The 288,358-nt window shown below is 46.5% G+C and overlaps 5 protein-coding genes and 2 long non-coding RNA genes across 14 annotated transcripts; 4 read left to right on the forward strand and 3 right to left on the reverse strand.

Moving 5' to 3' along the window:
- Nucleotides 1–1,782: 1,782 nt before the first annotated feature.
- Nucleotides 1,783–165,495, forward strand: LOC132382283 (polyhomeotic-like protein 2). 6 transcript variants are annotated; one of them, XM_059952387.1, is made up of 15 exons: nt 1,783–1,787; nt 16,593–16,751; nt 54,613–54,690; nt 60,430–60,591; nt 67,271–67,423; nt 73,774–74,071; nt 98,729–99,132; nt 102,630–102,789; nt 131,106–131,308; nt 134,378–134,422; nt 142,892–143,021; nt 144,450–144,567; nt 147,958–148,111; nt 159,329–159,575; nt 161,446–165,495. In XM_059952387.1, the coding sequence occupies exons 2-15, from the start codon at nt 16,650–16,652 to the stop codon at nt 161,598–161,600; spliced, it is 2,409 nt and encodes an 802-aa protein (XP_059808370.1). In that variant the 5' UTR covers nt 1,783–1,787; nt 16,593–16,649; the 3' UTR covers nt 161,601–165,495. The 6 variants fall into 6 exon arrangements, with proteins under 6 accessions (XP_059808370.1, XP_059808369.1, XP_059808371.1 ...); XM_059952386.1 differs by lacking the exon at nt 1,783–1,787 and adding an exon at nt 1,863–2,240; XM_059952388.1 differs by lacking the exon at nt 1,783–1,787 and having other exon boundaries at nt 142,937–143,021.
- On the forward strand, nt 21,358–31,501 carry LOC132382286 (uncharacterized). Its single transcript, XM_059952394.1, has 2 exons — nt 21,358–25,027; nt 25,140–31,501. The coding sequence occupies exons 1-2, from the start codon at nt 24,202–24,204 to the stop codon at nt 25,346–25,348; spliced, it is 1,035 nt and encodes a 344-aa protein (XP_059808377.1). The 5' UTR covers nt 21,358–24,201; the 3' UTR covers nt 25,349–31,501.
- Nucleotides 109,439–118,455, reverse strand: LOC132382285 (uncharacterized). Its single transcript, XM_059952392.1, has 4 exons — nt 118,156–118,455; nt 113,047–113,589; nt 110,045–111,601; nt 109,439–109,898 (listed from the first exon to the last, which is right to left on the reverse strand). Coding segments are annotated over exons 2-4 (1,770 nt in total). The 5' UTR covers nt 113,049–113,589; nt 118,156–118,455; the 3' UTR covers nt 109,439–109,687.
- Nucleotides 120,626–123,383, reverse strand: LOC132382288 (uncharacterized). Its single transcript, XR_009508273.1, has 3 exons — nt 123,346–123,383; nt 122,338–122,673; nt 120,626–120,705 (listed from the first exon to the last, which is right to left on the reverse strand). It is a non-coding gene; the product is annotated as an uncharacterized LOC132382288 (long non-coding RNA).
- Nucleotides 165,496–179,153: 13,658 nt separating the features above from the next.
- lrrc47 (leucine rich repeat containing 47) lies at nt 179,154–202,476 on the forward strand. Of its 3 annotated transcripts, XR_009508274.1 has the most exons (8): nt 179,154–179,749; nt 182,600–183,043; nt 183,313–183,429; nt 184,311–184,426; nt 185,930–186,032; nt 187,528–187,623; nt 187,719–187,808; nt 201,418–201,463. XR_009508274.1 is itself a non-coding variant. In XM_059952395.1 (7 exons), exons 1-7 carry the CDS (start codon nt 179,195–179,197, stop codon nt 201,670–201,672), a joined length of 1,680 nt encoding a protein of 559 aa, XP_059808378.1. In that variant the 5' UTR covers nt 179,154–179,194; the 3' UTR covers nt 201,673–202,476. The 3 variants fall into 3 exon arrangements, 2 of the variants coding, with proteins under 2 accessions (XP_059808378.1, XP_059808380.1); XM_059952395.1 differs by lacking the exon at nt 187,528–187,623 and having other exon boundaries at nt 201,418–202,476; XM_059952397.1 differs by lacking the exons at nt 187,528–187,623; nt 201,418–201,463 and adding an exon at nt 194,248–194,379.
- A 23,214-nt stretch (nt 202,477–225,690) lies between these two features.
- On the forward strand, nt 225,691–250,209 carry LOC132382290 (uncharacterized). Its single transcript, XR_009508275.1, has 5 exons — nt 225,691–231,377; nt 239,544–239,589; nt 245,544–245,662; nt 245,974–246,140; nt 249,398–250,209. It is a non-coding gene; the product is annotated as an uncharacterized LOC132382290 (long non-coding RNA).
- A 6,841-nt stretch (nt 250,210–257,050) lies between these two features.
- Nucleotides 257,051–285,067, reverse strand: LOC132381915 (coiled-coil domain-containing protein 27-like). The gene is made up of 11 exons (XM_059951628.1): nt 284,673–285,067; nt 279,132–279,178; nt 274,287–274,426; nt 273,669–273,824; nt 268,626–268,847; nt 266,944–267,226; nt 263,523–263,653; nt 262,962–263,039; nt 261,277–261,489; nt 258,813–258,917; nt 257,051–257,188 (listed from the first exon to the last, which is right to left on the reverse strand). The coding sequence occupies exons 1-11, from the start codon at nt 284,855–284,857 to the stop codon at nt 257,081–257,083; spliced, it is 1,668 nt and encodes a 555-aa protein (XP_059807611.1). The 5' UTR covers nt 284,858–285,067; the 3' UTR covers nt 257,051–257,080.
- Nucleotides 285,068–288,358: the final 3,291 nt, after the last annotated feature.

Below are 288,358 nucleotides of genomic sequence, written 5' to 3' on the forward strand. Positions count from 1 at the left end.
CTTAAGGGCATAAAAAAAAGGTGGGAAACCCTGCTCTAAAACCTGTCCCATTGCCCAATCCTGGGAATGCCACAACCGGCTCATCCACACAGATCAGGATGCTTGTCCACACCAGGCCTACCTGGCCATGTTTGGCCTGTATCTCTCAACCTTCCTCTCTATGAACATATCCAAATGTTGTGTCGGGGCAGTCATGGAGAAGCCTTTCAGTGCAAGTATTACCCCATACTGTTCACAAGGTCTGCTCCCCTCCTCACTCCCCAGCCACACCCCTCCTCTTTCTCTCTCTCTGTCTGACAGTCTTGCTGTCTGTCTTTCTCCATCCAACCCTTTGTCCCCATCCACTTTCTCTGTCTCTGTCTCGCTCTGAATCTCTCTTCCTCTCTGTGCCTCTCTTTCCTTTATCTCTAACCCTTTCTCTCTCTACCTCCTCTCTCCCCCTCTCTCTCCCCCTCTCTCTCCCCCCCTCTCTCTCCCCCTCTCTCTTCCCCTCCTCTCCCCCTCTCTCCCCCCTCTTTCCTCCCCCCTCCACTTTCTCTCTCTCTCTCTCTCTGAATCTCTCTTCCTCTCTGTGCCTCTCTTTCCCTTTATCTCTAACCCTTTCTCTCTCTACCTCCTCTCTCCCCTCTCTCTCCCCCCTCTTTCTCCCCCATCCACTTTCTCTGTCTCTGTCTCTCTCTGAATCTCTCTTCCTCTCCGTGCCTCTCTTTCCCTTATCTCTAACCCTTCCTCTCTCCCCCTCTCTCCCCCTCTCTCTCCCCCCTCTTTCTCCCCCCTCCACTTTCTCTCTCTCTCTCTCTCTGAATCTCTCTCCTCTCTGTGCCTCTCTTTCCCTTTATCTCTAACCCTTTCTCTCTCTACCTCCTCTCTCCCCCTCTCTCTCCCCCTCTTTCTCCCCCCTCCACTTTCTCTCTCTCTCTCTCTCTCTGAATCTCTCTTCCTCTCTGTGCCTCTCTTTCCCTTTATCTCTAACCCTTTCTCTCTCTACCTCCTCTCTCCCCCTCTCTCTCCCCCCTCTTTCTCCCCCATCCACTTTCTCTGTCTCTGTCTCTCTCTGAATCTCTCTTCCTCTCCGTGCCTCTCTTTCCCTTTATCTCTAACCCTTCCTCTCTCCCCCTCTCTCCCCCTCTCTCTCCCCCCTCTTTCTCCCCCCTCCACTTTCTCTCTCTCTGAATCTCTCCCCCTCCCCATTTCTCTCTCTCCCTCCCCATCTCTCTCCCCTCCCCATCTCTCTCCCCTCCCCATCTCTCTCCCCTCCCCCTCTCTCTCCCCCTCTCCCCCCTCTCCCCCTCTCTCCCACCCCTCTCTCCCCCTCCCCCATCTCTCTCTCCCCCTCTCTTCCCCCTCTCTCCCACCCCCCTCTCCCCCTCCCCTCTCTCTCCCCTCTCTCCCATCCCTCTCTCCCCCTCCCCATTTCTCTCTCTCCCCCTCTCCCTCCCCCTCCCCTCCCCCTCTCTCTCCCCTCTCCCCCCTCTCTCCCAACCCTCTCTCCCCCTCCCCATCTCTCCCCCTCCCCCATCTCTCCCCCTCTCGCCCCCCTCTCTCCCCCTCCCCATCTCTCTCTCTCCTCTCCCCCATCTCTCCCTCTCTCCCTCTCTCTCCCTCTCTCTCCCCCCTCTCTCCCCCCTCTCTCCCACCCTTCTCTCCCCCTCCCCCATCTCTCTCTCTCCTCTCCCCCCATCTCTCCCTCTCTCTCTCTCTCTCCCCGAGGTGAATCACATTGGAGATCTTTACAGACCAGTGAGGAAGCTGAGACAACAGTCCAGGAGTGTCGTGGCCGGTGTCCGGTGGGTGACGCCATACGGTGACAACTGAACACAAGTTCTGAAGAAAGTTTCACACTAAAGACATTCCCCACTAAATTGCAGCCATTTTGCCTCAGGAAACATTCCAACGACCCCCAAAATTGGGGCCGATATGCCTGGGTTCCAGGGCCACCCAGTTCCGTGATAAAATGGCTTGTCTTCATTCCAGAATAATTTCCCTGAAAGATTCGGGTCTGCATGAAGCAGGTCAGGGGAAGAATGTGCCGTTGGGTGTATCTGAGACATCTCCCTATAGCCAAGGGAAAATGGACTTCATCCTAAAGCAGCATCCATCATCAGGGACCCCCACCACCCACTCCATGCTCTCTTCCCACTGCTGCCATCAGGAAAAAGGTACAGGAGTCTCAGGACCCACACCACCAGGTTCAGGAACAGATACAATCCCTCCACCACCAGGCTCTTGAACCAAAAGGGGTAAGTTCACTTGCCCCATTATTGAACTATTTCCAGAACCTTTCAAGGACTCTTCATCTGACGTTCTCGATATTTATTGTTTATTGATTTATTATTATTATTTTCTCTTTTTGCATTTGCTCAGTTTGTTGTCTTTTGCACACTGTTTGTTTGGGTGTGGTTAGGTCTTGATAGATGTGGTTTTTCATTGATTCTGTTGTGTTTCTTTGCAAGAAACTGAATCTCAGGAGAGTATGTGATGACATATATCCTATTTATTGACTGATAGATTGAGATACAGAGAGAAGTAGGCCCTTCGAGCTGTGCCGCTCAGCAAGGCCCGATTTAATCCCGGCCTACTCGTGAGACAATCTACAATGACCAACTAGCCTACCAAAACATTATGTCTTTGGACTATGGGAGGAAACCAGAGCACCTGGAGGAGACCCACACTGTCATACACTAGAACACTGGAATACTACGGCACAGTACAGGCCCTTCAGCCCTCAATGTTGTGCTGACCCATATATTCCTTAAAAAAACGTACTAAACCCACACTACCCTGTAACCCTCTATTTTTCTTTCATCCATGTGCCTGTCCAAGAGACTCTTAAATACCCCTAATGTTTTAGCCTCCACCACCATCCCTGGCAAGTCATTCCAGGCACCCACAACCCTCTGTGTAAAAAAACTTACCCCTGATGATAAGGCTCTAAAAGTAATCCGTGAAATTATAAGCTGGTAAGTTTGACATCGGTAGTAGGTAAATTATTAGAAGGAGTACTAAGAGATAGGATCTACAAGTATTTAGATAGACAGGGACTTATTAGGGAGAGTTAACATGGCTTTGTGTGTAGTAGGTGATGTTTAACAAATCTATTAGAGTTTTTCGAGGAGGTTACAAGGAAAGTGGATGAAGGGAAGGTAGTGGGTGTTGTCTACATGGACTTCAGTAAGGCCTTTGACAAGGTCCCGCATGGGAGGTTAGTTATGAAGATTCAGTCGCTAGGAATACATGGTGAGGTAGTAAATTGGATTAGACATTGGCTCAATGGGAGAAGCCAGAGAATGGTAGTGGAGGATTGCTTCTCTGAGTGGAGGCCTGTGACTAGTGGTGTGCCACAGGGATCAGTGCTGGGTCCATTGTTATTTGTCATCTATATCAATGATCTGGATGATAATGTGGCAAATTGGATCAGCAAATTTGCTGATGAATCAAAGATTGGAGGTGTAGTGGACAGTGAGGAAGGTTTTCAAAGCTTGCAGAGGGATTTGGACCAGCTGGAAAAATGGGCTGAAAAATGGCAGATGGAGTTAAATACAGACAAGTGTGAGGTATTGCACTTTGGAAGGACAAACCAAGGTAGAACATACAAGGTAAATGGTAGGGCCCTGAGGAGTGCAGTAGAACAGAGGGATCTGGGAATACAGATACAAAATTCCCTAAAAGTGACATCACAGGTACACCTTGTAGATAGGGTCATAAAGAGAGCTTTTGGTACATTGGCCTTTATAAATCTAAGTATTGAGTATAAGAGTTGGAATGTTATGGTGAGGTTGTATAAGGCACTGGTGAGGCTGAATTTGGAGTATTGTATGCAGTTTTGGTCACCGAATTACAGGAAGGATATTAATAAGGTTGAAAGAGTGCAGAGAAGGTTTACAAGGATGTTGCTGGGGCTTGAGAAACTGAGTTACGGAGAAAGGTTGAATAGGTTAGGACTTTATTCCCTGGAACATAGAAGAATGAGGGGAGATTTGATAGAGGTGTACAAAATTATGATGGGTATAGATAGACTGAATGCAAGCAGGCTTTTTCCACTGAGGCTAGGAGAGAAAAAAAAAGAGGACATGGCTTAAGGATGAAGGGGGAAAAGTTTAAAGGGAACATTAGTCGGGGCTTCTTCACACAGAGAGCGGTGGGAGTGTGGATGAGCTGCCAGATGAAGTAGTAAATGCGGGCTCACTTTCATCGTTTAAGAAAAACTTGGACAGGTACAAGGATGAGAGGTGTATGGAGGGATATGGGCCAGGTGCAGGTCAGTGGGACTAGGCAGAAAAATGGTTCGGCACAGCCAAGGAGGGTCAAAAGGCCTGTTTCTGTGCTGTAACGTTCTATAGTTCTATGCCTCCCCTGAACTTCCCTTCCTTAACTTTGTACATATTCCCTCGGGCGTTTTCTAGTCATGCCCTGGGGAACAGGTACTGGCTATCCGCCCCATCTATGCCTCTCATAATCTTGTAGACCTCTATCAGCCTCTACGTGTCATAGGGAGAATGTTCAAACTTCTTACAGTTTGCAGCAGCAGGAATTGTACTGGGGTTGCAGGTACTGTAAAACGTTATGCTAACCACTAGGCTAGATTTCCACCCTATGTATATGTACTTTGATAATAAATTTACTTTGAACAAAGGCAAGCTGAACACTGACCAGAGCTGACTTTTACATGAGCTCCCCATTCATTCCCTTTAATGTGTGTGTGGAGTAATTGATGGCCCTGGTGGTTGTGAGGTGGTAACCATGGTTACCATGTGTGACCTCTGCCCTTGCTGCTCCTTTGAACCGCAGGTTTGGGATCGGCTTGGAGAACTCTCACCTGCCTCAATATTGCAAGCATATTTCAGAATCAGAATCAGGTTTAATATCACTGGCATAGGTTGTGAAATCTGTTGTTTCGCATCAGCAGTACAGTGCGATACATATTAAAAACTGTAAATTACAATATACAGTTCTTTAATTAAGTAGTTGAAAAAGAAAGGAAAATTAGTGAGGCAGTGTGTACTGGTTCATTGTCCATTCAGAAAGCTGATGAAGGAAAGGAAGCTGTTCCTGAGTCTTTGAGTGTGTCTTCAGACTCCTGCACCTCCTCTCTGATGGTAGCAACAAGAAGAGGGCATGTTCTGGGTGTTGGGGGGTACTTGATGATGGCTACCATTATTATGAGTTCTGGCCAGTGCGCCATTGTGATGGAAGGACCCTTTTCGAGCTTGGATCTCCATGTAAATAAATTATGTCACATCCTCACCCGTCCCTGCATTGGGACCAGTCCAAATGGAGGATCCCCGGGAAAGGCAGCAAAGGGGGGAGAATCTTAACAGAACTGCCTGTCCTACACCAGGTGAGTGACAGGTGTCTGTCTCACTGTTGAGGGAGGAGGGAGGTGCTTTGACTGGAGCTGAGAGAGCCCTGCTCTCCCTGGACCTGTTTGAACTGACTGTTAAGAAGGCCTTAGGAACGGGTGCAGAGGAGGCGAGTGCCCATGATGAAGCTGACTGAGTTTAGCACTTTCTGCGCGATTCTGTGCGGTGGCCCCTCCAATACCTGACGGCGTTGCAGCCAGTTAGAATCCGCACTGTGGTGCATCTACAGAAATGTGTCAGGGTCCCTGGTGGTCTCCTCAAACTCCCAGTGAACGTAGCCTTTGTAATTGCATCAAAATGCTGGCCACCAGCGAGCCTCGCCAAGCATGGTGGATCTTGTTTTGTGGCCCCCGCACTCCCAGCTCCGGTGTCCGGGTCTGGTCCCGGAATTCCGAGGCGGGCGGTCACCTCTGGGAGGGGCAAGGCTCCCAAACCACCCCCTCCCCTGCTCCTCTCCGTTGCCTGGATACGGCCGGGGGGCCCTCTGGGCGACTGGCAATCAATCCAGCACAAAGGAAAAGGTCTTAGTCATTGTGGCGGAGAGCTCGGCGCTTGCGTTTGGAGCGGCGAGAGCTCAGGGGGCGGATTATTGACCTGAGTCTGTGAAAGAGCGGGAGTTCCTGCTCAAAGCCCCGGCCTTTGTGGCTTTACCGTTGCACAGAGAGCCGGTATGGAAAACACGGTAGCCTAAAGTGAGTTCCCTGGGAGTCCGCCGGATCTGTGTCCCTGCAGGATGGGGTTGTAAGTATAACGCAGGATGCTGGAAACACACACACACAATGCTAAGGAACTCGCAGTCTCTGGAGGGGAATAAGCAACCGACAACAGCTTTTAAAAACAATTCTTGTTGTAATTTACAGCTTTGAACAATTATAAACCAAGAGATTCTGCAGATGCTGGAAATCCAGAGCAACACACACAATGCTGGGGGAACTCAGCAATCTTTCGAGGGGAATAAGTGGTCGACAACACTTTTAAAAATATATTTCTCATGGTGTTTATAGTTTTTTTTAAAGAAGTATTATATATTGCAGTGTACTGCCGCAGCAAAACAAGTAGTTTCACGGCTTGTTCTGGTGATATTAAACATGACTTGATGTTCCGGGCCGAGACCCTTCATCACGGTTCCTGACTTTGCCGAGTTCCTCTGGTATTCCGTGGGCGTTCGTTGTTTCTTCTGTAACGGGCATCTCCCTGGTGACAACTGCAGAGAACATCGCTGCCCCCGGAGTGTTCTGGCCCCTCACAGTAAAGACCATTTGCTTTTAGTTTTAATTGTTAATTGGTGATCTTTAGTTTTGCTTGAAGAGTGGCGTTCCGTTTCCCAGTGGTGTTTTTGTCCTGTGTAACCCGGCCGTGTCTCGGCCCTTCTCCAACCCCACGGGGCAGCCGCGCTATCCCGTTGTTTCCCCAAGCCTTTGTCTGCGGCTCTCCACGGAGTGGTGTTGGGATCGCCCCCGGGACACACCTGGGGAGAGGAGTTCCCCACGGTGACGCATCGGCACCCATAGCTGCGAAACACTAAACCCTGTGTGTGTGTGGGGTGGGGGTTCCTGTGGCTGTCCTTGGCTTTGTGTGTGTGTGGGTGACAATCGGGTTAATATCACTAGTGCAAGTTGTGAAATTTGTTGTTCAGAAGCAGCAGCAGTATATTGCAATACATAATTAAAGTAAGAAATGTGCATTATAAAGATTGTGTGGGATATATACCTGTGAGATGGTGGGTCTCTGTGTCTGTGTGCGGAGGTGGGGGTGGGTATCTCTGGCTGTGGACGAAGCACACCAGTGCCAAAGGAACTCCCATTCACCCACATGCAGAACCCCTCCACACACATACACAAACACGCGCGCACCCCAATGAAGGCTCTTGGACCGAAAGGTGGACTGTATTTCTTTCCTGACCAGCTGAGTTCCTCCAGCATTTTGTGTGTGTTGTCAGAGAGTGGTAGTAGATGGTTGCCTCTCTGACTGGAGGCCTGTGACTAGCAGAGTGCCTCGGGGATTGGCGCTGGGTCCGTTGTAGCTCTGTATCAACAACCTGGATATGGTCAACTGGATCAGCAGATTTGCAGTCGACGACAAGATTTGGGGGTGGAGTGGACAGTGAGGTAGACCATCAAACAAAACTTGCAGTGGGATCTGGACCAGCTGGAAAAATGGCAGGTGGAATTTAATACATACAAGTGTCAGATGTTGCATTTTGGGAGGATCCCTCCACACTCCAGGGTAGAGCAGGTGAATGGTAGGGCACTGGGGAGCGCGGTAGAGAAGAGGGATCTGGGAACACAGACCCATAATTCGTGAAAGTGGTGTCACAGGTAGATAGGGTCAAAAGGATAGTTCTGGCAAATGGGCCGTCAAAAACCCCAGAGTACTGCGTACAAGACACACAAAACGCTGGAGGAACTCAGCAGCCAGGCAGCATCCATGGACAAGAGTACAGTCAATGCTTCAGGCCGAGACCCTTCCGCAGGACTGGAGAAAAAAGACGAGCAGTCAGCGTAAGGAGGTGGTGGGAGATCCACAAGGTGATAGGTGAGAGGGAGGGGTGGAGTAAAGAGCTGGGAAGTCAATTGGTGAAAGAGATAAAGGGCTGGAGATGGGGGAATCTGATAGGAGAGGGCAGAAGCCATGGAAGAAAGGGAAGGGGAAGGAGCACCAGAGGGAGGCACTGGGCAGGTAAGGAAATAAGGTGAGAGAGCGAAATGGGGAATGGAGAAAGGGGGGGGCATTACTGGAAGTTTGAGAAATCGGCATTGATGCCATCAGATTGGAGGCTACCCGGATGGAATATAAGGTGTTTTTCCTCCAAAATGAGTGTGGCCTCATCCCGACAGTAGAGGAGGTCATGGACTGACATGTCGGAATGGGAAGTGGAATTAAAATGGGTGGCCACTGGGAGATCCTGCTTCTTCTGGCAGAGAGAGTGTAGGTGCTCGGTGAAGCAGTCTCCCAATCTATGTTGGGTCTCACCGATATACAAGAGGTCACACCGGGAGCATCAAATACAGTAGGTGACCCCAACAGACTCACAGGTGAAGTGTTGCCTCCCCTGGAAGGACTGTTTAGGGCAGTGCTGAACAGTAGCGAGAGAGGACGTGTAAGGGAAGGTATAGCACTTGTTCTGCTTGCAAGGATAAGTGTCAGGAGGGAGATCAATGGGGAGGGATGTTCCCTATGCAACTCCCTTGTCCATTCATCCCTCCCCACTGATCTCCCTCCTGGCACTTACCCTTGCAAACAGAACAAGTGCTACACCTGTCCATACACCTCCTCCCTCACTACCATTCAGGGCCCCAAACAGTCCTTCCAGGTGAGGCGACACTTCACCTCCAAGTCTGTTGGGGTTGTCTACTGTCTCCGATGTATGTCCTGCTCTATATCGGTGAGACCCAACATAGATTGGGAGACTGCTTCGCTAAGCACTTACACACCTCCAACATTTCCACTCTGGGTTCTTCTGTTGCAATGAGGACACACTTGTGTTGGAAGAACAACACTTTATATTCCATCTGGGTGGCCTGCAACATGATGGCATGAACATTGATTTCTTGAACTTCCAGTAATTGCCTCCCCCTTCCCTTTCTTCCATGGACTTCTGCCCTCTCCTGTCAGATTTCCCCTTCTCCAGCCCTTTATCTCTTTCACCAATCAACTTCCCAGCTCTTTACTTCACCTCCTCCTCCTCGCCCGGTTTCACCTACCACCTTGTACTTCTTCCTCCCCCACCCCGCCAATATCCTAAACTTTCTTTGCAGTCCTGATGAAAGGTTTGACTGCTTATCATTTCCATGGATGCTGGCTGACCTCCTGAGTTTCTGTAGCATTGTGTGCGTGTCACTTTGGATTTCCAGCAGGTTTTCTGATTTGTGAGCTTATACACATAGATTGATTGTATGTCCACAAAGTAATGCTAGGCACAGCAGTGTCTGTACGTAAGGTGACTGACAGGAAATGATAAAGAGGTGGTGGTTGGGGGTGTGGAGGGGTGAGTTAGTGGGTGGAGGTGTTGATCAGCCTTACTACTTGGGGAAAGTAACTGTTTTTGAGTCTGGTGGTCCTGGTGTGGATGCTCCGTAGCCTCCTCCCTGATGGGAGTGGGACAAACAATCCGTGAGCAGGGTGGGTGGGATCCTTCATGATGTTACTGGCCCTTTTGCAGCACCTTTCTGTATATATGTCCTTGATGACCGGTAGGCTGGTCCCAGTGATGTGTTGGTCAGTTCTGAGCCTTCCCGTCCTCAGTGCGGTTTCCATACCAAGCAGTGATGCAGTGTGTCATGGTGCTTTCTGCTGCTCGTCTGCAGAGTGAAGTGATTATCATAGAATAATAGAACATCAACCTCACTCATATCGATGTGCATAGTCCAGCTCTCCTCAGAAAGTAGAGGTGTTGGTGAGCTTTCATAGAACATAGAAAACCTACAGCACCATCCAGGCCCTTCGGCCCACAATGCTGTGCTGACTGTGTACTTTAGAAATTACCTGTGGTTACCCATAGCCCTCTATTTCTGTAAGCTCCATGTACTTTCCTGACTCTGCAGGATGTGTACTCAGTAACGTAGCTGCTGTGCATTCCTCTGTATCCATCAAACATCAGTCCATCCCGTCTCTGCCTCCCATGTTTCCTTCTTGAGCAACACTCATGTCAGAGAGGTGAGAAGAAGCTCACCCAAACCGAGACGCCCAACATCTGCCCCCCCCCCCCCTCACAGATCCTAGGCTGACTGCCTGATTTTCAGCGTGACCCCCTGCACCCTGGAACGTCCCAGTCAGGTTGTGATCTCATAGATCAGTGCAGTACAGTCCCTTTCCCCCACGATGTTGTGCCAACATTTAAACCACCTCCAAAATCAATCTAACCCTTTTCTCCTACATAACCCTCCATTCTTCCACCGTGATGTGTTTGTCTAAGAGTCTCTTAAATGTCCCTAATGTAATTGTCTCTACCACCAATTCTAGCAGAGTGTTCCACTCATCCACCCCTCTCTGAGTGAAAAACTACCTCTGACATCCCCCCCCCCCCATACTTTCCTCTGATCACATTAAAATTATGCCCCCTCATATTAGCCATATCAGTCCTGGGGAAAGTCTCTGACTGTCCACTCTGTCTATGCCTCTTATCATCTTGTCCACCTCTATCGAGTCACCTTTCATCCTCCTTCGCTCCAAAGAGAAGATCTGTAGCTGGCTCAACCTGTCCTCATAAGACATGCTCTCTAATCCAGGCAGCATCCCGGTGAATCTCCTCTGCACCCTCTCTAATCCAGGCGGCATCCTGGTAAATCTCCTCTACACCCTCTCTAATCCAGGCGGTATCCTGGTAAATCTCCTCTGCACCCTCTCTAATCCAGATAGCATCCTCGTGAATCTCCTCTGCACCCTCTCTAATCCAGGCGGCATCCTGGTAAATCTCCTCTGCACCCTCTCTAATCCAGGCGGTATCCTGGTAAATCTCTTCTGCACCCTCTCTAATCCAGGCGGTATCCTGGTAAATCTTTTCTGCACCCTCACTAATCCAGGCAGCATCCTGGTGAATCTCCTCTGCACCCTCTCTAATCCAGGCAGCATCCTGGTGAATCTCCTCTGCACTCTCTCTAATCCAGGCGGTATCCTGGTAAATCTCTTCTGCACCCTCACTAAAGCTTCCACATCCTTCCTATAAATGAGGTGATCAGAACTGAACACAGTATTCCCAGTGTGGTCTGACCAGGGTTTTATAGAGCTGCAACATGATGCCACATTTCTTGAGCACTGGAATGTTCTGAAGGACACAACAAGGATGAAGGTCACTCCTTCAGCCATGCCTGCAGTTTCAGGAGCAATACACAGACCTGCTGGAGAAACTCAGCAGGTCAGGCTGCATCTACAGTGAGGGAAGTTTTGCTCTCCCAGATAATTTCTCTCCATAGGTGTTGCCTGGCCTGGGGAGGTTGGGGGGGGGGGGTATCCGTGTCCATATTTCCAGCAAAAGCAAAGTCTCTTGCATATGCAGGGAGAAGCCGGAGGTCTTAAACCGAGGTTGAAAATTCAGGGGTAGGAGGTAGAAGGCCGAAGCCCTGGATGGCTCCTGTGGAGGTTGGAAGCCCGTGTCTGTGAATCTGAGAGTCTGGGACCAAGGTGGTCCAGAGGCACAAGGAGGTCCAGAGTTGGCCTGACCTGGGGTTGGAGGCCTGTCTGTGTGTGTGAGCAGGTAGATGGGTGGGAAAGGGGCTTATTTTTAATGCTGTTGTTGCTTGTATTGTGTTGCTGAACATTATAGGCACCCCTTTGTCTGCGATGGACAGACTATATTTGGAGTCTTGTGAGCAGATTTGAGCCCCATATCTAAAAAAAAGGGGTGTGCTGGTACCGTTTGGAGAGCGTCCAAGGGAAATTCGCAAGACTGATTCGGAATGAAAGGGTTAATGTATGAGGAGTGCTTGATGGCTCTGGGCCTGTACTCTCTGGAATTTACAAGAATGAGCGGGTATCTCATTAAAACCTACTGATAACAAAAGGCCTAGATATTGTGGAAGTGGAGAGGATGTTTGCTATAGTGGGGGAGTCTAGGACCAGAGGACACAGATAGAGTGGATGTGGAGAGGATGTTTCCTATAGTGGGGGAGTCTAGGACCAGAGGGCACAGATAGAGTGGATGTGGAGAGGATGTTTCCTATAGTGGGGGAGTCTAGGACCAGAGGGCACAGCCTCAGATTAGAGGGACATCCATTTAGAACAGAGATGAGGAGAAATTTCTTTTGCCAGAGAGTGGAGAATCTGTGTAATTCATTGCCGCAGAGAACTGTGGAAGCCAAGTCATTGAGTATATTTAAAGAGGAGGTTGATAGGTTCTGGATTAGTCAGGACATCACAGGTTATGGGGAGAAGGCAGCAGGATTGTGTTGAGAGAGATAATAAATCAGCCATGATAGAATGGCTGAGCAAACTTCAGTGGGCTGAATGGCCTAATTCTGCTTCTATGTCTTATGGTCAAGGACCAGAAACTGAGCATGACTCCGGACCAATGTCGGTTATGGATACATGACAGGTTCTGGTATGTTGAAGGAATTTAGAGGTAATAATTCAGGTCTTTGTAAAGTGGCTCAACTTTAAAGTGCTATTGATATTCAGGAGTAGCACCCACAAAACACTGGAGGATCTCGCAAACAAGAGAAAGTCTACAGATGCTGGAAATCTGAGTAACACACACACAAAATGCTGGAGGAACTCAGCAGGCCAGGCAGCATCTGTGAAGGGAAATGGACAGTCATTGTTTTGGGCTGAGACCCTTCACCTGTCCATTTTCCTTCTCAGACGCTGCCTGACCTGCTCGGTTCCTTCAATGTTTTGTGAGTTACTCCATATTCCAGTGTCCTGACTCTCATGTCTCCAGTAACCGTCAGCTCCATCCTCCTCCCTGTCCCCGTTAGAGTGAGGCTGACAGTGGAGGGGGTTTGGATGCTGCACGGTTCCTACTGACCGTGGCTGTGCACGTGCTAATGAAATACAGCCTGCTGGCCTTTGTATTTAACCCTTGGTCTCAGCACCTGGCAGTCAGATTGTGTTGCCTGGGTGTACTGCCCATTGTGTTTATTTGCTGCTGAGAGATTATTGTGGGGTTTGGGAGCAGAGTTCGAGAGATCGCTGCCTCTCGGATGGAGTGGCAGCTGGGAGACAGCTTTCATTTCATTCAGATCACCTTTGACATGCAAAAATGTGCCCTATTGCCCTCTTGACCTCTCCAGCAAGGGTCAATCAAGAGTTGATTTGTTCCTTGTGATGGACAATTTATCAAAACAGTCAGTTTTCTGTAATGATGTCAAATTTTGTAAACCTTCATTCCTGCAGCTTCCACCAGCATAACAAATCTTCAGATTACAGATTTCATCAGCTCTGAATCAAATTCAGTATCACTGCTTATGTTGTGAAATTTGTGTTTAGCAGCACTATACAGCAATACATAATATTTTTTAACTATAGCTTACAATAGGAAATACATATGTAAAAATTAAATTAAGTAAGTCGTGCAAAAATAGCAAAAAAAAGTCCTGAGAGTGTTCATGGGTTTGTGGCCCATTCACATATCTGATAGCAGAAGGGAAGAAGCTGTTCCTGAAACTTTGAGTGTGTGTCTTCATGCTCCTTTACCTCCTCCTTGCTGTTATCATTGAGAAGATGGCAGTGGATGGTGAGGGTCCTTAATGATGGATGTTGCCTTTTTGAGGCATCACCGTGATGTTAGAGAGCTTTTTCTGATCCTGTGCACATCTGAAATAAAAAACAGAAAAGCTGGAAACACTGCAAGGGAAGAGGGGTGTCAGACAGCTTCTGTAGAAGGAGGAGTGAGCATTAAATTTAAGGAGGACATGCTCTCTTCTCAGGGAGGAGGTACAGGAGCATGAAGGCACAGACTCAACATTTCAGGAATAGATTCTTCCCCTCTGCCATCAGATTTCTGAATGGACATTGAACCCATGAACACCACCTCAGTATTTTTACTTCCCTTCCTCTTCTTTCTATTCCCCAGTCTGGCCTCTTACTACTTCTCTTCTCCCCACCCGCCATCACCTATTCCTGGTTCCCACATCCTTACCTTTCTTCTCTGGTCCTCTCCTCTCCTTTCAGATTCTTTCCTCTCTGGCCCTTTGCCTCCCCAACCCACCTGGCTTCACCTATCACCTTCCAGCTTGTCCTCCTTGTCCTCCCCCCATCTCTTTATTTTAGTGTCTCCCCCCTTCCTTTCCAGTCCTGATGAAAGGTCTCAGCCCAAAATATCAACTATTTATTCTCCTCCAAAGTTGCTGCCTGCCCTGCTGAGTTCTTCCAGCATATGGATCACCAGCCCTAAACCTTTTTCACTTATCACCTCCCAGCTTCTTCCTTCATCCCTTCTCCTCCACCCACCCGGCTGCACCTATCACCTTCTAGTCTGTCCTCCTTCCCCTACCCCTTCCACCTTCTTATTTCTGGCACCTTTCCCCTTTTCCAGTCCTGAAGAAGGGTCTCACTGTTTGTCCATTTCCATAGATGCTGCCAGACCTGCTGAGTTCTGCCAGCATGTTGTGTGTGTTGCTCTATTTTTGTTCTGTCTTTGTACTATTTATTTAATTTGATTTTTGATGATGATGGTGTCCGTCTGTCTCAAGCGTCACTGGAGTATTCCTGGGCTGAGGGAGTATTCCTGAAATGCCCAGTTGTCAAGATCCCCCTCTCAGCCTCACTCATGTAGTTCAAAGGAAGTGAAGCAATACGTTTGGCACCAGCTTGGCTGCAGGAGCTGCCGGTAGGATGTTCGATGTTGCTCCCGTGGTCTTCATCCCTCCTGAGGCTGCCCACAAGGTAGTGGGGCTGCTTACCTATAGCTAGGGATCTGGTTGACAAGCTCCACTGTTCACTGAACAAACCAGTTGGAGGTTCCTCTCACTGTGTGGGATCTTTGCCATCACTGGTTAACTTGGAGCACAGTTCCAACTTCACCAGCTACTCGCATCCAGTTTAAGCTTGTTGCCAGACAGCGAGACCAAGAATGAGATCCTCTGGAGTTGGGAGGGTTTCAGTTTAGTGGTGAGGTTATGTAAGAGGTTTTGAATGATTCGGGTAAATGATAGCTTCTGAGCTGGGCTTGGTTCGGGTCAGTTGATGATTGGTTTAGATGGTTGGTGTTTGGTTTGTGGTTTTGGTTAACAGTTCCAGTTGGTTGGAATGGTTGCTGTTCTGCATTTGGCTGGGCCAGTCTGCATTTCACCAAACTGATTATTGTTCAGTTTGTGTTTGGCCAGGCCGGTCTACACATCGAGTTGTACTGCTTCTGCCGGGTGTACATGTCAGGTTGTACTGCTTCTGCCGGGTGTCTCGTCGGGTTGTACTGTCTGTGCTGGATGTACACATCGGTTTGTACTGTTTGTGCCGGGAGTCTTGTCGGGTTGTACTGCTTCTGCCGGGTGTACATATTGGGTTGTACTGTCTGTAACTGGGTGTTCATGCCGTTTGTGCTGTGGTGTACTCATCAAGTTGTACTGTTTGTGTTAGGGTGTACAACTCGGGTTCTACTGATTGTGCTGGGGTGTACATGTCGGGTTGTATTCTTTGTGCCACTGTGTACACGTGGGGTTGTACCATTAGTGCTGGGGTGTACATGTCAGGTTGTACTGTTTGTGCACTAGTGTACTGCTTGTGTTGGGTTGTACACCTCAGTTGTACTGCTTCGGCCGTTGTGTACATGTTGGGTTGTACTGTTTGTACCAGGGTGATAGTGTTGGGTTGTACTGCTTGTTCCAGGGTGTACATGCAGGGTTGTACTATTTGTGCTGAGTTGTACTGCCTGTAACAGGGTGTACACGTCGTTTTGTACTGTTTGTTCCAGGGTTTTCATGTCGGGTTGTACTGTTTGTGCCATGATTTACATATTGGGTTGTACTGCCTGTAACTGGGTGCACATGCAGTTTTGTCCCGTTTGTGTTGGGGTGTACAGGTTGGTTTCTACTGCTTGTGCCAGACGTAAATGTCTGGTTGTACTGTTTGTGTCGGGATGTACATGTCAGGTTGTACTCTATGTTCCAGGTGTACATGTTGGGTTGTACTGCTTGTCCCAGGGTGTAATGTTGGGTTGTACTGCTTGTGCCGGGGTGTGCATGCTGATATGTATTGTTTGTGCTGGGTGTACACATCGGGTTGTACTGTTTGCGCTGGTTGTACACGGTGGTTATACTGTTTATGCCAGGTGTACTCGTTAAGTTGTACTGTTTGTGCCAGGTGTACACGTGGGATTGTACTGTTTGTGCTAGGTGTACAAGATGGTTGTACTGTTTGTGCCGGGTGCACACGTTGGGTTGCACTGTTTGTGCCAGGTGTACACGTCGGGTTGTACTGCTTGTGCCGGGGTGTGCATGCTGATATGTATTGTTTGTGCTGGGTGTACACATCGGGTTGTACTGTTTGCGCTGGTTGTACACGGTGGTTATACTGTTTATGCCAGGTGTACTCGTTAAGTTGTACTGTTTGTGCCAGGTGTACACGTGGGATTGTACTGTTTGTGCTAGGTGTACAAGATGGTTGTACTGTTTGTGCCGGGTGCACACGTCGGGTTGTACTGTTTGTGCCAGGTGTACAAAATAGTTGTACTGTTTGTGCCGAGTGTACACGTCGGGTTGCACTGTTTGTGCTGGGGTGTACAGCCCCATTTGTACTGTTTGTGCCGAGTGTACTCGTCGGGTTGTACTCTGTTCTAACCTGCTGTTGTCTTGTACACAGGTGATTCAGCAGGCTCTGCACCGCCAGCCCAACACTGCCGCCCAGTACCTGCAGCAGATGTACGCAGCGCAACAGCAGCACCTGATGCTGCAGACCGCAGCCCTCCAGCAGCAGCACCTCAGCAGCGCACAGTTGCAGAGCCTGGCAGCTGTGCAGCAGGTAAGCGGCAGCCTGAGGGGGCGAGGTGGGTGACATGCGGATGGGGGGCGTGTGGAATCTGGTGTCAATGATCCAGGTGGTTCTCTGATCTCAAGAATGAGGTATAAAACTCAAAGGTTAACGGTTTACCAAGTGTGACAAGGACAAAAATCAAAGAAGGAAATCATAGAAATGAAGCAGCCTCACACTGTGACTCCATCCCCATAATAACAATACCCCAATTAACAGCCAGGTTCAAGCGATGTGATACCTGCTCCAGAAAATCTAAGAAACCTCTGGAAAAATGCAGAGTAGGTGTACTATAGTTAGTTGAGTTAAGCCCGTCACCTCTGCTGGGGCATAGGCCACCAACAGCTGCTCACCGGCGTCCTCTGTCCTGGGCAGCCTTTCACGGTGTCTCCAGGTGGAGCCCAGCTTCTTGGTGTATCCTTCCTCTTCCAGTGAGAGGCTTTGGAGCTTCTGTAGCTCTGGGCTTTTACATGAGGGGGTTGCTAATCCCATCCCCACCCTGCTACTTTCACAGTCGGGGTTGGGTCCGTCTATGGAGGAGATGAACTGTACTTTAAATACTGGAAAATTTCACGTGTACAGCTGATCACATAAACATTATAAGCATGCATAGGGAAGTTAATCTATAAGAAAAATAACTCTACACCCTCACCCAACTGGGGAGAGGGCTCCCAGCCACGTGGTACCTTGATGGAAAACAATGTGCCATCACATGAAACTGAACGTGGCAAGGTCCGCAGGGCCCCGCACGTCTCATTACTGTGGGATCTTCAGAAAGTGATGCATCAGGGAGCCAGCAGTCATCAAGAAAGACGCCCGTCACCCAGGACATGCCCCACTCTCATTGCTAGCATTGCTTTCATTCCTGGAATCATTCTGGTGAAGCTCCTCTGGACCATCTCCAATGTCAGCACAGCTTTGCTTAGAGGAGGAATCCAAAACTGTTCACAACATTCAAGGTGGGGCCTCACCAGTGCTTTACAAAGCCTCAGCTTCACATCCTTGCGCTTGTATTCAAGCCTTCTTGAAATGAATACTAACATGGCATTTGCCTTCCTCACCACCGACTCAACCTGCAAATTAAACTTTAGGGTGTTCTGCACAAAGACTACCAAGTCCCTTTGCATCTCAGATTCCTGGATTTTCTCCCCGTTTAGAAAATAGTCTTCACATTTATTTCTGCTGCCAAAGTGCATGATCATGCATTTTCCAACATTGTATTTCATTTGCCACTTTCTTGCCCATCCTCCCAATCTGTATAACTCCTTCTGCATCCTACCTGTTTGATCAACACTACCTGCCCCTCTACAAATCTTCACATCATTGGCAAACTTGGCAACAAAGCCATCTACTCCATCATCTAAATATACAGCATAAAGAGAAGTGGACCCAACACCAACCCCTGTGGAACACCACTAGTTACTGGCAGCCGACCAGAGAAGGATCCTTTCATTGCCACTCACTGCCTCCTACCAATCAGCCAATGCTTTAACCATATTAGTAATATTCCTGCAATACCATGGGGTCTTAAGTTGGTAAGCAGCCTCATGTGTGGCACCTTGTCAAAGGCCTTCTGAAAATCCAAATATAGAACATCCACTGCATCCCCTTTATCTATCCCACTTGCAATCTCCTCAAAGAATTCTAACAAGCTCGTCAGGCAAGATTTTCCCTTAAGGAAACCATGCTGACTTTGTCCTATCTTGTCATGTGAACCAAATACTCCATAACCTCATCCTTTAACAATTGACTCCAACATCTTCCCAGCCACTGAGATCAGGGTAACTGGTCTATAATTTCCTTTCGGCTGCTTACCTCTTTTCTTAAAGAGTGGAGTGTCATTTGCAGTTTTCCAGTCCTCCGAAACTATGCCAGACTGCAATGGTCTTTGAAAGATCTACCGTTAACTTTTTCAGAACCCTAGGGTGCAATTCATCTGGTCCCTAGTTCTTTTAGCTTTTTGAACACCTGCCTTGTAATAGTAACTGCACTCACTTCTCTTCCCTCACATCCTTCAACACTTGGCACACTGCTGGTGTCTTTCACAGTGATGATTGAGGCAAAATACTCACTTAGTTCATCTGTTGGAAAATACTCAGCCAAACATGCTGCTTTCCTGTGCACCCACCCACTTACACACACAGACAGGCTGACTCCAGGCCTCCAGTCCTTCCTTGGGCCAGGACTCATAGACAATGAGCCTCCCACCTACCCAGGAGCTTTGAGCTTCAGTGCTCCACCTTCAGTCTTCAACAGGCAGGAGATAGTTAGTACTTCAGTTCGAAGTACATTTAGTATCAAAGTGCATATATGTCATCATATACAAAACTGAGTTTCATCTTCTTGAGGGCATTCACAATAGAATCAATGAAAAAACCACACACAATAGATACAGAGAAACGACCAGTGTGCAAAAGACAACAAACTGGGCAAATTCTAAATGAAAAGAACAATAATAGATAAATAAGCAATAAATATCGAGAACATGAGATGAAAAGTCATTGAAAGTTGAGTCCATAGGTTGTGGAATCAGTTTGGTGGGGTGTTGGGGTGTTGAGGTGAGTGAAGTTATCCCTTCTGGCTCAGGAGCCTGATGATTGAGGGGTAATAACTGTTCCTGAACCTGATGAAGTGGGACTTGAAGCTCCTGTACTTTGTTCCCAGCTGTAACGAGAGGAGAGCATGGCCTGGATGAAAATCATCCCTCTTGTGTTTCTTGATCTCATTACTGGAGATTCAGTGTCTCTCAGCCCAGCTTCTTTGATCTTCATCAACCTGGTCCATCTTGCCTTTCTTAACCTGGTGTGCTGTGGGGTCATCGGGGGTTCAGGTCCTTAATCATGGATGCTGCTTTCCTTCAGCAGCTCCCTCTGGAGGTGGGGAGGGCTTTCCACAACAGACTGGGCCACGTCCACCACATCTTGTAGTATCTTCCGTTCAGCGGCTTGATGTTTCAGCCCTGCGTTCAGCATAGACATTGCAGTCACCAAGTTCCTGTACTCTGTTAAATGTGAATGCCAGCATCTTTGTGTCACGCTGATCTTTGAGCCGAGCAAGAACTGGCTCAGGTCAGCCCGGGAGTAGATCGGTAATGCCTGTCTGTGAGTGTACACTGCAGGATGGATCTGTCCCAAGCTGCTCCTGTCTCCAGGCATAATTGAATCACCCCCAAACGTAAAAAGCTCTGGAATGAAATTTGCAAAACCAAATTAGACCTCTTCGAAGACAATGGGGGAGACTGGTGGCAGTAAGTGGCTTGTGTGCAGACTACAATTCAATTAAAAGTACTGTTTGTTGGAGGGATGAGGACAGTAATGGGGAGAGGAAATGGCCTGATGGAGCAGAGTGAAAGACAGGCAGCCAAATCAGGTTTCCGGGAGAAAGGGAGAGAGGGGGATAAAGTGGAACAGCACGTGGGTCAGATTTCACCACAGAGCCTTCCTGGCACAGGAGGCAGTATGAGCTAATTGTATTGAGTGTTCAGGATCAGAATCAAGTTAATGTCACCGGCGTATGTCATAAAATGTGTTGTTTTGTACATTGCAATATAAAATAATAGATTTATAAATCAGTATATATATATATATATATATATATATATATAAATGTAGTGCAAAAAGAGAGGGAGAAGAATAGAGAGATCGTGTTCACGTACAAAAGCTGGATGAACTCAGCAGGTCGGGCAGCATTTGTTGAAATGAGCAGTCAGCAGATGCTGCCCGACCTGCTGAATTCATCCAGCTTTTGTACGTGTTGATTTGACCACAGCATCTGCAGGACACTTTGTGAGAGATCGTGTTCATTGTCCATTCAGAAACGTGATGGCAGAGGCAAAGAAGCTGTTTCTCCTCATTGATGAGAAGAGGGCAGGTCCTGAGTGATGGGGGTCCTTAATGATGGATGCTGCCTTTCTGAGGCATCGCCTTTTAAAAATGTCCTCAACGCTGGGGAGACTAGTGCCCATGATAGAGCTGGTTGTGTTTATAACTTTCTGCAGCTTTTCCCGATCCTGTGCAGCGGTCTCTCCACACTAGACGGTGATGCAACCCATTACAATGGTCTCCCTGTCCGTAGTCTGAGGTCTACGTGATAATGGCTAGTTTTATTGCTGCTTACGTGGTCCATTCTGTTAAAATAGGACCAGGTCCTTCTTAGAAAAGACATTAGCTTGGTTATTGTGATACTCTGCAGACGTTGGATAACGAGAACAAAACGAAACATCTCCCCCTCCCCCCTCCAGGTACAGAAAGTACACAGACAGCCAGTGTGCTGCTTTATTGCCAGCTGCATTGTTCCATGGAGTTTGCATCTGTCCGCTGCGGGTACAATGCTTATTTTTTGTTTTTTATTTAGCGATCTAGCACGGTACAGTGTGTCCTTGTGTGTCCAGCCAGAAACCCCCGATCTAAATGGTTCCATTTATTATCAGAGAATGCAAACAATATACGAACTGAACTACTTCACAGACTTCCACGAGAAACGGAAGAACCCCAAAGGAATAAATGACAGAAAAAAGTTAGAACCCCAAAACTCCCCCTCCCCCTCCCCCTCCCCCTCTCCCGCACAAGCAGCAGCAAGCGACAACACACTAACCTCCTGCCCCCCCCACAAGGTTCAGCCACAAGCGTCAGTGCCCACCACTCACCCAGAGAGACCATGGTCTGTAGTCAGCAAACTATTACTTACCCAACATTCAACATGCCACTAACAAGGGACAGAGATATCACCCATTTCACAGCGAAAGGGGAGGGTGACAGTCGCTGTTACCCTGTTACAGTCTGCACTGTTTGATTCCCCTACATCCACCGCAATGAAACCCTGATGCTCCATCTCCCACAACACCTCAGATGGTAACACTGGCCTGAAATCGGTCATCCACAGGATCGTGCAGGGCCACATCCCACAGGCACTACCTGTTGGAAAACGGTTGGTCGGCAGGTTCCAGAATGGAAACTTGTCCTGTTTGTGGCAGTTTGAATGCCACATGCAGATCAGGGCCTTCGATAGAACCCCAACCTTAGGGAGACATTAAAGAGAGGAACTAAGCTGTCTTTCACAAATGAAAAAAACTTGGACAGGTACATGGACGAGAGGTGTATGGAGGGATATGGTCCAGGTGCAGGTCAGTGGGACTAGGGAGAAAAATGGTTCGGCACAGCCAAGAAGGGCCAAAAGGCCTGTTTCTGTGCTGTAATGTTCTGTGGTTCTATGAGCTCAAAGAGGCAGCCACTTGGTGCTATACAAATTCCACCCAGATTTAACCCTAGCCTAACCCTGCCTAGATCTTTGGTCCGTGGGAGGAAACTGGAGCACACAGAGGAAACCCACATGGTTCATGGGGAGGACAAGCTCCTTACGGACAGCACTGGAATTGAACTCTGAGCTCTGACACCCCGAGCTGTAACAGCATCACAGTAATCACTGCGTGTTTGATCCCAGAGCCTTGGCCATTACAGTCCCTCATCCTCGAGCTGGACAGTGAGGTAAAGATTAGCTCATAACCAACTCTGAAGCAGGTCCAGCCTGTGATCAGAGTTGTACAATGTCCAAATCACATTGCTGACTAAGCCAGACAGAGCAGAGAATTGCTGACTACACTGACCTCACACTCAGTTTTTAAGTTCAAGTTTCTTACCATCTGACCTCTGGCCCACTGTACAACCACAAAACATACAGCACATAAAGCAAGATATTACCACAAGTAAGTTAACAAAATATAATATAATTCAAAGGGTACACAGCAGAGGTAAACAGTAAACAGCTTGCTGTCCTAGTGACGAGACCTCAGGGTGACAGAGTATTCATTCAACTGGTTGATCAAATCTGGGATGTTGTTTTGGCGAAACGAGGTCCATAACAGTGATGGCTGACAAGGAACAAAGATCTTTACTGCAATATTTCACCAGTTAAATGTCCAAGCACCTGCAGCATGATTTAGCTATACGTTAATTTGGTTCAGCAGCAAATAAAATTCAAGAGGTGTGTTTTAAATTGTGAAATTATTTGCTTACAAATGAATACCGCAGGAAGCATTCTGAAGTAAGTTCTTGTTATCATTCCACACCATCGAACAGCTCAGGGACAGACCGTTCACTCCAGAATGTCTGCTGGCCTTGATAGAGTGGATGTGGAGAGGATGTTTCCTTTGGTGGGGGGTGTCCATTTAGAACAGAGTTGAGGAGGAATTTCTTTAGCCAGAAGGTGGTAAATCTGTGGAATTCATTGCCATGATGTCTCTGGAGCCCAGGTCACTGGGTGCATTTATGGTGGAGGTTGATAGGGTCTTGATTATTCAGGGCGTGTGAGGTTATGGGGAGAAGGCGGGAGACTGGGGATGAGAGGGTAATGGATCAGCCCTGATGAATGGTGGAGCAGACTCATTGGGCTGAATGGCTCCTGTGTTTTATGGTCTTGTGGTCACAGGGAGAACGTACAAACTCCTTACAGTGGCAGAATTGAACTCTGGTGCGGTAATAGCGTTACGCTAACCACTACATGAATGTGTTGCACCCAAATCACATTTCCCTGCTGCTGCAGTCTTTGCCCATTTGTGTGTCTGTCTAAATGCCCCTTAAACGCACTGTTGTCCTTGCTCCCACCACCTCCCCCAGCAAAGTGTTCCAAGCACCCAGCACTGTGTAAAAAATGCACTTCCACTCCATCTGCAAAAAGCGGGAATTTCCTGCTGGCCAAACATTTTAAATGCCTATCCCAATCCCTTTCTCCCTATCAGATTCCTTCTTCACCTGCCCTTTGCCTTTTCTGCTTATTGCCTTCCAGCTTCTTTCACCAGGCCAAGCAGAATTTTATTTATTTTTTTATTTAAATTGTCCCATTGTCCCATTCAGACCAAAAGATTTAGTCACTGTGGAGGATTTCTTACTCTTTGTGGGAGAATGTCTTTCATGACAGAGGGGATCACTCTGTTTGACAGTGAGACTTGTGGCTGTGGTGGTTGTAGGAGTCGACCCTGAGACTGCAGGAAGTTTTTCTGACAGCTCTGGACACCTTTTGCTTGTGATTGAACCAGAGAGTCTAATTCCATTTTAATCAATTTGCCATTCACTTCTGGCATAAGCCAAATTGCTTGTCTATTGTTAGCTTTCACACTGTCAATCCCAAGGCTACACAGTCCTGTGTCACTCTCATCATTATCAGATTTCACATCAGCAGCACACAGATGAGTGTTCTTTTTGAAACTGCAACTTGACTTTTTAGCCTTTCCTCTTTTCTGAGAAGTCTACTTATTTTTGTTTGCCTGTCGTGCTCTTTGTCTGCGTCCTACTTTGCTTCATTTTCTGCAAGTTTCACATTTAAACCTGCATTTGTTTGCTCTATGTCAGCCCCTGCCATGTCAGTAATACAATTTGTTCAGCCAGTTTTGTTTCAAAGGTTTGTTTATTATCAAAGTGTAGAGCTGTGAGATTATTCAGTTCTCCGGATGGCCTTGAAACCAAGAAAGAAAAAAAAAGGCAGCATGATCATCAACCCCCAAATCCCTCCTCCCCACAAAAAACATCAACAAAACAGATCAGGCACATCAACCACCAAATCCCTCCTCCCCACAAAAAACATCAACAAAACAGATCAGGCACATCAACCACCAAATCCCTCCTCCCCACAAAAAACATCAACAAAACAGATCAGGCATATCAGCCCCCAAATCCCTCCTCCCCACAGAAAAACATCAACAAAACAGGCACATCAACCCCAAATCCCTCCTCCCCACAGAAAAACATCAACAAAACAGATCAGGCTTGATCATCAACCCCCAAATCCCTCCTCCCCACAGAAAAACATCAACAAAACAGATCAGGTATATCAGCCCCCAAATCCCTCCTCCCCACAGAAAAACATCAACAAAACAGATCAGGCATATCAGCCCCCAAATCCCTCCTCCCCACAAAAAACATCAACAAAACAGATCAGGCATATCAACCACCAAATCCCTCCTCCCCACAAAAAACATCAACAAAACAGATCAGGCATATCAATCCCAAATCCCTCCTCCCCACAGAAAAACATCAACAAAACAGATCAGGCATATCAACCACCAAATCCCTCCTCCCCACAGAAAAACATCAACAAAACAGATCAGGCATATCAGCCCCCAAATCCCTCCTCCCCACAAAAAACATCAACAAAACAGATCAGGCACATCAATCCCAAATCCCTCCTCCCCACAGAAAAACATCAACAAAACAGATCAGGCATATCAACCACCAAATCCCTCCTCCCCACAGAAAAACATCAACAAAACAGATCAGGCATATCAGCCCCCAAATCCCTCCTCCCCACAAAAAACATCAACAAAACAGATCAGGCACATCAATCCCAAATCCCTCCTCCCCACAGAAAAACATCAACAAAACAGATCAGGCATATCAACCACCAAATCCCTCCTCCCCACAGAAAAACATGAGCAAAACGGGCATATCAACCCCCAAAAACCAACTCCCCGCAGAAAAACATCAACGAAACAGACATGTCAACCCCCAAATCCCTCCTCCTACACAAAAACTGGGCAAAACAGATCAGGCACATTGACTCCCCCCCCCCCCCCCCCCCCAAGACCCTCCTCCCACTAAAAAAGAAAATAAATCAGGTATATTGACCCCCAAATCCTTCTTCCTGCACAAAAAAAACAAACTAAACGCATCAGGCACTTCAATCCCCAAAACCCCCTCCATGCATTAAAAAAAACTGAGATGGTCAGTGAAAACATGCGGAATATAAAAACTGTAGGACCGAGAAAAGAGTCTATAGTCAAAAATCCAAATCCTGAAGAACACTTTCCACAGCGGCAGGTTCTCCTCTTCAGTACAGAGCAACTGGTCAACAGCCAAGCGGTCAGCGCTCACCCTTGCACTCGTTTCAATGCTTCAATCTCCTTTGTCTGTTTAGATGTTGCAGTTCTGCTCATGCTCACTTTCATTTCTGACTGCAACTCAACTGCGCCTTTGCAGTTTCCATTGAAGCAGCAATTTCACTTCTCTTCGAAATGGAAGTTGAGGAGCCGTTTTTGAATGCTGTCTTGTAAGTTTCCACAAACGAAACAATCTCTCAGTGCATCATTAAGCCAATCATTGAACTGACAGTGCTCAAGCAATCTCTTCAATTCTGCCATGTTCGCTTAAATGTACCCTCCTGAAACCTGAAGCATTCTGCAATCAACAATGGCTTTGGCTCTAAATATTCCTGCAATACTTTGACAATATCAGCAAAAGCTCATTTCTACTGGTTTGGTTGGAATAGTCAAACATTGAAGTAAACTGAATGCCTTTAAACCCAATGCACTCAGCAAAATCGGTACTTGTTTATTATTGGCTCTTTCATTTGCTTCAAAATACCGTTGAATTAGCTCAGTATTCATTTTCCAGTTATCATTTGTGTAATCAAGGACATCGGTTTTTCTGATGTAACAATCTATTTCAGGGTTCTTTCGTAATTATCATCACATGGTACTCACCCTTTATAAACCTGTGAGTTCTTCAGTTTTCTGACTTTCTTTTAAAAAAAACTCAATCGTGACTTTTGTTCTGAAAAAAAACACGAGCTGCACTGAGTTTTTTTTTAGCTTGACTGTCTCTGTATATGCTGGGCTATTATTTCACTCACTGTTCCTCACTGTGTTTTTCTTTAGTTTGAAAAACTCACTGCTTTTCAACAGGTCGGTAGCCATCTTAGGTTCATTTTCAAAATACCTGTTCGCCAATGTTATGTTTTGTAACTTCAAAACATTAAACTAATTCAAAGAAGGATACAGGAGTCCAAAATGTGACTCTTCTTTTGTTCTTTACTTTAAGCAAGGCATGCACATAATACGTGGTAGCATGATGACATATGCAATTCATATATTTTTACAAATAACCCATAACGAATTATTTAAACGAACAAGAATGCTTAATCTACAATATATATACAAAATTACTTAAGTATTACTGAAATATTAAATACACAAGTTTTCTTAAATTCATTTGAATTTCTTTGTTTTCCCGTAAAGAAAATAAATGTCAAAGTAGTTTACGTCAGCATCCGCACTTTGTTAATAAATTAACTTTGATCACCACAGCAGTTTCTCCTGCCTGACAGGCTAAATGTCTGTGTCCTACTTATATCAAACATGTTTTGTCTCCAGTAATGAGAGCACAGCTGTGGCTTATCTAAAAGTCGGAATCTGGGACACTGGGTTAACTGGGGAGAGGGGTGACCTAGAGGGAAATCCCACTGCCATTTTAAGACTTAACAACTTAATGAAAGTTTAATACACTGTACTGATGAATCTATCCAGACACTGCTAACACCATTGTGGACATGTGGAGCATGGTTGTGAAATCCTGTGAGGTTGGCGAATGTGTTCAGAGTGATTCAACGCAGAGACAGGTGCTTTGAATTATAGCAATGTGCGACTCAAGCAGCATAGAGCAGTAACTTTCTTGTTTACACCCTTTGGTGATTTATGAAGTAGAAGTCAAAGGTTAAGGGTGAAAGGCGAAATGTTTAAGGGGAACATGAGGAATTTCCAAATGTTAGGGAAATTTGGATGTGAGGGATATTGAGGGCTATGGTCCAGGTGCAGATCGATGGGATCAGAATCTGGTTTATTATCACTGGCATGTGATGCAAAATTTGTTAACTTAGCAGCAGCAGTTCAATGTAATACATAATCTAGCAGTGAAAAAAAAATAGTAATAATAAAGAACCAAGAAAATCAATTACATATATTGAATAGTTTTTTTTAAATATGCAAAAACAGAAATACTGTAGATTTTTTAAAAAAAAGTGAGGTAGTGTCCAAAGATTCAATGTCCATTTAGGAACCGGATGGCAGAGGGGAAGAAGTTGTTCCTGAATTGCTCAGGTTTCTGTATCTCCTACCTGATGATAACAGTGAGTAAAGGGCATGTCCTGGGTGCAGGAGGTCCTTAATAATGGACACTGCCTTTCTGAGACACTGCTCCCTAAAGATGTACTGGGTACTTTGTAGGCTAATGCCCAAGATGGAGCTGACCAGATTTACAACCTTCTGTAGCTTCTTTCAGTTGTGTGCAGTAGCCCCTCCATACCAGACAGTGATGCAGCCTGTCAGAATGCTCTCCACGGTGCAACTATAGAAGTTTTTGAGCGTATTTGTTGACATGCCAAATCTCTTCAAGCATCTAATAAAGTATAGCCGCTGTCTTGCCTTCTTCATAGCTATATTGATATGTTGGGACCAGGTTAGATCCTCTTAGATCCTGACAGCCAGGAACTTGAAACTGCTCACTGTCTCCAGTTCTGATCCCTCTATGAGGACTGGTATGTGTTCCTTCTTCTTACCCTTCCTGAAGTCCACAATCGGTGTCGTGGTTACTTGAAATGACCAGGAGACGCCGACAATTCTTCGAGAAGTTTAAACCTTTATTTGCAAACAAAGGCTGAGGCAATCAATGAACTTGTCACCGAAAGCCCACCGAGCTCCGGTGTACAGCATTCTTTATAGTAATTTCTTATCTCAGTTACATTTCGGTTTTATCAGCATACCCAATCAAGTTTTAGTTGCATATCATCTATACATTAACTAATCAAACGCTCTTGCCCAGCTCTCGGTGCGGCACCAGTATTTCTTTCCAGTTCACATCTTGGGCCTCATTCCTGGCCACGGTTGTTCCTCAGTCAACCTCCTTGACCTCCCTCACATTATATCTTCTGCTCGTACCATCCTGTCCGCCACCGTTATCTCTTAATAAACAAAGGCTGAGTATAATACATGGAGTACATTTCAGCTAATTAGTGCTGCTAGCTAAACAGGTGTTCTTTAACTGCCACAGTATGTAGCTAAGAGAGTACAAGGTATCTAGTAAAACAATACACAGCAAAATGTGTCTAGTAAAATAATACATAGTAATATTCAGTACATACAAGTGATTACATAGTGTAGTAAATAGCTAGTACATAGTGGTTATATTTCAGGTATATATAGTGATTATGTCAGGTATATTTCTCAATATCAGCTCTTTTGTCTTACTGACGTTGAGTGCCAGGTTGTTGCTGTGACACCACTCCACTAGTTGGCATATCTCACTCCTGTACGCCCTCTTGTCACCACCTGAGATTCTACTAACAACGGTTGTATCGTCAGCAAATTTAAGCAGAATAATGATGTCACTCCACTCTTCAAGAAGGGAGAGAGGCAGAAGAAAGGAAATTATAGACCAGTTAGTCTGAACTCAGTGGTTGGGCAGATGTTGGAGACAATTGTTAAGATGTGGTTTCAAATTGAAGACTGCATGGTTTCCTTAAGGGAAAACCTTGTCTGGGAAATCTGTTGGAATTCTGAAGAAATAAAAAGCAGGATAGACAAAAGAGATTCAGTGGATATTGTGTACTTGGATTTTCAGAAGGTCTTTGACAGGGTGCCACACATGAGGCTGCTTAACAAGTTATGAGCCTATGGTATTACAGGAAAGATACTAGTGTAGCGGTGTGCTACATGCAGCGCTAAAATTACGACATGGAGTCGGTAACTGCAGTCGAAGGAAAAACTTTATTCGAAATCCTCAGCCTCACTTTTAAGCCTCCCTCAACCTGCCCCCCCCCCCCCCGTGGCGCAGAGGCTCCAAAGCTCTGTGCTCGCAAACCCCCGTAGGCTATCTCCCTTAGCCGGAAAGCTGGCTAATTGTGAGCCGGTTCGGATGTGCCAGGAAATGGGTCGCCACACCAGCATAGATAGAGTAGTGGCTGATTGGCAGGAGGCAAAGAGTGAGAATAAAGGGAGCCTTTCTGGTTGGTTGCCAGTGACTAGTGTATGAAGGGGTCTGTGTTGGGATCAATTCTTTTTACGTTATATGTCATTGACTTGGATGATAGAATTGATGGCGTTGTTGCCAAGATTGCAGACTATATGAAGATAGGTGGATGGGACGGGCAGTTCCTCTATAGTCTACAGAGGGACTACAGAATGACTTAGACAGATTAGGAGAATGGGCAAAGAAGTGGCAGTTGGAACACAGTGTCAGGAAATATACACTCATGCACTTTGGTAGAAGAAATAAAAGGGTAGTCTGGTTTCTAAATGGAGAGAAAATTCAATAATCTCAGGTGCATAGTCACTTGGGAGTCCTTTTTTTAATTAGACTTTTTTTATTGAGTTTTCAAATAATTACAGAGATAAAATATATGAAAAAAAAATATATATATATACCCTACCCCCTCCCCTTAACCCCTCCCCCCTAACATCCCTATATAAAAAAGAAAGAAAGGAAAAAAAAAGAAAGAAAGAAAGAGTGCCTAGATATCGGAAGATCCCCACATGCTCCATGGAGTTCGTAATAACTTTAGTATATATATTTATTCATTTCCCCAAATAACCAATTATTTCATCTTCGGAGCACCTATATATTTAATCCTGTCTTTTGTAAATAAGGGCGCCAAATTTTCAAAAATGTTTCATATTTATCTCTTAAATTGTAAGTAATTTTTTCCAGTGGAATACAGCCATAAATTTCCTTCTTCCAACAATCTATACTTATGTATCTGATTTCCAAGTAACTGCAATAGCCTTTTTGGCTACTGCCAATACAATTTTTATAAATTCTTTCTGGTATTTATTCAATTTGGGTTTCGGTTTTATCCCTTCAATATCGCCTAGTAAAAATAATATTGGATTATGTGGAAGTTGTGTTCCAATAATTTGTTCCAATAAAACTCTTAAATTTGTCCAAAAAAAACAAAATACCCCCCTACTAATGTTGTGAAAAAAAAGGAACACAACATTACCCCCCCCCTCTGTTGTACGGATCATGGCAATCGCCATGATTACACACGTGAATCCCGCAGTAACCGATCCAAAGCTCCACAGCCCCCCCGCAACATAGAAAAGTATATATATAAAAGAAGAAAAAAAATACTATTCTCAATTAGTATTTCTGAAATTTTGCTTTTCTCCCCTGTATCATCCTTAAATGTCCATCACTTCCATTTACTGTCTCTGTCTTCATCTTTAATCCATCACACTTGGAAGTCTCTCTGTGTAGTTAGCGAATAGATGGAAGTTTTTGTGCGAACTCCTCCGCTTCTCGATAATTGTTAAAAAATCTTCTTTTTCCCTCCTCCAAAAAAATTATCAGCGTTGCTGGGTGACGCATTATAAATTTATAACCCTTTTCCCATAAGACTTTTCGCTGGGTTAAATTCCTTCTTTCTCTTCAAAAGTTTATAACTTATATCAGGATAAAAAAGAACTGCCTTCCCTGCTATCATCAATGGCCCGTTTCTCTTTTTGACACGTTGGGCAGCCGCCTTCAGGATCTTTTCTTTATCTTGGTATTTTAATCATCTTATCAAAATTGATCGTGGATTTTGATCAGTTTGAGATCTTGGCCTTAAGGCTCTATGAGCCCTTTCGATCTCAATTAGAGTATCAGAATCAGAATCAGACTTTAATCACCAAGTACCTGTACACATACAAGGAATTTACTTCTGGCAGGTGTTGTCTCTCTGCTCATAACAATAATAATGATAAATATAAATGAAAATATAGATTATACATACAAGTAGTGCAATCCAAGTAATAGTTAGCCGACAGTTAACCGGCAGTTAACTGTTCAGCAAAGTGACCGCAGTAGGGAAAAAACTTCTCCAGTGCCTATTAGTCTTAGTCTGGAGGGATCTGAAGCGCCTATCTTCTTCCATTTCCAATTTTTCAGGGATCCATTTTTGAAAAAAAATTATTGGATCTTCTCCTTCTATATCTTCTTTAAGTCCAACAATTTTAATATTGTTTCGTCTACTAAAATTTTCAAGCTTATCAATTTTTTCCATAAATTGTTTTCTTTCTGATGTCCAGGCATGAGTATCATTTTCCATTTTATTCATTCTTTCAACCATGTTTTCCGTTGTAGTTTCCAAATCTATAATTCTCTTTTCCATTTTTTCCTGTCTTTTTGTCATTTTATCAAACATCATCTCCATATTTGTCATTTTTCTTTTGATTTTAATGCGTTTAATTTTTCTAATTTACGCATTATTTGCATCAAAGTCTTTTCCATATTTCCAGAAAGACTCTTGCCTCCATCTTCATCTGATTTTTCCAGAGAATCTGACTCTCTCTCAGATTCACTTTCACTTTCGGTTTCAGTCGTAACTGGGATTTGTAGTTCTGGTTGCTCCCATTTGCGCATGCTCATTCCTTCACGTTTGCGCAGTTCTCGTTGATCTTTTCCTTTAGAAATGGTCGATGTTGCCGCAGTTTCCTGTTCTGTATCGCCGGCGGTATCATGTACCTGAGCCCGCGGTTCTTTGGCAGAAGTGGGCCTTGATTCTGTTCCAACTTGCGTTGCCTTCACGGTAGTAGTTTTCTTCATCTTCTGTTTGTGAGGCATAACTTGAAACAATCCGGAGCATTTTATAAGTAACTTTTAGAAAGTATTGACTAACTTTTCTTCATTTAGACATTAATTTATTGATTTTTTTCTGGGAAAGCTGGGTTCCAGCGTCTCAATCCTATGTCATCACGTGACGTCCCCCACTTGGGAGTCCTTGTGCATTTTCCCTAAAGGTTAATTTGCAGGTTGAGTTGGTGGTGAGGAAAGCAAATGCGATGTTAGCATTCATTTCAAGGGGCCTAGAATATAAACGCAAGGATGTAATGTTGAGGCTTTATAAAACACTGGTGAGGCCTCACTTGGAGTGTTGTGAACAGTTTTGGGCTCCTTGTCCAGGAGACATTGGAAAGGGATCATTGGAAGTTCACAAAAATTATTCCAAGATTGAAAGGCTTATCATAAGAGGAGTGCTTGATGGCTCTGGGCCTGTACTCGCTGGAGTTGAGAAGAATGAGGGAGGGATCACATTGAAAATGATTGAATGTTGAGCAGTCACCATGGAGTGGATGTGAGAGGATATTTCGTATGGTGAGAGAGTGTAGGACCAGAGGGCACGGCCTCAGAATAGAGGGATGTCCGTTTAGAATAGAAATGAGGAGAAATTTCGTTGGCCAGAGAGGGATGTTTCTGTGGAATTTGTTGCCACAGGCGCCTGTGGAAACCAAGTCATTGGGTATATTTAGGGCAGAGGTTGATAGATTCTTGATTAGTCTGGGCATGAAGGGTTACAGGAAAAAGTCTGGAAATTGGGGCTGAGATGGAAATGGGTCAGGCTGATGAAATGGCAGAGCTGACTCGAGGGGCCAAATGGTCTTGCTCTGTTCCAATAATTTATGGTCTTATAGTCTTAACAGCTCGGCATGGACAGACTGGGCCAAATGGCCTGTTTCTGTGCTGTAGTGCTCTATGACTCTAAGTGGGAGATGAGGTTTGAGTCAATGCCAATCAGATACTTTATGCAAAAATTATTCAGAGGTTTTTACAGTAAATGTGCTGTTCAAGGTCAGCTGTTGGGAGTTCAGAGGCAAAATTTGTGAATTTACTCTACAGAGCCATCTACTGGATAAAACATGCAAGCATCCCGTGAGTGTTGACGTAGTGATGGTAATTGTATACCTGCTCGTTAATGCAAGTATCCAATCAGCCAATCACATGGCAGCAACTCAATGCATAAGGATACCGAGACATGGTCGAGGTCTCCTGTGATTTTCGAACAAAACAGTCTCTGGAGTTTACAGAGAATATTACGAAAACCAAACAAAAAATCCAGTGAGTGGCTTTTCTGTGGCAAAGATACCTTGTTAATGAGAGAGCCTGAAGACACACTCAACATTTGAGGAACAGTTTCTTCTCAACTGTAATCAAATTTCTGAATGAACATTGATCCCATGAACACTTCCTCACCATTTTTGCTCCCTTTTTGCACTACTTATATATTTTTTCAATATTTATTTTATTTTTGTATTGTTTCATGTAGCACCATGGTCCTGAAAAACATTGTCTCGCTTTTACTGTGTACTGTGCCAGCAGTTATGGTCGAAATGACAATAAAAGTGACTTGAACTTGTGTATTGTACTGTGCTGCTGTCACAAAACAAATTTCATGACATCTGTCAGTGATGTTAAGGCTGAATCTGAAAGCAAATTTTATCAACAAAATACATATATGTTACCGTATACGACCCAGAGATTCATTTTCCTGTGGACATTCGGAGTAAATCCAAGAAGCACAATAGAGTCCATGAAAAACTGCACCCAAGAGGACAAACAACCAATGTTCAAAAGATGACAAACTGTGCAAATGCAAAAGTAGATAATAAATAAATAGGTAAGCAAGCAAGCAAGCAATAGATATTGAGAATGTGAGATGATGAGTCCTTCAAAGTGAGTCCATACCATATTTTCTGATGGGCTCAGTATGTGGTGGAGCAGTTCTGTGATGGGGTTACCCCCTCTGCTTCAAAAGCCTGATAATTGAGGGGCAGTAACTGCTCCTGAACCTGTGGTGTGAGTCCTGAGGCTCCTGTACCTTCTTCCTGATGGCAGCGAGAAGAGAGCATGTTCTGGATAGTCAGGGTCCTTGATGATAAATGCTGCTTTCCTGCAACAATACTTCGTATAGATCAGAATCGGGTTTATTATCACAGGCTGTGATGTGATTGGAAAGTGATCGGAAAGAGGTGAAATGCCATCGGTCACTGGAAAAGCATTAGGCTACAGTCGGTGAACGATCGGAACAATTTTAATGGAGCATGTGAAAGGCCCTGCCCCGATGGAAGCTATAATTATTACTAAGCAAAGCAGTGGTTTAATTATTGAAACATGTTTGTTTCTTAAGTGTTTTATATACATAGAAAGGTAAAATATGTACCATATACTAAGAAAAATGTTTGACTAACTGATTCTAAATACTACCGGATGAACCTGTTACGTCTTCAAATCCAACTTAAAGAAGGACTCAGGAATGGAACTCATTCATAACTGGAGAACTGCCTGTACTTTTAAGTCATTTTTACATTACTTATAATACCTAATACAATGTAAATGTTATGTTAAATAGTTGTTATACTGTATTGTTTAGGGAATAATGACAAGAAAAAGTAGTCTGTACATGCTCAAGCGATGAGTGCTGCAGAGAGAACTTCCAGGTTTTCCCGATTTGTGGTTGGTTGAATCCGCGGATAAGTAGGGCTGACTATACATGATCTAACAGAGAGGAAATAATAATAAAATACTTAATTATAATAAATAAACAAGTAAATCAATTACATATATTGAATAGATTTTTTTACAAATGCAAAGACAGAAATACTGTATATTTTTTTTAAAAAGTGAGTTAGTGTCCAAAGATTCAGTGTCCTTTTAGGAATTGGATGGCAGAGGGGCAGAAGCTGTTCCTGAATCGCTGAGTGTGTGTCTTCAGGCTTCTGTACCTCCGACCTGATGGTAACAGTGAGTGTTGGGTGCTGGTGGTCCTTAATATTGTTCGCTGTCTTTCTGAGAAGCTGCTCCCTAAAGATGTCCTGGGTACTAGTTGGCGCACACTAACTAGATTTACAAACTTCTGCAGCTTCTTTTGTTCTCACTGGTGGGGAGGGCTTTACCTGTGATGGACTGGGCCAAATCAACCACTTTTTGCAGGACTCTACTTTTTGTAAAATCAATGAAAAACTACCCACAGAGAAGCAAAGAGTGTGTAAATGTAAGAAAACAAGTATGAAATAAGTGAATAGATAATAGTGAGAACATGAGTTGTAGAGACATTGAAAGTGTCTCTGAAGGGGTGTTGAAGTGAGTAAAGTTATCCACTCAGGTTCTGGAGCCTGATATTTGAATAAATGCAATAGGCAGCTAGTCATTTTCAAGGATACTTTATCTCATGTTCCCAATATTTATTACTTATTTATTTTTTGTCATTATTAGTTTTTTTTTGTATTTGCACAGTTGATTACTTTTTGCACATTGATTGGTAGTCTCTGTGTGGTCTATTGTGTTTCTTTGCCTTTACTGCATACACCCACAAGAAAATGAATCTCAGGATTGTGTTTGGTGACTTTGATAATATATTTACTTTTGAACTTTAGAATGCTATACAATTTTATGAAAACTACAAATAAACAGACAGAGTGTGATAAACAACCAATGTGCAAAAGAAGTCAAATGGTATAACCGCGGGATTTCTCTCTGTAAGATCTGTGACTGGGAGTCTTTTGTCTGTGTTCTTGCTGACTTGCCTGGCTCTGCGTTCTTGCTGACTTGCCTGGCTCTGCGTTCTTGCTGACTTGCCTGGCTGTACGTTCTTGCTGGCTTGCCTGGCTGTGCGTTCTTGCTGACTTGCCTGGCTGTGCGTTGTCACAGTGCCTGGCTCTGCGTTCTTGCTGACTTGCCTGGCTGTGCGTTCTTGCTGACTTGCCTGGCTCTGCGTTGTCACAGTGCCTGGCTCTGCGTTCTTGCTGACTTGCCTGGCTCTGCATTGTCACAGTGCCTTGTTCTGCGTTCTTGCTGGCTTGCCTGGCTCTGCATTGTCACAGTGCCTGGCTCTGCGTTCTTGCTGACTTGCCTGGCTCTGCGTTGTCACAGTGCCTTGTTCTGCGTTCTTGCTGGCTTGCCTGGCTCTGCATTGTCACAGTGCCTGGCTCTGCGTTCTTGCTGGCTTGCCTAGCTCTGCGTTGTCACAGTGCCTGGCTCTGCGTTCTTGCTGGCTTGCCTGGCTCTGCATTGTCACAGTGCCTGGCTGTGCGTTCTTGCTGACTTGCCTGGCTGTGCGTTCTTGCTGACTTGCCTGGCTGTGCGTTCTTGCTGGCTTGCCTGGCTCTGTGTTCTTGCTGACTTGCCTGGCTCTGTGTTCTTGCTGGCTTGCCTGGCTGTACGTTCTTGCTGGCTTGCCTGGCTCTGTGTTCTTGCTGACTTGTCTGGCTCTGCGTTCTTGCTGACTTGCCTGGCTCTGCGTTCTTGCTGACTTGCCTGGCTCTGCGTTCTTGCTGACTTGCCTGGCTCTGCGTTCTTGCTGACTTGCCTGGCTCTGCGTTCTTGCTGACTTGCCTGGCTCTGCGTTCTTGCTGACTTGCCTGGCTCTGCGTTCTTGCTGGCTTGCCTGGCTCTGCGTTCTTGCTGACTTGCCTGGCTCTGCGTTCTTGCTGACTTGCCTGGCTCTGCGTTCTTGCTGACTTGCCTGGCTCTGCGTTCTTGTTGACTTGCCTGGCTCTGCGTTCTTGCTGACTTGCCTGGCTCTGCGTTCTTGCTGACTTGCCTGGCTCTGCGTTCTTGCTGACTTGCCTGGCTCTGTGTTCTTGCTGACTTGCCTGGCTCTGCGTTCTTGCTGGCTTGCCTGGCTCTGCGTTCTTGCTGGCTTGCCTGGCTCTGCGTTCTTGCTGGCTTGCCTGGCTCTGCCTTCTTGCTGGCTTGCCTGGCTCTGCCTTCTTGCTGGCTTGCCTGGCTCTGCGTTCTTGCTGACTTGCCTGGCTCTGCGTTCTTGCTGACTTGCCTGGCTCTGCGTTCTTGCTGACTTGCCTGGCTCTGCGTTCTTGCTGACTTGCCTGGCTCTGCGTTCTTGCTGACTTGTCTGGCTCTGCGTTCTTGCTGACTTGCCTGGCTCTGCGTTCTTGCTGACTTGCCTGGCTCTGCGTTCTTGCTGACTTGCCGGGCTGTGCGTTCTTGCTGACTTGCCTGGCTCTGCGTTCTTGCTGACTTGCCTGGCTCTGCGTTCTTGCTGACTTGCCTGGCTCTGCGTTCTTGCTGACTTGCCTGGCTGTACGTTCTTGCTGACTTGCCTGGCTCTGCGTTCTTGCTGACTTGCCTGGCTCTGCGTTCTTGCTGACTTGCCTGGCTCTGCGTTCTTGCTGGCTTGCCTGGCTGTACGTTCTTGCTGGCTTGCCTGGCTCTGCGTTCTTGCTGACTTGCCTGGCTGTACGTTCTTGCTGGCTTGCCTGGCTCTGCGTTCTTGCTGACTTGCCTGGCTGTACGTTCTTGCTGGCTTGCCTGGCTCTGCGTTCTTGCTGACTTGCCTGGCTCTGCGTTCTTGCTGACTTGCCTGGCTCTGCGTTCTTGCTGACTTGCCTGGCTCTGCGTTCTTGCTGACTTGTCTGGCTCTGCGTAGTCACAGTGCCTGGCTGTGTGTTCTTGCTGACTTGCCTGGCTCTGCGTAGTCACAGTGCCTGGCTGTGCGTTCTTGCTGACTTGCCTGGCTCTGCGTAGTCACAGTGCCTGGCTCTACGTTCTTGCTGACTTGCCTGGCTGTGGCAGATGGTTGCCGCTCTGGGGAAGGCGACATCTGCGGCTCCTCACTCCACCTGCTGCTGACAAACACGGAGGCTCAACATCTACCGCCTGACTTCACTAAAGGCTGGCAGCAGACCCCCCAGCCTGGCCTTGCCGCACTCTGTGGCTCTCTGCTTTCAGAAGTGATGATGCCTCTGTTCCTTCAGTTACGCCTTGAAGAAACAGAGCCACACACGTGAACACAAAATGCTGGAGGAGCACAGCAATGTCAGGCAACATCTATAAACAGTCGCTGTTTCAGGCTGAGACCCTTCATTGGGACTGGAAAGGAAGGGGGGAGATGCCAGACCAAGAAGGTGCAAGGATGGGAAGGAGGACAAGTTAGAAAGTGACAGGTGAAACCAAGTGTATGGAAGGAGGGGTGAAGTAAGAAGCTGGGAGGTGATCGGTGGAAAAGGTAAAAGGCTGGACATGAAGAAATCTGATAGGAGAGTGGAGCCTGGGAGAAGTGGGGTGGGGGATACCAGGGAGAGCTGATAAGCAGGTGAGGAGAAGGGAAGAGAGTGGGGAATTGAAGAAGAGGGAAAGGGCAGGGGTAAAAATTTACCAGAAGTAAGAGGGGAGAGAGTGGGGAATTGAAGAAGAGGGAAAGGGCAGGGGTAAAAATTTACCAGAAGTAAGAGGGGAGAGAGTGGGGAATTGAAGAAGAGGGAAAGGGCAGGGGTAAAAATTTACCAGAAGTTGGTGAGATGGGTTCAAACATAAAATGAGATGTTGCTCCTCCACCCTAAGAGGAAGGGGGAAGATGCCAGAATAAAAAAGTGGGGGGAGGGGCAAGAGGCTAGCTGGAAGGTGATAGATGAAGCCAGGTGGGCAGGGAAGGTCAAGCGCTGGAGAAGAAAAACCTCATAAGGAGTGGACCATGGGAGAAAGGGAAGGAGGAGGTGATAGGCAGGTGAGGAGAAGTAGTAAGAGGAGACAGAGTGGGGAATTGAAGAAGAGGGAAGGGGGAGCAGCAAAAAATTAATGTTTTTAAACATGCTTCTATTGAGCAAGTTTCTGAGGAAATCTGGCATCAGATGGCAGAGAGAGAGAGCTTGGAGGAGGCTGATCACAGTGAACTCTGCCGCCTGCATCTGCTCCATCAGCTGGCATTTACGCAGCACTCACCATGCAGCCGATTGGCACTGAATAACTCGTACATCTTTAACCCTTTGCCACAGGCAGATGTAGAGGCCAAGCCATTGGGTATACACTCAGTGGCCATTTTATTAGGTACCTCCTGTTCGTGTTCCCCTGCTGACTTAGCCCATCCGCTTCAAGATTCGATGTATTGAGTGTTCAGCGATGCTTTTCTGCAGATCGCTGTTGTAACATGCATTTATTTCAGTTACTGTCAGCTTGAACCAGTCTGGCCATTCTCCTCTGATCTCTCTCATTAACAAAGGGTTTTTGCCCTCAGAACTGCCACTTAACAGATTGTTTTAAATTTTTTGCCCCATTTCTGTAAACTCTTGAGGCTGCTGTGCATGAAAATCCCAGGCGATCTGTAGTTTCTGAGATACTCAAACCACCCGGTCTGGCACCAACAATCATTCCACAGTCAAAGTCACTTAGGTCACATTTCTTCTCCATTTTGATGTTTGGGCTGAACAACAACTGAACCTCTTGACCATGTCTGCATGCTTTTATGCATTGAGTTGCTGCCACATGATTGGCTGATTAGATGTTTGCATTAAAGAGCAGGGGTACATTTGTACCTAATAAAGTGGCCACTGAGTGTATTTAAAGCAGAGGTTGATAGGTTCTTGATTGGTGAGGGTGTAAAAGGTTATGGGGAGAAGGCAGGAAAATGGGGTTGAGAGGGATAGTATATCAGACTTGATGGGCTGAATGGCCTAATTTGCTCCTATTTGTTATGATGTTAATGTGGTGCAAAGGCCATTGTAGAAGATGCATTCCTCCAGTGAGTGAGTTGTGTTATAATTCAGAGCACAGCCCCTCTGTGTAACCACAAACTGTTTCTGCCAGCTCTGTTCTGTGTTGAAACAGCTCACATGTTCTAGCTGATTGATGATCAAGATGCAGGGTGGGCTATTCAGCCCTTCTAGCCTGTCCTCACTGTTTTCCTGCACCCCAGGGTTGCAGATCACGGAGCCCCTCACTGATTACACTTCTACAACTGACACCATGGGGTCTGCTGTTTTCAGGAAAAGGAGCCAATGGAGGGACTGCACCTCCCTCCTCAAACACTCCATCTACTGGGCACCTCCCTCCTCAAACACTCCATCTACTGGGTACCTCCCTCCTCAAACACTCCATCTACTGGGCACCTCCCTCCTCAAACACTCCATCTACTGGGCACCTCCCTCCTCAAACATCCATCTACTGGGTACCTCCCCCCTCAAACACTCCATCTACTGGGCACCTCCCTCCTCAAACACTACATCTGCTGGGTACCTCCCTCCACAAACACTCCATCTACTGGGTACCTCTCCCCTCAAACACTCTATCTACTGGGCACCTCCCTCCTCAAACACTCCATATACCGGGCACCTCCCTCCACAAACACTCCATCTACTGGGTACATCCCCCCTCAAACACTCCATCTACTGGGCACCTCCCTCCACAAACACTCCATCTACTGGGGACCTCCCCCCCAAACAATACATCTACTGGGCAGCTCCCTCCACAAACACTCCATCTACTGGGTACCTCCCCCCTCAAACACTCCATCTACTGGGCACCTCCCTCCTCAAACAATCCATCTACTGGGCACCTCCCCCCTGAAACACTCCATCTACTGGGCACCTCCCTCCTCAAACACTCCATCTACTGGGTACCTCCCTCCACAAACACTCCATCTACTGGGTACCTCCCTCTTCAAACACTACATCTGCTGGGTACCTCCCTCCACAAATACTCCATGTACAGGGTACCTCCCCCCACGAACACTCCATCTACTGGGCACCTCCCTCCATGAACACTCCATATACCGGGCACCTCCCTCCACGAACACTCCATCTACTGGGTACCTCCCTCCACAAACACTCCATTTACTGGGCACCTCCCTCCTCAAACACTCCATCTACTGGGTACCTACCTCCTCAAACACTCCATCTACTGGGCACCTCCCTCCTCAAACACTCCATCTACTGGGCACCTCCCTCTTCAAACAATCCATCTACTGGGCACCTCCCTCCTCAAACACTCCATCTACTGGGCACCTCCCCCCTCAAACACTCCATCTACTGGGCACCTCCCTCCACAAACACTCCATCTACTGGGCAAATCCCTCCACAAACACTCCATCTACTGGGCACCTCCCTCCTCAAACACTCCATCTACTGGGTACCTCCCCCCTCAAACACTCCATCTACTGGGCACCTCCCTCCTCAAACACTCCATCTACTGGGCAAATCCCTCCTCAAACACTCCATCTGCTGGGTACCTCCCTCCTCAAACACTCCATCTACCGGGCACCTCCCTCCTCAAACACTACATCTGCTGGGTACCTCCCTCCACAAACACTCCATCTACTGGGTACCTCTCCCCTCAAACACTCTATCTACTGGGCACCTCCCTCCTCAAACACTCCATATACCGGGCACCTCCCTCCACAAACACTCCATCTACTGGGTACATCCCCCCTCAAACACTCCATCTACTGGGCACCTCCCTCCACAAACACTCCATCTACTGGGGACATCCCCCCCAAACAATCCATCTACTGGGCAGCTCCCTCCACAAACACTCCATCTACTGGGTACCTCCCCCCTCAAACACTCCATCTACTGGGCACCTCCCTCCTCAAACAATCCATCTACTGGGCACCTCCCCCCTGAAACACTCCATCTACTGGGCACCTCCCTCCTCAAACACTCCATCTACTGGGTACCTCCCTCCACAAACACTCCATCTACTGGGTACCTCCCTCTTCAAACACTACATCTGCTGGGTACCTCCCTCCACAAATACTCCATGTACAGGGTACCTCCCCCCACGAACACTCCATCTACTGGGCACCTCCCTCCATGAACACTCCATATACCGGGCACCTCCCTCCACGAACACTCCATCTACTGGGTACCTCCCTCCACAAACACTCCATTTACTGGGCACCTCCCTCCTCAAACACTCCATCTACTGGGTACCTACCTCCTCAAACACTCCATCTACTGGGCACCTCCCTCCTCAAACACTCCATCTACTGGGCACCTCCCTCTTCAAACAATCCATCTACTGGGCACCTCCCTCCTCAAACACTCCATCTACTGGGCACCTCCCTCCTCAAACACTCCATCTACTGGGCACCTCCCCCCTCAAACACTCCATCTACTGGGCACCTCCCTCCACAAACACTCCATCTACTGGGCAAATCCCTCCACAAACACTCCATCTACTGGGCACCTCCCTCCTCAAACACTCCATCTACTGGGTACCTCCCCCCTCAAACACTCCATCTACTGGGCACCTCCCTCCTCAAACACTCCATCTACTGGGCAAATCCCTCCTCAAACACTCCATCTACTGGGCACCTCCCTCTTCAAACACTACATCTGCTGGGCACCTCCCTCCACAAACACTCCATCTACTGGGCACCTCCCTCCTCAAACACTCCATCTACTGGGCACCTCCCCCTTCAAACACTCCATCTACTGGGCACCTCCCCCCTCAAACACTCCATCTACTGGGCACCTCCCCCCTGAAACACTCCATCTACTGGGCACCTCCCTCCTCAAACACTCCATCTACTGGGCACCTCCCCCCTCAAACAATCCATCTACTGGGTACCTCCCCCCTCAAACACTCCATCTACTGGGTACCTCCCCCCTCAAACACTCCATCTTCTGGGCACCTCCCTCCACAAACACTCCATCTACTGGGCACCTCCCTCCACAAACACTCCATCTACTGGGCACCTCCCTCCTCAAACACTCCATCTACTGGGCACCTCCCTCCACAAACACTCCATTTACTGGGCACCTCCCTCCACAAACACTCCATCTACTGGGCACCTCCCTCCTCAAACACTCCATCTACTGGGCACCTCCCTCCTCAAACACTCCATCTACTGGGCACCTCCCTCCTCAAACACTCCATCTACTGGGCACCTCCCTCCTCAAACACTCCATCTACTGGGCACCTCCCTCTTCAAACACTCCATCTACTGGGTACCTCCCCCCTCAAATACTTCATCTACTGGGCACCTCCCTCCACAAACACTCCATCTACTGGGCACCTCCCTCCTCAAACACTCCATCTACTGGGCACCTCCCTCCACAAACACTCCATCTACTGGGCAAATCCCTCCACAAACACTCCATCTACTGGGCACCTCCCTCCTCAAACACTCCATCTACTGGGCAACTCCCTCTTAAAAAACTACATCTGCTGGGTACCTACCTCCACAAACACTCCATCTACTGGGCACTTCCCTCCTCAAACCATCTACTGGGAACCACCCTCCTCAAACACTCCATCTACCGGGCACCTCCCCCCTCAAACACTCCATCTACTGGGCACCTCCCTCCTCAAACACTCCATCTACTGGGCACCACCCTCTTCAAACACTTCATCTACTGGGCACCTCCCCCCTCAAATCATCTACTGGGCACCTCCCTCCTCAAACACTCCATCTACTGGGCACCTCCCTCTTCAAACACTCCATCTACTGGGTACCTCCCCCCTCAAATACTCCATCTACTGGGCACCTCCCTCCACAAACACTCCATCTACTGGGCACCTCCCTCCTCAAACACTCCATCTACTGGGCAAATCCCTCCACAAACACTCCATCTACTGGGCACCTCCCTCTTCAAACACTACATCTGCTGGGTACCTCCCTCCACAAATACTCCATCTACTGGGCACCTCCCTCCTCAAACACTCCATCTACTGGGCACCTCCCTCCTCAAACCATCTACTGGGAACCACCCTCCTCAAACACTCCATCTACCGGGCACCTCCCCCCTCAAACACTCCATCTACTGGGCACCTCCCTCCTCAAACACTCCATCTACTGGGCACCTCCCTCCTCAAACACTCCATCTACTGGGTACCTCCCTCTTCAAACACTTCATCTACTGGGCACCTCCCCCCTCAAATCATCTACTGGGCACCTCCCTCCTCAAACACTCCATCTACTGGGCACCTCCCCCCTCAAATCATCTACTGGGCACCTCCCCCCTCAAATCATCTACTGGGCACCTCCCTCCTCAAACAATCCATCTACTGGGTACCTCCCTCCTCAAACACTCCATCTACTGGGCACCTCCCTCCACAAACACTCCATCTACTGGGCACCTCCCCCCTCAAACACTCCATCTACTGGGCACCTCCCTCCTCAAACAATCCATCTACTGGGCACCTCCCCCCTGAAACACTCCATCTACTGGGCACCTCCCTCCTCAAACACTCCATCTACTGGGTACCTCCCTCCACAAACACTCCATCTACTGGGTACCTCCCTCTTCAAACACTACATCTGCTGGGTACCTCCCTCCACAAATACTCCATGTACAGGGTACCTCCCCCCACGAACACTCCATCTACTGGGCACCTCCCTCCATGAACACTCCATATACCGGGCACCTCCCTCCACGAACACTCCATCTACTGGGTACCTCCCTCCACAAACACTCCATTTACTGGGCACCTCCCTCCTCAAACACTCCATCTACTGGGTACCTACCTCCTCAAACACTCCATCTACTGGGCACCTCCCTCCTCAAACACTCCATCTACTGGGCACCTCCCTCTTCAAACAATCCATCTACTGGGCACCTCCCTCCTCAAACACTCCATCTACTGGGCACCTCCCTCCTCAAACACTCCATCTACTGGGCACCTCCCCCCTCAAACACTCCATCTACTGGGCACCTCCCTCCACAAACACTCCATCTACTGGGCAAATCCCTCCACAAACACTCCATCTACTGGGCACCTCCCTCCTCAAACACTCCATCTACTGGGTACCTCCCCCCTCAAACACTCCATCTACTGGGCACCTCCCTCCTCAAACACTCCATCTACTGGGCAAATCCCTCCTCAAACACTCCATCTACTGGGCACCTCCCTCTTCAAACACTACATCTGCTGGGCACCTCCCTCCACAAACACTCCATCTACTGGGCACCTCCCTCCTCAAACACTCCATCTACTGGGCACCTCCCCCTTCAAACACTCCATCTACTGGGCACCTCCCCCCTCAAACACTCCATCTACTGGGCACCTCCCCCCTGAAACACTCCATCTACTGGGCACCTCCCTCCTCAAACACTCCATCTACTGGGCACCTCCCCCCTCAAACAATCCATCTACTGGGTACCTCCCCCCTCAAACACTCCATCTACTGGGTACCTCCCCCCTCAAACACTCCATCTTCTGGGCACCTCCCTCCACAAACACTCCATCTACTGGGCACCTCCCTCCACAAACACTCCATCTACTGGGCACCTCCCTCCTCAAACACTCCATCTACTGGGCACCTCCCTCCACAAACACTCCATTTACTGGGCACCTCCCTCCACAAACACTCCATCTACTGGGCACCTCCCTCCTCAAACACTCCATCTACTGGGCACCTCCCTCCTCAAACACTCCATCTACTGGGCACCTCCCTCCTCAAACACTCCATCTACTGGGCACCTCCCTCCTCAAACACTCCATCTACTGGGCACCTCCCTCTTCAAACACTCCATCTACTGGGTACCTCCCCCCTCAAATACTTCATCTACTGGGCACCTCCCTCCACAAACACTCCATCTACTGGGCACCTCCCTCCTCAAACACTCCATCTACTGGGCACCTCCCTCCACAAACACTCCATCTACTGGGCAAATCCCTCCACAAACACTCCATCTACTGGGCACCTCCCTCCTCAAACACTCCATCTACTGGGCAACTCCCTCTTAAAAAACTACATCTGCTGGGTACCTACCTCCACAAACACTCCATCTACTGGGCACTTCCCTCCTCAAACCATCTACTGGGAACCACCCTCCTCAAACACTCCATCTACCGGGCACCTCCCCCCTCAAACACTCCATCTACTGGGCACCTCCCTCCTCAAACACTCCATCTACTGGGCACCACCCTCTTCAAACACTTCATCTACTGGGCACCTCCCCCCTCAAATCATCTACTGGGCACCTCCCTCCTCAAACACTCCATCTACTGGGCACCTCCCTCTTCAAACACTCCATCTACTGGGTACCTCCCCCCTCAAATACTCCATCTACTGGGCACCTCCCTCCACAAACACTCCATCTACTGGGCACCTCCCTCCTCAAACACTCCATCTACTGGGCAAATCCCTCCACAAACACTCCATCTACTGGGCACCTCCCTCTTCAAACACTACATCTGCTGGGTACCTCCCTCCACAAATACTCCATCTACTGGGCACCTCCCTCCTCAAACACTCCATCTACTGGGCACCTCCCTCCTCAAACCATCTACTGGGAACCACCCTCCTCAAACACTCCATCTACCGGGCACCTCCCCCCTCAAACACTCCATCTACTGGGCACCTCCCTCCTCAAACACTCCATCTACTGGGCACCTCCCTCCTCAAACACTCCATCTACTGGGTACCTCCCTCTTCAAACACTTCATCTACTGGGCACCTCCCCCCTCAAATCATCTACTGGGCACCTCCCTCCTCAAACACTCCATCTACTGGGCACCTCCCCCCTCAAATCATCTACTGGGCACCTCCCCCCTCAAATCATCTACTGGGCACCTCCCTCCTCAAACAATCCATCTACTGGGTACCTCCCTCCTCAAACACTCCATCTACTGGGCACCTCCCTCCACAAACACTCCATCTACTGGGCACCTCCCTCCGCAAACACTCCATCTACTGGGCAAATCCCTCCTCAAACACTCCATCTACAGGGTACCTCCCTCCTCAAACACTCCATCTACTGGGCACCTCCCCCCTCAAACACTCCATCTACTGGGTACCTCCCTCCATGAACACTCCATCTACTGGGCAAATCCCTCCACAAACACTCCATCTACTGGGCACCTCCCCCCTCAAACACTCCATCTACTGGGCACCTCCCCCCTCAAACACTCCATCTACTGGGTACCTCCCTCCATGAACACTCCATCTACTGGGCACCTCCCTCCTCAAACACTCCATCTACTGGGTACCTCCCCCCTCAAACACTCCATCTACTGGGCACCTCCCCCCTCAAACACTCCATCTACTGGATACCTCCCTCCATGAACACTCCATCTACTGGGCAAATCCCTCCACAAACACTCCATCTACTGGGCACCTCCCTCCACAAACACTCCATCTACTGGGTACCTCCCTCCACAAACACTCTATCTCCTGGGTACCTCCCTCCACAAACACTCCATCTACTGCGCAAATCCCTCCTCAAACACCCCATCTACTGGGCACCTCCCTCCTCAAACACTCCATCTACTGGGCACCTCCCTCCTCAAACACTCCATCTACTGGGCACCTCCCTCCTCAAACACTCCATCTACTGGGCACCTCCCTCCTCAAACACTCCATCTACTGGGCAAATCCCTCCACAAACACTCCATCTACTGGGTACCTCCCCCCTCAAATACTCCATCTACTGGGCAAATCCCTCCACAAACACTCCATCTACTGGGCACCTCCCTCCTCAAACACTCCATCTACTGGGCACCCCCCTCAAACACTCCATCTACTGGGCACCTCCCTCCTCAAACACTCCCTCTACTGGGCACCTCCCTCCTCAAACTCTCCATCTACTGGGCACCTCCCTCCTCAAACACTCCATCTACTGGGCACCTCACTCCTCAAACACTCCATCTGCTGGGTACCTCCCCCCTCAAACACTCCATCTACTGGGCACCTCCCTCCTCAAACACTCCATCTACTGGGTACCTCCCCCCTCAAACACTCCATCTACTGGGCACCTCCCTCCTCAAACACTACATCTGCTGGGTACCTCCCCCCTCAAACAATCCATCTGCTGGGTACCTCCCCCCTCAAACACTCCATCTACTGGGTACCTCCCCCCTCAAACACTCCATCTACAGGCACCTCCCTCCTCAAACAATCCATCTGCTGGGTACCTCCCCCCTCAAACACTCCATCTACTGGGCACCTCCCCCCTCAAATCATCTACTGGGCACCTCCCCCCTCAAATCATCTACTGGGCACCTCCCTCCTCAAACACTCCATCTACTGGGCACCTCCCCCCTCAAATCATCTACTGGGCACCTCCCCCCTCAAATCATCTACTGGGCACCTCCCTCCTCAAACAATCCATCTACTGGGTACCTCCCTCCTCAAACACTCCATCTACTGGGCACCTCCCTCCACAAACACTCCATCTACTGGGCACCTCCCTCCACAAACACTCCATCTACTGGGCAAATCCCTCCTCAAACACTCCATCTACAGGGTACCTCCCTCCACAAACACTCCATCTACTGGGCACCTCCCTCCTCAAACACTCCATCTACTGGGTACCTCCCCCCTCAAACACTCCATCTACTGGGCACCTCCCTCCTCAAACACTCCATCTACTGGGCACCTCCCCCCTCAAACACTCCATCTACTGGGTACCTCCCTCCATGAACACTCCATCTACTGGGCAAATCCCTCCACAAACACTCCATCTACTGGGCACCTCCCCCCTCAAACACTCCATCTACTGGGCACCTCCCCCCTCAAACACTCCATCTACTGGGTACCTCCCTCCATGAACACTCCATCTACTGGGCACCTCCCTCCTCAAACACTCCATCTACTGGGTACCTCCCCCCTCAAACACTCCATCTACTGGGCACCTCCCCCCTCAAACACTCCATCTACTGGATACCTCCCTCCATGAACACTCCATCTACTGGGCAAATCCCTCCACAAACACTCCATCTACTGGGTACCTCCCTACACAAACACTCCATCTACTGCGCAAATCCCTCCTCAAACACTCCATCTACTGGGCACCTCCCTCCTCAAACACTCCATCTACTGGGCACCTCCCTCCTCAAACACTCCATCTACTGGGCACCTCCCTCCTGAAACACTCCATCTACTGGGCAAATCCCTCCACAAACACTCCATCTACTGGGCACCTCCCTCCTCAAACACTCCATCTACTGGGCACCTCCCTCCTCAAACACTCCATCTGCTGGGTTCCTCCCCCCTCAAACACTCCATCTACTGGGCACCTCCCTCCTCAAACACTCCATCTACTGGGTACCTCCCCCCTCAAACACTCCATCTACTGGGCACCTCCCTCCTCAAACACTACATCTGCTGGGTACCTCCCCCCTCAAACAATCCATCTGCTGGGTACCTCCCCCCTCAAACACTCCATCTACTGGGTACCTCCCCCCTCAAACACTCCATCTACTGGGCACCTCCCTCCTCAAACAATCCATCTGCTGGGTACCTCCCCCCTCAAACACTCCATCTACTGGGCACCTCCCTCCACAAATACTCCATCTACTGGGTACCTCCCCCCTCAAACAATCCATCTACTGGGCACCTCCCTCCTCAAACACTCCATCTACTTGGCACCTCCCTCCACAAATACTCCATCTACTGGGTACCTCCCTCCACAAATACTCCATCTACTGGGCACCTCCCTCCACAAACACTCCATCTACTGGGCACCTCCCTCCACAAACACTCCATCTACTGGGCACCTCCCTCCACAAACACTCCATCTACTGGGCACCTCCCTCCACAAACACTCCATCTACTGGGCACCTCCCTCCTCAAACACTCCATCTACTGGGCACCTCCCTCCACAGACAATCCATCTACTGGGTACCTCCCCCCTCAAACACTCCATCTACTGGGCACCTCCCTCCTCAAACACTCCATCTGCTGTGTACCTCCCCCCTCAAACACTCCATCTACTGGGCACCTCCCTCCTCAAACACTCCATCTACTGGGCACCTCCCTCCTCAAACACTCCATCTACTGGGCACCTCCCTCCACAAACACTCTATCTACTGGGTACCTCCCTCCACAAACACTCCATCTACTGGGTACCTCCCCCTCAAACACTTCATCTACTGGGCACCTCCCTCCTCAAACACTCTATCTACTGGGTACCTCCCTCCACAAACACTCCATATACCGGGCACCTCCCTCCACAAACACTCCATCTACTGGGCACCTCCCTCCTCAAACACTCCATCTACTGGGCACCTCCCTCCTCAAACACTCCATCTACTGGGCAAATCCCTCCACAAACACTCCATCTACTGGGCACCTCCCTCCTCAAACACTCCATCTACTGGGCAAATCCCTCCACAAACACTCCATCTACTGGGTACCTCCCTCCACAAACACTCCATCTACTGGTCACCTCCCTCCACAAACACTCCATCGGTGAGGTTCCTCCCTCCATAAACACATCATTGGTGAGGCTCCTCCCTTCACAAACACTCAGCAAGATTCCTCCCTCCCCGTACTCTCCTTCAGCGAGACTCCTTCCTCCACAAACAGTCCGTCACCGAAGCACCTCCTTTGATGAACACTCCATCACCCAGATATCTTCCTCCACACAACACTCCCTCAGTCAGTTATCTCCCTCGATGAGGTATCTCCATCAGCATGATATTCCCTTGGTGAGGTATTTCCCTCGACGCGATGCTTCCTCAGCATGATGCTCCCTTGGTGAGGTGTCTCCCTCGATGTGATTCTCCCTCAGTGAGGTGTCTCCTTCGACGCGTTGCTCCCTCAGCATGATGCTCCCTCGGTCAGTTATCTTCCTCAGTAGGTATCTTCCTCAGCATGATGCTCCCTCGACGCAATGCTCCCTTCAAGAGGTATCTCCCTCAACCCGATTCTCCTTCGATGAGGTCTCTCCCTCGATGTGATGCTCCCTCGGTGAGTTATCTCCCTCGACATGATACTCCCTCGGTGAGGTATCTCCCTTGATGTGATGCCTCGGTGAGGAATCTCCCTCAGCATGATGCTCCCTCAGTGAGGTATTCCCCTCGACTCGATGCTCCCTCAGTCAGGTATCTCCCTCGATGCGATGCTCCCTTGGTGTGGTATCTTCCTCGATGCGATGTTCCCTCAGTGAGGTATCTCCCTCAAAGTAACACTGCAGTGCTGACCTAGAATTCTATCCTCAAATGTATTTAAAACTTGAGAAGGCCATTCAGCCTAACCAGCCTACCATAAGACATAGGAGCAGAATTAGGCCATTCAGCCCATTAAGCCTGCTCTACCATCTCATTATGGCTGATCTATCACACCATTTTAACCCCATTCTCCTGCATTCTCTCCATAGCCTTTGACACCCTGACTAGTCAAGAACCTCCACTTTAAATATACTCAATGATTCAGCCTTCAGAACCATCTTTGGCAGCGAATTCCACAGATTCACCTCTCTATTCCAGCGTGTACAGGCCCAGAGCCAGCAAATGGTCCCCCATACCTTTCATTCCCGGGATCATTTCTGTGAATCACCTCTGGGCCTTTCTAATACCAGCATATCCTTTCTTAGATAAGGGGCCCAAAACTGCCCTCACTACCATCTTTAAACACCAGTGAAGGTGTGGAGCATTTTGAAGGGGTGGTTTAGAGGCAGGTATGTTGGGAACATTTAAGAGACTCTTAGATAGCCACATGAATGATAGGAAAATGGAGGGTTATGTGGGAGGAAGGGCTAGATTGACCTTTGAGTAGGTTAAAAGGTGGCATGACATTGTGGGCCGAAGGGTCTGAACTGTACAGTACTGTTCTGTGTTCTGAGTCAAGGGGGTAGTTGGGGGAGAGGGGTATCTGTTTCTCTCTAGCTGTCCTCCCCAGTCAGTTCTGCTGACTTCACAGATCACTTCTCACGAAGCCCCCTGTGCCATTCTTGGAAGAAGTGGCTTTGAAAGTCTCCCCACTCGGAAATCATAACTGTCCACTTGTAATTGTTGCCCTGGAATCCTTTGCAACTTTATCTTGTCTTGCTCTGCCCGGTTCCCAGGTGTTCTCTGAAGGGAAAGTCAGGATTTCTAGGGCTGTGTCTCGGCCCGATACTCTTTTCTGTAGATACTGCCTGTCCGGCTGAGTTCCTCCAGCATTCTGTGTGTGTTGTTTGGATTTCCAGCATCTGCAGATTTTCTCATGGTTGAGTTCATCCTGCATGACTGCACTATTTCTGCACACTGTTCCTGTCAGCACGCCCTCTTGACTTCTGCCTCACTGAGCTCTCACTCTCCAAAAAGGTACAAAGGAAGTCCAGCTAACAAAGGTTTGATTCAGCTTGCCTGCATTCTGTTTTGTCTGCACACCCTTCGAAGTCCACACCTGTCTGTGCACTGGTCCTGATCGAACCCTGTTTGCATCGACACTTTCACGATTGACACAACCCAATCAATGCTCTCTTCTTGCTGCTGCCATCATGAAGAAGGTACAGGAGCCTCAGGACCCACACCACCATCAGTTTCCTGAACCAGTGGGGATAACTTCACTCAACTTCATTTGCCGCATCACCGAAAAGCTCGCACAACCTACGCACTCACTTTCAAGAGTCTCTTTATCTCATATTATCGGTATTGGTTGCATATTTCTTTATTCTTTTCTTCTTTTGTATTTGCACAATTTGTTATATTTTGCTCATTGGTTGTCAGCCCATCTTGTGTGTAGTTTTTCATTGACTCTATTGTGTTTCTTTGTATTTACTGTGAATGCCCACAAGAAAATTACCTACCAGCCCATCCAACACATTCAACTTCTGTCTTTTCCAAAGGGACTCCACCACTAAACATATCTTTACCTCCCATCTCTCTCTGCTTTCCGCAAGGCTTGATCCCTTCGTGATTCCCTTGTTCATTTGTCCCTCCCTACTAATCTCCCTCCAGGCACTTTCCCTACTACACCTGCCCATTCACCTCCTCCCTCACCTCCATTCAGGGCCCCAGGCAGACCTACCAGGTGAGGCAACACTTCACCCGTGACCTGCTGGGGTCGTCTGTTATGTCCAGTGCTCCCGATGCGGCCTCTTTCGGAGAGACTCATCGTTATATTGGGGGACCACTTCATCGAGCACCTCTGCACCAATAGCCACAAGCAGGACTTCCTAATGGCCAAACATTTTAATTCTATTCCCACTCCCGTTCTAACATGTCATTCAATGTCCTCCTCTTGTGCCAAGATGAGGCTGCCTGTAGGGTGGAGGAGCAACATCTTGTATTCCATCTGGGTACCCTCCAACTTGATGGCATGAATATCGATTTCTCCTTCCAGTGAACAAATTAACCCCCTCCCACCCCCACTTCTATTCCCCACTCTGACCTTTCATTTCGTCTCACCGGCTTATCACTTATGCCTGGGTCCCCACCTCCTTCCCTTCTCCTGTGGTCCACTCTCCTCTCCTATCAGATTTTTGTTTAGGTATTACCTAAAATGTGATCAGATCTTCACGTAAGTTCTAAAACAAGATAGAGAGAACCCAATTAAATAATACATAAAACATTATACTTGTTCATTTATTGATTGAGAAAAATTATCCACTGTTATATGTACTTGTTGGAAAAAGTGTGTGAAACTGGTGTGACCCCCTTGTACAGCAATAATTTCGACCAGACATTTCCAGTAACTGTTGATCAGTCCTGTGCATCAGCTTGGAGGAATTTTCGGCCATTCCTCCTCACAAAACTGCTTCACCTCTTGGGGTGTTGGTGGGCTTCCTTGCATGAACTGCTTGGTTCAGGTCCTTACACAACATCTCTATAGGATTAAGGTCAGGACTTTGACTCAGGCCTTTCAAAACATGGGTTTTCTTCCTGTTGCTGATTTGTCTTTCGGATAATCGTCTTGTTGCATTACTCTACTTCTATTAAGCTTCAGTGACGGATATTCTCCCGCGAAATGTCTTGATACAATTTTGAATTCATTGTTCCCACAACAATTGGAAGCTGTCCAGGCCCTGAGGCTGCAAAGCAGCCCCAAGCCATGATGCTCCCTCCACCACGCTTCACAGTTGGGATGAGGTTTTGGTGTTGGTGTGTAGTGCCCTTTTTCCTCCAAACAGGAATGTGCACTTCTGGCAAATAGTTCAACTTCTTCCTCATCTGCCCACAGAACATTGTCCCAGAAGCATTGTAAAACATCCAGGTGGTCTTTTGCAAACTTGAGACATGCAGCAGTGGTTTCCTCCGTGGTGTCCTTCCATGAGCACCGTTCTTGTTCAGTGTTTTTCTTACAGTCGACACATGAACAGAGACTTCAGCAAGTTCTAGAGATTTCTGCAGGTCTTTTGCTGTTACCCTTGGGGGTTTTTCTCACCTCCTTCACGTCATGCTCTTGGTGTGATCTTTGCAGGATGCTCACTCCTATGAACAATAGCAACAGTACTGAGACTGTGGACTGATGAATACTTTAGAAATGCTCTTTCTTGAGAAGAGCAGGCTCTGACAGTAACCTGACTTTGAGTGTCTTTTTTTTATAGGGCCAGGCTCTCTCCACCCCACACCTCCAATCTCATCTCATTGATTGGAACACCTGACTCCAAATAGCTTTTGTAGAAGGCATTACCCCAGAGGGTCACATACTTTATCCAACAATACTGGATCATTTTTATCAATATGTAATGACAAGTGTAATGGCTTTTGTGTTGTTTAAGTGGGTTCTCTTTATCTGGTTTTAGGACATGTGAAGATCTGATCACATTTGAGGTTATATTTTTGCAGGAACAGAATATTTTTCAGGGTTTACAAATTCTCTACCACCACTCTATCTAATTTGATAATGAAATTACTTTGAACTTGAACCTCCCTCTTGTGTTTTTCAGGCTAGTTTAGCTGCAACTAGACAAGGGTCATCGCCAAATGGGAACGTGTCTCAACAGCCTGCCTCTTCACAGACCACTGTGAGTATCTGAAGCAAGTGGCCGGTTTATGCGGGAGGTCAGCACTTGGTGCCGTACATTAAATGCACAGGAAGAAATGAAGCAGCATTCATAGATTTTAGTCCAATTTGAGCTTGGAGATGTGACAATGCATGTTTCTCAGAGCCCAGTGTTCCAGCAGCTCATCTGAATCTGGAGAAAGGCCGAGTATTACATTTCAAATTTAGATATGCAGCATATCTGGCCCAACGAGCCCATGCCGCTCATATACCCCAATGTGCCAATTAACCAGTTACCATGGGCACCGTGGTAGCGTAGTGGTTAGCACAATGCTATTACAGTTCAGGGTGTCAGAGTTCAGAGTTCAATTCGGGCATCCTGTGGAAACAAGTTTGTACGTCCATCCCGTGTGTGTGTGGGTCTCCTCCGGATGCTCCAGTTTCCTCCCATGGTCCAAAGGTTAATTGGTCATTGCAAATTGTCACATGATTAGGCTAGCATTAAAATCAGTGGGTTGCTGGGCAACACGGCTCAGAGGACCTATTCCACACTGTATCTCTAAATTAAAAGAATAAAATAAAAAGGCCAAATATTTTATTTTTTATTTAGACATAGAACACGGTAATGGGATCCTCTAGTTCATCGAGATCACGGAGCTCAATTACACCCAGGTGACCAATTAACTTACTAACCATTGGAATGCTTAGTTCCGGTCCTTCCACAACATTTCTGTAGGATTAAGGTTAGGACTTTGACTCAGGCCTTTCAAAACACAGGTTTTGAACTTAGAGGAGTACACAGCATCAGTGACCAGCTACATCAGCAAGTGCATTGATGATGTTACTCTGTCCAAAACCATCACTATACGTGCCAACCAGAAGCCATGGTGTGTGTGCTGCTGAGGTCCCACGACTCCGCCTTCAGAGCAGGCGACAAGGCAGCTTTAACAACAGCAAGGGCCAAACTGTCCCGAGCCATCAGAGGGGCAAAGCGTGCACACACCCAGCTAATCCACAGTTACTTCCAGGACAGCGGCGACACATGGCGCATGTGGAAGGGGATCCAGGACATCACCAATTACAAGACAACATCACCTGACTGTGCAGGTGATGCCTCCCTCCCAAATGCGCTGAATAACTTCTACGCCCAGTTTGAGGCAGAAAATGACGTGGTGGCGAGGAAGTCCACCCCTCCTACGAATGGCCATCTGCTGTGTCTCTCCATGGCTGACATGAGAAGAACCCTGTGCAGGGTCAACCCAAGGAAGGCTGCTGGACCAGACAACATCCCTGGTAGAGTGCTCAGAGGATGTGCAGACTAGCTAGCAGATGTTCTCACTGACATCTTCAACATCTCCCTGAGCAGCACCACCGTTCCAACGTGCTTCAAGGCCGCTACCATCGTCCCCGTGCCGAAGAAGTCTTCAATGTCCTGCCTAAATGACTACCGTCCCGTTGCACTTACATCCATCATCATGAAGTGTTTTGAGAGGCTTGTCATGAGGCATATCAAGACCCTGCTGCCCCCCTCACTAGACCCCCCCTGCAGTTTGCGTACCATCCCAACCGCTCAACAGATGACGTCATTGACACCACCCTCCACCTGGCCCTAACCCACCTGGACAAAAAAGACACATTCGGATGCTGTTCATAGACTTTAGTTCAGCATTCAACACAATCATCCCTCAGAAACTGATTGGAAAGCTGAGCCTATTGGGCCTGAACACCTCCCTCTGCAACTGGATCCTAGACTTCCTGACTGGGAGACCTCAGTCAGTCCGGATCGGGAGCAGCATCTCCAACACCATCACACTGAGCACAGGGGTTCCCCAGGGCTGTATGCTCAGTCCACTGCTGTTCACTCTGCTGACCCACGACTGTGCTGCAACACACAGCTCGAACCATATCATCAAGTTCGCCGCTGACACGACCGTGGTGGGTCTCATCAGCAGAACGACGAGTCAGCTTACAGAGAGGAGGTGTAGCAGCTAATGGACTGGTGCAGAGCCAACAACCTGTCTCTTAATGTGAACAAAACAAAAGAGATGGTTGTTGACTTCAGGAGGGCACGGAGCGACCACTCCCTGCTGAACATCGACGGCTCCTCGGTAGAGATCCTAAACAGCATCAAATTTCTTGGTGTTCACCTGACAGAGAATCTCACCTGGTCCCTCAACACCAGCTCCATAGCAAAGAAAGCCCAACAGTGTCTCTACTTTTTGCGAAGGCTGAGGAAAATCCATCTCCCACCCCCCATCCTCATCACATTCTACAGGGGTTGTATTGAGAGCGTCCTGAGCAACTGCATCACTGCCTGCTTCGGAAATTGTACCATCTTGGATCGCAAGACCCTGCAGCGGATAGTGAGGTCAGCTGAGATCATCGGGGTCTCTCTTCCCACCATCACGGACATTTACACTACACGCTGCATCCGCAAAGGAAACAGCATTATGAAGGACCCCATGCACCCCTCATACAATCTCTTCTCCCTCCTGCCGTCTGGGAAAAGGCTCCGAAGCGTTCGGGCTCTCACGGCCAGACTATGTAACAGTTTCTTCCCCCAAGCTATCAGACTCCTCAATACCCGAAGCCTGGACTGACACCTTGCCCTACTGTCCTGTTTATTATTTATTGTAATGCCAGTACTGTTTTTGTGCACTTTATGCAGTCCAGTGTAGGTCTGTAGTCTAGTGTAGCTTTCTCTGTGTTGTTTTTTTATTACGTATTTCAGTCTAGTTTTTGTAATGTGTCATGTAAACCATGGTCCTGGAAAACGTTCTCTCATTTTTATTATGCACTGTACCAGCAGTCATGGTTGAAATGACAATAAAAGTTGACTTGACTTGAATGTGGGAGGAAACACACATAGTCTGGGGAGACTGGACTGCTTATAGACAGTAGTGGGAATCGAACCCAGTCGCTAGTGCTGTCATAGCATTAGGCTGACAACTACGCTACCGTGTTAGCCCTAAGTAGGAGGTTTGTTGCCACTGGAAATCTGGCCGCTGTTCACTTGGATAGGCCACCTCTGTCTGAGGTCCTGTGTGAACCCTTCCCCTGACCCCTGTCCGTACAGCTGGCCATTGTCCGTCTCCTTACACCACCCCACCCTCTGTATTCGACTGGATTCTGCGGAAAGTGTGGAAACTTTCCGTCACCCTGCTTTCCACCACTCCCTTCTTGCCCTTTCCTGGATTTAGCTGCTCTCTCATCGTGACCTGAGACCATAAGAAAGAGAAACAGAATTGGGCCATTCAGCCCATCGAGTCTGCTTTGCCATGCCATCATGGTTGATTTACTATCCCTCTCAACCCCATTCTTTTGCCTTCTCCCTGTAACCTTTGACACCTTGACTAATCAAGAACTAAATGACTCTGCCTCCACAGTCAACTGTGGCAGTGAATTCTACAGATTCACCACCGTCTGTTCTAAAGAGACGTCATTCTATTCTGAGGCTATGCCCCCCCCCCCCCCCCCGCATTTGAAACATCCTCCCCACATCTACTCTATTGGGGCCTCTCAGTATCTGAGAAATTTCAATGAGATCCCCGCTCATTCTTCTAAACTCCAGTGAGTACCTATCTAGGAGCATCACATGTTCCTGATATGTTAACCCGGTGACCCACTCCTATCTTTTGAATAGAAGTAGGAGGAGGCCATTTGGCCTTCTGTGTCTGAGCATGCTGGTAACTGTCCCTGCTCCTACCCTCTGTTATTCGTGGTGCTTTTCACATGGACAAATATGTCTCCCTCCTCCCTCTCTTACACGCAGTGGATTCCAGTTAGTTGGAACACATCGGAACCAGTATGCTTTGGCCCGATGAAGCGGCTGTCTTAATTAGCAGAAGTTTCATGGGAATAGTTAAAAATGTACATAAAAGACAAAACTGCTGTTTAACTGAATAACAAATTATGTACTTAAATTAAATACAGAACAAGTTACGACACTACCAATACTACTACAGTATTTTAAAACTATTAGTTCCGCATAGTTATTCATGGAGGAATTCAACCAGTGTACATTGTCGTATTCTTTTGATTGACTGTAAATGAACAAGACAACTATTGTAGATGATGGACTGCCATTATGCAATGCATCTCCAAATCTTCATTTTAATTGTAACATTCAAGGTGACTGTTGATACCTTCAAGTTCTTCACGGTTCCTAACTTGCTGAAATAGTGAAATCATTTCATTTTCACTCTGGCATCTCCAAGCCTGAATGCTTGAAACTGCAGTAAGCAGAACAGTTCTGAATTGGCTTACTGCTTCAGTGGACAGAAAAAGAGTGAGAAGCCAGGGGAATGGACAGGAGGGCAAGAGGCCGGGGAGTGGACAGGAGGAGGGTGAGAGGCCGGGGGAGTGGACAGGAGGAGAGTGAGAGGCCGGGGAGTGGACAGGAGGGCGAGAGGCCGGGGAGTGGACAGGAGGAGGGTGAGAGGCCGGGGGAGTGGACAGGAGGAGAGCGAGAGGCCGGGGGAGTGGACAGGAGGAGGGCGAGAGGCCGGGGAGTGGACAGGAGGAGGGTGAGAGGCCGGGGGAGTGGACAGGAGGAGAGCGAGAGGCCGGGGGAGTGGACAGGAGGAGGGCGAGAGGCCGGGGTAGTGGACAGGAGGAGAGCGAGAGGCCGAGGAGTGGACAGGAGGAGGGCGAGAGGCCGGGGGAGTGGACAGGAGGAGGATATCAGGCCGGGGAGTGGACAGGAGGAGGATATCAGGCCGGGGAGTGGACAGGAGGAGGGCGAGAGGCCGGGGAGTGGACAGGAGGAGTGCGAGAGGCCGGGGGATTGGACAGGAGGAGTGAGAGGCCGGGGGAGTGGACAGGAGGAGGGCGAGATGCCGGGGGAGTGGACAGGAGGATATCAGGCCGGGGAGTGGACAGGAGGAGAGCGAGAGGCCGGGGGAGTGGACAGGAGGAGAGCGAGAGGCCGGGGGAGTGGACAGGAGGAGAGCGAGAGGCCGGGGGAGTGGACAGGAGGAGAGCGAGATGCCGGGGGAGTGGACAGGAGGATATCAGGCGGGGGAGTGGACAGGAGGATATCAGGCCGGGGAGTGGACAGGAGGAGAGTGAGAGGCCGGGGGAGTGGACAGGAGGAGAGTGAGAGGCCGGGGAGTGGACAGGAGGGCGAGAGTCCGGGCGAGTGGACAGGAGGGCGAGAGTCCGGGCGAGTGGACAGGAGGTGGGTGAGAGGCCGGGGAGTGGACAGGAGGAGAGCGAGAGGCCGGGGGAGTGGACAGGAGGTGGGCGAGAGGCCGGGGGAGTGGACAGGAGGAGAGCGAGAGGCCGGGGGAGTGGACAGGAGGTGGGCGAGAGGCCGGGGGAGTGGACAGGAGGTGGGCTAGAGGCCGGGGGAGTGGACAGGAGGAGGGCGAGAGGCCGGGGGAGTGGACAGGAGGAGAGTGAGAGGCCGGGGAGTGGACAGGAGGGCGAGAGTCCGGGCGAGTGGACAGGAGGTGGGCAAGAGGCCGGGGGAGTGGACAGGAGGTGGGTGAGAGGCCGGGGAGTGGACAGGAGGAGAGCGAGAGGCCGGGGGAGTGGACAGGAGGTGGGCGAGAGGCCGGGGGAGTGGACAGGAGGAGAGCGAGAGGCCGGGGGAGTGGACAGGAGGTGGGCGAGAGGCCGGGGGAGTGGACAGGAGGTGGGCTAGAGGCCGGGGGAGTGGACAGGAGGAGGGTGAGAGGCCGGGGAGTGGACAGGAGGAGAGCGAGAGGCCAGGGCAGTGAGCTGACCCTGCATTGACGGCAATGTCCCTTTGACCCAGATTAACCTGGCCACGTCCCCGGCCGCAGCTCAGCTGATCAGCCGGGCTCAGACCGTGAACTCCGGTGCCACAGGAATCGCCCAGCAGGCCGTTCTCCTGGGGAACTCGAACAGCCCGGCTCTGACAGCCAGCCAGGCACAGATGTACCTCCGGGCACAGATGGTAAGCAGCAAACTATTGCTTCCTACAAGTGTTGAGTGCGTGATGTGATGTTGGAGGTGCCTCGCCATTAATCACAATCACCCTTTGTTCCTTTTGAAGATTAATTCGTCAGTGTCTGCCCATGACCTTTGATCCTTTGTGATCTTCCTTTAGGGAATCAATTATTATTCTTCCATTTGTTCTCAGCCTCAGCATTTGTTTCCTCTCCCGGGTTGCCGGGGTTCCAATCCAATCCACAGGGAAAACAGTGTCTGCTAAGAATATTCATTCAGAGGCTGATCTGAGCAGATGAAGGCTCAAGGATCTTTGGAGAGACGGGCCTTTTTCTGATTGTACAATCTGGTCATAACTATCGAAGCTCATTCACTGGGTAACCTGGTTATTCGCTGATTTACCGAGACAGTTGGAGTTAGAATCTGTGCAAAGTATATCACAACCAGTAGCCAAAAGGCGACATATGGTAGATGTCCTGTCACTGACGTGTATGCACGCACAGTTACACAGTCTGTGCACACGTGTGTGTATGCTCAATCACCAAGTATGTGCACACATAGTCATTAACATGTGCACGTAAGACCAGGAACAGAAATAGGCCATTCAGCTCTAACATTCCATCATGGCTGATCCCATCCCATTCAACCTCATACACCTGCCTTCTCACCATACCCTTTGATGCCCTGACCAATCAGGAAATAATCAACTTCTGTCCTGAGTATACCCACGGACTTGGCCACCACTGCAGTCTGGCAGAGCATCCACAGATTCTCTACTCTCTGGCTAAAAAAATTCCTCCTTACCTCCATTCTAAAAGGTCGCTTCTCAATTTTGAGGCTGTGCCCTCCAGTTCTGGATACCCCCACCACAGGAAATACTCTCTCCACACCCACCTTATCTAGACCATTCATACACATAGTCAACTCAGTTACAAATGTGTGGCCACATACATATTTTCACAGATGTCACGTGAACACAGTCAATATATCTATGCATATATGCACATGCACACACACATACATAGGCACGCGTTAAGAGCCAAACATATCCGCACCTTACACACTGCATTGGAGAGAATAGTCAGGGCACCCTCTCAGCACAGCCTCACACCTGTAAATCACACACATGACATCACTTGAGTGGTGTCATTAGTGTTCTGTTGCCTTCTGGCCAAAAGACCATGTTCCTCGGAGTGATTCATTCTATTCCTCTTCCACAAGGGCTGCCCGACACTGAGTATTTGCTCTGTTCACATTCCAATCTCCCACCACGCTGTTAAACTCTACTCCAGTTGCTCCTCAAGTTCAGTAATGCCACGTAGAAACCTCGACAGGGACCAATCTGGCAAGGTGGTTGAGAGGTGGTGGGAACAGTTTAAAATGGAAAGTAAATTTGTTAACGAAGTGTATATATATGTCACCACATACAACCCATTTTCTTCTGGGCATGCAAAGCGAATCCAAGAAATGAAATAGAATCAGTGAAAGACCATACCCAACGGGACAGACAAACAACCAGTGTGCAAAATACAACAAAGTGTGCAAATACAAAAGAGAAAAATAATAATAAACTAATAACTATTGAGAACATGAAATGAAGAGTCTTTCCAAGACCATAGTCCATATGTTTGAAGGGAGTTCCGGAAAGGGTTAGGGTTGGTCCTCAAGTTCAGGTCTTGTGTTGGGGGAGGTTGATTTCAGTAGCATAGAGAGGCCCTGGTGAAAGTAGAATAGCACATGCCATTCAGTCCATCGTGTCTGTATAGGCCATCCATGATTTTGATCTAAACTAATCCCATCTGCCTACCTCTTTCCCTAATTCATCTTAAACCTGAGCCCTCTAACATCTGAAATTTCTGTTAAGGGACAATTTACCCGAGGGGTTCCCAACCTGGGGGTCCGCTGACCCCTTGCATATTGGTATTGATCCATGGCATCCAAAAGGTTGGGAACCCCTACACTACCCTGTTTATGTCTCTTGTATTTTTAACGCTCCAGAGAAAACAATCCGAGTGTGTCCACCCTCTCCTGACAGCATACACATTCCATTCCTGCCAAAGCCTCCACACCCTTCTTGTAATGCAGCAAACAGAACTGAACACAATACTCCAGTGTGCCTACCGAAGTTTTATACAAGTTCAACATGACTTCCTAGTTTTATATTAGGGCGACACAGTAGCATAGCCGTTAGTGCGACACTATTACAGCTCTGCATCAGAGTTCAGTGTTCATTTCTAGTTCCTCTGTAAGCAAGTTTGTATGTTGAACGTGTGGGTTTTCTCCGGATAGAAGGGGGTAGGCAGCACAACACTTTACCAGTGACCCAGGTTCAGTTCCTGCTGCTGTCTGTAAGGAGTTTGTACGTTCTCCCTGTGATCACAGGGGTTTCCTCCAGGTGCTCCAGTTTCCTCCCACGGTCCAAAGATGTACAGGTTAGTAGGTTAATTGGTCATTGTAAATTGTCCTGGGATTAGGCCAGGTTAAACCGATGGGTTGCTGAGCGACGAGGCTCATGAGCCAGAAGGGCCTGTTCCACAATGTGCCTCTAAATCAAAATAAATTCAACACTGCTACCTATGTAAACAACAAAGCAGATCTTAAACACAAGGCATTCTGCAGTTGCTAGAAACCTGAAGCAGCACACAAAATGCTGGAGGGACTCAGCAGTTCAGGGGCATTTTTGTCCGTGTGATCCTTTGCTACCCCCTCTCCACCCTTCCTGTAGTAGTGACCAGAACTGCACACACTAGTCCAACTGTGATCTCACCACTTGCACATCTTGTACAGCTGATTTCTTTTGGTCTCACTTAACATGACATCCTAACCCCTGTATTCACTGTCCCGTGCTAAAAACTCTTTCTTCACCACCTTGACTACAGTGCTCAATGTCAAGACCCATCAAACTCTTACAGACCATCAAACAGTACAGCACAGGAACAGGTCCTTCAGCCCACAATGTTGTGCCAAACCAATTAAATTAATAATCAAGTGGCTAGCCAAACTACTCTCTTCTGCCTACACAATGTCCATGTCCTTCTATTTTCCTCACATTCATTGGCCTACCTAAAGGTCTCTTAAAAGTCCCCAATGTTTCTGCCTCCACCACCACACCCCAGACTCTGCATTCCAGGCAACCACCACTCTCTCTGTAAAAATCTTGCCCCTCACATTCCCTTTAAAATTACACCCCTCACACCTTAAATGCATGCCCTCTGCTATCAGACATTTCAATCCTGGAGAAGAAGATACACTATCTGTCTACTCCATCTAGGCCTCTCATAATCTTATAGATCTCTATCAGATCTCCCCCCAGCCTCTGCCCCTCCCGAGAAAACAAACCAAGTTTGTCCCATCTTTCATTATAGCTCATACCCTCTAACCCAGGCAACATCATGGTAAACCTCCAGCACTCTCTCCAAAGCCTCAAAATCCTTCCAATAAGGGGGAGATCAGAACTGTTTGTAATAGTCCAGATCCATAAGAAAATACTCCTAGGTTTCAATCAGATCCTTTCTTTCTCTTCTAACCTCCGATGGATGAGTGAAATGGCCTCCCCTATCCCTGTGTTCTTTGCCAACCCTTGCCTGAGCTGATTTCTGCAGGATGACCAGTGCCATCCAGAGCAGAGTTACACATCAGCAGTAGGGGACCATTAAAGCGAATAACTTGTCACACATACATTGGAACATACAGTGAAGCACATCGTTTGCGTCAACCACCAACACAGCCTGAGAATGTGCCGGGGGCGGCCCACAAGTACCACCAGGCTTCAGGTGCCAACCTAGCATGCCCACAACTTACTAACCATAGCCGGTACATCTTTGGAATGTGCGAGGAAACGAGAGCACCCAGAGGAAACCCACATGGTCATTGGGAGAATGTACAAACTCCTTACAGACAGCGGCAGGAATTGGACCCGATCGGTGGTGCTGTAAAGTGTTACGTTAATTGCTATGCCCCTAGGGGAAAGGGGTACCAGAATCAGGCTTAATATCACTGGCATGTGGTGTGGAATGGTTAAGGGGAAGAAGCTGTTTCTGAAACATCTTCAAGCTCCCGTACTTCCTCCCTGATATTAGAGAGAATGTCCTGGGTGATGGAGGTTCTTAATGATGGATGCTGCCTGTTTGAGGCATTGCCTTTTGAAGGTGTTCTCCATGTTGGGGTGGCTAGTGTCCATGATGGATCTGGCTGAGTTTACATCCTCTGCAGCTTTTTCCAGTCCTGTGCGATGGCCCCTCCATACCAGACGGTGTTACAACCAGTTAGAATGGTCTCCATGGTACATCTGTAGAAATTTGCGAGAGTCTTTGTTGACATACCAGGTCTCCTCAAACTCCTAATGAAATATAACTGCTGTTGTGTCTTCTTTGTAATTGCATCAATGTGTTGGCTCCAGGATAGATCCTCAGGGATGTTGTCACCCAGGAATTTGAAACTGCTCACCCTTTCCACCTCTCATCCTTCTATGCGTGTTCCCTCGACCTCTCCTTCCTGAAGTCTACAATCAGATATCTAAAGAGGAGGAGAGATTGTTAAGTTGTCTCTAATAATTATCAGATGGTGTAAGTCCAGTACGGTCACATCGTCCAGTGATCCCACCCTCAACATGAACTGTAGACATTCAGGGCTTGGATGAAGACCATTTGGCCCAGAGTGTTAGTGCTGGCCAAAGGTGGACTTGAGATGATTCGCACTTGGCAACTCAAACTCTGCAGGTTACAACTGTTCAAGGACTCATCTAGGCCAAAGCTGGGGAGATATTTCCAGACACTTGTGAAAGAAAATTCCCGATTCCCTCTGAGCCTTCCATGGCCTTGTCGCCAGTAACTAAAGGCTTCTCTCTCGTTATAGACACTGCTGTTCAATCTCCCTGGTTTCCAGGGCTGCTGTATACATACACACACTGTATACTATGCCTTAAACATATGAGTGTGTCAGGAAAAGATGTTTGTGTAACTAAATTGTTGGTGAGAGTTCAAAGTTCAAAATACTTCCAAACTAAATTTATTATCTAAGTATGTATATGTGGTCACTGTAGCTTTGCAGTTAGGATGATGCTGTTACAGCTCGGAGTTCGATTTCGGCATCCACTGTAGAAAGTTTTCCCCGTATGCGTGTGTAGGTTTCCTCCCACAGTCCACAGACGTACACGCTGTAGTGGCACATCAGTGTAGTGGTTTGCACAATGCTTTTCACTATCAGTGACCCAGCTTCTGTTCCTGCCGCTGCCTGAAAGGAGTTTGGACGTTCTCCCCATATCCGAGTTGGTTTCCTCTGGGTGCTCCAGTTTCCTCCCACAGTCCAAAGACATACCAGTTGGAAAGTTAGTTGGTCATTGTAAGTTGTCCTGTCATTAGGCTAGGATGAAGTTGAGGAATTGCTGGGCAGCGCAGCTCGAAGGGCTGGAAGGGCATGTTCCATGCTGGATCTCAATCAATCAATAAATAAATAGCAGGTAGTAGGTGTATTGGTCTGTATAAATTGTCCAGTGATTAAGCTAGGGTTAAACAGGTGGGTTGCTAGGTAGCATGTCTCAAAGGGCCAGAAGTAAATAAATAAATGAGATTTGTTTTGTTGAGGGCATTCACAGTAGAACAAAGAAATACAACAGGATCAATGAAAAACTACAACAGTACACATGTACACCACTAAATGAAGCAACGTTCCTCCAGACCAGGGGGCAGAACACAGTACAAATAACTCACACACACAACACGTAAAGTAATGTTACCACAAATAAATTAACACATAATAAGGTGCATGTATGATACAAGTTAAAAAGTGAACAGATTAACACTACTGGTGCTTCATACGTAATGAGACCTGGGTGGTGACAGGGAGTTCAGTCATCTCACAGCCCGGAAAAAGAAGCTGTTCCCCGTCCTAACAGTCCTTGTCCTAATGCTACAGCAGTAGAGAGTCAAAAAGGTTGTTGGATGGATGGGAGCGATCATTGCCAATCTAAAGACCCTGCGTATGCAGCGCTGCTGATAAATATCTCAGATGGTATCTCAGAGACCCCGATGATCCTCTCACAATGCTTTGTAGGGATTTGTGGTCAGACATCTTGCTATCCCCGGACCAGACAGTGATGCAGCTGCTCAGGACTCTCTGTGGTGCTCCTGTAAACATTGCTGAGAACGGGGGTGGGAGCGGGAGCCTCAGTCTCCTTAGGAAGTGGAGACACTGCTGTGCTTTCTTGACCAGACAAAGACTCACAAACAATACAAGGATTGGCAAACAACACAAATTTGTCAGTCTCCTGGCCCCTGCCAGACTTAGGGTTCAATTCCTCAGATACCTCCCTGCATATCCTGTTGTTGAGACCACGTCAGCCATCTCATGATGCCTGAGGTAGATAAAAGGCAATTTTCTTTTTCTTATTAAGCCCATCACCCCTAGGGATGTCGGCCACTGACAGCAGCTCATCAATGTCCTCTGTCCTGGTCCAAAGGCTGATTGGCCGTATGGCTTTCACTTTCTCCACATGACTTCATACGTCTTCTAGGCGAATCCTTTCTCCCAGGAATGAGGTGTTTGGAGCTGCTGGTGGTGTTTCTGTAGCTCTGGGTTTTCATGGGATGGGGTTACTGGCCCCATGCCCAACCCTCCTCCTTTCGCAGCCAGGCTTGGGGCTGTCCATGGTGGAGTTTAAAAGGCAACACGTTTCATGTAATTTTCAGGCACAGCAAAGTAACCTTGTGCAAATAGCTAGGACCCTAGGTCGTGCTGTTCCTTTGTCCCCCCAGCTCATCTTCACGCCCACTGCCACCGTCGCTGCGGTCCAGCCAGAGGTCACGGTGTCTCCAGGCAACCAGCAGTCAGCCGTCTCACAGGTCAGTTCTCAGCCGTGCAGTCTGTGACGTGAGCGGGATCTGGGTGAAAGCCGTCTCAGGGTCTGGTGGGGATGGGAGGGCAAAGGTTGTCACATCCAGCCTCCGGGCTTTGCTCAATTGCAAATTAATCATCCAGTCGAAGACAGGTGTAGAGTCATACAGCACAGAAACAGGCCCTTCGGCCCAACCTGTCGATGCTAACCAAAATGCCCCATCCAAGCTAATCCCATTTACCAGCTAATTCCATTTACCAGCATTTGATCCATAACTTCCTCCACCTAACCAATCAGTGTACCTGTCCAACAGTGTTCTAGACCTGATTAAACCACTTCCTCTGGCAGCTCATTCCTTATATTGACTACCTTCTGGGTAGAAATGTTGACTCTCTTTTGAAGGTCTGGCTAATCAGGAATCTATCAAACTCTACTTTAAATATACCACAATGACAGCCTCCACATCCATCTGTGGCAATGAATTCCACAGATTCACCACCCTCTAGCTAAAGAAATTCCTCCTCATCTCTGTTCTAATTGGATGTCCTTCTATTCTGAGGCTGTGTCCTTTGGTCCTAGACTCCTCTACTATAGGAAACATCCACTCTATCTAGGCTTTTCAATATTCAATGTGTTTCAATGAGATCCCCCTCATTCTTCTAAATGCCTGTGAGTACAGGCCCAGAACTGTCAAATGCTCCCCACAGGGTGTGAAACTCCTCACGAGTCATGAGTAAGACAAGCCTGTGTGCTCCAAAGGGAAGGCCCAACTGAGCAGCCCAACCTTTTGACACTGCTACCCTACTGCATGCATTAACATCAATGTCTGTTTAAATAGCATCTTTAGTGAGGTAAAACAACCAAGAAATAGAGTCACAGAGTCAGACAGCACAGAAACAGGCCTTTCAGCCCAACTTGATCATGTCAACCAAGTTGCTGAACTGAACTGGTCCATGGGCCTGAGTTTGGCCCAAATCCCTCTAAACCAGGCGCTCCCAACCTGGGGTCCATGGACCCCTCAGTTAATGGCAGAATAAAGGTTGGGAACTTCTTCTCTAAACATTTCCTAACTATATACCTGTCCACGCATCTTATAAATGTTGTAATTGTATCCTGCCTCAACTACTTCCTTTGACAGCTCTTTCCACATGGATATCACCCTTTGTGTTAAAAAACGTTGCCCTCAGGTGCCTGATAGAAATCTTTCACCATATTCCCATCCATTTCCCCAGGACTTACACTTTTACACACCAATATCTATCTATCTGTCTCTCTCTCTCGCTCCCTCCCTCCCTCCCTCCCTCCCTCTCTCTCTCTCCCCCTCGTGCACACACACACACACACACATACACACACACACACACACACACACACACACAAACACACACACACACACACACACACACACACACACACACACACACACACACACACACACACACACACACACACACACCAATCCTCTGTGTGGGAAAAAGTTGCCTTTCAAATCCCCTTTTATATTATTCCCTGTTCACTCTGGCTGGATTTGGACTCCCCTTCTTGTTCTTCATAAGCCCATCTGCCCTACCGGGGCACAGGCCACTGACAGTGACCCATCCGAGTCCTCTGTCCTGGGTTAGTCTTTAAATGTGTGGTCCATTTTCAAAGATCCGTCCTTTCCCAGGGGTAAGGTCTGTGGAGCTTCTGTTGGTGTTTCTGTAGCTCTGGTTTTTATAGGGTGGGGTTGGCTGCCCCATGTCCAACACCCCCCCCCCTTCTTTTTGCACTGGGACTTGCACTCCCTAACCCTGGGGAAAAGACTGACTATTTCATTTATGTGGTTTTATAAGCCTCTCCTTTCACTCCAGGGCAAACATCCCCCAACCTGTGCCATCTCTCCTCTCAAGCCGTCCACTCCTGGTAACAAGCTCAATTCTCTCTGACAACCTCTTCCGGTTAGTTCGAGATATAGTACAGAACAGGCCTTTCCGACCCGACGAGCTACACTGCCCAGTAACCTCCCTATGCAACCCTAGCCTCATCGCAGGACAAATTACAATGACAAATTAACCTATGAACCAGTAGGTCTTTGGATTGTGGGAGGAAACCAGAGCACTTGGAATAAACCCATGCATTCACAGAGAGAACATACAAGTTCCTTACAGACAGCACCAGAATTCAACCCCAAACTCTGGCAGCCCGAGTTATAATAGTGTGTCACTAACCACTATGCTACTGCGGCACCCAGTTTGCTATCAGCCTTCCTGGGTCGGTGTATGTTGGCTGTTGGTGGGTCAAGGAGGAAAGTTCAAGGAGCATCTGAGAGAGGCGGTGACTTGGTTTCCATAGCAATCTGTGGCAATGAATTCCACAGATTCACCACCCTCTGGCTAAAGAAATTCCTTCTCATCTCTGTTCTAATTGGGCGTCTATTCTGAGGCTGTGCTCTCTGGTCCTGGTCTCCCCCACTATAGGAAACCTCCTCTCCACATCCACTGTATCTGGGCCTTTCAATATTCAATAGGCTTCAATGAGATCCCCCCTCATTCTTCTAAACTCCAGTAAGTACAGGCCCAGAATAACATGAGATAATATGAAAACGAGGGGATTTAGTGGGAAATGATGCAGATTGGCAGGTATAGGGGTAATTGGTAAAGGAACACCCTCACACTCCTACCACAGCCAGTCCTCCCACCAGCATACAGGCATGCTTTTGTTCATATTTTACTGAATTAGTTGACAGAGTTTTGGCAGCTCCCTGAACCGGCAGTGCAAACCGCAAGGTTTACCATCCCAACATTGTCTGGACCCCGTACACACACCTATCTGACACAGCCCCTCCCCCCACACATATCCATCCCCATCCACTCCCTCACCTGTCTGCCCCCAGCCCCGACCTCACCTACACTTGTCCGAGCAGACCACAGCAGCCTACGGCCGGTCCACACACAGATACAACTAGGGATACACCTGCATAACCCAGTAGAGTAGTCGTCCCACACAGGAACATTCAGTAGAGCTGGACAAGGGGTGATGGTCCAAGATCCTCATGGAGGAGGGCATTGTGCAGTGGCTCTCTCAGGCTGGACAGTCCGGAACATCACCAACAGTTCTCAGGATAAAGGAAACAAGAGGAAAGAAGGGCCAAATGGTCTCTTCCTTCTCCTTATGCTCCTGTGAGCTTCTTCAGCCTGAGCTACCTATCTCTTAGACCTTAAGACATAGGAGCAGAATGACCCCATTTGGTCCATCAAGTCTGCACCACCATTCTATCATGGCTGATTTTTCTCTCTCAACACGATTCTTATGCCTTCTCCTCATAACCTTTGACACCGTTACTAATCCAGATCCCATCAACCTCTGCTTTAAGTGTATCTGATGACTTGGCCTCCACAGCCCGTCAGGTCTTGTCAGCACAGGGCAGGTAGGAGATTGAGCTAAAGTTGGCCAGACTTTCCTGTACAGAATCACTATGACTGACCGTGGCAGGGTCTTGGTGGTAGTTGTCAGTATCATACCAGTATCCCAAAACAGCAGAAAATGAACCTCATTCGGAGTGCCTCTTGTGAGGTGAACACTCAATAAATCCATTGGGTCCAAGTGCACAGCTCTCTGAATGTGCTGCATAGGTAGTTAGGGTGGAAACGAAGGTACGCTCGCTGGTCAAGGCACATTCAGAAAGTCACGTTAAGACCATAATTCCAGTAGAAGTGGTAGAGGCAGGTTTGATTTTGTCATTTAAAAAAAAATTGGATAGGCATATGGACAGGAAAGGAATGGAGGATTATGGGCTGAGTGCAGGTTGGTGGGACTAGGTGAGAGTAAGTGTTCGGCACGGACTAGAAGGGCCAAGATGGCCTGTTTCCGTGCTGTAATTGTTATATGGTTATATAAGACATGAGCAGAATTAGGCCATTTGGCCCATCGAGTCTGCTCTGCCATTACATCATAAATAATTTATTATCCCTCTCAACCCCATTCTCCTACCTTCTGTCCATAACCTTTGAAGCCCTGACTAATCAGGAGCCTTTTAATCACCGCCTTAAATATACCCAATGATTTGTCCCTCACATCCTTCTGTGGCAATGAATCCCACAGATTCACCACCCTCTGTCTAAGGAAATTCCTCCTCGTCTCTGTTCTAAATGGATGTCTCTCTGTTCTGAAGTTATGCCCTCTGGTCCTAGACTCCTCCACAATAGGAAACATCTTCTCTACTTCCACTCTATCTAGGCCAGGGGTTCCCAACCTGTGGTCCACAGACCCCTTGGTTGATGGTAAGGCTCCATGGCATGAAAAAGGTTGGAATCCCCTGATCTAGGCCTTCTAATATTTGATAGATTTCAATTAATTTCTTCCTCATTCTTCTAAACTCCAGTGAGTACGGGCTCAGAGCCATCAAATACTCTTCATACATTAGCTGTTTCATTCCTGGAATCATTCTGGTGAAATTCCTCTGAACGCTCTCCAATGGCAGCACATCTTTTCTTAAATAAGGTGCCCAAAATTGCTCACAGTACTCCAAGTGCAGTCTGACTGATGTTTTATAATGCATTGCATCCTTGTTTTTATATTCTAGACCTCTTGAAATGAATGCTGTATGAAACTTGATGAATGTGTATAAAACTGCACACAGCAGTTGTATACAAATTTGGTCAGGCCACACTTGGAGTATTGTGTGCACTTCTGCTAACCCCAGTTCAGGAAGAATGTGGAGCCATTAGAGAGAGTGCAGAAGTTCACCAGGATACTGCTTGGACTACAGAGAATATGATCCATAACGAGAGGTTGGATGAACTTGAGTATTTCTCCCTGGAGTGGCAGAGGCTGAGGGGAACATGATAGAAGCAAGTGTTAGAGTACCTAGGCAGAATCATTTCCCTGGGTAGAAATGTCAAATACTAGGGGAGTGCATTTATGGTGAGAGGAACAAAGTTTAAAGGGGAGAGTGAGAGAATGAGTTTGAAGTAGGTAAGAAGGGATATAAAGGGGTATGGGTGGCATGGTGCCTACTGCTTAGCACAACGCTTTACAGTACCAGAGACCCAGGTTCAATTCCTGGTGCTGTCTGTAAGGAGTTGGTACGTTCTCCCCGTGACAGCGTGTGTGTTTCCTCTGGGTGCTCCGGTTTCCTTTCCCTGTCCAAAGACGTACCGGACAGTAGGTTGATTGATCAGCTGAGGTTAGTCTAGGGTTAGGTCTGAGGTTTGCTGGCCAGTTTGCTTGAAGGTCTAGAAAGGCCTATTCCATGCTCTATCTCAATCAATCAATAGATAGATAAATTTAATATTAGAAAAATGAGGGGGATCTCAGTGAAATCTATCAAATATTGAAAGGTCTGGATAGAGTGGATATGTAGAGGATGTTTCCTGTAGTGGGGGATTCTAGGACCAGAGAACACAGCCTCAGAACAGAGGGACATCCATTTAGAACAGAGATGAGGAGGAATTTCCTTAGACAGAGGGTGGTGAATCTGGAACTCATTGCCACAAACGGCTGTGGAGGCCAGGTTAATGGATATATTGAAAGCGGAGATTGATAGGTTCTTGTTTAGCCAGACCGTCAAAGGTTTTGGGGAGAAGGCAGGAGAAGGGGGTTGAGAGGAAAATAAATCAGCCATGATGGAAAGGTGGAGCAGACTCCTTAGGCTGAATGGCCTAAATCTCTTGTGTCTTATGGTCTTTTGGGATGAGTGGGACAAGTTTTTTCTTATTACATGCAGAGAGTAGGGGAGGCTGATACAATAATGGTTGTTTTAAGAGGCTTTTAGACTGATACAGTTTGGAAGGATATGGATCATGTGCAAGGCAGAAGGGATTGAGGGGTGTCCCGGTAACATAGCAACTAGCACAATGCTATTACAGATCAGGGTGTTGGAGTTCAGAGTTCAGTTCCGGCATCCTCTGTAAGGAATTTGTACGTCCTTCCCGTTAACACATGGGTTTCCTCTGGGTGCTCCAGTTTCCTCCCAGTCCAAAGACGTACGGGTTAGTAGGTTAATTGCTCACTATATATTGTCCTGTGATCAGGGTGGGGTTAAATCAATGGGCTGCTGAGCCTGTTCCGTGCTGTATCTCTAAATAAAATATAAAAATGAAATTATTTTGACATCTTGTTTGGCATGGATTTGGTGGGTTGAAGAGGCTATTCCTGTGCTGTATTGTTCTGTGAAACTCCTGACAGTCCCACTGTGTGAAAGTGACCATGTCCACAGACAGAGGCCTCAGATTTACCCAAGTCATTTTAGATCTAGAGATGACATTTTGCTCGTGTTTTCTGAGTGTGGACACTTTTAAACTCTTATCTGTATGTCTCCACTGTTAACTGCTGTTCACTAATGGCTCCAGTTTCCGATGCATTCCCCACTGCAACCAGGTGCAGAACCTTGCGATCCGAAACCAGCAGAGTGCAGCAACGGCGGCAGCAGTGCAGCCACAACTGCAGAGCGTCACTCTGAAAGCAACCGCACCAGCGACGCCCGCCCCGGGGGCCCCGCAGGCTAAGACGCCAGGCTCGGTGCCCGCTCCAGGCAGTAAAGGAGGCCAGCCTGACAGCATGGCCGACAGTGGCAAGAAAGGAGAATCTGGCATTTCTGCCTCCGGCTCAGACACCAGGAGTATCAGTGTGGCCGCCAGCACTACGCCAGTCAGCACACATCCTCTCATCACCACAGGTAATGACATCCTCCTGGGGGGTAGGGGGTGCGGGGGAACCATTTTTCCTTGTTAATATTTATTTATTTAGAAATAGGGCACGGAATAGTCCCTTAGAGTCACTTCGCCCAGCAACTCCCGATTTAACCCTAGCCTAATCACAGGGCAGTTTTCAATGACCAGTTAACCTACTAACCCATACGTCTTTGGACTGTGGGAGGAAACCGGAGCAGACGGAGGAAACCAGCATGTTCACGGGGAGAAGGTAGAAACTTCTTACAGGCGGGAATTGAACGTGAGTCACTGGCACTGTAAAGCATTGTGCTAACGGCTACATTACCCTGCCACCCTAAGCACATGCTCACGGGAAGTACGTACGCACTTCTCACAGACGGCTTTGGAATTGAACTCATTTTTGCAGTAAATACAAAGAAGCAAAAAAGGCAGAGAAACAAATAAATAAATAAGCAATAAATATCAAGAACATAAGCTGAAAACTCCTTAAAAGTGAGTCACTAGATTGTGGGAACATTTCAATGATGGGGTAGATGAAGTTCAGGAGCCTGATGGTTGAGGGATAATAACTATTCCTGAACCTGTTGTTGTGGGTCCTGAGGCTCCTGTACTTTCTTCCTGATGGCAGCAGTGAGAAAAGAGCATGGCCTGGATTATGGGCGTCCCTGATGATGGATTTTCAATACCTGCAGTATTTTGGCTTTATTTGTTGATCTGTCTTTTGAATTATTTAAAATTAGTGAAATGTTTCCAACTGCTTTTAGTTCTCAGAAGTATTCTAGTTTATTAGTCTTTACTAATTATTTTAAATTATTAGAAGTTAAATGTGTGCTGGGGCTGAAGTATTTCTCTGCAGGGACTGATGAATTTAACGTACTGCAATGTTTAACACTGATATTGTCAAAGTTGAGTTTATTTTCGCATGCACAGCTGCAATGAAAAACTTACAGCTGCATTACAGGCACAGAGCATCAGATAAGAAATATTTACAAGAATAACAGAAATGTATTTAAAAATTATACATAATTATATTTAATACATAAAAATTATACATATTTTCAAGAACACAGCTATTTTACCACCACAAGTATATTACCTCTGCCACCACTGCTTCATCATTTCCTGTTAGAATCACCTTATGTACAGACACTCCTGTGCCTAGCGTCACTTTATGGTCATACAGTCATTCTTTGTATATAAGCGACTTTATAGAGTCATAGAATGTACAGCACAGAAACAGGTCTTTCAGACAATTTATTCTGTGCCGAATCCACTTAAACTGCCAACTCCCATCAACCTGCACCGGGACCTTAGCCCTCAAGGGTTAGATCAAGCTCACATCCTTCACTTGCATGAGAAGATTGTTCCACATTCTCACAACTCTCTTAGTGAAGAAGTTTCCCCTCAGATTCTCCTTAAAAATTTCACCTTTCACCCTTAACGCATGACCACTAGTTGGTCCCACCTAAACTCAGCAGAAAAAGTCTGCTTGTATTTACCCTTATCTATACCCCACATAATTTTGTATACCTCTATCAAATCTCCCCTCAATATTCTACATTTCATGGAATGAAGTCCTAACCTATTCAATCTTTCCTTATAATTCAGGCCTTCCAGACCCAGCAACACCCTTGCAAATTTTCTCTGTACTCTTTCAACCTTATTTATACTTTACCTGTAGGTAGGTGACTAAAACTACAAGCGATACTTCAAATTAAATCTCACTAGCGTCTTGTACAATTTCAACATAACATCCCATCTCCTGTACTCAATACTTTGATTTATGAGGGCCAGTGTGCTAAAAGCTTTCTTTGTGACCCAATCTGCCTGTGATGCCATTTACAATAAATTACGTACCTGTATCCCTTTGACCTACTACACTCTTCAGTGCCCTGCTATTCATTATGTAAGACCTGTCCTGGTTGGCCCTACCGAAGTGCAACTCCTCGCATTTGTCTTCATTAAATTCCAGCTGCCTTTTCCAGCTGGTCCAGATACCACTGCAAGCTCTGATTGTCTTCTTCACTGTCCACTACACTCCCAATCGTGGTGTCATCCACAAATTTGCTGATCCAGTTTACCACATTTTATGTATTTATATTTATTGTGTTTTTTCTTATTATTGCGTTCTTTATCTTAATTGTGTTTTTTGTGCTGCATCAGATCAGGGGTAACAATTAGTTACTGGAAATGACATTAAACAATTTTGATTGAACATTGAGACAGAACAAAGGAAAATCAGCCCATTTAATGCAAAATTGCTAAACTATAGTGATTGTGATTGTAATGTTTGGTTTAAAACCAAATGGTTGAAGAGAGGTAGCTGTTAATGAACGTAGCGGTGTGGGGGACATCAGGCTTCTGCACCTCCTGCCCAGTGGTAGCTGTGGAAGAAGAGGGCAAGGATGGGATGGTCTTTGATGGTGAACGTTGGCATCTTGAAGCAGAGTCTCCTGCAGATTCCACTGATGGTGTGAGGGGAGGGTCTCCTCTGACTTCAGTATTTGTAGCGTAAATGCATTGCAATTATTTCATAAACACAGGAGATTCTGCAGATGCTGGTAATCCAGAGTAACACACACAAAATGCTGGAGGAACTCAGCAGGTCAAGCAGCATCTGTGTAGAGGAATAAACAGTCCGCATTTTGGGCTGAGAACCTTCAACAGGACTCAGTGCAGATAGTTCATTCACCTACTCTGGAAAGATATATTTCAAAGTTTAGAACATAGAACAGTACAGGCCCTTTGGCCCACAAAGTTGTGCCGAACTTCTAACCTACTCTGAGATCAATCTGACCCTTCCTTCCCACATAGTCTCCATTTCCCTATCATTCATGTGTCTATCTAAGAGTCTCTTAGACCAGCTGAGAGTATATTAACTGGCTGCATCACAGCCTGGTATGGAAACACCACTTCCCTTGAACAGAAAGGCCTGCAAAGAGTAGTGGATACAGCCCAGTCAGTTACTACTGGCCAGCAGGTTCAGGAACAGTTACTACCCCTCAACTATCAGGCTCTTGAACCAGAGGGGATAACTTCACTCCGCCCCCCCCCCCCCCCGATCACTGAACTGTTTCCACAAACTATAGACCTGTTTTCAAGGACTCTTCATCTCATGTTCTCGATATTTATTGCTTATTTATTTATTTATTGTTGTTATTTTGCTTGTGTTTTGTTTCTTTGTATTTACTGTGGATGCCTGTGAGAAAATGAATCTCTGTTTTACATGGTGACATAAACTTTGTGTCTGTGGTGGACTTTCTTTCGTGAACTTTAGTTCTGAATGCTATTTGCTTGCTTGTATTGTTGTTTTCCTATCTGCACATTGGGTGTATAACAGTCTTTTTAAACGCGTTCTCTTGGGTCTCTTTGTTTGGTTGCTGCCTATAAGAAGATGAATCTCAGGGTTGTTTATGCAAACTTTGATAATAAATGTACTTTGCACTTTAGTGGTGCTGTTGCCTACCCAACAACTGCTTCTCACAAGCATGGAGAGAATGTATTTTTACTGTGTGTAGCTTTGCAAACAGAGTGTGAAATAGTTTGATTATTTTCTGTGCACCTTAGTAGTAGCTTATTCTGTGACTTGCAAAGTATGATTTTGACTAGTTGGTCAGAAAATGTCAACTGTAGCTGAGTAATATTCTCATCTCTGTAGAAGGCTGTGGGCTTTGAATCCATCCTAGAGTTCCATGTAGACTGACAATTTAGTCTCCTCTCATCCTCCTTTTTCCAAAGAGAAAAACCCGAGGTCACTTAACCCTGGGTCATAAGACATGCTGTCTAATCCAGGCAGCATCCTGGTAAATCTCCTCTCCACCCTCTCTAAATCTTCCACATCCTTCCGATAATGAGGGCCAGAATTGAACACAATATTCCAAGTGTGATCTACCCAGAATTTTATAGGGCTGCAACATTATCTCGTGGCTTTTGAACTCAGTCCCTCAAACAATGAAGACCGACACACCATGCACTTTCTTTACAACCCAGCTTGTATGTCACTTTGAGGGATCTCAGGATGTGGAGCTAAAGATCCCTCTGCTCCCCATTCTCCACACTGTTGAGAATCCGGTTCCACCTTCCAAAGTGAATCACTTGACACTCTTCTGGTTGAACAAACTCACACACAAAATCAGGAGGGGCATAGACAGGCTGAACACACACAGTCTTTTTGTGCGCGTGGAAAAGGAGCCAAAGACTAAAGTAGCACGCACAAAACGCTGGTGGAACTCAGCAGGTCGGGCAGCATCTATAGAAATGAACAGATTTATTCTACTTCTATGGTAAGGCATGTGTTACAATGAGAGGTAGGGTAAACCTCTGGAACGGCAGAGACTGAGCTGACCTGATGAGGGTATATACAATTATGAGAGGCATAGACAAAAAAAATCTCTTTCCAAGGGTTGAGATGTCCAAAACCAGAGGACATGCATTTAAGGTGAGAGGGAGTAAGTTGAAAGGAGATGTGAGGGGCATGTTTTTTACACAAAGTGGTGGGTGTCTGGAATGCACTGCCTGGAGAGGTGGTAGAGTGAAACATTAGACACTTTTAAGAGATGTTTAGATAGGCTCATGAACGTGAGGAAAGTAGAAGGATATGGATGTTGTGTAGGCAGAAGAGATTAGTTTAGTTGGCTATTTGGTTACTAGTTTAATTGGTCTGGCACAACATTGTGGGCTGAAGGTCCTGTTCCTGTGCTGGACTGTTTTAAGTTCTGTAAAGCTAATCTCTCTACCTAAACACGGCTCTGTGTGGAATCTAGGAGTTAAGAGGATTTGGTGAGGCAGCGGCTCCTTTCTCTGATAGGTCGCTTTGCAGCCTGTTCAGTTGGGCTGGGGGTTGAAAAGGGTCCATGGAGAGCCTGACTACAGCTGAGAGCCGTGTAAAAGGCCATGCTTTGTCCACAGAGGGAGCCTCACTGAGATGGAGAGCAGCTGTCTACAGTAAATCTGCACCGCAGGTGGGCTTGGTGTTAATCTGCAGTCCGTTATTGTGATAACTATTGAATAGTCCGCCGTGCACAGCGGGTGCAAACGCTTCCCTCTGACTCAGAAGTTATAAGTTTGAACCCTGCTACATTAACCCAACGCGGAATCAAAAACAAGGGGGCACAGCTACAGAATTTATTTATTTATTGAGATACAATGCTGAAGTGAGGCTGTGGCCTGCAACTAACAGGCTGCTAGACTGGTTTTGTGGCTGTGAACTCACTTTTGTAAACTTTGGTTCTGAGTGTTATTTGCACTACAGGTTTCCCCCACAATCCGAAGGTACAGCGTTCCTATGAAACCGTTTGCAATCCAAAATGTTGTAAATCGGAGAAGCAATTACCATTAATTTATACGGGAAAAATTTTTGAGCGTTCACAGACCAAAAAAAATAACCTACCAAATCAAAGCAAATAACACATAAAACCTAAAATAACACTAATATATAGTAAAAGCAGGAATGATATGATAAATACACATCTTATATAAAGTAGAAATATTGTAGGTACGGTGTAGATTCACTTATCAAACTCGGGGAAAACAGCGTGCCAAAATCGATTTGGAGAGTGTTATGTCCGCAGCCCCCTCCTTTGTGAGAATCGCAAGAGCACTAGTTGAGGGGGGGTCAGTAGACCCAGGAAGTGGGAGAGAGAGAGAGACGTGCCGAATACCGCGTTTCACCGGGATGCAAAATGAGGCGACATTGACTATTGTCTCATGGAGACCACGTGTAAAGCCCTCGGGCAAAGTGGGCTGGTTGAGAGAGAGATTGCATCATCCCAACCTGATTGACACCTGAGACCCCGTGAGGAAGAATAAAGGAGGGTCTGTGGGGGGACAGCCCCTTCAGACGCACCAAGAAGACACGATAGCGATCCTGTCGTAGCGGGAAGCCATTTGGAAGGAAGCCACGTGCGTTAGATTCTGGGCCTGGAATCTGTGGCTGGAATCACGGAAAACCGCTTTTAGCTAACAACGGGGAAGCCCGCTCCCCTGATTCAACGGATTTGCTTCATAAAGTTTTTCTTTTCTCAGCAATCTCTCTCTCTGTCCAACAAGTGAAAACCCAGCGGCCCCCCCCCCCCCCCACCGAAAGCCAGAAGCCTGCAGGAATTTGAGTGACTTTTATATTTCCATCGGACACTAATTTATCCCCTAGTCAAACGATCGAGCTGTTTCTTATTGATGGTTATTATTAGACCCGCGCTTTTAGATTAAGTAGTGACTACGTATATTTGAGTGTTTGTATTAATCTTACGTTTGTGCCCCTTTCATAAATAAAGACTTTTAAAAGTAGTAACATCAGACTTCAACGGACCTCTCTATCTTTGCTGGTAAGTGATCCTGTTACAGGATTTTATAACAAGAGAAAGCAATCAGCACATACATGCATACGTATGCACGTACACGTATGCACAAACAGCTGCCTGCACAAGGCTTCACAGTCATTGTAGTCTTTCCTGGGGTAAACACACAGATAAAGTGGGCGTCTTTTTTTCATAAAAGCGAAAATCCTCTTTGGTTAGTGAAAACAAGTACTAATTGTAAGTCTTTCGTAACAGCGAGTTGTCGTAAAGCGAAAGTTCAAAAAGCAGGGGCCACCTGTATTTATTTTCTCTGCACATTGGGTGTTTAACGATCTTTTCTATTGGGTTCTGTTTGGTTTCTTTGTGGCTGCTTATAAGGAGACGAATCTCAAGGTTGTAAACGTATTTTGACAATAATGTACTTTGAACTTTGAAACGCCCCTTCAAGACGCTGCCCAGCAACCCCCGAGTCTCGTCACAGGACAATTTACAACGATCAATTAACCTACTAACAATATTGAAAGGCTTGGATAGAGCGGTCGTGCATGTGATGCAAAGGTTTTACAAGATATTGGTCAGACTGCATTTGGAGTGTTGTGAGCAGTTTTGGGCCCATTATCAAAGAAAACATGCTGCCATTGAAGAGGGTCCAGAGGAGGTTCACGAAAAAGATCCCAGGAATGAAAGGGTTAATGTATGGAGAGCATTTGATGGCTCTGGTCCTGTACTCGCTGGAGCTTAGAAGAATGAGGGGGGATCTCATTGAAACCTCTCAAATATTGAAAGGCTGAGATAGAGTGGATATGGAGAAGATGTTTCTGATAGTGGGGGACTCTAGGACCAGAGGGCACAGCCCCAGAATAAAAGGACACCTCTTTAGAGCAGAAATGAGGAGTTTATTTAGTCAGAGGGTGGTGAATCTGTGGAACTCATTCCCACAGACAGATGGTTTTACAGGTATGATCCTCTCTGAGTGACCGATTTGCTCTGATGTACGTGAGGTCTCGAGTTCAAATCCTGGAGAAACCCTGCTTTATTGAAGATCATGTTTCCTATAGTGGGTGGGTCTAGGACTAGAGAGTACAGCCTCAGAATAGAGGGTCGTCCATTTAGAACAGAGATGAGGAGAATGGTGAACGTGTGGAATTGATTGCCACAGTCAGCTGTGAAGGCTAAGTCAATGGCTATATTTAAAGTGGAGGTTGATAGGTTCTTGATTAGTAATTACATCAAAGGTTGCAGGGAGAAGGCAGGAGAATGGGGTTGAAAGGGATAGTAAATCAGCCATGATGGAATGGTGGAGCGGACTCAATGGGCCGAATGGCCCAATGCTGCTGCTGGGTTTGATAGTGTTCAGGTCTCCAGGTATGTTCAGAGTTAGCATAGACTCAGTAAGATTTCACTGGGAATGCTGATTGCAACACTGTGGCGAAGGATTTCACTGTTAACTGGAGCTGTGAAGTTTCAGGTTGAGCCTGTGGGAACTGTGAAGATTTATGATTAGAGGAAATGTGCTGAATGATTACCGGACATCAGCAGGGCTGTAACAAGCTGAACCACAACTCTAATGAAAGGGCAAATTAGCAAAAGACACCTGAACGTGCTGGGAGCTGAAGTGTGTGTCACTGCCCTGTGTTCATGTTGATGCAGTGATCCTTTCCATGTACTCTATACTTTTGAAGGAAGTGTGTGTCATTGTTCTTCACTCAAAAAATGTTCCTTTCCCCTGGCAGTAAGGCTGATCACTAACCCATACCTCCACACCCCCAACCACCACTACTTTATCATTTCCTGTCAGAATCACCTTATATACAGACACTCCTGTGCCTCGTGTCACTTTATGGTCATACAATCAATCTGTGTATGTAACTTATTCTTATGTGTTTATATTTATTGCGTTTTTTTCTTATTGTGTTGCTTATCCTATTGTGATTCCTTTTCTCTGTGCTGCATCGGATCTGGAGTAACAATTATTTTGTTCCATTTTATACCTGTGTATTGGAAATGATATTGAACAATCTTGAATCTGGAATTCAGGGAAACTCGCTAAGTGTTGCCTCCAACTTGAACTGTATCGTTCACACCTCCTTTCCAGCAGCCTGTCTGAGATCAACTTTCACCTCTCTCGTTCCATAAGCATAGGCATTTCTAAACAAAAATATATTTATTATAAATTCAAACCACTACAGTACTATTGCACAATCACATTACAAACAAAATGCAGAGAGAGTTCTCTCTAGTGTTGGAGTCTAGGACCAGAGGGCACAGACTTAGCATAGAGGGATATCCATTTAAAACAAAGATGAGGAGGAATTTCTTCAGCCAGAGGGTGGTGAATCTGTGGAATTCATTGCTACTGACAGCTATGAAAGCCAAGTCATTGGATATATTTTAAGTGGAGGTTGATGGGCTTTTGATTAGTCAGGGTGTCAAAGGTTACAGAAAGAAGGCATGAAAAGAGGGAAAATAGATCAGCTGTGATGGAATGGTGGAGCAGACTCAACGGGCCGAGTGGCCTGATTCTGTACCTGTAATGGTCTAAAAACCAGACACATCATGACTAACACAGACTAAACTAACACATTCAATCTTCTGCAATATGTTTTATGAATTGTTAATTTTTGTGGTAATATTACGTTATGTGTTGTGTGTGAGTTATATGTACACTATGGTCCAGGGTAAAATTGTTTTGTTTGGCAGTATACATGTATACAGTTCTCTCGTTTGACAGTATACATGTATACAGTTCTCGTTTGGCAGTATACATGTATACAGTTGTCTCGTTTGGCAGTATACATGTATACAGTTGTCTCGTTTGGCAGTATACATGTATACAGTTGAATGAACTGAACTTGAACAAGGTCATCCTCATCAATGATGCTATCTATCCCCTAGGGTCTCATAATCCCTCAATGATTCCCATGGGCACTGTGCATTCTTTTTCCGGAGGTACCCGGGCACGGACATAATCCCTGAACATTGCCAGGCAGTCAACCCTCCGCTGCCCATCTCCAGGGCCATGGAGCCCTCTGAGCTAGTCCCCGGAGCAGGTTAACTACCACATCTGGGGGGGGGGGGGGGGTATGATTTCTCACCAGGCTCACCATTTCTCTCTTGTCTGCGATGACAAATCACATATTTTTCCCAGGGCTGAAATGTCTAATACCAGAGGGAATATATTTAAAGTGAGGGGGTAGGTTCAAAGGAGGTGTGAGGAGTGGCGATCTTTTTTTTACACATGGTGGGTGTCTAGAATGCACTGCCTGGGCTAGTGATAGAGGCAGGTACATTTGGTATTTTGAATAGACATTTAGACAGGCACATGAGGGATATGGACATTGTGTAGGCAGAAGGGATTAGTTGGCCAATTGATCTCCAATTTGATTGGTTCAGCACAACATTGTGGGCCGAAGGGCCTGTTCTTGTGCCGGACTATTTGATGTTTTAAGACTTGCTGGCCTCACCGATGGCCGAGTCCCACACTAGAACAGTCTGGTGTTTGAATGTTCTAAACCTCTGGCAGTGTTCCCCAGAGAATTTTGGATCCAGTTCTCCTCTTTAAGAAATGATTTCACTGGGGATTGATGCTTTGGCACAAATCATTTCTTCTGGGGATTATAGAATTAGTCTGTGATAATTCCCTTCTAATACCATTCTCTGGAGAACACCACGTTTCAGCTCAGCACCAAATGGCCCCAAATACAATGCAGAACAGGACCTTCCGACCCAACAACCCACATCGTCCAGCAACCCCTGATTTAACCCTAGTCTAATCGCAGGGAAATGGACAATTTACAATGTCCATTTCACCTACATACCGGCATGTTTGTGGACTGTGGAAGCAAACCAGAGCACCCGGAGGAAACCCATGGGTTCCCGTGGAAAACATACAAATTCCTTACAGAGGACACCGGAATTGAACTCTGAACTCTGAGCTCTTATGGTATTGTGCTAACCACAAAGCGACAGTGCTTCCACAAGCTGTGAGCCCTTTCATTCGTTCCAGTCAACCCAGAGCTGCAGTCACCTTGAATCCTGGAGCACTGAGGAGGGCAGATAGCCACACTGAAAGTGTGTGTGTGTGGGGAGGGGGGGATTGAAGTCTAGGTCCTCGGCCAGTGATTTTATCACCTGAGAGAAGTGGAGATGCTTGTTAGACAGTTACCAGAAAACACTGCAGAATAATTGCTCTGATCCTCAGATTATTGGATACAGTCCCATTTTCTCTCTCCCTCCCCCTCCTCCCTGTCTCCCCTCTCCCTCTCCCCCTCACTGTCTCTCCTCTCTCTCTCTCTCTTCTCCCTCCCTCCCCTCTCCCACTCTCTCTCTCCCCTCCACCCACTCTCCAGCTATAAGATTTGAATTTCGGGTAATTTATTTGTTCCGATCTCATTGAGTGTTTGTTAATTTGTCATGCTGCCACAAACCAACAGATCTCATCACATACATCGGTGATAATAAACCTGATTCTGATTGTCAGCACGCTACCTTTTGTTTGGATCTTGCTGTGCATAGATTGTCTGTAATATTCCCTACAGTCCCCTTTGCCCCAGCGAATGAGTGGTACCAAACTGTCCCAGGGTTTATTGAGGTGGTGAACCTGCAAAGCTGCCTTCTATTCCCCTTACCTACTGGTCAGTTACATTGTGACCAGCTGTAATGGGGGTTCCAGGGCTGAGCGGGCTGGATACAGCAGGGTTCGTTCATTACACTGTGACCTGGATGGTACATCAGCTATAATGGGGGTTCCTGGGCTGAGTGGGCTGGATACAGCAGGGTTCGTTCATTACACTGTGACCTGGACGGTACATCAGCTGTAATGTGGTTCCTGGGCTGAGCGGGCTGGATACAGCAGGGTTCGTTCATTGCACTGTGACCTGGACAGTACATCAGCTATAATGGGGGTTCCTGGGCTGAGCGGGCTGGATACAGCAGGGTTCGTTCATTACACTGTGACCTGGACGGTACATCAGCTATAATGGGGGTTCCTGGGCTGAGCGGACTGGATACAGCAGGGTTCGTTCATTACACTGTGACCTGGACGGTACATCAGCTATAATGGGGGTTCCTGGGCTGAGCGGACTGGATACAGCAGGGTTCGTTCATTACACTGTGACCTGGACGGTACATCAGCTATAATGGGGGTTCCTGGGCTGAGCGGGCTGGATACAGCAGGGGTCATTCCAAGAAGCCACAGTAACATAGTGGTTAACATGACACTCTTACAGCTCAGGGTTTGCAGTTCAAATCCAGCATCTTCAGTAAGCAGCCTGGTACACTCCTTCTTGTGAACCACATGGGTTTCCTGTGGGAGCTCCACTTTCCTCCCACAGTCCAGAGACATACTGGCTAGTAGGTTCATTGGTCATTGTAAATTGTCCTGTGATTAGGCAAGGGTTAAACTGGGCGGCGTGGAAGGGACTACTCAGTGCTGTACCTCTGAATATAAGTAAGTAAATAGACAAAATAGAACAGTACAACAAAGAACAGGCCCTTCAGCCCATAATGTTGTACTGACATATATAAAACTACTCCACATTTACTTGAACCCTTCCCTCCTGCACAGCCGCTAAACTTTCATCCATGTGCCTAAGAGTGTTTTAAGTGCCTTGATTGTCTCTGCCTCCACCATCACCCTGGCAACGCGTCCCAGTCACATACCACTCTGTGTGAAACAAAGCTTTGCCCGCCATTGAGCTCATCTACGTGGAGCCCTGTCACAGGAAAGCAGCATCCGTCATTGGGGTATTCTCCACCCACACCAGGATCTCCTCTCACTGCTGCCATCCGCCTCACCAGGTTCACGAACAGTTACTACCCCTCAATCGTCAGGCTCTTGAACTGGAGGCGGATAACTTCACTCAACTTCACCCGCCCTTTCACTGAACTGTTCCCACAACCAGTGGACTCACTTTTAATGACTTCAACTATCTACCTCGATATTTATTGTGTATTTATTATCTTTTCTTTTTGTATTTACATAGTTTGTTGTCTTTTGCGCATTGGTTGTTTCTCGTGTGCAGTTATTTCAGTGACTCTGTTGTGTTTCTTTCTATTTATGAACAGCTGTAATAAAATGAATCTCAGCGCTGTATATGGTGACATATACTGTATATACTTTGATAATAAATTTCTCCTAAGCTTTCCTCCACTCACTTTAAAAGGCTGTCTTTTTCATTAACTACTGCCATTTTGCAAAAGAATCTCTGGCTGTCCAGTGAGAGAGAGATCTGTCTCTCTTACCCACTCGTACACCTCTGTCACCCTCCTTTGTTCCAAGGAGAAAAGCCCTGGATGGTTCATCTGTTGGTGTGTGGCTGTTAGACAGGTTTGGTTATCTGGGTGAGTTATTCCAAATCAGCATCAGGTTCATTATCACTAACATATCTCCTGCGATTTGTTGTTTTGTGGCAGCAGTACAGTGCAATACATACAAAATCACTATGTTACAAAAAGAATGAATTTAAAAATAAATGAATAAGCAGTGTTAAGAGAGGGTATAATAGTGAGGTAGTGTTCATGGGTTTGTGGACCAATCCGAAAAGTGGGGAAGAAGCTGTTACTGAACTGTTGAGTGTGTACCTTCAGGCTGCCGTACCTCCTCCCTGATGGTGGCAATGAGAAGAGGGCCTGTCCTGGGTGATGGGGGATTTAATGATGGATGCCACCTTCCTGAGACATTGCCTTTTGGAGATGTCCTCAAAATTGGGGAGGCTAATGTCCATGATGGAACTGGCTGAGTTTACAACTTCTTCAGCTGTTTTCAATCCTGTGCAGAGCCCCCATCCCAGACAGTTAGAATGCTCTCCATGGTACATCGACAGAAATTTGCTAAAATGTTCGGCAACTTACCAAATTGTCTCAGACTCCTACACTGCCAAGTGTCAACAGCAGAACAATCTGCGCCCACATCTCTTACCTCTGTGAATAATGCGGATGTTAAACAGCAGCATTATGTATGGGTCAGGGAGGAGGTGGGAGTACGTTGCCTTAGACTGTTTCTAAGGCAACACACACATTCAAAATGCTGAAGAAACTCAGCAGGTCAGGCAGCAATTATGGAGGGAAATAAACAGTCAATGTTTCAGGTCAAGACCCTTCAGGACTAGAAAGGAAGGGGAAAGCCAAGGATGACAAGCTTGAAGATGATAGGTGAGACCAGATAGGTGGGGGGGGGGGGGATGCTGAAGTAATAAGCTGGGAGGTGATAGGTGGAAAAGGTAAAGTGCTGGAGAAGAAGGAATCTGATAGGAGAGGAGAGTGGAGGGGATAGGCAGATGAGGAGAAGAGGTAAGGGGGCCAGAGTGAGGAATTGAAGAAGAAGGAAGGGGAAGGAAATTACCCGAAGTTGGAGAAATCAATGCTGATGTCATCAGGTTGGAGGCTACCCAGGCAGAATTCTGAGTTTGTTGCTCCTCCACCATAAGAGTGGCCTCATCATGGCAGAAGAGGAGACCATGGACCAACATGCTGGATTGGGAATAGGGATTGGAATTGAAATGGTTGGCCACTGGGAATTCCTGCTTTTAGTCTGCTGGGACAGAGAGCTTGTCAAGGGCAGAAGCCGTTCAGGCTCCCAGCTCCCGGCTCTCATTCCTGTACAGACTTCCAGTGATCTATGACATGTTGTGTGAGGTGGGTGTTAATGGGGTTAACAGAACAGGAAAGATGCAGAACGGGTCAATTAATTCTGACTGGTGAATAATGAGAACACAAGGTACCACAGGAGATCGGACTGACTAAAGAGCTCTTTAATCACCTACAAATGGCAGCAATGGAGAGTTGTGAGAATGTTCCCTTTTAGTTAGTGTAAACAGTCACTAATGCTAGTTGCCCTGGTTAGAAAGAAAGTGGTGACCATTTAACTTGCTGCAGAATTGAAGATGGGAGCCTCACTTACAGTATTTCAGAATGCTGTTTCTGGATTTCATCTCGGCGTTCAACACTATTGTCCCACAGACCTTAGAGTCATAGAAATGTACAGCATAGAAAAGGGCCCTTCAGCCCATCTAGTCCATGCCATTTAGACTGCCAACAATCTGCACCGTATCATAGCCCTCCGTACCTTGGTGAATAAATTCCTACTCCCCGATCTGAATACACCACTGTGCAACTGGGTGTTGGACTTTTGAGCAAGCAGATCTCAGACAGGATCACAACTGATCCTCCCTCCCCATATTTGTCACTTCATGGGTGGGGGGGGGGTCAACTTATGTACATAAACTACCTTGCATATTTATATTTACTGTATTTTTATTTTTAATATTAGGTTATTTATCTTCTTGTGTTTTTTTTTGTGCTGCATCAGACCAGAGTTATAATTATTTTGTTCTCCATTACACTAGGGTGCTGGAAATGACATTTAAAAGTCCTGAACCCCGAATTTTGAATTTTGGTTGTATTTTGAGCTGCGGTGTTTCACTCACCATTCATTCAGTAATGATACTGTTTTCAGCTGAATGAGATTTTGTAAACACTCCCATATGGTGTGGTAAGGTAGATCAACCTGCTCCCAGACACAGGAGATGCTGCAAATTCTGGAAATCTTTAGCAACACACACAGAACGCTGGAGAAACTCAGCAACATCAAAAGAGAGGAATAAACAGTCAATGTTTTGGGCCAAGACCCTTCATCAGGACTGGAAAGGAAGGGTGAAGGTGCCAGGATTGAAAAGGTCGCTGGAAGGGAAGTAGGATAGCTAGAAGGTGATAGGTGAAGCTAGGTGGGTGGGAAAGATAAAGGGCTGGAGAGGAAGGATTCTGATAGGAGAAGAGAGGAGAGTCGACCATGGGAAAAAGGGAGGGAGGAGGGGACCCAGGAGGTTGTAGAAACATTTTAATGATGGGGCAAGTGATGCTGAGTGAAGTTATCTCCTTTGGTTCAAGAGCCTGATGGTTGAGGGATAATAACTCTTCCTGAACCTGGTGGTGTGAGACTTGAGACTCTTGACCTTTTTTCTGATGGCAGCATTGAGAAGAGAGCATGGCCTGGATACTCATGATGGATGCTGCTTTCCTGAGACAGCGTTTCATATTGATGTGCTCAATGGTTGGAGGACTTTACCGTGATGGACTAGACCATATCCACTACTTGTTGTAGGGTCTTCTATTGGTGTTTCCATATCAGGCTGTGATGCAAATAATCAATACACTCTCCACCACACATCTATAGAAGTTTGTAAGAGTTTTAGATGTCATGTTAATCTTTGCAAACTCCTAAATAAGTAGAGGCATCAAAGATAAATTTGATTAAGTACATGGATGGGAGGGGTATGGGGGGGATATGGTCAGGGTGTGGGTCGATGGGACTAGCAAAAAAATCAGGTCAGCATGGACTGGGTCCACACCTTGGAAGTATGCATTCTGTGGTTCTGCCACCTCCCACACAGAGGCATGCAGACTGGTTTCTGCCACCTTTTTTTGAATAGACTAGATTACTGCAAAGTGCTTTTTACTGGCATCTATTGACAATCTTCAACTCGTTCAGAATGCCTCTGCTAAAAACCTGGATGAGGGAACAGATCATTCCCATGCTAGGTGCTCTGCATTGGCTTCCTGGGCCTTTAAGAATTGATTTCAAAGTTCTCTTACTTATTTTTAAAGCTCTTAATGGTCTGGGACTGGACTGCATCATAGAATCGTTTTTGTTTTATAATCCTGCTCGAGCTCTCAGGTCTTCTTCAGCTGGCCTCTTAAATTTAAACATCTCCCTCAGAAGATAATTGGCAGGTCAGCTTTTTTGAACCATGCTTCTAAACTGTGGAATCCCAGAATCCCTAAAACTATAAAGGATGCAGGCTCAGTTGACACTTTAGAACACCAGCTCAAAACCTATTTATTTAACCTGGCCTTAACTAAATCTTTTTGTCTTTTATTTTCATGTTTGCACTTTATCCCATTGAAAAACACTTTGAACTACATCATTTGTGTGAAAAGAGCTCTATAAATAAGTCATTATCATTATATATATAATTTATTTTATTATTATTATTACTACCTGCCATACAGCTGCGTGTATGCAGGCTGTGCTTACTACTACTGCCAGCTCAGCTTCTCCCGCAGTTACCATGTAGTTCAGGACAACACAGCCCCGGGTATCAACACTTTCCCCTGAGGTTCTGGATTCTCAACTCAGTGCACCTTCCACCCTACCATGCTGCACTAACTGGTGCCATACTGTCTGAATCCTGGCCAGAACGTGATGAGAGGAAGGCAAATGCTTACAGTATCCCGGGGTTAGAATACATTTATCAGCCAGAAGGCAACGTTTGCTCGTAATCATACTGCTGCTGTTGGCTGTGACAGTGACCTCTCCTGCAGGGTCTGCGGTCGGCTGAGCCACGTTCTGGGGCATCCTAAGAGGGGAAGTAATAACAGCGGGGTCACTCTGCTTTCACCAAAGGTTGTGAAGGGTGGAACATCATCCAAGCTCTCCACCGAGAAGGATCCAACCAAATTTCTACAAATACAAACTCGGCAAATTTCTACAGATTTACCATTCTAACTGGTTGCATCTCCTCTCCTCTCCTCTCTGCGTGCCCCCAGTGCTCGACAGAACCCAGCAAGTCCTCTCCTCTCCTCTCTGCATGCTCCCAGTGCTCGACAGAACCCAGCAAATCCTCTCCTCTCCTCTCTGCGTGCCCCCAGTGCTCGACAGAACCCAGCAAGTCCTCTCCTCTCCTCTCCTCTCCTCTCTGCATGCCCCCAGTGCTCGACAGAACCCAGCAAGTCCTCTCCTCTCCTCTCTGCGTGCCCCCAGTGCTCGACAGAACCCAGCAAGTCCTCTCCTCTCCTCTCTGCATGCCCCCAGTGCTCGACAGAACCCAGCAAGTCCTCTCCTCTCCTCTCTTCATGCCCCCAGTGCTCGACAGAACCCAGCAAGTCCTCTCCTCTCCTCTCCTCTCTGCGTGCCCCCAGTGCTCGACAGAACCCAGCAAGTCCTCTCCTCTCTCCAATCCCCACCCACACAGTCCTCATCTCCAGGACAGACCTCAGCCATGGGGCTACCACTTCCGATCAACCTTCGGACTCAATGCCTGGTGTAGCTGATGACAGGATCTTGAACTCTTGGCTTGCCGACTCACCCTCCCTTGCCCCTTTTGCTGACATTGATGTCTGGTCCCGGAACACATCAACCTGGGACATCGCTGGCCTTCGAGCCTGGAGCAGAGGCTTAGACCTCACCCTGATCTCTAGCTCCTCTCTGTCACAGGTAAAGCCCTCCCCACCATTGAGCACATTTACAAGGAACACTGCCACAAGAAGGCAGAATCCATCATCTAGGATCCCACCATCCAGGCCAGGCTCTCTTGCTGCTGCCATCAGGAAGGAGATATGGGAGCCTTAGGTCAGGAACAATTATTCCCCTCCCCCCAATTATCAGGCTCTTGAACTAATGTGGATAACTTTACTCACCTCAGTCTGAAACAATTCCTCAACCTGTAGACCCACTTTCAAGGACAACTCATGTTCTCAGTGTTACTTAACATTTTTATTATTTACACATTTATCTTCTTTTGCACTTTGGTTGCTTGCAGGCCTTGTTTTCATAATGGTATCTTTTTTTATTTTCCTCTAACTACCTACCAGAAATTGAACCTAGGGGTTATATATAATACTTTGATAATCTATTTTGAACTTCCAATAACACTTTGTCAGCCTTTGTGTGTAGATTTTCATTGATTCTATTGTATTTCTTTGTTCTGATGCGAGTGCCCGCAATAAAATTAATCTCAGGGTTACATATATGTACTTTTAAATTTACTTTGAAGTTGTTCTGTGATCTCCCGGTTCCTATAACCCGTGCTCCAACAGCTGGAGGCTGCGTCCCGCGGGAACCCCGTGGCATGCTAGCTGACACTTGCATCTTAAACGGGGGACGGATTCAATGAGGTACACCCGATCTCCCTCAATCCTTTAAGTTAGTGGCGTGCGGGCCCTGAACTTTGGAATTTGCTGCCTCAACCTCTGCTACTGAGGAGTCGCTTAAAACCTCTGATTTTTAGGCCATCTGTCCCCGCTATAATATTAAGAGGCTCGGTGTCAAATAACGGTTCTGTGAGCTGCCTTGTGAAATGTTATCACATGGAAGGTGCAGGGTATTGTTATTGAAATGTAGGGGGCGTCTCAGTAAGCATGCCCGGTGCTGGCGACACGAGCATCTTTCAGGTCTATGGAACCCCAATCAGATTTAATATGTCGTGAAATATGTTGTTTTCTGGTAGTAGTACATTGCAATACATAATCTTCAAATAAGAAGTAGTACAGAAAGTGAGAAAAATAGTGCGATAGTGTTCATGGGATCAATGTCCATTCAGAAATCTGATGGAAGAAGCTGTTCCTAAAACATTCAGTGTGTGTCTTCAGGCTCCTGTACCACCTCCTTGACGGTAGCAATGAGAAGAGGGCATGTCCTGGGTGATGGGGGTCCTTAATGGTGGATGCCTTATTTTGGGGGCAACGCCTGTTGAAGAGCTGGGGAGGCCAGTGCCCATAATAGATCTGGCTGAGTTTATAACTTTCTGCAGCTTTCTCCAGTCCTGTGCAGTGCCCCCCCCCCCCCCATACCAGACAGCGATGTTAGAGTTAGCATGCTCTGCAGGGTAGGTACACCTATCGGAATATGCGAGTGTGCTCAAACTGATGAAATGTAGCCGCCTTGTGTAAGTGCGTCAGTATGAATCCAGCTATGGTTTTGTAGATGGGTAGAACAGGAACACAACCCAACAGCTCCACAATGTGAAGGCACCCTAACCAAGTGTGCTGAGATAGTGGTGTTTAGTTAACTTCCTCACGCGTTGCGAAATGGTTAAAGTCGTTCGCGTCTCACGCTCTCGATATTTATTGCTTTACTCTGTATTTGCAGTTTTTGATGTCTTTGGCGTTGTTTGTCCTTTGTACGGGTCTTCACTGATTCTATTGTGTTTTGTATTTATTCGCTGTGCGTGCCCACAAGAAAACGAATCCCGGCGACAGATATGTACTTTGATAATAAATTTACTTTGAACTTTGAGTGAAGCTAAATCCTCCGGGGCCGCTATCAGGCTCCCCACAAGGAATTCGGACTAATCCTGATTAACTCCAGAGATGGTGTGGGCTCTGCCCCAGAGAGTTGTGAGGGAGTTCATCCAGATTGGCTCTCGGTTTTCCGTGCGGAGAGAAAGCTTGTGGCCGCAAAAGGGTCAGAGGTTGCGAGGAAGTGGCCCGCGTCTGTGAGAGCCAAGAGCCGCTTGTGGCGCGGGCAGCCGATAGGACATCCCGTTGTTGTCCCCATGAACGTTGCCGTGACTTCCCAGGTGGCGTTCGGCTGTTGTAAAAGACTCGGATCGCGTTAGCGGCCGCGTTGCGTTGGAACTGATGCTGGAACATAAGGTGCACTGCAGCCGGATTTCTTTGTGCGGGAGTTAAATGAATTTCCTCTCTCTCTCTCTCTCTCGTAGGATTACAGCTTCATGTTGAAGCGAGCGCTACAAGAAGCGGATTTTCTGATTAAGCGCGGTTGAACAATGGGTGCGACCCAGAGGGGAGGGGACACAAAGACGTGGGGGTGGGGGCTGCAACTGGTCGGCACATGGAGTTATGGGAGGGGATGTGGTAGAGCAGGTCACGACTCCCGCTGACTGCTGCTTGTATCAGAGAATCGGCCGGCAGTGTTTACCCGGCGAGTGAGGCACGGCAGCGGCCGTGTGTCCGCGCTATAGGCCAGCTCCTGTCTGCAGGGAAGTTCCGAGCTCCGCCGGCCCGCCGAGCAGCCCGACCCGCCGATGGAAGAGCTGATCGCTAACGACTACAGTCCGGTAACCACAGGGAAAAAACTGCGAGTCCTCCAAAAAGCTTTGTAGATTAGTTAGAGGGAGCTGTGTGCCTTTTTTTTAAAGCGGGGATTTGATTGAGCTTAACTTAAGCATAAAAGGACAGGTTTAATATCACTGGCATATGTCGTGAAATTGTTTAGCGGCAGCAGTACATTGCAATACATAATAAAAACTATAAATTACAATAAGTATATAAATATATACATAGTGCAAAAAGAGAGGGAAAACACCGAGGTAGTGTTCATGGGCTCACTGTTCATTCAGAAATCTGATGGCGGAGGGAAAGAAGCTGTGCTTGGGTGGATACAGGTCGCCCTATCTCTGAACAACGAAAGGACTGCATTGAAGTAATGTCCCGGGACGCTTGGCTACTGGTGAATTAATCTTTAAACCGTGGTGGCCACGATCGTTGTGGAGTGCGCCTGGTTCACCCAGCCCCTCTCCTCTGTCGTCCCACTGTCTGCTCCAGTGACTGGACTGTTGGAATACCCTCCTCACCCCCCCCCCCCTCCGTTTCTCCCACCTCCTCCAACCCTTACTCCCTAATTTGCCTCTATTACCGCTGCCCACTAGACAATCGCAGAACATAAGTTTATAAAACTCTCGTTCCGCTGCAGTGTGAACTGCCTTAACGGCGGATGTCCAGTGACACTCACATCTACTATGATGAAGTGCTTTGAGAGGTTGGTCACGGTTAGGATCAACTCTTGCCTGAGCAAGGACCTGGACCCACTGCAGTTTGCCTATCGTTACAATAGATCTAGAGCAGACACCATCTCTTTGGCTCTTGGATCGCTCAGGTGATAGTAATACTTCTGTCAGGCTGCAGTTCATAATGATTACAGATCACCCTTCAACACAATCATAGCCTTAGTTCTGATCAACAAAGTCAAAAGCCTGGGTCTCTGTTCCTCCTTCTACAACTGGATCCTCGACTTCCTCACTGGTGGGAAGACCAGAGTTGGTGCAGATTGAATCATCAGATCCGTGCTGATGATCAATACTGGCACACCTCTGAGATGAGTGCTTGCCCACTGCTCTACTCTCTAGATGCCCACGACTGCGTGGCAAGGCACAGCTCAAATGCCATCCATAAATTTCCTGACAACACGACTATTGTTGCCAGAATTTCAGGTGGTGACGAGAAGGCATGCAAGGGTAAGCTAGATCTGCTGGTTGAGTGGCGTCGCAGGAACAACCATGCTCTCAATATCAGTAGAACAAAAACAAGGGAACACACTCCCCTCATCGAGGGATCAGCAGGGGAAAGGGTGAGCAATTTCAAGTTCCTGGGTGTTAACATCTCCAGGATCTATCCTGGGCCCAGCATTTCGATGCAGCTACAAAGAAGGCACAACAACAGAGTTTGTGGAGATTGGGTATGTCATCAAAGATACTTACAAATTTCTACAGATGTACCATGGACAGCATTCTAACCGGCTGCATCACTGTCGAGTACGGGAGGGGGTCCTCATACAGGATCAAAATAAGCTCTAGAGATTTGTAAACTCAGTCAGTGTCCTCAGCACCCAGGACATCTTCAAGGAGCAATGCCTCAAAAAAGAGACATCCATCAGTAAGGATTACCACCATCCAGGACATGCCCTCTTCTCATTTCCACCATCAGGGAGGGAGTACAGGAGCCTGAAGACACACACTCAACATTTCAGGAACAGCTTCTTCCCCTCCGCCATCAGATTTGTGAAAGGACATTGAACCCATTAAGCCCTACCTCACCACTTTCTGCACTACTTATTTGATTTAACGTATATACTTACTGTAATTTACAGTTTTTATTATGTATTGTAATGTAGTGCTGCTGCAAAACAACAAATTTCATGGTAGATGCCGGTTATATTAAAACTGATTCTGATCTGGAGTGTAAGTTCTGGTCAACCCATTATAGGAGGGATGTTAGGCTTTGGAGAGGGTGCAGAAGAGGTTCACCAGAGAGGAGTTTGGATTAGAGGGCACGTGCTATCACAAAATATCTGGGTTGTTTTCTCTAGAGCAATGGAGGCTGGAGGGAGATCTGATAGATGTTGATAAGATTGGGAGGCATAGATGAGTAGACAGACAGGATCTTTTTACAAGAGTTGAAATGTCTGATAGCAGAGGGCTTGCATTTAAAGGTGAAAGGGGGAAATTTCAAAGGAGAGGTGAGGAGAAGGTTGCTTAGACAGAGTGGTGGGTGCTTGAGTGTGCTGCCTGGGGTGGTGAGAGGGGAAAAAATATTAGAGATTTTTACAAGTCGTTTAGATAGGCACATTAATGTGAGGAAAATGGAAGAGTATGGACGATTGTGTAAGTAAAAGATTAGTCAGCCATTTGATCACTAATTTAGTTGTTCAACACAGCAGTGTGGGTTGAAAGGCCTGTTCCTGTGCCATTTACGTATTTCGTGCGATTTGTTTTACAATGTTTTACAATACCTAAAAGTAACTACAGTCTACAATAAGTTTTTCTTAAATAGTGTAAAAAGACTGTAAAATACTGAGATAGTTTTCATGGGTTCACTGTCCATTCGGAAATCTGATGGTGGAGGGGAAGAGACTGTTCCTGAGTCATTGAGAACAAGTCTCCAGGCTCCTGCTCCTCCTCTTGAGTGGTATCAATGAGAAAAGGCATTGTCCTGGCTGATCGGGGTTCATAACGAGGGATGCTGAGTTTACAACCCTCTGCAGTTTTCTGTGATCCTGTGCAGTATTCCCTCCATTCCAGATGGTGATGCGACCAATTAGAATGCTCTCCACCGTACATTGTAGAAATTTGTTGCTGCGCTGTATCTCTAAAATTTTTTTAAATCAGCAAAATACTGTGGGCCAAATGGCCTGTCCTGTGATCTGAGGCAGAGCTTCAGAGTAGAAGAGCAACCCTTTGGGAGAGAGATGAAGAGCCAGGGGGTGGTAAATATGTGGAATTCATTGCCACAGATGGATAGTCAAGGCATCGAAGGTTACAGGGAGAAGGCAGGAGAATCAGGTTGAGGGAGGATAATAAATCAGCCAGGATGGAATGACAGAATAGACTCGAGGGGCCGAATGGCCGGATTCTGGTCTGATACCTGTTATGCATTGGGCTGTATCCACCACTTCCTGCAGTTTTCTGTTTCTGGGCATTGGTGTTTCCATACCTGCCCATGACATAGCCAGTCAGGATGCTCTCCACTGTCCATCTATAGAAGTTTGTCAAAGTTTTTGGTGTCATTCTGAATCTATAAACATCTAAGAAATAAACATCTAAGAAAGCAGGCGTTCTGCAGTGTACATGCTGGTCCAAGGGCATCATCGAGTATGATAATGCAAAGGAATTTAAAGTTGAAAGTTCAAAGTAAACTTACTAGCAAAGTACATATATGTCACTATATACAACCCTGACATTCATTTTCTTGAGGGCATGCGCAGTAAATCCAAGAAATGTAATAGAATCAATCAAAGACTGCGCAGAGCAATTGGACAATGACCCATTTGATGCATCGATTCTCTCCATTACTTCATCGTGGCTGATCCAATTTTCCTCTCAGCCCCAATCTCCTGCCTTCTCCCTGTATCCCTTCATGCCCTGACCAATCAAGAATCTATCAACCTCACTAGGGGTGTAACTCCTGAGGTTCCTATACCTTCTTTCTGATGGCAGTAGCGAGAAGAGAGTATGACCTGGGTGGTGAGGGCCTTGAGAATGGATGCAGTTTTCCTGTGACTGCGCCCTATGTGATGTGCTTATTGGTGGGGCTGGCTTTGCCTGTAATGGACAGGGCCATATCCACAACCCTTACTAAAACCAGAGCAAGGATCAGTGTAATCTGAAGTCTTCACACTAGTTCCGAAAGATCACTGTGACCCTGTATCACAAAATCTGTTCTTGGTTCTAGATTTGGTGCAAGTCATGGAGATATTCTAACACCATTGAGATATACTGTTGTGATTGGGGGTTAAATCAGTACCACATTCTGATTGTGGGGTTAAATCAGTAACCCATTGTGATCACGGAGTTAAGTCAGTAACACATTGTGATCGGAGCTTAAATCAGTACCTTTGTTAAAAGGGGTTTAAGTTGATACGCTTTTGTGAGCGAGGGTTTAAATTGATACCCTGTTGTGAACAGGGGGGGCTTAAAACAATACACTGTTCTGAGCAGGGGTTTAAATTGATACCCTGTTGTGAATGAGGGTTTAAATTGATAACGTTTGTGAACAGGGGTTTAAATCAATACCCTGTTGTGAACGATGGTGTTAAACCGCTTAAATTTTTTAAACTTTCAAGATACAGCAGGGAACAGGCTCGTCCAGCTGTTTGAACCGGTTGCCCAGCAACCCCCAATGTTAACACTGGCCTAACCACGGGCCTACAAGCCAGTGCATCTTTACCCTGTGGGAGGAAACTGGAGCACCCAGAGAAAAGCAACGCAATGCAGGGGGAGGACGTACAGACTCCTTCAGTGAATGTCGGAATTGAACTCTGAACTCCAACTCCCTGAGCTACAGTAGTGCGAAATAAGATGCCTGAATGGTTCATGCCGTTGACTGTGTTAACGTTGTGTTTTCTTCCTACAGCCTACACCCAGTTACAGCCACACCAGTTGATCCAACAACAGCAATTCCAGCTGCAGCAACAGCAGCAGAAGCATCTGCAGCATCAGTTTGTGATCCAACAGCAACCGCCACAGATCACGCCGAGGCAGCAACAGCCACAGCTCATCCACACCCCCGCCCAGCTCCAGAATTTGCAGCAGCAGCCGGTGGCCTCCAGCGCAACGCCGCAGACCCTGCCGCATGCACAGCACTGCCAGCCCGCCCTGCACCGCAAACAGCAGGGGCTCAGCGCCACGCCGCCGGCGCAGATCCCCGTCCTGCAGCCTGTGCCTCACAGCCAGCAGAACCTGCAGCAGACGGACAGCCATGCGCTGGCACCACAGACCACTGCAGTGAACTTGCAGGTCCAGCCATCTGCACACGTGGTAAGGTGACCTCCTCCCAGCTGGCCAATCCGCACAGATTGGTAGGCGTAGGTCACAGAACTTGGGACAGTACAGGCCCTTTGGCCCACAATGATGTGTTGACCTTTTAACCTACTTTAAGATCGATCTAACTCTTCCCTCCCATATAGCCCTTCATTTTTCTATCGTCCATGTGCCTCTCTAAGAGTCTTTTAAATGTCCCTCATGTATCTGCCTCTACAACCACCCCTAGCAACAAATTCGTCACAGCCACCACTCTCTCTGTAAAAACAACTGTTTTACCCCCAATACATTCCTCTAATCACCTTAAAATTATTCTTCCTCAATTTAGCCATTTCCACCCTGGGACAAATTCTCTAGCTGTCTACCTATCCATCTCTGAGCTTCCTCTCCAACATTCCTTCAATAAATATTTGATATAATAAAAATATGTGAATTGTAATCTCTTCAGACTACTGTTTACAGATTAAAATCGCCGTGACACAAAGGTTAGAGGACTTGTAAACAGTGTCGTAGGTTCCAGCAGGACATTGACAAGATGTAGAGCAAAGCTGAGGTGTGGCAGATGGAGTTCATCATGGAGAAGTATGAAATGATTCACATAGAGAGTTACATGTAGGATTAACTCAGATTTCCTCCTGGTAGAGTGGCAGTGAAGATGAATGGGATGAGTTGGTACGACTGGGCTCAGCAACTATGATCATAAGATGTCAAGGTTTTTTGGCGAAGCCTATCAGCTTGTAAGGCTTACGACATGGGGAGCAAATTAGGCCATTTGGCCCGCCGAGTCTTTTCCGAAAAATAAATCAGCCATGGTCATGGTTGTGATATGTTTTTGCAACATCTATTTTGGTTAGCAGTGCTGATTGATTGACAATTCCACAGATGGCTTCAAACTCCCTTATGCATTTCATTCCACTTGCAAACTCCCATGAGGCGTAGCAGTTAGTGTAACTCTGTCACAGCACCAGGGTCTCAACTCCTACCATTTCCCTCTAAGGAGTTCATACGTTCTGTGTAGATTTCCTCCGGGTGCTCTGGTTTCCTCCCATGTTGCAAAGGCGTACGGGTTATGGTCAGTAAGTTGTGGCCATGCTGTGTTGGCACCTGAGGCACGGTGACACTTGTGGGCTCTCCCAGCACATTCCCCACTGATTTGATTTGACCAAACGATGTATTTCACTGTATGTTTTAACATACATGTGACAAAGAAAGTTTGTTTTATACTCCTACACTAGAAATCCTGCTACATCCCAACGTGTCAGCAGGGAATTTAATGTATCTGGCCATGGAATGTGTCGGTAATGGTTGGATCTCCAGAACTTTAACTGGTCTGACCCAAGTTCCAGTTGGATGACCGTTGGGACCCAGCAAACCCTCAGACCAACAGGTATTATGGTCCGCCCAGTGACACTCAGATCCGGTCAGTGGAAAAAATAGAACTCGTGACATTCTGTCACGACTCAGAAAATCAGGTGTTATCTCGGTACTGGCTCTTTGCAGCTTCCTTTCAATTCTGTAGGGACGTGCTGAGGTTGTTGGAGAGATGTCCGTGGTTAGGCGCTGTGTATTTCTGAACATCTGTGAGTTTATAATTAGCCACATATTGCACAAAGCTGGGCGTCGGGCGTCAGATAGGAGCCAGGCTGATGTAGAGATAATTGTGTCACAACATATCACTTCTCTACTGCCTAGATTAGAGATCATGTCTTACGAGGATAGGTTGGGCAAGCTAGGACTTTTCTCTTTGCAGTGAAGAACAATGAGAGGTGACAGGATTATAAGAGGCATTGATAGAATGGACAGGCAGACTATTTCCCAGGGAGGAAATGGTTATACAAGGAGGCATAATTTTAAGATGTTTAGAACAATACGGTGCATTTACATTACAAGCTAAAGAGTAAACAGTATAACACTAGTGGCATTTCATACGTGATGGGACCTGGGAGGTGACAGTGAATTCATTTGTCTCACAGCCAGCTCTTGTCCTAATGCTGCTGTTCTTCCTGCCCTGGTTGTAGGGGGTCAAAGAGATTGTTGGATGAATGGGGGGGGGGGGGGGAATCATTGACAATGCTGAGGGCTCTGCATACAGAGTGCCCTGATAACTACTTCCAATGGCTGGAAGACATGATCCTCTTCGCAATTGTCACAATCCTTTGTAGAGTGTTGTGGTCAAGTACCCTGCAACTCCCATACCAGATGGTGATGCAGCTGGCCAGGACACTGCTAAGAGTGCTCCTGTAAAAACTGGGGAGGGCTCGCTTAGAAACATAGAAAACCTACAGCACAATACAAAGTTGTGCCGAACATGTCGTTACCCTCTAGAAATTACTAGGCTTACCCATAGCCCACTATTTCTCTAAGCTCCATGTACCTATCCAAAAGATCTCTTAAAAGACCCTATCGTATCCGCCTCCACCGCCGCTGCCAGCAGCCCATTCCACGCACTCACCACTCTCTGAGTAAAAAACACCCCTAACATCTCCTCTGTACCCACTCCCCAGCACCTTAAACTTTGCTTTAATCTCTTCAGGAAATGGAGATACTGCTGTGCTTTTCTGACCAAAAATGGCGGTGATGAGGGACCAGGAGAGCTCATCTGTTATGTGCACTCCCAACAACTTGGAGCTCCTAACTGTCTCCAGGGAGGAGCTGTTTGTTTGCAGTGAGTTGTGGTCAGCCTGCACCTTCCTAAGGTCCACAATCATCTCTTTGGTCTTGTCTACGTTGAGACTCAAGTTGTTGACCTCTACTGCTGAAATCCTCCCCCCAGTGTGTTTATAACTGTGAAGGAGGCCATGCAGTCCATCGAGCTGCTTTAAGACCAATCCAGCAAGTCTCCCTCCCCCCCCCCCCCCCCCCAAGAGCTTCTGTGTTCTTTTCCCAAGAACCTTGAGTTTCCTTTTTCTTGTAGGATGATAGGCAAACCTGCTTCCAAAGCAAGAACTTCAGGAAAATGGGAATTCCAGCAACTCACCTCCCTCTGAGAGGAGTCAATATTTAAGTTTGTTTAATGTCATTTCCAGTACACAAGTGTAAAGAATAAAATAATTGTTACTCCAGATCCGGTGCAGCACAAACAACACGTATTAAGATAAAGAACACAATAATAATATTAAAACACAATAAATATTAATGCATAGGACAGTTTATATATAATATATCTGTATATATATATATATATATATATATGTAGATTGTTCCATAAAGTGACTCTCAGCACAGGAGTGTCTGTACACAAGGTGACTCTGACAGGAAATGATAAAGTAGTGGTGGTTGAGGGTTTGGAGGGGTGGATTAGTGGGTGGAGGCGTTGATCAGACTTTGTACCTGTTGTGTAGTTGGTACCAGCATATCCTTTCTTAGATAAGGGGCCCAATTTGTAGAGGTTACTTGGGAAGCCATCCCCGACAGTAGCTGGGCTGCCTCAGGGGGTGGGTGGGCTCAGGGCTGGGATGGGGCTGTTGGTTACTTGCTGATTCACTCTGTCGCAGATTCAGCAGAGCCTGAGGAGCGGGCCCGACAGCAGGAGGGACAAGCCTGACCTGGTGGCCGAGAAGGGACCGGTGGAGAAACCCAGTGCACCAACCACCCCAGGGCCCTCTGTCACACCCGACCAGAAGAAGGCCGAGCCCACCAAGCCTGTGACACAAGGTGAGAGTCCAGATGTCTGTGGGACTCGCTCCTACATCCTGGCCAATCCTGCCCCTACCTCTCCCATCCCTCCTCTCTCTCTAGGATTGACTCAGGGAATGTGGGCTAACCCAGTGGATGTGAGCTGGTGGTCAGTGATGGGACTGACCCAGGGGATGTGAGCTGGTGGTCAGTGATGGGACTGACCCAGGGGATGTGAGCTGGTGGTCAGTGATGGGACTGACCCAGTGGATGTGAGCTGGTGGTCAGTGATGGGACTGACCCAGGGAATGTGAGCTGGTGGTCAGTGATGGGACTGACCCAGGGAATGTGAGCTGGTGGTCAGTGATGGGACTGACCCAGGGGATGTGAGCTGGTGGTCAGTGATGGGACTGACCCAGTGGATGTGAGCTGGTGGTCAGTGATGGGACTGACCCAGGGGATGTGAGCTGGTGGTCAGTGATGGGACTGACCCAGTGGATGTGAGCTGGTGGTCAGTGATGGGACTGACCCAGGGAATGTGAGCTGGTGGTCAGTGATGGGACTGACCCAGTGGATGTGAGCTGGTGGTCAGTGATGTGACTGACCCAGGGGATGTGAGCTGGTGGTCAGTGATGGGACTGACCCAGTGGATGTGAGCTGGTGGTCAGTGATGGGACTGACCCAGGGAATGTGAGCTGGTGGTCAGTGATGGGACTGACCCAGGGAATGTGAGCTGGTGGTCAGTGATGGGACTGAGCTGGGGATGTGGGCTGGTGGTCAGTGATGGGACTGACCCAGGGGATGTGGGCTGATGCTCAGCGATGGGACTGACCCAGGGGATGTAGGCAGATGGTCAGTCATGGGACTGACCCAGTGGATGTGAGCTGGTGGTCAGTGATGGGACTGACCCAGGGGATGTGGGATGGTGGTCAGTGATGGGACTGACCCAGGGGATGTGAGCTGGTGGTCAGTGATGGGACTGACCCAGGGGATGTGAGCTGGTGGTCAGTGATGGGACTGACCCAGGGAATGTGAGCTGGTGGTCAGTGATGGGACTGACCCAGGGGGTGTGAGCTGGTGGTCAGTGATGGGACTGACCCAGGGGGTGTGGACTGGTGGTCAGTGATGGGACTGACCCAGGGGATGTGAGCTGGTGGTCAGTGATGGGACTGACCCAGGGGATGTGGGCTGGTGGTCAGTGATGGGACTGAGCTGGGGATGTAGGCTGACAGTTGGTGATAGGACTGACCCAGGGAATGTGAGCTGGTGGTCAGTGATGGGACTGAGCTGGGGATGTGGGCTGGTGGTCAGTGATGGGTCTGACCCAGGGGATATAGGCAGGTGGTCAGTGATGGGACTGACCCAGGGGATGTGGACTGGTGGTCAGTGATGGGACTGACCCAGTGCATGTGAGCTGGTGGTCAGTGATGGGACTGAGCTGGGGATGTGGGCTGACAGTTGGTGATGGGACTGACCCAGGGGATGTGAGCTAGTGGTCAGTGATGGGACTGACCCAGGGGAAGTGGGCTTTTGGTCAGTGATGGGACTGACCCAGGGGATGTGAGCTAGTGGTCAGTGATGGGACTGACCCAGGGGATGTGAGCTGGTGGTCAGTGATGGGACTGAGCTGGGGATGTGAGCTGGTGGTCAGTGATGGGACTGACCCAGGGGATGTGGACTGGTGGTCAGTGATGGGACTGAGCTGGGGATGTGGGCTGACAGTCAGTGATGGGACTGACCCAGGGGATGTGGGCTGACAGTCGGTGATGGGACTGACCCAGGGGATGTGGACTGGTGGTCAGTGATGGGACTGACCCAGGGGATGTGGGCTGACAGTCGGTGATGGGACTGACCCTGGGGATGTGGGCTGGTGGTCAGTGATGGGAGTGAGCTGGGGATGTGGGCTGGTGGTCAGTGAGGGGACTGACCCAGGGGATGTAGGCAGGTGGTCAGTGATGGGACTGACCCAGGGGATGTGGGCTGACAGTCGGTGATGGGACTGACCCAGGGGATGTGGACTGGTGGTCAGTGATGGGACTGACCCAGGGGATGTGGGCTGACAGTCGGTGATGGGACTGACCCAGGGGCTGTGGACTGGTGGTCAGTGATGGGACTGAGCTGGGGATGTGGGCTGACAGTCGGTGATGGGACTGACCCAGGGGATGTACACTGACCGAAGGGGCTGCATCTGTGCTGTAGTGCTGTAGGACTCTGAGGTAAACAGCCAGGCAAGTGAGCAGCTAGATAATGTGTCACATGACGATAGGCCTCAGATGGATGCGCCTCGAGCCAGGTGTGATGCACGTTGTACACCCTCTGATCTCCAATTCCTGCACTTCAAGTGGGGCAAATGTCCTTCCTGAGTTAACATCAGAACTCTAATCGGCTTTAATCTCACTAGCAGTTGCTACCTTTGCAATCGCATCAACGTGCTGGGCTCAGCGTAGATCCACAGAGATGTTGACACTTTGAAACTGCTCGTCCTTTCCACAGCAGATACCTTCATGAGGACTGGTGTGTGTTCCCTCGACATCTCCTTCCAGTCCACAGTTAGTCCAGATATCACAGAGAATGCTTCAGTTTAGCAGTGGTGTGTGTGACATCGCTGTAACAGTGAATAAAAGGTTAATTGTTCCGTTCATCCCCACTCAGATTGACTCATGGCTTGTTAATACATTTGTTGTTACTTTGAGGCCAATTAAAGCCGTTGCCCTTGGAGACTGCCAGGAATGATCCAAATATCGTGCAAAAGATCGCATGCCTGCCAACAGCAGAGAGATGAGGCTCTCAACATGCTCCTAGGGCCAATCAAAGCACTCCATACACCCCTCCACCCTCCTGCTTCTGTTCCTCAACACTGGCCTGGACTTATTCATTGCCTCAACCAACCCCAGGTTCAAACATAGAAAACCTACAGCACAACACAGGCCCTTCGGCCCACAAAGCTGTGCCGAACATGTCCTTACCTTAGAAATTACCTAGTGTTACCCATAGCCCTCTTTTTTTAAGCTCCATGTACCTATCCAGGAGTCTCTTAAAACACCCTATTGTATCCGATTCCACACACTCACCATTCTCTGAGTAAAAAACTTACCCCTGACATCTCCGCTGTACCTGCTTACAAGCACCTTAAAACTGTGCCCTCTCAGTGGGGTCTGACCAGGGTCCCATATAGCTGCAACATTATCTCTTGGCTCCTAAACTCAATCTCACGATTGAAAGTGAATGCTCCGTATGCCTTCTTAACCACAGAGTCAACCTGCGCATCTGCTTTGAGCGTCCTATGGACTCAGACCCCAAGATCCCTCTGATCCTCCATGCTGCCAAGTCTTAGACTAATACTATGTTCTGCCATCATATTTGACTTACCAAAATGAACCTCTTCACCGTTATCTGGGTTGAACTCATTCTGCCACTTCTCAGCCCAGTTTTGCATCCTATTAATGTCCCGCTGTAACCTCTTCAAAGCCCTCCAAACTATCCACAACAACCCCAACCTTTGTGTCATCAGCAAATTTACTAACCCATCCCTCCACTTCATTATCTAGGTCATTTATAAAGATCAGAACAGATCCCTGAGACACACCACTGATCACCGACCAGTGCAAAATTCAAAAAGTTCCAAGTAAATTTATTATCGAAATGCATTATGTTACCATATGTAGCTCCGAGATTCATTTTCTTGTGGACATACACAGTAAATACAAAGAATCACAATAGAATCAAAGGACAACTGCACACAGCAAGATGGACAAGCAACCAATGTGAAAAATACAAAAAAAAACTCTGCAAATGCAAAAAGAAAATAAATAAACGAGCAAGCAATGAATATCGGGTACGTGAGATGAAGAGTCGTTCAAAGTGAGCCCATAGGTTGTGGGAACAGTTCAAAGATGGGGTGAGTGAAGTTATCCCCTCTGGCTCAGTGCCTGATGGTTGAGGGGTAGTGACTGTTCCTGAACCTGGTGGTGTGGGACCTGATGGTTGAGGGGTAATAACTGTCCTTGAACCTGGTGGTGTGGGACCTGATGGTTGAGGGGTAGTGACTGTTCCTGAACCTGGTGGTGTGGGACCTGATGGTTGAGCGGTAGTGACTGTTCCTGAACCTGGTGGTGTGGGATCTGATGGTTGAGGGGTAATAACTGTCCTTGAACCTGGTGGTGTGGGACCTGATGGTTGAGGGGCAGAGACTGTTCCTGAACCTGGTGGTGTGGGACCTGATGGTTGAGGGGTAATAACTGTCCTTGAACCTGGTGGTGTGGGACCTGATGGTTGAGGGGTAGTGACTGTTCCTGAACCTGGTGGTGTGGGACCTGATGGTTGAGGGGTAGTGACTGTTCCTGAAAATGGTGGTGTGGGACCTGATGGTTGAGGGATAGTGACGGTTCCTGAACCTGGTGGTGTGGGACCTGATGGTTGAGGGGTAGTGACTGTTCCTGAACCTGGTGGTGTGGGACCTGATGGTTGAGGGGTAGCGACTGTTCCTGAAACTGGTGGTGTGGGACCTGATAGTTGAGGGGTAGTGACTGTTCCTGAAACTGGTGGTGTGGGGCCTGATGGTTGAGGGGTAGTGACTGTTCCTGAACCTGGTGGTGTGGGACCTGATAGTTGAGGGGTTGTGACTGTTCCTGAACCTGGTGGTGTGGGGCCTGATGGTTAAGGGGTACTGACTGTTCCCGAACCTGGTGGTGTGGGACCTGATGGTTCAGGGATAGTGACTGTTCCAAAACCTGGTGGTGTGGGACCTGATGGTTAAGGGGTAGTGACTGTTCCTGAACCTGGTGGTGTGGGACCAAATGGTTGAGGGCTAGTGACTGTTCCTGAACCTGGTGGTGTGGGACCTGATGGTTGAGGGGTAATAACTGTCCTTGAACTTGGTGGTGTGGGACCTGATGGTTGAGGGGTAGTGACTGTTCCTGAACCTGGTGGTGTGGGACCTGATGGTTAAGGGGTGATAAATGTCCCTGAACCTGGTGGTGTGGGACCTGATGGTTGAGGGGTAATGACTGTCCCTGAACCTGGTGGTGTGGGACCTGATGGTTGAGGGGTAGTGACTGTTCCTGAACCTGGTGGTGTGGGACCTGATGGTTAAGGGATAGTGACTGTTCCTGAACCTGGTGGTGTGAGACCTGATGGTTGAGGGGTAGTGACTGTTCCTGAACCTGGTGGTGTGGGACCTGATGGTTGAGGGGTAGTGACTGTTCCTGAACCTGGTGGTGTGGGACCTGATGTTTGAGGGGTAGTGACTGTTCCTGAATCTGGTGGTGTGGGATCTGATGGTTAAGGGGTGATAACTGTCCCTGAACCTGGTGGTGTGGGACCTGATGGTTGAGGGGTAATGACTGTCCCTGAACCTGGTGGTGTGGGACCTGATGATTAAGGGATGATAACTGTTCCTGAACTTGGTGGTGTGGGACCTGATGGTTGAGGTGTAGTGACTGTTCCTGAACCTGGTGGTGTGGGACCTGATGGTTAAGGGATAGTGACTGTTCCTGAACCTGGTGGTGTGAGACCTGATGGTTGAGGGGTAGTGACTGTTCCTGAACCTGGTGGTGTGGGACCTGATGGTTAAGGGATAGTGACTGTTCCTGAACCTGGTGGTGTGAGACCTGATGGTTGAGGGGTAGTGACTGTTCCTGAACCTGGTGGTGTGGGACCTGATGGTTGAGGGGTAGTGACTGTTCCTGAACTTGGTGGTGTGGGACCTGATGTTTGAGGGGTAGTGACTGTTCCTGAATCTGGTGGTGTGGGACCTGATGGTTAAGGGGTTATAACTGTTCCTGAACCTGGTGGCGTGGGACCTGATGGTTGAGGGGTAGTGACTGTTCTTGAACCTGTTGGTGTGGGACCTGATGGTTGAGGGGTAGTGACTGTTCCTGAACCTGGTGGTGAGGGACCTGGTGGTTGAGGGGTAGTGACTGTCCCTGAACCTGGTGGTGTGGGACCTGATGGTTGAGGGGTAGTGGCTGTTCCTGAACCTGGTGGTGTGGGACCTGATGGTTGAGGGGTAGTGACTGTTCCTGAACCTGGTGGTGTGGGACCTGATAGTTGAGGGGTAGTGACTGTTCCCGAACCTGGTGGTGTGGGACCTGATGGTTCAGGGATAGTGACTGTTCCTGTACCTGGTGGTTGATAGGTAGTGACTGTTCCTGAACCTGGTGGTTGAAGGGTAGTGACTGTTCCCGAACCTGGTGGTGTGGGACCTGATGGTTGAGGGGTAGTGACTGTTCCTGAACCTGGTGGTGTGGGACCTGATGTTTGAGGGGTAGTGACTGTTCCTGAATCTGGTGGTGTGGGACCTGATGGTTAAGGGGTTATAACTGTTCCTGAACCTGGTGGTGTGGGACCTGATGGTTGAGGGGTAGAGACTGTTCTTGAACCTGTTGGTGTGGGACCTGATGGTTGAGGGGTAGTGGCTGTTCCTGAACCTGGTGGTGTGGGACCTGATGGCTGAGGGGTAATAACTGTCCTTGAACCTGGTGGTGTGGGACCTGATGGTTGAGGAGTAGTGACTGTTCCTGAAACTGGTGGTGTGGGGCCTGATGGTTGAGGGGTAGTGACTGTTCCTGAACCTGGTGGTGTGGGACCTGATAGTTGAGGGCTAGTGACTGTTCCTGAACCTGGTGGTGTGGGACCTGATGGTTGAAGGGTAGTGACTGTTCCCGAACCTGATGGTGTGGGACCTGATGGTTCAGTGATAGTGACTGTTCCTGAACCTGGTGGCGTAGGACCTGATGGTTGAGGGGTAGTGACTATACCTGAACCTGGTGGTGTGGGACCTGATGGTTGAGGGGTAGTGACTGTTCCTGAACCTGGTGGTGTGGGACCTGATGGTTGAGGGGTAGTGACTGTTCCAAAACCTGGTGGTGTGGGACCTGATGGTTAAGGGGTAGTGACTGTTCCTGAACCTGGTGGTGTGGGACCAAATGGTTGAGGGCTAGTGACTGTTCTTGAACCTGGTGGTGTGGGACCTGATGGTCGAGGGGTAATAACTGTCCTTGAACTTGGTGGTGTGGGACCTGATGGTTGAGGGGTAGTGACTGTTCCTGAACCTGGTGGTTGAGAAGTAGTGACTGTTTCTGAACCTGGTGGTGTGGGACCTGATGGTTGAGGGGTAGTGACTGTTCCTGAACCTGGTGGTGTGGGACCTGATGGTTAAGGGATATAGTGACTGTTCCTGAACCTGGTGGTGTGGGACCTGATGGTTGAGGGGTAGTGACTGTTCCTGAACCTGGTGGTGTGGGACCTGATGGTTGAGGGGTAGTGACTGTTCCTGAAACTGGTGGTGTGGGACCTGATGGTTAAGGGGTAGTGACTGTTCCTGAACCTGGTGGTGTGGGACCTGATGGTTGAGGGGTAATAACTGTCCTTGAACTTGGTGGTGTGGGACCTGATGGTTGAGGGGTAGTGACTGTTCCTGAACATGGTGGTGTGGGACCTGATGGTTGAGGGGTAATAACTGTCCTTGAACTTGGTGGTGTGGGACCTGATGGTTGAGGGGTAGTGACTGTTCCTGAACCTGGTGGTGTGGGACCTGATGGTTAAGGGGTGATAAATGTCCCTGAACCTGGTGGTGTGGGACCTGATGGTTGAGGGGTAATGACTGTCCCTGAACCTGGTGGTGTGGGACCTGATGGTTAAGGGATGATAACTGTTCCTGAACTTGGTGCTGTGGGACCTGATGGTTGAGGGGTAGTGACTGTTCCTGAACCTGGTGGTGTGGGACCTGATGGTTAAGGGATAGTGACTGTTCCTGAACCTGGTGGTGTGAGACCTGATGGTTGAGGGGTAGTGACTGTTCCTGAACCTGGTGGTGTGGGACCTGATGGTTGAGGGGTAGTGACTGTTCCTGAACCTGGTGGTGTGGGACCTGATGTTTGAGGGGTAGTGACTGTTCCTGAATCTGGTGGTGTGGGACCTGATGGTTAAGGGGTTATAACTGTTCCTGAACCTGGTGGCGTGGGACCTGATGGTTGAGGGGTAGTGACTGTTCTTGAACCTGTTGGTGTGGGACCTGATGGTTGAGGGGTAGTGACTGTTCCTGAACCTGGTGGTGAGGGACCTGGTGGTTGAGGGGTAGTGACTGTCCCTGAACCTGGTGGTGTGGGACCTGATGGTTGAGGGGTAGTGACTGTTCCTGAACCTGGTGGTGTGGGACCTGATGGTTGAGGGGTAGTGACTATTCCTGAACCTGGTGGTGTGGGACCTGATAGTTGAGGGGTAGTGACTGTTCCCGAACCTGGTGGTGTGGGACCTGATGGTTAAGGGGTACTGATTGTTCCTGAACCTGGTGGTTGAGAGGTAGTGACTGTTCCTGAACCTGGTGGTTGAAGGGTAGTGACTGTTCCCGAACCTGGTGGTGTGGGACCTGATGGTTGAGGGGTAGTGGCTGTTCCTGAACCTGGTGGTGTGAGACCTGATGGTTAAGGGGTAGTGACTGTTCCTGGACCTGGTGGTGTGGGACCAAATGGTTGAGGGGTAGTGACTGTTCCTGAACCTGGTGGTGTGAGACCTGATGTTTGAGGGGTAGTGACTGTTCCTGAACCTGGTGGTGTGGGACCTGATAGTTGAGGGGTAGTGACTGTTCCCGAACCTGGTGGTGTGGGACCTGATGGTTAAGGGGTACTGATTGTTCCTGAACCTGGTGGTTGAGAGGTAGTGACTGTTCCTGAACCTGGTGGTTGAAGGGTAGTGACTGTTCCCGAACCTGGTGGTGTGGGACCTGATGGTTGAGGGGTAGTGGCTGTTCCTGAACCTGGTGGTGTGAGACCTGATGGTTAAGGGGTAGTGACTGTTCCTGGACCTGGTGGTGTGGGACCAAATGGTTGAGGGGTAGTGACTGTTCCTGAACCTGGTGGTGTGAGACCTGATGTTTGAGGGGTAGTGACTGTTCCTGAACCTGGTGGTGTGGGACCTGATAGTTGAGGGGTAGTGACTGTTCCCGAACCTGGTGGTGTGGGACCTGATGGTTCAGGGATAGTGACTGTTCCTGTACCTGGTGGTTGATAGGTAGTGACTGTTCCTGAACCTGGTGGTTGAAGGGTAGTGACTGTTCCCGAACCTGGTGGTGTGGGACCTGATGGTTGAGGGGTAGTGACTGTTCCTGAACCTGGTGGTGTGGGACCTGATGTTTGAGGGGTAGTGACTGTTCCTGAATCTGGTGGTGTGGGACCTGATGGTTAAGGGGTTATAACTGTTCCTGAACCTGGTGGTGTGGGACCTGATGGTTGAGGGGTAGAGACTGTTCTTGAACCTGTTGGTGTGGGACCTGATGGTTGAGGGGTAGTGGCTGTTCCTGAACCTGGTGGTGTGGGACCTGATGGCTGAGGGGTAATAACTGTCCTTGAACCTGGTGGTGTGGGACCTGATGGTTGAGGAGTAGTGACTGTTCCTGAAACTGGTGGTGTGGGGCCTGATGGTTGAGGGGTAGTGACTGTTCCTGAACCTGGTGGTGTGGGACCTGATAGTTGAGGGCTAGTGACTGTTCCTGAACCTGGTGGTGTGGGACCTGATGGTTGAAGGGTAGTGACTGTTCCCGAACCTGATGGTGTGGGACCTGATGGTTCAGGGATAGTGACTGTTCCTGAACCTGGTGGCGTAGGACCTGATGGTTGAGGGGTAGTGACTATACCTGAACCTGGTGGTGTGGGACCTGATGGTTGAGGGGTAGTGACTGTTCCTGAACCTGGTGGTGTGGGACCTGATGGTTGAGGGGTAGTGACTGTTCCAAAACCTGGTGGTGTGGGACCTGATGGTTAAGGGGTAGTGACTGTTCCTGAACCTGGTGGTGTGGGACCAAATGGTTGAGGGCTAGTGACTGTTCTTGAACCTGGTGGTGTGGGACCTGATGGTCGAGGGGTAATAACTGTCCTTGAACTTGGTGGTGTGGGACCTGATGGTTGAGGGGTAGTGACTGTTCCTGAACCTGGTGGTTGAGAAGTAGTGACTGTTTCTGAACCTGGTGGTGTGGGACCTGATGGTTGAGGGGTAGTGACTGTTCCTGAACCTGGTGGTGTGGGACCTGATGGTTAAGGGATATAGTGACTGTTCCTGAACCTGGTGGTGTGGGACCTGATGGTTGAGGGGTAGTGACTGTTCCTGAACCTGGTGGTGTGGGACCTGATGGTTGAGGGGTAGTGACTGTTCCTGAAACTGGTGGTGTGGGACCTGATGGTTAAGGGGTAGTGACTGTTCCTGAACCTGGTGGTGTGGGACCTGATGGTTGAGGGGTAATAACTGTCCTTGAACTTGGTGGTGTGGGACCTGATGGTTGAGGGGTAGTGACTGTTCCTGAACATGGTGGTGTGGGACCTGATGGTTGAGGGGTAATAACTGTCCTTGAACTTGGTGGTGTGGGACCTGATGGTTGAGGGGTAGTGACTGTTCCTGAACCTGGTGGTGTGGGACCTGATGGTTAAGGGGTGATAAATGTCCCTGAACCTGGTGGTGTGGGACCTGATGGTTGAGGGGTAATGACTGTCCCTGAACCTGGTGGTGTGGGACCTGATGGTTAAGGGATGATAACTGTTCCTGAACTTGGTGCTGTGGGACCTGATGGTTGAGGGGTAGTGACTGTTCCTGAACCTGGTGGTGTGGGACCTGATGGTTAAGGGATAGTGACTGTTCCTGAACCTGGTGGTGTGAGACCTGATGGTTGAGGGGTAGTGACTGTTCCTGAACCTGGTGGTGTGGGACCTGATGGTTGAGGGGTAGTGACTGTTCCTGAACCTGGTGGTGTGGGACCTGATGTTTGAGGGGTAGTGACTGTTCCTGAATCTGGTGGTGTGGGACCTGATGGTTAAGGGGTTATAACTGTTCCTGAACCTGGTGGCGTGGGACCTGATGGTTGAGGGGTAGTGACTGTTCTTGAACCTGTTGGTGTGGGACCTGATGGTTGAGGGGTAGTGACTGTTCCTGAACCTGGTGGTGAGGGACCTGGTGGTTGAGGGGTAGTGACTGTCCCTGAACCTGGTGGTGTGGGACCTGATGGTTGAGGGGTAGTGACTGTTCCTGAACCTGGTGGTGTGGGACCTGATGGTTGAGGGGTAGTGACTATTCCTGAACCTGGTGGTGTGGGACCTGATAGTTGAGGGGTAGTGACTGTTCCCGAACCTGGTGGTGTGGGACCTGATGGTTAAGGGGTACTGATTGTTCCTGAACCTGGTGGTTGAGAGGTAGTGACTGTTCCTGAACCTGGTGGTTGAAGGGTAGTGACTGTTCCCGAACCTGGTGGTGTGGGACCTGATGGTTGAGGGGTAGTGGCTGTTCCTGAACCTGGTGGTGTGAGACCTGATGGTTAAGGGGTAGTGACTGTTCCTGGACCTGGTGGTGTGGGACCAAATGGTTGAGGGGTAGTGACTGTTCCAGAACCTGGTGGTGTGGGACCTGATGGTTGAGGGGTAATAACTGTCCTTGAACCTGGTGGTGTGGGACCTGATGGTTGAGGAGTACTGACTGTTCCTGAACCTGGTGGTGTGGGACCTGATAGTTGAGGGGTAGTGACTGTTCCTGAAACTGGTGGTGTGGGGCCTGATGGTTGAGGGATATTGATTGTTCCTGAACCTGGTGGTGTGGGACCTGATAGTTGAGGGCTAGTGACTGTTCCTGAACCTGGTGGTGTGTGGCCTGATGGTTAAGGGGTACTGACTGTTCCTGAACCTGGTGGTGTGGGACCTGATGGTTGAAGGGTAGTGACTGTTCCCGAACCTGGTGGTGTGGGACCTGATGGTTCAGGGATAGTGACTGTTCCTGAACCTGGTGGTTGATGGGTAGTGACTGTTCCTGAACCTGGTGGTGTGGGACCAAATGGTTGAGGGGTAGTGACTGTTCCTGAACCTGGTGGTGTGGGACCTGATGGTTAAGGGGTGATAACTGTTCCTGAACCTGGTGGTGTGGGACCTGATGGTTGAGGGGTAGTGACTGTTCCTGAACCTGGTGGTGTGGGACCTGATGGTTAAGGGGTGATAACTGTTCCTGAACCTGGTGGTGTGGGACCTGATGGTTGAGGGGTAGTGACTGTTCCTGAACCTGGTGGTGTGGGACCTGATAGTTGAGGGGTAGTGACTGTTCCCGAACCTGGTGGTGTGGGACCTGATGGTTCAGGGATAGTGACTGTTCCTGAACCTGGTGGTTGAAGGGTAGTGACTGTTCCCGAACCTGGTGGTGTGGGACCTGATGGTTGAGGGGTAGTGGCTGTTCCTGAACCTGGTGGTGTGGGACCTGATGGTTGAGGGGTAATAACTGTCCTTGAACCTGGTGGTGTGGGACCTGATGGTTGAAGAGTAGTGCCTGTTCCTGAACCTGGTGGTGTGGGGCCTGATGGTTGAGGGATAGTGACTGTTCCTCAACCTGGTGGTGTGGGACCTGATAGTTGAGGGCTAGTGACTGTTCCTGAACCTGGTGGTGTGGGGCCTGATGGTTAAGGGGTACTGACTGTTCCTGAACCTGGTGGTATGGGACCTGATAGTTGAGGGCTAGTGACTGTTCCTGAACCTGGTGGTGTGGGGCCTGATGGTTAAGGGGTACTGACTGTTCCTGAACCTGGTGGTATGGGACCTGATGGTTGAAGGGTAGTGACTGTTCCCGAACCTGGTGGTGTGGGACCTGATGGTTCAGGGATAGTGACTGTTCCTGAACCTGGTGGTTGAGAGGTAGTGACTGTTCCTGAACCTGGTGGTGTAGGACCTGATGGTTGAGGGGTAGTGACTGTTCCTGAACTTGGTGGTGTGGGACCAAATGGTTGAGGGATAGTGACTGTTCCTGAACCTGGTGGTGTGGGACCTGATAGTTGAGGGCTAGTGACTGTTCCTGAACCTGGTGGTGTGGGGCCTGATGGTTAAGGGGTACTGACTGTTCCTGAACCTGGTGGTGTGGGACCTGATGGTTGTGGGGTAGTGACTGTTCCAAAACCTGGTGGTGTGGGACCTGATAGTTGAGGGGTAGTGACTGTTCCTGAACCTGGTGATGTGGGACCTGATGATTAAGGGGTGATAACTGTTCCTGAACCTGGTGGTGTGGGACCTGATGGTTGAGGGGTAGTGACTGTTCCTGAACCTGGTGGTGTGGGACCTGATGGTTCAGGGGTAATAACTGTCCTTGAACCTGGTGGTGTGGGACCTGATGGTTGAGGAGTAGTGAGTGTTCCTGAACCTGGTGGTGTGGGACCTGATAGTTGAGGGGTAGTGACTGTTCCTGAAACTGGTGGTGTGGGGCCTGATGGTTGAGGGATATTGATTGTTCCTGAACCTGGTGGTGTGGGACCTGATAGTTGAGGGCTAGTGACTGTTCCTGAACCTGGTGGTGTGGGACCTGATGGTTGAAGTGTAGTGACTGTTCCCGAACCTGGTGGTGTGGGACCTGATGGTTCAGGGATAGTGACTGTTCCTGAACCTGGTGGTTGATGGGTAGTGACTGTTCCTGAACCTGGTGGTGTGGGACCAAATGGTTGAGGGGTAGTGACTGTTCCTGAACCTGGTGGTGTGGGACCTGATGGTTAAGGGGTGATAACTGTTCCTGAACCTGGTGGTGTGGGACCTGATGGTTGAGGGGTAGTGACTGTTCCTGAACCTGGTGATGTGGGACCTGATGATTAAGGGGTGATAACTGTTCCTGAACCTGGTGGTGTGGGACCTGATGGTTGAGGGGTAGTGACTGTTCCTGAACCTGGTGGTGTGGGACCTGATAGTTGAGGGGTAGTGACTGTTCCCGAACCTGGTGGTGTGGGACCTGATGGTTCAGGGATAGTGACTGTTCCTGAACCTGGTGGTTGAAGGGTAGTGACTGTTCCCGAACCTGGTGGTGTGGGACCAGATGGTTGAGGGGTAGTGGCTGTTCCTGAACCTGGTGGTGTGGGACCTGATGGTTGAGGGGTAATAACTGTCCTTTAACCTGGTGGTGTGGGACCTGATGGTTGAAGAGTAGTGACTGTTCCTCAACCTGGTGGTGTGGGACCTGATAGTTGAGGGGTAGTGACTGTTCCTGAAACTGGTGGTGTGGGGCCTGATGGTTGAGGGATAGTGACTGTTCCTGAACCTGGTGGTGTGGGACCTGATAGTTGAGGGCTAGTGACTGTTCCTGAACCTGGTGGTGTGGGGCCTGATGGTTAAGGGGTACTGACTGTTCCTGAACCTGGTGGTGTGGGACCTGATGGTTGAAGGGTAGTGACTGTTCCCGAACCTGGTGGTGTGGGACCTGATGGTTCAGGGATAGTGACTGTTCCTGAACCTGGTGGTTGAGAGGTAGTGACTGTTCCTGAACCTGGTGGTGTGGGACCTGATGGTTGAGGGGTAGTGACTGTTCCTGAACTTGGTGGTGTGGGACCAAATGGTTGAGGGATAGTGACTGTTCCTGAACCTGGTGGTGTGGGACCTGATAGTTGAGGGCTAGTGACTGTTCCTGAACCTGGTGGTGTGGGGCCTGATGGTTAAGGGGTACTGACTGTTCCTGAACCTGGTGGTGTGGGACCTGATGGTTGTGGGGTAGTGACTGTTCCAAAACCTGGTGGTGTGGGACCTGATGGTTAAGGGGTAGTGACTCTTCCTGAACCTGGTGGTGTGGGACCTGATGGTTGAGGGGTAGTGACTGTTCCTGAACCTGGTGGTGTGGGACATGGTTGAGGGGTAGTGACTGTTCCTGAACCTGGTGGTGTGGGACCTGATGGTTAAGGGGTGATAACTGTTCCTGAACCTGGTGTTGTGGGACCTGATGGTTGAGGGGTAGTGACTGTCCCTGAACCTGGTGGTGTGGGACCTGATGGTTGAGGGGTAGTGACTGTTCCTGAACCTGGTGGTGTGGGACCTGATGGTTGAGGGGTAGTGACTGTTCCTGAACCTGGTGGTGTGGGACCTGATGGTTGAGGGGTAGTGACTGTTCCTGAACCTGGTGGTGTGGGACCTGATGGTTGAGGGGTAGTGACTGTTCCTGAACCTGGTGGTGTGGGACCTGATAGTTGAGGGGTAGAGACTGTTCCCGAACCTGGTGGTGTGGGACCTGATGGTTCAGGGATAGTGACTGTTCCTGAACCTGGTGGTTGAGAGATAGTGACTGTTCCTGAACCTGGTGGTGTGGGACCTGATAGTTGAGGGGTAGTGACTGTTCCTGAAACTGGTGGTGTGGGGCCTGATGGTTGAGGGATAGTGACTGTTCCTGAACCTGGTGGTGTGGGACCTGATAGTTGAGGGCTAGTGACTGTTCCTGAACCTGGTGGTGTGGGACCTGATGGTTAAGGGGTAGTGACTGTTCCTGGACCTGGTGGTGTGGGACCAAATGGTTGAGGGGTAGTGACTGTTCCTGAACCTGGTGGTGTGAGACCTGATGGTTGAGGGGTAGTGACTGTTCCTGAACCTGGTGGTGTGGGACCTGATGGTTGAGGGGTAGTGACTGTTCCTGAACCTGGTGGTGTGGGACCTGATGTTTGAGGGGTAGTGACTGTTCCTGAATCTGGTGGTGTGGGACCTGATGGTTAAGGGGTTATAACTGTTCCTGAACCTGGTGGCGTGGGACCTGATGGTTGAGGGGTAGTGACTGTTCTTGAACCTGTTGGTGTGGGACCTGATGGTTGAGGGGTAGTGACTGTTCCTGAACCTGGTGGTGAGGGACCTGGTGGTTGAGGGGTAGTGACTGTCCCTGAACCTGGTGGTGTGGGACCTGATGGTTGAGGGGTAGTGACTGTTCCTGAACCTGGTGGTGTGGGACCTGATGGTTGAGGGGTAGTGACTATTCCTGAACCTGGTGGTGTGGGACCTGATAGTTGAGGGGTAGTGACTGTTCCCGAACCTGGTGGTGTGGGACCTGATGGTTAAGGGGTACTGACTGTTCCTGAACCTGGTGGTTGAGAGGTAGTGACTGTTCCTGAACCTGGTGGTTGAAGGGTAGTGACTGTTCCCGAACCTGGTGGTGTGGGACCTGATGGTTGAGGGGTAGTGGCTGTTCCTGAACCTGGTGGTGTGGGACCTGATGGTTAAGGGGTAGTGACTGTTCCTGGACCTGGTGGTGTGGGACCAAATGGTTGAGGGGTAGTGACTGTTCCAGAACCTGGTGGTGTGGGACCTGATGGTTGAGGGGTAATAACTGTCCTTGAACCTGGTGGTGTGGGGCCTGATGGTTGAGGGATATTGATTGTTCCTGAACCTGGTGGTGTGGGACCTGATAGTTGAGGGCTAGTGACTGTTCCTGAACCTGGTGGTGTGGGGCCTGATGGTTAAGGGGTACTGACTGTTCCTGAACCTGGTGGTGTGGGACCTGATGGTTGAAGGGTAGTGACTGTTCCCGAACCTGGTGGTGTGGGGCCTGATGGTTAAGGGGTACTGACTGTTCCTGAACCTGGTGGTGTGGGACCTGATGGTTGAAGGGTAGTGACTGTTCCCGAACCTGGTGGTGTGGGACCTGATGGTTAAGGGGTGATAAATGTCCCTGAACCTGGTGGTGTGGGACCTGATGGTTGAGGGGTAATGACTGTCCCTGAACCTGGTGGTGTGGGACCTGATGGTTAAGGGATGATAACTGTTCCTGAACTTGGTGCTGTGGGACCTGATGGTTGAGGGGTAGTGACTGTTCCTGAACCTGGTGGTGTGGGACCTGATGGTTAAGGGATAGTGACTGTTCCTGAACCTGGTGGTGTGAGACCTGATGGTTGAGGGGTAGTGACTGTTCCTGAACCTGGTGGTGTGGGACCTGATGGTTGAGGGGTAGTGACTGTTCCTGAACCTGGTGGTGTGGGACCTGATGTTTGAGGGGTAGTGACTGTTCCTGAATCTGGTGGTGTGGGACCTGATGGTTAAGGGGTTATAACTGTTCCTGAACCTGGTGGCGTGGGACCTGATGGTTGAGGGGTAGTGTCTGTTCTTGAACCTGTTGGTGTGGGACCTGATGGTTGAGGGGTATTGACTGTTCCTGAACCTGGTGGTGAGGGACCTGGTGGTTGAGGGGTAGTGACTGTCCCTGAACCTGGTGGTGTGGGGCCTGATGGTTGAGGGGTAGTGACTGTTCCTGAACCTGGTGGTGTGGGACCTGATGGTTGAGGGGTAGTGACTATTCCTGAACCTGGTGGTGTGGGACCTGATAGTTGAGGGGTAGTGACTGTTCCCGAACCTGGTGGTGTGGGACCTGATGGTTAAGGGGTACTGACTGTTCCTGAACCTGGTGGTTGAGAGGTAGTGACTGTTCCTGAACCTGGTGGTTGAAGGGTAGTGACTGTTCCCGAACCTGGTGGTGTGGGACCTGATGGTTGAGGGGTAGTGGCTGTTCCTGAACCTGGTGGTGTGGGACCTGATGGTTAAGGGGTAGTGACTGTTCCTGGACCTGGTGGTGTGGGACCAAATGGTTGAGGGGTAGTGACTGTTCCAGAACCTGGTGGTGTGGGACCTGATGGTTGAGGGGTAATAACTGTCCTTGAACCTGGTGGTGTGGGACCTGATGGTTGAGGAGTAGTGAGTGTTCCTGAACCTGGTGGTGTGGGACCTGATAGTTGAGGGGTAGTGACTGTTCCTGAAACTGGTGGTGTGGGGCCTGATGGTTGAGGGATATTGATTGTTCCTGAACCTGGTGGTGTGGGACCTGATAGTTGAGGGCTAGTGACTGTTCCTGAACCTGGTGGTGTGGGGCCTGATGGTTAAGGGGTACTGACTGTTCCTGAACCTGGTGGTGTGGGACCTGATGGTTGAAGGGTAGTGTCTGTTCCCGAACCTGGTGGTGTGGGACCTGATGGTTCAGGGATAGTGTCTGTTCCTGAACCTGGTGGTTGATGGGTAGTGACTGTTCCTGAACCTGGTGGTGTGGGACCAAATGGTTGAGGGGTAGTGACTGTTCCTGAACCTGGTGGTGTGGGACCTGATGGTTAAGGGGTGATAACTGTTCCTGAACCTGGTGGTGTGGGACCTGATGGTTGAGGGGTAGTGACTGTTCCTGAACCTGGTGATGTGGGACCTGATGGTTAAGGGGTGATAACTGTTCCTGAACCTGGTGGTGTGGGACCTGATGGTTGAGGGGTAGTGACTGTTCCTGAACCTGGTGGTGTGTGACCTGATAGTTGAGAGGTAGTGACTGTTCCCGAACCTGGTGGTGTGGGACCTGATGGTTCAGGGATAGTGACTGTTCCTGAACCTGGTGGTTGAAGGGTAGTGACTGTTCCCGAACCTGGTGGTGTGGGACCTGATGGTTGAGGGGTAGTGGCTGTTCCTGAACCTGGTGGTGTGGGACCTGATGGTTGAGGGGTAATAACTGTCCTTGAACCTGGTGGTGTGGGACCTGATGGTTGAAGAGTAGTGACTGTTCCTGAACCTGGTGGTGTGGGACCTGATAGTTGAGGGGTAGTGACTGTTCCTGAAACTGGTGGTGTGGGGCCTGATGGTTGAGGGATAGTGACTGTTCCTGAACCTGGTGGTGTGGGACCTGATAGTTGAGGGCTAGTGACTGTTCCTGAACCTGGTGGTGTGGGGCCTGATGGTTAAGGGGTACTGACTGTTCCTGAACCTGGTGGTGTGGGACCTGATGGTTGAAGGGTAGTGACTGTTCCCGAACCTGGTGGTGTGGGACCTGATGGTTCAGGGATAGTGACTGTTCCTGAACCTGGTGGTTGAGAGGTAGTGACTGTTCCTGAACCTGGTGGTGTGGGACCTGATGGTTGAGGGGTAGTGACTGTTCCTGAACTTGGTGGTGTGGGACCAAATGGTTGAGGGATAGTGACTGTTCCTGAACCTGGTGGTGTGGGACCTGATAGTTGAGGGCTAGTGACTGTTCCTGAACCTGGTGGTGTGGGGCCTGATGGTTAAGGGGTACTGACTGTTCCTGAACCTGGTGGTGTGGGACCTGATGGTTGTGGGGTAGTGACTGTTCCAAAACCTGGTGGTGTGGGACCTGATGGTTAAGGGGTAGTGACTGTTCCTGAACCTGGTGGTGTGGGACCTGATGGTTGAGGGGTAGTGACTGTTCCTGAACCTGGTGGTGTGGGACATGGTTGAGGGGTAGTGACTGTTCCTGAACCTGGTGGTGTGGGACCTGATGGTTAAGGGGTGATAACTGTTCCTGAACCTGGTGTTGTGGGACCTGATGGTTGAGGGGTAGTGACTGTCCCTGAACCTGGTGGTGTGGGACCTGATGGTTGAGGGGTAGTGACTGTTCCTGAACCTGGTGGTGTGGGACCTGATGGTTGAGGGGTAGTGACTGTTCCTGAACCTGGTGGTGTGGGACCTGATAGTTGAGGGGTAGAGACTGTTCCCGAACCTGGTGGTGTGGGACCTGATGGTTCAGGGATAGTGACTGTTCCTGAACCTGGTGGTTGAGAGATAGTGACTGTTCCTGAACCTGGTGGTGTGGGACCTGATAGTTGAGGGGTAGTGACTGTTCCTGAAACTGGTGGTGTGGGGCCTGATGGTTGAGGGATAGTGACTGTTCCTGAACCTGGTGGTGTGGGACCTGATAGTTGAGGGCTAGTGACTGTTCCTGAACCTGGTGGTGTGGGACCTGATGGTTAAGGGGTAGTGACTGTTCCTGGACCTGGTGGTGTGGGACCAAATGGTTGAGGGGTAGTGACTGTTCCTGAACCTGGTGGTGTGAGACCTGATGGTTGAGGGGTAGTGACTGTTCCTGAACCTGGTGGTGTGGGACCTGATGGTTGAGGGGTAGTGACTGTTCCTGAACCTGGTGGTGTGGGACCTGATGTTTGAGGGGTAGTGACTGTTCCTGAATCTGGTGGTGTGGGACCTGATGGTTAAGGGGTTATAACTGTTCCTGAACCTGGTGGCGTGGGACCTGATGGTTGAGGGGTAGTGTCTGTTCTTGAACCTGTTGGTGTGGGACCTGATGGTTGAGGGGTAGTGACTGTTCCTGAACCTGGTGGTGAGGGACCTGGTGGTTGAGGGGTAGTGACTGTCCCTGAACCTGGTGGTGTGGGACCTGATGGTTGAGGGGTAGTGACTGTTCCTGAACCTGGTGGTGTGGGACCTGATGGTTGAGGGGTAGTGACTATTCCTGAACCTGGTGGTGTGGGACCTGATGGTTAAGGGGTAGTGACTGTTCCTGGACCTGGTGGTGTGGGACCAAATGGTTGAGGGGTAGTGACTGTTCCTGAACCTGGTGGTGTGAGACCTGATGGTTGAGGGGTAGTGACTGTTCCTGAACCTGGTGGTGTGGGGCCTGATGGTTAAGGGGTACTGACTGTTCCTGAACCTGGTGGTGTGGGACCTGATGGTTGAAGGGTAGTGACTGTTCCCGAACCTGGTGGTGTGGGGCCTGATGGTTAAGGGGTACTGACTGTTCCTGAACCTGGTGGTGTGGGACCTGATGGTTAAGGGATAGTGACTGTTCCTGAACCTGGTGGTGTGAGACCTGATGGTTGAGGGGTAGTGACTGTTCCTGAACCTGGTGGTGTGGGACCTGATGGTTGAGGGGTAGTGACTGTTCCTGAACCTGGTGGTGTGGGACCTGATGTTTGAGGGGTAGTGACTGTTCCTGAATCTGGTGGTGTGGGACCTGATGGTTAAGGGGTTATAACTGTTCCTGAACCTGGTGGCGTGGGACCTGATGGTTGAGGGGTAGTGTCTGTTCTTGAACCTGTTGGTGTGGGACCTGATGGTTGAGGGGTATTGACTGTTCCTGAACCTGGTGGTGAGGGACCTGGTGGTTGAGGGGTAGTGACTGTCCCTGAACCTGGTGGTGTGGGGCCTGATGGTTGAGGGGTAGTGTCTGTTCTTGAACCTGTTGGTGTGGGACCTGATGGTTGAGGGGTATTGACTGTTCCTGAACCTGGTGGTGAGGGACCTGGTGGTTGAGGGGTAGTGACTGTCCCTGAACCTGGTGGTGTGGGGCCTGATGGTTGAGGGGTAGTGACTGTTCCTGAACCTGGTGGCGTGGGACCTGATGGTTGAGGGGTAGTGTCTGTTCTTGAACCTGTTGGTGTGGGACCTGATGGTTGAGGGGTATTGACTGTTCCTGAACCTGGTGGTGAGGGACCTGGTGGTTGAGGGGTAGTGACTGTCCCTGAACCTGGTGGTGTGGGGCCTGATGGTTGAGGGGTAGTGACTGTTCCTGAACCTGGTGGTGTGGGACCTGATGGTTGAGGGGTAGTGACTATTCCTGAACCTGGTGGTGTGGGACCTGATAGTTGAGGGGTAGTGACTGTTCCCGAACCTGGTGGTGTGGGACCTGATGGTTAAGGGGTACTGACTGTTCCTGAACCTGGTGGTTGAGAGGTAGTGACTGTTCCTGAACCTGGTGGTTGAAGGGTAGTGACTGTTCCCGAACCTGGTGGTGTGGGACCTGATGGTTGAGGGGTAGTGGCTGTTCCTGAACCTGGTGGTGTGGGACCTGATGGTTAAGGGGTAGTGACTGTTCCTGGACCTGGTGGTGTGGGACCAAATGGTTGAGGGGTAGTGACTGTTCCAGAACCTGGTGGTGTGGGACCTGATGGTTGAGGGGTAATAACTGTCCTTGAACCTGGTGGTGTGGGACCTGATGGTTGAGGAGTAGTGAGTGTTCCTGAACCTGGTGGTGTGGGACCTGATAGTTGAGGGGTAGTGACTGTTCCTGAAACTGGTGGTGTGGGGCCTGATGGTTGAGGGATATTGATTGTTCCTGAACCTGGTGGTGTGGGACCTGATAGTTGAGGGCTAGTGACTGTTCCTGAACCTGGTGGTGTGGGGCCTGATGGTTAAGGGGTACTGACTGTTCCTGAACCTGGTGGTGTGGGACCTGATGGTTGAAGGGTAGTGTCTGTTCCCGAACCTGGTGGTGTGGGACCTGATGGTTCAGGGATAGTGACTGTTCCTGAACCTGGTGGTTGATGGGTAGTGACTGTTCCTGAACCTGGTGGTGTGGGACCAAATGGTTGAGGGGTAGTGACTGTTCCTGAACCTGGTGGTGTGGGACCTGATGGTTAAGGGGTGATAACTGTTCCTGAACCTGGTGGTGTGGGACCTGATGGTTGAGGGGTAGTGACTGTTCCTGAACCTGGTGATGTGGGACCTGATGGTTAAGGGGTGATAACTGTTCCTGAACCTGGTGGTGTGGGACCTGATGGTTGAGGGGTAGTGACTGTTCCTGAACCTGGTGGTGTGGGACCTGATAGTTGAGAGGTAGTGACTGTTCCCGAACCTGGTGGTGTGGGACCTGATGGTTCAGGGATAGTGACTGTTCCTGAACCTGGTGGTTGAAGGGTAGTGACTGTTCCCGAACCTGGTGGTGTGGGACCTGATGGTTGAGGGGTAGTGGCTGTTCCTGAACCTGGTGGTGTGGGACCTGATGGTTGTGGGGTAATAACTGTCCTTGAACCTGGTGGTGTGGGACCTGATGGTTGAAGAGTAGTGACTGTTCCTGAACCTGGTGGTGTGGGACCTGATAGTTGAGGGGTAGTGACTGTTCCTGAAACTGGTGGTGTGGGGCCTGATGGTTGAGGGATAGTGACTGTTCCTGAACCTGGTGGTGTGGGACCTGATAGTTGAGGGCTAGTGACTGTTCCTGAACCTGGTGGTGTGGGGCCTGATGGTTAAGGGGTACTGACTGTTCCTGAACCTGGTGGTGTGGGACCTGATGGTTGAAGGGTAGTGACTGTTCCCGAACCTGGTGGTGTGGGACCTGATGGTTCAGGGATAGTGACTGTTCCTGAACCTGGTGGTTGAGAGGTAGTGACTGTTCCTGAACCTGGTGGTGTGGGACCTGATGGTTGAGGGGTAGTGACTGTTCCTGAACTTGGTGGTGTGGGACCAAATGGTTGAGGGATAGTGACTGTTCCTGAACCTGGTGGTGTGGGACCTGATAGTTGAGGGCTAGTGACTGTTCCTGAACCTGGTGGTGTGGGGCCTGATGGTTAAGGGGTACTGACTGTTCCTGAACCTGGTGGTGTGGGACCTGATGGTTGTGGGGTAGTGACTGTTCCAAAACCTGGTGGTGTGGGACCTGATGGTTAAGGGGTAGTGACTGTTCCTGAACCTGGTGGTGTGGGACCTGATGGTTGAGGGGTAGTGACTGTTCCTGAACCTGGTGGTGTGGGACATGGTTGAGGGGTAGTGACTGTTCCTGAACCTGGTGGTGTGGGACCTGATGGTTAAGGGGTGATAACTGTTCCTGAACCTGGTGTTGTGGGACCTGATGGTTGAGGGGTAGTGACTGTCCCTGAACCTGGTGGTGTGGGACCTGATGGTTGAGGGGTAGTGACTGTTCCTGAACCTGGTGGTGTGGGACATGATGGTTGAGGGGTAGTGACTGTTCCTGAACCTGGTGGTGTGGGACCTGATAGTTGAGGGGTAGAGACTGTTCCCGAACCTGGTGGTGTGGGACCTGATGGTTCAGGGATAGTGACTGTTCCTGAACCTGGTGGTTGAGAGATAGTGACTGTTCCTGAACCTGGTGGTGTGGGACCTGATAGTTGAGGGGTAGTGACTGTTCCTGAAACTGGTGGTGTGGGGCCTGATGGTTGAGGGATAGTGACTGTTCCTGAACCTGGTGGTGTGGGACCTGATAGTTGAGGGCTAGTGACTGTTCCTGAACCTGGTGGTGTGGGACCTGATGGTTAAGGGGTAGTGACTGTTCCTGGACCTGGTGGTGTGGGACCAAATGGTTGAGGGGTAGTGACTGTTCCTGAACCTGGTGGTGTGAGACCTGATGGTTGAGGGGTAGTGACTGTTCCTGAACCTGGTGGTGTGGGACCTGATGGTTGAGGGGTAGTGACTGTTCCTGAACCTGGTGGTGTGGGACCTGATGTTTGAGGGGTAGTGACTGTTCCTGAATCTGGTGGTGTGGGACCTGATGGTTAAGGGGTTATAACTGTTCCTGAACCTGGTGGCGTGGGACCTGATGGTTGAGGGGTAGTGTCTGTTCTTGAACCTGTTGGTGTGGGACCTGATGGTTGAGGGGTAGTGACTGTTCCTGAACCTGGTGGTGAGGGACCTGGTGGTTGAGGGGTAGTGACTGTCCCTGAACCTGGTGGTGTGGGACCTGATGGTTGAGGGGTAGTGACTGTTCCTGAACCTGGTGGTGTGGGACCTGATGGTTGAGGGGTAGTGACAATTCCTGAACCTGGTGGTGTGGGACCTGATAGTTGAGGGGTAGTGACTGTTCCCGAACCTGGTGGTGTGGGACCTGATGGTTAAGGGGTACTGACTGTTCCTGAACCTGGTGGTTGAGAGGTAGTGACTGTTCCTGAACCTGGTGGTTGAAGGGTAGTGACTGTTCCCGAACCTGGTGGTGTGGGACCTGATGGTTGAGGGGTAGTGGCTGTTCCTGAAACTGGTGGTGTGGGACCTGATGGTTAAGGGGTAGTGACTGTTCCTGGACCTGGTGGTGTGGGACCAAATGGTTGAGGGGTAGTGACTGTTCCAGAACCTGGTGGTGTGGGACCTGATGGTTGAGGGGTAATAACTGTCCTTGAACCTGGTGGTGTGGGACCTGATGGTTGAGGAGTAGTGACTGTTCCTGAACCTGGTGGTGTGGGACCTGATAGTTGAGGGGTAGTGACTGTTCCTGAAACTGGTGGTGTGGGGCCTGATGGTTGAGGGATATTGATTGTTCCTGAACCTGGTGGTGTGGGACCTGATAGTTGAGGGCTAGTGACTGTTCCTGAACCTGGTGGTGTGGGGCCTGATGGTTAAGGGGTACTGACTGTTCCTGAACCTGGTGGTGTGGGACCTGATGGTTGAAGGGTAGTGACTGTTCCCGAACCTGGTGGTGTGGGACCTGATGGTTCAGGGATAGTGACTGTTCCTGAACCTGGTGGTTGATGGGTAGTGACTGTTCCTGAACCTGGTGGTGTGGGACCAAATGGTTGAGGGGTAGTGACTGTTCCTGAACCTGGTGGTGTGGGACCTGATGGTTAAGGGGTGATAACTGTTCCTGAACCTGGTGGTGTGGGACCTGATGGTTGAGGGGTAGTGACTGTTCCTGAACCTGGTGATGTGGGACCTGATGGTTAAGGGGTGATAACTGTTCCTGAACCTGGTGGTGTGGGACCTGATGGTTGAGGGGTAGTGACTGTTCCTGAACCTGGTGGTGTGGGACCTGATAGTTGAGGGGTAGTGACTGTTCCCGAACCTGGTGGTGTGGGACCTGATGGTTCAGGGATAGTGACTGTTCCTGAACCTGGTGGTTGAAGGGTAGTGACTGTTCCCGAACCTGGTGGTGTGGGACCTGATGGTTGAGGGGTAGTGGCTGTTCCAGAACCTGGTGGTGTGGGACCTGATGGTTGAGGGGTAATAACTGTCCTTGAACCTGGTGGTGTGGGACCTGATGGTTGAAGAGTAGTGACTGTTCCTGAACCTGGTGGTGTGGGACCTGATAGTTGAGGGGTAGTGACTGTTCCTGAAACTGGTGGTGTGGGGCCTGATGGTTGAGGGATAGTGACTGTTCCTGAACCTGGTGGTGTGGGACCTGATAGTTGAGGGCTAGTGACTGTTCCTGAACCTGGTGGTGTGGGGCCTGATGGTTAAGGGGTACTGACTGTTCCTGAACCTGGTGGTGTGGGACCTGATGGTTGAAGGGTAGTGACTGTTCCCGAACCTGGTGGTGTGGGACCTGATGGTTCAGGGATAGTGACTGTTCCTGAACCTGGTGGTTGAGAGGTAGTGACTGTTCCTGAACCTGGTGGTGTGGGACCTGATGGTTGAGGGGTAGTGACTGTTCCTGAACTTGGTGGTGTGGGACCAAATGGTTGAGGGATAGTGACTGTTCCTGAACCTGGTGGTGTGGGACCTGATAGTTGAGGGCTAGTGACTGTTCCTGAACCTGGTGGTGTGGGGCCTGATGGTTAAGGGGTACTGACTGTTCCTGAACCTGGTGGTGTGGGACCTGATGGTTGTGGGGTAGTGACTGTTCCAAAACCTGGTGGTGTGGGACCTGATGGTTAAGGGGTAGTGACTGTTCCTGAACCTGGTGGTGTGGGACCTGATGGTTGAGGGGTAGTGACTGTTCCTGAACCTGGTGGTGTGGGACATGGTTGAGGGGTAGTGACTGTTCCTGAACCTGGTGGTGTGGGACCTGATGGTTAAGGGGTGATAACTGTTCCTGAACCTGGTGGTGTGGGACCTGATGGTTGACGGGTAGTGACTGTTCCTGAACCTGGTGGTGTGGGACCTGATGGTTGAGGGGTAGTCACTGTTCCTGAACCTGGTGGTGTGGGACCTGATGGTTGAGGGGTAGTGACTGTTCCTGAACCTGGTGGTGTGGGACCTGATAGTTGAGGGGTAGAGACTGTTCCCGAACCTGGTGGTGTGGGACCTGATGGTTCAGGGATAGTGACTGTTCCTGAACCTGGTGGTTGAGAGGTAGTGACTGTTCCTGAACCTGGTGGTGTGGGACCTGATAGTTGAGGGGTAGTGACTGTTCCTGAAACTGGTGGTGTGGGGCCTGATGGTTGAGGGATAGTGACTGTTCCTGAACCTGGTGGTGTGGGACCTGATAGTTGAGGGCTAGTGACTGTTCCTGAACCTGGTGGTGTGGGACCTGATGGTTAAGGGGTAGTGACTGTTCCTGGACCTGGTGGTGTGGGACCAAATGGTTGAGGGGTAGTGACTGTTCCTGAACCTGGTGGTGTGGGACCTGATGGCTGAGGGTTAATAACTGTCCTTGAACTTGGTGGTGTTGGGCCTGATGGTTGAGGGGTAGTGACTGTTCCTGTACCTGGTGGTGTGGGACCTGATGGTTAAGGGGTGATAACTGTTCCTGAACCTGGTGGTGTGGGACCTGATGGTTAAGGGATGATAACTGTTCCTGAACCTGGTGGTGTGGGACCTGATGGTTGAGGGGTAGTGACTGTTCCTGAACCTTGTGGTGTGGGACCTGATGGTTAAGGGATAGTGACTGTTCCTGAACCTGGTGGTGTGGGACCTGATGGTTGAGGGGTAGTGACTGTTCCTGAACCTTGTGGTGTGGGACCTGATGGTTAAGGGATAGTGACTGTTCCTGAACCTGGTGGTGTGGGACCTTATGATTGAGGGGTAGTGACTGTTCCTGAACCTGGTGGTGTGGGACCTGATGGTTGAGGGGTAATAACTGTCCTTGAAACTGGTGGTGTAGGACCTGATGGTTGAGGGGTAGTGACTGTTCCTGAACCTGGTGGTGTGGGACCTGATGGTTAAGGGGTAGTGACTGTTCCTGAACCTGGTGGTGTGGGACCTGATGGTTGAGGGGTAGTGACTGTTCCTGAACCTGGTGGTGTGGGACCTGATGGTTGAGGGGTAGTGACTGTTCCTGAACCTGGTGTTGTGGGACCTGAGGCTCCTGTACCTTCCTCCCGATGCCAGCAGTGAGGAAGAGAGCAAGATCACTGACGGTGGGTGAAGCAGCGGCCGATTTGTTGGTGGAGAGCTCTCAAAGAAGCAATGCGATAAGTTCCAGTGATGCTAAAGGAAGGGTAAACAATGTCACCGATCACCGATACGAAGCCCCCTGATCTTACATAGGGCTTGATATGGGAATAGTCTCATCACTTGAGAAGGTAGACAGTGTCTCAATGTAACATGTCATCTCAAAGACTGAGAATGCTCAACTTCTCATCCTCTCTCAGTTCTCGCTCCCTCCATATCCACTCCCCACACTTCTGTCTCCCCTCTTCCTGCTCCCCTCCCCAATCTTTCTCCCTATTATCACTCCTCCCTCTCCTACCTCTCAATCCCACCCCCTCATCCTGCCCTTCCTCTCCCTTCTGCCGCCTCTCTCCTTCCCTCACCTGCCTCTCTCCATCCACCACTTCTCTCCACCATAAGACACAGGAGCAGAATTAGGCCATTTAGCCCATCGAGTCTACTCCACCATTCCATCATGGCTGATTTATTATCTCTCTTAACCCCATTCTCCTGCCTTCTCTCTGTAACCTTTGGCACTCTGACTAATGAAGAAGTATCAGCCTCTGATTTAAATACACCCAGTGACTTGGCCTCCACAGCCACTTGTGACAATGAATTCCACAGATTCACCACCCTCTGGCTAAACAAACTCATCCTCATCTCCATTCTAAAGGGGCATCCCTCTATTCTGAGCTGTGCCGGAGGTAGACTCTCCCGCTATAGGAAGCATCCTCTCTGTCTAGGCCTTTCAATATTTGGCAGGTTTCAATGAGATCTCCCCTCATTCTGCTAAACTTCAGTGAGTCCAGAACTGTCAAACGCTCCACCGCTCTCTTTCCCTCCCTCTCACTCTACTCTTCCATTTCTTGCTGTGTTTTCCCTCCTCCAACCCAACACTCCTCAGACACGATCGCGTAGTAATTCTTCTGCCAGGGTTAATGGGTGGGTTGCTGGGTGGTACAGCTGATCTCAATTTTTAAAAATGGCGACATGGTGGTCCTGTGATAGGGCAGTGGGCGTGGAGTGGGAGAGGAAGTTGTGAAGGGTGGGGTTGGTGCACAGTCACATGCTTGTCGTTCTCCCCCACAGGGAAAGGCCCAGAAACCGTGAATGCGAAGTCCCCTTCCCCTGCTCCAACCATGACATCAGGAAATGGCAGCACGACCTCGTCTGTGACGGTGAGCGTGCCACAGAACGCCGAGAACAAACCACCTCAGGCCATTGTCAAGCCCCAGATTCTCACGCATGTCATCGAGGGGTTCGTTATCCAGGAGGGTGCAGAGCCATTCCCCGTGAGTACCCTCAGTCCCATGGACTTCACCTTCACTCGGGGGGGGGGGGGTTCGCTGCCCATTTGTTCACAGCCTAGTCACCTACCGACTTACAGCTACTGAGTGGCAGCTTCACTAACTAGCACCTATGAAGCTTAACTTGATGGTTTAACTAACTAATACCACTAAGTTTGACCATTTGTTTAACTAACTAGAAACACTAACTTTGACCTGGCAGTTTAACCAACTAATACCACTAAGTTTGACCTGATGGTTAACTAACTAGAAACACTGACTTTGACCTGACAGATTAACTAATTAGTACCACTAAATTTGTTCTGGTAGGTTGACTAACTAGCACCGTCTGATCTGGTGGTTGAACTAACTAGAATTACTAAGTTTGACTTGAGGGTTTAACAAACTAATACTATAAAATTTAACCTGATGGTTGAACTTTACAGGGACCCGGTGGGTGAGCTAACTGGCATCACTGTGAGTGACCTACAGACTTCAGTTCTGTAGAGTTGGCCTGCTCAATGTGATGGCATAGCACAGTGCTGGCCTGCAGCAGGGTGTGCATTGCACTGGAGGATGCCTGTCCACTCAGACTGGCCAGTTGCTGAGAGAACGGCCTAATTCACCTTACTGACAGTGCAACAGCTTCTCCTGATCTACTCGGAGCCTGGTCACCTTGTCTGATTTCCTTTCTACTGGTTATGTAAAGCATATTTAAAGTGGAGGTTGATAGGTTCTTGATTAGTCAGGGCGTCAAAGGTTATGGGAAGATGGCAGGAGAACGGAGTTGAGAGGGATAATAAATCAGCCATGATGGAATGACAGAGCAGACTCATTGGGGTGAATGGCCTAATTCTGCTCCTATGTTTTATCGTTTAAACACTCACCCTTAGTTACATGCACACCGTTAACGAGGAATCCTGCCTTAAGATATCAAGAGGAATTTTACACCATTGGTTGGAGTGGGGTCTCAGATAGGTTTAGCTCCTGTTTCATGCTCCTACACCTTCTAGGTAATTGAAAGGATGTTTGGATATCCTGCCATGACCTCCCATGTTCCCTAACTATGTAGGAGTAAGTCATTTGCCCTATTGGGTCTATGCCAATGAACCACTGCTCTAATCACTTGGCAGTGAATTCTACACATCCTCAGCTCTCTGCCTAGACCCGTTGACCAGCACCCAGACCTCGCCCTCCATATACCTACCATCCGTGTACAAATCCAAACTTCACTTAGAAGTTGTAATCGAGCTCACATGCACCATTTGCACTGGCAGCTCATTCCATACTCTCATGACCCTCTGAGTGAAGAAGTTTCCCCTCATGTTCCCCTTAAACTTTTCACCTTTCACCCTTAACCCATGACCTCTAGTTGTAGTCCCAGCCAACCTCAATGGAAAATGCCTGCATGCTTTTATCCTACGTGTACCCCTCATTTGTATACCACTATCAAATCTCCTGTCAGTCTTCTACATTCCAAGGAATAAAGTCCTAACCTATTCAATCTTTCCCTATAACTCAGGTCTTCAAGTCCCAGCAACATCCTTGTTAATTTTCTCTGTGCCCTTTAACCTAATTTACATCTTTCCTGTGGGTAGGTGACTAAAACTACACACAGCCCTCCAAATTAGGCCTCAACAGTGTCTTGTACAACTTCAACATAAGACTCTATTTCCTGTACTTAGAACTTTGATTTATAAAGAACCATGTGCTAAAAGCTTTCTTTATGACCTTGTTTACCTGTGATACCACTTTCGTTAAATTATAGACCTGTTTTCCCAGATCCCTTTGTTTTAACACACTCCTCAGTGAGGTACTGTTCACTGTACAAGACCCACCCTGGTTGGTCCTACTTTGCACTTGTCTGCATTTAATTCCATCTGCCATTTTCCAGTTGTTCCTGATCTTGTTGCAAACTTTAATAATCTTTCTCGCTCTCCACCACATCCCCATTCTTACTGTTATCCACAAATTTGCTAATCCAGTTAACGGCATTATCATCTAGATCATTGATATAGATGACAAACAACAACAGACACAGCACTGATCTCTGCAGCACTCCACTAGTCACAGGCCTCCAGTCAGAGAGGTAACCATCTGGTACCACTCTCTGGCTTCTCCCATAAAGCCAATGTTTACTCCAATTTATTACCTCATCTTGAATGTCAAGTGACTGTATCTTTTTGACCAGCCTCTCATCGGGGACCTTGTCAAATGCTTTGCTGAAGTCCGTGTAGACAACATCCACTGCCTTGCCTTCATCCACTTTGCTGGTAACTTCCTCAATAAGCTGTAAGATTGGTTAGACATGACCTACCACACACAAAGCCATGCTGACTATCCCTTATCAGTCCCTCTGTCTGTCCAATTACTCACGTATACAGTCCCTTAGAATACCTTCCAGTAACTTTCCCACTACTGACATCAGGCTCACCTGGTCACAGTGAGAGCATGAAAACTCCCCACAGACAGTGCCAGAGTCCAGGATCAAACCCGGGACTCAGGTTGTTCTGCAGGGGCTTTCCCCACTGTACTGCCCAACATCCACCAGGAGGTTCCAGGAAGGAGCAGTGGGTGAGGGGATAGGGGAAAAGTTCAGGTTCAACTTACTGTCATTCAACCGTGCACGTGTCGAATACTGTGCAAAGTCCTAGCTAGGGTGTGTAGACTTTTGCATAGTGCTATATTCGTCAACGTGGAGCAAAGAGCGAGTTTGTAAATCTGGCAGAAGCAAAGGATGTTGGGAATGGTGAGGGTGGAACGTCGCGGGAAGGGTATGGGATGAGTGGCAGAGAAGGGGTCCGGGGCAGGGGTGGCAGTGGTGCAAACACACCCACCCCTGAGACACCAGGCAAGGTCATTTGATTAGAAATAATTGGTTTGTGATCATTACCAAATGTGTCTCTGGTGCTTTCTACTCCCTCCCTCTCCCTACCACAATTCAACCCCCCCCCCCCCCCCACTGTGCCCTTTCCACTCTCATTCCACAAGAGAGACCTATCCCATATCAGAATCAGGTTTATCATCACTCACATATGTCATGAAATTTGCTTTTTTTCCCAATATTTTTATTAGTTTCTACATAGAAGAATACAGAGTACAAGAAAGTGTATATCAAAGGTAAAAGAGATTAGAAAAAAGCTACCAATTACATTATATCTGATAATAATAACAATCTCATTATCCTGTATTGATGTAAGTTAATCAATAGTTATATTGAAATATACTATATAACCATATAACAATCACAGCACAGAAACAGGCCATCTTGGCCCTCCTAGTCCGTGCCGAACCCTTAATCTCACCTAGTCCCACCTACCCGCACTCAGCCCATAACCCTCCACTCCTTTCCTGTCCATATACCTATCCAATTTTACCTTAAATGACACAACTGAACTGGCCTCTACTAGTTCTACAGGAAGCTCATTCCACATAGCTATCACTCTTTGAGTAAAGAAATACCCCCTCGTGTTTCCCTTAAACTTCTGCCCCCTAACTCTCAAATCATGTCCTCTCGTTTGAATCTCCCCTACTCTCAATGGAAACAGCCTGTTCACGTCAACTCTATCTATCCCTCTCAAAATTTTAAATACCTCGATCAAATCCCCCCTCAACCTTCTACGCTCCAATGAATAGAGACCTAACTTGTTCAACCTTTCTCTGTAACTTAATTGCTGAAACCCAGGTAACATCCTAGTAAATATTTATTACAATATTTATTACTAATTTATTACAAAAGAAGGAATCGAACCCCTACCATAGCCATTGAGCATGGGTAGGAGGAAAAGCATCTTTCCATTTAAACAAAAGCGTCCTCCTAGCTATAAGAGAGCTAAAGGCTAAAATATGTAAATCAGATGCCTTTAGCTTAATATCTTGTCCTGCAACAACACCGAATAGGGCCGTCAGAGGGTTAGGCTTAACATTGACTTTAAAAAGTAAGCTTTTTTCAGTGTTGCAGCAGTACAGTGCAATACATAAAATCACCATAGTAACGTGCAAAGCTCGTGGACATCCTGGCTATAGATATGACTTTTGCACAGTATACCACCAAACAGAACCAAGGTGCACAACACAGTATGTATAACTCACACACACAACACAAAGTAATGTTACCACAAATAATAAGGTGCATTTATGATAGAAATTTAAAAAGTAAACAGTATAATACTACTGGTGCTTCATACGTGGGGCAGTAAGTTCAGTAGTCTCATGGTCTGAGAGAAGAAGCTTTTTCCCATCCTAACAGTTCTTGCCCTAGTACTATTGTACCTCCAGCCTGATGGTAGGGATTGTTGGACAGTGGTTCCTGTGGGATCTCTACCTGGAGGAATCCTTCCTCCCAAACACCATCTCCTCACCGAATCCATCCCAGAGAACCCATGACACCTGGTACAACGAAGGGCGACTGAGGTCGAGGGGGGCAGGAGCGAGAGAAGGGTCCATTGTTCACACCTAGATGAAGGAGGCAGTCACTCCGTCTGGGTACTGTAGTGCTTATACCAGGTATACGGGCAGTAATCTCCCTGGCATTCGTCACCAGCCCTCAGGACAGGAAACCAGTGGGATATGTGGAATTCTGGGGTTACGTCCTACCAGCGTTAATCTCAGTTTCCTCGTCTGACAATCCCGAGACCAGATATTAAATCCCATTATGGAGGCCTTTATTGGTTGGATCAACTATAAATGTTACATTCTAGCTGCCTGCATTTTTGCTGCAGCACCATCAGTCAGTACGCAAGCCTGGGCAGTACAATATGAAGAGCAAGCTTTTGCTTGTACAGCAGGCTCCCACCTCTCCATTCAGCTGATGAATCCAAAGAAATGGCAGAGACGGAAGCAGTTTGGCTCCAGTGTCATTGCCGCAGTTGTCAGTCAGCGTTAACTCAACGTAGTGCCTTAGGGACTCCAGCTCCGGATTTGTCCTTGGGGTCTACCCCTAAAGACATCCCCGTGAGTGGATGTAACCGTAAGGCAGCGGAGCTTTGAGATCAGTTTTCCTTCTCCTAGATCAGCTGACAACCAGGGCTGACGAGCCCCATGACAGTTGTGAAGTTCAAAACGTAGAACAGTACAGCGCAAGAACAGGCCCTTCAGCTCACAGTGATTTGCCAGACTAATTAAACAAGTAATTCGATATCCAACTAACCCCTTCTTCAACTACTTATTCCCACCATAGGTGCTTCCTGACTAGCTGAGTTCCTCTAGCATTGTGTGTGTGTGTGTGTTGCTCAAGATTTTCAGTATCTGCAGAATCTCTTGTGCTTATAATCTTTTCTACCTACACAGTGTCCAGGCTTCCGTAGTTCTCTATACACTCATGTGCCTAAAACGGTCATAACTGCCTCTGTCATTTTGGACTCCAACACCACCCCTGGCAGCACATTCGAGGCATGCACCACTCTCTCTGTGAAAAAACCTGCCCTGTACATTTGCATGGGACATAGGAACAGAATTAAACCACTCAGCCCACTGAGTCTGTTCCATCATTCGATCATGGCTGATTTATTACCCTCTCAATCCCATTATCCTCCTGCCATCTCACCGTAGCTTTGGTGCCCATACTAATCAAGATTCTATTAGGCTCCACTTTAAATGTACCCAATGATTTGGCCTCCACAGCCATCTGTAGCAATGAATTCCACAAATTCACCACCCTCTGGGTCAATCAATTCCTCTTCATCTCAATTCTAAATGGACGCCTCTCTATTCTGAGGCTGTGTCCTCTGGTCTTAGACTCTCCCACCATTGGAAACGTCCTCTCCACATCCACTCTATCAAGGCCTTTCACCATTTGATAGGTTTTGATGAAATAGTGAGCACAGGCCCAGACCCATCAAACACTCTTCGTATGCCAAGCCATTCAATCGTTTTTGTGAACCTCCTACAGCACTCACATCTATGGTGATGAAGTGCTTTGAGAGGTTGGTTCTGGTTAATAATCAACTCCTGCCTGAGCAAGGACATGGACTCTGCAATCTGTCTATCACCACAGTGGGTCTCATTGGCTCTTCAAGGTACCTTGGATCACCTGGACAACCCCTATACTTACATCGGGTTACTGTTTCTGACTATAGCAGCCTGATATAGGTACAGTTTAACACAATCACTCCTGCAGTTCTGATCAAAAAGCTACAAAGCCTGGGCCTCTGTACTCCCTTCTGCAGCTGGATCCTGGACTTCCTCACATGAAGACCACAGTTTGTGTGGATTGGAAATAATATCTCCACCTTGCTGATGATCAACACTGGCACACCTCAAGGATGTGTGCTTAGCCCACTGCTCTCCTCTCTCTGCACATCTCAAATGCATTTTTGCTGACAGCGCAACTATTGCTGGCAGAGGGTGTACAGGGGTGAGATGTATCAGCTGTTTGAATGGTGTGGCAGCAAAAACCTTGCATTCATTGTTAGTCAGACCAAAGAATTAATTGTGGACTTCAGAAAGGGTAAGACGAGGAAACACGCAACAGTGCTCATTGGGAGATGAAAGGGTGAGTAATTTCAAGTTCCTGGGTAGTTGCACCGCTGAGGGTCTATCATGGGCCCAATAGATCAATACATTTGCACAGAAGGCACGAACGACAATGGCTTTGCTCCATTAGGAATTTGTCACAAATTTCTGCTGATGTTTCTTGAAGAGCATTTTAACTGGCTGCATCACCGTCCCATACGGAGTACCGCACACTGCAGAGAGCTGTAAACTCATGGGCACTAGGCTCCCCGGCATCCAGGTTATCTTAAAGGAATGAAGCCTCAAAAAGGCAGCATCCATCATTAAGGACCCCTTTCACCCAGACATGCCCTCTCCTCATTGCTACCATGTGTCCGCTGTGGTTCAGTGGGGAAGCACTCCAACAGGAAAGAGCTGCAAGAAGTTGTAAACTCAACCAGCTCCATCAGGGACACAAGCCTCCCAAGCATTGGGCAATGCCTCAAGAAGGCTGCATCCTTCATTAAGGACCCCATCGCCCAGGACATGCCCTCTCTTCATTGTGACCAACAGGGAGAACATAGAGGAGCCTGAAGACACACACTCAATGTTTCAGGAGCAACTTCTTCCCCTGCCATCAGACTTCTGAATGGAAATTGAACTCGTGAACACCACCTCACTACTTATTTTTTCTCTTTTTATACTACTTATTTAACTTTTTAATGTAGATATGTAACTAATTTACAGTTTTATTGGTATTGCACTGTACTGTTGCCACATAACAAATGTAACGACATATGCCAGTGATATTAATTCTGATTCTAGGCCTCATAACCTTATAAACCTCTATCAAATCTCCCCTCAGCCTCCACCGCTCCAGATAAAACACCTAAATTTGTCCATCCTCTCGTTATAGCAACATGCTCTAATGCTGGTAAACCCCTTCTGCACCCTCTCCAAAGCCTCAACATCCTTCCTATAACGGGAACTGTAGCAATATTCCAGATGTGGCCTAACCAGAGTTTTAGAAAGCTGCAACATAACTTCTTGACTTTATTCCATAACCTTGTCAACCTTTGTAGCCACTTTCAGAGAGCTAGGAACTTGGGGCCTCAAGACCCATAGATTGTTAGGAAGAACTGACAATGTTTCTGAGGTGTCATTAAATTCCCTGGTTCACAAGGTTCTGAGGTCAGGAGGTGAAGGTCCTTAACCCAGCTGCTCTGTAAATGACTCCCAGTGTGTTGTGGGTCTTGTTTCGCTGTACACTGGACTGTAACCCCCAGTGTTACTGCAGCCATTTGAAGCAGCTCATCACCACCTTCTCCAGGACAGCAGGGGCTTTGCAATGAATGCCTCCCCTCCCCACTCCAAAAACTGGATAAGGAAAAGATAGTAATTCTGCAGACGCTGGAAATCCAGCGCAGCGCGCACGAAACGCAGGAGGAATGCAGCAGTCAGGCAGTGTCTGTGGAAATAAATAAAGTCGATGTTCTGGGCCGAGGCCCTTCATCAGGACTGGAAGGGAAGAGGGAATAGGTCAGAATAAGAAGTTGGGAGGAGGGAAAGGAGGACAAGCTGGAAGATGAGGTGGGGGGAGGGGTGAAGTAAGAAGCTGGGAGGTGATAAGTGGAAAAGGTAAAAGGCTGGAGAGGAGAGTGGATCTTGGGAGAAAGGGAAGGTAGAAGGGCACTGGGGGAAAGGGGGATGATAGACAGGTGAAGTTGGGCACCCTGTGATGTAACTGAGCTGATGGTTTCATTGTCAGTGTCAAATCTGCCGTCTCTCACAGTAGGTGACAAAAGCATTTTGCGTGTGGTTTACATGTCTGCGCGTGTCACTCGGGTGGCGGGGCGGATGGGGGGGTGTCAAAGCAAGCAATATTTTGTGGGGAGATTTTTGCACTAATTGGCAATGACATTTTTGTGTCTGTACCTCTCTTCTCATCACGTTTGAATGATTTCCACAACCTTCTCTATCGACGCTCTCTCCATGGGCAATTTTTGTGAGTGATTCGCTTTTCTACTTTACGATACTGTGTCATGTCGCTGATTTTTTTTTAATGATGTACCGTGGCAGTGTCCTGTCTCCTGGCATCCATTCTCTGCTGCTGCACCCCTCCTGTCTGTGTCACTGTGTAACCTGCAGTAAGGTCCACCTGCATGCTTCAGCCAGCCTTGCCTGCACAATGTGACCCATAAAAACGCCTCTTAATGCCGTTGCTTGGGACCCGCGGGATTATCAGTGCGGGCGCAGTTCCTGACCACAACCCGCAACACGCAGCTGAAATGCCTTGAGCCTTGCATGCTGCCCATGACCTTCTGATCTCCTGCAGCTGAGAGTCAGGAAGAGGGCAACCACTTGATGAAACTGACTAAACCTATTGAATATTGAAAGTCCTAGATTAGAGAAGGTGTGGAGAGAAAGATTCTGATAGTGGTGGAGCTTAGGACCAGAGGCCAGCCTCAGAATGGAGGGATGTCCATTTAGAACAGAGATGAGGAGGAATTTCTTTAGCCAAGGGTGGTAAATTTGTGGAATTCTTTGCCACAGATGGCTGTGGAGCCCCAGTCATTTGATAAATTTAAATAGGTTCTTGATTAGTCAGGGTGTCAAAGGTTACAGGGAGAAGACGGGAGAATGGGGTTGAAAGGGTTAACAATTCAGTCATGATGGAATGGCAGAGCAGACTTGATGGTTTGAATGGCCTAATTCTGCTCTCATGACATGGTATTATGGTCACTGGGGACGGTGTCAGGAATAAGATACAGCTTGCCATTCAATCATCTTGGAGTGAAGAAGGGTGCGAGGTGACTTGAGAGAGGTGTACAAGATGATGAGAGCCAAGGATCAAATGGACAGCCAGAGACTTTTACCCAGGATGGAAATTGCTCATATGAGAGGACATGTATTAAGATGATTGGAGGAAAGCATAGGGAGATGTCTTGTGGATTTTTCTTATACAATGATGGGTGAGATGAAGGCAGATACTTTAGCAGCTTTTAAGAGAGGCACATGAATGATAGAAAAATGGAGGGTTATATTGGAGGGAAGGGTTAGATTAATCTTGGAGTAGGTTAAAAGGTTGGCACAACATTGTGCTGTGAAGAGCCTGTACTGTGTTATAATGTTCAGAGTAGGAAGCAGAACAGGTGGGAGCTTGGGGTCATTACAACAGGGTGAATCTTTATTCTGAAGGTCATCAGTACCAGAAAGTTCATGGAGACATTTTGAGATGGTGGTTGTCCAATTGTATGTTAATTGCTTTCAATATACTCAATGGCTTGGAGGAACTCAGCAGGTTAGGCAGCAGCTATGGAGGAGAATAAACAGTTGACATTCTAGGCCGAGGTCCCTCTGAAGGGTCTTGGCCTGAAACGTCAACTGTTTATTCCCCTCCATAGGTGCTGCCTGAACAGCTGAGTTCCTCCAGCATTTTACGTTTGTTGCTCTAGATTTCCAGCATCTGCAGAATCTTCCATGTTTCAATGACGAGAGGCATTGATCGTGTGGATACTCAGAGGCTTTTTCCCGGTGCTGAAATGGTTGCCACAAGAGGACACAGGTTTAAGGTGCTGGGGAGTAGGTACAGAGGAGATGTCAGGGGTGAGTTTTTTACTCAGTGGTGAGTGCTTGGAATGGGCTGCCGGCAACGGTGGTGGAGGCAGATACGATAGGGTCTTTTAAGAGACTTTTGGATAGGTACATGGAGCTTAGAAAAATAGAGGGCTGTGGGTAAGCCTAGTAATTTCTAAGGTAGGGACATGTTTGTCACAACTTTGTGGGCTGAAGGGCCCGTATTGTGCTGTAGGTTTTCTGTGTTTCTGATGGGGGCAGGTGACTGCAGACTCAGTCACCAAGTCAGAGAGAATTTGTTGGGGGTGGGGGGAGAAAGAGAGAGTGGCTCAGACAGGAGGACCAGCCAGGCAAAGGCACAGGTTTTGTGGTGCGACGAGGACTTGGAGGGGTCCAGAGTGTTGTGAGGTTGCTGAAGCCTTCTGGTCCCCAGGAGTTGGTATTTGAGCAGTCCATTTGTTTATTTGGAAATACAGCATGGAAGAGGCCCTTCAAGCTGCCCCACCCAGCAACCCACTTATTTAACCCGAGCCTAATCACGGGGCAATTTACAATGACACATTAACTTACTAACCAGTATGTCTGTGGACTGTGGGAGGGAAGCAGAACACCCAGATATTCATGGGGAGAATGTACTGACTCCTTAAGGATGATGTCTGAATTGAATTTCAAACTCTGGCGCCTCAAGCTCTGGTAGCTACATTACCACGGCACCCAGTTGAGTTCCTCAGTCACAGTCTGAGTAACTTTCTAGCAAGAATCCATTTGCCAAGTGAGGAATAGTTTTAGGTGAGGTAATAACCCTGGTAGTTCTGGGTCAATATAGAACCACCAGCACCTCCATGTCCCTAGTATGTTAGGTCCCCATCTCAATCAATAGGCAGCTAGATTATCTAAGAAAGGATGTGCTGGCATTGGAGAGAGTCCAGAGGAGGGTCATTAAGAATGATCCCAGGAATGAAAGGGTTAATGTATGAGGGGTGTTTGATGGCTCTGTCCCTATCCTCGCTGGAGTTTAGGAGAATGAGGGAGGATCTCATTGAAACCTATCCAATGTTGAAAGGCCTATATAAAGTGGATGTAGAGAGGACATTTCCTGTAGTGGAGAAGTAGAGGACCAGAGGGCACAGCCTCAGAATAGTACATCCATTTATAGTAGAGATGAGAACAAATGTCTTTAGCCAGAGGGTGGTGAATCCATGGAACTCATTGCCATAGAGGCTAAGTCATTAGATATATTTAAACCAGAGGCTGATGGGTTCTTGATTAGTCAGGGTGTCAAAGGTTACAGGGAGAAGAATGGGGTTGGGAGATAATAAATCAGTCATGATAGAATGACTCGATAGGCTGAATGGCCTAATTCTGCCCCTATGTCTTATGGCTTGTTATCCAAAGCAGATGGTGAGGGGAACCTCATTTGATTACCTGCTCAGGCTGAGTTTGAGATACCCTCTGGTGAAACCTAGAGAGTGAAGCGCATGGGATAGTTTAAAACCCAGACTGGTGCTTGGCACTGTCAAGGATCTGAGAGCTAAAATTTGCGTAAGACGGATGGAATTGTCCTTGTCTCTGGTACTGTAGGTGGGACGCTCCTCCCTACTAATCGACAATCTGGCCAAACAAAAGCAGCAGGCGGCCTCTGTGCCCGCGGCCGAGAAACCTGCACAGCCGGAACAGCCCGACTCCGAGATGGACGACCTCAGTCAGCAAGGTGAGTTGATGTCACAATCCGCTCGTGACCTGGGCCCCAGTGCTAAATTCAGACTTATTTATCAATAGATCAACTGTTTTTTGCCACATACGTTTCTATGTGTTGGGAATTTTCCGTAGTGTGTTGGTGGGGGTGTGACATACAACAAAAAAAATTTCAACAATTGCTGTATATAAATTCCAGATTGTTTAATGCTGTTTCAAGTATCTAAGTGTAAGGGAGAATGAAATAATTGTTACTCCAGATCTTATGCAACAGACAAAAACACACACAATAAGATAAAGGATACAATAAATATAAAAATGTCATATAAAGAATTACTAAAATATCAAGTTAGAGGTTAAGGGGCAGATCTGGAATAAAATGTGCATCAATACATGACCACCAGCGTGTATTTACAATGTAAACAGCTTTATAACAAGTGGTTTAAATTCTTTAGAATGACTGGAGTAATAGATAGAGGGAGTGGGTAGGGGGGCTAGCTATAATGGTTGATCAGATTGAAACATGCAGTGAAATGTATTATTTGCATTAATAACTAACACACGTAAAGATACGCTGGGGGCAGCCCACAAGTGTCACCTCACGTTCTGGAGCCAATATAACGTGCCCACAATGCCCAGCAGAACACAACAAGCAGCAACAGCAAAACTTGCTCCGTTCCTCTCTCCCAAAAAGCACACACGGTCCTCTAGCCCCAGGATGGGACATCTCCAGCAGGCTTGTGGATCCCGGAAATTGGACCTTCGACTTGCCCAGTAGACCTGAAGAGATTCTCAGACTTGGTATCCAAGTACCCACAGGGTCTCAAGAAGGCAACGTCAGACATTAAAGACCCTCACCACCCAGGACCTGCCTTCTTCTCATTGTTACCACTGGGGAGGAGGGACAGGCCCCTGAAGTCGCCCACTCAGTAATTCAGGAACAGCTTCTTCTCCTCCGCCATCAGTTTAGGATTGACAACGGGAAAGGAGAGAATATTTCAGCCCCTGGCTAGTTGGACTATGGTTTCAAGATTGTTTAATGTCATTTCCTATACACAAATATAAAAGAGAACAAAATAATTGTTACGCAGGATTTGATGCAGCACAAAAACACGGTAAGTATCGATACACAGGATAGCTTACATACATAGATTGACTATACGTCTATAAAGTGATGCTCGGCACAGGAGTGTCTGTACATAAGGTGACTGACAGGAAATGATAAAGTAGTGGTGGTTGTGGGTGTGGAGGGGTAGGTTAGTGGGTGGAGGTGTTGATCAGCCTTACTCTTTGGGGAAAAATAGCTGTTATTGAGTCTCGTGGTCCTGGCGTGGATGCTATGTAGCCTCCTCCCTGATGGGAATGGGACAAACAGTCCATGAGCAGGGTGGGTGGTATCCTTCAAGATGTTACTGACCCTTTCTGTCCCTTTGCTTTCCACCAGACTCAATGGAAAAGGAGGAAGATGCCCTTAAACTGAAGTGCGAGTTCTGTGGCAGGCTTGACTATGCCTACAAGTTCAAGGGCTCCAAGAGGTTCTGCTCCATGGCCTGTGCCAAGAGGTAAAGGCCTCAGCAAGGCCCAGAATGCCTGAGGAGTGTTGGGCCTGCTGTAACCAGCTCCGTCACCGAGGTGACACAGTTGAGCGGCAAGTAGAGATGCTGCCTCACAATGCCAGTGATTCCTGTTCAGTCCCCAACTCCTGCGCTGTCTGTGTGTGGAGCTTACACTGTGACGGTGACTGAGAGTTTGCCCCAGGTGCCACATCCCAGAGGTGTGTGGGTCAGTGGGTTATGTGGCATCAAAACATACAGTGAAATGTGTCATTGGCACCAATGGCCAACACAGTCTCAGAATGTGCTGGGGGTCCAAAATAACATGCCCACAACTCACTAACCCTTACCCAAATGTATTTGGACTTTGGGGGCACACAAAGCACCCAGAGGAAAACCATGTGGATACAGGGAGAACGTGCAAACTCCTCACAGACCACAGTGTGAATTGAACCCCAGTCACTGGTGCCATAATAGCATTATGCTAATGTGCTGCCCATGATGGTCAGTATGGACCCAATGGGCTGAATGGCCTGAGTCTGTGCTGTATTTCTCTACAAATGCTCTTATAGGAACCATGATGGATTCACTGATTATCATGTGTGGTTATTTTATTGATTTAGAAACACATCACAAAATAGGCCCTTCCAGTCCAACAAATTGCGTCACCCAGTAACCCACTGATTTTAACCCTGGCCTAATCACAAGACAATTTACAATGACCAATTACCCTACAAACCGGTACATCTTTGGACTGTGGGAGGAAACTGAAGCATTTGGAAGAAACCCATGTGCGCACAGGAACAACATACAAACCTTCTTACAGAGGGTGGCGGGATTGAAGTCTGAACTCCAGTGCCCCGAGCTGTAGTAGCTTTGCACTAACCTCTGTGCTACCGTGTGCCTTACATAGCGACACCATAGCACACCTTCGGCCCTCACTGTTGTACCCACCTTTAAGGGGACCTTGGAAGATGTCATCCAACCCAACCAGCGTTTCCCTCACTCATTGAGAGTTTCTTCGGGTAAAAGGGGTGGGTCCTACCAATGCAAACATCAAGAAGTTGTGACAGCGAAAATTTGACTTCGGTCAAAGTTTTATCTCTTGGATCAAATTGCTGTATTTGTGTCCTACTGCCTCTGTTTTAACTAATTTTCAGAAATCCCAGTTATTTAACCTCAAACGTGGCACCCGTCAGGGATGCCCTTTAAGTCCCTTTCTCTTTGATTTGGCTATAGAACCTTTGGCGATAGCATTTCAAAATTGTCCTGAATTGACTGGGATTTGGAGAGGGGGTGTTGAGCATAAAGTTTCTCTTTATGCTGATGACTTATTACTTTTTCTTTCAAATCCGTCTACATCCTTACCTCCAATGTTTTCATTTCTTGACCAGTTTAGCCAGTTCTCTGGCTATAAACTTAATTTACATAAGAGCAAACTTTTCCCAATTAATAAAGAAGCACACGAATTAACATTTCGTGATCTCCCTTTTAAAGTAGTCCATAAACAATTTACCTATCTCGGGATTACAGTCACAAGCAAGTTTAAAGATCTCTTTCGTGAAAATTTTGCCAATCTTGTATATACTATAAAACAGAGTCTGGTACAATGGTCACCTCTATCTATGTCTTTGGTAGGTCATATTAATGTTGTTAAAATGTATGTTCTCCCTAAACTTTTATACTTATTTCAATCAATCCCAATTTTTATTCCTAAATCTTTTTTTGATTCCTTAGACTCTATTATTTTGTCATATCTGTGGAAGAATAAGTGCTCTAGAATTAATAAAGTTTATCTCCAAAAATCTAAAAAAGAGGGTGGCATGGCTTTACCTAACTTTCGTTTATATTACTGGGCAGCCAATATACGTTGTGCTACCTTTTGGTCTTTTTTCCATGGCCAACCCGAGCGCCCTAATTGGGTGGCAATGGAGTTGAGCTCCACTAAAGAACTATCTATCTCTGCACTTCTTGGCTATGTACTCCCTAGTAGTTTGTCCAGAGTAATAGTTAACTCTCTTGTTAGACACACTTTGCATATTTGGGCTCAGTTTAGGAAATTTTATGGTTTCCATGGTTTTTCCGTTTCCAGCCCTGTCGTACATAATCACCTTTTTCTACCCACTATGTATGACTCAGCATTCCAGGATTGGTATAGGAAGGGCATTAGACATTTTGAAGATCTTTTTATTGATAATCGCTTCGCTTCTTTCCAACAGCTCTCTGCTAAGTTCAATCTGCCCAATGCTCATTTTTTTAGATATCTCCAAATTAGACACTTTATTGTTCCTTTAATTCCTAACTTCCCTGAATTGCCTGTGAAAAATGTTATGGACTTTTTTCTTTCCATTAATCCACTAGGTAAAGGTTTAATATCAAGTATTCAAAATAAATTAGCAGCCTTACGATGTGCCCCTGTGGATAAAATTAAAATGGCATGGGAGCAGGATTTAAATACCTCCTTATCTGATGAGACTTGGGACTCGATTCTCAAATCGGTTAATACAACCTCTCTTTGTGCTCATCATTGCCTCTTACAGTTTAAGATTGTTCATAGAGCCCATATGTCTAAATCTAAATTATCTCGATTTTACCCTAACATCAGTCCGCTTTGTGATAAACGCAAAAAGGGCGAGGCCTCTCTCATTCATATGTACTGGTTTTGTCCTAGCTTGGAGAAATTTTGGAAAGATGTCTTTATAATGTTATCGTATATTCTGAATCACCACCTAGAACCAAACCCTTTAATTGCTCTGTTCGGTTTCTGGGGTGAGACAGGTTTATGTCTGAGTTCGTCTAAGTGTCGAATATTATCATTTGCCTCTCTCCTGGCTAGACGTTTAATCCTTCTTAGATGGAGAGATGTTGCCCCGCCCACTCATGCTCAATGGCTTAATGATATTATGGCCTGCTTGGACCTTGAAAAAATTCACTATTCAATTCTTAATTCGGACTTAAAGTTCCATAAGGTCTGGGGACCTTTTATGGAGTACTTTCATAACCTTCCTCTTAACTAAGGTTTTTTTTTGGTCCCTTGCTTTCAGCTCCTTCTTCTTTTGGTAGTAGGCATTAATATCTTCTGTTGCTAAGTGTATTCACAGTTTGGGGGTTTGATTGTCCTGATTTATATTCTCTATATTGTGTTGTGGGTGGTCTGGAGTTTCCTTTTTTTGTTTTGTGTTGTGGGGCTTGGGGAGGACACTAATTTTACTTGTCTTCAATTTGGGTGCTTTTTCAATTATCTTTCTCTGTATCAGATTGTTGTTGTATGCTTATTTTTGCACCGTATCAATGTCCTTCATTCTGATGTTTTTTTTTATATCTGTAGTTATGTAGAAAATGTATAAAAAAACTAATAAAAAAGAAGTTGTGACAGCGAGCCTTTTCTTTCATCTCCAGGTACAATGTCGGCTGCAGTAAGCGAGTGGGCCTGTTCAAACCTGACAAGAGCAAGTACCTTCAGAAGAAAGAAAGCGGCAAGCTGGGCAAAAGGGGCCCCCGGAAGAACAGCCTGCATGGGGGTAACAGCGAACAGCCCAAGAAACAGCTCAAGGTGAGGGAACCACACAAAATGGAGGAACGTGGCAATTTCTATGGAGAGGAATATGTAGTTGAAATTTTGGGCCGGGACTGAAAAGGAAGAGGGAAGAAGCCAGAACAAGAAAGTGGGGGAAGAGGAGGAAGACAAGCTGGAAGGTGATGCGTGAAGCCGAGTGCTCTGAAGAATCTGGGGGATGATGAGTGGAAAAGGCAAAAGGATGGAGAAGAAGGGATCTGATAGTAGAGGAGAGTGGACCATGGGAGAAAGGGACATCAGGGAGAGGTGATGGGTAGATGAGAAGATGAGGTCAGAGGACAGAGCAGGCAATAGAAGAAGAGGGAAGGGGAGGGAAAGAAAATACCAGAAGAAGAAATTGACCATCATGCCACCACATAAGAGGCAACACAAACAGAGTATGAGGCGTTCTTGACCTTCTGTCGGCAAGTGACTCGCGACTGTGGCAGCACGGCCCCTTCAGCAAGGGAGCCAAGTGGTCAGGTTCAGAAGGACCCCATATCCCAGTACAGAGGGGTCAGATCCCATAAGAATTTGCATCCAAAAACTGAGAGAACTGATCCCGAGGGACCCCAGACCCCAGCATGGAAGGAATTGATCACTGCAGTTTAGAAGAATGGTGGGGGAGGGTGGAATCTCATTGAAAATTACTGAATGGTGAAGGGCCCAGATAGAGAGGATGTGGAGAGGATGTTTCCTATAGTGGGGGAGTCTAGGACAGAGGACACAGATAGAGTGGATGTGGAGAGGATGTTTCCTATAGTGGGGGAGTCTAGGACCAGAGGGCCCAGATAGAGAGGATGTGGAGAGGATGTTTTCTGTATTGGGGGAGTCTAGGACCAGAGGGCACAGATAGAGTGGATGTGGAGAGGATGTTTCCTATAGTGGGGGAGTTTAGGACCAGAGGACACAGATAGAGCGGATGTAGAGAGGATGGTTCCTATATTGGGGGAGTCTAGGACCAGATGTGGAGAGGATGTTTCCTATAGTGGGGGAGTCTAGGACCAGAGGGCACAGATAGAGTGGATGTGGAGAGGATGTTTCCTATGGTGAGGGAGTCTAGGACCAGAGGACACAGATAGAGTGGATGTGGAGAGGATGTTTCCTATAGTGGGGGAGTCTAGGACCAGAGGGCGCAGATAGAGAGGCTGTGGAGAGGATGTTTTCTGTAGTGGGGGAGTCTAGGACCACAGATAGAGCGGATGTGGAGAGGATGTTTCCTGTAGTGGGGGAGTTTAGGACCAGAGGACACAGATAGAGCGGATGTGGAGAGGATGGTTCCTATAGTGGGGACGTCTAGGACCAGAAGGCACAGATAGAGTGGATGTGGAGAGGATGTTTCCTATAATGGGGGAGTGTAGGACCAGAGGACACAGATAGTGGATGTGGAGAGGATGTTTCCTATAGTGGGGGAGTCTAGGACCAGAGGGCACAGATAGAGAGGATGTGGAGAGGATGTTTTCTGTATTGGGGTGTCTAGGACCAGAGGGCACAGATAGAGTGGATGTGGAGAGGATGTTTCCTATAGTGGGGGAGTTTAGGACCAGAGGACACAGATAGAGCGGATGTAGAGAGGATGGTTCCTATATTGGGGGAGTCTAGGACCAGATGTGGAGAGGATGTTTCCTATAGTGGGGGAGTCTAGGACCAGAGGACACAGATAGAGTGGATGTGGAGAGGATGTTTCCTATAGTGGGGACGTCTAGGACCAGAGGGCACAGATAGAGTGGATGTGGAGAGGATGTTTCCTATAATGGGGGAGTGTAGGACCAGAGGACACAGATAGAGTGGATGTGGAGAGGATGTTTCCTATAATGGGGGAGTGTAGGACCAGAGGACACAGATAGAGTGGATGTGGAGAGGATGTTTCCTATAGTGGGGGAGTTTAGGACCAGAGGACACAGATAGAGCGGATGTAGAGAGGATGGTTCCTATATTGGGGGAGTCTAGGACCAGATGTGGAGAGGATGTTTCCTATAGTGGGGGAGTCTAGGATCAGAGGACACAGATAGAGTGGATGTGGAGAGGATGTTTCCTATAGTGGGGACGTCTAGGACCAGAGGGCACAGATAGAGTGGATGTGGAGAGGATGTTTCCTATAATGGGGGAGAGTAGGACCAGAGGACACAGATAGAGTGGATGTGGAGAGGATGTTTCCTATAATGGGGGAGTGTAGGACCAGAGGACACAGATAGAGTGGATGTGGAGGATGTTTCCTATGGTGGGGGAGTCTAGGACCAGAGGGCACAGATAGAGTGGATGTGGAGAGGATGTTTCCTATAGTGGGGGAGTCTAGGACCAGAGGACACAGATAGAGTGGATGTGGAGAGGATGTTTCCTATAGTGGGGGTGTCTAGGACCAGAGGACACAGATAGAGTGGATGTGGAGAGGATGTTTCCTATAGTGGGGGTGTCTAGGACCAGAGGACACAGATAGAGTGGATGTGGAGAGGATGTTTTCTGTATTGGGGGAGTCTAGGACCAGAGGGCACAGATAGAGCGGATGTGGAGAGGATGTTTCCTGTAGTGGGGGAGTTTAGGACCAGAGGACACAGATAGAGCGGATGTGGAGAGGATGGTTCCTATAGTGGGGACGTCTAGGACCAGAAGGCACAGATAGAGTGGATGTGGAGAGGATGTTTCCTATAATGGGGGAGTGTAGGACCAGAGGACACAGATAGTGGATGTGGAGAGGATGTTTCCTATAGTGGGGGAGTCTAGGACCAGAGGGCACAGATAGAGAGGATGTGGAGAGGATGTTTTCTGTATTGGGGGAGTCTAGGACCAGAGGGCACAGATAGAGAGGATGTGGAGAGAATGTTTCCTGTAGTGGGGGAGTCTAGGACCAGAGGGCACAGATAGAGAGGATATGGAGAGGATGTTTCCTATAGTGGGGGAGTCTAGGACCAGGGGGCACAGATAGAATGGATGTGGAGAGGATGAGTCTAGGACCAGAGGGCACAGATAGAGTGGATGTGGAGAGGATGTTTCCTGTAGTGGGGGAGTCTAGGACCAGAGGGCACAGATAGAGAGGATGTGGAGAGGATGTTTCCTACAATGGGGGAGTCTAGAACCAGAGGGCACAGATAGAATGGATGTGGAGAGGATGTTTCCTATAGTCGGGGAGTCTAGGACCAGAGGACACAGATAGAGTGGATGTGGAGAGGATGTTTCCTGTAGTGGGGGAGTCTAGGACCAGAGGGCACAGATAGAGAGGATGTGGAGAGGATGTTTCCTACAATGGGGGAGTCTAGAACCAGAGGGCACAGATAGAGTGGATGTGGAGAGGATGTTTCCTATAGTCGGGGGGTCTAGGACCAGAGGACACAGATAGAGTGGATGTGGAGAGGATGTTTCCTATAGTGGGGGAGTCTAGGACCAGAGGGCACAGATAGAAAGGATGTGGAGAGGATGTTTCCTGTAGTGGGGGAGTCTAGGACCAGAGGGCACAGATAGAGTGGATGTGGAGAGGATGTTTCCTGTAGTGGGGGAGTCTAGGACCAGAGGGCACAGATAGAGTGGATGTGGAGAGGATGTTTCCTGTAGTGGGGGAGTCTAGGACCAGAGGGCACAGATAGAGTGGATGTGGAGAGGATGTTTCCCGTAGTGGGGGAGTCTAGGACCAGAGGGCACAGATAGAGTGGATGTGGAGAGGATGTTTCCTATAGTGTGGGAGTCTAGGACCAGAGGACACCGATTGAGTGGATGTGGAGAGGATGTTTCCTGTAGTGGGGGAGTCTAGGACCAGAGGGCACAGATAGAGAGGATGTGGAGAGGATGTTTCCTACAATGGGGGAGTCTAGAACCAGAGGGCACAGATAGAGTGGATGTGGAGAGGATGTTTCCTATAGTCGGGGAGTCTAGGACCAGAGGACACAGATAGAGTGGATGTGGAGAGGATGTTTCCTGTAGTGGGGGGAGTCTAGGACCAGAGGGCACAGATAGAGTGGATGTGGAGAGGGTGTTTCCTGTAATTGGGGGGAGTCTAGAACCAGAGGGCACAGATAGAGAGGATGTGGAGAGGATGTTTTCTGTAGTGGGGGGAGTCTAGGACCAGAGGGCACAGCCTCAGAACAGAGGGACATCCATTTAGAACAGAGATGAGGATGGATTTGTTTAGCCAGAGGGTGGTAAGTCTGTGGAATTCAAGTGGAGGCCAAGTCATTGGAAACGTTTACTGTGAAGGTGGACAGGTTCTTGACCGATAAGGTTGCCGAAGGTTACAGGAAGAAGGAAGGAGGACGGGGTTGAGGGGAATAATTAATCGGCCAATTGAATGGCGGTGAAGACTGGGCTGAATATCCTAATTCTGCTCCTATGACTTACTTAAGCACTGTGGAACCCGGGTCTAAGCACTGTGGGATGATCCGGTGGGATCTCAGATCCAAGCACTGTGGGATGTTGCTGTGGAACCCGGGTCTAAGCACTGTGGGATGATCCGGTGGGATCTCGGATCTAAGCACTGTGGGATGTTGCTGTGGAACCCGGATCTAAGCACTGCGAGATGATCCGGTGGGATCTCGGATCTAAGCACTGTGGGATGATCCGGTGGGATCTCGGATCTAAGCACTGCGGGATGATCCGGTGGGATCTCAGATCCAAGCACTGTGGGATGATCCGGTGGGAACTGGAATCCAAGCACTGTGGGATGTTGCTGTGGAACCCGGATCTAAGCACTGCGAGATGATCCGGTGGGATCTCAGATCTAAGCACTGTGGGATGATCCGGTGGGAACTGGAATCCAAGCACTGTGGGATGTTGCTGTGGGAGTCCGGGTCTAAGCACTGCGGGATGATCTGGTGGGAACTGGGATCCAGGCACTGTGGGATGTTGCTGTGGGAGTCCGGGTCTAAGCACTGCGGGATGATCTGGTGGGAACTGGAATCCAAGCACTGTGGGATGTTGCTGTGGGAGTCTGGGTCTAAGCACTGCGGGATGATCTGGTGGGAACTGGGATCCAAGCACTGTGGGATGTTGCTGTGGGAGTCTGGGTCTAAGCACTGCGGGATGATCCGGTGGGAACTGTTGTATCTGGATACTTTTGTGATCCAAAAGATCTTTAGAAGTCAAGAGTGAGGGATAGAATAATGCTAGCAATATTATTGTTAAGAGAGCAAAGAAATCATTGTTACTTCAGATTCGATGCAGCACAATAAAACACTCTTAAGATAAAGAACACAATAATAATACAAATACACAACAAATATAAACACGTGAGATAGCTCATACAATCTATCTGTGTATATGTCCATAAAGTGACGCTAGGCACAGGAGTGTTTGTACGTGTGACTCTGGCAGGAAATGATAAAGTAGTGGTGTTTGGGGGTGTGGAGGGTGAGTGAGTGGGTTGAAGAGTTCATTAGCCTCATTGCTTGGGGAAAGTGACTGTTTTTGAGTCTGGTGGTCCTGGTGTGGATGCTACGTAGCCTCCCCCCTTATGGGAATGGGACAAACAGTCCATGAGCAGGTTGGGTGGGATCCTTCATGACGTTATTAGCCCTTTCCCAGCACCTTTCTGTGTATGTGTCCTCGATAGCGAGTAGGTTGGTGCCGGTGATGCGCTGGGCAGTTCTGACTACCTGTTGCTAGGCCTTCCTGTCTGCCACAGTGCAATCTGTAACAGGAGCATAACTTCTACACCTTTCCACTGAAGCATAAAGAACAGTTACTTTCTCTAACACAACTGTCCTTATAGCGCTGAAGTGCGGTCGTACGTTGAGGAGTTGGGACCAGATTATTTTTCCTTTGCCACGTCTCACACAAAGAGTTTGGACTGAAAGCTGGCTGTCTTTCCAGGAGACGGTAGGCCTGCATCATGAAATTGGGTTTGTTTAGTACAGTATTAAAACCTCTGGAGGACAATGGGACTGTGGCGGGTCGGAGTGGAGGGAGTGGAGGGTTATGGGCTGAGTGCGGGTAGGTGGGACTAGGTGAGATTAAGGGTTCGGCACGGACTAGGAGGGCCAAGATGGCCTGTTTCCGAGCTGTGATTGTTATATGGTTATATGGTTTAGTATTAAAACCTCTGGAGGACAATGGGACTGTGGCGGGTCGGCCCCCATGCACTGGGAATGAAGCCAGGGTTTGTGGCCCATCTCCGAGGTAGGCGATTGTGTTCGGATGTCCAGCTGGCTTCTCCTCACTGAATAGGAGCCGGAATGAAGAAAAGCCCTGCAGAGACAATGGCTGCAGCTGGTGGCTGTTTGCAGAGCGGAGCAGGGGGGTGGTGGAGCATAGCAGCCTTCAGATTAATAAAGAGAACAATCAAAGACGCTCGGGGACTGAGCAAGGCACAAGTACCCCACAGAAGGAGCCTGGCCCTGGGCCAGGGGCTTACAGCACCGCAGTAAGCGTGCGTGTGCTTCTTCTCTCACCCCACCCCCACATAAAGAGACACGCCACTGGCGATTGTCCCACAAGCAGTATGACTGATCAACACCTCCACCCACAACCACCACTACTTTATCATTTCCTGTCAGGGTCACCTTATGTACAGACACCCCTGTGCCTAGCATCATTTTATGGACATACAATTGATCTGTGTGTATAAGCTATCTTATGGATTTATATTTATTGTGTTCTTTATCATTTTTTTGTGTTGTATCAGATCTGGAGTAACAATTATTTTGTTCTCCTTTACACTTGTGTACAGGAAATAATATTAAACAATCTTGATTGTTGAATTTTGAACAACTGCCTTCAACACAGTGCCCATAGTCCACCAGATCACAATCAGAACCAGGTTTAATATCATGACATACGTTGTAAAATTTGTTGTTTTATGGCAGCAGTACAGTGCAATACATAAAAAATTACTGTAAGTTATAATAAGTGGTGCAAAAAGAGAGAAAAACGGTGGGGTAGTGTTCAAGTGTTGCTTCATTGTCTGTTCACTGGGCTTCTGGTCTCCACACTCTGCCGAGCAGTTGCTTGGGCATTCTCACTGCCTGAGCTGGGTAAACAAACTGTGCGATGGGAAGCCCAGAGTTATCAGTGAACTGCCCTGCAAGAGCTCCAGGGTATCCTACATCCCCTAGGATACAAATGGAGGAACGATTACAGCCACCTTAAAGCACATCAGAATCAGGTTTGATATCACTGGCATAAGTCATGAAATTTGTTAATGTAGCAGCAATACATTACAACACATGTGAATAAAAGCTATAAGTTACAATAAGATGTAAATGAATTAAATATTGAGTGTAAACAGCGTAGAAAATAATTATTGAAATAGAGTTCATAGGTTCATTGTCTGTTCAGAAATCTGATAGCAGAGAGGAAGACGCTGATTCTGGGATACTGACTGTGACGATAGGAATGAGAAGGGGATATGTCCTGGGTGATGCGGATCCTTAGTGATGGATCGGGCCTTTCTGAGGCATCACCTTTTGAAGATGTCCTCGATGCTGGGGAGGCCAGTGCCCGTGATGGATCTGGCTGAGTTTTCAACTTTCTGCAGCTATTCCCAATCCTGTGCAGTGGCCCCTCCGTACCAGACAGTGATGCAACCAGTTAGAATGCGTACAGCTGTAGAAATTTGCAAGGTCTTCGGTGACATACCAGTTCTCCTCAAACTCATGAAATATAGCTGCTGTCATGCCTCCGTCGTAATTGCATCAATATGTTGAGGCCAGGATAGATCCTTGAATGTTGACACTTGAGGCAAAACTTAAAATTTTTCATCATTGTGTTGAAGCTCCTTCCTGTGTGGCCCTGATCTGAAATCTCCAGCCCTCCAGGATCTTTGCACTCCCGCTGTTATGTTTTGTAACTTCAAAACATTAAACTGATTCAAAGTGTTAACTTTAAGCAACAGGCACACACATCCTGTGGTAGCATGGCGATGTGTGCAATTTATTTTTACATGTAACCCACAATAAACTATTTCAATGAACAATAATGCTTAATCAAAGAAGACTGCTCAAATATTACTGAAATATTAAATACACAACACTCCTCCCTGCTAAGCTGTAAACTCCAAAACAATATGGAATGCACCTCAACTGTATACACAGTATACTAGATAATACAACTACTATACAGACATCCACAGCAAAGTAAATTTTAAATTGTCCCATTCAGGCTTTAATTGTTGTGGGAGGATTGTTTACTCCTGTGAGATCCTGACCAGGAGGGCAGTGGGGGATGGTGTGTTGCCACTCTGCTGGGCAGGTGAGACTTGTAGCTGGGAAACAAGCTCAGTCTCGGGCCTTCTCCATGGGGATTGTAGGAGTTGACTCTTGAAACTGCAGGAAGTGGTCCTGACAGCTCCGGACACCTTTCTTTTCCTTCTCAGTTTGTGCATCTTGATCTTGGGAAAATACATTTAGTTCACTGGAGTATTCTCATGTTAATCCTTTACAATCTGATCTGATAAATCCTGTGTTTTTGAATCTCCATTGATTCCTTTCTTTTTGGCCTTCCATTCATCCAGCTGGGCTTTGGCCTTTGCATCTACTTTTACAAGCAGCTTTTTGTCTCCCACTTGTAGTTCACGCAATAACCTTAATGCACGCAGAGTAGCTTCTTGTTCTTTATATTCACAAAGGCTGAATGCTTGCAGTTTTCCTGAAACTCCTTGAACTCTCAGCTTAATACCAAGTCACATTTCGTAAGTAACTGCCTGATTAGCGTATCTCAAATACGTTGCTGCCAAAACCTGTTGTAGACAGGCCACTGCTTTTGGCACTTTCATGATTCCTCTGAACACCATGGTCCTTCCTTTGCTTACCAAACAGAGGCAGACACCATCTCCTGTTTATCCTTCGTAGAGCAACGGTTCATGGTGTTCAGCATGGAGAGAGAGATGGCATCATGCAGTACCTTTCCTAATTTGCTTTCACTTGACATTAATGCAGGGAATGTGACATGAAAATTATAAATGGATCTCCGATCAAGTTGTAGTAGTCTCAGCCAGTCACGTCCCCACAATGCTGGCCCTCCTACTTTTACCACATACAAGCCCAATGTAGCTTGTTGACTATTGTATTTCACTGTTGGACTCTCCTTCCTTTTGATTCTGCTTATGAAACCTAAAGCATTCTGTAATCAACAATGTCTTTGGATTTAAATGTTCCAGCATTATGTTCACAATGTCAGTGAAACTCATTTCTGCTGGCTTGGTTGGAGCAGTTAATCTTTGAAGTAAACTGTATGCCTTTAAACCCAATGCACTCAGCCAAATTGGTACTTGTTTCTCATTGGATATTCCATTTGCTTCAAAGTAGTGTTCAATTGGCTCAATATACATGAGCCAGTTATCTGTTGAGTAATCAAATATGTTTATCTTTTGGATGTGGCCAACTATTTCTGCCTTTTTTATGATTCTTATCATCTGGTACTAACAGTTTATGAACTCGAGATTTCTTGCATTTACTAACTTTTTTTAAAAACTTGACTCACTGCTCTTGCTGTGCTGTTTTTTTACTTCCTGTTCCTCGCTGCGCTTTTTTAACTCGAACATCTTGCTACACTTCAAAAGGTTGGTAGCCATCTTGGGTTCATTTTAGAAAATACCTCATCACCACTGTTACGTTTTGTAACTGCAAAACATTAAACTAATTGAAAGAAAATTTGCCTCTACCATCACCCCTAGCGGGGCATTCCGTGCGCCCACCACTCTCTGTGTTAAATGAATGAATAACTAACTAACTAACCCCTGACACTCCACCTATACCTTCCTCCGATCACCTTGGTTTTGCATTGCATTTTCTCAGTACTTATAATATGTAGATGTATGTATGTGGGTTTACTTCATCTGAGCCAATTTCCTCCCACATTCCAAAGACATACCGGTTAGTAGGTGAATTAGTCATTTAAGTTGTCCTGGGATTAGGCTAGGGTTAAATAATTGGTTTCTGAGCTGTGCAGCTTGTTGGGCTGTAAAAGTGTGATCCACATTGTATCTCTAAATAAAATAAAATGTTCAATATTCTGTACTATTTATGTATGATATGATCTGTCTGGAAGGCATTCAAACAACATACACATAATGCTGGGGAAACTCAGCAGGTCAGGCTGTGTCGATGAAAGTGAATAAACAGTCAACACTTCGGGCTGCACTGATCCTGATGAAGGGTCTCGGACCAGCTTTTTGTGCATGTTGCTGGTAATGGGTGAGACCAGGTGGGTTGGGGGAGGGAGAATGAAGTAAGAAGCTGGGGGGTGATAGGTGAATACCTGGAAGGCACGCAAACAACAGCTTTATCTCAGTTTACTGAAATAGCTTTGATGGGTGGCCTCAGTGCCTCCCACAAGACACTGCGTCTTTGATGGTTGGGTTTGGTTCTGGGGGAGACTTTGGTCCATTGGAAGCCTGAACGATTGCGAGAAGGGTTGGGGGAGAGAGTGAGGGTGGGGAGCCACAATCAGCGTATGCAGCTTGTTAGAGTAGGCAAAGAAGTGGCAGATTGAATATAGAGTAGGGAAGTGTATGGTCATGCATTTTGGTAGAAGAACAAAGGCATAAAGTATTTTCTAAATGCGGAGAATCAGAGGTGTAAAGGTCCTCATGCAGGATTCCCTAAGGTTAACTTGCAGGTTGAGTTAGTGATGAGAAGGGCAAATGCAATGTCAGCATTCATTTCAAGAAGACAAGAATACAAGAGCAAGGATGTGATGCTGACGCTTTGTAAGGCATTGGTCAGACTGTACTTGGATTATTGTGAGCAGTTTTGGGCTCCTAATTGAAGGTAAAATGTGTTGGCATTGGAGAGGATCCAGTGGAGGTTCATGAAAATGATTCTGGGAATGAAAGGGTTAATGTCTGAGGAGCGTTTGATGGCTCTGGGCCTGTATTTACTGGAATTTAGAAGAATGGGGGAGGGGGTCTCATTGAAAGGCCTCAATAGAATGAATGTGGAGAGGATGTTTACCATAGTGGAGGAGTCCAGGGCCAGAGGGCACAGCCTCAGAATAGAAGGATGTCCCCCTTTAGAACAGAGAAGAGGAGGAACATTTTCAGCTAGAGGGTGCTGAATCTGTGGAATTCATTACCACCAACAGCTGTGGGGGCCCAGTCACTGGGTATGTTTAAAGTGGAGGTTCATATATTCTTATTTAGTCAGGGCATCAAAGGAAGAAGGCAGGAGAATGCAGTTGAGAGGGATAATAAATCAGCCATGATGGGATGGTGGAGCAGATGCGATAGCCTAATTTGCTCCTATGTCTTATGGTCTTTTGGCTCTGACCACCTTGCATTGTTTACCTCAACAGTCGCCAGTGCCAGTGGGCCTGAGTCAGGAGGACTCCAGCCGAGGGTCAGATAACTCCAGCTACGAGGAACCTCTGTCACCAATCTCTGCCAGCTCCTCCACATCACGGAGACGCCAGGCAGAGCGGGAGCTCGATGTCCACGAGCTGAGGATGCGGGACCTGATGGGAATTGGGCACCACTTCCTGCCCAGCGACCCCACCAAGTGGAATGTGGAGGACGTGTGCGAATTCATCCGCTCATTGCCAGGTAACGCTTGAGTGACGGGCAGATTCATCGCTGGGGGAGGAATTGCAATGAATGATGGGTAGCTTCAAAGACTCATAGAGCATTCACCTGACCAATGTCCTCCGTGGGCCATAGCTTACCATGGATGTTGCACCCTACCTGCCTGCAGTACGATATGGAGAGCAAGCTCTCCCCCTCTCCACGCAATGGTAGAGACTGATACAGTTTGGCACCAGTGGCATCGCAGGAGTTGCCAGTCAGCGTTGAACTCAGCATAGATTGCCTTAGTGAGTCCAGCTCTGGATTTTTCCTCGGAGTTTACTCCCGAAGCCTTCCCCATGAGGGGGTACAGTGGCAAGTCAGTGGAGATTTGAGATCAGAGTTTCTCTCCGAGATGGGTTGCCAACCACAGCAGACGAGCTCCGTCTGCCCAGAGTGACTAGTTTTAAGGCACCAGTAACCTGACTGTGAAGCTTCTCCTATCAGTAGAATTGGTTTAACGTGAAGGCCAAGAGCTGGATTTGGTTGTCAATGGCTATTTGAGATGCACACTATTAGGAGCATTTAACAGGTAGTGGGAACTTACCCCTACTACTCCTACCCCCGCCCCCCTCACCCAGTTATGACAACCTAAAGGAACAATGGTGGACTATAGTACAGAATAATCCTTCTGCACAGACTAGATGAGCCAAACTCCAAGATCAATCTATCCCTTCCCTCCTTCATGACCCTCTATTTTTCTACCATCCATGTGCCTATCTAAAGAGTTTCTTAAATGTTTCCAAGACAATTCACTCCACATACTACCACTGTGTGTATTTTTTTAAAAACTGACAACCCCCTCTATACTTCCCTCCAATCACCTTAAAACTATGCTCCCTTGTATTAGCCACTTCCGTCCTGAGAAAAGGCACTGTCTGTTCATTCTGTTGATGGCTTTTATTGTCTTGTACACTTCTATCAAGACACCTCTCACCCTCCTGCGCTCCAGAAAGAAAAGATGTAGCTTGCTCAACTTATCCTCACAAGACATGCTCTCTAATCCAGGCAGCATGTAAATCTCCTCTGCACCCTCTCCAAAGCTCCCACATCCTTTCTGTATTGAGGTGAACAGAACTGATCACAATATTTCCAGTGTGGTCAAACCAGGGTTTTGTAGAGCTGTAACATTACCTCATGGTTCCTGAACTCAAGCCCCTGACTACTGAAGATCAACACACCACATGCCTTCTTAACAACCCCATCAACTTATGCAGAAACTGTGAGGGACATGACCCTAAGATTTCAGTATTTCTAGTGTTTCTAGTTTTACAGCAGTTTCCAAAATTTGTAGGAACTAATTTCTAGTTTCAGAATAGCAGCATCTGCAGCTTTCTGCCTTTCTGATGGCAATGCAAGGATTGAGTGTTGTGACTTTTTGATTTAATAGTGTCGTCATGGTACAGTAACATAGCAGTTAGAGTAACACTTTACAGTGCAAGTGATCAAAAGTTGTCCACACCGCTTCAAGAGCCTGATCGCTGAAGGGTAAAGATCGGGGTTGAATTCCCACTGCTGCTTGTAGGGAGTTTGTCCATTCACCCTGTGACCACGTGGGTTTCCTCCCACAGTCCAAAGACACATGGGTTAGGGTTGGTGAGTTGTGGGCATGCTATGTTGGTGCCAGAAGCATGGCGACACTTGCTGACTGCCTCCAGCGCAATCCTCGGACTGTGTTGGTCATTGACACAAACGATGCATTTCACTGTATGTTTCAGTGTGCATGGTACAAATAAAGCTGATCTTTATCCCAAAGGCACTGACAAACAGGCAAGAACACCTAGTGAGAACGTCCCTGGGCACTCCGTGTAACTGTCCGGCCGGTAAACTCCGTGTTCTGTTTTGCTTCTAGGTTGCCAGGAGATTGCTGACGAGTTTCGTGCCCAGGAGATTGATGGGCAGGCCCTTCTGCTGCTTAAGGAAGATCACCTGATGAGCGCCATGAACATTAAGCTAGGACCTGCCCTGAAAATCTACGCCAGGATCAGCATGCTGAAGGATTCCTAACCAAAACCCTGGAAACGTTGTGGAACTTTGGTGTTCCAAGTGGCAGCTTATCTTAAAGCCAAGGATTCTAGTCACTGTAGATGCTGGTGGTCTTTGCAAAGAGAATTGAGGTGCGATGCTCCAGAGTAGAGCAAGCACGCTATCAAACAATTGGCTTCATGAGAAGCCTGCAGTTTGGGTACAATGTGTCCCATTCGAGGAATTTACATGGTGCTATCCCAGTGGTAACAATAAAGACATGAACGTTGGCTGAAAGAGTCATCTCACCAGATGAGCCAATATGTCGAGTGTTTTGAAGATAACTTTTTACCGAACATTGTACTGTAACTCCACTAGTGATTATGTAGCTGAAGAGATCTGCTTTTCTGGATATAGATCTGTCCCAAGGTTGGTTTCTGTTTGGATCAGCATGTTTAGAGTTTAGGCTTTCTTTAGATTGGTTTGATAATCAACAGATCCATTCTATGATCTTATAATGTGCCTGGAATCACAAATTGTTACTGTAAAACTACTCTTTGTAACTGTTTAATGCAGGGTGATGATGTTTCCGTGTGGACATGCAGCTTCAGAGTGCTCACACGGTGCCAGTGACTGAGCTGTGTGTGTTCGAGTTCCTCACACTAACTTCCTGCCGAGATTTCTGTCCATTACTCTTTCAGGACCACTTTTCTGAACCAGACTCCTTAACGCAGCTGAACAGATCAGACTGCTGTGATTTCTGATATAAATCTTGGTTCTCCAGATGTTGGGAGGGGGACAACTGCGGATTCAAAGAACCTGTCCATAATATTCTTCTGATGCTGTCTGTCTGTCTAACCCCCCGCACCCTACCCCCACCCGTTTGATTCTGGGCAGAGGGGATCTGCAGATTATGTGAACAGGGGAGACGGATCGCAATAGATCCCAATGTCAGATGTGTCCGGCACCATCAGCAGATTTATCACTGATTTCCCCCACCCATCTCCACTCCCCTTCACCTCTGAATCAGAATCAGGTTTAATTTCACTGGCATATGTTGTGAAATTTGTTGTTTTGCAGCAGCAGTACATTGTAATAAGTAATAATTTTAAAAACTAAATTACAATAAGTTTATATAAAAAAGAAAATAAAATTAAATAGTGCAAAAAGTAGGGATGGGGGAGGAAGTAGTGAGGTAGTGTTCCTGGGTTCAATGCCTTTTCAGATATCTGATGGCAGAGGGGAAGAAGCTGTTCCTGAAATGTTGTGAGTGTGTCTCCAAGCTCCTGTACCTTCTCCCTGATGGTAGCAATGAGAAGAGGGCATGTCCTGGGTGATGGGGTCCTTAATGATAGATGCTGCCTTTTTGAGGCTTTGTCTTTTGAAGATGCCCTGGATGCTGGTGAGGCCAGTGTCCATGATGAAGCTGGCTAATGCAGAGCTGTGAATCAGTGTTCAAGGTGGGGTACAGGGCTGCAGTCCTCCTGTCCTGCTCAACCATGGGCATTTTAGAGTCACAGAGCTGTACAGCACAGAAACGCCCTTTTGGCCCATTTGGTCAGTGCCAAACTATAATTCTGCCTTGTTCCATTGACCTTCACCTGGACCATAGCCCTCCACACCCCTCCCATAGAATATAGCGACTAGTCATCCATCAGTTCCACTCAACTAGACCGGGCATCCCAGGGGTATGAACATCAATTTCTCCACCTTCCAGTAATTTTTTCCCCTCCCGTTGTCCTCTTTTTGAATTCCTCATTCTAGCCTCTTACCTCTTCTCCTCACCTGCCCATCACCTCTCCCTGGTGCCCCTCCTTCTCTTTCTCCCGTGGTTCCCCCCTCCTCTCCTATCATTTCTTCTTCTCCAGCCCTTTACCTTGTCCACCCACCTGGCTTCACCTGTCATCTTCTAACTATCCTTCTTCCCTGACCCCACCTTTTCATTCTGGCATCTTCCCCCTTCTTTTCCAGTCCCAATGAAGGGTTTCGGCCCAAAACATTGCTTCTTTATTCCTCTCCCTAGATGCTGCCTGACCTTCTGAGTTCCTGCAGCATTTTGTATGTGTAACTCTGGATTTCCAGCATCTGTTCAGTGTGTTGAATTTGTTCTGGTGATACCATGCAAAGTTTCATTGTTTATGCAGAGATAGTTAAAATGGTACCTCTCCCTGCTGGATAGTTAATTCTCAGCCGTTCCTTCATTGCACTGAGTATTAAAGACAAATTCTACAGCCCCTGCTCTTGTGTCACCACCTTGGATGAATTTCTAAACCCCAGGCCATTATCTTGATAACACCTGATTGCAATTTAAAAAGGGATCCAATATCAGTCCATCTGAATCCAAATCAGATTTAACATCACTGGCATGCATCGAGAAATTTGTTGTTTTGCAGCAGCAGTACATTGCAATAAGTATATAAAAAAATTAAATAGGTCATGCAAAAAACGAGGGGAGAAATAACCTTTGCCGCCTTTCTACGACCATAGACCATAAGACATGGGACCATCTGGCCCATTGTGTCTGCTCCGCCATTCAACCACGGCTGATCCTTTTTTTCCCGCCTCTTCAATCCCAGTTTCTGGCCTTCTCCTCATAACCTTTGATGCCATGTCAATCGAGATCCTATCAATCTCTGAATCTTTATATTCATAACAAGATTTTTTTGGTCCTTAAAGCAACACCAAGATACCTTAAATGCCAGAATGAAAAGTGGAAGTTTAGCCTTCTCATGCCCCAGATAACTAGATTCTCAGAAAGGCTGTGCAGCTATTGCCTTGAAGTTAAAATTTTATAGACATGGATAATCAAACAGTTTAAAGTACATTTATTGTCAGAGTATTTATAACGTATACAACCTTGAAATCTTCCAGGCAGCCACAAAAAAACCATAGAATCCACAAAAAAAAAACACACACGGGAGACGGTCAAACATCCAATGTGCAAAAAAAAAGAACAAATCATGCAAGCAGTTTTTAAAAAGTAAACAAATAACAGAAAACATGAACCACAGAGCCACAGAGTCAGTTCAGGGCTGAGGTGAATGTCGATGGCTGCAGGCCACAGACACGGTGTCTGTTCAGCGCTGAGGTGAGTGTCGATGGCTGCAGGCCACAGACACGGTGTCTGTTCAGCGCTGAGGTGAGTGTCGATGGCTGCAGGCCACAGACACGGTGTCTGTTCAGTGCTGAGATGAGTGTCGATGGCTGCAGGCCACAGACACGGTGTCTGTTCAGCGCTGAGGTGAGTGTCGATGGCTGCAGGCCACAGACACGGTGTCTGTTCAGCGCTGAGGTGAGTGAAGCCTCACTCGGAGTGGAGAGCTGAATGCTGGTTTGTCCTTTGTCCTCATCTTTGCTACTACAATACAATGCTTTTTTTGTAAAGGTCTTGGGAGGTAAAGCCCCTTTTAAAGACTGGTAAATTGTAATCACAGTGCATTTAGTATTTGATGGCCGGAGATTCGCCCTGAGCTGGTAACACATTGTAACCTGCTTGCAAAGTAGATTGAAATCACTCAGGCTGAAGTTTGGAAGCGCACTGCCACACAGTTACTTTCCTATTGTGTCGCAATACAACAAAGAAAGTCTGCCTCAATCCAGTCTGTTGTCAGGTGATCCCTGTGACCCCTTTCCATCTGTTCTTTGTAGGGACGCTTAGCATTTTCAGCATAACAAAGGGAGAGGCTTTGGGGACAACTGGAGACAGCTGAACACTCACTTTGTTCCCAATTCTTGGTGTTTTCTAAGACTATTTCTTGTAGGAGGAAGCTGTGATGTGGCCACACTTCTGTCTGAGTCACACTTGAATTCTGTTGCTCCTGTGAATGATTTTGTATTGTAATTTGTTTGTAGTTTTTTAAGCATTATTTAAATCTATGAATTACTGTCTTTCATTTATGTATTTTTATAAAACTAAAGGAATTTTTTTCTTGTCAAATTGGGAGATGTCTTAAATAAATCCCTACCTGTAAGACTGAAAGCCATAGGAACAGTTTTGAGCTATTCGGCCCCTCAAGCCTGCTCCACCGTTCCATCTTGGCTGATTCTTTAGAGATACAGAGCAGACCAGGCCCAACGAGCTGCACCACCCAGCAAACCTCCTAACTAACCCCAGCCTAATCACAGGACAATTTACAATCACCAATTAACCTGCTAACCGGTATGTCGTTGGATTCCTTACAGACAACGCTGGAGTTGAACTCCAAACTTGCCAAGCTGTAACCGCATCGCACAGACCGCTACACTCTCAACCCACTTCTCCTCAAAACCTGTGATTCCCTGACTAATAAAGCATCTGTCTGCCTCCACTTTAAATATACCCAATGCCTGCACAGCTATGTGTGGCAATGAATTCCACAGATTCACCACTCTCTGGCAAACTGGATGAGATTCCCGGTGTTTTTTTAAATCGGGGGATGCTTATTCCTTGCACTTGCTCGATGGGTGCAGCCCAGTCTAGTAGTGATCTGTCAAGTCCCTGGTGATATCCAGTGCCCCACGGTGAAAAGCTGGATGAGACTCTGCTGCCGATACCCTCCCAAGTCATTTGCACTGCAGTAAGATGCACTTATGAAAGACGCCCATTTGTAACCAGGACTTGGCTGTTGGTGAAACCATTTCCCACAGGACCCTGCCTTCAGGAGAAGACGGGAGAAATTTGGCCATGGGGAGAAGGGGTGGTGGTGACAGCTTTTTGCAACAAAAGCAGCATCAGCCTGTGCTCTGAGAATGGCCTGGTGTCCTGACCAATCGAGCAATCCGGCTTTGCATTCCTCTCCTGAGAAATTCAACAACCAATCGATGATTTTATTTAGAGATTCAACCTGGAACAGGCATTTCTGTCTGCCCAGCTGCCCACCTATTTAACCCTAGCCTAATGACAAGACAAATTGCAATGACCAATTCACCTGCTAACCCATACATCTTTGGACCCACACAGTCAGGGGAGAATGTACAAACTCCTCACAGACAACGATGGGCATCAAACCCATTGCTGACTCTGTAATAACATAATGCTAACTACTGTGCTATCATTATAAAAGTCAGTTATAGCATAGAAACAGGCCCTTCTGCCAATCTCATCTGTGCTGAACTATTAATCTGCCTAGTCCCATCGATTTGCACCTGAACCATACCCCTCCCATTCATGTATTTATCCAAATTACTCTTAAATGTTGCAATGGAACCCAATTCCGCCACTTTCACCAGCAGCTCATTCCACACTCTCACCACCCTCTGAGTGAAGAAGTTCCCCATCAGGTTTTCCCTTGAATATTTCACCTTTCACCCTTAATGCATGACCTCGAGTTCTGGACTCCCCCAACCTCAGTGGGCGAAAGGGTCAATAGAACACTGCCTGTTGCCCAGAGTTCAATTCTGGCATCCTCAATAAGAAGTTTGTACATCCTTCAGTGACCATGTGGGGTTCCCTTGGGTGATCCAGTTCCCCCGCCCCTCCAGGATGAACGCATACCGGTTAGTAGGTTAATTGTTGTTGAGCAGCAACCTTGCTGTTTCTTTAGCACTTTTTGTCTTTTTTTTTACGAAGCTGAGTTTTTTACTGATGGAAAGCATGCAACGAGCCAGCCGGATTTGAACCTAGGAGCACTCGTCTCGAAGAATGCCTCTGGTTTAGGTTAACTGGTCATTGTAAATTGTAATGGGATTTACAATGCCTAAGATTGAATAGGTACGTGGCTGGTTGGGTTGGAATATATTCTGCGCTGCATCTCTAAATAAGTAAAGGAACAGTGATAAGAAACATTAACTATGGTACCTCTTGCCGTTCACACCTCCAGAAGCTCTGAACCTGTTGTACCTCCTGCCCACTATAAACTACCATCACAAATTGTGTTTTATCTAACCCTGAGGGATGGCATCTGGTGTTTGTAATGATACACTCTTCCCCATGTAAGGGTAACATTTGACTTGAGATATGCGTGCAGGTACACCAAGAGGGCTTGGTGTGCAGGAGTCCATGAGGTCACGAAGAGTCAGACTCAACTTAATGACTGAACACCAAACGGGTAAAATCTAGCCCACAACCGCAGCCCAGTTTTAGATCACGAGAGCAAACATACCGAAGATGCTGAAATCCTGAAATAAAATGTTTGGAAATTCAGCAGGTTTGTCTGCGTCTGTGCAGAGAGAAACAATTAATGTTTCAGGTATTAGACACTTCAAGAAATTTTCCCAAACTTCAAGATTGTTTAATGCCAGTTCCAGCGCTCAAGTCTAAAGGGGAATGAAATAATTGTTTCTCCATATCAGATGCCACATAAAAACACAATAAATATATAAAATAGCTTATATACATTGATCGTACGTACATAAAGTGACGCTAGGCATGGGAATATCTATACATAAGTCTATGAAGGTTCTCAGTCAGCCATGCCACTGTATATCATGCAGCAGTAAATTAAGGCAAATGGACTTTCTGTGTTGTCTAGAAGACATTTGGCTACTCATCCAAGAGAGAGGCCTCATCATTCTCATCCATGGTGGTAGTTTTCCAGCTTATAAACTAGGTCTTTCGGATGAGTCTTGAAATGTCTTCTATGCAATACAACATCCAGTCACCTTGATTTACTGCAGCTTGATATGTCTGTACATAAGGTGACTGAAGGAAATGATAGTGGTTGGGGGTGTGGAGGGCTGGGTTAGTGGGTGGAGGTGTTGATCAGCCTTGCTGCTTGGGAAAGGAACTGTTTTTGAGTCTGGTGGTCCTGGTGTGGATGTTACATGAACTCATCCCTGACAGGAGTGGGTTTGCAATTTTTTTTATTTGCTGCTGAGATTTAGAGGCTGTAAGCTAAGGCAATATTTATTTCTTATTATAGAGCGAAGCATCCTGGTGTGGATGCTTTGTAGCCTCCTCCCTGACAGGAGTGGATGAACAGCCCATGAGGAGGGTGGGTGGGATCCTTCAAGATGTTACTGACCCTTTTCTGACACCTTTCTGTATATACGTCCCTGATGGCAAGTGGGCTAGTGCTGGTGATGCATTGGCAGTTTTGACTACCTGTTGTCAAACCTTCCTGTCCGCCACTGTGCAGATTCTGTACCATGCAGTGATGCAATGTGTTAGGGTGCCCTCTACTGCACACCTGTAGAATGACAAGAGTATAGCCATGTTGGAAGTCCCATCCAGTTTCCCTCTGGTCTTCGACTTAACCAATCCAATACACCTGAACGCATTATAATAAGTAGCAAGCTTGAGCCATTCTGCCCCTCATCCCTATTTTATCATCCTACTGTCAAAATACGTATACAGTATGTCACTACATACTACCCCAAAGTTTACTTTCTTGTAGGCATTCATAGCAGACCAAATAAATACCTCAGAATCAATTAAGAATTACACAAAAACAAAGAGAGAATGAACAAATAAATAAATAGATAGAAAATAGTGAGAACATGAGCTGTAGAAGACTTGTAAGAAAGTCCATAGGTCGTGGATTCAGTTCAGAGTTGAGGAGAGTGAAGTTATCCATGATGGTTCAGGAGCCTGAGGGTTTATGGGTAATAACTGTTCCTGAGCCGTGGTGTGAGTCCTAAAACTGCTGTACCTCCTTCATGATGGCAGTAGTGAGGAAAAGCTATGGACTGGATGGTGCTGGGTGTGTGGGCCAGTCTTTGATAATGAATGCACCTTTCTCATGGGAGTGCTCCTTGTAGATTTGCTCAATGTTGGGAAGTGAACTCACTCCAATCGCATTAGAATTATGGCAACTCATATTACCCATCTCCATCCTGGGAAAAAGTCTCTGACTGTCCACTCTATCTACGCCTTTTATCATCTTGTACACCTCTAGAAAAGCCCTGGATTGCTCAACCTTTCCTCCTAAGACATGCTCTCTAATCCAGGCAACATCCTGGTAAATCTCCTCTGCACCCTCTCCAATCCAGGCAGCATCCTGGTGAATCTCCTCTGCACCCTCTCTAATCCAGGCAGCATCCTGACGAATCTCCTCTGCACCCTCTCTAATCCAGGCAGCATCCTGGTGAATCTCCTCTGCACCCTCTCTAAACCAGGCAGCATCCTGACGAATCTCCTCTGCACCCTCTCTAATCCAGGCAACATCCTGGTAAATCTCCTCTCCAGCCTTTCTAAAGCTTCCTGTAATGGTTCTGTATTTCCTTCCAGCACTGTACCTGCTTCATGGACACTCAACATCAGATGGCAGAGGTGACTTTCCTCACTTGGGTAGTAGTAGTGAGATCACTAGAGGTGAGTATGATATTCTCAAAGGAGTTATCTATTGGTGGCCTCAGGTGATCGTACGGGTTGTCTATTGGAGGGTCATCAGGTGACCATAGGGATTGTCTATTGGTGGGTCCTCAGGTGACCTTAGGGGTTGTCTATTGGAGGGTCATCAGGTGACCGTAGGGATTGTCTATTGGTGGGTCCTCAGGTGACTGTAGGGATTGTCTATTGGTGGTCCTCAGGTGACCGTAGGGGTTGTCTATTGGAGGGTCATCAGGTGACCGTAGGGATTGTCTATTGGTGGGCCCTCAGGTGACTGTAGTGGTTGTCTATTGGTGGGTCCTCAGGTGTCTGTAGGGATTGTCTATTGGTGGGTCCTCAGGTGACCGTAGGGATTGTCTATTGGTGGGTCCTCAGGTGACCGTAGGGATTGTCTATTGGTGGATCCTCAGGTGACTGTATGGATTGTCTATTGGTGGGTCCTCAGGTGACCGTAGGGGTTGACTATTGGTGGGTCCTCAGGTGACCGTAGGGGTTGTCTATTGGTGGGTCATCAGGTGACCGTAGGGATTGTCTATTGGTGGGCCCTCAGGTGACTGTAGTGGTTGTCTATTGGTGGGTCCTCAGGTGTCTGTAGGGATTGTCTATTGGTGGGTCCTCAGGTGACCGTAGGGATTGTCTATTGGTGGGTCCTCAGGTGACCGTAGGGATTGTCTATTGGTGGATCCTCAGGTGACTGTATGGATTGTCTATTGGTGGGTCCTCAGGTGACCGTAGGGGTTGACTATTGGTGGGTCCTCAGGTGACCGTAGGGGTTGTCTATTGGTGGGTCCTCAGGTGACCATAGGGGTTGTCTATTGGTGGGTCCTCAGGTGACCGTAGGGGTTGTCTATTGGTGGGTCCTCAGGTGACTGTAGGGGTTGTCTATTGGTGGGTCCTCAGGTGACTGTAGGGGTTGTCTATTGGTGGGTCCTCAGGTGACCGTAGGGATTGTCTATTGGTGGGTCCTCAGGTGACCGTAGGGATTGTCTATTGGTGGGTCCTCAGGTGACCGTAGTGATTGTCTATTGGTGGGTCCTCAGGTGACCGTAGTGATTGTCTATTGGTGGGTCCTCAGGTGACCATAGGGGTTGTCTATTGGTGGGTCCTCAGGTGACCGTAGGGATTGTCTATTGGTGGGTCATCAGGTGATTGTAGGGATTGTCTATTGGTGGGTCCTCAGGTGACCGTAGGGATTGTCTATTGGTGGGTCCTCAGGTGACTGTAGTGGTTGACTATTGGTGGGTCCTCAGGTGACCGTAGGGGTTGTCTATCGGTGGGTCCTCAGGTGACCGTAGGGATTGTCTATTGGTGGGTCCTCAGGTGACTGTAGGGATTGTCTATTGGTGGGTCCTCAGGTGACCGTAGGGATTGTCTATTGGTGGGTCCTCAGGTGACTATAGGGGTTGTCTATTGGTGGGTCCTCAGGTGACCGTAGGGATTGTCTATTGGTGGGTCCTCAGGTGACCGTAGGGTTTGTCTATTGGTGGGTCCTCAGGTGGCCATTGAGGCTGATTCAGGATCCACAAAAACCGAGATGTAAGGATGGATTCCCTGGAGAATGCCTGTGCGTGACTTTTTTTAACGTGGGGAGGCTGATACACAGGCAGCCACCACACGGCCCTTGACATGTGGCATTGAACACTAGATGACTGGGGCCCCTTCACTGCTGTTGTGAAGTGCCATGCCAGCTCCGCCACTGATCTTGGCGGGATCACTCTGTGAGTGATGCCCTGAGCTGTAATAGTGTCATGCTGACCGCTACTCCCTCCACCTTTTCTACCAGAAGCTAACCTTCAGATGGGTAAACTACAGTTGCCATCACTCTCGGGATCTCAGGAACCCACAAGCCTTTCCACCATGGCAGACTGACGATCCTTGGAGAGGATCTTTGCCTGGGTACAACATTCTATTCATCAAAAGCAAGACTTTTCTGAGTCAGAGATGTTGGTATAGAAACAGGAAACAGCCATTAATTCTCCACAAATCTTTTTAAGACAGCCACCTGACTGCTGCAGATTATCGAGGTACAATGGAATAGGCCCTTCTGAAGCTTTGGGCCTTGGCACCAAGCAACTCCCAATTCAACCCTAGCCTGATAACTTACAATGATCAATTAACCTACCAACCTGGGAGGAAACCAGAGCACCGAGAGGAAACTCAGACATTCCATGGAGAGAATGTACAGACTCCTTCCAAATGACTCCAGAACTGAACTCCGAACTCTGATGCCCCAAGCTGTAATAGCATCACACTAACCTATGTTCCTTAGCATCCTCGAGAGAAATTAAATGCTCCATCTGGCAAGATGACTAGCTCTGTACACAACAGCACTGACTGATGCTTTGCAACACAGTAATAAATCATTTTTGACGTGTACTCTGTCCCATTAGATTTATCATCTTCAGTGCTCCTCCATAACCTACCATTTAACCTTGAGAATATTACCCAGGACTCTTTTAAAAACATATTATCTACTTTGGTCCCATGTGTCTGCAGTGCCTGAATGGAGAAGAACTCTGACTGGAAAGAGCTGCAGAAAGGGCTCTAGTCTCCCCATCAATGAGGACACCTTCATAAGGTGATATCTCAAAAAGGCAGCATCCATCATTAAGGACCCCATCACCCAGGACATGCCACCTTCTCACTTCTACCATCAGGGAGGAGGTACAGGAGCCTGAAGACACACACTCAACATTTCATGAACAGGTTCTTCATCAGATTCCTGAATGGACAATGAACCCATGAATATGACCTCACTGTTGTTTGGTCTCTTTTTGCACCACTTAATTTAATTTTTAAAATATTTCTTATCATAATTTATGATTTTATAATGAATTGCAATGTATTGCTGCCACAAAGCAACAAATTTCACAATGTATGCCGGTGATATTAAACCTGATACTAATTCTGAGTTGAGGCAGAATTCTTGCTCCAAAACCCTGCCAGGTCGTCACTCAAATTTCATTGAAAAGGGAGACAGTGCAGTAGCCGAACAGTTAGCACAACGTTATTACAGCCCAAGCAACAAAATTCAAATCCCACTGCTGACTGTAAAGTGTTTGTACATTCTCTCCATGACGGCATGGGTTTCCTCCGGGTGCTCTGGTTTCCTCCTACACTCCAAAGACTGGCTAGGAGGTTAATTACTCACGTGGATGTGATAGGCCAGAGCAGGTTTGTTGGGCCAGAAGGGGCTGTTACCGTGCTGTTTCTAAATTAAATAAAAAAAACTAAAACCCCCTCTAATGGTCATCAGCTCGACGGAGGAAGTCATCACAACTGTGGTCTGACTGACCTCTGAAATCGGAAAGTTACAATGTAGAATACATAAGATCAGAAGATACTGGAGCACAATTAGGCCATTTGGCTCACAGTACTCCAAGTGAGGCCTCACCAGTGCTTAATAAAGTATCAACATTACATCCTTGCTTTTATATTCTAGTCCTCTTGAAATGAATGCTAACATTACATTTGCCTTCCTCACCACCGACTCAACCTGCAAATTGACCTTTTGGGAATCCTGCTCAAGGACTCCCAAGTCCCTTTGCGTCTCAGTTTTTTGTATGTTCTCTCCGTATAGAAAATTGTCATCCTTTCATTTCTACCAGAGTGCATGACCGTACACTTCCCGAAATTGTATTCTATCTGCCATTTTTTTGCCCATTCTCCTAATATGTCTAAGTCCTTCTGTGGCCTTTCTACTTCCCCTAAACTACCTGTCCTGCCATCTATCTTCATTATCATCTGCAAACTTTGCAACAAAGCCATCAATTCCATTATCCAAATCATTGACGTATAACATAAAAAGTATCGTTTCCAACACAGACCCCTATGGAACACCACTAGTCACTGGCAGCCAGCCAGAAGGAGCTCCCTTTATTCCCATTCTTTGCCTCCTGCCAGTCAGCCACTGCTTTATCCAGTTCTGGAATCTGTCCTGTAATACTATGGGCTCGTAACTTGTTAGGCAGCCTCATGTGTGGCACCTTGTTCGAATGAATTCTGAAAATCCAAGTACGCAGCATCAACTGATTTTCTTTTATCTATCCTGCTTGTTATTTCTTCAAAGAATTCCAGCAGATTTTTCAGGCAAGATTTTCCTTTGAGGAAACCATACTGTCTACAACCTATTTTATCACTTGCCTCCAAATACCCTGAGACTTCATCCAGAATAATCAACTGCAACATTTTACCAACCAATGAGGTAAGACTAACTGGCCTATGGTTTCCTCTGTCTCTCTCCCTTCTTGAAACGTGGAGTGACATTTGCAATTTTCCAGTCTTCTAGAACCATTCCAGAATCTCGTGATTCTTGAAGATCATTACTAATACCTCCACAATCTTTTTAGCCACCTCTTTCACCACCCTGGGATGTACACCATCTGATCCAGGTGACTTATCTACCTTCAGATTTTCAGTTTCCCAAGAAGAAAACCTTCTTTCTAGTTATTATAACTTCACACACTTCATGACCCCCTGATTCCTGGAACTTTCACCATACTGCTAGTGTCTTGTGATTGTGTATGATTGGGTACTGATTGTGTATGATCAGCCATATCTGTTGGAGTTTTTTGAGGGTGTAACAAGGATGTTGGACGAGGGTAAGCCAGTGGATGTAGTGTACTTAGATTTTCAGAAGGCATTCGATAAGGTGCCACATAGGAGATTGGTGAGTAAAATCAGAGCTCATGGCATTGGGGGCAGGGTTTCAACATGGATAGAAAACTGGTTGGCAGATAGAAGGCAAAGGGTAGCAGTGAATGGGTGTTTCTCGGACTGGCTGGAGGTGACTAGTGGGGTACCACAGGGCTCTGTATTGGGACCACAGCTCTTTACGATTTATGTCAACGATTTAGATGAGGGCATTGAAAACTATATCAGCAAGTTTGCTGACGATACTAAACTGGGTGGCAGTGTGACATGCGAAGAGGACGTTAGGAGAATACAGGGAGACTTGGATAGGCTGGGTGAGTGGGCAGATACTTGGCAGATGTCATTCAATGTGAATAAATGTGAAGTTATCCACTTTGGAAGCAGGAACAAGAGGGCAGAGTATTGTTTGAACGGTGTAGAGTTAGGTAAGGGAGAAATGCAAAGAGACCTAGGAGTCCTAGTTCACCAGTCAATGAAGGTGAATGAGCAAGTGCAACAGGCAGTGAAGAGGGCAAATGGAATGTTGGCCTTTGTTACAAGGGGAATTGAATACAAGAGCAAGGATGTCCTTTTGCATTTGTACAGGGCCCTGGTGAGACCACACCTGGAATATTGTGTACAGTTTTGTTCTCCAGGTTTAAGGAAGGACATTCTGGCAGTTGAGGAAGTGCAGCGTAGATTCACTAGGTTGATTCCTGGGATGGCAGGGCTGTCTTACGCAGAGAGATTGGAGAGATTGGGCTTGTACACGCTGGAATTGAGGAGATTGAGAGGGGATCTGATTGAAACGTTTAAGATAATTAAAGGATTTGATAGGATTGAGGCAGGAAATATGTTCCAGATGTTGGGAGAGTCCAGTACCAGAGGGCATGGATTGAGAATAAGAGGTCAGTTAGTTGAGGAAGAGCTTCTTCTCCCAGAGAGTTGTGGAGGTGTGGAATGCACTGCCTCGGAAGACGGTGGAGGCCAATTCTCTGGATGCTTTCAAGAAGGAGATAGATAGATATCTGATGGATAGGGGAATCAAGGGATATGGGGACAAGGCAGGGACTGGGTATTGATAGTGAATGATCAGCCATCATCTCAGAATGGCGGTGTAGACTCGAGGGGCTGAATGGTCTACTTCCGCACCTATTGTCTATTGTCTATTATCACAGTAAATGGCCTACTCCTGCACCTACTGTCTATTGTCTATTGTCTTCCACAGCAAAACCTGATGCAAAATACTTATTCAGTTCATCCGCCATTTCATTATGCCCTATTACTACCTCTCCAGCATCATTTTCCAGCAGTCCGATGTCCACTCTAGCCTCTCTTTTACACTTAATGTATCTGAAGAAACTTTTGGTGTCCTCATTAATATTATTGGCTAACTTCCTAATGTCTTTTTAGTTGTCTTCTGTTGGTTTTCAATAGCTTCCCAATCCTTTAACCGACCACTAATTTTTGCTCTGTTATATGCCTTCTCTTTGAGCTTTTCTGTTGGCTTTGACTTCTCTTGATAGCCATGGCTGTGTCATCTTTCCTTTAGAATACTTTTTCCTCTTTGGGATGTATATACCCTGTGCCTTCTGAATTGCTTCCAGAATTCCGCCCATTGCTGCTCTGCCATCATTCCTACCAGTGTTCTTTTCCAATCAATTCTGGCCAATTCCTCTCTCATGCGTCTGTAATTCCCTTTATTCCACTGTAATACTGATACATCTGAATTCAGCTTCTTCTCAAATTTCAGGGTGAATTTCTTCATATTATGATCACTTGTCCCTAAGGGTTTTTTGCCTTAAGCTCTCTATCAATTCTGGTTCATTGCCCAACACCAATCCAGAATAGCTGATCCTCTAGTGGGCTCAGCCATGAGCCGCTCTAAAAAGCCATCTGGTAGACACACTAGAATTTCCCCCTCCTGGAATCCAGCACCAACCTGATTCTCCCAATCTACCTGCATATTGAAATCCCCCATGACTCCTTTACACTTGTGTACTGGAAATGTCTTCTCTCTATATACGCATGACTGTGTGGCTAGGCACAGCTCAAATACCATCTATAAATTTGCTGACGATACAACCATTGTTAGTAGAATCTCAAACGGTGAAAAGAGGGTGTACAGGAGTGAGATATGCCAACTAGAGGAGTGGGGTCGCAGCAACAACCTGGCACTCAACGTCAGTAAGACAAAAGAGCTGATTGTGGACTTCAGGAAAGGTAAGACAAAGAAACACATACCAATCCTCATAGAGAGATCAGAAGTGGAGAGTGAGCAGTTTCAAGTTCCTGGGTGTCAAAATCTCTGAGCACCTAACCTGTCCCAACATATCGATGTAGTTATAAAGAAGGCAAGACAGTGACTATATACTTCATTAGGAATTTGGAGAGATTTGGCATGTCAACAAATACACTCAAAAACTTCTATAATTGCACCGTGGAGAGCATTCTGCCAGGCTGCATCAGTGTCTGGTATGGAGGGGACACTGCACAGGACCGAAAGAAGTTGCAGAAGGTTGTAAATCTAGTCAGCTCCATCTTGGGTACTGGCCTACAAAGTACCCAGGACATCTTCAGGGAGCAGTGTCTCAGAAAGGCAGTGTCCATTATGAAGACCTCCAGCCCCCAGGACATGCCCTTTTCTCACTGTTACCATCAGATAGGAGGTACAGAAGTCTGAAGGCACACACTTAATGATTCAGGAATAGCTTCTTCCTTTCTGCCATCCGATTCCTAAATGGACATTGAACCCTTGGACACCACCTCACTTTTTAAAATATACAGTATTTGTTTTTTGCATGCTTTAAAAAAATCTATTCAATATACATATACTGTAATTCATTTACTTCTTTATTATTATTATTATTATAATTATTATTTGTTTTATTTATTTTTTTCTCTTCCATATAATGTATTGCATTGAACTGCTGCTGCTAAATTAACAAATTTCACGTCACATGCCGGTGATAATAAACCTGATTCTGATGACAGTTGAAATAGAACTAGGAAGATTCTTGGGTAATAATCACCCTCGATCAGTACCTCAAAAACAGATTAATCATCATTGCAAAACAGAATTTAGTTCAAGACTAATTGGCAAACAAAACAGCTGGCAAAAAAACAAGCTGCCCTCTCCATTGACATCATGGCTCAGACTGAGCTGGTTGTAGGGATGGTTTTGGGGAAAGGTTTCGGTTTAGGGACAGGGATGAGGGCGAGTTAGAGGTCAGAGCCAGCAGATGGTCATCATGTTCAAATTGGAGCTCTCTACAGTCATAGGCCAGCAACGCCAGAGGTCAGCTTGGCGGGCACTGAGGCTGGAGACCTGCAAACTTCAGGTTGGTGAGTCCTGGGGTCGAAGGTCCATGCAGGCAGGAGGCACGAGAGCTGGTGACACCCCCCAACCCCCGGCATGTGGATCGGCGAAACCCAGATGTAGCTGCTGCTACTGTTGTTACTTGCTGGCCTTGGGTTGTGTTGGTTGTCAACACAAAAATCACAAATCACTATATGTTTTGATGTACACCTGAGAAATAAATCTGAATCTAAAGGTAAATCTAAAGAGGTTTAAAGATTAGCTTTATTTGTCACATATACATTGAAAGATGAAAGCACACAGTACATCAACAACCGAACAGTCCGAGGATGTGCTGGGGACAGCCCTCAAGTGTGTGTGCCTTCAGCTCCTGTACCACCTCCTTGTTGGTAGCAATGAGAAGAGGGCATGTCCTGGGTGATAGGGGCCCTTAATGATGGATGCTGCCTTTTTAATGCATTGCCTTTTGCTGGGAGGCTAGTGCCCATTATGGAGCTGGCAGAGTTTACATCTTTCTGCAGCTTTTTCTGACCCTGTGCGGAGACTCATCCATACTAAATGGTGTTACAACCATTGCTCTCCACAGTACATCTGTAGAAATTTGCGAGTCTACGGTGAGATACCAAATCTCCTCAAACTCCTAATGAAATATAGCCACTATTGTGCCTTCTTTGCAATTGCATCAATATGTTGGGCCCAGGATAGATCCTCAGAGATGTTGACACACAGGAATTCGAAACTGCTCACCCCTTCCACTTCGCATCCCGCAATGAGGACTGGTCTGTGTCCCCTTGACCTTTCCTTCCTGAAGTCCATCATCAAAAACCAAAGTTAATTTGCCTCTAAACGGGGGAATAATTATCAGATGCTAAAAGTTTGGGACAGTTCACATCGTCCAGTAATACCACCCTCGACATGAACTGTAGACATTCACAAGACCATTTGGCCCAGAGTGTCAGTGCTGGCCAAAGGTAGACTGGAGGTGAATTGCACTTGGCAACTCAAGCCCTGCAGGTTATAACTTGTTTGAGGATTGGCGTGTGTTACCTCGACTTATCCTTCCAGAACACCACAATCAATCCAATGATTTTGAGTGCTTGCCTATGACAGCTAGGGGGCAATATTTATAGTTGACCCCGACCAAAGGAGGGGCTTTCTGGCCTCAATGCACTCTATAATAAAATGACGTGTATGAATAGTATGCAAGACGAGTTTTTCTCTGTATCTTGGAATATGTGAAAATTCCTCTTCGACTCAAGACACGATTAACGAGGACTCCCTCCCCGAGAACCACGTGACTTCAGCCGGCACCTGCGCACTAGCGGAGCGCCGTCAGCCGTGCGGCAGATCACAAACACGGCCGCACCTGCGCATTAGCGGAGCGCCGTCAGCCGTGCTGCCCCGCACCTGCGCAGTAGAGCAGCACCGACAGCCACTATGGCGGCCCCTGAGTGGCCGGAGGTTGGGCTGGCGCTGGCCGAGGGTCGGCGGGAGCTGGTGGTGCGGAGTCACCGTCAAGAGGGAGACGAGATGGACCCGCGGCTATACGAGCTGGCGCAGCTTCAGCACCTGGAGTTGAGCGGCCTGCAGGCGCTACGGGGCCTGGATGCCAGGCTGGGCGGTCTGCGGGCCCTGCGAAGCCTGGTGCTGAGCGGCGACGGTCTACGGGAGCTGCCGCCCGAGCTCGGCCTCCTGGGCGGCTTGAAGCTGCTCGACGTCTCCGACAACCAGCTGAGCGCGCTGCCCGCCTCCCTGGGCGACCTGGCCGAGCTCGGCAGCCTGCTGGCCCGCGGCAACCAGCTGACCGGCCTGCCTCCCCAGCTCGGACGCTGCGGCCATCTCGCCCACCTCGACGTCTCGGACAACCTGCTGGCCGAACTGCCGGCCGCGCTGTTGGAGCCCGGCCTCCTCCCGCTCCTCGGCTGCCTCAGCGCTGCCCGCAACCGCATCGACAGGCTGGACGCCGCTGTCAGCCAGCTACGGGGGCTGCGGGTGAGGAAGGGGCTGGGGATGAGGTGGGGCCGTGGTCTGATCCAGCTCACCCCGGCTGTCCTCGCCCTCCCATAGCCGCCCTGGCTCAAACTGTGTCCCAGTAACTTTGATAATAAATTTACTTTGAGCTTTGTGATTTTCATTTTCTCCCTCGGCAATGTTTTTCATGCCAGCTACCTGAGACCCCGCTTTTTATCTTGACACGTACAAACACGCTGGGGGAACTCGGCAGGTCGGAGGCAGCATGTTCCTCCAGCGTGTTTGTACGTGACGATTCGACCACAGCATCTGCACTGTACTTTGTGTCTGCTTTTTATGTTATCTGTCAATGACTTGGATGACGGAATTAATGGCTTTGTGGCCAAATTTGCAGATAATACGAAGATTAGTAGAGGGGCAGGCAGTGTTGAGGAAATAGAGAGGTTACAGAATGACTTAGATTAGGAGAATGGGCAATGAGGTGACAGATGCAATAGGGTATTGGGAAGTGTATGGTCATGCACTTCCGAAGAAGAAATATAAGGGTATAATATTTAAATAGCACATTTTAAAAAAATCTGAGGCGCAAAGGGAATTGGGAGACTTTGTGCAGGATTCTCTAAAGATTAATTTGCAGGTTGAGACTCTGGTAAGAAAGGCAAGTGCCTTTTCTAGAATATAAAAGCAAAGATGTAATGCTGAGGCTTTATAATGTGCTGGAGTACTGTGAACAGTTTTGAGCCAATTATCTAAGAAAGGATGTGCTGACAATGGAGAGGGTTCAAAGGAGGCTCACAAAAATTATTATGGGAATAATCCTTATGGGCTTGTGTGGAGTGTTTGATGGATCTGGGTCTCACTGGAATTCAGAAGAATTCAGAGTGGGGATCTCATTGAAACCACTTGAATGTTGAAAGGCCTTGATGGAGTGGAAATGGAGAGGATGTTTCCTATAGTGTGGGAGTCTAGGACCAGAGTGCAGAGCCTCATAATAGAGGAACATCCATTTAGAACGGAGATGAGGAATTTCTTTAGCCAGAGTGTGGTGAATCTGGACTTAATTGCCGCAGATGGCTGCAGAGGCAAATCATTGAATGTATTTAAGATGGAGGTTGATAGGTTCTTGATTAGTCAATGCATCAAAGATTACAAGGAGAAGGCAGGAGAGAGTTGAGGGAAATGGATCAGCCATGATGGAATGGTGGAGCAGACTCTATGGGATGATTGGCCTAATTCAGCTCCGATGTCTTATGGAAATAGGGTGGTGTTTTCAGCCACCTCAGTCCCTCTTTATGATGCTACTATCCTTTTATATGCTAAAGGCTGAAGATCCAGCAGTGATGTGAAGGAAACTTTTTTTTTGTTAGCCTATTATAGTTTACAATGCACAGTTTGAAAGTGCAGTTAAGGCAGATACAAGTGTGTTTTTTGCAGTGGGTATGGACAAATATTCAAAGCTGAACAATTTGTAAGGTTAATGAGGAAGGTTGGTTCTATGATTCAGAATTGTGGTATAATTATGTAGACACAGACTGAATGAATTGACTGGTTCCCTTTGTGGTGTAGTAAATTTATACTCTTAAGGATCCACTATTCCGTATAATAACCCCTTGGGATCCATTCTTCGTATGCCCAGCAAATTGCCACCAATGATACATGCTAATATAAAGCCCTCATCAGCCTTCATGTCTATTCTCATCAAAGGTAAATTGTTCTTCAGCCTCATTTATGTTGCTTTCCAGGGCTATTTCACAATACTATATTTTCCCCTCCATTCCCCCTCCCCCAACTCCGGCCAAAATCTACCACTAAATTTGCCTTGAACTTCTCAAGCCCTTGCTTTGATTTCATTGGTCTTCTGGCTGCTTGTTGTCATATATGATGTGTTTTCAGTTGCTGGATGCTAATGCCAGCATTGATGTGATTGTCCAATTTGCTGCTCCTGTGTTAAGATGTCTATGATAGAGCAGCTTAACCAACTACCCTGGACAATCATACAATCTCCTTCATAAGCCCATCACCCCTCCTGGGGCATAGGCATCAACAGCAGCTTCAGATTGTGCCATTTAATTCCTAAATCTCATTGCCCCTACTGGGATGTAGGCCATTGACAGCAGCTCACCAGAGTCCTCTATCCTGGGACAGTCTTTCATGTTGTCTCCTGGTGTAACCCATCGTCCTGGTGTATCTTTCCTTTCCCAGGGATGAGGTCTTTGGAGGTTCTGTAGCTCTGGGATTTTATGGGATGTGGTTGCTAGCCCTATGTCTAACCCTCTTCCTTTCACAGCTGGGGTTGTGACCATCCATGGTGGGGTTCATCTTCTAATTGTTTGTGGTCTTTTCTGATGTGTTTTCAGTACTAATGCTGGCATGAACATGTTGGGCTAATTGGCCACTTCCCATCTTAGAGCAGCTTTTAACCAGCTGCCCTGGGCAATGATGCAGTGATGTCCCTGGCACTACTCCTTCCCTTTTGTCCATGATCCACTCTCCTCTCCAATCAGATTCCTTCTCCAACTATTTGTCTTTTCCACCTATCACCTCCCAGCTTCTTCATTCCCCCCCCCCACCCACCTGGATTCACCTATCACCTTCCAGCTAGTCTTCTTACCCCACCCTCCACCTTTTTATTCTGGTATCTTCCCCTTTACTTTCCAGTCCTGATGAAGGGTCTCAGCTTGAAACATTGACTGGCTATTCATTTCCTTAGATGCTGCCTGACCTGCTGAGTTCCTGCAACATTTTGTGTGTTGCTCTGGATTTCCAACATGTACAGAATCTCTTATTTTTGACACTATAATGTTACTAAATTTATAAAGCTTTCCATTGTGCAATAATCACTAAACCTGCCTTTCTCCAATTGTGTTCAAGACACTGGATCTATCGGATAACAACCTCTCGGAGATCCCCTGTGAGCTGGCTGACTGTCCCAAGCTGAAAGAAATCAACTTCAAGGGAAACCAATTAAAAGACAAACGATTGGAGAAAATGGTGAATGGTTGCCTGACCAAATCAATCTTGGACTATTTGAAGGCAGGAGGCCGTAGAAAGGGGAGAGGGAAAGCTGATAGCAGTGAGAAAGAGAAAGCGAGGAAGAAGAAAGTGGTGAGGAGAGATGATGCCGAGGAGTCCGATGAGATGGAGGAGCTGAACAACCTGGTGTTACGAGTGCTGCATGTTTCGGAAAGGCCTTGCACCGTGTCAGTGAAAGTCAGTCCCAGTGTCAAGGACGTGAGGCCTTACATTGTGTGTTGCATTGTGGAAGGCATGCAGTTGAGACAAGGAAATGCATTGAAACGATTCCTTGTGGCTCAGGTAATATTTCTTAAAACTATGGACTTACTAACGTGCTCAGTTTGTTTCTGTTCTGGTGAAAGGTCCAAATCCTGATGACAAACATAGAACTGTACAGCCCACTACAGGCCCTTTGGCCCAATGTTATGCCAACCTTTGAAACCACTCCAAGATCAATCTGACATATGCATACTTTTATAATAAATTTGCTCATATGCTGCGTAATAATTAGCCTCTATTTTAAGACCTTGCAGGTAACCATATCGGTCTTTATATTTTCTTTTCCCCAGACCAAATTGCATGATGATGTCTGTCTTAAAAGAACATTGGCAACTATCGCTACTCATGACTTGCAGCGGGTGAAGGGACCGCTTTTATACGATGCTAGACCCTCACAATCTCTGAAGGTAAACGTAGATTTTTTGCAGTAAATTGGAATGTACACGAGCTAAAATGATGAATTGAGTCAGCGAATCATAGTTGTGAGAGATTAAAAATGCTGTCACAACAAGCAGGATTTCCTGGTTCTCACCCATTTTAGACCATAAGACATAGGAGCAGAATCAGGCTATTTGGCCATCAAGTCTGCTCCATCATTCCATCATGGCTGATTTACTTTCATCTGGGTAGCCTCCAACCAGAAGGCAGGAACATTGATTTCTCTAACTTCTGGTACTTTCGTCCGCCTCCCCATTCTCTCTTTCTCCATTCCCCACTCTGGCTCCCCTCCTATCCCTTCCTTTCTCCTCACTTGCTCATCACCTCTCTCTGGTGTTCCTCCTTTCTCCCTTGGCCCACTCTCCTCTCTTATACCCTTCCTTCTTCATTCTTTACCTCTTCCACCTATCACTTCCCAGCTTTTTACTTCATCCCCACCCACCCACTTTCCTCCTCACCTAGTCTCTCCTGCGATCCCGTACTCCTCCCCTTCTCTCCAACTTCTTGCTCTGACTTCTTATCCCTTCTTTTCCAGTCCTGATGAAGCGTCTCAGCCCAAAGTACCAACTGTTTATTCGGTTCCATAGTTGCTGCCTGACCTGCTGAGTTTTTTTTCCAGTGTTTTGTGTGTTGCTGTGCATTTCCAGCATCAGCAGAATCTCTTGTACTTAAGTACAATAAAAATCTGCCTTGGTTTGTCTCTTGTACTTAAATACAATAAAAATCTCCAGTGAAAGGGTTTGCCTTGGTTTGTTACCATTGTCTGAAATAAGGAACCCTTTAACTGGGCTACCTCAGCCACTGACAAGATTTCATGGATTTAATGCAGCAATTGTCTCCGACCTTTCAGATCACCCCACTCGGAAGGAAGGAGGTTAAGGCGGTGGACCTGGTACGACAATTACAGATGGAAGCTGACGAGCAACGAAAGCAGAAGAAGCGGCAAAATGTTTCTGGCCTTCACAAGTCAGTAACACTTGACACTATCAATTCTGTCACTGCATGATCGTAACCTTGTCACTGCATGATCGTAACCTTGTTAAATATAAAATCACTGTGCTGCAGCCAGTTTATTGGTGTAATGATGCCAGTCTCTGGTGGTCACCTGTGATGTAAATTTTCACTGGCTCTGGGAGGTTAAAGGGTCAGTTTGGTGCTGGTTTTCCGTCGATGACAGGAAACCTGTGCAATGGAGTTCTCAAAGTGGAAAAGCCGTTGTACTGGGGCAGCTCTACTCTCAAATCCGGAAGCCCGTAACCAGTGGTACGAGTAGTTATCATTACTGGGGTCTTCCTTGGTTGCACTGGATGACCATGACTACTTCTGTACCTTGTCGTACCCTTTGCTCTCCACAGAGTGTTGCAGAACTGTCTTCCTGGCTGTAACATCTCACTGTAGATTACTGGAGCTGATTTCATGTGCTAGGACAGGCACGTCCCTATTTCACCAGGGAATGAGACCCACCGGCTACCCTCACCTGGTTTAGCCTGCCTGTCAAAGTGTTGTATCATTGAGTGGCTGCTGTCACATGCAAGCAGCTACTTGGAGCCACAGGTGAGAGCTGAGTGTCCAGTGGGGCCCAAAGGTGATTGAGCTGCTCCAGAATAGACAGGTCAAGCCCCGTCACAGAGGTGCTAACCTTCCCAGGGCTCACCGTACACCCCAAAAGGATCAATCTACAGTGGAGCTATTGCTGTGAACTGTGGGGCGATAACGGTGTCTGTTGTGGCTCTGCACCTCTGGCTTTGATTCTGAGTTTGAAACTGGAGCACAAAACGATAGGCAGACTGAGAAGGGTGGTCTGTCAGATCTATCCCACACAATTGAGGCTGTGCTTGCCCCTCGTGGATCCCATGGAGTGGTTCGGAAGAGGAGTGAAGGGATCTTCTCACTGTTCTGATGCTTTACCTGATCTCAGTCAATGCAAGAACCAGTCAGCTGGTCATTGTAACCCTGCTGCGTGTAAGTGGCTGCCCAATTCCCCATTAAACAGCATGGACTCTTCAAACATACTCCATTTGCTCTGAAGTGCTTTGGAGAAACTTAATCATAAAAGGTGTTTAATAAAATGTTATAAAAGCCTTTGTTATTTTTCCAAGTGTTCATCTGCTCAGTTAAACTACGTTGGGTGCCACAGTAGCGATGCGGTTAGTGTAATGCTATTACTGCTTATAGCATTCTGGAGTTCGGATTCAAAGCTGGCACTGTCACTAAGTATGTTCTCCCAATGAGCCTGCATGAGTTTCCTCCGGATGCTTCAGTTTCCTTCCACATTCCAAACATGAATGGGTTACTAGGTTAATTGGACATTGTAAATTGTCCTGTGATTAGGCTAGGGTTAAAAGCTGATGAGTTACTGGTGGTTTGGCTTGTTGGGCTGGAAAGTCTGTTCTATGCTGCATCTCTAAATAAATGTTGGTGTACAAGAATCTGAACTTTCTTTAATCTGTGCTGGTTTTTGTTTTCCAGATACCTGCAGTTATTAAACGGGAAAGAGAATTTTCCCTGCTTAGTCGATGTGGAAGATCATGTGATTTCTTTCCCACCGATCACCAACAGTGATCACACTAAGGTATGTTGCCTAGTAATGGTTTTAGTAATTAGTGTAACTCAGTACAGTGAGAGGTCAGGGCCTCAGCTTTTTGGCTGAGTATTTTATATTTATATGAGTATTATTAAGTCTGATGTCCCAGAGCCCTTCAGAGTCTTTGACAGTTTATTATATTTCTCTGCAATGAAGTGAGAATACTTGGAGACTAAGTGTGCAGTAGATTATTTTGCTTTACCCTAGAGCTTGGAGTTAAACGAGTTCCTATCCAGCCTTCCCCAAGTCTGTGCTGGGTCATAAGATGCAACATGAAAATAGTTTGATTCATTCTAACGTAAATAACTGCTATGGACGGTCACAACTCTGGCTGTGAAAGGAGGAGGGTTGGGCATGGGGCTAGGAACTTTATCCTGTAAAAACCCAGAGCTACAGAAACACCAACAGAAGCTCCAAAGACTTCATGCCTGGGAGAGGAAGGATACACCAAGAAGATGGGCACCTGGAGTCAATGTGAAACACTGGCCCAGGAGACAGGACTCTGGTAAGCTGTCAGTGTCCTATTGCCTGTGTAGAGTTACGGGCTTAACAGACTAACATTCGAATGGAATTGGACTACAGTGCAAAACTACTGGTCATTCTCTTTAGACAGGCTCAGAGAGACGCAGGAAGTGCTGATGTTTCCATAATCTGTCCATTTACATATTTCTGCTGTACCACTGACTGGCATCTTCAGCTGCCAAGAGCCCAGGCTTTGCAATCTCATCCCAGCACTACAGAGGCTAGCTGCTTTACCTGGGTTATAGGAAGCTAAGGAGGAACCTCTTAGATGAGTATAAAGTAATGAGGGTGCAGATAGCGTAGTGATTAGAACAATGCTATTACATCTCAGAGCATCGGAGGAAGCTGAGGGGTAATGATCGGGGCATCGGAGGAAGCTGAGGGGTAATGATCGGGGCATCGGAGGAAGCTGAGGGGTAATGATCGGGGCATCAGAGGAAGCTGAGGGGTAATGATCGCGGAATCGAAGGAAGCTGAGGGGTAATGATCGGGGCATTGGAGGAAGCTTAGGGGGTAATGATCGGGGAGTTGGAAGAAACTTGGGGGTAATGACACTATTACAGCTCAGGGTGTCAGAGTTAATTTCTGGCATCCCCTGTAAGAAAGCTTGTATGTCCTTCCTGTGTGTGCATGGATTTTCTCTGGGTGCTCCAGTCTCCCCCCTCAGTCCAAAGACATACAGGTTACTAGGTTAATTGGTCACTGTCTATTGTGCTGTGATAAGGCTGGGGTTAAATCGGTGGGTTGCTGGGCATAGTGGCTCAGTGGACGGGAAGGACGTGTTCCACGCTGTATCCCTAAAAGAAGAGGCCAGGTCCTGGATGGTGAGGGTCCTTCGTGATAAATGCCACCTTGAAGCATCATCACTTTTTGAAGATGTTCACAATGGTGGGGAGGGTTGTACCGATGATGGAGCTGGCTGTGTTTACAACTGCCTGTAGCTTTTTCCGATTCCGTGCAGTGGCCCTTCATTCCAGACGGTGATGCAGCCAGTCGGAATTCCCTCCACAGAATATTGTAGAAATTTGGTGACATACACAGCGCACTAATCATTGTGGTAAGACTAGAGCTTTGGGTGCAATAATTCCCCTACCACACCATAGTCCTCAAATTGTTTGTATTTTACATTATTATGTTTCAATCCTTTGTTAGATTAGTAAATCTACAAGACAACTGTTCCTGGAAGTAACCAGTTCAACCAGTCTACAGGCCTGCAAAGAGGTGATGGACAGCTTGATTATGGTGAGTGATTCAAACCCTCCTGCGTTTCTCTGTTCTGTTTGATTTTCATTCTTATTTTGTAGCCACTGGTTACACGTTCAGTCTATACCTGTCCTCACAGGTACGAAGTTTTGTGATTTTATTGAACTTGCTGGTTTGGACACAACCTGATCCTTTGTTAAAATGTAGCTGTGACTTCTTTAAGAGCTTTCAATTGACTGTCAGTTTCAAATGTAGGGTATGGGTAGACTTCACATTGCTTCCATCTATTTTCCTAATAATCAGGTTTATTATCATTGACATATGTCATCAAACATGTTTGCATTGCAGTGCATAATTTAAAAAAAACTATAAATCACTAAGAAATATAGAGAAGAAAATAAATACTGCAAAAGTAGAAAAAAATAGTGAGGTAGTGTTCATGGGTTCATTGTCCATTCAGAAATCTGATGGTGGTAGTGAAGAAACTGTTACACACCCACCACTCTACCTAAGTGTGATCTTCAGGCTTGGGCTTCTCCTGGGTGATGAGGGTCTTAATGATAGTCGCCACCCTTTTGAGGCGTTGCCTTTTGAAGATGTCCTCGACGGTTGGGGTCTAGTACCCATGATAGAGCTGGCTGAGTTTGCATTTTTGGCAGCAGCAGTTAAAACTATAAGACATAGGAGCAGAATTAGGCCATTCAGCCCATTGAGTCTGCTCTGCCATTCCATCATGGCAAATCCCAGGTCCCAGTTAACCCCATACACCTCCCTTCTCACCATATTCTTTGATGCCCTGACCGATCAGGAAACTATCAACTTCTGCTTTAAATATACCCACGGACTTGGCCTCCACTGCAGTCTGTGGCAGAGCATTCCACAGATTCACTACTCTCTGGCTAAAAAAAAAATTCCTCCTTACCTCTGTTCTAAAAGGTTTATAATCATATAACTGTTGCTTGAGACCGTGGAAGTCTTTGGACTTTGAACCCCATGGTAAAGACACCCAACACATTTGATTCCATCCAGAATAATGGATGTATACTCTGATAAGGATCTTTCATTAATGGAGCAAAGAAGTTTGAAGGATTTAAAGATGCATCACAGTATTGAAGTGAACACACAGAATGTAGAATACTACAGCACAGTACATGCCCTTTGTCCCACAATATTACAACCTACTTAAGATCAATCTAACCCTTCCCTCCCATAGCCGTCCATTTTTCTATCATCCACGTGCATATCTAAAGAGTCTATTAAATGTCTCTAAAGTATTACAGGAAGGATGTTGAGACTTTGGAGAGGGTGCAGAGGAGATTTACCAGGTTGCTGCCTGGATTAGAGGACATCTGCTATAATGAGAGGTTGGAGAAAAGTGGGTTGTTTTCTCTGGAGCAGTAGAGTCTGAGGGGAGATCTGACAGAGGCTTATAAGATTATGCGAGATGCAGATAGAGTAGACAGGCAGAATCTTTCAGAGTTGAAATGTCATACCAGAGGGCATATGTTTAAGGTGAGAGGGGTAAGTTCATAGATGTAAGGGGCAAGTTTGTTACACTGAGTGGTGAGTGTCTGGAATGCACTGCCAGGGATGATGGTAGAGGCAGATATATTAGAGACTTTTAAGAGAGATTTAGATACACATGAATGTGAGGAAAATGGAAGAATATGGGCATTGTGTAAGCATAGAAGATTAGTTGGATATTTGATACTGAGTTTAATTAGCTTGGCTCAACATCATGGGCTGAGAGCCTGTTCCTGTGCTGTATTGTTCTATGTTCCACTCTAAGATCAATCTAACTCTTCCATCCTGCAAACCCTCCATTTTTCTATCATCTGTGTGCCTATCTAAGAGTCATTTAAATGTCCCTAATTCCCTGACAGCGTGGTCCACACACCCACCACTCTACCTTTGACAACCCCCCCCCATGCGAGTTTAAGTTTAATTGTCATTGACCAAACAGCCTTCCACCAGGGTGCAAGACTGTGCCACAATCACACACAGTACGAGGCATATATCAGATTCAAATTCAGTTTATTGTCATTTAGAAACCACAAATGCAATGCAGTTTAAAAAATGAGACAACGTTCCTCCAGAATGATATCACAAAAGCATATGACAAAACAGACTACACTAGAAAATCCACATGTTTGGCAATCCCCAATCCAGAGTCCGGAGAGGCTGCTGCGTATTAATATTGCGCAACCGTCTTAGTGTGTTCCCTGGAGAGGAGCTCCAAATCCACCAGACAAACAAAACCAAAAACTAAAGCTACAAGACCTGTACAAATCCACATAGTTACAACAGTACAAACAATAGCATAATTGATAAAAAAAAACAGACGATCGGCACAGTAAAAATAGTCCAAAGATGTTAAAGGACTATAAGTTCAAAAGAAATCACCACACAGTTTCCACAAGTCCCCCGGGTCCCGACAGACTCGCTATCCTCTCACAGGCGGCAGAAGGGAATACCCCTGCTATGGACTTCCACAGCGCCGCCCGACTCAGCCTCGCAGACGCAGCACACAACGAAAGCTCCGTTGAACCCAGCCTCGCAGACGCAGCACACACCGAAAGCGACCTGACCGCAGCGGACTCCGAGTCCGTCGAACCTCTGAGCTGCTGACCATCCCCTCTGGCACAGCTTCTCCGAGCACCATCATCTGCCGAGCGTATTAAGACGGCCCCGCCAACGGCCATTGGCAATGCGACCCCGAGGACTGGGGGCCTGTTCTTCCCAGCAGAGTCCCGGACCTCGCAGCAGCAATGAAGAAGGTCTTCCTGGAGATTTCCCAATGTTCCTCCGTGCTCCCATGTCTGTTTTCAATCGATTATGATTGCGCACGGCACCCCACTTCACAAATAACAGATAATCAGCTCCGGAGTGGCTGCTGCAAGCTCCGTCGCACCGCCATCTTGGAAAAAATATATAATCACAATAGGAGTAAAACATACAGTCACAGAAGAATTATAAAGTCCTTGAGTAAAATGGCGTGCAGACTGATGGTGCATGAGATGTTTTCCTGGAGCCATGTTTCTTCAAGAGCAAGCCTGCAGCAGTCTGATTATCTTGTGCTAGCACAGCCGCAAGCAAACACAATCCAGCTTGCCTTCTACTGAGCAAACACTGGAGGGCAGCACTGATGGGAGGAGCCAGCTCCCAACCCAGCATGGAATTCAGCCTCTGATCTCTCCCACACTGCCTCCAGCATCTCCTCCCCTGGGCCACTGCAAAAGGTGACCCTATGGCATGAGGACCTGGTCTGGCAGCAACCAAGGCCACGTAGCTCTCCTGCTGTCAGTCTTACCAATGAACCAGTGAATCAGACTTGCAATATTCTACATTACCAATGTCCGAAAGGATCTTGTGATCACAAGAAAAGTGTACAAGGTAATCATTTTCACCAATCCTCCAATCTCCTTAAAATTATGGAACTATGATGCATATTTGTACTTTCGCTAATAACAGATATAAAGAGGGCTCTCATGTAATGAGGACAGACATATTACCCTGGTTTGCAGTTGATGCAAGTCAGCAGAATAAGCTTGGCAGCCTTTTAACAAATTGCAGGGTAACTGTATACCCTTCCGTGATGTGTTGACAAAAGCCTTGGAATTTGAGCTGCCGCTGTTTATAATAAGCAGCTTTTCATTTTATTGAGTGTCTCAGCTGAGCCAAGGAATTCCTCTCTTTCCATTCTAGCTTCAGCCTGTTAATAATAGGCTTTGTGGGATTTGAATGGTCTGTTGGATTCTGATGTTTAAGACCCAGGTTCTTCAGAAGTCAGGAAGGAGACACGAAGCTTGTTGCTTGACCTTTGTTTTATTAGGAGTTGATAGAACAAAGGGAAATTGAAATTGACAATGTTAGAGGTGTACTAAGTGAAGGGAAAGCTAAGATATTAGTTGGTGCTCCTTCATGGTTAGCTATTTTTATACCCATAGATGAGGAAAATTCCATTCAAGTTTATAGATAAAAGTCAGCCAATGAGATAGCACTTACTCAAATAATGCAGAATGAAGAAACTTGCAGAGCTTTTCAGAATTATCCCAATATAACCAGAAAAGGGGAGGTTATAAACTCTTACATTGTAATACAAGCAGATAATTGTTAAACTGAAAAGAAAATATCAATTGAACAGTCAAGTCAGATCAACAGGACTAAGAGCTTTGATTATTGAGTTGAGAGTACTCAGTAACACAATTATGTGAATATTGGACTACCATCTACGAACCACGCAGTAGCATTATTGAAATAATTGCGAAATGCTCGAGGAATTCAGAGGACAGGCAGCATCTATGGAGGGGAATAAACAGACAAGATTTTGGGCCATTAGGACTGGGAAGGAATAAAAAGGAGAGTGTGGGGATGGAGAACTGGTTAGAAGGTGATAGGTGAACATAGAACATAGAATAGTACAGCACATTACAGGCCCTTCGGCCCACAATGTTGTGCCAACCCTCAAACCCTCCCTCCCATATAACCCCCCACCTTAAATTCCTCCATATACCTGTCTCGTAGTCTCTTAAACTTCACTAGTTCCTGCTTCCACCACTGACTCAGGCAGTGCATTCCACGCACCAACCACTCTGAGTGAAAAACCTTCCTCTAATATCCCCCTTGAACTTCCCTCCCCTTACCTTAAAGCCATGTCCTCTTGTACTGAGCAGTGGTGCCCTGGGGATGAGGCGCTGGCTGTCCACTCATGTCCTCTTAATATCTTGTATACCTTTATCATGTCTCCTCTCATCCTCCTTCTCTCCAAAGAGTAAAGCCCTAGCTCCCTTAATCTCTGATCATAATCCATACTCTAAACCAGGCAGCATCCTGGTAAATCTCCTCTGTACCCTTTCCAATGCTTCCACATCCTTCCTATACTGAGGCGACCAGAACTGGACACAGTACTCCAAATGTGGCCTAACTAGAGTTTTACAGAGCTGCATCATTACATCGCATCTCTTAAACTCTATCCCTCGACTTATGAAAGCTAACACCCCATAAGCTTTCTTAACTACCCTATCTACCTGTGAGGCAACTTTCAGGGATCTGTGGACATGTATCCCCAGATCCCTCTGCTCCTCACACTATCAAGTATCCTGCCATTTACTTTGTACTCTGCCTTGGAGTTTGACCTTCCCATGTGTACCACCTCACACTTCTCCGGGTTGAACTCCATCTGCCACTTCTCAGCCCACTTCTGCATCCTATCAATGTCTCTCTGCAATCTTCGACAATCCTCTACACCGGGGGTCGGCAACCCGCGGCTCCGGAGCCACATGTGGCTCTTTTACGTCTGTGCTGCGGCTCCCTGTTGCTTTGGGAAATAATTGGTTGTGGCGACCCTTTTCCTGGCACATCCGAACCGACTCACAATAAGATAGCCTACGGGGGTTTGCGAGCACAGAGCTTTGGAGCCTCTGCGCCATTGGGGGCGGGGGGGGAGGGCAGGTTGAGTGAGGCTTAAAAGTGAGGCTGAAGATTTCGAATAAAGTTTTTTTTCCTTCGACTGCAGTTACCGACTCCGTGTCGTAATTTTAGCGCTGCGTGTAGCACACCGCTACATGGTCAGTATTTAATTAAAATGTATTTTATGTTAGTTTGTTAGTTTTTGAAATGTAAATCTAAATTTGAAGATTATGGTGATCTTGTACAATCTAAATAAGACGTTGTGGCGACTCATTTCCTGACACATCCGAACCGGCTCACAATTAGCCAGCGTTCAGGCTAAGGGAGATAGCCTACGGGGGTTTGTGAGTACGTGTCTTTTGCAGCATCCGCGCCCATGGGGGGCGGGTTGAGGGAGGCTTAAAAGCAAGGCTGTTTAGTTCGAATAAAGCTATCTTTGACTGCAGTTTACTGACTGCGTGTAGCAACCGCTACAACGTGTTTTTATCGCTGGCTGTCCAGAGGGGAGGTGCTGAAACGCTTTGTCGCGCGTCTGGAAGAAGTGAAAACTTCCCTGGGCAGCAAAGGGCTCGGCTTTCCTGAGCTGGAACAGCCAGAGTGGCTGGAAAAGCTACACTTCATGGTAGACATGACAGCGCACCTGAACACGCTGAACACAGCTCTTCAACGGGGTAAGGACGTACAGCCCTGCACATGTTGGAGGATGTTTTGGCATTCGAGCGCAAGTTGACATTGCTTGCCAGAGATTTACAGAAAGGCACATTGTCTCACTTCCCCAATTTGAGAGAGTTCAAACAATGTCACGACATGATAAATTCGGAGTATTTACATTCTGCAATCATCGCAATGCAAACATCGTTTGGGAAACGCTTCTGTGAGTTCAGAGAGGAAAAAAACACATTATCCTTCCCGGTCACTCCCCTAAGCATCGATCCATCCCTACTGAATACGACTGCATTGTCAGGTGTGAGTCAACCTGAACAAGTATGATAAATATTTTAATTGCGTATTATTTTACGTATATTCATATGTTTTCATTGTTCAGTGAAATAGTCGTTTTATTTTTCAGGTTGACAGCTGGCTGACGTTATTTTTGGTTTGCTGCTGGCGGCAAATTTAAGTTTGGCGTTTTTCATAAATACAAGAAGGACTCAAATAGACGTTGAGTATTTTACTTAAAAGTAACCTTCAACCCAACGTCTTTTTTTCGGAGTTCAAAATGTTTTTGTTGCATGCAGAAATGTAATTTCGTTTTCTCTGCAGGAGTTCATCAATTTCATAAATGCAACACATTATAGTTTGTTTATACATAGCATAAAGGCAAAACAAAACGTTGTATGCAGTGTTATTTCATTTTAAATGTCAAACGGGTTTTGCGGCTCCCAGTGTTTTCTTTTCTGTGGGAAACGGGTCCAAGTGGCTCTTTCAGTGGTAAAGGTTGCTGACCCCTGCTCTACACTATCTACAACACCACCAACCTTCCTGTTGTCTGCAAACTTGCCTACCAACCTTCTACCCCCACATCCAGGACGTTAATAAAGATCACAAAAAGTGGAGGTCCCAGAACAGATCCTTGTGGGACACCACTAGTCACAACCCTCCAATCTGAATGTACTCCCTCCACCATGACCCTCTGCCTTCTGCAGGCAAGCCAATTCTGAATCCACCTGGCCAAACTTCCCTGGATCCCATGCCTTCTGACTTTCTGAATAAGCCTACCATATGGAACCTTGTCAAATGCCTTACTAAAATCCATGTAGATCACATCCACTGCACTACCCTCATCTATATGCCTGTTCACCTCCTCAAAGAACTCTATATCAGGCTTGTTAGGCACGATTTGCCCTTCACAAAGCCATGCTGACTGACTCTGATCAGACCGTGATTCTCTAAATGCCCATAGATCCTATCTCTAAGAATCTTTTCCAACAGCTTTCCCACCACAGACGTAAGGCTCACTGGTCTATAATTACCTGGACTATCCCTATTACCTTTTTTGAACAAGGGGACAACATTCGCCTCCCTCCAATCCTCCGGTACCATTCCCGTGGACAACGAGGACATAAAGATCCTAGCCAGAGGTTCAGCAATCTCTTCCCTTGCCTCGTGGAGCAGCCTGGGGAACATTCCGTCAGGCCCCAGGGACTTATTCACCCTAATGTATTTTAACAACTCCAACACCTCCCCTCCCTTAATATCAACATGCTCCAGAACATCAACCTCACTCATATTGTCCTCCTCGTCATCAAGTTCCCTCTCAGTGGTGAATACCAAAGAGAAGTATTCATTCTCAGAAGTGAAGCCAGGTGGGTGGGAAAGGTGAAGGGCTGGAGAAGGATTCTGGAGAGGAGAGTGGACCACGAGAAAGGGATGGAGGATGGGAATCAGGAGGAAGTGACAGACAGATGAGGAGAAGAGAAGGTCAGAGTGGGGAATAGAGGAGGGGGAGGGGTAAAGGTTACAGAGGGGAGAAATCAATATTTATACAATAAGGTTGGGTGCTAACTACAGAATGTGAGGTATTGTTCCTCCACCCTGAGAGTGGTCTCATCGTGGCACAGCAGGCGGCCACGGACCAACAAATAATGGTTATGTTCTCAGGAGATTTACTTGATGTGATTGGTGGTGTCAGGTATCTGATTCAAGATTCAGGATTGTTTGATGCCATTTCCAATACACAGGTGTAAAGGAGAACAAAATAATTGTTACTCCAGATCGAATGCAAGACAAAAAAAACACAGTAAGATAAAGACAATGATAAAATATAAACACATAATTTAGCTTCTGTACATAGATTGATTGTATGCCCATAAAGTGATGCTAGGTACAGGCGTGTCTGTATACAAGCTGACTCTGACAGGAAGTGATGAAGTAGTGGTGGTTGGGGGTGTGGAGGTATGGGTTAGTGATCAGCCTTACTGCCAGGGGAAAGGAACATTTTTTGAGGGAAGTTTTGATAGCAGTGTACAGCATTGTGAGGGGTATAGATAGGGTAAATGTAAGCAGGCTTTTTCCAGAGGTTGCTGAGACTAGAACTGGAGGCCATAGGTTAAGGGCAAAAGGTGAACCGTCTAAGGGAAACTTTGGGGGGAGGGGATCCTCTTCACTTAGAGGGTGGTGTGAGTGGAATGAGCTGGCTGTGCAAGTGGAGGATGCAGGCTCGATTGTAATATTTAAGAGTGGTTTTGATAAGAGAGGTATGGAGGGCTTTGGTCCAGATGTGGCTTGATGGGCAGAATAACAGTTCATCAGGGGCTGAATGGCCCGTTTCTGTGTTGTGCTAATGACAAAACATATTAGAACTGTTAAAAGAATCACCCCTTGTGATAATGATCAGTGAGGCACAGAGAATCTGTATTTACCGACAAGTAACTTTTATTGTCGCAATTAAGAAGCACGTGAGTTCACAAAGTAACTCCCTGTGTGCACCCTATTAGAATCCCTGGCCGTCCGTGAGCAGTCAGTGAACAGAAGAGAAGTCTACACTAGCCAAGCATTCCTTGCGGTCACGATCTCCTCGCGTCTGGGGAGGTCTTCCTCATCTGTGATAGTTGGTCTCTGGTTGGTGGACAGTTATTGCCCCTACATATTTGGAGCTCCTGGCTCTTCACATATTCCATATAAGTTGAACTGATGGAGCTCCATCCTGTTGGCTCAAGATCACCTGACCTACTGGGTCACCTTCTAACTGGTTCTTGTCCAGGGCTAAACCAATATTGTTTCATGGTTCTGCTCACCCCAGCCTTGTGTATCTGAGTCTTTCAGCTCTGACTGGTCCAAACCAGTTAATGAGACGACCCAGAGTCTTAACAAGATTCCTCGGTAGGTCTGGCATTTTACAGAGTAAGTAGCTACTCATCCGGGAATGGTCCTCATTACCTGAAGTTCCTTGTGTCCACATTCAATTGCTCCGACTGGATTATCCCAGAGCAAGGATCAGTTCAGAGTCCACAAAATGGGGGAAACAAAGGCAACTGGTTTGTCTGTTTTCCTCTGTCCTTGATTCATGAGACCCACTTATTGTAGACTGTAGTTTCTTCTGGCCAACAGAGCCACTGAGGTTGTGTGATTTACTTTATCTGATGTTGTGCCATGTAATTCTGCCTTTGGGGATGTACAACAGAGGGAAGTCATTCAGACCATGCCCAAGCTGGTCAAACGAAGGCTGCTGTTTCAGCTGGTCTCATGTACAAACTCTCAAAGCCGAGTAAGTTAGCAAATTTTAAGTTCACGGCCTTGTAGTTTTTTTAAATTAGTAAGAGCTTCCAGACTGTTCAAATTCCTTTGGTGTAAAGCTTTGCTGTTAATTCCCCTCTAATCCTTTTATTGTTATGTATAATCCATGTCCACCTGTATTTGACCTCTCCACTGAAGGAAATAACTTCCTTCTGACGGTGAATGTCCTCCCCACCAACCCCATGACTTTTTAACAGATTTAAGTTGCTCCTCTGTCTCACAGAAGACATTCCCAGCTTTGTCACCCTTCAGAACTACCATCCTCTGGGCCTGTTAGCCCAGGAAAAAAAATTATTGATACACAGTATGGAGCCAGCCCTTCGAGCCACACTGCCCAACAAGCCCCAGTTTCCCCTAACTCAGGGGTCGGCAACCTTTACCACTGAAAGAGTCATTTGGACCCATTTCCCACAGAAAAGAAAACACTGGGAGTCGCAAAACCCGTTTGACATTTAAAATGAAATAACACTGCATACAATGTTTTTTTTTGCCTTTATGCTATGTATAAACAAACTATAATGTGTTGCATTTATGAAATCGATGAACTCCTGCAGAGAAAACAAAATTACGTTTCTGCATGCAACAAAAACATTTTGAACTGCGAAAAAAAGACGTTGGGTTGAAGGTTACTTTTAAGTAAAATACTCAATGTCTATTTGAGTCCTTCTTGTATTTATGAAAAACACCGAACTTAAATTGTCCACCACCAGCAAACCAAAAATAACGTCAGCCAGCTGTTAACCTGAAAAATAAAAGGACTATTTCACTGAACAATGAAAAAATATGAATATACGTAAAATAATAGGCAATTAAAATATTTATTATACTTGGTTAATGGGATTTCTGCTCCTGGACCTCAACGCACAGCGTCTGCACATCAGGGCTGTATGAGGTCACCTTCATCTTTACACAGGATCGCAAGCTGTCATCTGTGAGGCGTGCGCGATGTTTGTTTTTAATAAAGTTCATGTTGGAGAACACCTGCTCACATATATATGTGGATCCAAAGATCGACAGGACTCCAAGCGCATACTTTTTAATGTTTACATAAATGTCGGGGATAGCATTCCATGTTCCGAACACAAGTTTGTCCGGATTGGGGAGGTTTTCAATATCACTCCATTTGTGATTCTGAGCAGGAACGGCCTTCTGATGGGCAACATCTTCAAGGTCTGCTGTCAAGCGTCTAAACTTGGACACCCATATGTCTTTGTTGGCTATGTCGGCCAGTTCCATCTCAAGATCAGGTTGATTCACACCTGCCAATGCAGTCGTATTCAGTAGGGATGGATCGATGCTTAGGGGAATGACCGGGAAGGATAATGTGTTTTTTTTCCTCTCTGAGCTCATAGAAGCGTTTCCCAAATGATGTTTGCATTGCAATGACTGCAGAATGTAAATACTCCAAATTTATCATGTCATGAGCTTGTTTGAACTCTCTCAAATTGGGGAAGTGAGACAATGTGCCTTTCTGTAAATCTCTGCAAGCACTGTCAACTTGAGCTCGAATGCCAAAACATCCTCCAACATGTGCAGGGCTGTGCGTCCTTTCCCCTGAAGAGCTGTGTTCAGCGTGTTCAGATGCGCTGTCATGTCCACCATGAAGTGTAGCTTTTCCAGCTACTCTGGCTGTTCCAGCTCAGGAAAGACGAGCCCTTTGCTGCCCAGGAAAGTTTTCACTTCTTCCAGACACGCGACAAAGTGTTTCAGCACCTCCCCTCTTGACAGCCACCGGACTTTGCTGTGCAGCAGGAGATCAGAATATGCGCTTTCCAGCTCGTCCAGTAACAAATGGAATTAATGGTGATTTAAACTTTTTGCCATTATTTTATTGACAATCTGAATGACAACATCCATTACTTCTGTGCATTCCGGAGGAAATGTTTGAGCGCACAGTGCCTCTTGGTGCAAGATGCAGTGAAAAGTCAGCAGCTTTCTGTCCAGCGACTTCTGCAGTAAAGCCACAAATCCCTTGTGCGCTCCTGTCATACTTGGTGCCCCATCAGTAGCTACTGACACCAGGTGGGTGGTCTTTATTCCTTTGGCTCTTAAACAATTCAAGACAGCCTCACAGATGTCCTCCCCCCGTGTTTGGCCTTTTAGAGGTATCAACTCAATCATTTCTTCCTGTGGCCCGGCAGAGTTTACATACTGGCAGAACAGCACTATTTGTTCAATACCACCTTTGTCTTTAGACTAGTCACAGGCAATCGAGTAGGCCACAGCTGAATTGATGTCTTTAATTTGCTGTCTTTGATGTCTTCTGCCATTTTATGGTTCTGTCTTTGACAGTCTTTGCAGAGAGGGGCATATCCCTGATTTTCTGCACAATTTCACTCTTGTTTTTAAAGTCCGTGAATAGATGTTCTGAAATCTTAATGTAAGATTCTTTTATATATTCACCATCTGTGAACTGCTTCCCGTGCCTGACTATTTCCTGAGCGGCAACAAAACTAGCATATGTAGTTGATTTTCCAGACTTGATCCACTTCTTGAAATGATTTTTGCTCAGATCAACCTTCCGCATCAGTTCCGAAACGGCTTTTTTCTCTCATCTCCATCCGGATATTTTTGAGCAAAGGCTGCGTGTTTATTCTGGAAATGTCTTGTGACTTTTGACTTTTTGTTGTTTGCTAGTTTCTCATTGCATATTAAGCATACCGGTAAACCAGTCTCGTCAACAGTGAAAGCAAATGAATCTGCCCACGTAAAATTAAACGTTCTGTTTTCTTCAGTCACTTTTCTTTTTTTTAGAATTCTCCATAGTTAGCCTACCTTGGATCGAAAAATTAAAGAAATTGCGCACTGGCGGGTGTCAGGCATTGGCAGTGGTGACGTATATTAATAGCGACAAAAAACACGTTTTATTTAGATTGTACAAGATCACCATAATCTTCAAATTTAGAATTACATTTCAAAAACTAACAAACTAACATAAAATCCATTTTAATTAAATACTCATCATTTATTTTCCAAAGCCACAGGGAGCCGCAGTACAGAGATGAAAGAGCTGCGGGTTGCTGACCCCTGCCCTAACTGAATCATGCGACAATTTACAATGACCAATAAACCTTCTAACTGGTATGTCTATGGATTGTGGAAGGAAACCAGAGCACCTGGAGGAAACTCACAGGGAAAGCATACAGACTTCTTACAGATGACATTGAAATTGAACTCCGAACTCCAGTCCCCTGAGCTGTAATGGTGTTGTGCTAACCATCAAGATCTGAGTTTATAGGGAGAAATTGAATAGTTTAGGGCCTTATTCTCTGGAGCAAAGAATAAGGGGAGATATGATAGAGGTATAGTACTTTTAGGGGTATAGATAGGGTAAATGAAAGCTGGCTTTTCCCCCCTCAGGTTTGGTGAGGCTAGAACTAGAGGTCATGGGTTAAAGATAAAAGGTGAAATGTTTAAGGGTACCTGAGTGGGAACAACTTCACTCAGAGGGTGCTGAGATTGTGGAGCAAACTGCCAGTGAAAGTGGTGGATGTAGGTTTAAATTCAACATTTAAGAGAAGTTTAGATAAGCGCATGGATGGGAGGAATGCAGATTGATGGGACTAGGCAGAGTAGCAGTCCAACATGGCCTAGATGGGCCGAATGACCTTTCTGTGGTGGTGCGGTCTGTGACTATGACCCAGATTGTCTCCTAACAACCTCTCTTTTCTGGTGCTCTGTACCTCAGTCAATAACAGCTTTTAAACTCTTCTTTCCAATTGTTCTGTTGTCTTCCTGGATCTGTTGATATGCTGTCTCAGTGTCATATCATTTATTGTACAGTATCTTGTCTTTTTTTTTACACTCCCCAAATTCCATTTTCTGCCTCGGTATCTGCTCTAGAGTAGGGAGTCCCAGTCAGTCTGTGGAAAGTGAAATACAGATGTGTCATTCAGTCACGTAATAATCCATGACAGAGCAGACAGGCAACTCAGTGAATTGTACTGAAAGGCTCTCCTTTGCATAAACCATCTATGGAATGTTTTCTTCTCTCTCTGTGCAGCGAATGGCCGAATTGAACAAGTTCACCTTCGAAAGTCAGGAGAAGGAGTCTCTATCTGATGACGAGGCTGACGTGGCTAGCAACAGCTCTGTTGCTCTGGATTCCACAGCTGAGCAGAGCTTGGCTAAGGCTGCCACTCCGGAACTGACAGTGAAGCAGGTGCGGGTGGTCGACATGGACGGAAACCTGAAGGTGGTTTACCCAGCCAAGACAGACTTAAACTTCAGTGTTAATTGTGTCACCGTCATCCGATAACCCCTACCTGTTGAATAGTACCTCATCTGGCCCCTACATTGGGCTCAAATTATCCCTGTCACAGATGAGCAAGCCTATGATCTGACCACAAACAAGAAAATCTGCAGATGCTGGAAATCCAAGCAACACACACAAAATACTGGAGGAACTCAGCAGGCCAGGCAGCATCTATGGAAAAGAGTACAGTCGACGTTTCGGGCCGAAACCCTTCAGCAGGATTCAAAACGTCATCTGTACTATTTTTCATAGATGCTACCTGGCCTGCTGTGTTCCTTCAGCATTTTGTGTGACCAGTGAATGATCTGACCAATATTTGATCCTCAATTAACATTTCTAAAAGGACAAATAATTTGCTCATTTTTGAGTTGTCTCTCCTTTCCTTAGCCCTTCACCTCTACAGGGGCATAGGCCGCCAACAGCTCTTCACCAGAGTCCTCAGTCCTGGGCCTACAGAAAGTTGGTCGGACCTGTGGCTTCCACTTTCCCCATACGACTTCTTACAACTTCCAGACAGAGATCCTTCCTCTCCCAGGGATGAGGTCTTTGGAGCTTCTGTTGAACTTTCTGTTGCTCTTTATGGGACAGGGTTGCTAGCCCCATGCCAAACCCTCCCCCTTTCACAGCCGGGCTTGGGACCACCATGGTGGAGTGTATAGTGTTGGTGCGGGCAATCACAGTTTTATCTTTGCCGCTGTGTTTATATAGCAGAAATATCTACTTGTGTAAAGTGCTTTGTGATGAAAAGAGCATTGAAAAATACGACTATTTTCCTTGTAGTGGGAAACAAGTAAATGTTGACCTTTCCGTTGAAGTCTATGTCTCATCAAAGAAACCTGAGAAAACTTGAAGGGAAGCTTACACTAATCATCATTTTTCCTTCTGTTGTTATCACCTGCTTTCTTCTCACAAAGGGGCAGGTATTGGCTGGAATAGTTTGAGGAGTTGTGTGGTATTTTGCCTCAGTAACCAGTATTCGTCCAGCGCTGTGGGTGCAACAAGACGACACCTTAGACGTACACCGACTGACAGCACCCTGCTCTCTAAAAGGTGTGCATCCACTGGCGCGTGTCAGAGGAGCAGCTGCTCGGTGTCCACAGATACACAAGGAAGGAAGGAGGGAATAATGATTAATACACTGTCAAAACAGTTAAAATGTAAATATTAAATGAACAGTGGAGCCTTAATCTGTTAATCCAAGCAAAGTATTTTGAAGACAATATTGTTCCAATTTGGCCTCCATTTTGTGAAGCAGTTATTTTTTGAAACCGCATCCCTTAAGTTACTTGTGTGAGCATCCCATGCTTTTGAATTTTTTTCTCTATTGAGCTGTGCCTATAGGCTGAAATGTCGATATTTGAGGGAGCATGGAGTGGTTGATTTTAGGAGAGAGAGCGAACTCTGGAAAGATGAACTGCATGTGTGTGGTTAGATTAGAGCAGCTGTGTAGAAGTAAATGTATTATGGTTTGCTGTCTTGTAGAAAGGCATCGTTCACTAATGGCTAAAATAAAACTGACATCACTGGTGAATTGTTGTGAGCAGTCTGTACAACTAGCTACCAAACTAAAAGAGCTGTGACCTCTGAACATCTGAAATGAAAATGCAAAATGTTGGAAATACTCAGCAGATCAGGTAGCATCTGTAGGAAAAGAAAGTTAATATTTCAGGTCCACATAACTGTTTGACCATAAAACATAGGAGGAGAATTAGGCCATTCAACTCATCGTCTGCTCCACCATTCCATCATGGCTGATTTATTATTACCCCTTTCAACCCCATTCTCCTGCCTTTTCCCTGTAACTTTTGTGCTGACTAATCAAGAACCTATCAACTCTGCTTTAAATATACCCAATGACTTGGGCTCCACAGCTGTTTGTCGCAATGAATTTCACACATTCACCACTCTAGCTAAAGAAATTCATCCTCATCTCTGTTCTAAATGGACGTCCTTCTTTTCTGAGACTGTGCCCTCTGGTCCTAGACTCTCCCACTGTAGGAAATATCCTCTCCACATTCTCTCTTATCTGTGCCCTCTGGTCCTAGACTCCCCCACTACAGGAAACATTCTCTCCACATACTCTCTATCTGTGCCCTCTGGTCCTAGACTCTCCCACTGTAGGAAATATCCTCTCCACATCCACTCTATATTCGATAGATATCAATGCAGTCCCACTTCCCCCCCAATTCTTCTAAACTCCAGTGAGTACAGTCCCAGAATCACCAAACACTCCTCATATGTTAAACCTTTTGTGTTATCCCAGCATTGCCATTTACTGAGTGCATAAAAACGAATAATAGTAGGTTTTGTGGGCCACTGTTTTCCCAACCTGGTCCCCCATGGCATACAATTACTTTCAAATCCAAAATTCTGGTAATTTTTGACCTTACATTCACACAGACTAGGGGATGAGTTTCGGTTGTTTTCACTGGTGTCTGAGCTTTGTGTGTGGGTGTTTGGGGAGAGGAGCTGCTGGTGGTGGAGGTTGAAATCGATGAATCTGACTACTTGAACAGAGGTTCCGGCTCTTCAGTGCCTCTCTCAGAATCAGTATTATCGCTGATATATGTCACGAAATTTGTTTTGTGGCAGGAGTGCAGTGCATAAAACTCAATAAATTAGTATAAGAAATGTATATACAAAAAATTAAAAGTTGTGCAGAAAGAGAGCAAAATACTGAGGTACATTCAGAAATTTGATGTTGGAGGGGAAGAATCTGTTTCTAAAATGTGTCTTCAGGCTCCTATACCTCCTCCCTGATGGTAGCATTAAGAAGAGGGCAGGTCCTGGGTGGTAGGGGATCCTAAATGAATAATGCTGCCTTTTTGAGATATTGCCTTTAGAAGATGTCCTAGGTACTAGGAAAGCTAGTGCCAATGGAGCTAGCTGAGTTTACAGCTTCCTACAACTTTTCCAATCCTGTGCAGTGGGTCCTCGATACCACTCGAAGCAAGCTGTGAATTCCGAGTGAGTGCACACTGCTTCATTTAACATTCCACTGTCCCTCCAGCCATTAAATCTCCACAAATCATTACAGGTATGGTACTGTTAATTCAGGTGTTCCAGATATATTGCAGTGTATGAAATTCTAAATCTGGGCTAATTTTTAAACTGAGAAGAATTAGATTATAAGACATGGGAGCAAAATCAGGGCATTCAACACATCAAGTCTGCTCCACCATGGCTATTATCCCTCTCACCTCATTCTCTTGGCTTCTTCCTGTAACCTTTGACACCCTGACTAATCAAGAACCTAGCAACCTTCACTGTAAATATACTTGATGACTTGGCCTCCACAGCCATTTGTGGCAATGAATTCCAGAGATTCACCACCACTTGGGTAAAGAAATTCCTTCTCATTTCTGTTTTAAAAGGGCATCCTATTTTGAGGCTATGGCCTCTAGTCCTAGAATCCCCGACTGTAGGAAATAGTGTCTCTATCTAGGCCTTTCAATACTCAATAGCTTTCAATGAGATCCCTCCTCATTCTGAACTCCAGTAGTACAGGCCATGAGAGTCAGAGCTACATCAGAACAGGAGTCTAAAACTAGAGGGCGTAGGTGAAAGAGGAAAGGTTTAAAGGGGAAACTTTTCACACAAAGGGTGGTGGGTGTATGGAATGAGCTGCCAGAGAGAAGTGGGTACAATTACAATGTTTAAATGGTGTTTGGACAGGTACACAGCTAGGATAAGAAAGGCTTGAAAGAACACAGATCAAACATAGGCAAGTAGAATTTGTGTCAATAGTTAACTTGTTTGCCATAAACAAAGACTCAAAAATGGCCTCTTCCCCTCCACCATGGTATCCAAACATTACCTCACCATTGTAACTTGTATTTTTTTTTGTCTTTCACTACTGTTACCACCTTTCATTCCCTCCATTATTCTCATGAATCTCCTCTGGACCCTCTCCAATGCCAGCACATCCATTCTTAAAACTGCTCATGCTGCTCCAAATATGATCTGTCCAATGCATCAGTATTGCATAGTATAACTGGAGGTTGGCACAGTTACACACACAAATGCACCACGGTATTTAATGGACCTCTTATCACATGCTTTAAATACCTAGCAGTACGTGTGCTGCTGGCTTTGAACTGTTCAGGTCACCACCCGTGACAAGATGTGGCCTGGCAGGAAGGAAATGGCTGCAACTCACTGAGTTTCCATGCTGTAACTAAGGACACACTGCTAAAATAGGTTTCAGCCTACTGCCCTTCCTATGGACTCACTTGAATGTTAGTTCCCCATTCTGTTGTTATGCCTAACCTGACTTCCTTTCACTTCTGTTGTTAGGCATAATTAATTCTATCTGCCCTGAGGTTCATTTTCTTCCAGGCACTCTCAGTAGAACAAAGCAAAATATTAGAATCAAGGAAAAACTACACTAAAGACTGCTAAATAATGTGCAAAAGAAGACACACTGCAAATACTATAAAATAAATAAAAATAGTTATGAATAAGTGACTATTACTGAGAGCATGAGTTGTAGAATCCTAGAAGGTGAGTCTGTAGCTTGTAGAGTCAGTTCATAGTTGAGGTGAGTGAAATCATCCACTTTATGCTGTTTGCACAATTTGTTCTTTTTGTCACATGTTGGGTGTTTGATGTTTTCTTTAAATGGGTTCCATGGTGTTTCTTTGTTTTGTGGCTGCCTGTGGAAGGATGAATCTCAGTGTGGTATTCTGTATACATACTTTGATAATGAGCATACTTTGAAACTTTGGTTCAAGAGCCTGATGGTTGAGGGGTAATAACTTCCTGAACCTGGATCCTGTACCACCTTCCTGATGCCAGCAGCAAGAAGAGAGCATGGCCTGGGTGGTGGGGGTCCCTGATGATGGATGCTGTTTTCTAAGTTAGAATAATCAGTAAATAATAAACATATTAATAAGCTTATCTGATGATAACATGATAAATAAAAAACACATAAGTAATGGCAAAGAAGATCAGTGAGATGCTATTCAGAAGCTGATGGCGGAGGTCAAGAAACTGTTTCTGAATTGTTGAGGGTGGGCCTTCAGGTTCCTGTCCCACCTCCCTGATGATAGCTTTGAGAGGAGGACACGTCCTGGGTTATAGGGGTCATTAATGATGGATGCCGCCCCCTTGAGGCATTGCATTTTGAAGATGTCTTCAATGCTGGGGAGGCTAGTGCACAGGATGGAACTGCTTTCTGCAGCTTTTTCCGATCTTGTGGATTGGTGCCTCCATATCAGATGGAAGTATAGCCAGTTAAGAGTGCTCTTCATGTTAGCTGTAGGAATTTGCTGACGTACCAAATCTCTTCAAACTCCTAACAAAGCAGAGCAGCTGGGTGCCCTCTTCATGATTGCATCAATGTGTCGCTGCATTGACCTCTCACCTTGTCACCTCCTTTTGTGTCTCAAAAGGAGACCTTTCATTCCTCTGTTCATGCCATTCATGCCAGCCTTAAAACTATTTCCCAACTCTTGGCTTGTGCTTTATGGAGAGGCCACCACACAAGAACGGAAAAAGCTATAGAAAATTGTAAACTCAGCCAGATCTATCAAGGACACTGGCTTCCCCATCATCTTCAAAAGGCAATGCCTGAAAAACATGACATCTCACATTAAGAACCCTCAGCACCCAGGAGATGTCCTCTTCTCGTTGCTACCATCAGGGAGGAGGTACAGGAGCCTGAAGACAGACACTCAACGATTCAGGAACAGCTTCTTCCCCTCTACCATCTGATTTCTGAGTGGACGCTGAACTCATGAACACTACCTTAGTATGTTTTTTACTTTTATTGTTCTCTTTTTGTACAAGCTGTTTATTTTGTATGTATAATTATTGGAATTGGTAGTTTTTATTATTTATTGCAACGTACTACTGCTGTAAAACAACAGATTTAACAGCATATGCCAGTCCTATTAAACCTGATTCTAAATCTGATGAAGGTTTTTCTTCCTCCAGCCAAGGTAGTGAGGTCCAATCCCCGTGTCCTTTGAAAGAGAAAACATGCTTGCATCCTCTGATCCTATGAGCCATTTCCCTGAATCTGTTGATCATGGTTGCTGCTGAGGAAAGAGATTCCTTCTATTCACGCCCTCAGAGTATTGTGAGCGATTTTGGGCTCTCTTAGGCAGGGGACTAAAACCTCACTCTGTACATCTGGTAAAGGAAGGCAAACTTCCAATTGACAATGTGCAGTTCAAACCTGTGCTGGAATGGCCCTCTAACTCTAAGGTGATCATTCAGAGTTTACATCTGCTAGCGGGCCAATCCCAGTGGCCAGTAGTCACCTTTCTCAAGTCAAGTTACTTTTAGTGTCATTTTGACCATAGCTGCTGGTACAGTACATAGTAAAAATGAGGCAACGTTTTTCAGGACAGTGGTGTAACATGACACAGTACAAAAACTAGACTGAACTATGTAAAAAAAACAACACAGAGAAAGCTACACTAGACTACAGACCTACACAGGACTACATAAAGTGCACAAAAACAGTGCAGGCATTACAATAAATCATAAACAGGACAATAGGGTAAGTTGTCAGTCCAGGCTTTGGGTATTGAGGTGTCTGATAGCTTGGGGGAAGAAACTGTTACATAGTCTGGCCGTGAGAGCCCGAATGCTTCGGAGCCTTTTCCCAGATGGCAGGAGGGAGAAGAGATTGTATGAAGGGTGCATGGGGTCCTTCATAATGCTGTTTCCTTTGCGGATGCAGCATGTAATGTAAATGTCTGTGATGATGGGAAGAGAAACCCCGATGATATTCTCAGCTGACCTCACTATCCACTGCAGGGTCTTGCGATCCGAGATGGTGCAATTTCCGAACCAGGCAGTGATGCAGCTGCCCAGGATGCTCTCAATGCAACCCCTGTAGAATGTGATGAGGATGGGGGGGGGGGGGGGGGAGGAGATGGATTTTCCTCAGCTTTTGCAGAAAGTAGAGACGCTGCTGGGCTTTCTTTGCTATGGAGCTGGTGTTGAGGGACCAGGTGAGATTCTCCCATCGGGTGAACACCAAGAAATTTGGTACTCTTTACGATCTCTACCGAGGAGTGGTTGCTCCGTGCTCTCCTGAAGTCAACAACCATCTCTTTTGTTCACATTAAGAGACAGGTGGTCTACCAAGTGAATTCATATACAGGTAAAGCTTTCCGTCAAACCCAAGAGAAATGCTGGTGAGAGATTTGTGTGTTGTTATTATCAGGTTACTTTTATAATTACTTGATCTCATTTGGATATGAATTACTTAGTAAGACTGGAATTGAATATTAACAGTAAGTTTAGCACTGGTAATAATTAGAACTAAATCCCTTGGAAGTCGGCCATGAGCACTCTATATGGCTGAAAAATCCAGACATTGGAAGTGGTGGAGATCAGAACTAAACAGAAAATGCAGGCAGCGCTCAGCAGGTCAGGCAATGTCTGTGGACAGATAGCAGAGACATCAATTCTTGAGATTCAAGATTCAAAATAGTTTAATGTGCAGAATGTAAAGCAGAACAAAATAATAGCTACTCTGGATCTGATGCAGCACAAAAACACTAAGATAAAGAACACAATAATGATGATTTTAAAAAAGCATAATAAATATAAATCCATAAGATAGCTTATACACTTTGTGTGTCCATAAAGGCAAGGGAGTGTGTTCATAAGGTGACTGACAGGAAATGGTGAAGTAGTGGCAGTTGAGGGGGGAGGGGTGGGTTAGTGGGTGGAGGTGTTAAGCAGTCTTACTGCTTGGGGAAAGTGACTGTTTTTGAGTCGGGTGGTCCTGGTGTGGATGCTACGTAGCCTCCTCCCCAATGGGAGTGGGACAAACTGTCCATGAGCAGGCTGGGTGGGATCCTTCATAATGTTGCTGGTTCTCTTCTGGCACATTTCTGTGACTTATTCCAGTTAATCTACTGCTCTCCCGTTTTTTCAGAGTCCTGTATTTCTGGTTTTGCTACCTGATGCCAGCTAGATCTCTATTTGTTCTGTGGAAATACTGCCAGGGATAGATTAAGCTCACAATCACCATGGTAATTAGTCAAACCCTAATTTGAACAATGTCCCAGAGCCCAGCAACTTACAGTGTTGACTTATACAGAAACTGTAGCAGGAACAACCCATTGGGCCAACAAACCTCTGTGGTCCACATGAGTGACGTTCCAGATCAGTGTTCCCAACAACCCCGCTGGGCATAGGCCACTGACGCAGCTTACCAGAGACCTCTGCCCTGTGCTGTAAATTGTTCAGCCCTGTACCTTCCACTTTCTCCACACAACTTAATACGTCTTCGAGGTGAAAATCCTTTCTTGCCCAGCGATGAGCTATTTGGAACTTCTGTTGGTGTTTCTGTAGCCCTGGTTTTGTTATTGGATGGGGTTGCTTGACCCATGCCCAACCCTATTCCTTTGGCAGCTGAACTAGGGACCTTCCATGGCAGAGTTAGATCTGTTTTCCCATTCCTTTCTTTGTTGTTTTGTCCACTGAGTGACAAACTGAACCTTTTGGCCCACAATGTTGTGGTGAACCAATTAAACTAGTAATCAAAAGGCCAACCTAACTAATCCTTTCTGCCAATATCCATATCCTTCCACTTTCTTCACATTCATGTGCTTATCTCAACATCTCTTAAAAGTTCATAATGTTTTTGCCTTTACCACCATCCCAGGCAGTGCATTCCAGACACCCACCACTCTGTGTTTAAAAAAAATCTTGCTCCTCACATCTGTGAAATTACCCCCCTCACCTTAAAGGCATGCATGTTCAGTTTTGCTGAGCTCTTAATTCACTAGAATTTAATTACATCATCAGATTAATCATTTGCTCTTGCATATTGATTGTTAATTTCCTCTTGTGGTTAGTGTCCAGAGATGAATGATTTGCAACTACCCACAGCTTATTGTAGACTTAATGCTTGAATGATCATGGAACGACAGACATTCTCTCATCTCCTCTCTCGTATCAGACAGAAAATACTAATGTTTGAACACACGTACTCCTGAGCCCAAGGACAGCTTCTACTCCACTGTTATACATTCTTGAATCTATTTCACAATCTGCACTGCAGTTTCTCTGTAACAAAACACTTTATTCTGCATTCTGTTATTGTTTTCCCTTGTGAAGTGTGTCAGTGTAATGATATTCTAGGATCAATTTTAGGGACAGATGCAAAGCAAACTTTTTCACTCTGGGGTGGAGGGTACTTCCACACTAATAAACCAATTACTAAAGAATGATTTCAGTAAGAATACTATAAGATACAGGAGCAGAATTAGGTCATTCAGCCCATTGAGTCCACTCCACCATTCTATCATGGCTGATCCCTCTCAACCCCATTTTTCTGCCTCCTCCCAGTAATCTTCAATACCCTGCCTAATCAAGAATCCATCAACCTCACTTTAAATATACCCAGTGACTTGGCTTCCACAACTGGCTGTAGCAATGAATTCCATAGATTCACCATCCTCTGACTAATAAATTCCTCTTCATCTCTGTTCTAAATAAATGTTTCTCTATTCTGAAGCTGTGTCCTGCAGTCCTAGACTCTCCACAAAAAGAAACATCCCTCCACATCCACTCTATTTAGGCCTTTCAATATTCAGTAGGTGTAAGTGAGATTCTCCCTCATTCTTCTAAACTCTAATGATACAGGTCCAGTTATCAAATGCTCCTCATACATTAACTTATTAATTCCTGGGATCATTCTAGTGAACCTCTCCTGGATCCTCTCCAATGCCAACACATTTTATCTTCAATAAGGAGCCCAAACTGCTCACAATAATCCATGTGACTGACCAATGCCTTATAAAGTCTCAGCATTACACCCTTGCTTTTGTATTCTAGTCCTGGTGAAATGAATGCTTTAATTGTATTTGTCATCCTTACCACTGACTCAACCTGCAAGTTAACCTTAGGGAATCCTGCACAAGGACTTCTGAGTCTCTTTGCATCTCTGATTTTTGAATTTTCTTCCCGTTTTGAAAATAGTCTATGCCTTTATTCTTTCTACCAGAGTGCATGACCATATACTTCCCTACACTGTGTGCCATCTGCTACTTCTATGCCCAATCTCCCAATCTGTCTGTCCTTTTGCAGACTCCTCAACACTACCTGCCTCTCCACTTATATTTGTATTGTGCACAAACTTGGCCATCAATTACATCATCCAAATCATTGACGTACAACATGAAAAGGAGTAGTCCCAACACCGACCCCTGGGAACACCACTGGTCACTGGCAGCAAACCAGAAAAGTCCCCCTTTATTTCCATTCTTTGCCTCCTGCCAGTCAGCCAATTTTCTGTCCATTAGATTAGGCCATTGGCAGAATTAGACCATTTGGCTCATCAAGACAGCTCTGCCGTTACATCAGGGATGACCAATTGTCCTTTTCAAGCCCATTCTCCTGCCTTCTCCCCTTTTAAAACCCTTACAAATCACAACTGTATCAACCTCTACTTTGAATATACCCTATGACTCAATGCCACCAGGATGAAAGAACTGCTTGACTGGTGTCTGTCCAGCACCTTTAAAAATATTGTCCCTTCACTGTCAGGGACGTGACTGAGGTGCATACAATCTATAAAATGCCCAGGATGCTCCAACAACACCTCCCAAAACTATGATCTCCAACACCAAGAGGATGGTCCTTCTGGTTTCTGACCCATTCCTTTCCAGTGCAGATGAAAGGCCTCTGCCTGAAATATCGACTGTTTATTCCTCACCATAGATGCTCCCTGACCTGCTGAGTTCCTCCAGTATTGTGTGCGTGTTGCTCTGGATTTCCAACATCTACAGAATCTCTTGTGTTTAAGAAGACAGTCCAGGTGTGAGTGGATGGGAGTAGGCAGAATAATATTTCAGCAGATCGTCTGAAGAGCTTGTTCCTCTGCTGTAGTGCTGTGTGATTCTAAGAACAGAGCAGTAGAAACCACCTCCATGTTCACCAAAAGAAATATTGATTTGTAATAGACAATAAAACAGCTGCTTTATTGGTTCAAAGTAAAATTGATAATAAGAGGACATACACATTGTGATGAACTACATACACCTGTCTGGACACGGCCCCCTGCTGACTGCTCCTGTGCCTCCTCCCACAGACCCCGGTATAAAGGCGATTGAGGCCTGAGCCCTGCCCTCAGTCTCCAGGATGTAGCATGGTGGTCAATTGCTGCTTGTTCTTTCTTCCAGTCAATAAAAGCCAATATCTCGCCTCACATCTCGGAGAGTTATTGATGGTGCATCACACATCACCACATACAACCCTGAGATTTTCTTTCTGCGGGCATACTTGCAAATCTATAGAACAGAAACTATAAACATCAGGAATTGTTAACTGTAAACAATCTGAACCTTCCTAAGGTCCACAAACATCTTTTTGGTCTTGTTCGTTTGCATCTGTGTGGTGTCACAACACAAGCACTGTGATCATCCTCTTCAATATAATATCAGGGATAGTATAGAACACAGAAGAGTACAGCTGTTCAGTCCATGATGTTGTGCTGACCTTTTCACCTACCCTACACTCAATTGTTGGATAAAAAATTCAAAGATTGGCACAGCATTTTGGACAAAAAGGCCTGTACTATGCTGTTATGTTTTATATTCCATCTGCCTTTACCACCACCCCCGGTAGTAAATTCCACACACCCATCACTCTGTGTGTTTAAAAAAAACCTACCTTGAACATTCCCCCCCTTATACTTTCCTTCAATCACCTTAAAATTATGCCCCTCATATTTGCCATTTCTGCCTTGAGAAAAAGTCTCTGGCTGCCCACCCGATCTATGCCTCTTACCATTTTATACACCTAATACTCCATCTCAGGTTTATAATCCCAGTGCACTGCACTGTAAATGCTTTAAACCACTTTTTATAATGCAGTTTCCATTGTAAATACTGGTATTTATGCACATTTTTAATTAGATATCTAACCTCATATCTATACTTCTAACTTTTTAATATAATTATTTTGTTGTATAATTGTTTAATGTTGTTTTTGTTGTCTGTCACACCCTGACCAACACACCACAGAAAATTCACAAAAGAGGGACAACAGCAGCTATATTTTATTAGGAGTTTGAGGTCCATGAGAGGGGAAATGTTTAAATGAGATGCACACTCAGTGCCCACTTTATTAGGTGTCTCCTGTTCCTCTTAAACTGGACGTGTTGTGCACTCACAGATGCTCTTCTGCACACCACTGCTGTAACGTGTGGTTACTTGAGTTACTGTCACCTTCCTGTCAGATTGAACCAGTCTGGCCATTCTCCTCTGACCTCTCTCAATAACAAAGTGTTTTCGCCAACAGGACTTCCATTCACTGTATGTTGTTTTCTTTTGTTTCTTACATCATTCTCTGTAAATGCTAGAGACTGTTGTGCATGAAACTCCCAGGAGATTAGTAGTTTCCATAAGACATGGGAGCAGAATTAGGCCATCTGGCCCATTGAGTCTGCTCCACCATTCCATCATGACTGATCCTTTTTTCACTTTCCTCAATCCCAGTTCTCGACCTTATCCCTGTAACCTTTGATGCCGTGTCCAATCAAGAATCTATCAATCTCTGTCTTAAATGCACCCAACAACCTGGCCTCCACAGCTGCACGTGGTAACAAATTCCACAAATTCACTTGACGAAGGGTCTCGGCCTGAAACGCCGACAGTGCTTCTCCTTATAGATGCTGCCTGGCCTCCTGCATTCCACAACTTCACCACCTTTCTCTGCATCTCTGTTTTGAAAGGGTGCCCTTCTATCCTGAGGCTGTGCCCTCTCGTCTAGACCCTCCCACCATGGAACACATCCTTTCCCCATCTACAGTATCTAGGCCTTTCAACATTCAAAAGGTTTCAATAAGATCCCCCCCATCCTTCTAAATTCCACTGAGTACAGACCCAGAGCCATCAAACATTCCTCGTATGATAACCCTTTCATTCCCGGAATCATTCTTGTGAACCTCCTCTGGACCCTCTCCAATGCCAGCACATTTTTTCTAAGATGAGGGGCCCAAAACTGTTCACAATATTCAAGGTGAGGCCTCACCAGTGCCTTATAAAGCCTCAGTGTCACATCCTTGCTCTTGTATTCTAGACCTCTTGAAATGAATGCTAACATGGTATTTGCCTTCCTCACCACCGACTCAACCTGCAAGTTAACCTTCAGGGTGTTCTGCACAAGGATTCCCAAGTCCCTCTGCATCTCAGATTCCTGGACTTTTTCCCCATTTAGAAGATAGTCCCCACATTTATTCCTACTACCAAAGTGCATGATGTTGCTTTTTCCAACATTGTATTTCATTTGCCATTGTCTTGCCCATTCTCCTAATCTGTATAACTCCTTCTGCATCCTACCTGTTTCCTCAAAACTACCTGCCCCTCCACCAATCTTCATATCATCTGCAAACTTGGCAACAAAACCGTTTATAACATCATCTAAATCATTTATATACAGCAGTGGTCACAACACCGACCCCTGTGGAATGCCACTAGTCACTGGCAGCCAACCAGAAAGGGCTCCTTTTATTCCCACTCGCTGCCTCCTACCAATCAGCCAATACTCTAACGATATTAGTAACTTTTCTGTAACACCATGGGCTCTTAACTTGGTGAGTAGCCTCATGTGTGGCACCTTATCAAAGGCCTTCTGAAAGTTTCTGAGATACTTAAACCACCTGTCTGACACCAACGATTATTCCATAGTCCAAGCAACGCACACAAAATGCTGGAGGAACTCAGCAGGCCAGGCAGCATCCATGGAAAAGAGCAAACAGTGGATGTTTTGGGCTGAGACTCTTCATCAGAACATTCCACAGTGCAAGTCACTCAGATCACATTTCTTCCCCATTCTGATGTTTGGTCTGAACAGCAACTGAACCTCTGGGCCAGATATGCTTGCTTTTATGCATCAAGCTGCTGCCACGTCATTGGCTGATTAGAGATTTGCATGAATGAGGAGGTATACGGGTATACCTAACGAAGTGGCTATGAGCGTATGAGGTCAGTTGATTTTACTCCGGAAACGTACTGCTGGGGAGGCGGTTTAAGCAGTTAAATGCATTTATACAGACACGTTTTTATAACTTTATAATTATAATTTATTGTATATTTTATGTCTTGCTGCTGGAAAACAACAAATTTCATCATATATGTCAGTGGTAATTAACCTGGCCTGAGGTCGCACACTGCCAGATTCAGGAGCAGTTATTACCCATCAACCATGTTGCTCTAGAACCAGAGGGATAACTTCACGCCCAAATAGTGAATTGTCCCACAACCCATGTACTCACTTTCAAGGATTCTTCATCTCACGTTCTCGATATTTATTGCTTATGTTATTATATTTCTCTATATGCAGTTTGTTGTCTTTTGCTCCTTGGCTGTTTGTCCATCCTGTTGGGTGCAGTCTTTCTTTGATTCTATTGAGCTTCTTGTATTTACTGTGAATGGGGGCAACGTACCAGAGATCCGGGTGTAAGTCCCGCGGTTTTTGTACGTTCTCCCCATGACAGGTGGGGTTCCTCCCACAGATCAAAGATGTTCCGGCTAGTAGGTGAAATGGTCATTGTAAATTGTCCCGTGATTAGGCCAGGGTTAAACAGGGGGGTTTGCTGGTAGCGCGGCTCGAAGGACCGGAAATGCCAACTCCGCGCTGTATCTCAATAAAATAAAATATAAATAATACAAGAAAACGAGTCTCAGACTTGTTTATGGTGGCATATATGTATTTTGGTAATAAATTTACTTTGAAGTGGATTTTGATTCTGACAGGAACAGGCAGTGGGTAGCCGGGAGGGACACAGCCCCCGTGCAGTCAGGCGAGATTTGTTTAGATTAGTACCACCGTCAGCACCGACATTGTGGGCCGAAGGGCCTGTTGCTCTGCTGCACTGATCTATGTTGTAATTATGACATTATAAGTTTTTGAAAAGAACAGAATACATAGCTTTAATGCAGCAAGTAATTTATAAAATAGATCGACTCACTTATTTGTCAGTCACCTGTTGTTATTAACTGATAATGAATTACTATCGTACCGACAAATTGCATCACAGGTACGGAAACTGTACTGCGGCAGATAGGAAGGGTCCACAACGGGTAGTCAAAACTGCCCAACACATCACCGGCACCAGCCTACTCGCCATTAAGGACACTTGAAAGGTGTAGGAAAAGGGCCAGTTACATCATGAAGGATCCCACCCACACTGCTCACGGGCTGTTTGTCCCACTCCCATCAGGGAGGAGGCTACGTAACATCCACACCAGGACCACCAGACTCAAAAACAGGTACTTTCCCCAAGCAGTAAGGCTAATCAACACCTCCACCCACTAACCCACCCCTCCACACCCCAACTACCACTACTTTATTATTTCCTGTCAGTCACCTTATGTACAGACACTCCTGTGCCTAGTGTCACTTTATCGACGTACAATCAATCCATGTATATAAGCTATCTTACGGATTTGTATTTATTGTGTTTTTTTATTATTGTGTTCTTTATCTTATTGTGTGCATCGGATCCGGAATAACAAATTGTTTCGTTCTCCTTTACATTTGCGTACTGGAAATTATATTAAACAAGCTCGAATCTTGCGTATCAATTCTAAACTCTAATTAGCGTAAACCCAGAGAGCCACAATTGAGACACTGCGAATGTTGATCAAAATAATATTTATTAAGAAGCGAAATGTCATTTACAAAAGTAAACGGCTTAACCTGCAACAATTTGCAGAACTTTCTTCGGGATTTGTTACCACACGAATCCGTTCCGGGGTTATCAATGTCTGCACGGGGGCCGCAGTGTCCGTACAAACTTTGATGAAGGGTCTTGACCGACTGTTCATTCTTCTCTATAGATGCTGCCTGACCTGCTGAGTTCTTACCCCCCCCCCCCTTACCCCAGTGATGGGGTGTCACAGCATGAACACGGATCAGTCTGTACACGGCAGTAGCCGGGAAACGTATTTTAGGGCTGCTGATCCAGGTAAATGCCGGTAAGGGCCAGAAAATTGAAGGGTTAACATATAAGGAGCATTTGACGGCTCTGGACCTGTACTCGCTTGAGTTTAGAAAAACTGGTTGTGGCGGGGTGGTGGGGAGGTATAATTAAAACCTATCCAATATTGAAAGGTCTCGATAGATTGGATGTGGACAGGATGTTTCCTGTAGTGGGGGAGTCTAGGACCAGAGGACACAGATAGAGTGGATGTGGAGAGGATGTTTCCTGTAGTGGGGGAGTCTAGGACCAGAGGACACAGATAGAGTGGATGTGGAGAGGATGTTTTCTGTAGTGGGGGAGTCTAGGACCAGAGGGCACAGATAGAGTGGATGTGGAGAGGATGTTTCCCGTAGTGGGGGAGTCTAGGACCAGAGGACACAGTCTCGGAAGAGGAAGACATCCATTTAGTTAACAGAAATAAGAATAAATTTCTTCAGCCAGTTGGTAGTGGAATTGTCACAGACGGCCATGGAAGCTGAATCGTTGAGTATATTTAATACGGAGTTTGATAGGTTCTTGATTAGTCAAGGTGTCAAATGTTACGGGGAGAAAACAGGAGAAAAGGATAGAGAGGGATAATAAATTAGCTTTGAACGAATGACGGAATAGACTTAATGGGCCGAATGGCCAACTCTGCTCCTAAGCCTTATGGTCTTAAGCTCCCTCGCTCCGCGAAGAGAGGGACCCCGTAGCCGCTGAAGGTGTGAACTATAGGTTAAAACAACCCAGCATGTGACTGTGACACACAGTGCCGGAGGAACTCAGCAGGCCAGGCTGCATCCATGAACACTGTTCCTGGGGATATTTAATCGGGAGACGGTTAATTAAACTCAGCCAAGCCCGGATCCGAAAGGAGGAGGGTTGGGTATGGGAAGCAACTTCTTCCCTTAAAAACCCAGAACTACAGAAGCGCCAAAAGAAGCTCCAAAGTTCTCATCCCAAGGAGAGGAAGGATCTCGCCTGGAAGATGTGTGAAGTCGTTACGGTGACCACAGAGACTATCAACCTTCTACTGACCCAGGACAGAGAACTCTTAAAAAGAAGAGGGTTAATTAGGTAGGAATTTTGGGAGGGTAAATGGAGAACAGATGTTCTCAGGGAAGACATAATATCTGGTCTCGGCCCCAAACATCGAGCGTTTCCCCTTAGTTAATCCTCACACTGAATAATAGTTCGGCACGAACATGATGGGCCGAAGGGCTGTTTCTGCGCTGTAGTGCTCTATGACGCTATAGGTACTGCCTGACCTGCCGAGTTCCTCCAGCATTTTGTGTGTGTTGCTCTCAATCTCTTACATTGATAAGAACCACTGTCAAGCTTAAACTGGTCTCTGGGTACCGGGTGGTCGGGCGCCCAGTGAATAACCAGCGAATGGTGGCGGACACCCACTCGCATCCCCGTAAGGGATCCCGGCTCATTCCAACCCCGATCCGTGTTCAAACAGGAGCAGCGCGGATGGGACCCGGCGGTGGAGGTGTCCACGGGGTGAGGTAGGAGGCCGGGGTAGTAGCTGCGTTCGGGGGTCTCCACTAGACCCGGGTTCGGAGGCTCCTCACTACACATGGTTTCTCCGATCCCACAGACCCGCGCTCGGAGATCTCCAGAGTCCGCCGTTCGGGAATCTCGTAGTTCGGGGTTCGAGAGGGTCCCACAGTCCCGGGTTCGAGAGGGTCCCACAGTCCCGGGTTCGAGAGGGTCTCACAGTCCCAGGTTCGAGAGGGTCTCACAGTCCCGGGTTCGAGAGGGTCTCACAGTCCCGGGTTCGAGAGGGTCCCACAGTCCCGGGTTCGAGAGGGTCTCACAGTCCCGGGTTCGAGAGGGTCCCACAGTCCCGGGTTCGAGAGGGTCTCACAGTCCCGGGTTCGAGAGGTTACCACAGTCCCGGGTTCGAGAGGGTCCCACAGTCCCGGGTTCGAGAGGGTCTCACAGTCCCGGGTTCGAGAGGGTCCCACAGTCCCGGGTTCGAGAGGGTCTCACAGTCCCGGGTTCGAGAGGTTACCACAGTCCCAGGTTCGAGAGGGTCTCACAGTCCCGGGTTCGAGAGGGTCTCACAGTCCCGGGTTCGAGAGGGTCTCACAGTCCCGGGTTCGAGAGGGTCTCACAGTCCCGGGTTCGAGAGGGTCTCACAGTCCCGGGTTCGAGAGGGTCTCACAGTCCCGGGTTCGAGAGGTTACCACAGTCCCGGGTTCGAGAGGGTCCCACAGTCCCGGGTTCGAGAGGTTACCACAGTCCCGGGTTCGAGAGGGTCTCACAGTCCCGGGTTCGAGAGGTTACCACAGTCCCGAGTTCGAGAGGGTCTCACAGTCCCGGGTTCGAGAGGTTACCACAGTCCCGGGTTCGAGAGGTTACCACAGTCCCGGGTTCGAGAGGGTCTCACAGTCCCGGATTCGAGAGGGTCTCACAGTCCCGGATTCGAGAGGGTCTCACAGTCCCGGGTTCGAGAGGTTACCACAGTCCCGGGTTCGAGAGGTTACCACAGTCCCGGGTTCGAGAGGGTCTCACAGTCCCGGGTTCGAGAGGGTCCCACAATCCCGGGTTCGAGAGGGTCTCACAGTCCCGGGTTCGAGAGGGTCTCACAGTCCCGGGTTCGAGAGGGTCTCACAGTCCCGGGTTCGAGAGGTTACCACAGTCCCGGGTTCGAGAGGTTACCACAGTCCCGAGTTCGAGAGGTTACCACAGTCCCGGGTTCGAGAGGGTCTCACAGTCCCGGATTCGAGAGGGTCCCACAATCCCGGGTTCGAGAGGGTCTCACAGTCCCGGGTTCGAGAGGGTCTCACAGTCCCGGGTTCGAGAGGGTCTCACAGTCCCGGGTTCGAGAGGGTCTCACAGTCCCGGGTTCGAGAGGTTACCACAGTCCCGGGTTCGAGAGGTTACCACAGTCCCGAGTTCGAGAGGTTACCACAGTCCCGGGTTCGAGAGGGTCTCACAGTCCCGGATTCGAGAGGTTACCACAGTCCCGGGTTCGAGAGGGTCTCACAGTCCCGGGTTCGAGAGGTTACCACAGTCCCGGGTTCGAGAGGGTCTCACAGTCCCGGGTTCGAGAGGGTCCCACAGTCCCGGGTTCGAGAGGGTCTCACAGTCCCGGGTTCGAGAGGTTACCACAGTCCCGGGTTCGAGAGGTTACCACAGTCCCGAGTTCGAGAGGTTACCACAGTCCCGGGTTCGAGAGGGTCTCACAGTCCCGGGTTCGAGAGGTTACCACAGTCCCGGGTTCGAGAGGTTACCACAGTCCCGGGTTCGATAGGGTCCCACAGTCCCGGGCTCGTGTGTTTCACGGTTACCGGGGTTCGGTAGTCCTTCTGTTCTCCTGGTACACGATCTTTATGGAGGTGTCTTCCTCAGGGCGGCTGGAGGGCGGCCGACACCGGTGGTCGGTCTCCCTGAACAGACACATGTTAACCTCCAGCAGCCAGTCCAAAATCCTGCCCCGGGCCTCCAGCTGGTCCTCGTCTCCCGACCTGGACCCCTCGCTCTCGGGCTCACTCTCCGCTCCGACCCCGCTCTCCGCACCGGGACCTTTCGTTTTCCACTCCGGGCGCTTAGCCGCCGCCTCGCCGCTGCCCGCCGGCTTACACCGTGCGCTCGTTTTGCGCCAGTTCTGCGCCTGGTGCGACACCGACCCGAAATTCTCCTTCCCCTTGCTGGCGGCGACGACGCGGGTTACTGGCCAGGATAAGGACAGTTTGCGGGACTCCGGCTTCGCGACCGCCCCACGGGGCTTGACGATGGGTGGGAAGAGCGGCGGCTGCCGAATGCACCCTTGGGTGTCACGGGCCAGCGTCTGCCTCTGTCCCGGGATGGCACGGCGGCCCCAGGTTCTCCTGGAGGAGTTCCCGGTCCGCGCCGGCGACGGCATCCGGCCGGACTCCGCGATCCTCCCGGGAACTGATCGCCGCTGGGCCGCTGAACCCGCCTTATGAGTGGACGATGCTCGCCAGTTCTGGGCCCGCCCAGAGGAGGGCAGATAGACGAACGTTATTGAACGCCTACACCCGTCCGGGGAAATTCCATACCCATCCCGGGAACATCTACACCCGCCCCGGGAATATTCACAACTGTCCTTGGAATAGCCACACCCATCCAGTTAACTTCCAAATCCGACCCGACAATATTCACACCGGTCCCTGGAATATCCATGCTTACCCTTGGTATCCACACTGGTTCTGGGAATGTCAATACCGATCTCTTGAATATTCACATCCGACCGGGAATGCCTACACCGGTCCCGGGAGTATGGAGTCTCCAGGGAATTGGCACACTCTCCCTGGTCTTCTTTCTCTACGTCGTTCCTGGGAATATTCATGCCCGAACCAGGAATATTCGCATCGGGGGAGGGGGAAAATATCACCTCCAAGGAATATTCACTTCCTCAAGACTTTCCTGATTTCACTGAATCATAGACAATAGACAATAGACAATAGTTGCAGAAGTAGACCATTCGGCCCCTCGAGTCTGCGCCGCCATTCTGAGATCATGGCTGATCATTCACTATCAATACCCAGTCCCTGCCTTGTCCCCATATCCCTTGATTCCCCTATCCATCAGATATCTATCTAGCTCCTTCTTGAAAGCATCCAGAGAATTGGCCTCCACCGTCTTCCGAGGTAGTGCATTCCACACCTGCACAACTCTCTGGGAGAAGAAGCTCTTCCTCAACTCTGTTTTAAATAACTGACCTCTTATTCTCAATCCATGCCCTCTGGTACTGGACTCTCCCAACATCTGGAACATATTTCCTGCCTCAATCCTATCAAATCCTTTAATTATCTTAAACGTTTCAATCAGATCCCCTCTCAATCTCCTCAATTCCAGCGTGTATAAGCCCAATCTCTCCAATCTCTCTGCATAAGACAGCCCTGCCATCCCAGGAATCAACCTAGTGAATCTACGCTGCACTTCCTCAACTGCCAGAATGTCCTTCCTTAAACCTGGAGACCAAAACTGTATACAATATTCCAGGTGTGGTCTCACCAGGGCCCTGTACAAATGCAAAAGGACATCCTTGCTCTTGTATTCAATTCCCCTTGTAACAAAGGCCAACATTCCATTTGCCCTCTTCACTGCCTGTTGCACTTGCTCATTCACCTTCATTGACTGATGAACTAGGACTCCTAGGTCTCTTTGCATTTCTCCCTTACCTAACTCTACACCGTTCAGACAATACTCTGCCCTCTTGTTCCTGCTTCCAAAGTGGATAACTTCACATTTATTCACATTGAATGACATCTGCCAAGTATCTGCCCACTCACCCAGCCTATCCAAGTTTCCCTGTATTCTCCTAACGTCCTCTTCGCATGTCACACTGCCACCCAGTTTAGTATCGTCAGCAAACTTGCTGATATAGTTTTCAATGCCCTCATCTAAATCGTTGACATAAATCGTAAAGAGCTGTGGTCCCAATACAGAGCCCTGTGGTACCCCACTAGTCACCTCCAGCCAGTCCGAGAAACACCCATTCACTGCTACCCTTTGCTTTCTATCTGCCAACCAGTTTTCTATCCATGTTGAAACCCTGCCCCCAATGCCATGAGCTCTGATTTTACTCACCAATCTCCTATGTGGCACCTTATCGAATGCCTTCTGAAAATCTAAGTACACTACATCCACTGGCTTACCCTTGTCCAAAACAGGGGTCACAAAACAAGAGAAAACAGAAACTAAACACAACAGACAAGGTAAACTTTAGGCAGGGAGACTGAAAGCTCAGAGCAACTGGTTGAGGCCGGCTGGTTCGATGAGTGAACAAGGACTGTGGATGAGAACTGGAGTTAAATAGACTGCAGGTAATGAGTCTGGTTTGATGAGTGAACAAGGTCTGTGGATGAGAACTGGGGTTAAATAGGCTGCAGGTAATGAGTCTGGTTCGATGAGTGAACAAGGACTGTGGATGAGAACTGGGGTTAAATAGGCTGCAGGTAATGAGTCTGGTTCGATGAGTGAACAAGGACTGTGGATGAGAACTGGGTTAAATAGGCTGCAGGTAATGAGTCTGGTTCGATGAGTGAACAAGGACTGCGGATGAGAACTGGGGTTAAATAGGCTGCAGGTGATGAGTCTGGAATAAGTCTGGTTCGATGGGTGAACAAGGACTGTGGATGAGAACTGGGGTTAAATAGGCTGCAGGTCATGAGTCTGGTTCGATGAGTGAACAAGGACTGTGGATGAGAACTGGGGTTAAATAGGCTGCAGGTAATGAGTCTAGTTCGATGAGTGAACAAGGACTGTAGATGAGAACTGGGGTTAAATAGGCTGCAGGTAATGAGTCTGGAACAAGCAGCAAGTGGCATGGTGGAGACTGGGAGGTTCCTGCAAGTGCACAATGGGAGGTGTTGGCCTGACATCATACAACTCAAGTCCTCCATTCTGGGCTACATCCTTGTGAATCTTACCTGTTGTCTACCTTAATCATATCTTTCCTCTAATATGGTGACCAGAACTGTACAGAAGGGTATTACTATGTTGCGCATCCCACTCTATCAGCAAAAAGTGGGAATTCCTGGTGGCCAACCATTTTAATTCCTATCCCCATTCCAATTCTGACATGTTAGTCCATGGCCTCCTCTTTTGCCATGATGAAGTCACTCTCAAGTTGGAGGAGCAACACCTCATATTCTGTCTGGGTAGCCTCCAACCTGATGGGATGAACATTGAATTCTCCAACTTACGGTAATTTTTTTCTCCCCCCACCTCTTTCTCCAATTCCACACTCTGGCTTCTTACCTGTTTTCCTCATGTGCCTATCACCTCCCTCTGGTTCCCCTCCTCCTTCCCTTTCTCCCATGGTCACTCTCCTCTCCTATTAGATTCCTTCCTCTTCAGCCCTTTACCTCTTCCTCACCTCCCAGCTTCTCAGTTCACCCCCCTTCTCTACCCACTTCTACCCCCTTCTCTACCCCCTTCTCTACCCACCTGAAGAGTGGCCTGATCAAGACAAGATAAAAATGCAAATAAAGAATGCTAGGGCAACACTTATTATTGGACAGCTATTTTACTATTTCTCAAGTATTATTTGCATTAAACATGTGGATTTAATTGGTTAGTAACATTACGAATACACATTATGATTGGTGCTTAAAAATGCAAACAATGGGACTCAGAGGTGCACAGAGTTTCCATTGAATCAATCCCTGTATCCACTGTAGTAAATTTCTGAATAAAAATGGCATTTCTTTGTTCAACTTTAGAACAGTTTGGTGACAGGGCCAGGCTGTTTTCCCTGTGCACAAGTAAATAAAGTGTGTTTGAGGAATGAGTGTGAGTTGAGTCCAGTTAATTGGAGATGACAATCCCATCTCTGCAGTATTTTATTTTACCTGTGTTAGTGGGAAGGGTCAGTGAGATGAAGACTCTTAAAGCAAGAACAAAGAAAAGCCAAATTACTGCTATTTATTCTTTTGTTGGTGTCTGTGTACTGTCAGCCCTGGGTCACTGATGGCCCCTCGTTGTATTGGGTACTTTCCTCAACACTGTTCCATAGCAAAGTACTGGCTTAAAGCAATTTACTTGATAACTCAGCAGGACAGGCAGCATCCAGGAAAAGGAATAAAGAGTTGGCACTGATGAAGGGTCTCAGCCTGAAACACCAACTCTTTATTCCCCTCCATTGATACTGCCTGACCTGTGGAGATTCCCCAGCATTTTGTGTGTGTTGTTTTGGATTTCCAGCTTCTGCAGAGTATTTTGTGTTTAAGTAAATTATATCAGGACTGGCCAGGTAAATGACAGCTCCATAATTTACTGGTCAGATGCCTTTTGAAACCAAAGCTAAAAAGAAAAAAGGATTTTTTTTTCTGGAATTTTAACAGACTGAAATCATTTACACATAGCCTCATTCAGCTGCTGCAAGGATCAGACCTGAAGGAAGGTTTGATACTGTGACACTTTCTTGGTACACCTGTAGTCATGCAGTCACCTCAGGCTTCCACCATGTCTACTTGCACTTGTGCACATAGTACCCTGTCATGTATCCGATGATGAAGATGATTACAGAGATCGCCACTCCACCGAGGGTTTTCATGGCAATGCCTAGTCTCCCGGTGCATAGTTTATTGTATATCCTGAGGGAGGAAATAGACAAAAGAATTCTCAGTCAAAGTCAGGTCAAAGCAGGGTAGTGTAAAACAAGCAGATATACTAAAACGTGCAGCGAAGGAAGAAGTGAGCTGACTTGATAGAGGTCAAGGTGATAAGAGGCATAGCCAGAGATTTTCTCCCAGGGCAAGAGGGCTAATAAAAGGGGGCATAATTTTAAGGTTTATTTGTATAGCTCTTTTCAAACACAAGGCAGTTCAAAGTGCTTTACATAAAACAAAATCAAACATCAAATTTCAGACAATATAAAGAGAATAAAACCACACATAAAAACTAAGAAATAAAAGTTACAGTGCAGGAGATTCTAATTGAAAGCTACAGTGAAAAGAAAAGTTTTAAACCTCAATTTAAAAGAGCTTGAAGTTAGGGCAGGCTTCAGGTCCTCTGGAAGGTTATTTCAGATATGTGGACCACAGTTACTAAAAGCTGCTAGGGTCCTTCTCCCGTGGGAGTTGAGGGGTGGGTGGCGGGGTGTATACCCCGAAACCACTGTATGTAAATATGGAATAATAGAATGCCACCTGGGTGGCAAAAGTGTGGGAATGTAAAGACTGTAATGGAAACATTTGTAAAGGACTGAGAGTCATGGAATGGTTTATTGTACCTAATTTTATTTTTGAATAAAGTATATTTTGATTAAAAAAAAACCATGTTTAGATTTGGCCCTGGGGATGGTAAGCAGACCTGCCCCAGCTGACCTGAGAGTTCAGGGAAGTTTCATATTGCAGCAAGAGATTAGGGATGTATTTTGGCCCTAGACTATTCAGTGCTTTATAAACCAGTAATAATATTTCAGTCAGTCCTCTGATGGACAGGAAGCCAGAGTAGCAATCTGGAGTGACACATTCCGCTTTCAGTGAGGACTCCAGCAGCAGTGTTCCGAATGAGCTCTGGACACCTGAGGGTTACTTTTACAGAGGTGCCATTCAGTAGCCGAGCCTACTAAAAATGGATGAGGTTTTCTAGATCTTTCTGAGACACAAACCCTTTAACTCTCACGATATTTTTAAGATGGTAGTAGGCTGACTTTGCAATTGTCTTAGCATGGAGTTAAGATTTAAATTGGAGCTCATCACAACACCAAGGCGTCTGGCTTGCTTTGCGGTCTGTAATGACAGGGATTCTAAGTGAGCACTGACTTTTAATCATTGTTTTTTGGCTCCAAAACCAATTATCTCAGTTTTCTCTTCGCTTAACTGGAGGAAATTTTGGTTTACCCAATCAGTGATTTGTTCAATACAGTTTTTTAGTGATTGTATGGGGGCATAGTCACTTGATGACATGGTTATATAAATCTGAATGTCATCAGCATAATTACGGTAAGATATTTTGTTGCTGACCATGATTTGAGCTACAGAGGGCATGTATATATTAAACAGAAGAGGCCCTAATATGGACCCTTGAGGCAATCCACATGTTGTTATTGTTTGGTCAGATATGCATAAGACCATAAGACATAGGAACAGAATTAGGCCATCTGGCCCATCCAGTCTACTCCACCATTCAGTCATGGCAGGTCCTTTACTTTTTCCTCCTCAACTCCAGTTCCCAGCCTTCTCCCCATAACCTATGATGCCACGTCCAATCAAGAACCTATCAATCTCTGCCTTAAATAAACCCAACGAACTGGCCTCCACAGCTGCATGTGGCAACAAATTCACAAATTCTCTACCCTTTGACTAAAGGAATTTTTTCTCAGAATCTCTGTTTTGAAAGGGTGTCATCTATCCTGAGGCTGTGCCTTCTTGTCCTAGACTTTTCCACCATGGGAAACATCCTTTCCACATCTACTCTGTCTAGGCCTTTCAACATTTGAAAGGTTTCAACGAGATCCTCCCTCATCCTTCTGAATTCCAGCGAGTACAGATCCAGAGCCATCAAACATTCCTCGTATGATAACCCTTTCATTCGTGAAATCATCCTTGTGAGCCTCCTCTGGACCCTCTCCAATGCCAGCACATCTTTTCTAAGATGAGGGGCCCAAAACTGTTCACAATACTCAAGGTGAGGCCTCTCCAGTGCCTTATAAAGCCTCAGCATCACATTCTTGCTTTTGTATTCTAGACCTCTTGAAATGAATGCTAATGTGGCATTTGCTTTCTGCACCATCAACTCAATGTGCAAGTTAACCTTCAGGGTGTTCTGCACGAGGACTCCCAAGACACACTGCATCTCAGATTCCTGGATTTTCTCCCCATTTAGAAAGTAGTCCTCACATTTATTTCTACTACCAAAGTGCATGACCATGCATTTTCCAACATGGTATTTCATTTACCACTTTCTTGCCCATTCTTGTAATCTGTCTAAGTCTACATCCTACCTATTTCCTCAACACTACCTGCCCCTCCACCAATCTTCATGTTGTCTGCAAACTTGGCAACAAAGCCATCAATTCCATCATCTAAATCATTTATGTATGTGTGGCACGTGGCCAAGTGGTTAAGGTGCTGGACTAACGATATGAAGGTCGTGAGTTCGAGCCCCTGCCAGGGTAGTGTGTGTGTCCTTGATCAAGGCACTTAACCACACATTGCTCCAGTCCACCCAACTAAAAATGGGTACCAGCAAAAATGCTGGGGGGTTAACCTCGCGATAGACTGGCGTCCTATCCGGGGGAGAGTCTCGTACTCTCAGTCACTTCACGCCATGGAAACCGGAAATAAGCACTGGCCTGCTGAGCCTATATGGCTCGGGACAGACTTTAACAAAAAGAAGTGGTCCCAACACCAACCCCTGTGGAACACCACTAGTCACTGGCAGCCAACCAGAAAGGGATCCTTTATTCCCACTCGCTGTGTTCTACCAATCAGCCAATGCTCTAACCATGCCAGTAAATGTCCTGTAACACCATGGCTTCTTAACTTGGTAAGCAGCCTTATGAGTGGCACCTTGTCAAACACCTTCTAAAAGTCCAAATATACAACATCCACTGCATCCCCTTTAATCTCCTAATCTCCTCAAAAAATTCCAACAGGATCCTCATACAGGAATTTCCCTGAAGGAAACCATGCTGACTTTGTACTATCTTGTCCTGTGTCACCAAGTACTCCTATCACCTCATTATTAACAATTAACTCTAACATCTTCCCAACCGCTGAGGCAAGGCTAACTGGTCTGTAATGGCCTTCCTCCTTGTTTAAAGAGTGGAGTGACATTTGTAATTTTCCAGTCCTCTGGCACGCCTGAGTCCAATGATTTTTGAAAGTTCATTTCTAATGCCACCACTATTTCTAATGCTACCTCTTTCAGAACCCTGGGGTTCAGCTTATCTGGTTTGGGTGACTTATGTACCTTTGGGTCTTTCAGCTTTTTGAGTACATTCTCTCTTGTAACAGTAACTGAACCTACTTCTCTTCCTTTACACACTACAACATCAGGCACACTGCTAGTGTCTTCCACAGTGAAGACTAAACCAAAATACTCATTTGGTTCATCAGCCATCTCCTTGTTCCCTGTTATTATTTCTCATGCATCATTTTCTAGTGGTCCTACATCCACCCTCATTTCTTTTATTTTTAACATACTTGAAACTTTTATATCCACTTTGATATTATTTGCTAGCTTGCTTTCATATTTAATCTTTTCCCTTCTAATGATTTTTTTAGTTGCTCTCTGTAGGCTTAAAAAAATTCTCAATTCTCTATCTTCCCACTAATTTTTGCTTTGTTGTATGCCCTTTCTTTTGCTTTTACAATAGCTTTGACTTCCCTTGTTAGCCATGGTTGTACTGTGTTACCATCTGACTACCTCTTCATTTTTGGAATACGCATGTCCTGCATCTTCCTCATTTTTCCCAGAAATGCATGCCATTGCTGCTCAGCTGACATTCCTGCCTGCAGCTCCTTCCAATTTACTTTGGCCAGCTCCTCTCTCATACCACTGTAATTTCCCTTACTCCACTGAAATACTGCTACATCAGACTTCACTTTCTCCCTATCAAATTTCAAGTTGAACTCAATCATATTGTGATCACTGGCTCCTTTTACCTTAAGCTCCCTAATCGCCTCTCGTTTATTACATAATACCCAGTCCAGTATAGCTGATTCCCTAGTAGTCTCAACATCAAACTGCTCTGAAAAGCCATCTCTTAGGCATTCAACAAACTCACTCTCTTGAGATGCATTACCAACCAGATTTTCCCAATTGACCTGCATGTTAAAATCTCCCTTGACTACCATAACATTGCCCTTTTGACTCGCCTTTTCTACTTCCTGTTGTAATCTTTGGTCCATCTCCCAGCCACTGTTGGGAGGCCTGTATATAACTTCCATCGACATCCTTTTACACTTGCAGTTTCTTAATTCAAACCACAAGGATTCAACATCTTCCGATTCTATGTCACATCTTTCTACTGATTTGATTCTATTCTTTACCAGTAGAATCACGCCTCTCGCTCTGCCTAGCTTCCTACCCCTTAGGCATTCAGCTCCCAACTACAACCACCCTTCAGCCATGATTCAGTGATGGCCACAACATCACACCTGGCAATCTGTAATAGTGCAACAAGATCAACCACCTTATTTTTTACACTACGCACATTTAGATACAACACCCTGTGTACCGTATTTGCTCTCCTTTCTGATTCTACATCCCTAATGTTTTGATACTCAGCCTGTTGGCTTCAACTAAGTCCCATCACCTGTCTGCCCTTCCTGACAATCTGACTGCACGCTAGCTTTACTTTTACCATCTGTCCTTTCCTGAACTCCTTCATTTCCACCCCCTGCCAAATTAGTTTAAACCCTCCCCAACAGCTGCCGCAAGAATATTGGTCCCCCTGGGTTCAAGTGCAACCCGTCACTTTTGAACAGGTCATACCTCCCCCAGAAGAGATCCCTAAAATGATCCAATAAGCCCTGCCCCCTGCACCAGCTCCTCAGCCACACATTTATCTGCCAAATCATCCTGTTTCTACCCTCACTGGTACATGACACAGGCAGCAATCCAGAAATTACTACCTGGGAGGCCCTGCTTCTCAGCTTTCTACCTAGCTCTCTAAATTCTCTTTTTAGCTTCTCATTACTTTTCCTTCCAATGTCATTGGTACCAATATGTACCAAGACATCCGGCTGCTCCCCCTCCACCTCCAAAATGTTGTGGATGCGATCTGAGACGTTCCAGACCCTGGCACCTGAGAGGCGTCCCGTTCACATCCACAGAATCTCCTGTCTGTTCCTCTGGTTATCGAGTCCCCTATCACCACTGCTCTCTTCCTCTCTCTCTTTCCCTTCTGCACCATGAACCCGTGCTCAGTGCCTGTAACCCAGTTCCCATGGCATTCTCCCAGGAGGTCATCCCCCACAAAAGTATCCAAAGCAGTATACTTGTTTTTGAGGACCAATCGACATGCAGCTGCCAATCGATACAAAATAGTCCCTGTCCTGTAAATAGGATTTAAACTATTTTACAATTGTACCAGAAAGTCCCACCCAGATTTCCAGTCTGTTTCTGGTAATATGCCATAATCAACTGTGTCAAAAGCAGCACTAAGATCCAGTAAAGCCGGAACTGAAACATTACCATCACCATGGTTTAAGCAGACGTCATTTACAACCCTGACCGGAGCAGACTCGGTGTTGTTGAAATCCCGACTGGAAAACATCCATACGCCACTTAGAGCCCAAAAGCTGGAACTTTTCAATGATTTTACTTAAACATGGTAAGTTTGATCTCAGCCTGTCGTTATTAATTACTGAGGCATCTAGGTTGTTCTTTTTCAGAACAGAGTTAATGACTGCTGTGTTCTGGGGCAGCCTGATAGAAGAGAGAGGTGTTGACTATCTGCAGAATGTCTAGTGCCATGCAACTAAAGCCATTTTTAAAAAGGGTTGGAGGTAAAATGTCAAGGGAAGAGGAGGAGGTTTTCGGGTGTAGTTCAATTTCTTTAAAGTGATTGGAGGAAAATTCGGGGGGAGGGTCAGAGGTAGGTTTTTATACATAAAGTATAAAAAGGGACACACTGCCGAGTTGGTGGTAGAGGACATTTAACAAACTCTTAGCTGGGCACATGGATGATAGAAAATTGGAGGGCTATGTGGAAGGAAAGGGTCAGATTGATCTTTGAATAGGTTAAAAGGTCGGCACAAAATTGTGGGCTGAATGGCCTGTAGCATGCTGTAATGAATGAGAATCAGATTTAATATCACTGGCTTATGTCATGAAATGGTTCCTTAAGCTTGTTATAGCTGGAGGTGGTAGTGGGGATAATCTGTGTCTCAAACAGCCTCTGACACCCAAGTCCAGCTCCTGGCCTTCACATGCGGCTTAGCGACTAAGCCCAGCAGAACCATTTCTACTGACAGGAGAAGGGGTAAATGTGGGTTATTGGTGCCTTAAAACCAGTCACTTCAGACAGATGAGGCTCGTCAACTGTGGTTGGCAGCAAATCTAGGAGAAGGAAATCTCTGATCTCAAACCTCCACTGCCTTCCACTCATGTGGAAGCTTCAGAATAAACTCCAAGGAAAAATCTGGAGCTGGAATACCTAAGTCTGTCCTATGTTGAGCTCAACACTGACTGGCCATTCTTTTGGGTTCATCAGCTGCATGGAGAGATAACATATGATACAGCCCTGGCTTGCGCATCACGCAGGCAGCTAGGACGCAACATCTATGGTCGACGCTGACCGACGGGGAGCCTCATGTCATGACTTCATGTTTTGTGGCCACGGCACAGTGGATTCTAATCTAGTCTAATGTAAATATTGAGAAAATAGCTGGGAATCCCTTCATTTGTTTGGGAGACTATGCTGCCTTTTTAGGACAAAGATTCAAAGTGCATTTATGATCAAAATACGCAAGCAGAATACAACTCGGAGAGCAGCCCTCCTGCAGGTAGCCATGAAACTAAGAAACACCATGGAACCCGTTCCAGAAAACGTTAACCCCCAACGCGTAAAAAAAACCAAGATTGCACAAATGGCAGAAAGCGAGCAAACGACAAACAGAACATCAAACATCAAAGCAGGAGCCCAGTCGTATTCAGTTTAGTGTCGCTTGTCCACTGCAGGTTGCAGAGCAAAGTATTCTTTACCGAAGCCCCCAGACCACATTGATCACTGTGGTGAACTACATATACCTGTCTGGACACGCCCCCTGCTCAGAGTGAGTTATTGATGGTGCATTGATCACCTCGATGGAACCATTCAAAAACAGCAAATAAAAGAGCAACCAGAATCCAGGAACACATGCAACATGAGTCCCACAAAACGAGTCCACAGCCTCACTGATCAATCCTTGCAATGTGGATCCCAAGGCTCCCGCACTTTCCTCCGACAGCAGCTCACAGAGGGAGAGAAAGGCTGGTCAAACGCACCAGGCCACACTCACTCTTGTCTTCATTGACTTCAGCCTTGCTCGACGCCTCAATCAGAGAGAAGCAATGGAGTTGATCGTGAGTTCATGCCCTGGCTATTGCTACCATGCCTCCGGTCCAAACCTCACCGAACTCCCTTGGACACAGCAGAGCACCAGATCGCTCAATCAGCCCCAAAACACACCATCAAATTGAATGTCGCAGGTTCCAATCGCATGTAATCATACTTGAAAGAAGAGGAAGCAAAAGAAGTAGTTTTGCAAACTGTCAGCAGGACGTTGCCAATTGTTGGCTTTATTCACTGGCACCAACAGTCTGTTGCTGAAGTTTCTAACTAGCGCTTGCATGCCTATTAGACACTACATTGTGCTTAGAGCAAACTGATTTTAAATTGCATCAGTTGTGTGTGTTTGTGTCAGAAAGCAGTGATCTTTCTCATTGATAGCTGGTGAGATTTAAGCAGCAACACAATTCGGAACTGTTCTGCTCACCACAGTTTCAGGCATTCAGGCCGAGATGCCAGAATGGCCAGCAGTGAAAAAGAAACAATTTCACTACTTCAACAAGTTAGGAACTACGAAGAATTTGAAGGTATTGACAAACATCTTGAATGTTACCTGCGCTCTCACCTGTGGCCCAAGCAGCCGTTTGTATGTAAAACTGGCAATACCCCAGTACAATGCTTTGGTAGGCAGGCTAAACCAGGATAGCCCACAGATCTCGTACCCCAGTGAGATAGGGACATGCTCGTGAAGTGAGCTCCGGCGGATGAGACCTACAGTGAGATCCACTGGCCAGGAAGGTGGCACGGGAGCGATCCGTGGAGAGCAAAGGGCATGACTAAAGAAGTGATGATCATCTACTGCAATCGAGGAAGTCCCCAGTTATGACCACTACTCATACCTCTGGACCCAGGTTTCTGAGCACGAGAGAGTGGAACTGCCACAGTGCAATGGACTTTTCACTTTAAAAACTCTCCCACACAGGGTTCCTGTCATTGTTGGATATGACAGACAACCATTGGTAGTGTTGGTAATGTTCTAATTTGTTTAAATACATACTTATTACTCCGTTAAACAGTAGTTTGTCTTCTTTATACCTTTTTAACTATTTCCATGAAACTTAGGCCAATTGAGCAGCCGCATAATTGGACCAAAGTCTACTGGTCCTGATGTGTCCCAATTAACTGGAATCCACTGTGTGTTTATAGTTAGTGTATGTGAAGCAGGCTGTAAATACATGGCTATGAAAGTTTCCACATCTTGAGTTTTAGTGATTTCAAGTTCTGCGTAAGAGGTAAACCACCTCCTTTATGTCTGCTAAAGACAGGAAACTCAACTCTCTCCCCCATTTAGTAGATTTTGGTTAATACATATAAAATGTGTGAAAAGAGAACAAAAATAGAAAGAAAAAACTATTGAGGTAGGGTACATGGGTTCATTGTCTATTTAGAAACCTGATGGCAGTGAAATGTTGAGTGTGTGTCTTCAGGCTCCTGTACCTCCTCCCTGATGGTAGCAATGAGAAGAGGGCATGTCCTGGGTGATGGGGGACTTAATGATGGACGTTGCCATTTTGTGGAATCACCTCTGAAGATGTCCTCGATGCTGTGTTCTATGTTCTACGTCTGAAGGCGGAACATGCAGAAACTGGAAGGATAAGGACTAGCGGCTTAAGGTGAAAGGGAAATGAGGGACAACTTGATCACGCAGAGGGTGGTCAGTCTGTGGAAAGAGTTGCCAAAGCAAGCGGTTGAGGTAGGTATACTAACAACACTTAAATGGCACCTAGAAAGGTACATAGATTGGAAAGGTTTAGGGGAATATAGGGTGGTGCGGCATGGCAGGTAGCGATTAACGAAATGTTTTACAGTGCCAGTGACAGGCAATCAATTCCCACTGCAGTCTGTAAGCAGTTAAATCGATGGGCAGTGTGGCTCACTGGCCTGTTCCACACCGATTCTCTAGAAATAAATACATAAATAGATAAATCAATGATTAACACTGGTACATGCGACTAGCTTCCATATTCGTCTCAGTTGGCATAGACCAGTTGGGCCGAAGGGCCTGCACGACTCTGTGGTGATGACACATAATCCCCCAATCTGATCGATCGTTTCGGTGCACAGACCCTGACAGTGAAGCACACACACCGGTGACGGCTATCGTTGTGTGGTACAGATTTGCTCCAGTCAACTACACTTGCTAACCACTCTTACCAGCCTGAGATCAGAACGATCCCTTCGGAGCTTGGGACTCAGCATAGTATTCGCAGGCAGATCAGAGCCATCCCACAGGACCCAGCACTGTATTCGCAGGCAGATCAGAGCGATCCCACAGGACCCAGCACTGTATTCAGTGAGATCAGAGCGATCCCACAGGACCCAGCACTGTATTCAGTGAGATCAGAGCGATCCCACAGGACCCAGCACTGTATTCAGTGAGATCAGAGCGATCCCACAGGACCCAGCACTGTATTCAGTGAGATCAGAGCGATCCCACAGGATCCAGCACTGTATTCAGTGAGATCAGAGCGATCCCACAGGACCCAGCACTGTATTCAGTGAGATCAGAGTGATCCCACAGGACCCAGCATTGTATTCGCAGGCAGATTAGAGCGATCCCACAGGACCCAGCACTGTATTCAGTGAGATCAGAGCGATCCCACAGGACCCAGCCCTGTATTCAGTGAGATCAGAGTGATCCCACAGGACCCAGCACTGTATTCAGTGAGATCAGAGCGATCCCACAGGACCCAGAACTGTATTCAGTGAGATCAGAGCGATCCCACAGGACCCAGCACTGTATTCAGTGAGATCAGAGCGATCCCACAGGACCCAGCATTGTATTCGCAGGCAGATTAGAGCGATCCCACAGGACCCAGCACTGTATTCAGTGAGATCAGAGCGATCCCACAGGACCCAGCCCTGTATTCAGTGAGATCAGAGTGATCCCACAGGACCCAGCACTGTATTCAGTGAGATCAGAGCGATCCCACAGGACCCAGCACTGTATTCAGTGAGATCAGAGCGATCCCACAGGACCCAGCACTGTATTCAGTGAGATCAGAGCGATCCCACAGGACCCAGCCCTGTATTCAGTGAGATCAGAGTGATCCCACAGGACCCAGCACTGTATTCAGTGAGATCAGAGCGATCCCACAGGACCCAGAACTGTATTCAGTGAGATCAGAGCGATCCCACAGGACCCAGCACTGTATTCAGTGAGATCAGAGCGATCCCACAGGACCCAGCATTGTATTCGCAGGCAGATTAGAGCGATCCCACAGGACCCAGCACTGTATTCAGTGAGATCAGAGCGATCCCACAGGACCCAGCCCTGTATTCAGTGAGATCAGAGTGATCCCACAGGACCCAGCACTGTATTCAGTGAGATCAGAGCGATCCCACAGGACCCAGCACTGTATTCAGTGAGATCAGAGCGATCCCACAGGACCCAGCACTGTATTCAGTGAGATCAGAGCGATCCCACAGGACCCAGCACTGTATTCAGTGAGACAGAACGATCCCACAGGACCCAGCACTGTATTCAGTGAGATCAGAGCGATCCCACAGGACCCAGCACTGTATTCAGTGAGATCAGAGCGATCCCACAGGACCCAGCACTGTATTCAGAGTGAGATCAGAGTGATCCCACAGGACCCAGCACTGTATTCAGTGAGATCAGCGCGATCCCACAGGACCCAGCACTGTATTCAGTGAGATCAGAGTGATCCCACAGGACCCAGCACTGTATTCAGTGAGATCAGAGCGATCCCACAGGACCCAGCACTGTATTCAGTGAGATCAGAGCGATCCCACAGGACCCAGCACTGTATTCAGTGAGATCAGAGCGATCCCACAGGACCCAGCACTGTATTCAGTGAGATCAGAGCGATCCCACAGGACCCAGCACTGTATTCAGTGAGATCAGAGCGATCCCACAGGACCCAGCACTGTATTCAGTGAGATCAGAGCGATCCCACAGGATCCAGCACTGTATTCAGTGAGATCAGAGCGATCCCACAGGACCCAGCACTGTATTCAGTGAGATCAGAGCGATCCCACAGGACCCAGCATTGTATTCGCAGGCAGATTAGAGCGATCCCACAGGACCCAGCACTGTATTCAGTGAGATCAGAGCGATCCCACAGGACCCAGCCCTGTATTCAGTGAGATCAGAGTGATCCCACAGGACCCAGCACTGTATTCAGTGAGATCAGAGCGATCCCACAGGACCCAGAACTGTATTCAGTGAGATCAGAGCGATCCCACAGGACCCAGCACTGTATTCAGTGAGATCAGAGCGATCCCACAGGACCCAGCATTGTATTCGCAGGCAGATTAGAGCGATCCCACAGGACCCAGCACTGTATTCAGTGAGATCAGAGCGATCCCACAGGACCCAGCCCTGTATTCAGTGAGATCAGAGTGATCCCACAGGACCCAGCACTGTATTCAGTGAGATCAGAGCGATCCCACAGGACCCAGCACTGTATTCAGTGAGATCAGAGCGATCCCACAGGACCCAGCACTGTATTCAGTGAGATCAGAGCGATCCCACAGGACCCAGCCCTGTATTCAGTGAGATCAGAGTGATCCCACAGGACCCAGCACTGTATTCAGTGAGATCAGAGCGATCCCACAGGACCCAGAACTGTATTCAGTGAGATCAGAGCGATCCCACAGGACCCAGCACTGTATTCAGTGAGATCAGAGTGATCCCACAGGACCCAGCACTGTATTCAGTGAGATCAGAGCGATCCCACAGGACCCAGCATTGTATTCAGTGAGATCAGAGCGATCCCACAGGACCCAGAACTGTATTCAGTGAGATCAGAGCGATCCCACAGGACCCAGCACTGTATTCAGTGAGATCAGAGCGATCCCACAGGACCCAGCCCTGTATTCAGTGAGATCAGAGTGATCCCACAGGACCCAGCACTGTATTCAGTGAGATCAGAGCGATCCCACAGGACCCAGCACTGTATTCAGTGAGATCAGAGCGATCCCACAGGACCCAGCACTGTATTCAGTGAGATCAGAGCGATCCCACAGGACCCAGCACTGTATTCAGTGAGATCAGAGCGATCCCACAGGACCCAGCACTGTATTCAGAGTGAGATCAGAGTGATCCCACAGGACCCAGCACTGTATTCAGTGAGATCAGCGCGATCCCACAGGACCCAGCACTGTATTCAGTGAGATCAGAGTGATCCCACAGGACCCAGCACTGTATTCAGTGAGATCAGAGCGATCCCACAGGACCCAGCACTGTATTCAGTGAGATCAGAGCGATCCCACAGGACCCAGCACTGTATTCAGTGAGATCAGAGCGATCCCACAGGACCCAGCACTGTATTCAGTGAGATCAGAGCGATCCCACAGGACCCAGCACTGTATTCAGTGAGATCAGAGCGATCCCACAGGACCCAGCACTGTATTCAGTGAGATCAGAGCGATCCCACAGAACCCAGCATAGTATTCAGTGAGATCAGAGTGATCCCACAGGACCCAGCACTGTATTCAGTGAGACAGAACGATCCCACAGGACCCAGCACTGTATTCAGTGAGATCAGAGCGATCCCACAGGACCCAGCACTGTATTCAATGAGATCAGAGCGATCCCACAGGACCCAGCACTGTATTCAGTGAGACAGAACGATCCCACAGGACCCCGCACTGTATTCAGTGAGACAGAACGATCCTACAGGACCCAGCACTGTATTCAGTGAGACAGAACGATCCCACAGGACCCAGCACTGTATTCAGTGAGATCAGAGTGATCCCACAGGACCCCGCACTGTATTCAGTGAGACAGAACGATCCCACAGGACCCAGCACTGTATTCAGTGAGATCAGAGCGATCCCACAGGACCCAGCACTGTATTCAGTGAGATCAGAGCGATCCCACAGGACCCAGCACTGTATTCAGTGAGATCAGAGCGATCCCACAGGTCCCAGCACTGTATTCAGAGTGAGATCAGAGCGATCCCACAGGACCCAGCACTGTATTCAGTGAGATCAGAGCGATCCCACAGGACCCAGCACTGTATTCAGTGAGATCAGAGCGATCCCACCGGACCCAGCACTGTATTCAGTGAGACAGAAAGATCCCACAGGACCCAGCATTGTATTGGCAGGCAGATCACAGCGATCCCACAGGAAGCTTCAATCCATGTACTTATCCAAACTTTTCTTAAACGTTTAAATCAAACCTGCATGTACCCCTACCTCTGGCAGGTCTTTCTACACTCCCCCACTATCTGAGTGAAGAAGTTCCCCCTTGTGTTCCCCTTAAACATTTCACCTTTCTGCCTTGACCCACAATCTCTAGTTTAACTCAACCTCAGTGGAAAAAGCTTGCTTGCATTTACCCTGCCTATACTCCTCATAATTTTGTATACCTCTATCAAATCTCCCCTCGTTCTCCTACACAAATAAAGTCAACCTTTCCCTGTTACTCATATCCTCAAGTCCTGACAACATCCTTGTAAATATTCTCTGTTTTAGATTTCCTGCTTGGCACTTCCATTCAATTGAACAGCCAGAGGACGTGGTACGTATTGGTATCAATGACATAGGTAGGAAAAGGGAAGTGATCCTGAAATCAGACTACAGGGAGTTAGGAAGGAAGTTGAGAAGCGGGACCTCAAAGCTAGTAATCTTGGGACTATTGCCTGTGCCACACGACAGTGAGTATAGGAACAGAGTGAGGTGGAGGATAAATTCATGGCTGAGGAATTAGAGCAGGGGCGGGGATTCTGATTTCTAGATCATTGGGACCTCTTTTGGACCAGGCATGACCGGTAGGAAAAGGACAGTTTGCACTTGAATCCGAGGGGGACCAATATCCTGGCAGGGAGGTTTGCTAAGACTATTGGGGAGTGTTTAAACTGGAACTGCTGCGGGGGGGGGGGGGTGGGGGGTGGGAACCAAACTGAAGAGATGGAGGAAGGGTCATTTGGCTCACAAATCGAGAAAGCTTGTAGTCAATGTGAGAGGGAGGATAGGCAGGTGATAGAGAAGGGACGCGCTGAGACCCATGATTTGAGATGTGTCTATTTTAATGCAAGGAGTATCATGAACAAAGTGGATGAGCTTGGAGTGTGGATCAATACTTGGATTTTTGATGTTGTGGCCATTACAGAGATTTGGATGGTCCGGGGGCAGGAATGGTACTTAGAGTGCCAGGCTTTAGAAGTTTCAGAAAGGACAGGGAGGGAGGCAAAAGAGGTGGGGGCATGGCACTGATGATCAGAGATAGTGTAATTGCTGCAGAAAAGAAGGAACTCACGGAAGGATTGTCTACTGAGACTCTGTGGGTGGAAGTTAGGAACAGCAAGTGGTCAAAAGCTCCACTAGATGTTTTTTATAGACCACCCAATAGTAACAGGGACATTGAGGAGCAGATAGGGAGACAGATTCTGGAAAGGTGTATTAATAATAGGGTAGTCGTGGTGGGAGATTTTAATTTCCACAATATTGATTGGCATCTCCCTAGAGCAAGGAGTTTAGATGGGATGGAGTTTGTTCAGGAAGGTTTCCTGACATAATATGTAGATAAGCCAACAAGAGGAGAGGCTGTACTTGATCTGGTATTGGGAAATGAACCTGGTCAGGTGTAAGGTCTCTCAGTGGGACAGCATTTTGCAGATAGGGATAGCATTGGTGAGGGATAGGAACAGACAAGTTAGGAAAGCATTTAATTGGAGTAAGGGGAAATATGAAGCTATCAAACAGGAACTTGGAAGCTAAAATTGGGAACAAATGTTCTCAGGGAAATGTACGGCAGAAATGTGGCAAATGTTCAGGGGATATTTGTGTTGTGTTATGCATAGGTACGTTCCAATGAGACAGGGAAAGAATGGTAGGGTACAGGAACTGTGGTGTACAAAGGCTGTTGTAAATCTAGACAAGAAGAAAAGAAAAGCTTATGAAAGGTTCATAAAACTAGGTAATGATAGAGATCTAGAAAATTATAAGGCTAGCAGGAGGAACCTTAAGAATGAAATTAGGAGAGCCAGAAGGGGTCTTGAGAAGGCCTTGGCGAGCAGGATTAAGGAAAACTGCAATGCATTCTAAAAGTATGTGAACAGCAAGAGGATAAGACATGAAAGAATATGACCTATCAAGTGTGACAGTAGAAGTGTTTATGGAACCAGAGGAGATAGCTGAGGTACTCAATGAATACTTTGCTTCAGTATTCACTATAAAAAAAGGACCTTGGCAATTGTAGGGATGACCTACAGCAGACTGAAAAGCTTGAGCATATAGACATTAAGAAAGAGGATGTGCTGGAGCTTTTGGAAAGCATCAAGTTGGATAAGTCTCCGGGACCGGATGAGATATACCCCAGGCTACTGTGGGAGGCGAGGGAGGAGATTGCTGAGCTTCTGGCAATGATCTTTGTATCATCAATGGGGACAGGAGAGGTTTTGGAGGATTGGAGGGCTGCAGGTGTTATTCCCTTATTCAAGAAAGGGAGGAGAGACAGCCCTGGAAATTACAGACCAGTGAGTCTTACTGCAGTAAGCTGGTGGAGAAGAGTCTGAGAGGCAGGATTTATGAACATTTGGAGAGGCATAATATGATTAGGAATAGTCAGCATGGTTTTGTCAAAGGCAGGTCGTGCCTTACTAGCCTGAATGAATCTTTTGAGGATGTGACTAAACACATTGATGAAGGTAGAGCAGTAGATGTGGTGTATATAGATTTCAGCAAGGGATTTGATAAGGTACCCAATGCAAGGTTTACTGAGAAAGTAAGGAGGCAGGGGATCTAAGGGGACCTTGCTTTGTGGATCCAGAATTGGCTTGCCCACAGAAAGCAAAGAGTGGTTGTAGACAAGTCATATTCTGCATGGAGGCTGGTGACCAGTGGTTTGCCTCAGGGCCCTTACTCTTCATGATATCTGTAAATGACCTGGATGAGAAAGTGGAGGGATGGGTTAGTAAACTTGCTGATGACACAAAGGTTGGGGGAGTTGTGGATAGTGTGGAGGACTGTCAGAGGTTACAGTGGGACATTGATAGGATGCCAAGCAGGTCTGAGAAGTGGCAGATGGAGTTCACCCAGATAAGTGTGAGGTGGTTCATTTTGGTAGGTCAAATATGATGGCAGAATATATTATGAATGGTAAGACTATTGGCAGTGTGGAGGATCAGAGGGATCTTGGGGTCTGTGTCCATAGGACACTCAAAGCTGTCATGGTCTGGTCCCTAATGTCCGCATTCTGGTTCACAGTGTGGTCCAAAGATCCTTATTCCGGGTTTTCTGGTTTTCCCTGGTTCCATTGGGTGCCTTAATTGAGGCACCTGATTCTCATTTTGGGCTGCCTCCATAAATAGCTTCGGGATTCAGCTTGATGCAGCTGGACTTTTCCCTTCCTTCTGAAGCCTTGCTTGGTCTGGTGTCTCTGTGTTTCCAGTCTCCCAAGACCAAGTCAAGGCTTTGTGTCCTTGTCCGGTCCAGGAGTCCCTTGCCCAGCCTGGTGCTGGAGATTCCCTGTCCTGTACTGGATTGACTGTATACTTGGCAGTTTACCTCATCCTGGCGGTGTGCTCCAAGGAGGATTCCTGGCTCTGTACCCAAGAGCCTAACCAAGCTGAGTCCAAGAGCTGAGCCGAACCTCGCCTGGCCCTGGAGATTCCTCGTCCGGCCCAGGAGTACCTCGCCCAGCCCGGTGCTGGTGTTCCTTCATACTGTCGAGGCAAGCCCTAGAAACTCATCCTGTCCAAATCATAGCTTTGTGTTCTCATCCTGTGCAGCAGTTCCATGTCCAGTCCTGTAGCTGTGTCTCATCCTCGCTGTGATCTGGGGTCTGAGCCTGAGTCAAGTCCCAGGTTCTGAGTCCTAGCTCAGGTTCCAAGTTCTTTGTCCTGGTTCTTTAACCCTTTCCTAGTCTTAGTCCTAGCCTAGACCTGGGTTCCGGGTCCTTGTCCAGGCTCTGTTCTGGGAGTACCATGTTCCCTGTCCAGGCCACTTGTTCCTAGTCCATGCCTGGGCCCTGTGCCTCCAGGCCATGTCCTGTCCTAGCCCAGGCCCTGAATCCTAGTCTTGTCCAGGGCCTGTGTGTCAATGTCCAGCATTGTTTCTTCCTTACTCACCTTGCTATTTCAATAAATCTACTCCTGTTCCTAGTACTTCAGTGTCTGAGTCCTGCATTTGGGTCTGCCATCAATGCCCACCTTGTAAACAAAAGCTGCTGCACAGGTTGACTCTGTGGTTAAGAATGCATACGATGTATTGGTCTTCATCAACCGTGGGACTGCATTCAAGAGCCGAGAGGTAATGTTACAGCTGTATAGAACTCTGGTCAGAATACTGTGCTTGGTTCTGGTCACCTCAATACAGGAAGGATGTGGAAACTATAGAAAGGGTGCAGAGGAGATTTACAAGGATGTTGCCTGGATTGGAGAGCATGTCTAATGTGAATGGGTTGAGTGAACTTGGCCTTTTCTCCTTGGAGCAACAGAAGATGAGAGGTGACCTGATAGACGTGTATAAGATGATGAGAGGCACTGATTATGTGAATAGTCAGAAGCTTTTTCCCAGGGCTGAAATGGCTAACATGAGAGGGCACAGTTTTAAGTGCTGGGGAGTAGGTACAGAGGGAATGTCAGGGGCAAGTTTTTTTTTACGAGAGAGTGGTGAATGCATGGAATAGGCTGCTGGCGACTGTGGTGGAGGCGGATATGATAGGGTCTTTTAAGAGAGCTTAGAAAACCAGAGTGCTATGGGTAACCCTAGGTAACTTCTAAAGTAAGTATATGTCCAGCACAGCATTGTGGGCCAAAGAATGTGTTGTATGGTTTCTACGTTAACTATTTTACCGCAACCCTGTTCCTTTGAAATACCCTTGATTGACAAATGTCAATCTTCAGTGTATAGTCTGATGTCTTATCCAACCTTTAATTCATTTCCCACTACTTATTCTCTCTGTAACAGTTAGCATTGTTTATAAAGGGACTTTAACCTTTTTTAAATTCATAGAACATAGAGAAACAGTACAGCACAGGAACAGGCCCTGCAGCTCACAATGTTGTGCCGAAGCAACAAAAAAATAAATATTAAAAAAAAACCCCAACACTAATCCCTCCTCCCTACACCATGTCCATATCCCTCCATCTTCCTCACATCCATGTGCCTATCTAAATATATCTTATAAACCGCTAATGTATTTGCCACTATCACCATATCAGGCAGCATATTCCAGGCATCCACCACTCTCTGAGTAAAAAACTTACCCTTTGAACCTACCCCCCTCAACTTCAATGAATGTCCTCTGGTATTAGACATTTCTACCCCAGGAGAAAAGATGCCCCCTGTCGACTCTATCTATGCCCCTCATAATCTTATAAACCTCTATCAGATTTCCCCTCAGCCTCTGATGCTCCAGAGGAAAGCAATTCAAGTTTATCCAGCACCTCATGATAGCACATGCCCTCTAAACCAGGCAGCTTCCTGGCAAACCTCTTCTACACCTCAGCCTCCTTCCTACAGTGGGCCGACCTGAAGTATGTGCAATGCTTCAGATCTTTCATTTAACTAGAATTTCAGAAAGTTTCAACATAACCTCTTGACCTTTGAAACTAGAATGTAGAACATCGAAGAGTACAGCACAGTACAGGCCCTTTGGCCCATGATCCTCTGTTTATAAAGGCATTTTAACCATTTAAAAAATAATCCAATATTAATCTTCTTGCCAATGAAAACTGTGGGAGCGGAATTTATTTTTGAATGCTCATGCTAAATTTTGTGTGGCTTGCTGTCAAATTGTCTCCACCTACCTTCCTGTGAAATGCCTTGCAGGTGACTTAGCAAATTGCTTGTTAGGGAATGGATGTAACCTTGCTGAGGAAACTAAATATGGAAGAAATGAAAGTGAAAAATGAAATGGGGTGCCACGGTAGTGTATTGGTTAGCGTGACGCTATTAAACTCAAGGGGTTGGAATTCAGAGTTCAGTTCTGATGTCCTAAGCAAGCTGTAACCATGACAATGTGGTTTCCTCCATGTACTCCAGTTTTCTCCCACAATCCAATGATGTATGGTTTGGTAGGTTAATTGATGATTGTAAATTGACCTGTGATTGGGCTATGGTTAAACAGGTGGTGTGACCTGTTTGGCCAGAAGGGCCATCTCCATGTTGTATCTCCAAACAAACAAATAATTGAAACAAAACATTAGGGACATTTGACAGGCATGTGGATGATAGGAAAATGAAGAATGAGGTGGAAGGGAGAGGGTTAGATTGATCTTGGAGTGGGTTAAAAGGTCGGCATAACATTGTGGGCCGAAGAACCTTACTGTGCTGTAATATCTATGTTTTATGAATCAAAATTACAACCAAACTATTGTCAACACGTCTGTTCAGCAGTCACATGGTTATTTTTTCATTTAACTACCTAAGAATTATGTCTCAGATTTCCTGAAACAATGTACTGTACATATATTTTACGGTGTGAGAAAAAGTTAAATTAGTTAAAAGTCATTTTCTCCTTATGTGCAGTGGTGTGTAACACAAAATGAAATGTGATAGGCTGAGGATGTGCATGGACACACAACCTTGCGATGAGATTCCAGTGAAGAATGATTTCCTCTTCACAGAGCTGCCTCCCCTCTTTCTAAGTAAGTTATGTGCTGAGACTGAAGGCTGTAAGATGTATGAAGGTACACTTTGGCACCACTAGAGGATGCAAAAGCACTGGAGTAAAATTTAGGTTGGATTTTGGAAGGGTATGAAAAGAGGCTCCTTGGCATAAGTTGGAATCTTCTCAGAGTGAAGCTAGACAGGCTGTGTGAATAACTATTAGACACCTGAGGTTCATTCCAGAATTATATGCTTGATAGATTAAAGATTATCTTCATTTGTCACATGTACAACAAAACATTGAAACATACAGTACAGTGAAATGTGCCATTTTTGCATTTTGCTTCAGCCACCAACACACCAACTCAGTTGTTGCCATGCTTCCAGTGCCAACATAGCTTACTATCATTAACCCGTATGCCTTTGGACTGTGGGAGGAAAGCAGTGCACCCGGAGGAAACCCCCACGGTCACAGGGAGAACGTACACCGGCAAGAATCAACCTATCTGTGATCAGGTTTGCCACTGCAACACGGATGTGTTTAAACTAAGTAGTGGGGGGGGGGGGGATGAACTGGAAATATAAGGATGGAGTTAAAGGGAATGTGAAAATAAGAAAAGGTAAAAAGGACAACAGAATCAATGGAATAGAAAGCTCAAGAAGAGATCATACAGTATGGCCAAGTGAAATAGGAATTGATATGAAAGGAGAGGGGAGTACCGAATTAAAAGTATTATATATGAATGCACGAAGTATAAGGAATAAAGTAGATGAGCTTGAGGCTGAGTTGGAAATTGGCAAATACGATGTTGTGGGAATAACTGAGACATGGCTTCAAGCGGACAGGGCCTGGGAAATGAATATTCAAGGATATACATCTTATCAAAAGGACAGACTGACTGGCAGAGGGGGTGGGGTGGCTCTGTTGGTGAGGAATGATATTCAGTCCCTTGCGAGGGGGGACATAGAATCAGGGGATGTAGAGTCCGTATGGATAGAACTGAGAAATTCTAAGAGTAGAAAAACCCTAATGGGAGTTATCTACAGGCCCCCAAATAGCAGTCTGGATGTAGGGTGTAAATTGAATGATGAGTTAAAATTGGCATGTCGCAAAGGTAATGATACAGTTGTCATGGGGGATTTCAACATGCAGGTAGACTGGGAGAATCAGAATGGTACTGGACCCCAAGAAAGGGAGTTTGTGGAGTGCCTCCGAGATGGATTCTTAGAACAGCTTGTACTGGAGCCTACCAGGGAGAAGGCAATTCTAGATTTAGTGTTGTGCAATGAACCGGATTTGATCAGGGACCTCCAGGTAAAGGAACCATTAGGAGGTAGTGACTATAATATGATATGTTTTAACCTACAATTTGAGAAGGAGAAGGGAAAATTGGATGTGTCAGTATTACGGTTGAACAAAGGGAACTATGGAGCCATGAGGGAGGAGCTGGCCAAAGTTCAATGGAACAATACCCTAGCAGGGAAGACAGTGGAACAACAATGGCAGGTATTTCTAGGAATAATGCAGAGGGTGCAGGATCGGTTCATTCCAAAGAGGAAGAAAGATCCTAAGGGGAGTAAGGGGCGGCCGTGGCTAACGAGGGAAGTAAAGGGCAGTATAAAAATAAAAGAGAAGCATAACATAGCAAAGATGAGTGGGAAACCAGAGGACTGGGAAGCTTTTAAAGAGCAACAGAAGATAACAAAAAAGGCAATATGCCAAGAAAAAAATTAGGTATGAAGGTAAACTAGCCAAGAATATAAAGGAGGATAGTAAAAGCTTCTTTAGGTATGTGAATAGCAAAAAATAGTTAAAACTACAATTGGGCCATTGAAGACAGAAACGGGTGAATTGATTCTGGGGTACAAGGAAATGGCAGATGAGTTGAACAGGTACTTTGGATCTGTCTTCACTAGGAAAGACACAAACAATCTCCCAGATGTAATAATGGCCAAAGGAACTAGGGTAAAGGATGAACTGAAGGAAATCTATATTAGGCAAGAAACGGTGTTGGATAGACTGAGTCTGAAGGCTGATAAGTCCCCAGGACCTGATGGTCTGCATCCCAGGGTACTTAAAGAGGTGGCTCTAGAAATCGTGGACATATTGGTAATCATTTTCCGATGTTCTATAGATTCAGGAACAGTTCCCACTGATTGGAGGGTGACTAATGTTGTCCCACTTTTCAAGAAAGGAGGGAGAGAGAAAACAGGGAATTATAGACCGGTTAGCCTGACGTCAGTGGTGGGAAAGATGCTGGAGTCAATTATAAAAGAGGAAATTACAACACATTTGGATAGCAGTAGAAGGTTCAGTCCGAGTCAGCATGGATTTATGAAGGGAAAATCATGCTTGACTAATCTGGAGTTTTTTGAGGATGTAACTATGAAAATGGACAAGGGAGAGCCAGTGGATGTAGTGTACCTGGACTTCCAGAAAGCTTTTGATGAAGTCCCACATAGGAGATTAGTGGGCAAAATTAGGGCACATGGTATTGGGGGCAGACTACTGACATGGATTGAAAATTGGCTGGCTGACAGGAAACAGAGTAGTGATTAATGGGTCCCTTTTGGAATGGCAGGCTGTGTCCAGTGGGGTACCGCAAGGTTCAATGCTGGGACCACAGCTGTTTACAATATACATTAATGATTTAGATGAAGGGATTAAAAGTAACATTAGCAAATTTGCTGATGACACAAAGCTGAGTGGCAGTGTGAAATGTCAGGAGGATGTTATGAGATTGCAGGGTGACTTGGACAGGTTGGGTGAGTGGGCAAATGTACGCAGGTGCAGTTTAATGTGGATAAATGTGAGGTTATCCACTTTGGTGGCAAGAACAGGAAGGCAGATTACTATCTAAATGGAGTTAAGTTAGGAAAAGGGGAAGCACAACGAGATCTAGGTGTTCTTGTACATCAGTCAATGAAAGCAAGCATGCAGGTATAGCAGGCAGTGAAGAAAGCTAATGGCATGCTGGCCTTTATAACAAGAGGAATTGAGTATAGGAGTAAAGAGGTCCTTCTGCAGCTGTACAGGGCCCTGGTGAGACCCCACCTGGAGTATTGTGTGCAGTTTTGGTCTCCAAATTTGAGGAAGGACATTCTTGCTATTGAGGGAGTGCAGTGTACGTTCACAAGGTTAATTCCCGGAATGGCGGGACTGTCATATGTTGAAAGATTGGAGCGACTGGGCTTGTATACTCTGGAATTTAGAAGGATGAGAGGGGATCTGATTGAAACATATAAGATTATTAAGGGATTGGACACACTGGAGGCAGGAAGAATGTTCCCGCTGATGGGTGAGTCCAGAACTAGAGGCCACAGTTTGAGAATAAGGGGTAGGCCATTTAGAACAGCGTTCTAAACCTTTAGCAAAAGGTTTCACCCAGAGAGTGGTGGATATGTGGAATGCTCTGCCCCAGAAGGCAGTGGAGGCCAAGTCTCTGGATGCATTCAAGAGAGTTAGATAGAGCTCTTATAGATAGCAGGGTCAGGGGATATGGGGAGAGGGCAGGAATGGGGTACTGATTGTGTATGATCAGCCATGATCACAGTGAATGGTGGTGTGGCTAGAAGGGCCAAATGGCCTACTCCTGCACCTACTGTCTATTGTCTATCACTGGCGCTGCAATGCATTATGTTAAGTGCTACATTACTGATTGGTTGTAAGTATTACTTTGCTTCCTTTATTTTGATAAATATCTTTTCTTTCTGTATATGTTATTCTTCATATAATTGTAATAAAGTTATTTCTTATAACCTTTAACACACAGTGTCTCCCATGGCTGTGGACTCACTTTCGGCTGTGGTTTGATGTTTATTGTCCGCAGCACTGAACGAGCTTTACTATTTGTGTGATTTGTTTGTGGTGCTTCAATGCGGAACTTGATCTGCAGCTGTGGTCTGAAGCCATTGACACAGCGCTGAACTGACTGATGGTGGCTGTGGCCCCAGTCATCGGCTCCTGGGCTGCTTTTACTCGCCTTGGTGGTTCATGGCTGTGGACTCACTTTTGGGGACTCTGCGGTTTGGTGTTTAATGTTTTGTGTGTTATGTGTTTGCTTTTTGCTGTTTGCATGATTTGCTCCTTTTTTGCATGTCTGATGGTCTTGTTATGTAGGGGTTTCTTTATGGATTCTGTGGTGCTTCTTCAATTTGTGGCTGCCTGTAAGGAGATGAATCTCAAGGATGTATACTTTGATAATAAATATGCTTTGAACTTTGTGGATTTTATTACTGCTAAATTCAAAAAGAACATAGAACGAATTTTAAAATATTTTCATTACAAAGGTTGATTGAAAATCTGTCACTGGAATCTCCCATAATGTAAATAGACCAAAAGATAGAATACTGCAGCTGTTGGAAATCTGAAGTAAAGCAGTTCCATTAAAATTTCTTCAACCTGTGATATCATCTCCTACCTCATTCTCCACAGCTGCTGCCTGACCTGCTGAGTATTTCCAGCATTTCCTGTTTTATTTAACATAGTATAGCTTTATGATTTAATTGTGTTTTTGATTGTCAGCAGCTTCGGTCTTGGAGTTGAAACAGCTGGTGATGTGGACTGAAGCACACGGCAGGTTTGTGGACAAGCCTTACCTTTTATATACTGTGGTCTCAATCGCAGAGATGTTTATGGTGACTTGTTCCTGAGCATTGTCATTCCAACGGCTGTACTGTACATCTGTCTCCTTGGTGTTCATTCTCAGCTTCCTGGCAGCACCTGGTGTCACAGAAAATGAGAAGCTCTAGCATATTCTTTGCAATTCTACACCGCCATCAACAAGAGCACCCTCACATTAGCCATTACTGTCTGATTCAGTGAATCCATCTTCCCCAGAACATCCTGGTGCAATTCTACACTGCTGGTTTGGTGCAACAATATACACAACCTACAGTGAACTGTCAGGTCAGCAGAAAAGGTCAATGGCTGCAGACTACCATCACTGTATGTGTCTGGGTCAAATTATTGTGGACACTACCCACCCTGCAAACTGCCTTTTCCAAAATCTCCCTCTGGAAAGTGCTGTAGTGCTATTAAAACAAAAACTTTACACCATCTTAAAAGCATCTTCCCCCAGGTAGATAATCTGATCAACCATTCTAATTAGACCCCTACACCCCTCTCTATCTATTACCTGCATTATCGCACTATGTTAACCTCTAACCTAATTTTTATATAATTCTTTATTCTTTATAAATATTGGATGTTGTTTCTGTTGCATTCCTCACCCTGACCAACACTCCACAGCAAATTCCTAATACATGTAAATATGTATGGTGAATAAAGTTGATCTTTGATCCTTAAGAGGAATAGATAGAGTGGACAGCTAGCACCTCTTTCCCAGGGCACCACTGCTCAATACAAGAGGACATGGCTTTAAGGTAAGGAGTGGGAAGTTCAAGGGGGGTATTAGGGGAAGGTTTTTTACTCAGAGTGGTTGGTGCGTGGAGTGCACTGCCTGAGTTGGTGGTGGAGGCAGATACACCAGTGAAATTTAAGAGACTACTAGATGGGTATATGGAGGAATTTAAGGTGGGGGGTTATATGGGAGGGAGGGTTTAAGGGTTGGCACAACATTGTGGGCCGAAGGGCCAATACTATGCTGAACTATTCAATGTTTAATCCATCTGTAGGTTACATGGAGACATGAGAGACTGCAGATGCTGGAATCTGGAGCAACACCATCTCCTGAAGGAACTCAGCGTATCGAGCAGCATCTGTGGAGGGAAGTGGGCCATCAGGTCAAAACCCTTCATCTGGACTGAAAGACAGAGGTGAGGTAATTTGTATAAGGAGGAGAGTACTGGCTATCTCTGCTCTAGTGCTCAGTCCACAGGAGGGTCTTGGTGTAAAATGTCGACTATCATTTGTCCACTGGATCCTAACAGCAATACTTCAGAAAAGAAGAGCAGTTTGGGTAACTTGAGTGAAGGAAACCATATAACCATAAGACAGAGGAGCAGAATTAGGCCATTTGGTCCATCAAGTCCACTCTGCCATTTCATCATAGCTGATTTACTAACCTGCTCGACCCCATTCTCCTGCCGCCTTCCCCATAACTTTTGACACCCTGACTAAGCAAGAACCGATCAACCTCCACTTTAAATATACCCAATAATTTGACCTCCACAGCCATCTCTGGCAGTGAATTCCACAGATTTATCACCCTCTGGCTAAATAAATTCCTCATCATCCCTATTCTAAAGGGACATCCTTGTATTCTGAAGCTATGCCCTCTGGTCCTAGACTCTCCAACTCTAGGAAGAATCCCCTCCATGTCAACTCTTTCTAGAAAGTTCAGGGGTGAAAGGTGTTTAAAATGATGGAAAGTGTTATTAGAGTGGGTACGAGGGAAGAGTAGAGCTTGTGGATGCTAGGACCTGGTGGCCACCGAGAAACGCAACTGAGAATTCTGTGAACTGTGAGTGCATTGGGAGTGTGGGACTCAGAGTACTCAGCTGTAGTGTGGATGTATTAACCATGGAGAGGGTCATGGAAATCAACCATGCAGGTTTAGAAAGATGGGAAGATGTTCGATTGGAGCATAATTCACTAGGATTCAGAAGAATGAGGAGGGACCTAATTGAAACCTATTAAATGGTGAAAGGCCTTGATAGAGTGGATGTGGAGAGAATGTTTCCTATGGTGGGAGAGTCTAAGATCAGAGGACACAGCCTCAGAACAGAGGAGAACGGAGATGAGGAAGAATTTCAGAGTGGTGAATCTGTGGAATTCTTTTCCACAAGCATCTGTGGAAGCCAAGACTTTATATACTGTATACTTAAGGCAGAGTTTGATAAATTCTTTATTATTCAAGGCATGAAGGGATAGGGGAAGAAGGCAGGAGACTGGGGCTGAGAAGGAAAATGGATCAGCCATGATGAAATGGCAGAGCAGATTGGATGGGCCAAATGGCCTAATTCTGCTCCTATATGTTGTCTTATGATTGTAAAATCACTAGCCTAGACTAGGTGGGCTGAATGGCCTGTTTCTGTGCTGTGTAATTATAGCATCGTGATGATAATAATAATAATAAGGAAGAGGAGGTGGGAGGCCTGACTGCACCATGGGAGGAGACTGCCACTGGACCTAGCAAGGTGCACAGAGCACTGGGAAATATTCAGCACCAATAGAGACAGAGATAGAGCCAGGTATGCCCAGCAGCTGGCCACATCTGGAGGGAAACCCTGGTCCAGAGAGCCAGAGGCTGAAAGGCAGCTGAAGTGGAGGAAGGGGAGGTCATGTCTCTCTAGCACCTTTAGCGGCAAGGGCTCTGCAAAAGCAAGGATTGAATACCAAAGCTTCATTAGGCATTGGTCAGACAGCACTTGGGGTATTGCAAGCATTTCTGGACCGTGTCTAAGAAAGGATTTGCCGATACTAGTGAGAATTCAGAGGAGGTTCACGAAAATAATGCTAGGAAAGAAAGGGTTAACGATGACCATTTGATATCTTTGGTCCTGTACTCACTGGAGTTTAGAAGAATGAAGGGGGGGGGGGATCTCATTGAAACTTATTGAATATTGAAAGACCTAGATAGAGTGGATGTGGAGAGGATGTTTCCAGAAGTAGGGAGATGAGGACCAGAGATCACAGCCTCAAATTAGAGGGATATCCATTTAGATCAGAGAAGAAAAGGAACTTCTTTAGCCAGGGTGGTGAATCTGTGGAATTTATTGCACAGGTGACTGTGGAGGCCAAGTCATTGGGTATATTTAAAGTGGAGGTTGATTGATTCTTGATTGGTCAGGGCGTCAATGGTTATGGGGAGAAGGGAGGAGAATGGGGTGAGAGGGACAATAAATCAGCCATAATTGAATGGTGAAGCAGATTCAATGGGCCAAATGGCCTAATTCAGTTCCTATGTCTTACGGTGTTAGAATCAGAATCAGGTTTATTATCACTGCCTTATGTTGTGAGATTTGTTGTTTGCTGCAGCAGTACAGTACAATACATAAAATCTCCCCCCCTCCCCCCCTTCCTCCCCTCCCCCCCCAATTGCGGTGGTGCTCATGGATTCATTGTCGGTTCAGAAATCTGATGGCGGAGGAGAAGAAAGTGATGGTCTTGCATTGGAGATAGGGTAACAATTGAATGATTGACTAGGTATGGTTGGAGGTTTTTACCCCCACCCCACCCCAGCAGACCTTGACACCACAGTGTGGTTCCAGCTGAGGTCTGGCATTTCCCCTCCAACACTGGACCATCTGTTGCCCGGTGTTGCTGAGAGCAGGTCACACTCTGCCCTGTGTGCTTCTCTATCACGAGGCCGGTGACTGAGGCTGAGAGCTACGTCACTGATAGCCTGGGCTGTACAGAGCGGACTGTGCTGGAACACTCTGTCTCTGCTGAGTCAGTTGGAATGTATGAAGGTTATCCGTGGGCAGCACTGGTTCTCTGGCTGGCTGGCTGGCTGCCATGATACCTTTGATTCCATAAGACCATAAGAAATAAGGGCAAAATTAGACTATTTGGCCCATTGAGTCAGTTCAGCTATTCAATCACGGCTGATTTATTATCCCTCTCAACTCCATTCTCCTGCCTTGTCCCTGTAACTTTTGACTCCTCTTACCAATCAAAAACCAAGCAACCTCTGCTCTGTAGAGGTCAAGTCACTGCATATATTTAAAGCTCCATTTTAAATATAACCATCGACATTGCCTCCGCAGTCATCTGTGGCAATGAATTTCAGATTCACCACCCTCTGGCTGAAGAAATTCTTCCTCACCTCTTTTCCAAAAGAGGCAGGGAGATGAAGTTGAGTCCAAAGCCAGATCAGCCACAATCTTATAGAATGGTGGAGATGGGTCAGATGGCCGACTCCTGCTCCTGGTTCAAAGGTCCATTTAATTAGCAAAAACTCTGACATTCTTCATTTCTCTGGGTATCTGGAGAATTGTGTTACGTCATGTTTTGTAAGTAACCTCAGATTATGCCCTGTCAGCGTAATAGGAATACCCAAATGGTTTATGAATTTGGTTCCTATGAGACCTGTCAGCCCAAAGAATCCCAGTCAATGATTGCTCCTGGCCTGAGGTTCAGAAGCAGCTGAGAAATTCTAGTGGGTGGACTTTATTGGAACGTGAGCAAGAAGTCATGATCTGACTCCAAGCTGTAAGTGTCTCCTTGTGGATCACACTTCCAGAGTCACAGAATGGAGATCTTTGACATATCAAGCTCATTAACAGAAATGCTGATTAAATCTGGAATCACTTGATAAACCAACATAGAATTTGAAAGACAAGGTTCATAAATGAACCTTTCAAACAATAAATAGCTTTATTTGAAATTGCAGTAATGATTTGGGCAATTTGGCCCATCAAGTCTGCTCCACCTTTTCATCATGGCTGATTTATTATTCCTCTTAACCCCATTCTTCAGCCGCCTCCTCTTAACCATTGATGCTTTGACTAATCAAGAACTTATCACCCTCCACTATAAATATATCCAATGACTTGGTCTCCACAGCCGTCTGTGGCAATGAATTCCATACATTCACCACCCTCTGGTAAAGAAATTCCTCCTCATTCTGTTCTTCTTCCCTATTCCAATCGTACTGTTACTGACATATTATTATTATTAAACTTAAGCCATAAGTAAGCAAGGCTTGTGCTGAAATTTTACTGAAGAGAGATAAGCTTACCCACTGCAGAGAAAGGTAAACACGTCTTTAAGGAGTAACTGATCTTGCCTTGGTCTGTGTGAGTGAAATTACATCCAGGTTTAACCGCAGTCAGTTTGCAGTCTTGCCAAACTTTCCCTGGAACTCTTTAAACTTCCCAAGTTTTCAGTAGATTGAAGAACACCAAGATTACGAGTTCACAGAAATTGCAGCTGCCTTTCGGTGAATTCTGTCATGTGGGGCTGAGAGAGATGCGGCGGATATTCTAACACGTAACCATTTGTTCCTGGCACTGACTGTGGGCTCGCTTCAAGAAGAGATAGTAAAACCAGGCGGCCTTGACTGCTTTTCAGTGTAAACGCCTAAACAAAATCAAAATGGAGAGCAGGAGCCTCTTGGCCAGGGCTGGACTCCGGACCACTTGTTCTAACACAGCACGTCATAAAATGATCCGCTATGGGTCAAAGGGTTGAAACCTCGATCCCTCCAGGACACTCATTAACTTCTACCTCACTCAGTCACCATTTGCACCCCTCCCCCACAAAAACAAACCTGGATCAAGCACTGACCTGACCTTGGACTACCCTGCCTCAATACACACCAGCAAATACAGTGTAAAAAGCAGTGAACAATTTCATTGAGATAATGCAGCCAATTGGACAAAGCTTTGATTTTAAAACATTCTAACTTTTTAACTGTTTCCTTCCTGACCTTGCACCTCTGTCCTTGGAACCCTGGAACCAAGTTAAGTTAAACACATTCACCACATTCTGTGTAAAAACCTACCTCTGACAGCCTCTTCCCTACGCCTTCCTCCAATTACCTTCAGGTTATTCCTCCTCATTAGCCATTTCTGCCCCGAGTAAGAATATCTGGCTGTCCATTCTATCTATGCTGTTCTTGTCTTGTACACCTCCATCAAGTCACCTCTCATCCTCCTTCACTCCAAAACGAAAGCCCTAGCTTGCTCAGCCTATCCTTGTAAGACTTGCTTTCTAATCCAAGCAGCATCTTGGTAAACATCCGCTGTCTCCTTTCTAATGCTTCCACATCCTCCTTGCAATGAGGCAACTGGAACAGAGTGCAATATTCCAAGTGGCACACAGAGGCAATTTTTTTTAACAGAACTAATCTACCCCAAAAATGTCTGGCCAACTTTGATCAATGTGCAACAGAGAGTATACTGACATATGGGATAACAGTGCGGATCTAGCTGCAGCAAGACAGATCACAAAGCGCTCCAATGGGTGATTAGGACGGCTCAGCACATAATTGGGACTTAACAATCCACAGGTCGTGATGCCGACAGTGCACTCAGAACATCATTGAAGACCCATCCCATCCCAGACACTGTCTGTTCAATCTCCTGCCATCTGATAGGAGATACAGAAACAGCTTAGCCAAGACAGTAAGACTGAAAAACAGCTTCTTGCCAAGGGCCATTGTGCAGCTGCATAATGCTACACCCCAGCCTACCAATGGTCTTTGAGAGTTATGGACCATCGAAGTCGATTGTTGCATGTAAATATGGGAATTAAAAAAAAATTAAGCCATACTGCACATGCATCGTAAATCTTTGTTTTTGCACGGACTGGAGTGGCACCACAATCTTACTGTTTTGAGCATTAACAATAAAGTTTTCAGTTGACTATAACACTATCTTGTCCCTTAATCCCCACATCTTTGCTTCATTGCATAAAATAGTTAACCATGAGGAACACTGGAAGTACAAATCTAAGCTGTCTTTATTGTCTTATGTCTGGGTGCCAGTTTTTCACCCAGAGAGATGTCAGGACTGGCTGAGGGAGGCGAGCATGTCTGGTGACCCAGTTAAGGAGCCATCTCGGATTCCTCAGTGTTGCCAGTGAAGAGAGGACGCACTGGTATTTCATGAGCTGTCAACGTCCCATAAAATTCGAGGCGTTCATCGAGTATTTTCTGAAAAGTAAAACAATTATTAATTGTTTTCTATTAATAGTTGCTATCTATTTTCCCCTTGTGAATACTCAAAATATCAGAGCTAGAATTAGGTTTATTGTAACTGAAATGTGCAGTGAAATGTTGGTTTTGTTGCAGCAGTACAGTGCAGTATAGAAAAATTACTTCAAGTTACAATAAAAATATACTTAAAAATAATTGAAGAAAGAGAGCAAAATGGTGAGGTAGTGTTCATGGATTCATGGACTGCTCAGAAATCTGATGGAGAGGAATTGACTGTGTGATGGTGTCGGAAGCATGGGGATTCTTGCAGCTGCCCCCAACACGTCCTCAGACCGTGTTGGTCATTGATGCAAACTTTGTTTTGATGTACACATGACAAATAAAGCTAATTTTTAATCTTAATAATCAATTGTGATATTTTTAAATGGCAGAACAGGCTCAAGTGCCAAATGGCCTCCTCCTGCCCCCATTTAATTTTCTGAGAAAAGTTGCTGCAGTCAGATTGTGTATTTATGGTTTGCCGGCTGAATTTACCAGAAACACCAGGGGTCCTTTGTCAGACAGCAAGACCACAGTAATGTAGGAACTATCTTCAGTGGCTATTTGGTAACTCCGTATCTGCTTTACCTAATGAAGTAACCATTGAGTGTATGTTTGTGGTTTTCTGCTGCTGACGTGTTGTGCATTCAGAGATGCTGTTCTGCACACCACTGTTGTAACATGTGGTTACTTGAGTTACTGTCACCTTCCTGCCAGATTGAACCAGTCTGGCCATTCTCCTCTGACCTCTCTCATTAACAAGGCATTTTCACCCACAGAACTGCCCCTCACTGGACATATTCTTTTGCAGCAGTTTTTGTAAACTGTAAAGACTGTTGTGTGTGGAAATCCCAGTAGGTCATCAGTTTCTGAGATACTCTGGCAGCTCTTGGGCTGTATTCCCTGGAGTTCAGGAGAATGAGGGGGATCTCATAGAAACATTCCAAATGTTATAAGGCCTGAACAGATTAGAAGTTATTTCCCATGGTAGGGGATTCTAGGACAAGAGGGCACATCTTCAGGATTGAAGGATGTCCTTTTACAGCTTAGATGTGGAGAAATTACTTTAGTCAGAGGGTGGTAAATCTGTGGAATTTGTTGCCACGAGCGGTTGTGGAGGACAAGTCATTGGGTGTATTTAAGGCAGAGATAGATAGTTTCTTGATTAGCCAGGGAATCAAAGGGTATGGGGTGAAAACGGAATTGGGGATGACTGGAGGAATTGGATCAGCCCATGATTGAACAGTGGATCAGACACGATGGGCCAAATGGCCTACTTCTGCTCCTATATCTTATGGTCTTATGATCTTGTACTCTAACCACCCCTTCTGGCACCAACAATTATTCTATGGTCAAAGATACTGAGATCACATTTCTTCTCAAATTCTGCTTTTTGGCCTGAACAACACCTGAATCTTTTGACCATTTCTGTGTGCTTTTATGCATTGAGTTGCTGCAACAGGATCGGCTGATTAGATACTTGCATTAAAGAGCAGATGTACAGGTATAATCAATAAAGTGGCCACTAGGCATACATCACCGAGGCCGAGAGACTGATGACACTGGGTCATTTAATTCTTACCCTGAAGGCTTGAAGTGTATCTTCGTCAGTAATCTCTGTGGTTGGCTGCTCAATCCCAGGAGCGCTGTAGATAGCTTGCACCATTCTACTGATGAACTTTTCCAACTGCAATTAAATATAAAGTTCACCATTAAAGTAACAGACAATCATTCACTGTGCAACAGATCTAACAATGTTCATTTATGGAGAATATTTAATGTTGAGAAGTATCTCAAAGTGCTTCTCAGGAGACTAACTGGAGCCTCCTCAGGCCTTGAGATGACTGAACTCCCTGCCACCACCTGGGTCTCATCACGTATGAAGCGCCAGTAGCGTTATACTGTTTACTTTTTAATTTGTGTTGTAAATTCATCTTTAATATGTTAATTTATTTGTAGTAACATTATTTTATGTATTATGTGCATGAGTTAAATGTACTGTCTTGTCTGGAGGAATCTTTCGTATGGTAAATTGAATTGACTTTATTACTTACGTCCTTCATATACGTGAGAAGTAAAAAATCTTTACATCTGTCTAAATGTGCAATTTATGGTAATTTATAATAAATAGTATGTACAACAGAACAGTCAATATAACATAGAAATACAATTATATCAGCATGAATTAATCAGTCTGATGGCCTGGTGGAAGAAGCTGTCCTGGAGCCTGTTGGTCCTGGCTTTTATGCTGCGGTACCATTTCCCAGATGGTAGCAGCTGGAACAGTTTGTGGTTGGAGTGACTCGGCTCCTCAATGATCCTTCAGGCTCTTTTTACACATCTGTCTTTGTAAACGTCCTGAACAGTGGGAAGTTCACACCTACAGATGCACTGGGCTGTCCGCACCACGCTCTGCAGAGTTCTGCAAGTCAGGGAAGTACAGTTTCCATACCAGGCAGTGATGCAGCCAGTCAGGATGCTCTCAATTGTGCCCCTGCAGAAAGTTCTTAGGATACATGAGTATCACAATAAACCTAAACTTGAACTTGAAAATAGACATACTTTATCAGTCCAGATGAAGGGTCTCAGCCCGAAACATCAACCGTGTATTTCATCCCACAGAGGCTGCCTGCCCCACCAAGTTCCTTTGCTAATTGGTGTGTTGCTGCACGTTGCAGTGTCTGCAAACTTCAGTAAGAGTGTGTCCAGTAAGAGTCATGGAGTCAGAGAGGGGTAGCATGATAGCATATTAGTGTAACACTATTACGGTGCCAGCAACCTTGGGTCAATTCCCACTGCTGCATGTAAGGAGTTGGCATGTTCTCCCTGTGATAGGGCAGATTTCAACCGGGTGCTCCGGTTTCCTTCCACAGTCCAAATGTACTGGTTAACTGGTTGTAATTGGGCTATGCAGACTCGCTAGGAGGGCCTGTTGGCCATGCCGTATCCAATATAAAACAAAAAAAACTACAAGGCATTTGGAGTCATTCTGGGCCAAACTTGGAAAGATTATGAGAATGGACAAAGAGATGTTAGATGGTATACAGTGTAGGGAAGCATAAGGTCACATACTATTGTAGAAGGAATAAAGGCATAGCCGAATTTCCAAATGGGGAGAATATTTAAAAATTGGAGATGCAAAGGGACTTGGGAGTCCTAGTGCAGGTTTCCCTAAAGCAGGTGTTCACAACCTTTATTATGCCTTGAACCAATACCATTACCCGAGGGGTCTTTAGACTTCAGGTTGTGAACCCCTGATCTAAAGGTTACCTTGCAAGTTGAGTCGGTGGTGAGGAAGACAAATGCAATGTTAGCATCCATTTCAAGAGAACTAGAATACACCGTAAGAACAAGGATGTAACATTGAGGTTTAAGATACTGATCAGACCAAGGTTGGAGTACTGAGAGCAGTTTTGGGCCCCATTGGTCCTGGTGTCGGAGGAGGCTCATGAGAATGATACTTGGAATGAAAGGGTTATGCATTGGAGTTATAAAACATAACAAGGGGACAAGAACATTTTAAATGAACCCAAGATGACTACCTGACTGTTGAAATGCAATGAGACGTTGGAGGTAAAAAGAATTGCATCATTATTGGAGAAGACAGTTGAGTTAAAAAAGGCGGAAAACAGACATACAAGATTTGTTTGAAATGTTTTACACCCCAAACAGGCTCAAGGACTCTCTGTCAATCTATGCATAATTTTCTCTGCAACAGTAAGGGAACATGATAAAGGCTATATGGCGTTCACTTCCATCACTCATAACGTGACACCTATACTGGAAGACAAGATGTCAGAGGCAAGCATCACTGGACAATGTGGAAGGTTTATGAAGGATAGGCTAATCTGACCTAAGGCCAGAACGATTCAGTGGAAGTGGATGTCATTCACTTTACCAAAATAATGAATCCAACTTCTGAAAATTCCTGAGACTGATCAGGTGCCATTCCAAAATCGGGGTGAGATACTTGATTTGAAAATGATTCTTTGGACCAGGACGGAAGGGTGAAACAGTGGGGTATGGGGAGGGGAGGAGGATCGTACCCTGGCGCTGGTCACCTGCAGCTCCACTAGCTGCTGCTGGAGGTTTCGCCGGAGCGTCTGGTTTTCTGCCTTGATGCTGTCACACTGCTCCTGCAGCTGCCGTCTCCTTGCCTCCTCTGCACAGCTGTGCAGCTGCAGCTTATCCACCTCCTCCTTCAGCTTCACTGCAGTGTCTGTACTCCCTGTTGCCTCCTCCTGCAGTCTGGTAACTAGCTGACAGGGAAAGCAGAGTTCAGGTTCAGAAGACCAAAAGGCGATAAGAAATAGGAGCTACTTAGGCCATTCGGCCCATTCAGTCTACCCTGCTATTCCATTATGGCAGATTTATTTTCCCTTACAATCCCATTCTCCTGCCTTCTCTCCGTAACATTTGAAACCCTGATTAATCAAGAACTGCCAACCTCCACTTTAAATATATGTAGTAACTTTGTCTAATCTACATGGAGCACCATTGTAGGAAAGCAGCATCAGTGATACCCTCCCCACTACCCCCCAGGTTGTGCTCTCTTCTCACTGCTGCCATCAGGAAGAAGGTACGAGAGCCTCAGGACCCACACCACCAGGTTCAGGAACAGTCATCACCCCTCAACCATCAGGGTCATAAACCAGAGTGGATAACTTCACTCACCTCAACACTCAACTGTTCCTACAACCTACGGACTCATGATTTTTCATCTTATGTTCTCACAATTTATTGCTTATTTATTATTTTTTTCTGTTTTTTATTTTTGTATTTGCACAATTTGTTGTCTTGCACCCTGGTTGTTGTCTGTTTTTAGTGTGTGGTTTTTCAATAATTATATTGCTTTTCTTTATATTGCAAATGCCCACAAGAAAATGTATCTCAGGTTTGTATACAGTGAGATATATGCACTTTAGTATAAATTTGCATTGATATTTGAACTTTGAACATGGACTTAGACACTGAACCTCAGACCCTCAGCACATTGCCCAATCCCACAGTGGCAGGTAACTCCTGACTGAGCTTTGAAGTCAATAATTAATTTTCTCAAATTTCATCACAATGCTGCATGAACAGATACACTTAAACACAAGAGATTCTGCAGATGCTGGAACTCCAGAACAACACACACAAAGTGCTGGAGGAACTCAGCAGGTCAGGCAGCATCTATGGAGAAGAATAAATTGTCGATGTTTTGGGTCATGACCTCTCATCTGGACGAAAGGAAGGAGGAAGTTGCCAGAATAAGAAGGTTAGGGAGGCTAAGGACAAGCTGGAAGGTGATAGGTGAAGCCAGGTGAGTGGGGGAGGAGAGATGATGTGAGAAGCCAGGAGGTGATAGGTGGAAAAGGCCAAGGGATGGAAAAGAAGGAACAACAGTTAATTTTAAGGGATAGAAATGCTTTCACACAAGAATGATTTTCTGTGTGAATCTATGGAATTCATTGCTACAGACAGCTTTGGAGGCCAAATCATTGGGTATATTTAAAGCAGTGGTTGGTAGATTAGTCAGGGTGGCAAAGGTTATGGGGTGAAGGCAGGAGAATGGGGTTGAGAGGTACAATAAGTTGGTCATGACTGAATGGCGGAGCAGACTCAATGGGCCAGATGGCCTAATTCTGCTTCTCTGTCGTATGAAGTTATAGTGCTGGACTCAAGGAGCCGGTGGATTTTGGGGATACTGCCCCCATGAGTGTAAGGGATGAAGTTTGCAGGTACTTACCTCGCTGAGCTTGATGTTTTCACTCTGTAGGTCTGCCACCACCTTAATCTGGGTATTTTCCTCCCGCAGGCTGGAGAACTGTACAGGGGAGAGATCGGACTCACTGCAGAAGATTAAATCCCAAATACTTCAGTCTCTCAGGTAACCTGTCTGCATGGATATGGAGTCATCACAGGATACAACCATTTGGCCCATCTAGTCTCTGCTGACCACACTAATCCCATTTCCTCACATTAGGCCTGTATCCCACAACATCTTTCCTGCCCATGTACTCGTCCAACAGCTTTTCAAACATTACAATGTTTTGGGTGGGTGGGAGTTATCCTTCTGTGAGGTTGTGGGTGGGGTGTGGGTATATAGTCTCTCAATGAGATGATGGGAGGGTGGTTGTCCCTCTGAGTGGTAATGGAGTGGGGTGGGTGTGAACATTGTGGGGGGTATGGGAGGTTGATTCTCTGCAAGTTTGTGGGGTGGGGCATTGGGAAATGTCTGTCTGTGAGGTTGTGGTCAGTTGTGATGTCCAGCCTGGTCGTGGTGGCCAGAGCAATGACTCTCACTCACCTTGCTGGACATGTCCTGTAGCTGGGAACATCTCTCGCTCAGTTCCTTTTGCAGTTTCGCCACCACAGCCTCTGAATTCCTCAGATGATCCTCAGCACGGGAGAGTTTTCTGATCAGAGTACTGAGTGTCCCTGTGAGAAAGAGCTGTCAGCTTCCTGAACATGTAACATCCTGGTGGCAGACAGGAACCCTCTGAACTGCCCAACGCATCACTGGCACCAGCCTACTCACCACCAAGGACACAGACCCGGAAAGGTGCCGGAACAGGGCCAGTAACATCATGAAGGATCCCACCCACCCTGCTCATGGATTGTTTGTCCCACTCCCATCAGGGAGGAGGCTACGTAGCATCCACACCAGGACCACCAGACTCAAAAACAGGTACTTTCCCCAAGCAGTGAGGCTGATCAACACCTCCACCCACTAACCCACCCCTCCACACCCCCAACCACCACTACTTTATCATTTCCTGTCAGTCACCTTGTGTACAGACACTCCCGTGCCCAGCATCACTTTTTATTCATTTATAGGATGTGAGCTTCACCAGCTAAGCTAGCACTAATTGCCCATCACTAGTTGGCCTTGAGAAGGTTGTGATGAGCTGCCTTCTTGAACTGCTACAGTCCCTGATGTGGAGATACACCCACAGTGCTGTTAGGGAGGGAATTCCATGATTTTGAGCCAGTGACAATGAAGGAACAGCAATATGTTTCCAAGCCATGATGGTGAGTGACTTGGAGGGGGATTTCCAAATGGTGGTGTTCCCAGGTATCTGCTGTTCCCATCCTTCTGGATGGTGGTGGTTGTGGGTCTGGAAGGTGCTGCCTTAGGAACTTTGGTGTGTTGCTGCAGTGCATCTTGTAGATAGTACACGCTACTACAACTGTTAGTTAATGGTGGAGGAATTGGATGCTTGTGGAAGGGGTAACAATCAAGTGGGCTGCCTTGTACTGGATGGTGTCAAGCTTTTTGAGTGTTGATGGAGTTGCACTCATCCAGGCGAGTGGGGAGTATTCCATTACACTCCTGACCTAGGCCTTGTAGATGGTGGACTGGCTTTGGGGAGTCAGGAGGTGAGTTACGTGCTGCAGGATTCCTAGCCTTTGGCCTGCTGTGGTAGCCATGGTGTTTATATGGACATACAATCAATCGATGTATTAAGCTATTCTATCTATTTATTTATTTATTGCGTTTCTATTTTATTAGAGGTTGAGTAACCCTTATCCAAAATGCTTGGGGCGGGAAGTGTTCTGGATTTTGTTTTTTTTTCCAGACTTTGGAATATATAATGAGATTGCTTAGGATCACCATCATTCCCGACTCTGAATTTATGTGCTACTGGTAAGCAGTCTTTGTCTTACACTTGTTGATCACATATATGTACTAAACAGTAAAAATTGTTACATATTGTAAATTACATATTATATTGCAAGAATTTACAATATAATGAAAATATAATGTGTCCAGGGTAACAAAAGCAGTTCAGCGGCATCAGGAGAGACTTGAATCAGCTGTTGTACAAAAACAAACGACCAAGGCTTTCGGTCTCCACCTGCGATGCTGTGTCTTGATTAAAAGGTACACCATATTTGTAATTTAATCTTTTTAGGTTTTATGTAAGGTATGAAAAAATCAACATTGTAGACTTGTTCCAGTGTTAGATTTGCATCAGCGGTGATCTACACGGACTCATCCATGAATTTTTCTGCTGCTTCAAGATCAGCAGACACCTTATCTTTACATTTTTTTAAATCATTAAAAATTTTATGCCGTGACTTTCCTTAAATTTCTGTAACCAACCCGGTTGTTTTAATTGCTAATGTTCATAATTGCTTTTAATTTTCAGTTCATCGTGATAGATCTTTCCTTGTTCCATGATCAGCATACCGTTAAGTGATGCAGAGAATCCACTCTTTCAATACACGATTGAGAGTTTCATTTTTTGCTCTATGCTGTGTTTTACTATTTTCATTAATTTCTAGTCATTACTTATGCGAGGTCACTTTTCAGAATTGTCTGTGGTGTGCGTTGACCTGTGCGTCGCCTGGGAACCTCCCAGTACCTTGTGGAATTTTCCATTTGTGATGCCATGTCAGCATTCAGACAGATTTTAGTTTTCAGAGTATGGATTTTCGGATAAGGGGTACTGAACCTGTATTGTGCTCTTTATCTTATTGTGTTTTGTTTGTGCTGCATTGGATCTGGAGCAACAATTATTTTATTCTTCTTTACACTTGTGTACTTGAAATGACATTAAACAATCTTGAATCATGACATCGTCCTCTGCTTTTATTTCAGAAGCAAATCCAAGGAGTAATGTGAGGTACACTTTATGTCTGTTTCAAAGGTCATCCGACCCGAATGGAGATGAAAATGTACACTGAATACACAGTGCACATTGTCTGTTCTTCAGATGAATTTCCTTCTCAACAGGTGATCTATCAAAACTACTCAAGCGGGAACCGTTTATTAATTTATAAATTCAGGACCTATCACTGACTGATTCTTAATGATTCCGGGAAGTAAAGAGTTAATGTACAAGGAGTATTTGATAGCTCTGGGCCTGTACTGACCGATGTTTCGAAGAATGGTGGGGGGAATATCGTTAAAACCCATCGAATGTTGAAAGGCTAGATAAAGTGGATGTGGAGGGGATGTTTCTTCTGGTGGGGGAGTCTTGGACCAGAGGGCACAGCCTCAGAATAGAGGAACGTCCATTTAGAACAGAGATGAGGAGGAATTTGTTCAGCCAGAGGATGCTGAATCTGTGGAATTTATTGCCACAGATGGCTGTGGAAGCCAAGTCATTGTGTATATTTAAAGCAGAAGTTCATGGTTTCTTGATTAGTCAAAGGGTACAAGGTCATGGGGAGAAGGCAGGAAAATGGGGTTGAGTGGGATAATAAATCAGCCAAATGTAATGGTAAAACAGACTCAATGGGCCAAATAGTCTAATCCTGTTCATATGTCTTATGGTAGTGTAATGCTATTACAATGTCAGTGACCTGGGTTCAATTACAGCCACTGTCTGTAATGAGTGTGATGGTGCGGGCTTCCTTTGGGTGCTCTGATTCCTCTCACATTCCAAAGATGTACCGGTTTGGAGGTTCATCAATCTCGTGGGTGTATTGGATGACATGGGCTCGTTGAGCCTGAAGGGCCTGTACCATGCTCTATCTTTAAATAAAATAAATAAATAGTTAAAAAGCTCAGCAGGTGGACCACACTGTCTCAGAGAATGGCACTTACTGACCATTCGTAAACCATGAAATGGCACAGGGCGTTGGGATCTCTGGTAAAAGCATGGATTGTTTTTGGGACTGCGGTCACAGGTTGGAATCATTCTACTCAGTGCCCTTACCTCGGCTGCTTTCTCCACAGACACTGCCTGATCTGCCGGGAATCTACCTGTGACCCTTACCTGTTGACATATTATAGCTCTCTTCCATTTCTTTCACCTTCTCTTCCAGCTCCGTGTTCCTGATTACCAACACTTTCACTGCCTCATCTTCTGACGTGAACGATTCACCTTCCTCCCGGTCCGTAGATTTCACTGAGCTGACCGATTCGGTTGAGTCAGATGGAAGGTGCCCCTCAGACCCTCTGTATTCATCCTCTTCCGAGCTTGATTTGCTTTCTTCCTGCTCACCCTGGCTCTCTGGTTTGGTCTCCTCATCTGATTTCACTGCTGATGCCTCGGGAAGCTGGAAACATTATCAAAGTATGTCCCATCAGTGAAATTGTACAGGACATAATCTTCTTCACACCAAGTTCAACGTATCTGATTTTCTGAACTTGGGCTGTGTCTGGTACTAACACCCACTCCAATTCCAATTCCGATCTATGTATCACGTGTACATCAAAACATACAGTGAAATACATCTTTTGCGTTAACAACCAACACAAAAGATTGTGGATGTGGCAACCCGCAAGTGCCACCCCATATTCCAGTGCCAACACAGCATGCCCACAATGTTCTTCAGAACAACACAACAGCAGCAAACGTCCATTTAGAACAGGGATGAGGAGGACGGTGGTGAATCTGTGGAATTCATTGCCACAGATAGCTGTGGAGGCCAAGTCATTGAGTATATTTAAAGCCGTGGTTGATCGGTTCTTGATCAGTCAGGGCATCAAAGGTTACCTGGAGCAGGTAGGATAATGGGTTTGAGAGGGAAAATAAATAAGCCATGATGGAATGGCTAAGCAGATTCAATGGGCTGAATGGCTCTAATTCTGCTCTTATGCCTTATGGTATTATGGTGAAAGCAAGTACCCTTTCTCCTTACTCAATGAACAGGACTCTTGAAAAAGGATCTCAGTCTGAAACATCAGCTTTTATTCCCCTCCATAGAAGCTGCCTGGCTGACTGAGTTCCTCGAGCACATTTTGTGCTTTGCTCAAGATTCCCAGCATCTGCTGAATCTCTTGTGATTATGCTTTTCGCTGTACGTTTCAATGTACTGACAAGACAAATAAAGCTTATCTTTAATCTTTGTACAGTGGATTCCGGTTAATTAGGCCATCAGTTAATTGGAGCAGCAGCTTATTTGGGATACCTCTTAAAGAACAACAGACAGTTTAAAAAAAAGCTGGGATTCCCTTCATTTATTTGAGACACTATGCCACTCAACTGGGACAGGAGAACGTTACTGAACAGTTTCTAACTAGTGTCAGTCACATGCACATGTGTGGCTGTAAGACAGCAAATGGCTTTTAAACAGCATCAGTTGTAGTGTTTGTGTTATGTTATCCACTTGGGCTGGTGGATGCCGATTCAAAAAGACAGTGATTTTTGATCATTTTGGGTTTTTTTTTCATTTTGAAGGCAATCCATTATCTGCACTAGGTGCCTGTGCTGTTCCAGTCTCAACCTATTAACTTGCTAACCAGCGTGTCTGGACTGTGAGAGGAAACTCAGGTATTCTACGGGGGCGGGGGTGGATGTACACACTCCTTACAGAGGATACTGGGATTGAACTCTTGAACTTTGATGCTCCAACTGTAGTAGTCATGCTAACTTCTTCGCCTTTACACTACCGTGGATTAGCTCCTACCGGAGTCATCGCTAGCTTTACCCCAGAGGACTCATACTTTGCCCACCTCCTTTGTAACTTCTTGTTCCAATGGGTTTGACTCTTCTTTGTCATTTGTCACCATGTCGAGCACAGCAAGGCCGACATCATCTCTCAGCAATCGGATCTCCAGTCCAAGCTGCCATATCTGGTCTCTCAAATCAGCAATGATCACGTCCTTTTGCTTGCTCTCCTCTTGAGTTGCTTTAAGGATTTCCAGCTGAATTCGTATTGGGCACAGAGACAGCACCTAAAGGCATGAGTAACCATGGAACTGAGAGCAGTTGAGGACTTTCCGATGCAGCATATATTACACTTCATAATAATAGTTCAAAGAAAATTTATGGTCTCCATACTTGAGGAAGGATATATTGGCTTTGGAGGCAGTGCAGGGGAGGTTCACCAGGTTGATTCCAGAGATGAAGGGGTTAACCTATGAGGAGAGATTGAGTCGCCAGGGGCTATACTCTATGGAATTCAGAAGAATGAGAGAGGATCTTATGGAAACATACAAAATTTTGAAAGAGATAAGATAGAAGTAGAAAAATTGTTTCCATCGGTAGGTGAGACTAGAACTAGGGACATTGCCTCAAGATTTAGGGGAGAAGATTTAGGATGAAGATGAGGAGTAACTGCTTTTCCCAGAGAGTGGTGAATCTGTGGAATTCTCTGTCCAGGGAAGCAGTTGAGGCTTCTTCACTAAATATATTTAAGATACAGTTAGATGGATTTTTACATAGTAAGGGAATTAAGGGTTATGGGGAAAAGGCAGGTAGATGGAGCTGAGTTTACGGACAGGTTAGCCATGATCTTATTGAATGGCAGGGCAGGCTCGATGGGCCGGATGGCCTACTCCTGCTCCTATTTCTTACATTTATTATCAAAGTACATATATGTCACCATATGCAACCCTGAGATTCATTTTCTTGCAGGCTTTACAGTAAATACACGAAACACAATGGACTCCCTGATAATAATAATATCACGTATTTGCAGAGCTCTTTCCATACAGGCGGCTGTTCAAAGTGCTTTACAATGGGATGAAAGTGCAAAGAGCAGTGGGGAGGACTGCAGTAGTAATAGGAGATCCTATAGTTAGAGGAATAGAGATGAGAAAGGAGCACCCAGATGGTATGTTGCTTCTCAGGTGCCAGTGTCAGGGACATCTCGGCTTTCTAAAGGGTGAGGGTGAGCAGCCAGAAGTCTTGGTATATATTGGCACCAGTGACACAGGTCGGAAAGGCAGGGAGATCCTGAAGAGAGATTTTAGGGAGCGAGGTAGAAAGTTGAAAAGCAGGACCTCAAGGGTAGTAATCTCTGGATTGCTGCCTATGCCATGTGGCATTGAGGGTGTGAATAGGAGTATTTGGCTGATAAATGCGTGGCTAAGGAACTGGTGCAGGGGCAGGGTTTCAGATTTCTGGATAACTGGGATCTGGAGAAGACATGACCTGTACAAAAGAGACAGGTTACATCTGAACCCAAGGAGAACCAATATCCTTACGGGCCGGTTTATTAGATGGCTCAAACTAATCTGGCAGGGGGATGGGAACCAGAATGATAGGGCTGAGGACTGGGCAGTTGGTTTACATACAGAGGCAGTTTGTAGAGAGACTGCTAGCAAGGACAGGCTGATGATAGGGCAAAGTTGCAGTCAACGGGATGAATTGCAAGGTAAAAGGAGGACAAACAGAAAGGGTGATGAATGCAGGGCTTAAGGTGTTATATCTGAATGCATGCAGCATATGGAACAAGGTAGATTAAATTGTAGCACAGTTAGAGAGTGGCAGGTCTGATGTTGTGTCTGAAAGAAGGTTACAGTTGGGAGCTTAACGTCCAAGGATCCACAATGTACAGATATGACAGGCATGTCAGTAGAGGTGGGGGGGGGGGGGGGTGGCTCTGTTGGTAAAAAAATGAAATGATTAGAAAGAGAAGACATAGCATTGGAAGGTATAGAATTGTTGTGGGTAGAGCTTAGAAACTGCAAGGGTCGAAAGACCCTGATGGTAGTTATATACAGACCCTAAATGTCAGCCAGGATATGGGCTACAAATTACAACAGGAGATAGAAAAGGCTTGTCCAAAGGGCAGTGTTATAATAGTCACGGGATATTTCAATACACATGTAGATTGGGAGAATCTAATTAGTGCTGGATCCCAAGGGGGCAATTTGTAGAAAGCCTACAAGGTGGCTTTTTAGAGCAGCTCGTGGTTGAGCCCACTAGGGGATCAGTTATTCTGGATAGTTTGTTGTGCAATGACCCAGAATTGATTAGAGAGCTTAAGGTAAAGGAACCCTTAGAGGCCAGCAATAACAACGTGATATAATTCACCCATCAATTTGAGAAAGTGAAGATAAAGTCAAATGTATCAGTATTACAGTGAAGTAAAGGGAAATTAGAGGCACAAGGGAGGAACTAAGCAAAGTTGACTGGAAGGGGACACTAGCAGGGCTGATGGCAGAGCGGTAATGGCTGGAGTTTCTGGGAGCAATTCAGGAGGTGCAAGATAGATACATCCCAAGGAAGAAAAAGTTTTCTAAAGACAAGATGATGCAAACATGGCTGACAAGGGAAGTCTAAGCCAAACAGAGGGCAATAAAGCAAAAATTAGTGGGAAGTTAGAGATTTGGGAAGCTTTTAAAAATCAACAGAAGGCAATTTAAAAAGTCATGAAAAGGGAAAAAATGGAATACAAAGGTAGCTAGCCAATAAGAGAGAGGATACCAAAAGTTTTCTTCAGATATACAAAGAGAAAAAGAGAGGTGAAAGTAGATATCAGACGGATGGAAAATTATACTGGAGAGGTAGTAATGGGGGACAATGAAATGGCGGATGAACTTAATAAGTATTTTGCATCAGTCTTCACTGTGGAAGACACTAAAAATATACTGGAAAATCGAGTGTCACGGGTCAGAAGTGAGTGAAGTTGTCAATACAGTACTAAAGAGAAGGTGCTTGGGAAACTGAAAGGTCTGAGGCAGATAAATCATCTAGACCAGATAGTCTACACCCCAGGGTTCTGAAGCAGGTGGCTGAGGAGATTTTGGAGGCACTAGTAATGATCTTTCAAGAATCAATGAATTCCGGCATGGTTCCGGAGGGCTGGAAAATTGCAGATGTTGCTTCACTATTCAAGAAGAGAGAGAAGCAGAAGAAAGGAAATGATAGGCCAGTTAGTCTGACCTCAGTGGTTGGGAAGATATTGGAGTTGACTGTTAAGGACGTGGTTTCAGGGTACCTGCATGCACATGATAAAATAGGCCGTAGTCAACATGGTTTCCTCAAGGGAAAATCTTGCTTGACAAATCTGTTGGATTTCTTTGAAGAAATGACAAACAGGTTGGACAAAGGAGAATTGACGGATGTTGTGTACTTGGATTTTCAGAAGGCCTTTGACACACATGAGGCTGCTTAACAGGCTATGAATCCATGGTATTATAAGAAAGATTTTAGCATGAATAAAGCAGTGGCTGATTGACAGGAGGCAAAGAGTGGGAATAAAGTTCAGCTGCCAGTGACAGGTGGTGTTCAGAGATTGTGTTGGGACTGATTTTTTTTTTACGTAGTATGTCAATGATTTGGATGACAGACTTGATAGTTTTGTGGCCGAGTTTGTGAACAATATGAAGATTGGTGGAGGGGCAGGTAGTGTTGAGGAAGCTGGGAGGTTGCAGAAGGGCTCAGATAGATTAGGGGAATGGGCCAGAGAGGTGTCAGATGGAATATAGTCAGTGTATGGCCATGCACTGTGGTAGAAGAAATAAAACTGTAGATTACTTTCTAAATGGAGAGAAAATTCAAAAATTTATGGAGCAAAGGGATTTGGAAGTCCTTGTGCAGAATTTCCTAAAGTTTAATTTGTAGGTTGATTCGGTGGTGAGGAAGGCAAATGCAATGTTAGCATTCACTTTGAGATGACTAGGATGTGATGCTGAGGCTGTATAAGGCACTGGTGAGGCCTCACTTGGAGTGTAATTAGCTGTTATCTAAGGATGTACTGGCATTGGAGAGGGTCCAGAGGAGGTTCATGAGAATGATTCTGGGAATGAATGTTTTACCATCTGAGGACCGTTTGATGGCTCTAGGCCCGTACTCACAGGAATTCAGAAGAATGGTGGTGGGGGGGGGGGATCTAATTGAAACCTGTTTAATGTTGAAAGGACTTGATAGAGTGGATGTGGAGAGGATGTTTCTTATGGTGAGGTGTCTAGGACCAGAAGGCACAGTTTCAGAATAGAGGGACGTCCATTTAGAACGGAGATGAGGAGGAGTTCCTTTAGCCAAAGGGTGGTGACTCTGTGGAATTTGTTGCCACAGGTGGCAGTACAGGGCAGGTCACTGGGTATACTTAAGGCAGAGCTTGATAGGTTCTTGATTACTCAGGCATGAAGGGATATGGGGAGAAGACAGGAGATTGGGGCTGAGAGAGAAATGGATCAACCATGATGAAATGACAGAGCAGATTTGATGGGCCAAATGGTCTGATTCTGCTCCGATACATTATGTTCTTACGTGTTTTTCATGGATTCTATTGTCTTTGTTTTGTGGCTGCCTACAAGAAAATGAACCTCACGTCTAATAAAGGCTGCATTCTCACGGATGGTCCCCAGCCTGGTTGTGAAAGGAGGAGGGTTGGGCATGGGACTAGCAACCCCATCCCGTAAACACCCAGTGCTACAGAAACTCCATCAAAAGCTCCAGAGGCCTCATCGCTGGGAGAGGAAAGATCTTCGAAGATTGGCTACACCTGGGGACAACTTGAACGACTGGCCCAGGATAGGGGAGTCTGGTGAGCTGCTGTGCCCCAGAAGGAGAGATGGACTTAAGAAGAAGAGGAGAAGGACTAAAAGCTAGGTTTTTCAAAATCTCAGATTATTTAATTTAATTTAAAGTGCACCCTTCCACGGGTGATTTTGAATTGTCAGTCAAGGCCACTGGGTCACTGGAGTGGTAGTTTAAACACTCCACTCTGCAAGAGATTTGTTTCAATCTGTGAGCAAGTTGGACTTTATGAAGCAGATGTTGTGGAACGTGATATTGGTCTTGCATTTAATATTTCTTTCTACCTCTGTCTTCAGGCCATCTTCAGTCAATTTTGGAAGCTTTTCTGTCAAGTTCTCGACCTCCTTCTGGAGTGTTGCAATCTGTATGTCCTTTTCTGCAGATTCATCCTTAAGAGTGGAGATAAGTTCCATCTTCTCCTCCAGCAGTTCCATACACTTCTGCATACGTTAAACAGAAACAGTCATATTTTGGGTGACTGTGAGCTATTTTGTTGCATTGCAGTCACTGTAACAGCAGGAAGTGAAAAAATTAAGTAACAAACTATGACACTAATTTTAAATGCATCAATTATTAAAAATTGCAAAAGATGATCACCAATCAGTCTATGCATCAACAACCTACAGGCCACAACACTCAGGGACTTAAGACTATATTATTATTTTTGTCGTTATGTATTTCTCTGCTATTATAATTATACGTGCTGTCTGTTTTTTACTCTGGCCCCAGAGGAACGCTGTTTCATTTGGCTGTATTCATGTCTATGGTTGAATGACAGTTAAACTTAAGCTTGAACTTTCTTAACTTTGAACTTCATCTGTATGGTTGAATGACATTTAAACTTGAACTTCATGTAAGTTTGGACTCAATACTTCTGAGAATTATCTAATAGCCATGATTACCTGTTGATGGATCATGGAGACAGACCAAGGGATGATGTTCCTGGAGGTTTCCCTCAGAGTTTCGTCACTCCAATCCAACTGTATGACAACATTGCTGGGAGTCTGCACTCCACTGGTATGGAAGATGGTATTTTCACTTGCTGACAACAGGATTAAAGAAACAGAACAAAGAATTAATGAGAATCAGATCAACACACACAAAATGTTGGAGGAACTCAACAGCTTGGGTGGTATCTATGAAGGGGAATAAATATTCAGCATTTTGGGCTGAGGCCCTTCATTAGGACTGGAAAGGAATGGAGAAGATGCCAGAAGCAGTTGCAGTCTCCAAAAATTGTTTCATACAATTTGAGGTTCTTGGGGGTTTCAACAGTTTGTCCTGGACAAGACCATCATACAACTTCAACCCTGCTCTTTCATTTTGAGGAGTTATGTTAAATCTTCTGCAACCATAGGGCAAGGAGATAGACACAGCTGGTTAGAATTGCTAAGAAAGTGCAATGCAGGTAGACAATAAGGTGCAAGAGCCTTGAAGAGAAGAATTCAACTTTCTCACATAAGAGGTCCATTCAAGAGTCTTATAAAAGTGGGTTAGAAGCTGTCCTTGAACCTGCTGATACACATCTTCAAGCTTTTGTATCTTCTGCTGATGGCAGAGAGGAGAAAAGAGCATGTCCAGGATGGGTGGGGTCTGCGATTCTGCAGGTTGCTTTCCTGAGGCAGGAGGAAGTGTACACTGTGTTCATGGAGGGGAGGCTGGTTTTTGCAGATGACCTAAGCCGTGTCCACAATTCTGCAGTTTCTTGTGGTCTTGGGAAGAGCAGATGCTGTACCAAGTTGTGATGCATGTCGATCAGATACTTTGATGGTCTATTGGGAAAAAGAGGATGAAGGTCAATTGGGACATGCAGGATTTCCTTAGCTTCCTGAGGGAGTGTAGCTACTGGTGTGCTTTCTTTACAGTAATATTAAACTGGCTGGACCAGCACAGGCTAAGACTGGCATTCTGAAAGTTTAATTGTAAAAGTTAAAATGATCTGGTTTATTATCACTGGTGATCTAAGAGACCAGATATATAAGTATTTGGATAGACAAGGACTGTTGAAGGATAGGCAGCATGGCCTTATGCCTGGTAGGTCATGTCTAACAATCTTATAGAGTTTATCAAGGAAATTTCCAGGTAAGTAGATGAAATCAAGGCAGTAGATGTTGCCTACATAGAATTTGATAAGGTATTTGACGAAGTCCCACATGGGAGGTTGGTTAAGAAGGTTCAGCTGTTCGACATTCAGGATGAGGTAGTAAATTGGATTAGACATTGGCTTTATGGGAGAAGCCAGACAGTTGTAGTAGAGGGTTGCCTCTCTGACTGGAGGTCTGTGACTAGTGGTGTGCCAGAGGGATCGGTGCTGGGGTCCTTTGTTTGTCATCTATATCAATGACTTGGTGACAATGTGGTTAGCTAGATCAGAAAAATTTGCAGATGAAACCAAGATTTAGGGTATAGTTGACAGTGAGGGAATCACTGCTTGCAGAGGGATCTGCATCAGCTGGAAAAATGGGCTGAAAAGTATCAGATGGAATTTAATGCAGTCAAGAATGAGGTTTTGCACTTCAGAAGGAACAACCAGGATAAGTCTTGCACAGTAGGACACTAAGGAATGTGGTAGAACAAAGGGATCTGGGAATACCGGTCTCTAATTTGCAGAAAGTGACCTCACAGGTAGATAGGTTTGTAAAGAAAACTTTTGGCACATTGGCCTTCATAAATCAAAGTTTTGAGTACAGGAGATGGGAGTTGTATAGGATGTTGGGTGAGGCCTACTTTGGAATACTGCGTGCACTTTTGGTCCTACCTATAGGAAAGATGTAAATAAGGTTGAAAGGGTACAGAGAACACTGGCACAGATGTTACCTGGACTTGAGTACCTGAGTTATTGATGCACCATCAATAACTCTCTGAGATGTGAGGCGAGATACATCCTGGAGACTGAGGGCAGGTCTCAGGCCCCAATTGCTTTTATACCGGGGTCTACGGGAGGAGCCACAGGAGCAGTCAGCGGGGTGGGGGGGGGGGGGGGCGTGTCCAGACAGGTATATGTAGTTCACCACAGTTATAAGGAAAGATCGAATAGGTTAGAACTTTATTCTTTGGAAAGTAGAAGGTTGAGAGGAGATTTGATAGAGGTAAACAAAATTATGAAGGATATAGACAGGGTAAATGCAAGCAGGCTTTTTCTACTGAGTTTGGCTGGGACTACAGTCAGAGGTCATAGGTTAAGGGTGAAAGGTGAAAAGTTTAAGGGGAACATAAAGGGAAACTTCTTCACTCAGAAGGTTGTGAGAGTGTGGAATGAGCTACAGCACACGTGATGCTGAAACACTGACAATACTCTTTTCCATAGATGCTATCTGGCCTGCTGAGTTCCTCCATTTTGTGTGTGTATTGATGCATGTGAGTTTAATTTCCACATTGAAGAGAAGTTTGGAAACATACATGAATAGTAGTGATATGGAGGGCTATAGTCCCGGAGCAGATTGATGGGAATAGGCAGTTTAAATGCTTTTGGCATGATCTACATGGGCCAAAGAGTCTGTTTCTGTGCCTCCTCTATGACTCTGTGATTTTAAATGTGTCATGAAATTTCTGTTTTGTGACAATAAATAAAATGAACTATAAATTGCAATAAGATATATATACATATAAATTAAATAAGTGTGCTAAGAGAGAGCAAAATTAGTGAGGTAGTTTGTTTATTTATTCAGAAATACAGAACAGTACAGGCCCTCCCTGCCCAATGAGATGCACTGTCCAGCAACCCACCAATTTAACCCTAGCTTAATCACGGGACAATTTGCAATGACCAATTAGCCTGCTAACCCATACATCTTTATACTGTGGGAGGAAATCCATATGCCCACTGGAGGGAACATACAGACTTTCTTACAGAGGACACTGGAAATGAACCCTGAACTCTGATGCCCCAAGCTGTACAGTGTGTTTATAGGTTCACTGTCCATTCAGAAATCTGATAGCCAAGATGAAAAAGCTGTTGCCCAGAGTTGAGCCTTTAGGCTCTCGTATCTCCTCTCTGATGTGCAGGTGTAGTTTTATTCTCAACATGTGGAGGAAAGTCACTGAGCCCATCTGGGAGTGAAGCCATTCATGATGTGATGTTTGAATCTCTCAATCTTTGCTAAGTTAGCACCATTGATATATACGGGGGTGTGTACCCACCACCCCCTTCCTGAAATCAGAGACCAACTCTTTTTTTTTTGTCTTGCTAAGTGAACAAATGAGGGTAAGTTTATTGACATGACATCATGCTACTTGACTCTGTGATTCCTTGTGAAACTTGTATGGCACTATTGATAGTATTTGGACTGAAGCATTAGGAGTTTGAGGAGACTTGGTATGACACCAAAGACTCTTGCAAATTTCTACAGATGTACTGTGGAGAGTATTCTGATTATTGCATCACTGTTCTGGACAGATTATTGTACAGGACCGGAAAAAGCTGCAGAAAATTGTAAACTACTCTAGGTCCATCATGGGCACTAGCCTCCACAGCATCAAGGGCATCTTTAAAGCGATGCCTCAAAAAAGTGGCATCCATCATTAAGGACCCACATCACACAGAACATGCCCTCTTCTCAGTGCTACCATTAGGGAAGAGGTATGGGAGCCTGAAGACACACATAGGAAATGCTTCTTCCCCTCTGCCATCTGATTTCCGAATGGATAGTGAACCCACAAACACTACCTCAATGTTTTTTTTTTCCTTTTTTGCTCTCTTTTTGCACTACTAATTTCATTATATATATATATATATGTATTTCTTACTGTAATTTAATGTTTTTATTATTATCTATTGTAATGTACTGCTGCCAGTGAAGTATTGAACAAAAAGTGAATTTTACCACTGGCCACCAAGATCCAGCAAACCCTGAGATTTGCACAACAAATTTCACAACATATGCCAGTGATACTAAACCCGATTCTGATTCTGATTCATCATCTTCAGGTTCGTTCGTTATGAGCCATGTTGTATGAATTGGGCAGTCACAGTCTTTGACCATGATTTTCTTGGCAAATTTTTCTACAGTAGTGCCTTTTTCTGGGCAATGCCTTTATAAGACAGATGATCCCAGCCATTATCAATGCTCTTCAGCAATTGTCTGCCTGTCGTCAGTGGTCACATAACCAGGACTTGTGAAGTGCACCAGTTGTCATATGACCATCCACCACCTGCTCCCATGGCTTCATGTGACCCTGATTGGGGGATGGGGAGGGGCCACACCTTGCCCAAGGGTGACGTAGACTAGCGGAGAGAAGGAGCGCTTACACCTCCTTTGGTAGAGACATATTTCCACTCTGCCTCCCATATATGAGAACTTGTGCATATTGACAGTAAGCTTGACTTTAATTTTGATATTAGAACATTTTCTATTCAAAGTTCAAAGTAAATTTATTATCAAAATATGTATAATGTCACCAAATTCTACTCCGAGATTCATTTACTTGCAGGCATTCACATTGAGGCCAAAGGGCCTGTCCCTGTGCTATACTGTTCTTTGTTCCATGTTCTGTATTAACAAAGAAGTACAATAGAATCAATGAAAAACTACGCACAGAGATGGGCACACACAATATGCAAAAAGAGGACAAACCATAAATGCAAAAAGTAAAGGGCACAGTGAAATGAATAAGAAATTGTCCCAGTCCACATTTTGCCTCACCTCTCTGTAATAGGGGAATATGTCCCAATTATTGCTACAGACATCAAGTGCAATTTGCTTTATGATCTGATCTGAAAAGAATTTGAAAAGTTCCTGGAATCTTACCAATGGTCAGATCACTCTTCTCAGGTACACGGTATATCCAGTTCTTACTCTGTAAAAAACATAATATTGGTAGTGGAGTCAGCTGAGGTCAATTCTCCTCCAATATGCTCACTGTCCTGATGTGGAGATATAGTGCCTCACTGCCAGTGGACCTAATGCTTGGAAACCCTTACCCATGGGAGTACCCTCACTGCAGGGACTCACCCAGCCCTTTCAGGGACAGAGGAAGTTTATGGAATGACCCTGGGAATGAAAGGGTTAATGTACGAGGACTGTTTGATGGCTTTAGGTTTGTACTCACTGGTGTTTAGAAGAATGAGGAGGGATCTCATTGAAACCTATCAAATATTGAAAAGCCTAGATAGAGTGGATTTGGAGAGGATGTTTCCTTTGAAGGTGGAGCCTTTAGAACAGAGATGAGGAGGAATTTCTTTGGCCAGAGAGTGGTGAATCTGTGGAGCCCAAATCATTGAGTATATTTAAAGCCAAGGTTGATAGGCTCTTGATTAGTAAGTGTGTCAAAGGTTACGGAGAGACAGTAGGAGAATAGGATTGAGAGGGATAATAAATCAGCCATGATAGAATGGTGGAGCAGACTTGATGGGCCAAAAGGCCTGTTCCTGTGTTATATTGTTCCGAATTCTACACTGCTCTTCTGCCAAGGTGGGATTTGAACTCATGTCTCTGCATTAGTGATTTAGAGTTCTGGCTGATGTTAGAACTCAGAACATAGAATAGTACAGCACATTACAGGCCCTTCGGCCCACAATGTTGTGCCGACCCTCAAACCCTGCCTCCCATATAACCCCCCCCCCCACCTTAAATTCTTCCATATACCTGTCTAGTAGTCTCTTAAACTTCACTGGTGTATCTGCCTCCACCACTGACTCAGGCAGTGCATTCCACGCACCAACCACTCTCTGAGTGAAAAACCTTCCTCTAATATCCCCCTTGAACTTCCCTCCCCTTACCTTAAAGCCATGTCCTCTTGTACGGAGCAGTGGTGCCCTGGGGAAGAGGCGCTGGCTGTCCACTCTGTCTATTCCTCTTAATATCTTGTACACCTCTATCATGTCTCCTCTCATCCTCCTTCTCTCCAAAGAGTAAAGCCCTAGCTCCCTTAATCTCTGATCATAATCCACACTCTCTAAACCAGGCAGCATCCTGGTAAATCTCCTCTGTACCCTTTCCAATGCTTCCACATCCTTCCTATACTGAGGCGACCAGAACTGGACACAGTACTCCAAGTGTGGCCTAACTAGAGTTTTATAGAGCTGCATCATTACATTGCGTCTCTTAAACTTTATCCCTCGACTTATGAAAGCTAACACCCCATAAACTTTCTTAACTACCCTATTTACCTGTAACTTTCAGGGATCTGTGGACATGTACCCCCAGATCCCTCTGCTCCTCCACACTACCAAGTATCCCGCCATTTACTTTGTACTCTGCCTTGGAGTTTGTCCTTCCAAAGTGTACCACCTCACACTTCTCCGGGTTGAACTCCATCTGCCACTTCTCATCCTATCAATGTCTCTCTGCAATCTTCGACAATCCTCTACACTATCTACAAAACCACCAACCTTTATGTCGTCTGCAAACTTGCCAACCCACCCTTCTACCCCCACATTCAGGTTGTTAATAAAGAGCACAAAAAGTAGAGGTCCGGAAAAGAAAGAATCTCTTATATTAAAACATTTGATTGATTTATGGAATAAGATAAACGTTGATGATGAGATAAAGAAATCTTTATTAGCAAAGAGAACCCTAATTCAAAATAGACTCATTCCTTTTACAATGAATAACCAACTTTTATATAACTGGTTTCAAAAAGGGATTAGGTATATAGGTGACTGTTTTGAAGGAGGTATATTGATGTCGTTTGATCAACTAAAGAATAAATATAAAGTATCAAACAACACTCTTTTCTGTTACTTTCAATTAAGGGCTTATTTAAGAGATAAACTGGGTCAAACAATGTTAATGCCGAAGCCTAACGAAATAGAAATTTTAATTCAAAAAGGAAAAATTAAAAAATTTACTTCTTGTATGTATAATTTGATTCAAAACAGACAATTAAACAAGGAATTCATAAGTCAAGACAAAAATGGGAAACTGATTTGAATATTAAAATTGATGAAACAAGTTGGTCAAGACTATGTCTTGACAGTACGACAAATACAATAAATGTCCGACTTAGATTAGTACAATACAATTTTTTACATCAATTATATATTACACCACAAAAATTAAATAGATTAAACCCAAATTTATCTGACCAATGTTTTCGATGTAATCAAGAAATTGGTACTTTTTTACACTCTACTTGGTCTTGTTTTAAAATTCAACCATTTTGGATAAATTTAAGACTTTTATTGGAACAAATTATTGGAATACAACTTCCACATAACCCAATATTGTTTTTATTAGGCGATATTGAAGGGATAATACCGAAACCTAAATTGAATAAATATCAGGAAAAATTTATAAAAATTGCATTGGCAGTAGCCAAAAAAGCTATTGCAGTTACTTGGAAATCAGATTCATACTATGGACCGTTGGAATAATGAAATATTTAGCTGCATTCCACTTGAAACAATTACTTATAATTTAAGAAATGAATATGATATATTTTTGAAAATTTGGCACCCTTATTTACAAAAGATAGGATTAAATATATAGGTCTTTTGAAGATAAAATTATTAGCTATTTGGGGAAAAAATAAAGATATATACTAAAGCTATTTTGAACTCCATGGAGCATGTGGGGATCTTCCAATATCCAGGCAATCTTTCTTTCTTCTTTCTTTTTTTCTCTTTTTTTTTAGATATGGATGTTAAGGGGAGGGGGGAGAGCTGATATTAATTTTCATTACTCTATTATTCTATTCATTTTATGTAATTCTCTTAAAAATTTAATAAAAAATATATTTTAAAAAGAAGTAGAGGTCCCAGAACAAATCCTTGTGGGACACAACCCTCCAATCTGAATTACTCCCTCCACCATGACCCTCTGCCTTCTGCAGGCAAGCCAATTCTGAATCCACCTGGCCAAACTTCCCTGGATCCCATGCCTTCTGACTTTCTGAATAAGCCTACCATGTGGAACCTTGTCAAATGCCTTACTAAAATCCATGTAGATCACATCCACTGCACTACCCTCATCTATATGCCTGGTCACCTCCTCAAAGAACTCTATCAGGCTTGTTAGGCATGATCTGCCCTTCACAAAGCCATGCTGACTGTCCCTGATCAGACCATGATTCTCTAAATGCTCATAGATCCTATCTCTAAGAATCTTTTCCAACAGCTTTCCCACCACAGACATAAGGCTCACTGGTCTATAATTACCTGGACTATCCCTACTACCTTTTTTGAACAAGGGGACAACATTCGCCTCCCTCCAATTCTCCGGTACCATTCCCGTGGGGAACGAGGACATAAAGATCCTAGCCAGAGGTTCAGCAATCTTTTCCCTTGCCTCATGGAGCAGCCTGGGGAATATTCCGTCAGGGGACTCATCCGTCCTAATGTGTTTTAACAACTCCAACACCTCCTCTCCCTTAATATCAACATGCTCCATCAACCTCACTCATATTGTCCTCACTGTCATCAAGTTCCCTCTCAGTGATGAATACCGAAGAGAAGTATTCATAGAGGACCTCGCTCACTTCCACAGCCTCCAGGAACATCTTCCCACTTTTATCTCTAATCAGTCCTACCTTCACTCCTGTCATCCTTTTGTTCTTCACATAATTGAAGAAGGCCTTGGGGTTTTCCTTTACCCTACTCGCCAAGGCCTTCTCATGTCCCCTTCTTGCTCTTCTCAGTCCCTTCTTAAGCTCCTTTCTTGCTACCTTATATTCCTCAATAGACCCATCTGATCCTTGCTTCCTAAACCTCATGTATGCTGCCTTCTTCCACCCGACTAGATTTTCCACTTCACTTGTCACCCATGGTTCCTTCACCCTACCATTCTTTATCTTCCTCACCAGGACAAATTTATCCCTAACATCCTGCAAGAGATCCTTAAATATCAACCACATGTCCATAGTACATTTCCCTGCAAAAACATCATCCCAATTCACACCCGCAAGTTCTAGCCTTATAGCCTCATAATTTGCCCTTCCCCAATTAAAAATTTTTCTGTCCTCTCTGATTCTATCCTTTTCCATGATAATGCTAAAGGTCAGGGAGCGGTGATCACTGTCCCCCAGATGCTCATCCACTGAGAGATCTGTGACCTGACCCGGTTCGTTACCTAATACTAGATCTAGTATGGCATTCCTCCTAGTCGGCCTGTCAACATACTGTGACAGGAATCCATCCTGGACACACTTAAACTCTGCCCCATCTAAACCCTTGGAACTAATCAAGTTCCAATCAATATTAGGGAAGTTAAAGTCACCCATGATAACAACCCTGTTATTTTTGCACCTTTCCAAAATCTGCCTCCCAATCTGCTCCCTAGTATCTCTGCTGCTACCAGGGGGCCTATAGAATAACCCCAGTAGAGTAACTGCTCCCTTCCTGTTCCTGACTTCCACCCATACTGACTCAAAAGAGGATCCTGCTACATTACCCACCCTTTCTGCAGCTGTAATAGTTACTCTAATTGGTTACTCTAATTTTTGAACAACGGATCCTGTTTCTACTGTTGGTTGCAGATCAGAGTATCACACAGGAAGGTGTAAGACAAGCCAGGCAGTTAATCTGATGATACATTCTAGTTACCCCTGTAACCCCTGACCTAATACCCCTGTCACTGCACTGCATGCTAAACACTTTAAACCACTTCTTATGTTTACATTGTAAATACATGCTGGTATTTGTGTATTTATGCACATTTTATACCATATCTGTCCTAACCTCTAACTTTATTAGCATATATATATAATTTTTATATATAATTCTTTATTTTTACAATTGTTAAATGTTGATTTTTGTTGAATGTCACATTATCATGCCACAGCAAATTCCTCACTCAAGTAAATCTACACTCAGTGGCTACCTTATTAGGTGCACCTGTACACCTGCTCATAATAATCAGCCAATCATGTGGCAGCAACTCAATGTATAGAAGCATGCAGACATGGGTAAGAGGTTCAGTGTCTGTTCAGACCAAACATCAAAATAGGGAAAAATGTGATCTAAGTGACTTTGTTGGTGCCAGACGGGGTGGCTTGAGTATCTCAAAAAACTGCTGATCTCTTGGGATTTTCATGTACAACAGTCTCTAGAGTTTCCAGAGAATGGTGTGAGAAATAGAAAAAGCATCCAGTGAGCAGCAGTTCTGTGGAGAGAAATGCCTTGTTAATGAGATGCATCAGGGGAAAATGGCCAGACTGGGTCAAGTTGACATGAAGGAGACAGTAACTCAAATAAACCCATGTTACAACAGTAGTGTGCAGAAGAGTATCTCTGAATGCACAAGATGTTGAACCTTTAAATGGATGGGTTACAGCAGTAGAAGATCACAAACAAACATTCATTGGCCACTTTATTAGGTGGACATACAGGAGGTATCTAATAAAGTGACAACTGAGTGTATACAGTGACTAAAGTTGCTCCTTGATCTTGATTCTTGATCCTTACCTTCTTTCCAGTTGCACCCTCCAAAGTGATTGAGCTTTCACAAATGGCCTTTGACTGGATCAGGTCACATTTCTTCAAAGTGACCCTTGGTGGCTGTTTTTCTCTTTTCTGGAGTGCCAAAAATCCCTTCATCTTCACAAACACCGGCAGTTCCCTCTTCACCTGCTACGGAGCAACTCACCCAAAATCAATGACCAATCTGGAACAAAGCTGTGACAATAGAACAATGAAAATACCCATTATTATAACAAGCTCTGGTTAAACACCAAATGGATCTTAAGATCCTTACCCTTGCTTTCAAACCTCCCTAGAGTTATTTTTCCTCTTCATATCCAAGGATTCCCAGGAATGAAAGGGTTAACATATGAGGAGCCTTTGATTGCTCCTTTTTTTTTAGAAGCACTGCAAGGTAACAGGCCCTTCCAGCCCAACAAACTGCTCTGCCCAATTACATCCATGTGAGCAATTAACCTACTAACCCATACACCTTTGCAATGTAGTAGGAAACCAGACAACACAGAAAGAAGGTACAAACTCCTTACAGGCAGTGACGGGAATTGAACCCTGGCTGCTGGTACTGTAATAATGTGCTGCCCTGTAATCACTGGAATTTAGAAGAATGAGAGGGGATCTCATTGAAACCTATCAAATATTGAAGGAGTGGATGTGGAGAGGATCTTTCCTGTGGTGGGAGAGTCTCAGACCAGAGGGCTCAGCCTCAGAATAGAGGGTCCAGAAGAGGTTCATGAGAATCGGTTAAGGTCTGAGGAGCATTTGATGGTTCTGGACCTAATCTCACTGGAGATTAGAAGAATGAGTGGGGATCTCTTTGAAACCTGCTGTATATTGAAACGGCGGATGTGGAGAGGATGTTTCTTATACCGGGGAGTCTGGAGACGCAATGTCTGTAAGTCTGGAAGTCCAAGGTCAAGGACTGAAGGTCCTGATGCTGTCTGTCCTGGGGTTGGAGGCCTGTCTGTATGTGCGAGTGGATGGCTGGGTGGCAGAGTGAGAAAGGGGCTTATTTAGCTGTTTTTGGATTGGTTTTGTTCTGTTGATATTGTCATTGCTTCCGCTTGTGTTCTTTTGCTAAATATTGTGGACATGCTATATTGGCACCGGAATGTGTGATGACACTTAAAGGCTGCCCCCAGCACATCCTTTGGTTATATTGGTTGTTAATACAAATGAAGTATTCCATTATACATTTTGATGTACATGTGATAAATTAAAAAATCTAAATAATCTCGTCCAGTACATATAGAATCCTACAGAGTCTTATAGGATCCTGCGCATACCCAATCATCTGTCCTGTTCATCCACAAATTCACCTGTTACAGTCCTTTAGAATCCTGCACATACCCAATCCAACCCTCCCAATCATCCACAAATGCACCTGCTCCACTGCTGTTGGCCATGACATCTGATGCCAAAGCTCTAAATTCAGAAATAAACCCTCCCCCCCTCTCTGCTTTGCCTCCTCATAAAATGCTGCCTACACTAGTCACCATGAGAACCCAGCTTTACAAAATAATACTTCCAAGAAGCACTCCGGCAAGGTGAGCTGTAAAGATGGGGAATTTGAACAGAATGTTTGTAATACTTAGCAAACCAGGCAGCATCTGAGAAAGGAGAATCCAGAGGGAAAAGGACATCAGATACAGAGATACTATCAGATAGTGATGCCATTTGTGAAGTCAGTTTCAGTAGATTTTCATAAATAGCATTTAGATATTAGACACAACACACACACAATGCTGGAGGAACACAGCAGGTCAGCCAGCATCTATGGAAATGAATATACAGTCGATGTTTTGGGCCAAGACCCTACTTCAGGATTGATTAGTAATATTAGATATTATGAATTGGTCATGTATATATTAAAACATAAATATATTAGACAATATTAATTTCTGATATTAATAATTGATAATTAGAGAAGATATGCTGACACTAAGTTTATCTGCTATGAGCTCCATAATTTGAAAAGTCCTGAAGGCTTAAAGGTTTTAAGTCTCTTAAGTGACCAGACCAGAGACCAACACTGGAGGAGTGAGGCCATAAGACATAGAGACAGAATTAGGCCATTCAGCCCATCAATTCTGCTCTGCCATTTGATCATATACACATTTCTGGAAACACATCAAAACAAAAGAGATTTTGTAGGTACAGCAAACCAGAGTAAACCACACACAAAATGCCAATCAAATTCAGTTCTGATGAAGTGTCTTGGCCTGAAACGTCAGCTCTTTATTCCCCTCTATAGATGCTACCTGACCCTGTTGTGTTTCTCCAGCATTTTGTGTGTTTTCTGGAAACACAACTGGATAAAGCATTAAAGTTTTGTATGTTTTTTTTATCTCCATTCAAAATTAATGTTTTTTTTTTCAGACCAATACACCCATTCACTACCTGGCTGTCAGAGTGCCCACTCACCTGGACCAGAGAGGCAGGAACACATTATGATTAACAGGGGTGTGGACCAATTGAGAAAGGAGGCACCTTAATTCACCAATTCCCATGAAGCAGGCTGAACTTACCTGATTAAATCAGCTGCCAGGTACCAGCTGTCCAAATTTGCTCCACGCCCAAGATGGCTACAATGACCCACTGACAAAGGGAACCGTGGAGGCGGCTGGTTGCCTAGCACCCATTGTCTAGGTGCAGTGATCCTCCAGTTGTCACTACCTTCCCAACCCATTGCGGTGGGGCAAATCCTTCCCCTGTCCTAGAAGCCTGTGGGTGGCTGTCTAAGGAGACTCAATGCATTTTAACTGTTTATCCCTCTCCATGGATGCTGCCTGATCTGCTGAGGTCCTCCAGTATTTTGTGTTTGTTGCTTTGGTTTTCCAGCATCTGCAGAATCTCTTGTGTTTGTGTGACTGGTTCAAACTCAAAATGGTTTATTATCATTCTTCAGTACCTGAATGCAAAGGAGAACAAAATGATAGTTACTCTGGAAACGATGCAGCATAAACAAACCACAATAAGTCTCAAGAACACAATAAAAATTCAAATAACACAAAAAATATTTTTTTTTTAATAAATACACACAGCACACACATTTATTTATTGAGATACAGCGTGGAACATGCCCTTCCAACCCTTCGAGCTGTGCTGCACAGCAATTCCTGGACTTAATCCTAGCCTAATCATGGAACAACTTACAATGACCAACTGAACTTCCAACCTGTAGGTCTTTGGACTGTGGGAGGAAACCAGAGCACCCGGAGGAAACCTATGTGGACACAGGGGAAAGCATACAAGCTCCTTGCAGGTAGTGGTGGGAATTGAACATGGGTTGCTGGTACATAGTGTGAAGCATTGTACTAACCACAATGTTACCATGCTGCAATATATATATGGACATGGCACATGATGAATGAACATATGTGAATGATGAGTGGCAAGGCCAAGGTGTATCCCTACCAAAGGAGGCATAAGGCGCTCCTCCTCACCACAAGCCTCTAGGTCACCCTTGGGCAAGGTGTAGCACCTGCTTAGCCTCCCAATCAGGGTCACGTGAGGCCATGGGGGCAGGTGGTGGATGGTTGTATGAGCAGATGGTGGATATCACAAGTCCTGGTTATGTGACCACTGACACCAGGTAGACAACCTCTGAAGAGTATTGTT

Source organism: Hypanus sabinus, chromosome 27 (assembly GCF_030144855.1).
Source record: "Hypanus sabinus isolate sHypSab1 chromosome 27, sHypSab1.hap1, whole genome shotgun sequence".
NCBI classification, from domain to species: domain Eukaryota; kingdom Metazoa; phylum Chordata; class Chondrichthyes; order Myliobatiformes; family Dasyatidae; genus Hypanus; species Hypanus sabinus.

What these genes read in the sequence shown, in the direction of transcription:
- LOC132382283 (XM_059952387.1), top strand. Translation starts at nt 16,650, where the DNA reads ATGTACGCAGCGCAACAGCAGCACCTGATGCTGCAGACCGCAGCCCTC. An exon ending in TGTACCTCCGGGCACAGATG is followed by an intron (nt 60,592 to 67,270) that starts GTAAGCAGCAAA and finishes TGTAATTTTCAG; the next exon opens with GCACAGCAAAGTAACCTTGT. An exon ending in AGGGTGCAGAGCCATTCCCC is followed by an intron (nt 131,309 to 134,377) that starts GTGAGTACCCTC and finishes TATTTTTATTAG; the next exon opens with TTTCTACATAGAAGAATACA.
- LOC132381915 (XM_059951628.1), bottom strand. Translation starts at nt 284,857, where the DNA reads ATGAAGGGATTTTTGGCACTCCAGAAAAGAGAAAAACAGCCACCAAGG. An exon ending in AAGATGGCCTGAAGACAGAG is followed by an intron (nt 268,848 to 273,668) that starts GTAGAAAGAAAT and finishes TCATGCCTTTAG; the next exon opens with GTGCTGTCTCTGTGCCCAAT. An exon ending in ATACACTTCAAGCCTTCAGG is followed by an intron (nt 257,189 to 258,812) that starts GTAAGAATTAAA and finishes TTTACTTTTCAG; the next exon opens with AAAATACTCGATGAACGCCT.
- LOC132382285 (XM_059952392.1), bottom strand. An exon ending in CACTACCCCTTAACCATCAG is followed by an intron (nt 109,899 to 110,044) that starts GTCCCACACCAC and finishes CTTAACCATCAG; the next exon opens with GTCCCACACCACCAGGTTCA.
- LOC132382286 (XM_059952394.1), top strand. Translation starts at nt 24,202, where the DNA reads ATGGCCTTGAAACCAAGAAAGAAAAAAAAAGGCAGCATGATCATCAAC. An exon ending in ACATCAACAAAACAGATCAG is followed by an intron (nt 25,028 to 25,139) that starts GCATATCAGCCC and finishes AAAACAGATCAG; the next exon opens with GCATATCAACCACCAAATCC.
- lrrc47 (XM_059952395.1), top strand. Translation starts at nt 179,195, where the DNA reads ATGGCGGCCCCTGAGTGGCCGGAGGTTGGGCTGGCGCTGGCCGAGGGT. An exon ending in AATGTTTCTGGCCTTCACAA is followed by an intron (nt 184,427 to 185,929) that starts GTCAGTAACACT and finishes TTTGTTTTCCAG; the next exon opens with ATACCTGCAGTTATTAAACG. An exon ending in CCAACAGTGATCACACTAAG is followed by an intron (nt 186,033 to 187,718) that starts GTATGTTGCCTA and finishes ATCCTTTGTTAG; the next exon opens with ATTAGTAAATCTACAAGACA.